Genomic DNA, 288,358 nt, shown 5'->3' with positions numbered 1-288,358 from the left:
AATTAAGACTTGGGTTCTACCGGAATGTCTTCTTCTGCCAAAGAAACCATGGAGCATGATATCTATGGATCCTATTGTGGAGCTTCCCCTGTTTGAGAACTTTACCACTATATTCGTTGTAGTTGATCGTCTGACCAAGATGGTACCCCTGCAAGGGACCCCTTCTGCCGCTGAGACTGCCTCCACATTCATCAGAGAAATTGCAAGACTGCATGGTATCCCTGACAACATCGTCTCTGACCGAGGGGTGCAATTTGCCTCCAGATTTTGGAGGGCTCTGTGTGAAGCCTTAAACATCGAACTCAGTCTGTCCACTGCTTACCACCCTCAAACAAATGGACAGATGGAGAGGACTAACCAGACCTTGGAATAGTACTTGCGTTGCTTCTCCTCTTTCTCACAGGATGAGTGGTCACCTCTTCTCCCGCTGGTGGAGTTTGCATATAACTCCATTCAAAACATACCAAACAATCACCTTTTTTCGCCAACTATGGATATCACCTTTCCTTTTTGCCTGAGTTGCCCAGAGTCTTCCGTACTTGCTGTACAAGACAGACTGAGCTTTTTCAATTCTAGCAATAAATAATTACTTCAGGACACCATCTCTAAAGCTCTGGCGAACAACAAAAAAATTTTGACAAGAAGAAGAGGTATAACTTGAATTCTGGAACCGGGGGACAAAGTCTGGTAATCTACCGCAAATTTAAAACTTAGATGTCCCTCCAAGAAACTTGGTCCAAAATACTTGGGGCCTTTTCCAGTCAAGAGGAAAGTCAACCCTGTGGCCTTTGAACTAATACTACCTAAGAATCTGAAAATTCATACCGTATTCCACATCTCTCAACTAAAATCAATGGTGCCTAACCCTTTTCTCAACCAGGATCTGGAAAACCCTTCTCCGCTGCTCGTCCTAGGCTACGAGGAATATGAAGTCGAAGCTGTTCTGGATTGTAAAACCAAGAGGGTCCAAACACAATTCCTGATCAAATGGAAAGGTTACGGCCCAGAAGAGAATTCTTGGGAACCAGCTTCTAATGTGCATGCCCCACAAAAAGTACAAGCCTTCTTTCAGCGCCATTCAGAAAAGAAGCCCCTGAGGGGCATCCGGAGGCTGCCCATAAGGAGGGGGCAATGTAAGAGAACTAGCATTGCGCTTCGGGCGCACGCATGCGCACATAAAGAACTCGGCAGATCAAAGATGCGCCAATGCGCGTGCACGAAGAAGTGTGTGCGTCCATGGGAACGCGTCCACGCTTCCCTTTGGCGCCAGATGGCCTATTTAAGGGCGCTGACTTCAGACAGATGCTGACTGATCTTCAGCTGTTCCTGTATCTGTATCCTGTTGTTACCTGCCTGTTATCCGTTGCTGAACCTTGGCTTTCCTTGACCTTGCTGCTGGACTCTCCTACACTTCCGATTACTGGTTCCTGATCCCGGCTTCCTATTTTGACCCTGCTCCTGCCTGATGTCTTGGTACCTTGCTGCCCGCCTGCTACCAAACCCGGCTATCCTTGTGACTATGCTCCTGTCTCCTGTTTCGCTCTACTCTGTATATCTGCAACTACGTTCCTGTGACCTGCTGCTACTTTCTGCCTTCCAAGAGTCGCATCTTCTGCTTCAAGTTTCCAGGGCTACATCTGTAGGCACTTGTGTTCCTCCTGTCCCTTGGTTCCTTCTGTCTCCACTCTCAGCGGGACCTGGGCTGGAGATGCAAGAGAGGCTGACCTTGTCACTTCAGACTCCGACCAGGTATGTGACAGGAAATAATAAAAAAAGGTTAATTAAATCCACAAGTGCTTTTTTTTAACCACTACTATTTCTTTATATTGGCTTTTAAAATTGACAAATGCAGCTATTTAGAATTTGGATGAAAGGTTTAGCACCGGGAAACACTTTTTGAAAGATAAAAAGTGCATTTTATATACAACTTTATAGATCAGACCAAAATGGACAAATGAGGAGGAAAGAGGGACAGAGGGACATTGCTCCAAATCAGGGACAGTTCCTCAAAATCAGGGACAGTTATGTGTGCTATTTGTGTTGTGTACCCTTTTTTATCCATGTATCCTTTGTGCTGTGTACTCTCTATGCGCTCTATGTATCCTTTGTGCTGTACTGTACGTGTGTGTGTGTGTGTGTGTGTGTGTGGGGGGGGGGGGGGGGGTCTGCTTTAAAGGACAAATCCACAGGTACCAATAATTGGAATTGCAGTATTACACGCCAAGCCGTTCTCCTGATTTTGCTGATCTGCAGTATACAGGATTGTTGGACTTTGCACACGGTAATTGTACTTCACACTCCCCACCTGAATAAATGGCTGTGTGTTATTTGTCATCTCCATAGAAATGCATCAAACAGGAGCTGCCGGAAACCATGTCACTCTGTTGCTAAGGTGTGTGTGTCTGGTTGCCAGGCAACGCTCGCAGACTGTGGTCAGGCAGGCAGGAAGTCGTTGTAGGCTGCAGACCGCACAGCATCATCTTCCTATCCCCCTCCCTCCCTCCTCCGTCACCCTTCCCTAAAATGCAGCAAGTTGTGAAATGCAGACGGCTCATAACTACCGAAATTCTGAAGTCCTGTCCAAGGACATCTTCCCACTGAGCTGCGGCCTCTGAGCTCATCTTAACAAATTATTGTGAGGTCAGAGCAAGTCATTCCATAAAGGGAGATACGATTTTGGGAAGTTACTATATGTGGAGCAGCTGTGCAGAGTAACCAATCAGCTTCTAGCTATAGCTTGTTCAGTTAATCTTTGAAAATGAAAGCTAGAAGCTGATCATAGGCTGGATCCACACCTATGTATTTTTAGTGCTTTTTGCATTTTGCAGATCTGCACTACAGAACGTGTTCCATAGGAAACCATGTTAAATGGACTGTAGTGCAAATCTGCAAAATGCACATGTGTGAAACCAGCCATAAGGCTCTTTCAAACATGCAACTGTAAAAACAGGCGACTGAGCTGCAGTACAATACCAGACAGGGCTGTACACATGCCGTGGCCATGATCCTTTGGTTCGCGCGCACACCATTATTAACTTGGGTTGCAGAGTTTGACAGGAGACGCTGCCTGTTAAACTCACCTGTTTGAGTACAGTGGGGTCGCACCACTTCCAAGAGACAAACACCCAATTTGCAGTTGCGGCGTGGTCCCACAATGTAAAATTTACCGTTTTAGCAATTCAAAAATAAAATAAAAAAAATAAAAACGGGTGATCAGTGGCAATAGTGTCTCCTGAACACATGTCAACCACTGCTATACCACCCTCTGAAATGTGATCCATTGCAGGTCACTTTTCAAAGGGTGGCAAGTAGTACAGCAAGCCTGAAAGAAGCCTTGTGGTGACCATAACACTACAATTTTATTATCTGCTGGATGTGCGATTTGATCAAAACAACTAAATTCACAAAAAAATGTACAAGGCATAACTTCCCTTCTAATCGATTTAGACTCGATTTAGATCAGATTTGATGGATCAGGACGGAAAATTATCAATCATTTTGCATTGATCTGAAGCTCTGAGATGCTTTCTTCATGAATATGATCGTATTTCAATTGATTTAGACTATGAGATTACATGGTGGAAACAGATGCAATTGATAATTTACGATCGTAAATTATGATCATGTAACCAGGACTTTAGTTGCTGTGGGACTTTATTGCTTCTTTTGCTGTTGCTACATTATTCTACTGTGGAACTGACAAAAAGCAGCCATCTTTAAGAAGATCACTAGCTGATCATCTTGTAAAACAGGGGTGTTAAAGCCATCATTAAGGAGACCACAGGGGGTAGCTATTTTGGGGGTGTCTGGATTATCCTTAAAGGAAGTGACTTGAGGACAAGAAAAAGAAAGGGGGGAACTGGATAGAAGGGGAGACGAGAGACGCATGCGTGGTGAGCAGGAGCAGGGAGTCCAGTTGAGCACCGATAAGGAATCCTCGTGTTGGTGATGGCTTTCAAGTGAACCTGCAGTCCCACCGCTGGTGGCTGCCACAAAGTGCATCCAGAACCCTGCTACTGGAGACCACCACTGAGTGAGACCGGGACTCTGTTGCTGGTGACTGCTGCTGAGTGGCCCTTCCAGGAATCCCAGAAACAGACTGTTGTTCAGAATCTTGACTTGGATTTCAAGAATCCACTCCCTGGGAGGGTATGAGGTATGCTGTGAATACCCTGTGAGTCTGAACTGCATTAGAGAACCTCCCCTCCTGCTGCTTATATTTTAGAGAAAGGAAAAACTGCTTCAATTGAAAAAATTGTGAGCTTAACAAGTGGGGGAGGCTCGTCCGGGATAAATATTTGAGACCAACAATAAAAGGGATGACCGCCTCCATCAACCGAGCCGTCAACAGTCGCTGCTGCTGCCCAATGGTGCGAAGAACAAAATGGTAGAACTGGGCTCTGTAGTTATAGGCCTTACAGGAATAACCTGGATAGACCAAAGATCAAGTGAATGGGTCTCAACAGTTTTGCCTCACCAGATGGTGGATCTGAGAGTTGGTCAGGCAGTCTCCTGTCTTGTTAGAATGGAAGACAGGAATCCCAACTGGCTTTCAAGGGGACAGAGTACAGTTAGCTGTGGGACTCGAAGCTTGTCTGGTTCGTCTGAGAGTGCAGAACGTTAACCTTGAGAGCTCAAGCCAGGCAACTTCAGTCATCATAGGGGCAGAATTCTTCACCGCCCTGGAAAATTTTATGACTAAGTGTAACCAGGCAAGTGTTGTCCATACAAGAGCAGGCTCTAGGAAGTTGCGACTCTTCCCTGGAGCACAGCCAGTGCCTACCGTAAAAGAAGAGTACAAAACCTGGATGGAACAGGCTATGCAGGCTTTGGAGAAATGGGACGTCCCAGAAAAAACTATTAATTACTCAGTTTGTGGGGAGCCCCAGCAGAGGCCATTAGAAACTTCAATTTTAGTAACCAAGGCAGAGCTCCATTACGACGAGGGGGGGGGGGGGGGGGGGGGGGAGAGGGAAGTGATGGAAAATCCATCACTTCCCTTAGTAAAGGCACCACACATAGTGTACACAAATACTGGCTAGGCACGCATTTAACCCTTTGACCGCCCTAGCTTTTTAACCCCTTCTCAGCCAGTGTCAGTACAGTGACCGTGCATAATTTTACCATTGATCACTATATTGGTGTCATGAGTTCCCACAAAGTGTCAGAATGTCCACTGCAATATCGCAGTCTCGCTATAAGTCGCTGATCACCACCATTACTAGTATAAAATTACAGTATTTATCCCATAGGTTGGATTTTTTTTTTAACAAAAATATGTATCAGAATACATATTGGCCTAAATTCCTGAAGAAATTTGATTTCTTTTAAAAACTTTATTGGATATGTTTTATAGCAGAAAGTAAAAATAAAGTTATTTTTTGTGCTATAAACAAAAAAAACTAGTGGTGATCAAATGCCCCAAAAAGAAAGCTCTGTTTGTGGGAGAAAAAAGGACATAAATTTAATTCATGTACAGCGTTGCATGACTGTACAATTGTCAGTTAAAGTAACGCAGTGCTGTAGAGCAAAGAATGGTCTGGTCATGAAGGGGGGTAAATCTTCTAGAGGTCAAGTAGTTAAAGTAGATGTTTTATTATTTGTATTATTAATAATTATATATAATTTTTTTTTTTTTTTTTTTGCAATAACAGTGTAGGCGGAGTATACGTTTATTGACAATAGTTTTCACTTTGTTCACACTGTAAAGATATCTGGAGGAGGTTCTGACAATCAGACTGTGCCACAAGCCACCAGCTTATGTCTATGGTGTGTATGTGCTGGGACTAATAGAGAGGTGAAGCCGCCATCAGTCAAAATCTTATATCCCCTCCAAGTGTTTAGAATCACGAGGACGTTATGGAGGAGGGAGGGATTTAGCAGTGTGTATACGCTCACATGTGTAACTCTATAGTCACGTGGTCTGCACAGAGAAGAAAGAAGAAATGAACAGCTTAGAAGAGAACTGAAATTGGAGCATACTCAGAAGATGTGGCAACGGCTGTTCCTGTGTACAGACGATCGGACATTCCGACAACAAAACCGTGGATTTTTTTTTTACTGACAGATGTTGGCTCCAACTTGTTTTGCATACACACTGTCACACAAATGTTGTCGGAAATTCTGAACGTCAAGAACGCGCTGACGTACGACGAGCCGAAAAAAATTAAGTTCAATAGCCAGTGCGGCACTTCTGCTTGATTCCATGCGTGGAATTTTGTGTGTCGGAATTGTGTACACACGAGCGGAATTTCCAACAAGTTTTGTTGTCGGAAAATTTGAGAACCAGCTCTCAAACATTTGTTGTCAGAAATTCCGACAGCAAATGTCCGGTTGGATTTTACGACAACAAACTCACATTGAACATTTGTTGTCGGAAATTCCGACCGTGTGTATGCGGCATTAGACTGCAGCGGGGACACAGACCAGAAGGGAGGGACAATGAACAGCAGACTCAACCAGGTTTTTTTGCAATCTACAGAATATGAATGCTCTAGTGGCAAAATGAGTATTCACATAATGTAATATATCATGGTCAAGGCAGGGATAACAATCTTGAATTTACAGATGTCACAAGTGATACAAATGATGACCTTAATGACAACCAAAATCACTGTATCACCCAACAAAAGTGTTCCAGGGCCCAACCAGTTTTCAACCCCTAAGGCTGTCCCTGCTGAGAAGCCAGTGAGTCAAGTGATCTGTTTTATTTGCGGAAGAGTGTGACACCACCGATGCACACGCTCAAAAAAAAAGCTGGAAAGTCAACATCTAAAGCCAGCGGAAAAATTTAGAGGATCATAGTGAACGAGCAAATTAGGTGCCCAACTAAGTCAGTTTGCTTTAATTCCCAAAATCAAAACAGAGTGCGGATGAGGCTCTCTTACACCAAGTCTCATATAAAGCCTCAAGGCTGCCCAAATTATCATCAGGCTTTGGCCCCAGATCGAGAGAGAGATCGGTGCACACCAAACTCCAAACCAATGGTCTAGACCAGTGTTTCTCAACTCCAGTCCTCAAGGCGCCCCAACAGGTCATGTTTTCAGGATTTCCCTCAGATGAAACGGCTGTGGTAATTACTAAGGCAGTGAAACTGATCAAATCATCTGTGCAAAATAATGGAGAGCCTGAAAACATGACCTGTTGGGGCGCCTGGAGGACTGGAGTTGAGAAACACTGGTCTAGACAGCAACAGAATCAAAATCCGACCAAAAGAGGAGTTGCAAGTTTCCAGACAAGCTGGTAGGCCTTTCTTCAATAGTGCCTGTTCAGGTGGAAGGTGTATACACAAAAGCCCTTCTGGACTTCAGGGCTCAAATAATTTGCATCAACCATGACTTTTATGACAAACGCCTGAAGCGCTTGCCTTTACAGAAGCTGGAAGACTTGGAGATATGGGGAATAAACTCCCTCTATGATGAATACCTCTCAGTCCAGCTTAAAAAGGAGGTCCGCCCACCCCTGCAAAAATTAAAAGCCAGCAGCTACACATACTGCAGCTACTGACTTTTAATAGGACACTTACCTGTCCTGGAGTCCAGCGATGTCGGGTGCTGCCGCCGATGTCGGGTGCTGCCGCCGCCATTGCGGGTAAGGGAGCCCGGCAGTGTAGCATTACAGCTTCACGCCGGGTCCCTACTGTCATGTACCTGGTTGGTGAGCCTGGCGCATAGAGGAAGGCCTCTCGTACAGCTCCTGCTCATGGACAACTGATGGTGAGACAGCAGCCACTGGAGCACGGTAAGAGTGCCTAGGATCAGTCCATAAGTCTGTGCCGATAGTAGCCAGGAACCCATGGGTAGGAAGCCAGGCTTGTCTGGTAGATAGCAGATGAGACAGCAGACAGGCTGGCAGGCTTGGCTGATGACAGACTGTGGATGCACAAACAGGAAGCAGGAGCCTGGAGGTGCTTGATTGGTTTGCGCAAAAGTTATAGTGTCTACAAACTATGGGAAATATTTATGGCATTTTTATTATTTTTTTACTAGTAATGGCAGTGATCTGCGATTTTTAGCGGTACTGCGACATTGCAACGGACAGATCGGAAACTTTTGACACTTTTTTTTTGGGACCATTGGCATTTATACAGTGATCAGTGCTATAAAAATGCACTGATTACTGTGTAAATGTCACTGGCAGGGAAGGGGGTAACACTAAGGGGGGGTTAACAAGGGGTTAATTGTGTGTTCCCTCAGTGTGTTCTAACTGTATGGGGATAGGATTGACAAGGAGAGGAGACGTATTGTTTTTCCTACTTAGTAGGAACAAACGATATGGCTCCTCTTCCCGGACAGCACAGGGATTTGTGTGTGTAAACACACAAATCCCCATGCTGGCGCTCGTGCACATGATCGCACGTGGCAGGCGACGATGGTGCACGCTGGCCACGCGCATCGGGTTCCCTTCCATGCAGCAGGCGCACGTGCCCTTTGATGGCCGCCAAAGGGAAGGACGTACCCTACGGGATTTCGCCCAGGGGAGCCATTCTGCCGCAGTATATCTGCGTGAGCCGGTCGGGAACCAGTAAAGTGACATCCGTCCCAACCAAGAGTGTTGCATTGGTGACCATTTCTCAAGACGAGATTGCATGACGTTCACAAGTGGAAGGTAGTTGAGCTCATACAATTTAGAGTTTTCTGGGTATCTGGATCCCCAAATAGTTAATAGAATACTGGGCCCATTGAAATTAAAAATTATCAGCAATTATCTGAAAGAGTAATATTTAGACAATATGATTTTGCCGCGGAGAAGAAACTCTTGATGTGTCTCTATAAGAAGGGATTGAAATGATCATTGACCCTAAGAAGTTGGAAGCCATCACCACCTGACCCAGGCTCTGAAATGTAAATGAGCTGAAATTGTTCCTGGGGTTCTATTCTTATTACAGGAGGTGCATGGATGGATTTGCAAAGATAGCCCAACAACTCACGAGCTCCTGTGGGCTGAAGAAGGTGAAAAAGAGCAAAAGACCTCAAAGAGTTTATGAAACCATAGGGCTGAGAGTCCCAAAAGTCCATAGAGGGAGAATGGTCCGAGAATCACTTGCAGCAGATCCCTTGAGTGAAGACTGGCCCATTGAAGAGCTGGAATAGAGGATGTTAGAAGACCCAGAGTTGACACTGCTGACCGCACTGTTACTGGCGAGCTTGTCTGGATCTGTTTTATTGCCCCCAGGATCTTTTCCTTTCTCTCTTCTGGCAAGAAGATCCTTTGTTGGACAGAGTTGATGCTGTACCCCAAAAATTGTTATCACTTAGGAAGGGACTAAGTTTGACTTTTCCTCGTTCAGGATCCAACCTAGGTTTTGCAAGTGGTATTTTGTTCTGTTCAGATTCGCCAGCAGCTGATCTTTTGAGCTGGAGAATAGAAGCAGATCGTCCAGGTATGGAAAGATCATGATTCCCTGGATCCTCAGAGGCATCAAGGCTTCCGCCATGACCTTGGTGAAGATCCTCGGAGCCGAGGATAGACCAAAAGGCAGAGCTCTGAACTGCAGATGGGCTATCCTGCCCTCTGAGCTGATTGCCAGATGCAAGAATTTCTGGGATGCTATTGGAATGTGCAGGTAAGCCTCCCTGTGGTCAGTGGAAGCCATAACCCCCCCCGTAAGTTTTCTTATGGATTAGATCAAATCCATGTGGAACCTTTTGTAACGAATGGACCGATTCAGGAGTTTCAGGTTCAAAATAAAGTAACATTTTCCCAATTATTTTTTTTTTTTATTATTATAAAAATGTGATAAGAAAACCCTAGACCTTCCTCCTCCTGAGGTGCTAGAATAATTACTCCCTGATGCCTCAGCTGTTCTAAAAGGGTTATCAGGGCTAGGACCTTGTCCTGTGCTCTGGGGATCTGGGTCACAAAGAAGCTGTTTGGAGGTCTCTCTGAAAACTCCAGCCCGTACCCCTGGGAGATGACATTCAGGACAAACGGACTGGAGCTTACTGCCTGCCACTGAGGGAAGAAGGCTAGAAGTCTCCCTCCCACAGCAGGACCACCGTCACTGGCTTTTAGCTGTCTGTTCGGGACATCTGAACAGAACAGCCGCCCTACCTCTTCCCCTCTGTGTACCCCAGGGCTTCTTATATCCTGTTTCCTTGGGGGCCTGGGTATGCTGAAGAGGATAAATTCTTTTTGATTAAAGGCGTCTTCTTCTTTGACAGAAAAGCCTTTTTTCTTGTCTGCGGTTCTATCTAAAATGGCCTCTAAGTCAGGGCCAAAAAGTAGATCCCCATTAAAGAGAAGACCACAGAGCTTCACTTTAGAAGCAGAGTCCCCGGACCAAGTATTTAACCAGAGCCCCCTTCGCGCTGAATTTACCAGGGCAGAAGTCCTAGTGCACATTCTGATTGATTCTGCTACGGCATCCGCTAAATATCCCACTGCCTTCGACAGTACTGGGATGGTATCCAACAGATCCTCTCGGGATGTACCTCCCTCGATGTGGTGTTTCAACTGCTCTAGCCAGTGCTCCCAAGTTTCTGGCAACCACGGTTGAAGCCATGGCCGGTTTAAGATTTGCCATGGACGAGTTCCATGCTTTTTTTTTAGAAGGGAATTGGCACGTTTATCCATGGCATCCTTCAGGATGCCCATGTCCTCAAATGCCAAGTCAGTATTGCGAGAAACCTGGGAAAATGCAGCATCTAACTTCGGCCTTTTGTTCCATACATGCGCTTCGTCTTCCTCAAAAGGAAACCTATGCTTAAGAGATTTTGAGAAAAATGGAGCCCTTTCTGGTTCCTTCCCTTCTCGCCTGACAGCCTCTGAGAGGACTTTGTGTACTGGAAAAACTCTGTTTAGTTTCTCCCAAGCCCTCAAACATCTTATCATGCAGTGAAAGATCAACTTTATCTTCCTGGATGCTAAGAGTGATAAGAATGGTCTTAATCAATTCATCCACTTTGTCCAAAGATAACTTATATCTAGACACCCTTCCTTCCGACACCTCCTTATCCTCATCCCCTGAGGCTTTGGGTGAACTAGCCTTGCTTGCAGCTTCCTCCTCTGAATCACTGTCCTCCCTGGAAGTGGATGGCATAGGACTGGATGGTCTGGCTTGACTCCCTGATTGGAGTGTGTGTTTGTCCAAAAGGGAGCGGAATGATTGGAAAGTATCCGTAAGTTCCTTCTGTAAGGAGACTAAAAGCTTTGAGCTTTGTGGCTGCTTTACTTTCCCTGCTCGTGCTTCACTAGTTCCACTATATAGTCCACAGGGTCTTGGTCCAACTCTCTTTTAAGGGACGCTTTGCAGGAAGGGCACCTTTTCTTAGAAGAGGTAGGGGTATGCTTAGTTTTTTTTCCCGTGCCTGTAATTAAGAACAGAAAAGCATCCCATTAGGACCCAAGCATTATCCACCCCCCCCCCCCAACCAGACCCCCCCAAAAAGAGGAGGGGGGGAGAGACCATCCAAACCATGTCCCCTCAAGAGGTAACAGAAGGGACATGGAACAGGCTCCCCAAACTACAGTCACCAGGGGAAAGTGGAGGGAAAAAGAAAAGCCCCAAGGTAAAAGGATCTGGGGCCTCTGCCCCAGCTTACCTGGGCTAGGCTGGAGTTTGCGGCTCCTGTTCCCGCCAATGCTGCTAGCTCCGCCGACTCCATACAGCAGCAGGAGTAGCCACTCTACTGTCGTTTTTTTTTTTTAAACTCCTGGTCTCTTCGCCACTGCGAGGACCTGAAGTCTATGCCAGCCAGGGCCCACCCCCGCCTTCCTGCGTTCCACAGGTCAGAACCAGAAGCCGTGCTCCCGGCCGGAAATGATGTCACCTGCCATCTAGACCCGGAACAAACGGAGACCCGGGTAGCCCTGGCTCCATGCTCCAGGAATGGGGTAGACTCTCCCGGCCGTCCCAAGCTCTCGCCAAGCGGGGAAGAAGGGGGGAGCTCCGGAGTGTCCCCCACCCGTCTGGGGGGGGGGGTTGCTGGGATGGCCCAGAGGACCGCAAGGTCCAATATGGAGAAAAAAGAAAAATTTAAGGTGAGCCAAGCACCCACACTCAAGACCTCTGCCTGGAGAGAGCGCAGCCCACCCACAGTTCCTCGCAGCGTTTGCACCATGGCGGAGGAAACACTACAACTGAGGCAATGGTGGAAGGGGGCTGCCTTTTAAAAGGAATTATTCGTAGTGTTTCCAGGGAAGTTGGGTGGAGCTACGCTCTCTCCAGGTGCTGCCCTGAAAGATGCTCTGAGCAAATAAATGGTTATTCATTCACTTGATTTTCATGCATTGTGGAGGATCTCCTGAGGTTATCTTTAAAAAAACACTTCTAACCTCAAATGCTCAAAACTTAGTGTTGTCACCTGTCTGGGATTCACCCGGACAGTCCAGGTTTTGAATGATGTGCCCCGGTTTCAGACATTATTCAGACCGGACTGCAACCCCCCCCCCACCCCCAAATTAGGCATGCCTGGGCACACCCTATTCACCCAGTGTGGTGCAGATTCCCCCTGCTGCCCAAGTTGCACACACCTATGCCCCCCATTAAGTACCACAACCATCAAGTGCATAGGCTCCCGCCCTCTCTTCGCTGTCCTGCCCCTGAGCAAGTGAGTACAGTGAGGTAAGGGGGACTCACATGTAAGGGGTGCTCTGTGGAGTCTGATATAAGGGGGGCTTTGGGAACCCTGAGTTAAGGAGGAATGCTGGAAACTCTGATGTAAGAAGTGGCTTTGGTGAGAAGAAAGCCCCTTACATTTATAGTTGCATTTTATACCATAGTCCAGCGGTATAAAAAAATTGCTGTGTGCCGCTAAAGTGTTCGGGTTTGGCTTGAAAAAAAGGTGGCAACCCTATCACAACTGCTGCTAAACTCGCATAAACTCAGTATGTAAAAGCTGTAAAAGGGACATTTTTCAATGTCGGTTTCCAGCAATCAGAAAAGGTTTTTAACTGCCCTGCGTACAGGATTCTTAAAGCCTCATACACACTATTAGATTTTCTGAAGATTTGTGTCTTCAGATTTACCAAAATCATATTTTATAAGGTCAAACCTTAAGGCCTCATGTACACTGCTGCTTGTAAACGGACGTTTAGGAGCAGTTGGGAGTTTTTTTCAACTGCCGCCAAACTCTCTTCTAAACGCAAACGTGGCAAAACACAGCTAAACGTGGTATGTAAACGCGGCAAAACAAACGTTTTAAACGTGGGTTACTATCTGTCAAGTTAAAACGTTTAAGGCTCGATTCACACCTATGCAGTTTTAGTGCTTTTTGCATTTTGCAGATTTGCACTACAGAACATTTAACATGGTTTCCTATGGGTCAGGTTCTGTAGTGCAATTCTGCAAAATGCAAAAAGCACTAAAAATGCATAGGTGTGAATCAGGCCTAAGAGAGGTTGTAAAAACGTCCCGATTACATGAAGCCTAATGCCCTATACACATGAGCAGAATTTCCGTCGGAAAAAACTTGGATGGTTTTTCCGACGGAATTCCGCTCAAAGCTTAGCTTGCATACACAAGGTCACACAAAAGTTCTCTGAACTTTCGACCGTCAAGAATGCGGTGACAAAAAACACTACGACGAGCCGAGAAAATGAAGTTCAATGCTTCTGAGCATGTGTCGAATTGTTTCCGAGCATGCGTAGGAATTTTGCGCATCGGAACTTTTCCGTAAAATAGAGAACATGCTTTCAATCTTTTGCTGGCTGGAATTCCGCCAGCAAAAGTCTGATGGAGCATACACACGGTCGGAATTTCCGACCAAAAGCTCACATCGGACTTTTGCTGGTGGAATTTCCGCTCGTGTGTACACGGCATAAGAGTTTCAATTTGTATGCAATCAGGCAGGCCCTTGCACTACGTGGTTTTGGTGAATCTGAAGACAAAAATCTGCAGAAAATCTAATCATGTGTATGGGGTCTAACTATTCCTGTTGATTCAACCCCAAGTCTCTCTGTAACCCTAATGCCCTGTACACACGACCGGTTTTGCCGTCGGAATAAACTCTGAAGGTTTTTCCGACGGAATTCCGCTCAAGCTGTCTTGCCTACACACGGTCACACCAAAGTCCGACGTCCAGAACGCGGTGACGTACAACATGTACGACGGGACTAGAAAACGGAAGTTCAATAGCCAGTAGCCAATAGCTTCTGTCTCGTAATTGCTTCAGAGCATGCGTCGTTTTTGGTGCGTCGGAACAGCATACAGACGATCGGTTTTTCCGATAGTAATTTGTTCCATCGGAAAAATATAGAACACGTTCTCTAGCTAAGTCCACCAGAAGTTTCGACAGAAAAAGTCCTATGAGGCATACACACGGTCGGAATATACGATGAGAAGCTCCCTTTGGACTCTGTCAGAAATTCCGCTCGTGTGTACGCAGTATAACACTTTTTGTCAACACTAACCGTAACCCTCCCTGCAACCTTAATGCCACGTACACACGGTCGGACTTTTCAGCTACAAAAGTCCGACAGCCCGTCCGACAGACTTTCAACAGATTTTCTAACGACCGGACTTGCCTACACACAATCACACCAAAGTCCGATGGATTCGTACGTGATGACATACACCGGACTAAAATAAGGAAGTTGATAGCCAGTAGCCAATAGCTGCCCTAGCGTGGGTTTTTGTCTGTCGGACTAGCACACAGACGAGCGGATTTCTGGGTCCGGCGGAATTAAGACGTAAAAATTTGAAGCATGTTCCAAATCTAAAGTCTGTCAGATTTGCGACTGGAAAAGTCAGCTGAAGGTTCGGTGAAGTCCACACACGATCAGATTGTCCGTCGGCGTCCGTCGGACAAGTCCGGTCAAAGTCCGACCGTGTGTACGGGGCATTACACTAATGCCCCGTACACACGGTCGGATTTTCCGACGGAAAATGTGTGATAGGACCTTGTTGTCGGAAATTCCGACCATGTGTGGGCTCCATCACACATTTTCCATTGGAATTTCCGACACACAAAGTTTGAGCGCTTGCTATAAAATTTTCCCACAACAAAATCTGTTGTCGGAAATTCCGATCGTGTGTACACAAATCCGACGCACAAAGTGCCACGCATGCTCAGAATAAATAAAAAGATGAAAGCTATTGGCTACTGCCCCGTTTTATAGTCCCGACGTACGTGTTTTACGTCACCGCGTTCAGAACGATCGGATTTTCCGACAACTTTGTGCGACCGTGTGTATGCAACACAAGTTTGAGCCAACATCCGTCGGAAAAAATCCATGGATTTTGTTGTCGGAATTTCCGATCAATGTCCGACCGTGTGTACAGGGCATAACACCTATAACCTCAACAGGAACTTACCTTGTAAGGCCAATGCTAATGATCCCTGTAACGCTTTACTAAAGCTCCCAATAACTTTAACATTAACCCTTTGTTACACCTTCCCTGCAATCCTAATGCCCCGTACACGCGGTCGGACATTGATTGGACATTCCGACAACAAAATCCTAGGATTTTTTCCGACGGATGTTGGCTCAAACTTGTCTTGCATACACACGGTCACACAAATTTGTCGGAAAATCCGAACGTTCTAAACGCGGTGACGTAAAACACGTACGTTGGGACTATAAACGGGGCAGTGGCCAATAGCTTTCATCTCTTTATTTATTCTGAGCATGCGTGGCACTTTGTCCGTCGGATTTGTGTACACACAACGGATTTTGTTGTCAGAAAATTTTATAGCCTGCTCTCAAACTTTGTGTGTCGGAAAATCCGATGGAAAATGTGTGATGGAGCCCACACACGGTCGGAATTTCCGACAACAAGGTCCTATCACACATTTTCCGTCGGAAAATCCGACCGTGTGTATGGGGCATAACACTGATCCGCTCTTTAATCCCAACACTAATTCTCAGACGATAACATTCTCTGGGGTTCATTTACTAAAGGAAAATCCACTTTGCACTGCAAGTGCACTTGGAAGTAAAGTTGCTGTAGATCCAACGGGGACATGCAAGGAAAATAAAAAACATCATTTTAGCTTGCACGTGATTGGATGATAAAATCAGTAGAGCTTCCCCTCATTTCAGATCTACCCCATTTAGAGCGACTGCACTTCCAAGTGCACTTGCAGTGCAAAGTGGATTTGCCTTTCGTAAATAACCCCCTCTGTAACCCCAACAAAAACCCCACCCCCGTAACCTTCACATTGTCCTTCTTTTAACTTAAATTTTCCCCCAGGATCCTGTGTGCTGACGAGCAACCCTTCACTGAAAAATACCAGCGTCGGTATCCCGGCACCAAAATTTACTGTTTTGCAGTGGAACGCACTAAAATACCCATAAAATACATCTTAACGGCTTTTATACAATGTATAAAAGAGCACAAGTTCTTACATGTACATGCATATACATACAAGGTTGCACTCAGAGTATGGACACCTATGAATTTTCAGGAAGCACATAAAGTCAAATCTTTGGATTTTTTTAATGAGATTTTCATCCATCCGCTGTGTGGTTTAAGCAAACTTTACAAATGTCGCCATCACAACAACTACCCTAACGTAATAATGATTTATTGCATCTTCAATTTCGTGAAAGTATATCACTAGAAGTAGAAAGTTTTGCCACTAAAAGCAGCATGCAACATTATACCTCATAGACAACAAGTGAATGGTGTAAGTCAGTGTTTCGTAATATTTTGCAGTTGTGACTCCCTTTTAAATCGTGAGCAATCTCAAGGCCCCAGTCTGAAATTTTAAAATCAAAACTTTTAGTTTTACATACAGTATCTCTGCAGCATCCACACACGTAGGGCACCTAACACTAGGGGTGATTTATTTATTTATACAATGCAAACATACAGTACATTTGCACACTGGTCTTGACTAGTATTCCAGCATTTTTAGCTTGTGTAGCTACCGTGAAACCAGTGCTGCCAGAGAGGGGCAAACAAGGACGCTGTGCAGGCTCCCGACATGCTCCTTATTAACCAATGACGTCATCACTTGTTGGTGCCGAAGGTTGTACGGATGCACAATAAAAAACTGAGGCTTGTGTAACAAAAAGGGCAGTCTTGATCCACCTACCAGCTTGTTGAAAGGTTTGGGGCAATTTTTAGGTATTTTGCCATGGCACCCCTGAAGAACCCAGACGGCACCCCAGTTAAAAAAGGCTGATGTTAAGCTGGCCAGAGACAGATTGAAATTTGGCAGTTCAGACTGGTCAAATTTTAATAAGTGCATGGCCATTCCTGCTCGACCGAAGTTGTTCCTTTGACTTCTGTTGAAAGGACAAGTCTGTAAAACTTCTTGCCGTGTAAAGTTTAGTGGGTATGACTATTTAGCACCATCATCCTGATAATAGGGGAATAGGGTAATCAGGATGGGATTTTTTAGGTGTAGGATTCCTTATACAATTTGCTGTCAAAACTAAATACATTTTATTTACAAAATACAGTTAAACGTGAATACACTGGTTTTGAACCATGTGTTGGCATGTCAGGGCTGGCTCAGCCCTTCCTTCTCTGAGCTGGCCGCTCAGCTGTCTGCTAATTGCCAGTTCTCATCTCTCTCTACAATTAACCAGCTGTTGTGGATCTGCTCGTCAGTCCCGCCTACTTAAAGATCTCCAGCTCACTTCATTCCTGCCTTCTCCTTAGTCACATCACAAGAAACCATCTCCTGCGTTCCTGTTTAAAGAATGGCTTTACTGAGATCCTTTCTGGCTCCTTATCCTGCTTGCTGTTCCTCTACTTGGATCCCTGACTTCTGGCTTGGCTGATTACCCAATCTGGTTACTGAACTCTGGCTTGGCTGACTACCCGATCCGGTTACTGGACTCTGGCTATGCTTTGACTACGCTTACTCTGTTTACATTTTTATTAATAAACAAGTGTGATTTTACTGTACTTCTGTCTCGGCCTGGTTCATGGTTTCTGACAGCATGTGACCTAAATAAATATCCATGGCGCTTGTAGTTCAACATGTTTCACCATCTTGGCTTCTTCAGGAAAGCGTGATAATAATACTGATAAAGCAACAACAAAAAAAATCATTACAATATCAAAATCAGCACAATAGAAATGTGAACGAACATTATACACTATTTAGGCAAGGCTGTACCTACCAAACACACACAGAGCACCCAATCTTGGGTGCTCTGTGTGTGTGTTTGGTAGATACAGCCTTGCTTAAATAGTGTTTTTCCTTTCTTCCCATTTCTATTGTGTTAATTTTTATATTGCAATGAATGCGTTTTTTGTTGCTTTATCAGTATTATTATCACGCTTTTCCTGAAGAAGCCAAGATGGCGAAATATGTTGAACTACAAGCGTAATTGACATTTCTTCATGCTTGGTTTTGAACCATGTGTTGGTATGTAACATGAAGAAATGTCCATCACGCTTGTAGTTCAACATGTTTCGCCATCTTGGCTTCTTCAGGAAAAGCGTGATGATAATACTGATACAGCAACAAAAAAAAATCATTCATTATCATCACGCTTTTCCTGAAGAAGCCAAGATGGCGAAACATTTTGAACTACAAGCGTGAGGGACATTTCTTCATGTTACATACCAACACATGGTTCAAAACCAAGCATGAAGAAATGTCAATTACGCTTGTAGTTCAACATATTTCGCCATCTTGGCTTCTTCAGGAAAAGCGTGATGATAATAATACTGAAAAAGCAACAAAAAAAACATTCATTGCACTATAAAAATTAACACAATACAAATGGGAAGAAAGGAAAAACACTATTTAAGCAAGGCTGTACCTACCAAACACACACACAGAACACCCAGGTGCTCTGTGTGTGTGTTTGGCAGGTACAGCCTTGCCTAAATAGGGTTTAACGTTTGTTCAGATTGCTATTGTGCTGATTTTGATATTGTAATGATTTTTTTGTTGTTGCTTTATCAGTATTATTATCACGATTTTCCTGAAGAAGCCAAGATGGCGAAACATGTTGAACTACAAGCGCGATGGACATTTCTTTAAGTCACATGCCAACACATGGGTCAAAACCAATGTATTCATGTTTTTTTAATTGTATTCTGTAAATAAAATGTATTGAGTTTCAACAGCAATTTGTGTAACGAATCAATTGCACCTTAAAAAAAATCCCATCCTGCTTACAATATTCTCCTATTATCTGTAAAACTTCTATCGATCAGTAGCTGTAGCCAATCTTTATGCATTTTTAAAAAGTTTGACAGTCACTGACAAGTAAGCCAAGTCCATAGTTATTGATTAATTAGCTAGTGAGAAACGTTAAAGTGAAATTAAAGGCAAATGTTGTTTTTTTTTTTTATTCAAATAAAACAGAGGTTCTACTAACCTGCTCTGTGCAACGATATTGCAGAAAATAGTTGCTTGCCTCTTAGGTGGTCCCCTGTTGGCGTTGTCTGTTCCTTCTTCCTCCAAGTGCCCCCTCAGCAAGCCGTGTGCTATGGGGGCACCAGTGCAGGCTGTGTGCATCCATAGACATATATAGTGCTCCCTCCTCACAGAAGTTTGACTGATCTATGGCTCCTGCTGCTGCCAGTGTCTCCTGTGAGACCAGGAAGATAGCAGAGATGTGCTGCAGCCAGAACCACACTGGATTAATGAGAGGGGCCAGGTAAGTGTTGGGGGGACAGCTAGTAAGGTAGTTTTCACCTTCATTCAGGGGATTCATTAAGGTAAAAAACAGACTTCAGAACCACTTCAATTACCGAAATGGGACGTGCTGAACCCAAAGTGCCACCCCCATCTAGTTGTCATGGGCACCATAGCCATGACACCAATCGCATCCAATAAATCAAGTATAAATCATGCCAATGTACTAATAAATGTGCAAAGAAGTACTGGTTGGCAGTGTGTGAACATGTTCCCATATGGTTTGGCCACGTGTATTAGAAATAAAGAACACGGTTTTGCTTGCAGCGCAAAAAAAAAAACCTGTTCCCACAGTGCATTTGTTAGTCATCACAAGAGTATTTATGTGCGTTTTTGGATTAATCTGCATTTATATGCGATTATCATCGACCACACCACAAGCAATAAACACTGCAATGAAAACGCGGAGGATGTCTCACTTTTTTTTTTTTTTTTATATACTAGTGCTTGAAATCTAATACATAGGTGGTATTACCGTAAATACAAACTAAAATAGCAACACAATAATAAAGAGAGCTATACAAATATCATGTATAGGTAAATTCACAGATACATTGCAATGTACCTTCAAATTCTGTAAGGCTGTCCATAGATGGATCCATTTGTGTTTTTTCGTTCAATCAGCAGGTTGACCAAAAAAAAACCTGACCCCATTCCCCCATCAACACATTCAAGGTGTATTCTCATGGCGGGGAATCCTCCCCATTGCAACACTGTATTCTGGCAGAAGGGAGACTTCCCTACCGTTAGAATACACTGACCAGCACTGCAGGCTTTAGCCTGCAGTGCTGATCACGCAGGGAAAATTTGGCAGGGCAGTTGTACAATCAAAATTAATTAGTAGATAGACCTCTCTACAACCACAGTGCCCATACATGGATTGAAATTCGGTCGGTTCAGCGGGGCCGGCTTAAGACCAGAATGAAGATACCTTTTGGCGACAAAACTGCTCCTGATCCCGCCAAGAATACGCAGACAGGCAAAAGCCGACTATCAACAATTCACATACAGCTGACACAGTGAAGTGTGTGTTCAAACATCTGCAATCGTCACCATTGGCAACTAACGGATAAAACAAAAAAGCATTGCAACAAATCTGTGCTTTCTTAAATAGTTGCACCACACCTTGTTTCCAAATCCCATCTTGTTTCTTAGTTTGTAGGAGCCTCTCGACCTTTTTAACACTGAGGAACCCTTGAAATAACTTTTCGGTCTCAGGGAACCCCTACTAATAATTACTATATCTACAGCTCACATTACAATAGCTGGTCAGCTGGAAGAATGCCCCTTACATTAGTAGTCAGTGGGAAGAATGCCCCTTACATTGGTAGTCAGTGGGAAGAATGCTCCTTACATTGGTAGTTAGTGGGAAGAACGCCCCTAATATTGGTAGTCAGTGGGAAGAACACCCCTAACATTGGTAGTCAGTGGGAAGAACACCCCTAACATTGGTAGTCAGTGGGAAGAACACCCCTAACATTGGTAGTCAGTGGGAAGAACACCCCTAACATTGGTAGTCAGTGGGAAGAACGCCCCTAACATTGGTTTTCAGTGGGAAGTACGCCCCTTACATTGGTGATCAGTGGGAAGAATGCCCCTTACATTGGTTGCCAGTGGGAAGAATGCCCCTTACATTGGTGGTCAGTGGGAAGAATGTTCCTTACATTGGTAGTCAGTGGGAAGAACGCTCCTTACATTGGTGATCAGTGGGAAGAACGCCCCTTACATTGGTGATCAGTGGGAAGAACGCCCCTTACATTGGTGGCCAGTGGGAAGAACGCCCCTTACATTGGTGGCCAGTGGGAAGAACGCCCCTTACATTGGTAATCAGTGGGAAGAACGCCCCTTACATTGGTAGTCAGTGGGAAGAACGCCCCTTACATTGGTAATCAGTGGGAAGAACGCTCCTTACATTGGTGATCAGTGGGAAGAACGCTCCTTATATTGGTGGCTAGTGGGAAGAATACTCCTTAAATTGGTTGTTGCTGGGAAGAATGCTCCTTACATTGGTTGTCAGTGGGAAGAATGCTCCTTACATTGGTTGTCAGTGGGAAGAATGCTCCTTACATTGGTGGTCAGTGGGAAGAATGCTCCTTACATTGGTTGTCAGTGGGAAGAATCCTCCTTACATTGGTTGTCAGTGGGAAGAATGCCCCTTACATTGGTTGACAGTGGAAAGAACATGACTGACATTGGTGGTCAATAGAAAGGACACATCTTAAATTAGTGGTCAGTGGCAAGAATGCTGCTGACAGTTCGGACCACACTTTTTAGGAATTCGGATAAACACAAATATTTTCCCGTTGGGCCCCCTGCTCAATGGGAGCCAAGCATCATGTTTAGAAACAGTATTTCTACCGCTTCTATATAGGACAGCTTCCTGCTGTCATTGGTTCCTAAGGAAGCAGCGAGTGTTTGTACCCGCCAGGTCCTTAGGATCTACCGATGTCACTGGGAATCCCCACTTGGTAAGCAAAGAGTCAGGGATTGCAGTGACATGATGGTGCTAATATAGCCACTGATGTCACCACTAACTCCGCCCCTTCCCTTATATAGCTGCTTACAGCTATCATTTGGCTAGCATTATCATCAGGATTGGTCATGCGCATAGGGTCGGCAGGTTTTTTTTTTTTCCTGACGAGTAGGTGAGCATCGTGATGATGGATTTTTGTTGGACATTTGTTAGGGATTATTAATTTTATTTTAAAGTGGAGTTCCACCCACTTTTACAACTCTTCAGCATCCCTCACTAAACTGTGCACTGTAAACAATTGGATATTTAAAAAAAAATTTTCTCAGCACTTACTGTATATCTGCTGTATTCATTTTTCACTTCCTACTCCCTGGCCAAGGCCCATCGCATCATTTCCTGTTTGCAATGCCTTCTGGGAAGGGGCGGCAACTTTCTCTGACACTGCCGTTGCTACGGAAACCTGACCTGAAACCTATTACACTGCTTGTGCTGCACTGAGCATGTGCGAGATCTGCAAGGATGAGATCCAGGAAGAAATACAGTCTGGCTTCAGATGCCCACACTTAAGATGGCCACGGCCTGCTGTAAGTTTATAAAATAACAAACTACTGCTATAAAACGAACAAAACAGACCTTAGTTTACAGACTAACTTTACTAGAATACATTAGGCGTGTGTATTATAGGGGTATTTTTATTTAAAAAGTATAATTTTGGCCGGAACACCACTTTAATAAAGGACTTTTAGTTGTCTTTATTACTAGAATTCAATTGTTGCCTCAGACCTAAAAGCAGAACAGTTTTGGAGAAAAAAGGGACAGATCGAGTTGAACCCAAAAGAGAGGGAGAGGCAGGAGCAAAGATACTAGATAGGATTTCCAAAAAACGGCCAAGGAAAGTGGCCAAAATCGCTCTTATGCCCCGTACACATGAGCGTAATTTCCGTCAGAAAAACCATCCAGGTTCCCAGCGGGAATTCCGCTCAAGCTTGCCTTGCATACACACGGTCACACAAAAGTTCACTAAACCTTCGACCGTCAAGAACGCGGTGACGTACAACACTACGATGAGCTGGGAAAATGAAGTTCAATGCTTTCGAGCATGCGTCGAATTGTTTCCGAGCATGCGTAGGAATTGTGCGCATCGGAATTGGTACAGACGATTGGAATTTCAGATCGGAACTTTTTCCGACCGAAAAATTGAGAACCTGCTCTCAATCTTTTGCTGGCTGGAATTCTGCCAGCAAACGTCCGATGGAGCATACACACGGTCGCATTTTCGGACCAAAAGCTCACATCCGACTTTTGCTGGCGGAATTTCCGCTCGTGTGTACGCGGCAGAAGGGAATATTGCTTGTCAACTTTTGGTCGATTAAAATTGATTACCACCAGTTTATGATAGCTCACCACCTACAGTTTTTATTGCTTCATCACTGATCCTGTTGCTTGCTGTGCTTGCTGTGGTTTTGGTTCAAAGGCTTTTTTGTTTCAGTTTAAAAGTGAGTGTAACCATTGAAGTGCGTTTGGAGTGATTTTAATAAATCACGCTATGTGGAGCACTTTATTCATTTTTTCACATATGGAGCTGGCTTGATTGGATTCACGGTTCATCACATGCAACCCAGGTGTGGTTCAATTGCTGTTTTGCCGAACACGAGAGTGGGAGGCTATACAATCTGGTGAGTGCGCTCTTCAGAGGGAGTGGTGTCACTATCACGGTGGTGTGGTGGAAGAGTAGAAGATTTATCACACAAGAAGATTGAAAAACAACTGTTGAACTTAATCATTCAATTCTTGTAATTTATTATCTATAGTGACACTTTTCACTGGGTGTTGAAAATTTTTTCATGATAAAAATAATTTTTTTCATGATACTATTATTACTATTATTTTTATGTATAATTAGAGGGTCATAGGCATCTCTCTCAGAGCATGCTCTGACTCATTATTTTACACAATTTATATTAGCGCCACTATCTCTATCTGTACACATGTGAGAGGGATTTGGGATTCTGATCATGTTACAGCTTCTCCCCCTGATCCACCCCTCCCTGTGCCAGTGGGTGGAGATTCTTCTCTTCCTGCACCCTCTGTTAATTTTCAAAAACAGTGTGGCTGTGTGACGCTCTGCCCACATAGCCGCATCATTCATTCACAGATTCCCCGTGAATGAATAATCTACAAGTACCGTCTGCCACCACGGCAGATGGACTTTGTCGTTTCAATGAGCTGCAGAGGCATTGATGAGCTTTCTGGTAGTCCACTGACATGTCCTTCAGCTTTCAAACAGAAATACTGAGGTACAGGCTGAAAGCCGTGGGCATGCCTGCAAGAAAAAGTAATAAATGCACTTTTTTTTGCAAAAATATGTGCGTTTACTTTTTCTGTAAAGGTGAACTTAGCTTTAAGGCCCCTTTCACACAGGGGCAGTGGGTGCATTGGCGGTAAAGCGGTGCTTTACCATAATTTCGCGGCGCTATTCGGCCGCTAGCGGGACGCTTTTACCCCCCCCCGCTAGCGGCCGAGAAAGGGTTAAAGCCACCGCAAAGCGCTGCTGCAGCAGCGCTATGCCGGTGGTATAGCCGCGCTGCCCCATTGATTTCAATGGGCAGGAGTGGTGAAGAAGCGGGGTATACACCGCTCCAAAGATGCTGCTAGCAGGACTTTTTTTAGCGTCCTGCCAGCGCACCGCTCCAGTGTGAAAGCCCTCGGGGCTTTCACACTGGAGAGACAGCAGCGGCTCTTTCAGGGCGCTTTGCAGGCGCTATTTTTAGCGCTGTAGCGCCTGCAAAGCGCCCCAGTGTGAAAGGGGTCTTAATGTCTATGTATATAGTCAAACCCTAATATAGTTTTGGACAGTACAGGGAAGGATTTGCATCCCTGTGTGTTTTTATTGCTGTCTGTATTGGTGCTGGGGAGTTTTACCCTTCTTGCCCATTATTATTATTATTATTATTATTATTATTATTATACAGGATTTATATAGCGCCAACAGTTTAGGTATTGCTTTACAACTTGAGGGTAGACAGTACAGATACAATACACTTTAATACAGAAGGAATCAGAGGGCCCTGCTCCTTACAGCTTACAATCTAAGATTATGAAAGTAAATCAGTACTAGCACAGGGTACCAGTGGCATAGCATGGGTTGCCAGTACCCAGGGCAAGGCAAGTATTGTGCTGCTACACACTCAGCGGGAGCATGCTGCTTGCTCTTCTCAACTCCGCCCACTGTGACCAAGAATCACCTACCCGGACCCGCCCACATAGTCTAAGATGGAGAGAGAGAGGAGGGAGTGCGCGACTGAAAGGACCAGAACGGGAGTTCTGGTTGCCTCTTCCCAACACAAATACCTTAATAATTTTTCAATCCTCTGAATTTTGCACCCTGGGCAACGGCCCCTGTGGACCCCGCGCACACAACACCACTACAATTTTCTTATTCAATTTTCCTTCAACTATGTAGTACAAGGGCCTGCCTGATGGAACACAACTTGAAAGTTTTTAGGTTTGACCTCATATTATATGGTTTTGGTAAAGCTAAAGGAAAATTGTACAAGAGAATTCTATAATGTATGGACGGCCTTAAGAAATGGGACATTACCTATCTTTACACATCTATGCTCTAAGGGGTTTACCTATACTTGGCACAGAGACAACTCTGTTCAATTGCACTTCCTTTGTTATGTACCAAATGCATAAAAAAGGCAATTAAAAACACTTTGAAATGTATTAAAATGCACATGGCAAAAGCTCTAAAAAGCAATAAAAAAAAAAAATGCAATTTTATAAAAAAAAGTATAAAATTGAAACCACAATTTTTTTTTTCCTCTGCCTTTAACAAGCTTCTACACGCCGAGCAGAAGCATTTTTGAGAATGAACTTTAACGTTTTGAAAGGCTGGGATAAGACTTCAGAAATAAGTCAATTATTTTGGATACTAAAAATAAAACGGAAATAGGCGACAGTTTTTCAAGGTAGCAAAGTAGCCAGATCAGACTTTAAACTTGTCAAACTGTCAGCGTTGGATGGAAGTTCCGAAACAGCCAGACTGTGCATGTTCAGGCAGCCCCCCGGTCCCCCCGCACCTCTAACAAGCATAGTGTGTATATATATATATATATACATGGTATTTTCTTACTTGTGCCAGTTTTTTCTTTTGACCCGGCAGACTGTTCTGGGCAGGCAAAGGGCTGTACGTTGGCAGACCGGCGAGTGACTCATGGCTGAGATATGTGGCATTCGATGACTCACAGTCGGGTGGAGATGCACCCCTTCCCGCCCCCCCCATCCCAGTCGCTGACACAGGCGCAGCATGCTCAGAATAAAACTCACACTTTTGTGATCTTTGCCTAAATCCGTCCTCTTAAATTAAAGAGGAACTCCCTTCTAATTGGAACACAAATGTCATGAAAGAACAAGATAAAATCACGACATATATCTGATTGCAACTTTTAACTTCCTTTTCTTTCATTGAGAAGGCAACGAAAATGTGAGACGGGAACAAACGCCATCACACACGATCAGGCTCAGGGGGTTTTTTACTAAAGGCAAATCCACTTTGCACTACAAGTGCACTTGAAAGTGCAGTCGCTGTAGATCTGAGGGGGACATGCAAGGAAAATAAAAAACAGCATTTTAGCTTGCGCATGATTGGATAATAAAATCAGCAGAGCTTCCCCTCATTTCAGATCTTCCCCTCAGATCTACAGCGACTGCACTTCCAAGTGCACTTGTAGTGCCTTTCGTAAATCAACCCCTTAGCCAGTAAAACAGAGAACCAAGTGTGAGGTGCAGTTACACAGACCAACCAATCAGAATGTATCTTTCAGTTCGTTATCTGAGGGGCAGCACAATGCACTTACGCCTTGCAGCACTGGGGTCCTTGCTTCAAATCAAAGCCAGGACACAATCTGCATGGAGTTTGCATGTTTTTTCGGTGCCTGTGTGGGTTTCCTCTAGGTCACATATGTCAAACACATGGCCCACAGGCCGAAACTGGGCCGCCAGGCCTTGTCATGTGGCTCTTGTACCCAGTTTTCACAACTCCATTCTGCTACCTCCGGCTCTCACCCTCTGCTCCCATTCCCCCCTGTCACTTGGAAACACAGAAGCCTTTTGTGTTCAGAAGGTACAGCTTTGCTCTCAGCGGATCCCAGAACTAACAGATTCCTGCATGCACTCACAGTGGTGCATAGCAGAGACAGATCTCCAGAATCTGAGAGAGAGAATGATCTCCATACAAGTTGAGTCAGAGCCGCCTACACAGGAAGGTAGTAGAGCCGAGCCAGGTAGAAGAGAGAAATGCAAGGTTGCTTTTGGGGGGGGGGGGGTGCACACTGTGCATAGCGCACCCCTAAAGTCTGCACTCTTTACACAGCACACCCCTGCACTCTGCGATCTGTACATAACGCACTCATGAACCCTGCACTCTGTACATAGCCCACCCTTAAAACCTGCACTTTTTACACAGCGCACCCCTGCACTCCAGGGGTGGCCCATCCATTAGGGGTGCCCGGGCGCCACTCCCTCTCTCCAGGCCACCACCTATATGCAATGGATAGATTCATGGATAGCATGAATCTATCCATGGCCACCGCGACCACCCCCTATTCATGCGTCCGGCCCCTTTCAGGGCACTGGACACATGAATTACAGCGGACAGGGTTTTTTTTTTTTTTTTTAAGCACCTGATTAGAGCCAGAGGCTCTAATAGGCTTCAAAATAGGGTGAGCTCGGGTCACAGAGGATGCATCTGGAGCCCACCCAGGTGTGTTGCAACAGCGAATGAATATTCACTGTTGCAACACAGATCCTCCTCCCGGGCCAATAGGGAAGCGAGTCTGATACCTGTCACCCAATTGGCTGAAAGGACAGGTGATCCTATTGGACGCCTAGGAGGAGGTGAAGAGCCACACAGCAGAAGCGGAACCACCAGCAGCCACTGCTGCACTCTGGGATCTGTACATAAGGCACACCCCAGATACAACTGGCCCTTTGAGGGCAACCATACTGTTGATGCGGCCCATGATGAAAGTGAGTTTGACACACCTGTTCTAGGTACCCTGGTTACTACCTACACCGGTTAATTGATTTGTGTCTAAACTGGTCTTGGTATATGCCAGGAAAATTCTATATGTAGCACCCTGATGGTTAGGCAGGGTTGCCAGTAAATTTACCTGCCTAGTATAGTTGCCTTGGCCAATTGATAGGGGATCAATTGATTCCACCCTAATTCTGGAATTGCTGCACTTCTCTCGTCTGTCACTAGATGACCGGGTATCTGGTGACATTAGATAAGACAAGGGCATTGCAAGGACAGATTAGGAATGGACGGGGTGTCTCAGCAAATGGGCACGGAACTTCTTGGGTCCCTTGGCCTGCTGGGAGAACCTATTTATTTGGGTGAGGTCAGGTGATCGGGGTTCTGTGCCACCTAGATGGCTGTCTGGGTGGATGTGTGTTGTATTGCCCCGGGCTGCTAGGCCAGAGCTTGAGGCCTATCCCGGGGACATCTGGCTGCTAGGCTGTCTAAGTGCCTATCCAGAAACAACAGAATACAACAAATATAAGTACCCTAAATTGTCTTAGGCTCCATTTACGACTATGCAGATGCAGTGGTGCATGCGTGTTTTTGTGCGTTGCACTTAGCGGAACCCATTCATTTTATTGGGCTGCCCTATGCATGACAATCGATCAAAATAAGTCATGACCCTTTTTAATGTAGCACCCCCTAGCATTGCTATAGTTAAGGTTTTTTGTTAGTGTAGGTAAACTGTCAGGCTTTGCTGGCAGCCAAGACTGTGTGTTAATCTGGGTCAGTTGAGTGACTCGGGTAGGCTGGGGCAGTGTGGAGTTCTGGGGGGAAGATGGAGATGGAGTGTTAGGCTGTTGGGCCTTTGAGAGTAGCCCCCTAGTCTGGAGGGGAGGGCGACTCAGGCCTGGGCACGGGTGCGGAAGGGACCCTTCTCATGACACACGGAGGGATCCTGATCAGGAGGCAAGGGCGGACTGACAACTCATGGGGCCCCCGGGCAATAGGAGATTATGGGGCCCCCGTGCAATAGGAGAAGATTATGGGGCCCCTGGGCAATAAAAGATTATGGGGCCCCTAGGCAATAGATTATGGGGCCCCTAGGCAATAGATTATGGGGCCACACAGTATACACACACACACACATACAGTATACACACACAGACACACAATATACACACACAGTATACACACACATAATACACATACACACACTGAAAAGGTACTGGAGACACGGGGCAGCTATAATCTTGGGATTTTTGAAAAAACACAGATTTTTACATACTGTCCCTGGTTTTATTGAGGCTGGCAACCCTGATGGGGCCCCTTAGTGGTATGGGGCCCTCGGGCAGTGCCCGAGTGGTCAGTCCGCCCCTGCCAGGAGGCACGGGAGCAAAGAGAGGACAGCAGGAGGACGCTGCCGGGCAAATCTCCAGGGAGGAAGACAGCCAAGAGGTCTGGTGAGTGTTACAGTCAGAGGACTGAGAGGCATGCCTGAAGGGACTGGGTGCAAGCAGTCCGGGATGGATGCAGAGCCAGTCTGGGAGGACTGTGGAGAAGTAGCCAGGAGGGCTAGTGAAAGGGGCAGCTGCAGCCAGGCAGGCTGGCAGTGCCTCAAGAGGTGATAATGGGAGCAGTAGCCATAGGATAGGACAGCTAGCACCAAAGAACTCTCTTTTTGCTACACCACTAAAGGGGCCCGCGGTCCCTGCCTGCAAAGGGCATTCGCTTGAATCTGAGTATTGTGTTGGATTAACAGTCAGTGCTAGCTGGTCCTGGTAGTTGTATTCTACAAGTATGTCTGTGCTGGAGGTAGAAGAGGAGACGTGTGTGTATATACTGGATGTATATAGTTTATGTCTCTGAAGATTTCTTTGCTGTTCAGGAGGGCATCCCATAAGAACCCTTACCCCATATCCAAGTTTAATCCCCCTAAATAAAAAAAAAACAAAAACAAAACAAAGCTGTGAAAACTGCTTCTTGTTTCCAGTATGAATGGAAAATTCATGTGCCTGGCGTGCAGGGTGGGAGATTAACCATATTCACCAGCGGCTCCTACGGGGGACCAGCGCTACATTAAAAATCACACCGCACCAAAACACATGATACTTTGTTACAATGTATTTTGGTGCACGCAAACACATGTGAAAGCATGCACACTAGCAAAGCGCACAGGAGGGCTATTAAGAATAAATGGCACTGCCACATGACAGCAAAAGGGATGCATGTTTTTGCGATTTGTAGGAATGGGCATGATTTTCAGTGCATTCCCACAACACGCAAATGTTAACCTAGCCTTCGTGCCAGCCTCTTGTACAGTGGAACCTTGGATTACGAGCACAATCCGTTCCAGGAGAATGCTCGTAATCCAAAGCACACGCATATCAAAGCGAGGTTCCCCATAGAAGTCAAATGGAAACGAAGATAATTTGTTCCCCATTGACTTCTATTACATGCAATACCGCATGTGGCCAGAGGCGGGGGGGGGGGCACCGGAGAGCCTCGGAAATACTCGGGGACAGCTCGGTTGAACTCAAAAAGCCTCGGAAACACTCGGAAACTGAGTATTTCCAAGTTATTCCGAACGGCTCCGAACCGTTCCGAGTGTCACCGGTGCCCCCGCACATCTGGCCAAATACGATACTGCACACCACATTATCTTGAATTCTGCTCGTTTTGCAAGACAACACTCGCAAACCGAGTCAGAATTTTTTTAAAAAGTTGCTCATCTTTCAAAACGCTAATTAACCGCATTACTCGTTAACCAAGGTTCCACTGTAATTACCTACTCAGCTGTACTGATAGAAAGAGGGCCACGTGCATCTGTCTGTAGCGTGACAATTGTCAGAGTATGGAGGACCCCCTGCATCATCAAGGATGACAGCTGACTATCAGGTTGAACAAACGCTAAAGTTGAACAGTGAGCAGACAGTAAACAGATTCAAGTCAATCAGTCAGTTCCAATACAGTCCAAATCACAGCAGAGGTCCTGAGTACTGCAAACAAAAAGTCAAACAGAACCATTTTTGGGACTTTTTGTTCACATGTAACAATCATTTTTATTTATTTTTTGCTAAAAAAATTACTTAGAATCCTCAAACTTCTGAAGAAATTGGTGGATTTTGCAATATTTGTGCAGTGGTTTTTCAAATGCAATTTTTGGGGAAAAAATACACTTTTTAAATCTTTATGCACAAAAACACAATATATAACCCAATGTTTTTATAGAATATAAAAGATGATGTCACGCCAAGTAAATAGATACCAAACATGTCACTCTTTAAAAACCTTTACAACCTTTACATCCAGGAGGTCTGGAGATAGAATTACAGCCCATGATCTGCCATTGGCTGTGTTTTCTCACATGTGTGGGACCATCACTGCGTGCATGCAGGACCGACACACGCATTTGCCTTTTTTTGCGCAGGGGGACGGGGTCAGTTTAAATTTTTATTTTATTATTTATTTTATTATTTTATTATTTATTTTTTACAAAAAAAAAACATTTTTACACTGTTGCTTTAATTTTTTTTTATCACTTTTATTGCTATCACAAGGAATGTACAGCAATAGGCATGTGACAGGTACTCTTTATGGAGAGATCCTATAAGACCGCAAATGCCCTTAAAAGCATTCAAAACACCAAGATGTGATTTTGAATGTTTTCAATTTTTTTAAAATTGCACCATTGACATCCAGGTAAACTGGAAGTTATATAGTTACTTACATAGTAGGATGTGATGTCATTGCTGGGTTACTATAGCGGACACCCAATCAAAGCCAATCCTGGCCACGTTCGGCTGTCCAGCCAGCTGGTCAGCGCACCGGCTGGTCGCTCGGGTCTCCCAGTGGAACGGGAGAGCCCGATCAAGCCACGGAAAGTGGTGGGAGGGGGGGACTAGTTAGCTGCTCTGATTGCTATTACAAGAGAGCTGACAGTACTGGGGTGATTCCTGCAGCTGCAAACATCATCCCGGTACAAACACTTGAAGACCGGTGACGTACCAGGTACGTGACTGGTCGGCAAGTTAAAGCGGAGTTCCAGCCACAAAAAAAAGTTTTTCTTTTAAGGATACTTGCCTGTCCAGGGAGCCCGCGTTGTCGCCCCCCCGAGGCCGACATGTCCACCGGCTCGGGTGCAGGCGCCGCCATTCCAACTAAGAGGAATCGGCAGTGGAGCCTTCAGGCTTCACAGCCGGTTTCCTATTGCGCATGCACGAGTCGCATGGCGCTTTGTGAATGGCCAGCTCGTCTTCTGGGACACACACAGAAGGCAGTGGGTGTGAAGGAGGAGGGCTCGCGGCAGAAGAGGACATGATGTCCTGCACCGCGGCCGAGCTAGGTCGGAAGTAAACTTACTACTTCTAAAAAGGTATGAAAGAAAAAAAAATAGATATCCAAAAACAAGGGGTGGAGGGGTGGTCTTTGGTTTAAGACCACCTTGTAAAAGTGGGTGGAACTCCGCTTTAATCCAGCATGGACTGATTGTCCAGCAATCTATTTAAGCATTCCTAATTGGGCCTGGTGTGCAGTGCAGCATGACCTGTGTTCAGTGCTAAGTAACAACTGGCAGGCGGTGAAGACTAAGGTTGGTTACCACAATCTCTTCTTATGGTGTAAGGCAGGCCGTAGATGATACAAATTTTCTTTCCTTCCACCACAAGTGTGGAAGGAAAGAAAATTGCTTGATTCCCCCATCAACACAGTCAGTGTTGATGGGGGAATCCCTCCCGTGGAGCTATTGTGTTCTGTCGACGGGGAGCCCTCCTGGTCGGCAAAACACAATGATCATTGCTAGTGGCTATAGTCAGTAAATGCATGCAATTCCAACAAGCTGATTGTACTTAAGTTGATCGCTGGATCAAATCTCGGCCTGTCTCTGCTAAACTGGCTGAACTGGCTGGGATTCGATCCATCTATGACCGGTTTAACTCTTGTTTTTAGCAAGGTAGTCTGTAAAAGAATTTCAGGAAGGGTTGCTGGTACAAACCCTGTGGGTAGTGTTGCACTCTGCTGGATGTTGGTGCAGTCAGGTACCAGTCTGCAAGAACAGGCCTAGGCAGGTCTTGCCCATAACACTAGAATCAGAAAAAAAAAACACAGAACAAGAGACCAAAGCCTTAGGTAATTTTTATCAATTCGTTAGGAATGAATGACATCAGCGAAGGATGAGGAACTAAGTGCATCACTAACTAATGATATCACTTGTTCCTGGAGGAACTTAACACTCTGCATTCCAATTCATACCAGTTCAGCTTACTTGTGTCACTTTACAGATCTGAACACGAGGGGAGAGACACACCTCATTATGAACAATGATCATTCACTCACAAGTGTCAAAGATTAATTCCAGGCATTGTTAGGTTCTACATAGTTATATTGTTCCAGCTTGGACCAATGTAACTATGTATATACTATACCCGGCTGATGCCCCTGGAAGCTGAAAATCACTGAAATAGACCCCGTTTGGATATTTTATACATGGTTACGTTGAGGGCTTTTTTTCCTCAAAGAATAGGTGCATGGACCCGGCAACAAAATATCCCCCAGTAGCAACAGCAGATTTCCCAGCAGCCACAAATCAACCCCTTCTTTAACAGTAGGTACTTTCCAGCAACAATTGACACCCCCCACCCTCCCTGCAACAATAGACAACCATGCAATAATAGATCCCCTCCAGCAGCAATAGACCCCCAAGCAGCCAGCATCAATAGACTCTCCAGCACACCTCAGCACCCCTTGCCATTACATACAGTACATTCAGTGCGGAAGGTGGTTGCATTCTAAGCCCTGGTTAAGTTGTTCCAGCTTGGTCCAATGTAACTCTGTATATACAGTTGTGCTCAAAAGTTTACACACCCTGACAGAATTTAGGATTTCTTGGCCATTTTTTAGAGAATATGAATGATAACACAAAAACTTTTCTTTCACTCATGGTTAGTGTTTGGCTGAGGCCATTTATTATCAATCAACTGTGTTTACTCTTTTTAAATCATAATAACAACAGAAACTACCCAAATGACCCTGATCAAAAGTTTACATACCCCGGTTCTTAATACCATGTATTGCCCCCTTTAACATCAATGACAGCTTGAAGTCTTTTGTGGTATTTGTGGAAGAGGCTCCTTATCTTCTCAGATGGTAAAGCTGCCCATTCCTCTTGGCAAAAAGCATCCAGTTCCTGTAAATTCTTGGGCTGTCTTGCATGAACTGCACGTTTGAGATCTCCCCAGAGTGGCTCAATGATATTGAGGTCAGGAGACTGAGATGGCCACTACAGAACCTTCACTTTATTCTGCTGTAGCCAATGACAGGACGACTTGGCCTCGTGTTTTGGATCATTGTCATGTTGGATTGTCCAAGTACCTCCCATGCGCAGCTTTCTGGCTGATGAATGCAAATGTTCTCCCAGTATTTTTTGATAACATACTGAATTCATCTTGCCATCAATCTTAACCAATTTTCCTGTGCCTTGGGGGCGTATCCTGATATGAGCCGTGGTGGACGTGTTCTAAGAGACCTCCGGGTATCCTTGCTGCCATCCGTGCATCCACAGGTCTGGTGAGTACTGCCACTGCCAGCAGACCGATCTTCTCCATCCCCTGCTTTGTCCTGGCCAAGAATCGAGCAGTGTTGCCGCCCAAGAGAAGGGACAATTGGCCGGCCGTGGTTGGCCTGCACCTGCAGCCGCCGCCATCTTGCCCGGCCGGAGCCCCGCGGCTGTGCCCTATACATCCACGGTTGGAACGCGGAACCATCATCCTCGGCCAACCTCTCACCCCGGCTGCGAATCTGCAGGCCGTCGAACCGGAGCTGCTTGTGGAGGCTAGTCGCGGCCTATTGGGGCCTAGTGATGGCGGCCATCTTGCCAGCCTGAGGTTCGCGGTGGTGCACCCCCCATCCCGGGCTCCAGAGCACTTATCTGACAGCCCCATCCACCTTGTCATCTCCCTACCCCCCTGCTATGGTTTGGGCAACTGCTGGGCTGACACTGCCTGCTGGAGCTGGCCGTAGCTTACTGGGGCCTGGTGGCGGCCGTCATCCTCTCGGCCCCCATCCTAAACACTGCCTGAGACTGCAGACATCCTGGGCCCAGCCGCACGACCATCACGTCCCTATCCTCCTGCTCATCCTACTACCAGGAGAGGGAGAGCTGCTGAGCCGCCCCTGCATACCCACCCTGACTGAGTTACCTAGGGCCTGGTGGCGGCTTCCATTGGGGTATCCCCTGCCTTCCTCATAACCACTGCTCTGGACGCGGGTTCTGTGGATCCCTTCCTGTGTCCTCCCCAGTGCAGATGCCCTCAAAAAAGAGTTACCCCAAGTCTACTAAGTCCACTCCACAGCAGAAACCGCCGCCATCCCCTTCACCACGACCGGAGGCCATTTTGGTCGGGAGGCTCCCGGCCCTATTGGCCGAACTAGATATGGATCCCGGGGATGCCCCGGTGGCTGTGGCATCATTCCCGTTACCCCAGGATAGTACAGCCACAATCCTAGCAGCTATTGAACAGAGCAGGACCTCACTGCTGATGCGCATAGACCACCTCGCTGAAGAAAATAACCTGATGAGGAACGACCTAGATAAGATCAGGGGGCGAATGACAGAGTCCGAGTCCAGAATCTTTGCGACCGAAGATCTTACTGCCATCCACCGCGCATCCATCACTGAGCTACAGCGCACAGTACAGGCCCTTGTCGCAAAATCTGATGATGCTGAAAACCGACTCCAGCGGAACAATATAAGAGTCCTTGGCCTGCCTGAGGGAGAGGAGGGGGACCACCCGGCGGAATTTACAGAGGAATTCTTGAAGGGCCTGCTGAGTCTTACAGCCGTTACCCCTACCTATGTGGTTGAGAGAGCCCATCGAGTACCCACAGGCCGAGCCATCACAGGGAACCTTCCCAGACCCTTCCTCGTCCGCTTTCTTTTTTACCGAGACAGGGACAGGATCCTGGCGGAAGCTCGTAAACATCCCACATTACCATACGGCAACACCTCCATCCTCCTCTTCCCTGACTTCTCGGCTGAGCTACAGAGGAAGACATTCAATGATGTCTGCAAAAGGCTCAGGGCTAAAAACATTAATGCTATACCCCAGCCGACTCAGGGTTCAACATGACGGTAATGCTCGGCTTTTTGACACCCCCTCTGAGGCTAACGGCTGGCTGGCCACTTTGAGATAAAGGTTTCCTGCCCCTTAAGGTTATCTGATGCACGGATCTTCCACATCCTGAACTCTCCTATTCTACTGTCCTTCCTTTCACAAGTACCGGAGCTAGGGCAAGTGCACCTCTACGCTGGATACACGCTTACCCCTCACGGTTTGACTCTGTAGGAGCAACAAAAGTTCCCCGAACTGTTACTCTCTGCTGTTGATCTTGAAAGTTCAGCTCAGTGCTACCGAAGACTTTACTGTGACCTGATTAGGTTTAGTATCACTGGCATTGTTTTTGGTTATAGACCACTTCCTGGCCTCCCCCATGATGTTCTGGGGGGCACTGGGAAATGGTAGGATAGGCACCTGGTGCTTGGGAGGTTTTAGTTTGGTTGAATTGTTTTTATATATGTTTATTTTGTGTCTCACGTACAATGGCTCTTGCTCCACTGCTGCTCATAGTGAACATGACATCACGTGATCGGGATACTTTTTCTGTGGTATCCTGGAACGTGCGTGGCCTCAACTCTAAATTTAAGAGGGCACTTCTTTTTCAATATATCAAACAATATAGTCCAGCTGTTCTAGTTCTGCAAGAGACACACCTGGTGGGCAGTAAGCTAAGGGCTCTGAACAGGCCCTGGGTACAAAAGGCTTTTCATGGCTCTTACTCAACATACGCGAGGGGGGGTTTCCATCTTAGTGCATAAGTCTCCCCTGTGTGTCATAGAAGCGTTTCACACAGATCCACTGGGTAGGTATGTGATACTGGTACTCACGCTATGGCAACACAGGTATGTCTTTGCTGGCTTATATGTGCCGCCGCCCTTTAAGTCTGAAATTCTATCTACTATACTGGAGAGTATCACCCCCTATTGTACTGCAAAAATTTTACTACTGGGTGATTTTAATGCCATCCTTTCCCCAGACCTAGATAGACCCTTACCACCTAAATCTTTCATCGGGGAGTTGTCAAACTGGGAGTTATCTGCAGGGGTCACAGAAGTCTGGAAGAGGAAATTCCAATCCACCAAAACCTTTTCGTGTTTTTCTACCTCCTACAAAACCACCTCCAGAATTGACTATGCATTTACCAACCCCTCTATGCTGACAGACGTTCTAGAAGCTACTTATTTACCCAGCGACCTGTCTGACAACAGCCCCCTAGAGATCACCCTGCGCACCCTCTCGTAGTGGCACTATGTGGCGTCTCGGTGCTCAATGGATTTCCCAACCCGATATAGCCAATCAAACCCCACTGGCTCTACGCAATTACTGGGATTCTAATGAAGGGTCACCCTCTCCTGAGATAGAATGGGATGCCTTCAAGGCATTTACAAGGGGCCATTACATCTCAGCCATTAAAGCGTTCAGGTTGCAACAAACTGCTGCCACAATAGCATTGGAAAGCGAGGTGGGGTTGGCATCTGACCAATATGGATTGGATCCCTCCACCTCAAGTTTTGATGCGTTGCAGGCATCTAAACACAGTCTTCACCTTCACTTAACAGAGGTTACTAGACTTGAAATGCATAATATTAAGCAAAAGTTCTTCAAACAGGGGGACAGGAATGGCAGGCTGTTGGCGATGATGTCTCACCATGACACCCCTAATACCGTGATTCCTGAACTTACCTCTTCAACAGGTGAGGCCATCTCCTCCCCAGAGGCTATTTTGCAAGCTTTCCATGATTTTTATCAATCCTTATATACCACGACTCTACCCTCGGGCTTAGACCCTGAGGGGTTGGCATCGCTTCTGGATCCGATAGCCTTTGGCTGGCTCTCTGACTCCAAAAGACCTCAACTAGTTGCTCCAGTTACCGCGGAGGAGGTTCTTACTGTAATTAACTTCCTATCAACTGACAAAGCTGCTGGCCCAGATGGTCTTCCAATTAATTTCTATGTAGCACATGGTAACATGCTTGCCCCCCGGCTGGCCGCCCTATTTACACATTGTCTGGAGCGGGGCTCTCTCCCACCCTCGATGACACACGCACATGTTCCCATGCACCTCATCCCCAAAACGGGTAAAAATCCCAAATTATGTGCCTCTTATAGACCTTAATAAGGACCTCAAAATCCTAACTAAACTCCTCACCACTAGACTTAACTCTTTACTCCCCTCTCTCATTGACTCAGATCAGACCGGATTCATGATCACAAGTCTACGGATATCAATCTTCGTAGATTGTTTACTAACCTCCATGCAAGACACGACAAGCAAGGTACAAGAGTGGTTGTCTCTCTCGATATTGAGAAGGCTTTCGACTCGATTGAGTGGCCTTTCCTGTGGGAGATTCTGCTGAGAATGGGATTTCCTCTTGTGTTCATTCACTGGTTACAGACTATATATCGGTTGCCTATGGCTGCCATTCGTTTAGGGGGTCGTCTGTCTCCTGTTTTTGAACTCTCTGGGGGTACACAGCAGGGCTGCCCTCTCTCTCTGGCACTTTTTGCCCTTGCTATGGAACCAGTGGCAGAGGCATTACATGTCTTGCCACACATTAAAGGACTATGGTTGGGCTGGCTGGAGGAGAGGGTGGCCTTGTATGAAGGCGACCTCCTCCTCTTCCTGAATGATTCTGGCTCCTGCTTGCAAGGGGCATTGTCAGTCCTAGAAGAATTCTCTGTAGTGACGGAGCTCAGGGTTAATTGGTCAAAGTCGCAGCTGCTTGCTATTGATGCTGAAGCTAAAAAAGAGGCCTTGGCTTCTCTTCAACTACAATGGGTGGACGGGTTTACCTACTTGGGAGTGTGTAATTCAGGAAATGTGACTGACTTCATTCCAATGAACTTGTCCCCAGTAGTCAACTCAGTCAGAGCCAAGCTAAAAGCATTGGAGAACCTCCCTCTGTCCCTACTGGATCCTATTAACCTCAAAATGAAAATCCTTCCTAAGTTTACATATTTGTTTCATAATTCCCCTCAATGGATCCCCAAATCATTCTTCCCCCAACTAAACAAAATTTTCTCCTACATTCTTTGGGGCCCACGTCCTCCATGCTTTAAGTTAACTACCCTAATGTGCCATTGTTCGCAGGGGGGCCTAGCATTCCCGGACTGTCACAAATACTTCATTGCGGCTCAATTTGTCACTGTATTTTGGTGGCTTGTTCCAGATAGATCCAACTTGGCTTAGGCCATTAAGGCTACGGTGTTGCGATCTGTGGAGGCGTTGTTGAATCTCCTTTTGTGGGGTCCAAAGGCTCCATACAACCTAACCTCTTTCATACATACCACCCTTAGGGCCTGGAGGGAAGGCCTGGCCTGTGAAAAGTACCCTCTGACTGCTGTATCCCCAAACGCCCTGCTTTGGAACAATCCCAACCTACCGTACTTTCTCGAGATTCCAGACCCTGTGATATGAGCCAGGTAACATATTAAGGCTCTCTCAGACATCACCTCAGACCTAACGATATTCTCCTTTTGATCACTTAAAGTGGAGTTCCACCCACTTTTACAACTCTTCAGCATCCCTTACTAATCTGTGTACTGTAAACGTATTGGTTATTTTTTTTTTTCTCAGCACTTACTGTATATCTGCTGTATTCATTTTTCACTTCCTCCACCCTGGCCGCGGCCCATCGCATCATTTCCTGTTTGTAAAGCCTTCTGGGAAGGGGCGGCAACTTCTTCTGACGGTGCTATGGAAACCTGACCTGAAGCCTATTACACTGCTTGTGCTGCACTGAGCATGTGCGAGATCTGCAAGGATGAGATCCAGGAAGAAATACAGTCTGGCTTCAGATGCCCAGACTTAAGATGGCCACGACCTGCTGTAAGTTTATAAAATAAACTACTGCTATAAACTAACAAAACAGACCTTAGTTTACAGTCTAACTTTACTAGAATACATTAAGCTTGTGTATTATAGGGGTATTTTTATTTAAAAAGTATCATTTCAGCTGGAACACCACTTTAATGTCACATCACAATGCCCACCCCAGGCTTTCAGGGCTCAGTTCCCATCAGGTGAAAGGCAGATGGTGCAGTCCGACCTAGAGCGGATTTTGCGTTTTAATTGTACAGAGAAACCCATCTCCGTGCTATATGCACATCTCCTCCGGGTCTCGTCTCCTGGACTGTCCAGGCTCCATCAGCAATGGGGAAAAATGTAGAAAAAGAGGGATGAGACCACAGCTGTCCCAGGAAAGCTCTCAAAGGGGGAGTCAACAACATAATATGATCAATTTATAGGGTGAACTTTATTGAAAAAACTGCACATAAATTTATGAAGGCATCCCACATGTGCTGCCCATGGCTGCACAGGTGGGACCCGTTCCTCCAGAACACCTAAGAATAAAATACATATAAACTGTAGACAAAAGTGAAAAACAACGTTGTATCATTAAAAAATGGATGCTGACCATAAGACCCCCCACCCCACCCTTCCCGAGTCAGAGACTCCCTTGAAATAATGGAAACCAAGAGTGTAGAGTAAAAGAGTGAGAGTCCCAGGGTATAGTAGTTAACTCTGGATGTCCTAAATCACCTGAGGGAATAGAAGGAAATCTGAAGAGGGGGGGTAAATTCCAATAGAGGACACTCCAAGTAGCCCAGTATCTCTATACTCTTAAGGTGAGGACGATATGAAGAATGGTGGTGATGATCCTATTGACGTGAGTGTAACAGAGACCTTTTCATCAGCCCAAAAGATTTTCCATTGATTGCAAATATAAAGCAAAGCACTCATAAACGAATACTGTTGATATTAAACAAGTGCAGGACACAGCCGCAGTCTGCTTCCAATTATAGGGACCCACGAGCCGTCTCCTGTCAAATAATGCACATATCAGCCGTGCAGTCTATGGCATGACATTAACCTCCCTGGCGGTATGATTATTTCAGATTTTTGATGCTGAAAGTGGTACAATTATTTTGCATGGAAATTTGGCGTTTTATATTGTAGTCCTGTAATTCTTAGGAATAACTCACTTAAATCTGTCCAAACAAGAGTCTAGTAGACATCCCGGGTATGATAAAGTTTGAAAAACGAAATAAAAAATTATAATATAATAAATAACTATAAATAATTATAACAAATAATAATATAATAATAATAAAAATTATTCAATAATGTAATCAAATCAAAAACACTGAAATTTGCTCAGTTGCAGAATTGTCGCTGTCATTACTTTTAGTGTTTGATGATGAATTTCCCCACGAATCACTATCACTCAATTCTGCAAGTGATTCTAATTTATTATCGCTGTTTTCTAGCTGGTCTAAAAACACTTCTGACGTAAACGGACATTTTTTGGTTGCTATGGACAATCTCCAGTTTACTGGCAGAAAAAATAGTATATATAATATAAAACTGCATGCAGGACACTGGACAGACCACTAGGGACAAAGGGAATGTGTAATTATTTGATACAGTACTGTAATCTGTAAGATTACAGTATGCTGTATCTATACTGTGTTTTTTACTTTTTGAATTTGGCGCCGAACTGCGTCCCCGTGCGTTGCAACGCTCGCAGGGAGCGGAGCTCAGCACTGTGAATTGAGCGAGACATGGCGGCTCGCAGATCACAGCAGGGAGACATCGCAGGATCCAGGGGACAAGGTAAGTAACCTCTACATGGATCCTGCGATGCGATCCCGAGTCTGGCTTGGGGGTTACCGCTTTTGGTACTGAAAATCCACCCCGAGCCACACTCGGGAATACCGCCAGGGAGGTTAACGCGGCAACTAGTGTAACAACTACATACCAGTCCACATGGAGGTCCGTCCTCCGCCACTTGTGAATGAGTCCAGCAGGCAGAGACAGGCTACAAGCGGGATGTATTTTGTATGTTCGGCAGGATGATCACTGGTCTGCATGGAAAGCCATAGGTCTGATAGCATCCGGTTCATAAAGTTCACTGAGCAGATCAATCACATACACTCAACCAGCAGAGGGCACTCTGTATCAAATCCATACCACAGCTCCTGTCGTTGGTATTACCATGCAGGAAATCATGCAGCAATCAAGTATAGAGTCACTCAGGAGCATGGGGGGGCTGCCAGCATCTAGGCATTGCTAGGTCGACGCGTTTCGTGCTTTTAAATAAGCACTTCATCTGGACAATGTGCCTATATCTTCATTTTGCTTAAATAAGGCAACCTGGCCAATCACAATCCAAATCGCACATAAGGTTATATATCGCCATCTTGTGGTTAACAACTAGAACTACAGTTACACAGATAAAACTAAACCAGGTGAGGCTTTCTGATACATAAAAAAGGAGTCATGTAGGTAAATTATAAAGCTTCAAATTTCCAGATAATATCTGGCATATCAAAAAGCAGTCGTCTGATCATAATCCAGCGGAGAAAAAGGGGGAACATGGAGTTTTGCTATACAAAAAATTACACTTGATGACGTTTGTTATCAGGTAGGGACGAGGCCCTACATTAGGGGAGGATGGTGATCCAAACATCAGCAATGGGGCCGGGTTGTTCCGGAGATGGACTCTGAGGATTGGGGAGATGTGTGGGACTTCCCAAAAAAAAATACTGGTTTCCTTGAGAGACCGCCTCATTCAATACAAGATTGTCCATATGGCATATCTTACTCCTGCTCGGGTGCACAGGATGAGGTCGTCTCTCTTCCCGGAATGCTGGTGTTGTGATCATGCCCCCGGGGACTTTATCCACATCTTTTGGTCCTGCCCAGTAATTACAGGTTTCTGGTCACAAATTCTTACGGAGGTGAATGATCTACTAAGTATCTCTATCGCTCCATCCCCAAGAATATGCCTGCTGGGGCTGGTGGAGGACTTGGTGCCCAGAGTGGCTGAGAGAACCTTGCTGGGTCACCTGCTGTTTTACGCCAGGAAATCCATTGTCCTATGCTGGAAGCGAAAGACTCCTCCCTCTATAGGTCTATGGAAAACACTCGTTAACAATGTGATACCCCTTTACAGGGACACCTATATACATAGAGGCTGTCCGAAAAAACACGACAGAGTCTGGAGTAAGTGGTTAGTAGAACCTTCTACTGCTGCAACAGATTAGGTGACCTCTCTGATATATGATGACTCTTGACATCTTGATGACTCTTGACCCTTGACATCCTAATAGACCAATCCTTGATAGCACAATAATTTAGGTGAGCTAGCTCATTGTCAGTCCACCCTTGGGGCAAGAGCCATGACAGCCTACTGATGCTGCTATACTACGGTAGTCGTAAATACTCGAATGTTTTTTGATAATGTAAGGATACCTTGTGACCCCTGCGTGGGTCTGGTCCCTGTTAATAGCCAGTTGGTGGCTGTGCTGTTGTACGTCTGTATTGTCTATGTGTTTGTTAAGAAAATAAAAAAAGCTTTTAAAAAAATATATATATTTCCTGTCCCTTTGTAGCTCACACATCCCCAAAATATCAGTGATCCACCTCCGTATTTCACAGTGGGAATGGTGTACCTTTCATCATAGGCCTTGTTGACTCCTCTCCAAATGAAGCGTTTATGGTTGTGGCCAAAAAGCTAAATTTTGGTTTTATCACTCCAAATGACTTTGTGCCAGAAGGTTTGAGGCTTGTCTCTGTGCTGTTTAGCGTATTGTAAGCGGTATGATTTGTGGCATTTGCATAGTAATGGCTTTCTTCTGGTGACTCGACCATGCAGCCCATCTTTCTTCAAGTGCCTCCTTATTGTGCTTCTTGAAACAGCCACACCACATGTTTTCAGAGAGTCCTGTATTTCACCTGAAGTTATTTGTGGGTTTTTCTTTGCATCCCGAAAAATTTTCCTGACAGTTGTGGCTGAAATTTTAGTTGGTCTACCTGACCGTGGTTTGGTTTCAACAGAACCCCTCATTTTCCACTTCTTGATTAGAGCTTGAACACTGCTGATTGGCATTCTCAATTCCTTGGATATCTTTTTATATCCCTTTCCTCTTTTATACAGTTCAACGACCTTTTCCAGCAGATCCTTGGACAATTCTTTTGCTTTCCCCATGACTCAGAATCCAGAAACGTCAGTGCAGCACTGGATGAAAGATTCAAGGGTCTGTCAGGAGTCCAGAAACTTATTGACCTTTTATACACACACACTAATTACAAGAAAACAGATCACAGGAGAGGATGGTTACCTTTTACAGCTATTCAAACACCTTTGTGTCAACTTGTGTGCATGCTATCAGGCCAAAATCACCAGGGTATGTAAACTTTTGATCAGGGTAATTTGGGTAGTTTCTGTTGCCATTATGATTTAAAAAGAGTAAACACAGTTGACTGATAATAAATGGCTTCAGCCAAACACTAACCATGAGTGAAAGAAATGTTTTTGCGTTATCTTTCATATTCTCTGAAAAATGGCAAAGAAATCATAAATTCTGTCAGGGTATGTAAACTTATGATGTAAACTTATGAGCACAACTGTACCTTGCCTGGCTGATCCCCCCAGAAATCACTGAAGTAGACACAGCTACTCCAGTGATCTCCATTTGCTTCTGGGTCAATGCAGAGCGGCCAACCTCCTGTGTTCACAATGCAAGAGGGTAGCCACTCATCATTCAAATCCATTCAGAACATAGGATTGTTGGCTTTTCGGCATTTTCCAAATGGATGCAAAACATTCTCTGATTGGAAGTGTTTGAGAGGCCAGATGGTGCTGTCACACTCTCCACCTTGTCCAATTAGAGATCGCTTTGCATTCATTCAAAAAATGGAAAGTATTGTCTAAATGGTGGCCTTGCCAAGAAGCTGACTTCCTGTGTTCAGCAAACAGACGTTCAGCAACTTGGCACAGGCATAAAGACAACTGAAGTCAGATTGTAAATTTTTGTTGGTAGTGGTTTACGGCAATGGTGTGTGGTCCTGCAGGGGATTTGTACTTACATGGTTTAGCTAGACAAGCTCTAACTGAGAGACCAACACCCAGTAGCAGTGTCTGAACCAGCCGGGGATATACACAGAAGTACTGAGTCGTGCTTTCTTCTTTCTGGGTTCATGGTATATAAAGTACATAGTTACATTGGTCCAAGCTGGACTAATGTAACTACACTATATTACCACAAATATTGAGACGCCTGCCTTTACACGCACATGAACTGTTATGTTGTCATGTTATGATGTCAGGACTTATGCACCGGTCCAAATCATTTGGTGGAGGGGGGATTATGGTGTGGGGTTGTTTTTCAGAGGTTGGGCTTGGCTCCTTAGTTCCAGTGAAGAGAACTCTTAAGGTGTCAGCATACCAAGACATTTTGGACAATTTTATGCTCCCAACTTTGTGGGAATAGTTTGGGGATGGCCCCTTCCTGTTCCAACCTGACTGCACACCAGTGGACAAAGCAAGGTCCGTAAAGACATGTATGAGCGAGTTTGGAGTGGAAGAACTTGGCTGGCCTGCACAGAGTCCTGATGTCAACCCGATGAATTGGAGTGGAGACTGTGAGCCAGGCCTTCTCATCCACATCAGTGCCTGACCTCACGAATGAGCTTCTGGATGAATGGTCAGACATTTCCATAGACACACTCCTAAACCTTGTGGACAGCCTTCCCAGAAGAGTTGAAGCTGTTATAGCTGCAAAGGGGGGCCAACTCAATATTGAACCCTACGGACTAAGACTGGGATGCCATTGAATGTCATGTGCGTGTAAAGGCAGGTGTCCCAATACTTTTGACAATATAGTGTACATATAACGTACCAATGCCTGGAAGTAATATTTTAATTCATAGTTGGACAATGACAAGTGTAGCAACCTACTGGAAATAAAAGTTCATTAGGAATTGCTGACAGATTTTCCAGCATGATGTAAATGTCAGAATATGTAAACTCAAAGCCCAACATAAGTTTGGATATCTAAGGAAAGTGTTGGGGATTTGTCTCCTGTCTATTTGGTGAGCATTTGGTGAGCATCAAATAGAACAGTTGGTAAGGGACAATCTTCCCACTTCCTGTCTGTTTGACGGCTTTAGGACAGAACAGGAAATGAGAATAAATCTCCCCAAAGGGTACACCGGTGAGCATAGTAAATAGAAATCAAGTAGAATGTGGTATATTTAAGTGCAGAAAGATCTCAGATATGTCAGTGGGCACATCATTTTTCTTTCCACAGATCTTGAACATCCGGTCACAAGATAACCGCTTCGGCCTAGGCGTGCAAATTTTTGTCTCCCACATGATCGGGAAGTTTAATGGAGCTGCCAAATGGTCAGACTGCCCAGATCTGACTATGTTTATTGTAAAAAAGAAAAGAGTTAAACAGAAAATATTTCAGTAAACACATCTTGAGTCAGACAACTCCAGAGAGAATTCTTTGTAAATTTGGACAGAGCAAGGAAGGGTTAGAACCCTTGTTAGCTTTTATTATTGTCTGTGACACCCTTGGGGAGATTTCTCAGAATACTCTGTGTCTTGGAGACACCGCTGAGACGCTAGGACAAAAAATACGGGTCCGAGGGCCACCGGGACAGGGAGGCACACACAATAATAAAAACCTGACTGGGGTTTTATTGTGTATATTGCATTTCTTTTGTGGCACCTCTTATGCCGTGTACACACGGTCGGACTTTTCAGCTACAAAAGTCCGTCAGCCCATCCGATAGACTTTCGACAGACTTTTGGCTGACTTTCTAATGACCGGACTTGCCTACACACGATCACACCAAAGTCCGACGGATTCAATGTGATGACGTACACCGGACTAAAATAAGGAAGTTGATAGCCAGTAGCCAATAGTTGCCCTAGCGTAGTTTTTTGTCCGTCGGACTAGCATACAGACGAGCGGATTTCTGGGTCAGGCGGAGTTACGACATAAAGATTTGAAGCATGTTCCAAATCTAAAGTCTGTCAGATTTGCGACTGGAAAAGTCAGCTGAAGGTCCGGTGAAGCCCACACACGATCGGATTGTTCGCCGGAATTGGTCCGTCGGCGTCCGTCAGACAAGTCCAGTCGAAAAGTCCGACCGTGTGTACGCAGCATTAGGTGTACTAAGTGCTTTTTTGTCACTGCCTCTTATAGATTTCTCTTTTCTTTTTGTCCTTCTGATTCCTTGTCACTGGAACAGAAAGTTAGAGGAGCTCTCCCAAAGTGTGGACCAAGACTGCATGTCCCATACACGGTGGAGGCAGAATTTAAGAGAATGCTTTCCTTACACCTCCTGTCTTGTTTCCCCTGCAGTTGATGAGAGGATATAACAGGGCCTAGAGTTGTATGGGTGCCTGGAGGACAGGGGTTAGCAACCTTTTTCTACTTAAGGGCCAGGTTCAATGTATGTGAATGCATTGAGGGCTGCATTCACCTGCTAATAAATGAAGATAACATTACACAGCCCCTTACCTCTGGCCCCCTTTACATTACACAGCCCCCTGCACCTCTGGATCCCTTTACATTACACAGCCCTCCACCTCTGGACCCCTTTATATTACACAGCCCCTGCACCTCTGGACCCCTTTACATTACACAGCCCCTGCACCTCTGGACCCCTTTACATTACACAGCCCCTGCACCTCTGGACCCCTTTACATTACACAGCCCACCACACCTCTGGGCCCCTTTACATTACACAGCCCCTGCACCTCTGGACCCCTTTACATTACACAGCCCACCACACCTCTGGGCCCCTTTACATTACACAGCCCCTGCACCTCTGGACCCCTTTACATTACACAGCCCCTGCACCTCTGGACCCCTTTACATTACACAGCCCCTGCACCTCTGGACCCCTTTACATTACACAGCCCACCACACCTCTGGGCCCCTTTACATTACACAGCCCCCGTACCTCTTTACCCCTTTACATCACACAGCCCTCCAGCTGTGTAAGCACAGAGGGATGGAGCTCTTTAAAAAAAAGTTAGTTTTTTTTTTACACTGTCCATTTGAAAAAAAAAATTCTGATCACTTTTATTGCTGTCAGAAGGAATGTAAACATCCCTTGTGACAGTAATACGCAGTGACAGGTACTCTTTATGACGGGATCTGGGGTCTATAAGACACCAAAATCCCTCCTTTGCACTTAAAAACATTAAAAACTCCAAGTTTGGCTGTTTTGACTACTGTCATTTTTTTTTAATTTGGCGCCTTTAAGTCTTCAGTAAACCAGAAGTGATGTCATGACATTGTGTCCGGGTTACTAGATCCGAAACCAAATTGAAGCCTTTTCTGGCTTTGTTCGGGTCTCCAGGCCAGCCGCCGGATGTGTCGGCTGGTCGCTTGGGCCTCCCGGTGGGACGGGAGGGTCTGGGCAGGCTGCGGAAGGTGGCAGGAGGAGGGGGGTCGTCCCCTCCCTTTGCTTGAGATAACAGCTGATCAGTTTCTTAGCCACATCGGTTGCTATCCCAAGAAAGCCAACTGCCGGCTTTGAAGGTGTTAAAATGTCCATGTGTCGGGTGCACGTGAATTCATCAGGTGCATTGACGGGCTGGACATTTAGGGGTAGCGGGCCGGGGTCCATATAGGATATCCTGGCCATGAGATACTGTAGCAGTTGCAGAACTGAAGATTGGCAGCTGGCAGATGTAGGATCAGGGATCTGTGGTCAGGCAGGCAGGAGTCGGCAGCAACCAGGCAGCAGAAGTTCTGAATCGGGAAACCAAAGCAGAGTCAGGGCTGGGCCAAGGTCAGTATCTGGCGGACAGAGAAAGTTCCGGAACAGCAGGCAGAAGACAAGGTCAGGTCACAAGCTGGAGTCAGCAACAGGGTTTCAAGAGAAAACAGAAGACACAGAAGAAAGAATGGGATCAGGTCACAGGTAATAGGAGCTGAAGACCACTTAGCGATCTTCTGGCCTCCAGTGGTTGGGAGGCAGTAAATACACTGCTCAACTGTGGGGTTTTACCACCACCCAACCGCTGGTGTGAACAAATCCTAAGGGGGAGGGGGGATTTACGCTCACATTTTCCCATTTCTTCTTGTGTCTCTTGAACAGGAAGTGAAACGAAATAATGAGACACAGACATGAAAAAAATGATCAAGGGTTCACCATTTCACAAAACTGATAAAAGAAACAGTTTTGGCTTTAGATATACTTTAACCTCACCAGCTTTTCAACAGACAACCTTCAGTTGGTCATACATTATACAATTTTCTTATTCAATTGCCTTTAGATTTACCTTTAACTATATACTGTCAAAAATCAAATTTAAAGCGGAGTTCCACACAAAAATGGAACTTCCGCTTTTCGGAACCCTCCCCCCCTCCGGTGTCACATTTGGCACCTTTCAGGGGGGAGGGGGGTGCAGATACCTGTCTAAGACAGGTATTTGCACCCACTTCCGGCATAGACTCCCATGGGAGTCTTTGCCTCTTCCCGTCCCGACCGCGCTGTCTGCTGGGAACACACAGCTCCCAGGAGAGAGCGGGGACCACTAGGGACGCGCAGCGCGACTCGCGCATGCGCAGTAGGGAACCGGGAAGTGAAGCCGCAACGCTTCACTTCCTGATTCCCTCACCTAGGATGGCGGCGGCAGCTGCCGAGAACCGAGCGGGTTCTCGGCGTCCCCTGCCGACATCGCTGGACCCTGGGACAGGTGAGTGGGCATGTATTAAAAGTCAGAAGCTGCAGTATTTGTAGCTGCTGGCTTTTAATATTTTTTTTTTTTTTGGCGGTGTGGGTGAACCCCCACTTTAAAGTGGAATTCCAGCTTATACCGAACAAGCTTTCAAACTTTACCCTCACCCTTCCTAACACCTATGCTTTTTAACCTGTGTAAGAAAGATGTATATACCTACCCATTTTCAGGCCACTTTGGTCCAGTCACCTGATCCCCTGTGTCAGCCAGCAGTGGCTGCAGAGGAGAGGAGTAAGCACTCAACAGCAGCTAGTAAAGCCTGGAGTGGTGAGATTACCCATAGGCTCCTATATCCCATCCATTGTCGGCACTCCCTGCTCTCCCCTGCAGCTGAACCAGCTGACACAGGGGAGCTGGATCACATGACCGGACCAAAGCTGGAATATTTGCCCACTCTTCTTTGCAAAAACACTCCAAATCTGTCAGATTGCGAGGGCATCTCCTGTGCACAGCCCTCTTCAGATCACCCCACAGATTTTCAATGGGATTCGGGTCTGGGCTCTGGCTGGGTCATTCCAAAAATTGAATCTCCTTCGGTTAAAGCCATTCCTTTGTTGATTTGAATGTATTGCTTTGGGTCGTTGTCATGCTGAAAGATGACGTTCCTGCTCATGTTTAGGTTTCTAGCAAAATCCTGACGGTTTTGTGCCAATATTGACTGGTATTTGGAACTGTCCATAATTCCCTCTACCTTGACTAAGGTCCCTGTTGCAGCTGAAGAAAAACAGTCCCAAAGCATGATGCTGCCACCACCATGCTTCATGGTGGGTATGGTGTTTTTTTTGTTGATGTGCAGTGTTGTTTTTGCGCCAAACATATCTTTTGTAATTATGGACAAAAAGTTCAACCATGGTTTCATCAGACCATAACACATTTTCCCACATGCTTTTGGGAGATTTCAGATGTGTTTTTGCAAAATTTAGCTGGGTTTGGATGTTTTTCTTCATAAGAACAGGCTTCTGTCTTGCCACTCTACCCCATAGCCCAGACATATGAAGAATACGGGAGATTGTTGTCACATGTACCACACAGCCAGTACTTGCCAGATATTCCTGCAGCTCCTTTACATACCTCCCAACATTTTGAGATGGGAATGAGGGACACCTACTAACAAATGTATGTAAACATAGGACACGCCCCCTGACACACACCCTTAAAGGAGAATTAACCCAAGAAAAAAGGTTAATTAAATCCACAAGGACTTTTTTTACCACTACTATTCTTTTATATTTGCTTTTAAAATGTACAAATGCCGCCATTTAGAAGTTGGATGAAAGGTTTAGCACTGGGAAACACTTTTTGAAAGATAAAAAGTGCATTTTATATACAACTATATAGATCAGACCAAAATGAGGGACAAATGAGGGGGAAAGAGGGACAGAGGGACATTGCTCCAAATCAGGGACAGTCCCTTGAAATCAGGGACAGTTGGGAGCTATGCCTTCAATGTTGCTGTAGGCCTCATGGCAGTCTCCCTGACCAGTTTTCTTATCATCTTTTCATCAATTTTGGAGGGATGTCCAGTTCTTGGTAATGTCACTGTTGTGCCATATTTTCTCCACTTGATGATGACTGTCTTCACTGTGTTCCATGTTATATCTAATGCCTTGGACATTCCTTTGTACCCTTCTCCTGACTGATACCTTTTAACAATGAGATGCCTCTGATGCTTTGGAAGCTCTCTGCGGACCATGGCTTTTGCTGTAGGATGCGACTAAGAAAATGTCAGGAGAGACCTACTAGAACAGCTGAACTTTATCTGGGGTTAATCAGAGGCACTTTAAATGATGGCAGGTGTGTCCTGACTCCTATTTAACGTGAGATTGAATGTAATTGTTTCATTCTGAACACAGCTACATCCCCAGGTTTTAAGAGGGTGTTCACACTTCTACAACCACATTATTTTAGTTTTTAATTTTTACTCCCCCCCCCCCCCGAAAAAAAAGAGTTGTACAGTTTATAGGTTACATTAAAGGTGGAAAAAGTTCTGAAATGATTTATCTTTGTCTCATTTTTTTACATCACAGAAACCTGACATTTTAACAGGGGTGTGTAGACATTTTATATCCAAATATTTATATTTTTGATCAAATACCACCAAAAAAACTCTATTTGTGTGAACAAAATGATATAAATTTCATTTTCATACAGTGTTGCATGACCGAGCATTTGCCAGTTAAATTAGCGCACTGCAGATTAGCAAAAAATGGCCTGGTCATTTAGGGCAGCGATCGAGTGGTTAACTAAAAATCTGCTATTTTGTCACTTATAGCACTGCAATACTGCACCTCCAGTGTTGTCAGTGAGCGGAGACTCATTTCTTGTTGTACCGGTATCTTTATGTCACTATGATTTTGTAATACGCAGTGAAAGTGTGTTATACAAGCTGTGTTATACAAGCTTTTTTACAATGACTCCACTGTTTCTCAGGCATTCTTTTACTGCTTTCTGAAAACGTTTTTCCTAAGAACTAGAAACGTGTATAACTTTACAGGGTTTATCAAAGGCAACCGACAGGCAAGGTGGGCAATGAAGGCATAAAATCAACACGAGTAAGGTTCAACACGGCAAAGGCTCTTTGCCAAGAATGATAGGGCTATTCATCCAGGTTACGATTTTTATGAAGAAGTCCTTGGTGATAAGAAGACAATCCCCCGTATTCAATAAACTCTTGCCAACCTGTTGATAGAGTCTGATTTACGAATACCCCAATTGAGTGTGGAAGGTCTATTTAGGAAGTAATGGTTTCCACACGTTTTTTTCTTTAGTTTGGTATAAACTGGGTCCGATTTTTATTTTTGTCTTATTTGGTGTGATAAGAAGATAGGAAGTCATCAGCACTCCAATCAAATATGTATCACATTTTATTGTAAAGACCGTATCACAGCTGTCCAAGAATTCTGATGTTTCTGGGCCCACAGCATCCCTTCTTCAAGTCACCATGGATTCCATGTTGTCTTGAGGAAGGAACCCTGCCGGACCCTGAAATGTCAGTATGCGTGGACTTACGTGTAGTGGTGTATTTTGGTTTTGTGCTGCCCTAGGCAAGACTAAAATCGGGCGCTCCCCCATCTAAAATTTGTCCCACCACAGCCGCGGTATACCATTCTTGCCTCAAGGTCTGATGAGAAAGCTGCAGCCATTCACAGTGAACAACTGCAGCTTCCTCATCAGACCCTGAGACATGATTTATCCAAGTGCCATGTATAGAATTATTGCCCATTACCTGATGTTCGCGGTGATACCTCACATGTTGGACGATCGTTGTGTGTGTGCGTGTGGGACCGACATGAGCGTTTGCCTTTGCGTGGGAGGACGGGGGGCACTTCAAGAAAAAATAAATACAATTATTAACTTATTTTATTTTTATACTGTTGCTTTCATTTTTTTTTATCACTTTTATTGCTGTCACAAGGAATGTAAACATCCTTGTGACAGCAATAGGTATGCACCAGATACTCTTTATGGAGAGATCTGGGGTCTACAAGACCCCAAATCCCTCCTTTGCACTTAAAAGCATTCAAAACACTAAGATCTGTGTTTTTGAATGCTTTAGATTTTTAAAAACTGGCACCGATGGTTTCTGATTAAACTGGAAGTAATGTCATCGCTTCCGGTTTACTGTTACGCTTGGCTGTCTGGCTAGCTGGTGGAATGCGCCGGCTGATCGCTTATGTCTCCCAGTGGGACAGGAGAGCCAGAGAGTGTCGCGGAGGGAGTTGTGGGGGGGGGGGGGGGGGGGTTGGGAGTCCTCTCCTGCTGCTTGCAATAGCAATCGAGCGGCTGGTAAGCCTCTCCGACTGCTATTACAAGAGAGCCGACCGCTGGCTCTAAAAAAAGGATACTTGGGTGATGCCTGCATCCCGGTACAAACACCGAAAGTCCAGCGGCATACGGGTAGGACTCTGGAAGGGAAGTAGTTAAAGAGCCACCTCTACAATTCTTCCTGGGGGGGAGTGGAGCCGCACCACTGAAATGTGCCTTCCAAGGAAAACACCTTGTTTGCCTCGCGGTGAATATGCTCCTGCTTATATGATGCTGTTTCACAATAAAATATAATTGGTGTTTTATTGGAGTGCAGTTTACTTCCTGTCTTCTCCTTAGCATGGGATCATCTGTCGAAATTACTACTACTCATATCAGCTAAGTACTGCTAGAAGTGAAGCTTAAAACATAGGCTTTACCAACATTGTTTGGTGTGATTGCTCAGTCCCTGTCCCCTGTCAAATGACAGGATTGAAGGGGAAATTTCCACAACATGGACACAGCAATATAAAACCTGGTGGAGGTTCTAACCCTACTTGCTGTATCCAAAAAAATATAACCATAACCATAAATCTCAACCTAACACAACCTCAAACTAATCTCTTAACCTTCAACCTAAGCCTTAATCCTAATGCTGGCCATACACTGAGCAAATTTCATCTGGTTCTTGATGAACTGGCCGAAATTCACTCAGTGGGTGCCCCCCCCCTACACTACCATGTTTGACAAAATTTGATCATTCGATCGACTTTTGATTAAGGAGTCTGCTGGAAAATCTTGGGACAAACAGTGACTGCAAATAATAAGATATGGCCAGCTACATGGCCAGCATTAAGGTGGCCACTCAAAGCTCAATTTTTTTCATGGTCTGAATGAGTGAAAATTAATCCATTCCCCCCCATGCTACATTTGGCAGTGAAGAAATCTCCACTACCGGATGTAGTATTCAGGCAGCCATGACACGGAACGGTTCACAGCAGGGGTCTGGTATGTCCTTGTACACAGTTTCAGGTCTGTGCGAACCCAGCCTCACTGATCTCCATAGCTGAAGGCATTGTGAAGAAATACATTTTTAAAGTTCACAACAGAGGCACTGAACTCACAGCTCCGCTCCGTTATTTTCTATGGCAGCACAGGTTGGCAAACTGCCAGCCTTAAAATGCAAACAAATCCTTCACACAGGCCCACTGCTTTCAGAAAATGTCCCTGACCTGAGCTCATCATTGCGCATCCCTTCCATATACTTGTATGTTACATCACAGACATCACATACATCCCATATAAGCACGTGGGCTGGATGCGAGAGGTGGATCAGCAGGATAAGTGTGCCAGGACAGGTAGATGTGTCTCATCTCTGCTTCCTTTCACCACTCTGCATATCTTAGATGAGAAGAAGGTACAGCGGTGGAGCAGATGAGCAGGAGGGGTTCAGAGGTGGAACAAAAGAGTAGGAGGGTACAGCGGTGGGGCAGATGTGCAGGGAGGTACAGTGATGGGCCAGATGAGCAGGGGGGTTCAGTGTTGGGGCAGAAAAGCAGGGGGGTAGAGCAGTGGGGCAGATGTGAAAGGAGGTGTATTGGTGGGGCAGATGAGCAGGGGGTTACAGCGGTGAGGCACGGGAGCAGGGGGAACAGAGGTGGGACAGATGTGCAGAAGGTACATTGGTGGGGCAGATGAGAAAGTGGGTTACAGTGGTGCAGCAGATGAGTTCAGTGTTAGGACAGATGAGAAGGTGATTCGGTAGTGAGACAGAAAAGCATGGGGGTATGGCGGTGAAGCAGATGTGCAGGGAGGTACAGTGGTGGGGCAGATGAGAAAAGGGGTATATTGATGGGGCAGATGAGCAGGGGGGTTACAGTGGTGGGACAGAGGAGCAAGGGGGTACAGTGGTGGGGCAGATGTGCAGGAGGTACAGTGGTGGGAGGGATAAGATTGGGGTTCAGCGGTGGGACAGAAAAGCAGGGGGGTACAGTGATGGGGCAGATGAGAAGGGGGTTACAGTGGTGGGAAAGATGAGCAGGGGGGTTCAGTGTTGGGGCAGAGGAGAAAGGAGGTACATTGGTGGGACAGAAGAGCAGGGGGTTACAGCGGTGGGGCAGAGGAGCAGGGGGTACAGAGGTGGGGCAGATGTGCAGAGGAGAAAGGAGGTGCATCGGTGAAACACATAAACAGGGGGAACAGAGGTGGGACAGATGTGCAGGAGGTACAGTCGTGGGGCAGATAAGAAAGGGGGTTACAGTGGTGGGGCAGAGGAGCAGATAGGTTCAGTGTTAGGACAGATGAGAAGATGGTTCAGTGGTGGAGCAGATGTGCATGGAGGTACCGTGGTGGGGCAGATGAGAAAGGGAGAACATTGGTGGGCAGATGAGCAGGGGGTTACAGTGGTGGGACAGATGTACAGGATAGTACAGTGGTGGGGCAGATGTACAAGGGGTTACAGTGGTGGGGCAGATGAGAAAGGGGGTACATTGGTGGGGCAGATGAGCAGGATGGTACAGTAGTGGGGCAGATGTACAGGGGGTTACAGTGGTGGGGCAGATGAGCAGGGGGGTACAGTCGTGAAACAGATTTGCATGGGGGACCTGATCTGAGGTGTGGAGTTGCAGGAATTGGGGCTGATCTGAGGCGTGAGAGTGCAGGATGTTAATTTCTCACTATTAAAGTAGTTTATAGCATTTATAAAAAATCTTTTTCGTGATTGAGAGTGTGAAGTTTAAATTTTTTTGTTATAAAATCGGCACGCTCATTTTTCGGCACACTGTGCTCAAAAGGTTGCCTACCCCTGTGTTAGAAATCTGATTTACATGGGCTGTCCGATCAGGTCTGCCTGTCAGTTTTTCAGGCCAGTTTGATCAGACCCTCCAGTCTCTTCTTTGGAGCGGCAGAAGTCAGCATCTGTTCCGATCCTATCTTCCAAAAACAGACGGATGGTGGTCCAATTCCCCATCTGTCCGGGGGATCGGATGGCATTGGATGGAAATGGACCACCAAATTGATGAGCGAGACTGTGTCCATGTCTGCTCTGCATATCGGAACAGACATGGACCTGTCAACTGCCTGCTCAGCAGAGAGATCCCCCACTGAGCAAGCGGATTCCGCTTTAGTGGAGGCGGTCATGTGAAAGGGGCCCTAAGAGTGATCTTTGAGCATGAGTTATTTCACAGCTAGAGAGGTCAACCATGGCTCTGTTTTATTTTTTTTTATTTTATTTTTTTTACTGCTTGTTAAAAAGTGGATCTTCAGGCATATTTTCATCTTTCCAGCTATTAAATCTTCTGCCCTTGTTGTTTTAACTTTGGATAGTAAAACTTTTTTTTTTCTGCCAGGAAATATATTATACAGCCCACTTTCTGTTTCTTGTCTGGTAAAAAGCCTAGGCTTATGACATCATGCACAGCTCACTCTCACTCGTGAGAGCTTGGCAAGAAGGGAGGGGGGGATCAGTCATAAAAGGGCCAATGAGAGGTGCAGGGCTGCAGAATTAGAGGTGTGCCTCTGTGTGTCTGTGTAAATCCAGGAAGTGAACAGGTAGCAGCTTCAGCTGCCCACAGTTAAAATGGTTGCAGCCAGACTTAGTGGAAGGAGATTTCTGCAGCATATTTGGCAAGTACAAAATCACAGTATATATAAAATAATGTAGCGGTACCCCCGTAGGGGCTGCTGAGTGTTGTGGCCCACCTGTCACCCTGCCTGGCCCGGCGTTCACCTCTCAGACACTCCAAAACAGAAAACAGTCAATGTGCTTGTTTTTATGTATTATTGGGAGATTTAAACTTGGATGGGGTAGAGGAAGTATGGGATGCCCAATGGAATTTTGCAGAACTTGCTGGGACAAACTATATACACGATGGTATATTCCCACCGTTTCTCCTCCTGCACATCGCTTCCTCTCTAACGTTCCAGGTACAGCTAGCACAAAGTAGTTAGGCCTGAAACTTGGAAGGCAAGCCTTAGCAATTGCCTTTTGCAGGCAGGGAACACGGGTCTCTTTAGTGTAGCAGAAGTGTAAAGTTGGTGGTAGCTGTCCTACATGTGGCTATTGAGCAGAGTAACCCATCTTCAGGCCCTGCCAGCCCTCCTGGCTGCAGCTGCTCATCTCCACTGCCCATGACACCACAGTCCACTCCATTGGCTCTGCACCCATCCCAGACTGCATGTTCCCAGTCCTCTCAGGCGTGCCTCCCCAGTCCTCCTGACTGTGCCTCACTCACCAGCCCCCTCCTGGCTGCGACCAGTTGTTCCTCTCTCTGGAGACTTGCCCGGCCTGGCAATGCTCTCTCCTGCTGTCCTCTCTTGCGCCTCCTGCCCAGAACACCTTCGCGATTTCTTGAGAGGCTCCATCTGCACCCAAGCCCAGGCCAAAGTTCACCCTCCCCCAGACTGGGGGGGCTCCCTCAAAGGACCCGACAGCCTAGCATTCCATCTCCAAGCCCTGAACAATTCCAACTCCTCCGCAACTGGGCTGACCCCGGGTATTTAAGGAGGCCTGCCCCCGCCAATCCAGGTTAGGGATTGGTCAGGGCTCCTTAGAATACCCCAGGCAGCTCCACCTCTCCTCTCTTCCTCTCTTTCTAGAATCTTCTAGAAAGAAGAGGGAGGTCTCAGTGATGCTGCCTGTGAGTCACCAGCTGCTACCCTGAGCCACTCCCAGCCCAGAATGAAAACAAACAGGCCTTGCCACCAGCTAGGCCTGTCTAAAATTTCCTACTCTTTTAGAAAATCTGCACTCTAGCACCTACCTAACTAGAGGGTGCTGCAATAATATGCAAAGTGGTTGAAGGGAAGCTTCAGAATGGCAAATTAATATATAAAAAAAACTGTAATGACCATTTTCTGGGCATGAGTACTCTTAAAATAGAATTAAATGCAAAAAAAAAATTTTTCATTTTGGATGGGTTAAAGCGGAGTTTCGCGGAAAATTTTTTTTTAAATGTCAGCAGCTGCAAATACTGCAGCTGCTGACTTTTAAAATAAGGACACTTACCTGTCCTGGGGTCCAGCGATGTTGGCACCCGAGACCGAACCATCCCTCGATCCTCGGGTGCTGCCGCCGTCATTCTCACTGAGGGAATCAGGAAGTGAAGCGTTGCGGCTTCACTGCCCGGTTCCCTACTGCGCATGCGCGAGTCGCGCTGCGCGTCTACACTGGTTCCCGTTGTGTTGTGGGAACTGTGTATTTCCCACAACACAACGGGGGTAGGCGGGGGTTTTGCGGCTAGCTGCGGCTAGCTATTCCCGGAAGTGGGTGCAGATACCTGTATTATACAGGTATCTGCACCCCCCTCCCCCCTGAAAGGTGCCAATTGTGACACCGGAGGGGGGGGGGGGGATCCGATGAGCGGAAGTTCCACTTTAGGGTGGAACTCCACTTTAAGGAAGGGTTATTAACGCCTGCCAGGTTTTTTTTTTTGTTTTTGTTTTTTGACAACTTCCTCCATTGGGGACATTTCCCCTCACTTTCTGTCCCATAGGTAAAACAGAAATTAACAGGAATTTCAAAATGAAGGAATCCCTGGTTGTCACCAAAACTAGTGTTCCAGTTGGAGTATTCCCCCCCCCTTCTTTCCTTCTGGTGACAACTCAAAATTTGTGATTTTCTTTTACCTTCACTTTCAGTGATAACTGTCACTAGGACAAACTTGAGGGTGAATTTCCCTAAAAGGGACACAGACATCAATAAAAATCTTATAAGTGTTCCTGGTTCCTCTCCTCTCTACCCTTTTGTTATGTTTTAACCCTAAACCTAATCATAACCCTAAACCTCACCTGACCCCTAAAGCTCAACCCAACTATAAACCTCAACCTAACCCCTAAACCTCATAATATCTAAATATACATTTCTACCTAACCCCTAATCATAAACCTCAACCAATCCTATCTCCTGTCTTTAGATAGCTAAACAGTTAACAGGCTGATTATTATTATTATACAGGATTTATATAGCGCCGACAGTTTACGCAGCGCTTTACAACATTAGGGCAGACAGTACAATTACAATACAATTCAATATAGGAGGAATCAGAGGGCCCTGCTCGTTAGAGCTTACAATCTAGGAGGGAGGGTCAAGTTATACAAAAGGGTAATAGCTGTGGGGGATGAGCAAATGGAGAAAATAGTGCAGTTGTTAGATGGAGGCAGGATAAGCTTCTCCGAAGAGGAAAGTTTTCAGGGATCGCGTAAAAGTGGATACATTTGGAAACAGTCTGACAGATTGGGGTAGTGATTTCCAGAGGATGGGCGAGGCTCGGGAGAAGTCCTGGAGGCGGATATGGGAGGAGGTGATGAGGAAGCTAGAGAGCAGGTGGTCTTGGGAGGAACGGAGAGGGCGATTAGGTTGATATTTTGAGACTAGGCTAGTGATGTAACTTGGCGCAGAGTTGTGGATGGCTTTGTAACTTATTGTTAGTATTTTGAATTTAATTAGTTGGGCGAGTGGCAGCCAATGGAGGGATTGGCAGAGGGGGGTAGCAGACACTGAGCGGTTTGTAAGGTGGATGAGTCTGGCAGCAGCATTCATGATGGACTGAAGGGGGGATAGTCTATTTAAAGGTAAGCCAATGAGGAGGGAGTTGCAGTAGTCGAGGCGAGAGATAACCAGGGAGTGAATCAGGAGCTTTGTGGTTTCATTGGTTTGAAAGGGACGTAGTTTGGAGATGTTGCGGAGGTTGAGGCGGCAAGCTTTGGAAAGTGATTGGATGTGGGGCCAAAAGGAGAGTTCAGAATCCTGGATAACTCCTAGCACCCTGACATGTGGGAATGGGTGGATAGTTGTGGCATTGCTCTTGACAGATAAATCAGGGGAAGAGGCATGTGGGGGAGGAAATATTATAAGCTCGGTTTTGGACAAGTTGAGCTTGAGGAAATGGTGTGACATCCATACAGATATGTCGGTTAGTAAGTTAGTGATGTGTGAGGAGACTGATGGAGTGAGTTGAGGGGTGGAGAGGTAGATTTGTGTGTCATCAGCGTAGAAATGATATTGAAAGCTGTGAGAGGCTATCAGCTGACCCAGGGAAGAGGTGTAGATTGAAAATAAAAGAGGTCCAAGAACAGAACCCTGGGGGACCCCGACGGAGAAGGGAAGAGGAGTGGAGGAAGTAGAATTGTAAGTGACACTGAAGGTGCGTTGAGAGCCACTGAAGAGCACAGTCACGGAGACCGAGGGAATAACATTTTTTGAGGAGGAGGGGGTGGTCAACTGTGTCAAAGGCAGCTGAAAGGTCCAGAAGTAGGAGTAAAGAATAGTGTCCGTTGGTTTTAGCAGTTAGGTCATTTGTGAGTTTTAAAAGAGCAGTTTCTGTGGAGTGTTGAGGGCGAAATGCAGATTGAAGGGGATCAAGAAGGTTGTTCTTAATGAGGTGGTCACTCGGTTGTAAACCAGGAGTTCAAGGACTTTAGAAGAAAAGGGGAGCAAGGAGATAGGGCGTAGGTTGTTAAGATTGGTAGGGTCCAAGGATGGCTTTTTAAGTATGGGGATGACCAGTGCATGTTTTAGAGCATTGGGGAAGATGCCAGAGATGAGGGAGAGATTGAAGATGTGGGTTAGAGAGTGTAGGATGGAGTCAGGGGGCAACCGTAGCATTTGAGAGGGAATAGGGTCCAGGGGGCGGGTGGTTAGATGGGCGATAGAAAGGAGTTTAGCAACTTCGTCTGTAGTAGCAGATTTGAATAAGGGGAGTGTCAGTTGTACCTGTTGACATGGTTATATGATTACATGATTACATTTATTATTACTGGTGTTGCTCTGTTATTGTGTTATTGTGACACCTTTCTAAAACAGGATTTACGTGTTGTCACTACCAACACCGATAAAATAAACAAGAGGATTATTTGACATTGAAAGGAAACCAGACATAATTGGGATTATGCAAGAAATTGAGAAGGATTAATAAAGAGATTCTCTCATTTCCCATTCAAGGCAAAGCACAGGTTTATTTTAGGGTGGCTGTAACAACCTTGCCAGGCCTGGGCACCTTTGGCACACACCTGGGAAGTTCCAGGAAGTGATTATACAACTGGATGGTAACACCTCTGTCCAAAGCAATAATGTCATCTTCACTGACCTGCAGAGCTGTGCAGGGAAGTGACCTGTTTGTTCCCCAGTCAGAGCAGACTATGGAGATCTACTGCAACGCATTACAGGTGACATGACTGTGGGAAATCCATAGTACTTGGTTTGTGCAGGGAATCCACAATGGAACAGGAACGCTGTGCTTCCCTGTGTAGTCTTGCAAGCACACAAGCTACACTATATTGCCAAAAGTATTGGGACTCCTGCCTTTACACGCACATGAACCTTAATGGCATCCCCATCTTAGTCCGTAGGGTTCAATATTGAGTTGGCCCACCCTTTGCAGCTATAACAGCTTCAACCCTTCTGGGAAGGCTGTCCTCAAGGTTTAGGAGTGTGTCTATGGGAATGTTTGACTATTCTTCCAGAAGTTCATTTGTGAGGTCAGGCACTGATGTTGGACGAAAAGGCCTGGCTCGCAGTCTGCTCTCTAATTTATCCCAAAGGTGTTCTACCATGTGCCCATCATATGTAGCCTGTGTGCCCATCATATGTAGCCTGTGTGCCCATCATATGTAGTCTGTGTCCCCATCATATGTAGCCTCTTTGACACCCCCCCCCCCCACGCTCGCCGTCTGACCGGGAAACGCTTACCCCATCCTGGAGCTGTGGGACATGCAGCAGGTGACGGCGGCGTGCTCCTGTATCCTCCATGGCTCTCTGTCCTCCCAGTCTTCCGTTCCGTTAGGCATCCAATCAGGACGCCTGTGCCTTCAGCCAATCAGGTGACAGGTATTAGATCCGCACCTCCTAGTTGGCTGAGAGGTGGCTCAGTGTTAGCAAAGCAAATATTAATTTGCTTTGCTAACCTACCTGGGTGAACTGCGAGTGCAATGCTTTGCGCTCGCAGTTCACCTTTTTTGAAGCCTATTAGAGCCTATCTATACATTCTACACAGAGGGAGGTGGCTGGAGAGAGGGGGTGACAGCCATGCACCTTTATGGATGCACCGCCACTGGTCAAAAGATCATAGTATGACCAGCTCCAGCAGTATACATGTGGTCAAGATGAAGACTAAGGCAGGCCATAGATGATGCAATTTTACATTTAGCACTGGTGGGGGAATCCCTCCTGCGGAACTACTGTGTTCTCCTGGCGGGGTGTTGCACAGGGAGCCGTCCCTGCTAGGACAACACAGTGATTACTGCTAACAGCTATAGCCCCTGGCAATAATCGCATCCTAAAAATTTGACATGCTGGTTGTACGCAAATCGACTGATGGATTGACTTGGGTATAATCAGCCTGCCCATAGATGGTTCAAACCATCTATGTCCAGCTTTAAGCATACCGAAGGAAGGTGGAGCTAACTATACAATGCACCCCCTAGCTACAGTGTAAGGGATAAAATAAAAAAGGCAAAGAAATAGACAATGCTGACCCTAAATGTCCAATCTCTTAATATACCACAAAAACGCACTAAAGCATTCTGTTCATTTTTTGCAGCTAAAATCCACATTTCTTTGCCTACAGGAGATCCATTTTACTGAACATTCTACTCCTACGTTTTTCAGCTCCTCTTATCCACAGGTATATACAGCCTCGGCAGCTACTAAACAACGAGGTGTTCTTATAGCTATTCACCGTACAACCCCATTTGTAATTTCATCTAAAATTAAAGATCCTGAAGGCCGCTACCTCATTCTTATTGGGCACATTTCTGATGTTGCTGTAACCATTGTATCATATTATGCTCCTAATAAACATCCATTATCATTTCTTTCCCATCTCTTTCATGTAATTGAACATTATTAGGGACAGTGATATTATGTGGAGACTTGAACCAAGTTCTTTTTTCTCTTCTTGGATAAATCTCCCCCCTCCTGTTCCCCTAAGCTTTCATTTCAGCAGCTTATCTCTAAGCATAACATGTTAGACTCTTGGCGTGCGCTCAATCCAGCTCGTAAACACTTTACATATTACTCCCATCCACACAAATCGTTTTCTAGGATTGATCATATCTTCCTAAGTGTTGGCATGGCCCCAGAGATCCTATCATCAGTTATTACGTCCTTTACTTGGTCCGATCATAGTGCAGTTTGTACTACCATCTCCTCCCCTATTCCGAGATCCCAGGATTCATCTGGGTGCATTAATGATTCCATTCTAACTCACCCCATCCCATTATCTAGATATTAAATATGCTCTCAATGACTGTCTCATTAATAACACTTCTGCAGAGATTTCCCCTCTTACTCTTTGGGAAGCCCATAAACCTGTAATTTGAGGTAAGCTTATCCGGCAAGCAACATTTCTCAAACGCGAGCGTAAGCTCCTTTGCCAAAAATTAGAAAATTACTTCAATCTGTGTCACAATGCATTCTAAAATTCTCCCTCCCCTTCTACTAAAGCTAAGCTTGATAGAGCCCGCTTAAAATTTGACTTGTTTCTCACTGACTCTGCAGATAAAGTAAAGCGGAGTTCCACCCAAAAATTGAACTTCTGCTTTAAGTGCAGGTGACCCCCTGACATGCTGCATTTGATATGTCATTTTTTTTGGGGGGGGGGATACCCTCCCTCTCGGCAATCATCTTGGACACGTCACAGGTCCCAGATGATTTCCCGGCCAGTCACAGTACGCAGCGCGGCTCACGCATGCGCAGTGCGTGCCCGGCTGTGAAGCCACAGCCGAGAACCCACAGTGACAATGCCAGCGCCGCAGAGAGGAGGGGGAGAGGAGCGGAGCTTCATTCGCCTGCATCACTGGACCGTGGGATAGGTGAGTGTCCGATTAATAAAAGTGTAGCTGCTGATTTTTATATGGGTGAAACTCCACTTTAATATCAAAGTCAGTCAGCCAATCACGGGAGATAGAGGGCGGGACCGGGTCGGGGCTCCGTGTCTGAATGGATACACAAAGCTCTGACTCGGCTCGGGTGCCCCAATAGAAAGCTGCTGGCTGAGGGGGCACTCGACAGGAGGGAGGGGCCAGGAGCAGCAAAGAGGGACCTGAGAAGAGGAGGATCTGGGCTGCTCTGTGCAAAACCAACTGCACAGAGGAGGTAAATATAACATGTTTGTTATTTAAAAAAAACAAACAAAAAAAAATCGAGACTTTACAATCACTTTAATATTGACATTAAACTTTTAGCTAAAATACTTGCGACCCGCTTGAATCAAGTAATAGGCGAACTTGTTCATCGAGATCAAGTTGGGTTTATCCTCTCACGCCAAGCAAGTGATAATATCCGTAGAGCTTCTTTACTCGCCCATGACGCTAAAACCAGGCGTCTACCTGTGTGTGTTTTTTTATGCTCAATATAAGAAAAGCATTTGACACTGTCTCATGGCCATACTTACAATATATTCTTCAAAAATGGGGGGTTCTTTGAAGTGGATTTCTTCCTTATACGACAAGCCGAATGCATTTATCAAATGTGCTGGTTTTAAATCAGACCCTTTCCCTATTGGAAGAGGCCCCCGTCACCCCCCCCCCCCCCCCTCCTATTTGCACTCCTCATTGTACCCTTGGCCCATTTAATTAGATCTGATCCAAACATAAAAGGTATTAAATTAGCTGGATGTCATCATAAAGTATGTCTTTTTGAGATGACATCTTACTCTTCATGTACTTATCATCTTACTCTTCTCCCCATATCACAGCACCTAATCTCCTCTCTGTCCTAAACCATTTTGCACACATTTCAGGCTTAACAGTTAACTATTAAAATTCGACTGCACTCAACATTTCCTTGCCTCCTTCAGACCTTCAGCTTGCTAAAGATTCACTTCCCTTGTCTTGGACACCTCATAGACTCCCATATCTAGGAATACAACTCACTCCTAAGATAACTGACTTATACTCAGCTAACTTCCCTCCATTATTAAAACAGGTTACTGAATTATTATCACAATGGTCCTCTATCCCTCTATCCTGGTTAGTCAAAACTAATGTAATTGAGATGGCTATATTTCCCAAGTGTTTGTATCTTTATAGAGTCTTGCCCATCCCAGTTTCATCTCATTTTTTACGGCTTATACAGCGCAGAATTATCTCCTTTATCTGGGGTAAAATGAAACCTCGAACCTCTAAACCCACTCTCTGTCTCCCACAATGCTGCGGAGGTTTAGGTCTCCCAAATATTTCTGATTACTATCATGCTGCACACATTGCACATTTGCCAAAATACCATGCAATCAAAGAAATTCCTTTATGGGTAACAATTGAGTCTATTACCAGTGACCCTATTTCAGTATCTAACATGTTATGGTTAAGACCAACTGATGGTACTCTTATTTGCAGTCCTATCACAAAACATTCTTTAGCCACCTGGGACAGATTCAAAACTTCTCTTGGCCTTCAATCTCCTCATTTACCGCTCCTTTCTTTTGTTAAAAATTCCGCTTTTTACCCTGCCTGGATTGCTCCTAATTCTTTCAAAGCAGGGAATACAGCTAATTTATCCCGTTTATATGATTTGGTATCAGCCTCCTCCATACATTCTTTTCCTACTTTGTGTGATACATTTGGATTCCTCAATCAGAACCTTATCTCAATTCCAACTCCCAACTACCTCAGATGTCACGTTTTGAATGCATATGTATTTCTGACTCATGCTAGAAGACTTGTTTCATTTCTCTATAAGAAAAATTTAGCTAGTAGTAACCAGGGGCGTAACTAGAAATCACAGGGCTCCATAGCTAAATGTTGTATGGGGCCCCCCTGCAAACAGATTACCACACCCATGTGGCACAGTACCCAGGCAACAGCTTATATTAATTTAGAACAATAAAGTATGCGGTATACTGTATGCAGCCCCTGAAGGACACACATTGCTGACCTCCAGCCTTCTAACCAATTTCTGTTCTGATTAAACTTATGTGTAAATACAAGACAAATAGGGGAGAAATAAAACAGCAATGATGAACAGTGACCCAGTGCCGAAAACGATGTCCCTTCACAGGCGCGCTCAAGCGTTCTGCCCCGCCCACTCTGCTCTCTTCTCCTGCCTCCTGCTGTATGCGGCTGCGTGTGTAGGGACAGGGCCGCACTCGCGGGGCCCGGGAGGCTTAACAGTAAACTTACATTCCTCATCCTCACCGCAGGGGCGGATCCAGAGTCTAGTCTCGGGAGGGGCACTGCCAGAAAATAAGTTTTTTTGGTGGCAATTTATTTGGGAAATGGCTGGTGCTAACGCTTCAATCATCCCGGCACCATGGTTGTTATGTGTCAGGATGATTGTAGCGCATTATTTCTATTATTACATTGTTATAGAAAATGAAATAGTTCAACTATAACTCACCATAATGCAGAATCAGTGAGAGCCCTGAGCGCCACCCGCTGATTGGCCAGTCCACCCACCGAGCCTCCCAGCTGGCAGCTTCCCGTCCACTCTCTCACCTGCCCACCGAGCCTCCCAGCTGGCAGCTTCCGGTCCACTCTCTCACCTGCCCACTGAGCCGCCCAGCTGCATCCGCTCGCACAGTCAGTGTGACTGTGCGAGCGCCGAGCGGACGGGCACCTCGGCGGCTCACCCACCTAGCCGCAGTCACTTGCACGTAGACTTACCGGGCCCCACTCGGCTGCGGGCCCCATAGTGCCAACGTGGGTCGCTATAACGGTAGTTCCGCCACTGGTACTAACACTGGTCCCCCCTCATATGTCTCCAAATGGGAACTAGACCTTAATCGCTCATTTAATGCTTCTGAATTGTCTAGCATATGGTCCGCCACTAAGTCTGCTTCTTCTAATGTTGCTGTGGACACTAACATTAAGGTGCTAACCCGTTGGTATTTGGTTCCCTCTAGAATATCGAAATATGCTTCTGATTACCCTGGAGCTTGTTTTCCTGGCTGTTCAGAGTCTGACACTCAACTTCATATTTGGTGGGATTGCCCAAAAATTCTGAAAGGCAGTTTTTGGCTTAGCCTCCAAAATCTTTGATACACCTATACAGCCCTATCCTGCTACAGCCCTACTAAAACTGAAACCTAATGGGATCACACAGAATCAATTTCACCTTCTTCTACAGCTCCTAAGCCGCAAAACAAACCATTGCTAAGGCATGGAAAACTAAATATTTAATTCTAGCTGAAACCATACACAGAACAAATAAAGCTCTTATTCATGCTAAAAAGGAAGCAATTGAAAGAGATCGAATCAGTCAATTTGAGAAACTCTGGCTTCCTTGGGTTAAGCATTGTCTACCTCCAGACTTTGATGACACACTATTGTTTCCTTGGTAATTTTACTCTATTTGCCTTGACTATACTTTCTATTCATTTGGGATCGCATCACCACTTGTAAACCCCCCCCCTTTTGCTACCCTTTTCTTTCTATCTACTCCTATTTTTTGCTTTCTACCTTTATTTTCATAGCGTGTGGTACTTATAAACAGATTATCTCTTCTGTTTTTAATATATACCTATTAGATTGATCTCCTTATTACTCCTCTTGCAAAATGAACCAATAGAATAGAATTTTATAATGCTTTTGATGTAATACTTTATTGGTTTATTTGTTGCTCTACTCGTTACATTTTTACATTGCTATATACTCATCCTGTTCATAAATCGATATGTTCAGCTCTATGGCCACCGTCCTTATATGTACTCAATTTGTCAATCTTTGTTATATTTAACCACTTCAGCCCCGGAAGGATTTACCCCCTTCCTGACCAGAGCACTTTTTACAATTCGGCACTGCGTCGCTTTAACTGCTAATTGCGCGGTCATGCAATGCTCTACCCAAACGAAATTTGCGTCCTTTTCTTCCCACAAATAGAGCTTTCTTTTGATGGTATTTGATCACCTCTGCCGTTTTTATTTTTTGCGCTATAAACGGAAAAAGACTGAAAATTTTGAAAAAAAATGATATTTTCTACTTTTTGTTATAAAAAAAATCCAATAAACTAAATTTTAGTCATACATTTAGGCCAAAATGTATTCGGCCACATGTCTTTGGTAAAAAAAATGTCAATAAGCGTATATTTATTGGTTTGCGCAAAAGTTATAGCGTCTACAAACTAGGGTACATTTTCTGGAATTTACACAGCTTTTAGTTTATGACTGCCTATGTCATTTCTTGAGGTGCTAAAATGGCAGGGCAGTACAAACCCCCCCCAAATGACCCCATTTTGGAAAGTAGACACCCCAAGGAAATTGCTGAGAGGCATGTTGAGCCCATTGAATATTTATTTTTTTTGTCCCAAGTGATTGAATAATGACAAAAAAAAAAAAAAAAAAAAAAATTTACAAAAAGTTATCACTAAATGATATATTGCTCACATAGGCCATGGGCATATGTGGAATTGCACCCCAAAATACATTCAGCTGCTTCTCCTGAGTACGGGGATACCACATGTGTGGCACTTTTTGGGAGCCTAGCCACGTACGGGGCCCCGAAAACCCAGCACCACCTTCAGGATTTCTAAGGGCATACATTTTTGATTTCACTCCTCACTACCTATCACAGTTTTGAAGGCCATAAAATGCCAAGATGGCACAACCCCCCCCCAAATGACCCCATTTTGGAAAGTAGACACCCCAAGCTATTTGCTGAGAGGCATGGTGAGTATTTTGCAGCTCTCATTTGTTTTTGAAAATGAAGAAAGACCAGAAAAAAAATTTTTTTTTTTTCTTTTTTCAATTTTCAAAACCTTGTGACAAAAAGTGAGGTCTGCAAAATACTCACTATACCTCTCAGCAAATAGCTTGGGGTGTCTACTTTCCAAAATGGGGTCATTTGGGGGGGTTTTGTGCCACCTGGGCTTTCCATGGCCTCCGAAACTGTGATAGGCAGTGAAGAGTGAAATCAAAAATTTACGGCCTTAGAAAGCCTGAAGGCGGTTCTTGGTTTTCGGGGTCCCGTACGCGGCTAGGCTCCCAAAAAGTCCCACACATGTGGTATCCCCGTACTCAGGAGAAGCAACAGAATTTATTTTGGGGTGTAATTTCACAAATCCCCATGGCGTGTTTGAGCAATATAACATTTAGTGACAACTTTGTGCAAAAAAAAAAAAAAAAAAAAAAAATTTGTCTCTTTCCCGCAACTTGTGTCACAATATAAAATATTCCATGGACTCGACATGCCTCTCAGCAAATAGCTTGGGGTGTCTACTTTCCAAAATGGGGTCATTTGGGGGGGTTTGAACTGTCCTGGCATTTTATGCACAACATTTAGAAGCTTATGTCACACATCACCCACTCTTCTAACCACTTGAAGACAAAGCCCTTTCTGACACTTTTTGATTACATGAAAAAATTATTTTTTTTTGCAAGAAAATTACTTTGAACCCCCAAACATTATATATTATTTTAAAGCAAATGCCCTACAGATTAAAATGGTGGGTGTTTCATTTTTTTTTTTCACACAGTAATTGCGCAGCGATTTTTCAAACGCATTTTTTGTGGAAAAAACACACTTTTTTAAATTTTAATGCACTAAAACACACTATATTGCCCAAATGTTTGATGAAATAAAAAAGATGATCTTAGGCCGAGTACATGGATACCAAACATGACATGCTTTACAATTGCGCACAAACGTGCAGTGGCAACAAAATTAATACATTTTTAAAAGCCTTTAAAAGCCTTTACAGGTTACCACTTTAGATTTACAGAGGAGGTCTACTGCTAAAATTACTGCCCTCGATCTGACCTTCGCGGTGATACCTCACATGCATGGTGCAATTGCTGTTTACATTTGACGCCAGATCGACGCTTGCGTTCGCCTTAGCGCGAGAGCAGGGGGGACAGGGGTGCTTTTTTTTTTTTTTTTTTTTTTTTTCTTTATTATTTTTTTGCTTTTTTATCTTATTTTTAAACTGTTCCTTTCATATTTTTTTTTAAATCATTTTTATTGTTATCTCAGGGAATGTAAATATCCCCTATGATAGCAATAGGTAGTGACAGGTACTCTTTTTTGAAAAAATTGGGGTCTATTAGACCCTAGATTTCTCCTCTGCCCTCAAAGCATCTGACCACACCAAGATCGGTGTGATAAAATGCTTTCCCAATTTCCCAATGGCGCTGTTTACATCCGGCGAAATCTAAGTCCTAAAATGCTCGTAGCTTCCGGTTTCTTAGGCCATAGAGATGTTTGGAGCCACTCTGGTCTCTGATCAGCTCTATGGTCAGCTGGCTGAATCACCGGCTGCATTCTCAGGTTCCCTGTTGAGACAGGAGAGCCAGAGAAAAACACGGAAGACGGTGGGGGGGGGGGGCATTCCCTCCCACTGCTTGTAAAAGCAGTCTAGAGGCTAATTAGCCACTAGGATTGCTTTTACATGAAAGCCGACCGCTGGCTGAAAAGAATGATACCAAGATGATACCTAAACCTGCAGGCATCATTCTGGTATAACCACTCAAAGTCGTGAATGGCGTACCTGAAGACAAAAAAATGGTTAACAATAAAGCACAGTAAACGGTAAAGTATAAAAAATTGCATACCTGAAAAGCAAACATGATAAAACATAATAACAATAAAACATTGCAGAATAGAATACAGTAAAAAAGAGCAGAACACCAGAGAGAGAATAGAGAGAGAGAGAACAATAAAACGACAACTATTTTTTTTTATTTTTGTTTGTGTTTTTTTTTTTTTTTTTACACTTTTTTTTTGTAACTGTAACTTTTATAACTGTAACCGGTTCCAGGTTCGGGTCTCTCAAAATGCGATGGCATCTTGGGAGACCCTGTGAAAGTGTGCCTAGTCTGTGCAATGCTGTACCCTACGCTAATACTCAACTAGTGAATGGTAGCGTTCAAAACATTCACCAATGCAAAGACCAGGATTATCAGGACAGGAGGGACAATAATAGCGGGTGTCACGTCTATATATGCGCTTGCTGCAGACACATCTTTTTTGGGGGGGTTCGTTGGGTAGGGGTACTCGGGAGGACATATAAATGCCTCTCATGCAGCCGACTGAATTTGGTTGGGGATGTGAATGGGGGAAGTACGGGTGCTGCAGAAGTGGTGGGTTCCCAATTAGGATTGGCGAATGCAGCAGGAAGGGCATTATGGGCATGACGGGCCTGTGTTTGTCTTTTTGGTGGCAGCGGGACACTACTTGTGCTTGCCACCTCACCAGCTTGAACTGCACTTATGGGACTCGCCACGTCACCAAGTGTTACTGCAGTGCTGGTATGACTACGACCGGGGTGTACTAGGCCGCTGGCGCTTGCCAGTTCACCAAAACGCTACAAAAAAAAGTGACAGTGATCGATCGATACTGCACTTGGGTGGGCTGGGCTGGGCCGGGCGGAGGGGCAAAACGCAGGTGCTAGCAGGTATCTGGGCTGATCCCACTAACACTGCGTTTTTGGGAACCCTAAACTGCTGGGGACGCTAGTATAGATCTGATCGGATCAGATATTGATCCGATCAGATACTATACCACTAAGGGAGGTGTACGGTGCGTGCGTGGGTGTTAGTGGTACTGGCGCTAATCTGACGCTGCTTGGGGCTGGTGCTTGCCAGTTCACCAAAATGCTACCAAAAAAACTGTTAGCGATCGCAGGGATCAGGCCTGACTCTGCGAACGCTGCAGTTATGCGTTTAGTGTTTTGTAAGTGACAGTGATCGATCGATACTGCACTTGGGTGGGCTGGGCGGAGGGGCAAAACGCAGGTGCTAGCAGGTATCTGGGCTGATCCCGCTAACACTGCGTTTTTGGGAACCCTAAACTGCTGGGGACGCTAGTATAGATCTGATCGGATCAGATATTGATGTGTTCAGATACTATACCACTAAGGGAGGTGTACGGTGCGTGCGTGGGTGTTCGCGGTACTGGCGCTAATCTGACGCTGCCTGGGGCGACGCATATCACCGCCGGGCGACCGGGGGGCTAAACCTTTATTCGGTAATAAACGGCGGGTGCCCTGACACTAAAAAAAATAAACGAACTAACCAGCGTCACCCGTAACAGTTATACGGTGATCAGTGGTGAAAGGGTTAACTAGGGGGCAATCAAGGGGTTAAAACATTTATTCGGTAGTATATGGGGGTCCCTGTCGCTATAAAACGCTGACAGCGAACCTAAATATTTACGTTCCTAACTAGCGTCACCAGCGACACTAATACAGCGATCAGAAAAATGATCGCTTAGCGACACTGGTGACAGGGGGTGATCAAGGGGTTAAAACTTTATTAGGGGGGGTTAGGGGGGTACCCTAGACCTACAGGGGGCTAATACTAACTGTCCTACCACTGCTAACTGTCACAAACTGACACTATGCAGTAATCAGGAAAAAAACAAAACAAAACAAAAAAACCTGCTTGGTGTCAGTTTGTGACAGGGGGGGGGGGTGATTGGGGGGGATCGGGGGGCGATCGGGGGGGGATCGGGGGTGTTTAGTGTGCCTGGCATGTTCTACTGTGTTGTGTGAGTGTTGGTGCACTTACATGTCTTCTCTCCTCGGCGCTGGAACGGAAACTGGCCAGCCGAGGAGAGATGACATCACATCCTCTGCCTCTGTGTACTATACAGAGGCAGGGGATGTTTCTCATTGGCTGGGAGCGATCGCGAGGGGGGGGCCACGATCGGATGGTCTCCCCCTCGTCTCTCAACTCTCCCAGCCAAACGCCGACCGCCGATGGCACCGGGGGGGGGTCCGATCGGACCCCCCGCCCGCGGGAAGGCAATCACGTACCAGGTACGTGATTTTGTCTGCCCGTGCCGCTCTGCTCACGTATATATGCGTGAGGCGGTCGGCAAGTGGTTAAAAAATAATAAATTTGACGAGAAATAGACATTGCATGTGTAACATGATACTCCTTATCCAAAGCCTGTATTTCAAATATCAAACAATTAAAGGGGAGTTTCATCCAAAAGAGGTGCCACATTTGGCACCTTTCGGGGGGGAGGCGGAGAAGGGATCCCCTCTTCCGGGAGACTGCGCTGTGGCGCTGTCCCTCGGAAGTTCGGCCCTCTGCCTCCTTCCTCCACCGCTGGGCCAGTTATAAAGCGCAGCGAGCTTCGCACATGAGCAGTAGGAAACCGGCTGTGAAGCAGAAAGGCTTCACTGTCCATTTCCCTTACCAGGAATGGTGGCGTCAGCACCCAGGAAATCACTTGTAAATCGGCTGGCGTACCGACATCGCGGGCTCGCTGGATAGGAAAGTGTCCATATATTAAAAGTCAGCAGCTACTTTATTTGTAGCTGCTGACTTTTATTTTCTTTTTACCCAGGCGGAACTCCTCTTTAAGAATTGAGTCCAAGTCCAGGTGGTACCTTGTCCCGGCGAGGCTGGCGAGGATGTACCCCGGAACTTCACCCCTTTGCTTTAGAGGATGCGGGCAGGAGGGTGCCATGTTACATGTTTGGTGGTCCTGTTCCAAGGTCCAGCGCTTCTGGATCAGAGTATTCACCCTGGCCTATTCAGTGACAGGACAAAATCTACCTAGAATCCCAAGACGGCGCTATTTGCAGCTAAAAATTTGCTATTTGCAGCTAAAATTACAATAGCATGAGCATGGAAAACTCCAGTGGTCAACCTTGCACTGGTAAAGAATAAACTATCTTGGATCATGTTCAATGAAAAATTGGCCAGTATCCTTAAAGCGGTAGTAAACCCGCTGACTTTTTTTTCCCTACACCTGTAAGGGAAAAGGCATAATGAGCTAGTATGCACCGCATACTAGCTCATTATGAGATACTTACCTTAGAACGAGGCGCCGGCATCTCACCCTGTCCACGCCGAGGGAGCTGACATTTCCCCTCGGCGTGCCTTCCGGGTATCACGGCTCCGGCGCTGTGAGTGGCTGGAGCCGCGATGTCGTCACTCCCGCGCTTGCGCGCGGGAGACTTTTTTTCCAGCAAAGTCCGGTGGCTGCCGGGCTTTCAGCCGAGACTCCCCTGTGCGCATGCGCCGCTGCAGTCAGCGGCTCATTGCGAGGGGAATATCTCCTAATCTGTACAGGTTTAGGAGATATTTTTTTTACCTACAGGTAAGCCTTATTATAGGCTTACCTGTAGGAAAAAGTTTAAAAAAAAGGTATACAACTGCTTTAAAGGTAGATTTGACAGGGTGTAGTCCCCCTGGATTAAATACCTCCAAGCCCCATAGTCTCTAGAACTGGATGGTGGGGGACCTAGGCCGAGGGAAACGACTCCTACTTTGGATTCTTGACCTTTACTTTTTTCCTCTTCCTCTCCTTCCCATCCTCCTCCTTCTTCTTAACCTTACTTTAAATCACTTCTCTTCTGCCCCTCCTTTTTTCTCTTTTTATGTTTAAAGATCCAACTTATGGATACAAGTGGAGAGCTATGGAGCCTCTCTCTTCTTGGCTCCGATGGAGGAACAAGGTAAACTAACTTTAAATGCCTAACCTCCTTTGGTGCCAAGGGCCCTGATATCGAGATATACTAAAGGAGCTACAACTTGATTTAGTATTACCAAGAAGTTATGAGTACTCCGCTCACAGGGCAAATTTATTTTTATTTTTCATTATGATAAACACTATTGATATATGGAACTCATATGATATGTTATTCTAGACCCTTTAAGGGTAGGTCTACATTTGTGTCCTTATGTTCACAGAGCGTACTGACACTCACATGTTACCCCCCCCCCCCTTTTTTTTTTTTTCTTGTTTTGTACAACACTTTTGTGTTATTTGACTGAACATATGATTACTTACTTATTGTCCATGTCATTTTGTTTAATTTGTAAAACCTTTTAATAAAGAAAATTGAAAAGAACTGAGTCCAAATATTTTCAAGAGAAGACTTCTATTCCAGGAACATATGACAAAGAGGAAAGGGAAGAACAAGGAAGAATCATGCAAACATTAACCTAAACTTGTAAAGCCATTACTCACGGCTTTAAAATAAAACAGAAGACAGCTTATGAGTCTATCTTTAAGAGTGGAAGGCAGCAAAAGAGCCACTCCAAGTGTACATCTATACAGACTAGTGACTCTGCAACACCGCTGGGTGTAAGCCTCCGAGGAGCCTGTCCTGCCCACTGTAGCTGTGAACTCAACAAAACTGGAAGCAGACACCAGGAGACCATCTGGTCTATAGAGTGACAGATTGGCTTCAGCTTATCCCCTCCCTAACCATGCCCCTCTAATGCATTTCACCCAATCATGGTCTTAGTCGTAGAGGTTTTATAAGCTCAGCAATTTCAGAAGCTAACACAGCTGCACAGAATTCAAGCCCTGTAATGGTATGTGCTGGTTTTGCAGTCAGCTTGGCCTTACCGAGGACAAAACCCACACTTACTTTGTTTCCTTGATCTATACCTTGAGGTAGACTACCATAGCTATTGTTTTAATGGAAGAATCAGAGAAAACAAGGATCTCTTTTCCGGTGACATCTGTTAGGAATGCCAGGATGTAAGAACATGTTTTTCAAGAGCTTTCCATGTATTCTATCTTTGTTGTGTCTTTCTTCTAAGCAGATTTAAAAGAATCTTTACCCTGAATGGTAAAGGGTGCTATGAAACCCAGAGGATCATAAATGCTGTTCACAGCAGACAAAACTCATTTCATGAAGGTCTTATCACAAGTTGATACTTGAAATGTGAACCTGTCTTGTTTAACACCCCAAAGCAGTCGGAGGCTGCTTTTACATGTTGTGTACAAGGAAGATCTGTTCTTAGCTTGAATCCCTTTACACTAACAGCAAGTCACCAGAAGGAAAGGATTACATCACCTTGTCACTATTAGAGGCAACTTTGAGAAGCCTGATGCTGGCAGTGGAAAGCATGTCCTTCTCTTCTCAAGAGTTCTCTTGAGAAGATCAATTGCTTCTTTTCCTGTAGGCAAAGATTTGAACCCAATGGAAATAAAAAGTTGTATAGGGCGCACAGGACTAACGTAGTCCAAGTAATTTCTCTTATAAAGGGTCGGCAGTCCAAAATGAACAGAAAAATGTTGATAAGGATGATAAGGATGAAAGAATGGTGATCTTCAGCAAAAAGGGCTGCAGCTTTAAGAGACTGAAGCAGGGTCTAAAATGACATAAAAAACAAACAAAGGCGCCTCTAAGTGCAGAAGATAAACAATTTTAATACCCCAACTGGGTTAAAAACACTTACAAAATAGGAGTGATAAACAGGCACATCGTTGGTAAGGCTGCATTGGAAGGGGTCACGATCAGAGGAAGCCTTCAGGAGGATGGATGTAGTCACTGTCAGCAGCGGTGTAGAACACAGGGAGCCTGCTGTGAATCCGGCGTCGTCAGCGTGTGAGGGCTGCGAACCCGGAAGTGATGTCATCCGCTGAGCGGCTCTGTGACCAGCCTGAACCGCAAACGAACAGCCAGAAAGGGGATGTGATGTCATCAAAGAGGGACGCGTTTCGGAACCGTCAGTCGTTCCTTTTTCAACCTCTGACTACACTGATAGTTGGGGAGGATATATACAAGCACACTGGTAGTGGATTGGCCAGGGGGCGGGGGCAACAAAATTTAATAACAATGAGTCCAGTAAATGTGTATAAATATAAACGAGAAACCTGCAACGGCATTCTAAGAAACGAAGCAATAAAAGAAAAATGAAATAAAATAAATTAAATAAATCAAGAATGGTGGCAATAAAGGTTTAAAAACGATCTGTATAATGATCAAAGTGTCTGATGTCTAGAAATGACAGATAATGAAAAATTGCATGCACATAACAGATTATCAGCAAATGGGGCAAGCAAAATAATATTAATGTAGAATTATAGCGCAAAAAAGAGGGGGACATGCATAACATTAATAATATTAGAGTATTATCATATGAAAGTGTGTAAAAAATGACGTCAAAACGCCCATAAATTTAGATTTAAAAACGGAGTGTATTAAAATTGAGGAGTAATAATGACAATAAAACATCTTTTTATATATAAAAAAATATTTTTTAAAAAAAAGAAGAGGGGAGCCTAGATAAATATGAAAAAGAAATGTCATGTCAAAGTATGGCACTAACTTCGAAATCCTCGTTTAACCCTCCAGGGGCTAGAACATTTAATAGGAATATCCAATACATTTCTCTATGGCATAGTCGTCGGTAGCGTTCAGCTGGGGGGAGATCTTTTGACATTGCCTCAATAACCCATACTCTGAGGCCGCTAATGGACTTATCATGGACGTGGAGATAGTGTTTGGGGACACTGTGGTTATCTAGTCCGCCTTCAATGAAACGACGGTGTTCACCAAACCGTTTTCGTAGTGGCCGAATAGTGCGCCCTACATAAAATAGACCACAGGGACAAGTGAGGCAATATATGACATGGTCGGATGAGCATGTGTGAAAACCCTTTATTGGGTATGTTTTGCCTTTAACGTGAAAGTCTTTCTGGCCATGTGTCACAAACCGACAGGTCTTGCAGAGGGGTTTACGGCACTGATACATCCCAGAAATTGCTAGGAAGGTGGGCATATGATGGCCCGGAGGTGGAGGTCTAGCCCTAAGTTTGCTGGTCGCTACTTTGCTTTTAATGTTGGGTGCTTTCCTATAGGCAAATTTGGGTCTATTAGACAGAGTAGGAAGTAGATGTTCGTCTTGTAGTAGTAGAGGCCAATATTTTTTAACGATATTTTCCATTTGTTTATGTTGGGTATGGAATTGAGTAATGAATCGTAAATTACTATTTTCGGTATTGGAACGTGGATGAGAATTTTCAATGGGTGGTATACTCTTATATTGTTGATAAGCTGTGTCCACAAGATCAACGGGGAATCCCTTTTCAAGAAATTTTTCTTTTAGAATTAGACCTTCAGTGTCATAATCACTCTTCAGTGTACAGTTCTTTTTTAGCCTACAGAACTGACTCTTAGGTACATTGTTTAGCCATAAAGGGTGATGGCAGCTGTTATAGTGGAGGAAGGAATTTCCAGCTGTTGGCTTGGTAAAGTTTTTGGCGTGTATCTCCTTACCTATCCAAAAAAGTTCGAGGTCCAAAAAAGCTAATTTGTTTGGATCAATGACAGAGGTGAAAGTGAGGCCCATGTTGTTGGTATTGCAATATGTTACAAAGTCTGAGAATACTGATACACTGCCATCCCAAATGATGATCACGTCATCTATATAGCGGCCATAAAAAACAATATGGGAAAAAAACGGTTGTTGTTCCATATATATTGATGCTCCCAGTGCCCCATGGTGAGGTTCGCATATGAGGGCGCAAAATGCGCCCCCATAGCTGTCCCCTGTAGCTGCAGAAAAAAGTTATCCTCAAATTTAAAATAATTATGTGTAAGACAAAAGGAAGTAGCCTCAACAATAAAGGAGGCTTGCCTTGGATTTAGCATGGGGTCTTGACAAAGAAAAAACTGTAGGGCATTGAGGCCCACTTCATGAGGTATGGATGTGTATAAAGATTGGACATCTAAAGAGGCCCAGTGGTAGTTTTTGTCCCAGGCGTACGTGGTTAAAGTTTCCAGCAGATGAACACCATCTCTTATATGTGACTGGAGGGATTGGGCCAATGGCTGGAGGAATTGGTCTATGTACTGTGATAGTCCACTGCTAATGCTGTCCATAGACGCCACGATCGGTCGCCCAGGCGGTGTTTTTAGGTCTTTGTGCACCTTGGGCAGGTGGTAAAAATAGGGAGTAAAATGTACTTCTTTAACTAGAAAGGAGGCCTCTTGTTGTGTGATGATGTTTTCATTCAGTGCTTTTTTAACAAGAGAAGAAGCTTCGATGGTGAATAAGGGTAAGGGGTCTTTGTTGAGTCTGATGTATGTATTGGTGTCAGATAATAATCGGGTGGCTTCAGAGACATAATCAGCTCTATTCTGTATCACTATACCTCCCCCTTTGTCAGCGCTCTTTATAACTAGTTCTAAATTATTGGTGAGTGTATCAAGGGCTCTTTGTTCATGATGGGTGAGATTGGAGATGGATTTTTTATTTTTGTTCTTATTGTTATTACACAGTTCCTGTATTTCTGCATGAACGATGCGATAAAATGCATCGATACATGGGCCTTTGGACTGGGTTGGATAAAAGACCGAGGTGGGTTTGAAGGTGGTGTTTTGAATGGGTGGAGAGGTTATCAAATGTTGCGTGTATAGCACAAAATCATTTTTATGATCCGCTGGAGGACAGTGATCCCCTTTCTATCTTAGAAGAATTATATAATCACCCCCCAACTTTATCCTCTCCTCCAGCGGATCATGAAAATGATTTTGGATACTCATTTGGATCATCTATGACTTCATTGTTGACATCACTGTTGCAAAACCACTGGAACCTGAGGAAATTTCTGCTGTCTTCTCAAACAATGAAACAGTGGAATGCCTATAAAGGCAACTGCTTCTTGTCTGAAGTGGAGCAAAACTCCTATAGATTTGGCTAAGTAAAAATGGTGTCATTGAGGGAAAAACAAAGGCCATCCTGATCTGGCTCGCAAGGGTGGTACACACCAAAACATGGGAGGTACCAACACTCCTCTACTTTCCTAAGAGTTGGTACAGGCTTAACACGATCTCTTGCAAACACCTTCTGCATAAAAGTCAACAAAGTGTTTTTTCATCTCAGGTTTTCGTTTCTTTCTGCGTTGGAAATAAAAAAAATTATGCTTCTGCATGCTGACTAGTATTTGTTAGTTTCTATCTTGAGGTATGAAATGGTAGTAGTGCTACCCAGATGTTGAAATTGTCCTGATACAACTCCTTACTCATACTCATTGTCCTTAGTTGTTACATAGAATACTGTGGTGCCGACATAATCATCCCAGAAATGAAGGGCCTTATTGCCTTGTGTGAAAAACTGTTGCATGCTCTTATTGCAAAGTCTTTCTTTGACATGGTAGTGAGGTGGAAACTAAAAACAGGTAATGCGACCATTTGGCAGGACACGTTTCTAGAAAGAAGAAACTGAGGAAGACCTTCTGACTTTACCAAGACAGACGTTACCAATGATGACCCAGCCTAGGTCCAGGTGTTGGGCATATGGTGTAGAGGTCGACCGATATATCGTCCGATATTTGGCATTTTTTAATTAATCGGCATTGGCCGATAATGCTGATAAAAAAGGACAATTTAAAAATTCAGTACGACTTGCAAATTACTTCTGTAATAGAAGTCAATGCAAGTTGCCTGAAGTCTTCCCCTGGAGACTTGTCTCCCCTATCTGGGCAGCCTGCCAAGTCTGAGAAAAGAAGCAAAGAGATACAGTGTTTATCCCCTTCCCGCTGAGCGTATGCAGATATGCGTACTCGGCTTTCGGGGGTTATCCTGTGATGATGCCCGCAGCTGCGGGCATCATCCTGGTACCGTTTTTTGGAGGCGGTGATCGGCTTTCCAGCGATAACAACCGATGCGGCTAAAAGCCGCTTGGCTGTTATATTGGAGGAGCGGGAGGGGACTCCCCCCCTCCCGCCGCTTCCCACCACCCTCAACTGGCCTCTCGTCTCACCGGAAGACCCAATCGACAAGCCGGAAACAGCTTTGTTCCAGTCTCCTGATTGTTAACGCGGAAGCAACGTCATGACGTAACTTCCCGTTTACTGGGCTGCCAATGGCGCCGTTTTTTAAAAAATATACAATATTCAGAATCGCCGAAAACGGCGATCTGAATACTTTGAAGTGCAAAGGAGGGATCGGGGGTCTTTTGGACCCTCGATCCCTCCATAAAGAGTACCTGTCACCACCTATTACTGTCACAAGGGATGTTTACATTCCTTGTGACAGCAATAAAAGTGATCACATTTTTTTTTTTTTACCCACAATTTATTGATATAAAAATAAATAAGAAATTTTTTTTTAAAGCGCCCCGATCCCCGCGAGCTCACGCAGCAAAGAAAACGCATACGGAAGTTGAGCCCGCATATGTAAACAGTGTTCAAATCACACATGTGGAGGTATCGCCGCAATCGTCAGAGCGAGAGCAATAATTCTAGCACTAGACCTCCTCTGTAACTCTAACCTGGTAACCGTAAAAAAAATTTAAAGCGTCGCCTATGGAGATTTTTAGGTACCGTAGTTTGTCGCCATTCCACGAGTAAGTGCAATTATAAAGCGTGACATGTTTGGTATCTATTTACTCGGCATAACATCATCTTTCACATTATACAAAAAAATTGGGCTAACTTTACTGTTTCGTTTTTTTTTAATTCATGAAAGTGTCCCTTTTCCAAAAAAGTTGCATTCAAAACACCGCTGCACAAATACCGTGTGACATAAAATATTGCAACAATCGCCATTTTATTCTCTAGATTCTCTGCTAAAAAAAAAATATATATATATATATATATATATATATATATATAACGTTTGGGGGCTCTAAGTAATTTTCTAGCAAAAAATACGGATTTTAACTTGTAAACACCAAATGTCAAAAATAGGCTTAGTCATGAAAGGGTTAAACTTATCAATGGACTGAACTCTGTGTGTAGGAGTTCTTAGTTTAACCATTTAAAGTCTAAGGCCCCTTTCACACTTGTGCGATTTCAAGGTCACGCGATTTTACGGCCGCAATTTTGCTGCGATTTTACCACGATTTTCCCGCGATTTGGGAGCAGTACTACTGTGTACGACTTTGCCACAACTTTGGCATTAACCATTCTCAGCTTGTGCTTACAAAGTCGTACTGAAATCATGTCTATATTATTCAGGTATGATTTGCATGCTACTTGAGGGTTTAACATTGAGGTCTATGGACATCAACTCGCATGGAAGTTGGACCAAAGTAGTGCAGGGACTACTTTGAAGTTGGCACGACTTAAAGTTGTGCCAATATGAATGGTAGTCATTGAAAATCATGGAGAATGACTTGTCATACGATTTTACAGTACAAAATCGTGGGACAAGTCATATAAGTGTGAAAGGGGACTAAATCTTTTCTGACACTTGTTGCTTACAAGTAAAAATCCTGTATTTTCTGCTAGAAAATCACTTAGAACCCCCAAACATTATATATATATATATTTTAGCAGAGACCCTAGGGAATAAAATAGCAGTTGTTGCAATATTTTATGTCACACGGCATTTGCGCAGCGGTCTTTCAAACGCAATTTTTTTGGAACAAATACACTAATGAATTAAAAAAAAAAAAAAAACTAAAACAGTAAAGTTAGCCCATTTTTTTTCGTCCAAAAGTTTTGATTACCTGTTTTTGTGTATTTAATATTTAAGATATAGTTTTTTTTAAATCTAAATTATACATACAAGTGAACTGATTGGAGGTTTGTTTTGTTTAATAAATGTTTAAATGTAAGAAATGTTCTGTATCATTTATTACTTAAGGCTGCTTTCACACTGGAGCGGGCAGGCGTTGACGGTAAAACACTGCTAGTTTCAGCGGCACTTTACCGTCATTTTAGCGGCGCTATTCGGCTGCTAGCGGGGTGCTTATAACTCAGCTACCGGCCGATGAAGGGGTTAAATGCGCCCACGTAGTGCCGCTGCCGAAGCGCTTTGCAGGTGCTTCAGCAGCGGTACCCATTCATTTCAACGGGCAGGAGTGGTGGAGGAGCGGTATACACCGCTTTAAAGATGCTGCTTGCAGGACTTTATTTTTTAACATCCTGCCAGCGCATCGCCTCAGTGTGACAGCACTCTGGCTTTCACACTGAGACTGCAGGGGAGCCGTTTTGCAGGCACTTTACAGGCGCTATTTTTAGCCAAAAAGCGCATGAAAAACGCCCAATCGTGAAAGGGGTCTAACTGTTAGATTTTATGAGATGAAGAGAAAAAAATAAAAAAATAAAAAAAAAATTGGCCTAACATATCGGGCCAAAAAAAACCGGCATCGTATATCGGCCATCGGCCACCGCGATTTCTAAATATCAGCATCGGCCCATTCATTTGTTGGTGAATATTATGTACCCTTGGGATGTCACTACCCAGAAGCAGGAAAAGATCAGCAAGAGCTGTTATGTGGTCAGCTATACTTCTCAAGTGAGAGTGATGAGAACTAGCTGCAGGAGTAGGGATCTCCTCTCTGTTGGTTGGACTCTCCTGCCTGAAACTTTTGTGATGCAAGCACAAGTGCCCCAGGTGTATGGCAAGGCATCTCCTGTTACTGTATATTTAACAGTTTAAAAAGCTTTGATCGTGCAAAAGATTGGTTACTCTGATCATCTAGAACAGGGATCCTCAAACTACGGCCCTCCAGCTGTTGCAGAACTACACATCCCATGAGGCATTGTAAAACTCTGACATTCACAGACATGACTAGGCATGATGGGAATTGTAGTTTCTGAACACCTGGAGGGCCGCAGTTTGAAGACCCCTGATCTAGAATATTATACAGTTTTACAGCCTTTTCAGGTTGACACTTGAGGTATACATGAACAAAGCATAAGATTTGTCACAGAGACTTTCTCCATAGACTTCTGTACATGTAAAGAAAACTATGTTCTCCCCACCAAGCTTTGCCTTGGGGGGGATTACCTGTGGACAGAGTGGGACTGACTTGAAATGTATGAAGCGCTTGTATGTGATCATCACTGTTGCTGTTGTTCTATGCACTTAATAGAAGTCTTATGCCGGGTACACACGATCAGATTTTCCGACGGGAAATGTTGGATGTGAGCTTGTTGGGGTTAAGTCCGACCGTATGTATGCTCCATCAGACATTTATGTCGGACTTTCCGCCAACAAATGTTGGCTAGTAGGTTTTCAAATTTTCCGCCAGCAAATGTTTGTTGTCGGACTTTCCGATCGTGTGTACACAATCAAGTACGAGGCGGAAGCGTTCGTAATGGGGAAATCACGTACGTCACTACGTTCGTAATTGTTGGCCAACATTTGTGTGACCGTGTGTATGCAAGACAAGTTGGAGCCAACATCCTTCGAACAAAAATCCACGGTTTTGTTGTTGGAAAGTCCGATCGTGTGTACGGGGCATTACAGTTTTTAACAGGGTGTTCTGTGGAAGCACAGCATTTGAAGAAAACTGCAAAATTTCTTCACAAGCACATTGCATCCTTATTTTCTGAAGCCAATACATTTCCTAAGCGGGTGTTGTTTGTTATGTATAGGACATTGGCGATTTGTGTCCTTGGTTTTCTTGTTCTGATTAGGGCTGAAACAACTAATCGATTAATCGACAACTAATCGATTATGAAATTAATCGATTACTATTTTCATAATCGATTAATCGGTTAGCCGATTAGTTGGCCTGCATACAGAATGCGTTATTTGTTTACATATCAGGAAATACAGTGCAGCACACATACAGCTCAGTACATCTTCCATACATGTCAATAAGTGCTTGAGAACTTGTGAATGTGTGAGGAGCAATGCCTCATGGGACATGTAGTCCCGGGCAGGAAGTGAGTCGTTCTAAAGTCAGAAGTTTTCTTTACCTTTCTATTGGGGCTCTCTATACTGGACTTAACGCACAGCAAAAAGCAGTGTAGAAACAGATCAAAAGCAAACTGCATAGGTGAGTACCAAGCCTTATGCTGGCCACATGGATCAATTTTCAGATGAGAATATTCATACCAAAAATCTTTGTACATTTGCTGAATGAAAGAATGTCGTTTGAAATTTTCACTTGCTTTTAACATTCTGTTTTAAAACGAGTGTAATTTCTGAAGGAAAACAACATACACTGTCTGAAAATTCCTTTGACCGAGAAGTTTTCTAAATTTTAACCGTCACTGTGGTTAAAAATGAACTTCGATTTGACCCCACTAACGATTCGAAAATCAAACGAACGTTCTTAAAATTACATTTTTTTTTAAGGAAGACATTGTTTTTGTATGGCCACCATATAATATATTACAGTTCTGTTTGAAAATCTGCAAAACGGTCTTTAACAGTCTTTTTTCTTGAAAAAAGATCTCTGAGTCTGATGATATTTACCAGATTCAACCTCTAATAGCATATACAGTATATCTCCTCTAATAGTATATACAGTATATCTCCTCTAATAGTATATACAGTATATCTCCTCTAATAGTATATACAGTATATCTTCTCTAATAGTATATACAGTATATCTCTTCTGTCTGTTATTCTCAGAGTGGATTAGAGATTTTGCTCCCTAACCATATAGTTGGTTATTTATAATTAGCACTGCATAGAGATATTTAAGAATAGATTCCATTTTTTTAAAACTTTACATATTAACTAAATTATACACCACACTTTTTTTTTAAAGGTTATTAACCAATTCATCAAAACAATAATCGGCCAACTAATCGTTAGTTGCAGCCCTAGTTCTGATTAGTCTTTTCAGGGACTGTAGTAGGTGCAGGTTGAATGTCAGTCCTTTTCAAAAACATTGGACGTATGCGGTCTGTATGTGAAATGCATGAGCTCGCAGGCTTGGGGAAGGTGGACCGAGAGGGTTGGATTCACCATAGGAGAAACATGGATCATTCTTATGCCGCGTACACACGACCGGACTTTGTCCGGCGGACCTTTCGACGGACTTTCCGAATGAACGGACTTGCCTACACACAATCAACCAAAGTCCAACGGATTCGTACATGATGACGTACGACCAGACTAAAATAAGGAAGTTTATAGCCAGTAGCCAATAGCTGCCCTAGCGTCGGTTTTTGTCAGTCGGACTAGCATACAGACGAGCGGACTTTTCGACCGTACTCAAGTCCGTCGAAAAGATTTTATACATGTTTCATTTCTAGGTCCGTCAAACTTTTGGGGAAAAAAAGTCAGCTGGAGCCCACACACGATCAAATTGTCTGACGGACTCCGGTCCGCAGGACCAAGTATGCCGTAAAGTCCGGTCGTGTGTACGCGACATTAGTATCTGCAATTTTCCTAATGAACTCCTAGAAGCAGGAAAAGGGAAGAAATACAATTATTTTTTCCTTGTACCTTGATCCAAGTGCTGCCCATTTTTCCTTTATACCATAAGATAACTTGATGACTATTGGGTTGACCCCATATTATTTAGGTAACTGAGGCAAGATAGGTGGGTATGCGCTTTGGTGAACTGAAGCTCCAAGAAAAGGTCACCGAGCTCTTGAAACTTTATATTGTCTCTGCCAGATATTTTTGGGAAACTTTGCATCCTTTTAAATAAAGTATCCTAAAATACTTCTGGGCTGCTGTAGCTTTGAATCTTTTAATACATTCTGCAGATTGAGGACCAGCCACCTGATAAGCAGGTCTAGTTCTTCTGCAGTTCACTGATTGTGGCTTTGAAGGTTGATTTCCAGACTAGTTTTCAGGGCTGTCATAAAATTTAGTCAGACATCTCTTTGTGAGCTCTTTGCAAAGCATGTATTTACAAACTGTGATATGTCTAAGTTTTCAGAATTGTGATGCACAGCTGCATGTGGAACAAAGTTATTTACATTGGCTGATGAGCTGAAATTGAGTGACCTTGGGAGGTATGGTGGTGCAAAGGCATTCATGCCTGACACTGGCTTAGAATTGCCACTTTGGGTTCCGACTGTGGAGCGGGGTACCTGGTTAGAGGTTATTGCATAGCCCCATGGTAAGGTGTATTGTCTATTGTCTGCATGCTGGAGTCCAGTTTGCAGAGGTGTGAAAGCCTTGTGTACTGAGGGACGAGTAGTCAGATTTTCTCGAGAGGTGGTAGGCACAGTGTACTGACCTTGGTTGAGGGATACAGCTGCTGTGATTGGGAGTTGAAGTTCTGGGAGGAAGTGTGAGGAATATGATATATACTGTGCAACTGAGTGTCTGCCTTTGTTATGGCATTCACTTTGGCCAGCAGCAGGAGCCAATGTGAATACAGGAAGAGGGTGCAGCATTGTTGCAGATGGGCACAGCGCTGGATCAAGAGAGGAGGCCGGTGAGATTTTAAGGGGGGCTGGTACTGGAAGGCTATTTCTCTTCTGCCGCTATCGGGGGTTAAAAATGTCCCGCTAGCGGACGAAAAGTGCCGCTATTACAGTGTTAAAGCGCTGCTAACATTAGCGGCGCTTTACCGCTGACGCCGCCCCGGTGTGAAAGTAGCCTTAGTGACAGCGGCGTACTTTGTACATCACGGGGGTCCCCTTAGTCTGCCTGTAAAGTGGCGCATCTGTAGCATGTGTAGAACCTGCTGCAGCAAATATGAAAAAAAAAAAAACACCTATAAATTGACTCACGGCTGCAATTGACGGCACCCAGCTATTGAAAAAAAATAAAGGAAAAAGCAGTCCATACCAGACCCCCCCCCCATTTGAGAGCATGTAGCCTGGTATGTTTCAGGAAAAGGGGGTCCTCACTCACCCCCTACCTTCTCCTGACCTGCCAGGCTGCATGCTCAGATAAGGGTCTGGTATGGATTTTGGGGGGACCCCATGCATTTTTTTTTTACCTGAAATTTGTCTTCATTTTTTTATTCAGCTGTCAGCGGCGAAGCCCACTGACAGCTGACGACTCATCGGTTGTTAGGGTGCAGAATACACTGTGCAGGGTGGCTGTGACACTGTATTGTCCCAGAATGAAGGTGTCGGGGACCCAGGACAGACCTGCAAAATGCAGGACTGTCCTGGGCAATCCAGGACACTTGGTCACCCTACTGGGCCATGAGATGATCGGCCATGGGTGATGTCACAGGTTCTGGAATTCACAGAAGTGTTTGAGCACTCCCTAGGCCCCCGTTCACAGCGGTGTGACTTGCCATGCAATCTGATAGATCAAAGTCGCATGACATGTTGCACCCCATTTCTGGCTATGAAACTGTTCATATCGGTGTGACTCCGACTTGCACTGATTTTGAAAGGTTCCTGCTCTATTTTTGGCGATTTCTTGTGCGACTTGGATTGACATCTGTGCAAGAAGCTGTATATGAAATTGCACTGACTGGCATCTGAAGTAGTGCGATTTCAAAGTCGAGTGTTACACAGGGGAGCCAGAGCTGCAGGATTATGTGACTGTCCCAGGTAAAAAAAAAAAAACTCAACACAGATCTTTTTTTTTTTTTACAGGGTAGTCAGGATAGGTAGACGGAGGGAAAGTTTTTAGGAATAGTTAGTGTTGGGCTTTTCTTCCACTTTAAAGCGGGGGTCCACCTATCTATTGTTTTTTTTTAGTTCATTCACAAACTTTTCTTATCAGCATTACATACTCACATATTGTGTGTAATATGTCCGCCTGTGTCAGATTTCGTCGGAAAGAATAACTTATATTATTCACTGCAGGCGGTTTCCATCTTCATTGTGGGCATTTGAAGCCCACAAGCATTTATTTCCTGGATGTGGTGAATGCTGTGCTCCCAGCATTCACCGCTCGTTCCCGCACATGCTCAGTGGCATCCTGGGAAGCCTGAGACTAGCTCCCAGGAGTCTGGGAGAGGCTAGAAACACGCCTACTCCCACGGGAGGAGAACCAGGAAGTGCAAAGAAGAATAGAAAAATAAAAGGTAATTACGGCGATTTAAATTTTTTTAAACGGCATGTCAGCATCTAGGCAAGGAAGAGAATACATACAGATATTGTTCAAAATTTGGGTGGAACCCCCGCTTTAACTCTGCTTGTTTGCTGTCCAGTAGTACTATAAATCCCAGCAAACAAATGATGGGGTAAAAAGTGTGTATCCGTTTCTTTAAGTTTTGTTCTCATGCCCTGACTGTCCCCTCCCCTCCCCCTACACTCCTTCAGCCTACAACAGGAAACTACCTGATACAATGTAATCTTTTTTTTTTTTTTTTAGAGGATGTTTTCACTTTTCACCTCCTATGTTATTATTTCATGGAATTGCTGAAACACTGCCATCTACTGGCAAGAGTTCTGCATTACAAAGTACATATGCAATAGGTGAGACACATAGGATGGATAGATTAGAGCAGGCTTTCTCAACCTTTTTACCCCAGAGGAACCTTGAAATAATTTTCTGGTTTGGTAAAGCCAATTCATAGGGGGCCAGTGGAAAAGAAAAGGCCCCTTAGTGCCAGTTCACACTGCTGCGATGCGGGAACCCTGCAAATCCACTGCGGGTTCCCGCATTGCATGTCTCCCGGGGGCAATTCACACTGCCCTATGCGAACTGCTTTGAGTGTGATTGAAAAGTTAATGACACTTCCAGATCAGTTTGCATATCGCAGTGCGGTCTGCAAATTCGGACAGTAATCAGATCGCATGGGTGTGAACACCCATGTGATCTAGTTTTGCAGCGGACCAAAAAAAGGGTCCTGTGTGAGTTTGGTCAGAATGCGATTTCAGCCATACAATCTGTATGGTTGAAATCGCATTGCACAGAGATCGCATGTGATTTGCAGTGCGGTGCGAATCACATCCGATCTCAGACATCGCAGCAGTGTGAACCACCACTTACAGAAAGTTAAAAAGGTCATTGGTGCCATGCCTCTGACTCTGCAATGTGGCTTTGGCCCCCTCCCAAGAACTATGTAGGCACCATTAGATGGTAGGTCACCCAGCCACTGTTTAAGGAGTAATGAGCCATCTCTGGAGGAATCCTGGAGTTCCACAGAACTATAGTTGAGAATGGCTGGATTAGATAGATCGATTGATCGATAGATAGACAGATGCGCAGATAAGAAGATAATAAATATCTAGATAGAGATTACATTTTATATATTGCAAGATAATAAACCAGGTTAATAACATTAACAGAAACAAAACAGCCAGGTAGCTGCAGCTGCCGGTTTCCTGCGGCAGGAATCAACGGATTCTTGCTGCTGGAATGAGCGTGTCACGCGATTAGCAGCGGGCGCTGCTCTTCACATGTAGCCACATACAGAGCTGTTATCTACAGTTATTGCCAGGCGTCCGTGCCAGGACGCATTCAGCTGCGACCTGGTCACTGCAGCAGCAAGAATCCACCAATTCTTGCCGCAGGAATCCAGCAGCCGTAGCTACCCGACCGTGTGAAAGAGGCCACCGAATAAACTTTAAATTCCACTTATACTCTAAGATAGTGAAAATGACTTAGGCCCCTGTCACACCTATGGACCGTTCAGGTCCGCCTGTCAGTTTTTTAGGCGGACCTGAACGAACGCTCCATTCACCTTTATGGAGTGACGGATGTCAGCGGTGACATGTCCGCTGACATCCGATCCGCTAAATTCAGACGGATGGAAACCCTATTTTCCATCCCTCTGGCGAATCAGATCGGATAAAAGATCAGATCTCCTCTATGGGGGATCTTCCGATCCCCCATAGAGGAGAGCGGGGCTCTAACAGGTCTAATATAAAAGAATATAAAAGAAAAACCTGCGCTAAAAAGCGATAAACAGAAAAAAATAGTCTGCAGCTGCAACAAAAAAAAAAATACTAATATCTGTGTAGTAAACCAAAATAAAATAAGTTAAGTGCGCTTGCAATCGAATGATCGCTGATCTAAATTCACGTACTACTTGCATAAATATATGAGTGCATGTATACTGTGCGTAATTGGTGAATCACATAACACAATCAAAAAGTGCTTAAAAATAGGATGAGCTTAAATAGTAAATTGAGTGCACAATAAATAATAAAACATGTGAATAAACATAGAGGGGTCAAAATGTCCTGAGTGATAAGAGTGAATAAAAAGTAAAGTTCATTCATAAAAAATTCATTGAAGATGCATCAGTCCCGTTAGGAAGGATCACGTATCCAAAGTTCTTTGAAAACCACCAGTGTAGGGGAAGGAAGGAAAGGTGGTGTGAAGGGATATCCAGACAGACAGTGACTCCGGGGGATACAACAGATGGACCCTTACCAGGAATGGTGGACCTCCCTGATAGCAAGGTCATGTAAGCGTGCAGATACTGCCCTCTGCAGGGTCAGCTGGATGATGGCGTCCGGATCAGCCGATGTGAACAGCGTTCCAATAGGGACAGGTCTGTCCCTGCAAAGTGAGCAGAGACGGACCTGTCATCCGCCGGCTCAGCGGGGATCAACGGAGCGATCCCTGCTGAGCAAGCGGAGTCCGTCAAAATGGACAACAAGGTGTGAAAGAGCCCTTAAAGTAGAACTATAGGCAAAACTTTTTTTTTTTCATTTTGGATAGAGTATTGGAGGGTTATAACCCCTGTAAGATTTATTTTTGCTATCGTTATCCCATTGGGGAGATTTCCCTTCACTTCCTGTCCCATAGTCAAAACAGGAAATGAGAGGAAATCCCTGCAAATTAAGGGGATCCCTTGGGGACCTCCAGGTCACCAGAACCAGAACTAGTGTCCCCATTGGAAGGTTTCCCCTATATTACTTTTCTGGGGACAACCCAACATTTGGATTTTCTTTTACTTTCACTTTCAATGATAACAGTAAACAGGACAAATAGAGAGGGTGAATCTCCCTAACGGGGGCACAGACAGCAATAAAAACTGACAGGGGTTCCAATCCCTCTCCACTCCAGCTGGGTATACACTATCAGAAAAAAAAAAATTCTGTACAAGGAACGATCGTTCGATTTTCGTATGATGTGGACACCATTTTCAACATCTGAATCAGACTTTCCAAATGAAAATTTCCGAAGGGACAAACTCCAAAGTTTTTCTCATAGGTGAACAGAACGAACGATTTTCGTTCAATGTGTACTGTTTTTGTACAGTTTTCGTACGAGAAAAATCTATATACGAAAGATACGAAAAAAACAATCAGAAACAATAAAAAAACAAAGGAAAAAGCCTTTGTCGTACGAGAATTTTCATACATTAGTCCCATCCTCAGTTCCGACTTGCTGTGAAATGACGAAGATAACCGCACGATCGTTCACCTGAGTTTCTTACAGTGTGTAACCATAACATAACACGATAGATAGATAGATAGATAGATAGATAGATAGATAGATAGATAGATAGATAGATAGATAGATAGATGATCTAAAGATGGATACACATAGAGAGAGAAATGGGAAATTGATAGAGATTAAATTGTATATAATGCATGACATCAAATAATAAACCTGAATAATATCAATAACAATAAAATATTAAAAATACCTATTAATTCCACTTATAGTGAAAATGACATGAACCTGTTGGATCTTATATATATGAGATTTGGGTGACTGGGTTTTCATATTTTGGAGGACAAGATTTCTGTGGGGTTATGACATTTATTAGAGTATCGTGGAATGAAAAGCACAAACCAATCATTTCACGGTTCCTCCACACAATTTATAGCCATGTGTTGACTATAGAGCCATGGAGTCTGGAGCCCTCTTGTCTGGGGTCACCTCCATGTTTATCTGATAAGGATTTTTTTTTTTTTTTGGTGGGGCAGTCGTTATTTGGGGTGGGGAGAGTTTGTAGGAACGTGCAGTGTTGGGAGTTGTCACACCTTGCCATGTTGTCCTGTGAAGACAGAAGGAGGAGGATATCTCAGGGGCTTCGCTTACACCCGCTGGCCCGGCTGTGCCGAGACATGGAGCATGGAGAGATGGAGCAGAGGTCGGGTGCCCCCCAGTTTTCTATGTGGAAGGACTATCTAGGTTTACATACCGTTCTGAAGAGCACTTCACATCAGGGGAGCCAAGAGAACTTCCAGCGGCAGGAGGAGCTTTCAGAGCCTTCCCATGGTACCACCTCGGCAGAGCCAGGTCGAGATGGCCCCTCTGGTCCTTCAATGAAGATCTCTGAACGCGTCCAGTGCACCTTCTGCAAGCACAATGGAGAGCACTGGAGGGTGTACAACGCGCACAACCTGCGGGATCGAGATGGGAACATCCTCTGCCCTGTCCTCAGATCCTACACATGTCCACAGTGCGGCGCCAGTGGAGACAAAGCTCACACAAGGAGATTTTGCCCCATGACCAAGAAGAACTACACCTCCGTCTACAAGACTGCAGCCAACTCTCCCAAGGGTCAGTGAGTCAAGGACTGCAAGCGTCTCCAGGGTAAGGAAATCGGCAAGTTGAAGCTTTGGGGCAAAAAATAAAAAAGGACTGTGGGCATTTTAGATGTGTGCTGCAGGAAGAAGCTGGGGCATTTCCATCCAACAGTGGTGCAGAAAAGCACAGGGGGGCATTTCAAGCTGTAGTGTGGAAAAGGACTAAAGCATCCTTGATGGAGAAAAGGACTGAGGGCATTTTTATCTATGGTGCAGAAAAGGGACACAGGTAATCCCAGCTGCTAGCAGAAAAAGATTGACAATAATGCCAACTGGCAGCAGGAAAGGACTGGGGGAAATTCCATCTCCCAGGAAAAGACTAGGGCTAATGCCATCTGCCCTTAGGAATGAATTGGTGGTAATTCCATCTGGCAAAAGAATGGATCTAAGGTAATGCCATCTACCAGCAGGACAGGACTGGGGCTAATGCCATCAGGAATGAATTGGTGGCAATTCCATCTGGCAAAACATGGGACCTGGAGTGATGCCATCTACCAGCAGGACAGGACTGGGGCTAATGCCATCTGCTCTCAGGAATGAATTGGTGGTAATTCCATCTGGCAAAAGAATGGACCTGGGGTAATGCCATCTACCAACAGGACAGGATGGGAGCTAATGCCATCTGCCCTCAGAAATGAATTGGTGGTAAAATAATGGACCTGGGGTGATGCCACCTACCAGCAGGACAGGACTGGGGCTAATGCCATCTGCCCTCAGGAATGAATTGGTGGTAATTCCATCTGGCAAAATAATGGACCTGGGGTAATGTCATCTACCAACATGAAAGGACTGGGGGAAATGCCCTCTGCCAGCAGGAAAGGACTTGGAGAAATGCTAACTTCCCTCAGGAAAGGGCTGGGGGTAAAACCATCTTCCCTCAGGAAAAGATTGGGGCTAATACCATCTTCCCTCATGAAAGGACCGGGGGTAATGCCATCTTCCCTCAAGTAAGGACTGCCATCTGCCCTCAGAAAAGAACTTGCTGTAATGCCATCTGCCAGCAGGAAAGAACTGGGGGCTCTGCCATCTTCCTTCAGGAAAGAACTATGAGCACCATCAGGGCTATATGCCTGCCCAGTGGTCACCGCCACGCCCGCTAATGGTTTATTTTGCACTTTTAATTATTTTATTATTCCTGTTTGAGGATTATTATTATTTTGTACACAAGGCACTGTTTTCCTGGAAGCAATTTCCTTATTGGCACTGTTATGTTTTATATGTTTGCAAGCTTTGTGCTTTTTTTTTTTATAAGTAAAGTCATTTGTTGTTAGCACTTTAAACCTTTCTTGTATGATTAATATAAACTCATTTATTAATTTTATTATTTTGCCTCAAAGGTTATATCTTTGTTCAGTAAGCAATAATAGTGGAGTGGAAAAAAGTACTCCTATATCCACTTCAATGCAGGGCACTTTTACCCTCTTCCTACCCAGGCCAATTTTCAGCTTTCAGCGCTGCCACTCTTTGAATGACAATTGCGCGGTCATGCAACACTGTACCCATATGACGTTTTTATCTTTTTATCACACAGATAGAGCTTTTTTTGGTGGTATTTAATCACCACTGGGTTTTTTTTTATTTTTTGCTAAATAAACGAGAAAATACTTTTTTTTTTTAAGTTTGCTATCAAATTTTGCAAATAAATAATCGTTCTTCATAAATTTGGTGAAAATAACTCAAATCAGTGTATATTATTTGGACTGTAGGACATTTATAGAGTCTACAATGTATGGTATGTAGATATATATATATATATATATATATATATATATATATATATATATATATATATATATATATATATGAAAATGTATCAATCCTGATGTACCAATGTCCCAAAATTTCTTGAGGCCCGAAAATGCCAGGACAGTACAAATACCCCCCAAATGACCCCTTTTTGGAAAGTAAACAATCCAAGGTATTTAAAGGCATGGCAAGTTTTTTGAAGTTGTATTTTTTTGTCACATTTTTTTTGGAAAATAAAGAAACTAAAAAAAATAGTTTTTTTCAAAACTTTATTTATTTTTTTACATACTGTCACCAGTACAGTACAGAGTTATCATATAACAAGTGTGGCAGTGATCAGGGACACTGCTGGTGACAGTTTGTAAAAAAAAAAAAAACGAAAAAATATTTTTAGATTATTTTTTCAATTTTTTTTCTTTTTTATTAATTTTTTTTTTGTATACCATGACCAGAACAACACAGTGTTACCATAATCAATCCTGATGTTCTGACTGGCCTATCTCATTTCTTGAGGCCCGAAAATGCCAGGACAGTACAAATAACACCCCCAAATGACCCCTTTTTGGAATGTACAGTAGACAGTCCAAGGTATTTAGTAAGAGGCATAGCAAGTGTTTTTAAGATGTCATTTTTTTTGTCACAATTTTTTGCAAAATAAATACATACAATCACCAGTGCAGTACAGCATTATCATATAACTGGCGTGACCGTGATCAGGGACACTGACTGGTGACAGTATGTAAATAAAATTTTAAAAAATATGAATACAAATTTTTAATATTTATTTTCATTTTTTTTTATTACATTTTTTGGCTACTGGGACCAGAGCAACACAGTGTTACCATAGTATCACCATACTACTCTGGGGAGGTGATCAGCATTTTTTTGTTTGCACACTATGATTGCTTATAACAGTCAATATCAATGTTATGAACAATATTTTTTACTATATGAAATCAATTCAGTGATTACTATTGTGATTAGCTGTTATTGGCCACGGCTAATCACATGGTACAGATGGGCTGTGATTGGCCCTGTCTGTACCATGTGATCAATCAAATAGATCAACACAATAGTACATAATGGATGGAAGCTATCCACTGAGTACAATTGTCATGTGCTTTGCTGTGATTGGTCACCGTGATCACATGGTACAGGTAGTGGGCCAGTACACTGATCTGTCATCCGCTGTGTCCGATGGTGATAGATCGCGCCGCGGTGCAGCCCGTGGGGCCTGATTGGATGAGCTGGAGAGTGTAACGCCACCACCCCACCTCTCTACCTCACCCAATCAGATAACGCTTTGGCTTTTGTTCAGAAAATGCTCTGAATGGCATCCATGCCGAGCGGCCGACCTCCTGTGTTCAGAATGCAGGAGAGCGGCTGCTTGGTGAGGAACCTGGAAGCTAGTGGAGATCCTTGGAGTTTCAGTGTCTACTTCAGGCAATTCCAGCTTCCAGTGGCATCAGCCAGGTATGGTATATACAATGGTCCAAGCCAGGTCCAATGTAACTATGTATAACGTACCATTGCCTGGCCATAAACAAGTAGAATTTGGTGCACACATTCATATGCAAATTCTGGTTAGTACATTCAGCCTAGGTTCACATCACATGTGATGACTGTGTGGTGCGATTTGAGCCATACATTTTTTATGGCTAAAATCGCATTGCATCCACACCAAAATGGTGCAGGACCCTTTTTTTCCCTGCACCTGAATTGCATCGCATGGCTGTTCACATCCATGCAATGCGATTCTGGCAATCGCACTGCATTTTGTGATCTGTATCGGGGTGTCATTAATCTAAAATAGACACCCGCTGCAGATCGCATGGATGCCGTGCGATTGCTATGCAGTGCGATGCGGGGAAACGCAGCAAATCTTGTGCATTTCCCCTCATCGCATCAGTGTAGAACCAGAGCTCAAACAAAATTAGTTGACGCAACAGTTTTTTTTAGCTCTGGTTCACACTGATGCAATGCAGGAAACGCAAGAGATTCGCTGCGTTTCCTGCATTGCATCAGTGTGAACCAGAGCTAAAAAAAAACCCTGGCGTCAACTAATTTTGTTTGAGCTCTGGTTCTACACTGATACGATGAGGGGAGATGCACAAGATTTGCTGCGTTTCCCCGCATTGTACTGCCTAGCAATCGCACGGGGTCCATGTGATCTGCTGAGGGTGTCAATGTTAGATTAACGACACCTCCGAAACAGATCGCAAAACGCAGCATGTTTGCCAGAAACGCATCGCATAGGTGTAAACACCACGGGGGGGGTAGGGTCCAGTACTGTTTTGGTGCGGATGCGATGTGATTTCAGCCATACAAAATGCTGAAATGCTGAGGGAGCTGTGCTGGAGAACAAACTCTTCTTGGAGCGGCCAAATTTTCAAGTAAGTTCAAAGGCTGTGGGATAAGATGCCGCTCAAAACTGACCAAGCCCCGGTGGGCAGGGGCGAAGCATGTCAGGGGCATGGCCAGAGCAGCGCTGGCTGAGGCCATACACAGCCATATCCACATCTGAAGCACTGGGTCGGTTTTGAGCAGTGACCCCACATATGTCCACGCTTTTGAATTAGTGCCTGATGCCTGCTGCCGCTTTCCGAGTACCAGTAGGGTAACCTGTTATCCTCCAGCTTTGAGTGGTGCTCCAAGTGCACACAGGATCTAAGTTCAAAGGCTCATTGTAAGTGAATAAAAATTTGCTAGCCTTGTACACCGATCAGCCATTACCTTATGACCACTGAGAGGTAAAGGGAATAACATTGATTATTATGTTACAATGGCATCTGAAAGTTGGTGGCATACAGTGCATCCGGAAAGTATTCACCACACTTCACTTTTTCCACGTTTTGTTATGTTACAGCCTTATTCCAAGATGGATTCAATTCATTATTTTCCTCCAAATTCTACAAACAATACCCCATAATGACAACGGGAAAGAAGTTTGTTTGAAATCTTTGCAAATTTATTAAAAATAAAAAACAAAAAATAATCCCATGTACATAAGTATTCACAGCCTTTGCTCAATACTTTGGTGAAGCACCTTTGGCACCAATTACAGCCTCACATCTTTTTGAGTATGATGCTACAAGCTTGGCACACCTATTTTTTGGGCAGATTCTCACATTCTTCTTTGCAGGACCTCTCAATCTCCATCAGGTTGGATGGGGAGAGTCGGTGCACAGCCATTTTCAGATCTTTCCAGAGATGTTCAATCGGGTTCAAGTCTTGGCTCTGGCTGGGCCACTCAAGGACATTCACATAGTTGTCCCATAGCCACTCCTTTATTATCTTGGCTGTGTACTTAGGGTCGTTGTCCTGTTGGAAGAAGAACCTTCACCCCAGTCTGAGGTCCAGAGTGCTCTGGAGCAGGTTTTCATCAAGGCTGTCTGTACATTGCTGCATTCATCTTTCCCTTGATCCTAACTAGTTTCCCACTTCCTGTCGCTAAAAAACATCCCCACAGCATGATGCTGCCACCACCATGCTTCACTGTAGGGATGGTATTAGCCAGGTGATGAGCGGTGCCTGGTTTCCTCCAGACATGACGCTTGCCATTCAGGCCAAAGAGTTCAATCTTTGTTTCATCAGCCAAGTAAATTTGTTTCTCATGGTCTGAAAGTCCTTCGGATGTCTTTTGCAAGCTCAAGGCGGGCGGTCATGTGCCTTTTACTAAGGAGTGGCTTCAGTCTGGCCACTCTACCATACAGGCCTGATTGGTGGAGTGCTGTAGAGATGGTTGTTTTTCTGGAAGGTTCTCCTCTCTCTACAGAGAAATGCTGGAGCTCTATCAGAGTGACCATCAGGTGCTTGGTCACCTCCCTGACTAAGGCCCTTAGTTTGTCCGGGTGGCCCACTCTAGGAAGATTCCTGGTGGTCCCAAACTTCTTCCATTTATGGACGAAGGAGGCCAACGTGCTCATTGGGACCTTCAATGCTGCAGAAATGTTTCTGTACCCTTCCCCAGATTCGTGCCTTGATACAATCTTGTCTACAGACAATTCCTTGGACTTCATGGCTTGGTTTGTGCTCTGACATGCACTGTTAACTGTGGGACCTTATATAGACAGGTGTGCGCCTTCCCAAATCATGTCCAATCAACCAAATTTACCACAGGTGGACTACAATCAAACATCTCAGTGATCAGTGGAAACCGAATGCACCTGAGCTCAATTTTGAGTCTCATGGCAAAGGCTGTAAATACTTATGTACATGGGATTTTTATAGTTTTTTATTTTTATTAAATTTGAAAAGATTTCAAACAAACTTTTTTTCACGTTGTCATTATGGGGTATTGTTTGTAGAATTTTAGGGAAAATATTGAATTTAATCCATTTTGTAATAAGGCAATAATATAACAAAATGTGGCAAAAGTGAAGCGCTGTGAATACTTTCTGGAAGCACTGTATATTAGGCAGCAAGTAAACATGTTTTCCATGAAGTTGACATGTTGAAAGCAGAAAAAGGGGCATCACAGTTTTTTGTGTATTAGGCCGCGTAGCTGCAGACCGGTCAGGGTGCCCATGCTGACCCGTGTCCACAGCCAGAAGCCCCTACAATGGGCATGTGAGCATAAGAACTGGACCACAGAGGAATGGAAAAAGGTGGCCTGATCTGAGCTTACCTGTGCCTTTTACATGCAGGGCAAAGCAGCAGGTTCACTTGAATATCCCTTCCCAGCAGAACATTATTTATTTATTTTATTTAAGGTACTTATATAGCGCCGTCAATTTACGCAGCGCTTTACATATACATTGTACATTTACGTCAGTCCCGACTCTCAAGGAGCTTACAATCTAAGGTCCCTAACTCACATTCATACATACTAGGGCCAATTTAGACAGGATCCAATTAACCTACCAGCATGTCTTTGGAGTGTGGGAGGAAACCGAAGTACCCGGAGGAAACCCACACAGGCACAGGGAGAACTTGCAAACTCCTCTGCTCCATTCAGCTGCCATAAATGAAAACGCAATCTATGTCTAAGTTCAAGTTGGAGGTTACGTATGGCTGAGGACCCTCTTCCTGACCTCATGTGGTCCAATCAACAAGCCCCAGAAATGGAATAAAAGGGAGTGAGTCACATGATCCTCCATTCCTGGCGGTACAGGATATTTCTTTACTCACAACAACGGAACGTTGGGAGAACAAAGAGGTGAGTATGTACTGCTGAGGAGGGGGCATTAAGAGGCCTAAAAAATGAACTTGTTGCTTTGTCCTGAGTGGATATGAGAAGCTGGTGAGTTGTTCACCATGCTGAGATTCACCAAGAACAGAAATAAATGTTGTTAGGTCCCCAAGCTCATTCAGTATTTCAAGGTCCCCTTCCAACAGTTGTACTACCCCAGCAACCAACAGGATTATAGTGTTGGTTTTTAGGTTATTCAGGCATTCACAGTTTTTTTTTTTTTTTAGTCCTCATGCACACAGATGTTTTTACAGCTGCTTTTTTGAGCTTTTTTTGCAGCTTAAAAAGGCCTGTCTATGTTAGTCTATGGCTTCATGCCCACCTAGGCGTTTTTAAGCTGTAAAAAAAACCCAGGACCAGTGGGTTCTGAGAGTCGTTTTTCAGCTGTAAAAACGCTCTAATGCCCCGTACACACGGTCGGATTTACCGATGGAAAATGTCCGATCGGAACGTGTTGTCGGAAATTCCGACCATGTGTAGGCTCCATCAGACATTTTCCATCGGATTTTCAGACACACAAAGTTGGAGAGCAGGAGATAAAATTTTCCGACAACAAAATCCGTTGTAGGAAATTCCGATCGTGTGTACACAAATCCGACGGACAAAGTGCCACGCATGCTCAGAATAAATAAAGGGATGAAAGCTATTGGCCACTGCCCCGTTTATAGTCCCGACGTACGTGTTTTACGTCACCGCGTTTAGAACGATCGGATTTTCCGACAACTTTGTGTGACCGTGTGTATGCAAGACAAGTTTGAGCCAACATCTGTCGGAAAAAATCCTAGGATTTTGTTGTCGGAATGTCCGAACAAAGTCCGACCGTGTGTACGGGGCATAACGCTGAAAAACGCTGAAAAACGCTCAAAAACGTCATTCACCAACGTTTTTTTAACGTTTTTGATCCATTGAAAAAAAAAACGCTAAAAAACGCTAACGCGGAAAAACGCTCAAAAACGCTATTGCAAAAACGCTGAAAAAAGTTAAAAAAAAATCACTGCAAAGATACTGGAGTTTTCATAACGTTATTTTAACAGCCTGTGTGCATGAGGGCTTAAGATGAAATAAAAAAAAAATAATGTAAATTGATCCTGGAAATTTTCCACCATACTGGTAAATCTATGCATGCTTCCCTTGTTATTAGGGCCACCCACGCATCAAATGTTTATTAGTGTATGGACAGCTTAACTCCAATTTGAGGCCCTCTGTAGAGCAACCATATGCAAGAGCAACCATGTCAAATATGCATACAAGGGAAGGCCACAACTAGGAATTCCGAAAAAATGTGGTGGTGGGCAGGAACAGTGTTCACTTCTGAATACTGTGGCACCAGGCAGTGATTGACAGGTTCTGGGTGAACATGGCATGGGCCAGACTTGGGCATGGGCAGAGACCTGGGTAGGCAGTCAGAGAGCAGTGGCAAAGGTAGTGGGCACTTGCTGGGCAGCAAACATGAGGTGAAAGAGGTTGTAAAGGCAGAAGGTTTTTTTACCTTCATGCATTCTCTGCAAAAAGGTAAAAAACCTTGTGTGTTCAGCCCCCCCATATACATACCAGAGCCCGATCTCGATCAAGTGCTGTGCTCGAGAACAGCGGCTCTCTCCTCTCTCTTTCTCCTCACTGGACAAAAAAGCAGCAGCAGAGGCCGTTGCCTCCTCCTGTTGTCAAACAGCCTGTGAAGAGAGAGGGGTCGGCAGAGTCAAGCTGCGCTGTGTGTGTCAATGGACAAACAGATAAACTGAGCTCATCTCGGGATCAAGCCTGCATATACTAGTAATGGCAGCGATCAGTGACTTATAATGGGACTGCGATAGTGCGGCGGGAAATCTGACATTAACTGACGCTAGGGGTGAACTGACCAACTGCCACTGACCTCACCAGTGACACTAATACAGTGATCAGTGCTAATACTATACACTGTCACTGTACTAATGACACTGGCCGGGAAGTGGTTAACATCTGGGGCGATCAAGGGGTTAAATGTGTGCCTACAGTGCCTTGAAAAAGTATTTATACCCCTTGAAATTTTCCACATTTTGTCATGTTACAACCAAAAACTTAAATTTATTTTATGTGATAGACCAACACAAAGTGACACACAATTGTGAGAGGAAAGAAAAATTATTTTCAAATTTTTTTACAAATAAATATGTGAAAAGTGTGGCGTACACTTGTATTCAGCCCCCTTTACTCTGATACTCCTAACTAAAATCTAGTGGAACCAATTGCCTTCAGAAGTCACCTAATTAGTAAATGGAGCCCACCTGTGTGTAATTTAATCTCAGTATAAATACAGCTGTTCTGTGAAGCCCTCAGAGGTTTGTTAGAGAACCCTAGCGAACAAACAACATCATGAAGGCCAAGGAACACACCAGACAGGTCAGGGATAAAGTTGTGGAGACGTTTAACCACTTAAGCCCCAGACCATTTTGCTGGCCAAAGACCAGAGCACTTTTTGCGATTCGGCACTGCGTCGCTTTAACTGACAATTGCGCGATCGTGCGACGTGGCTCCCAAACAATATTGACGTCCTTTTTTTTCCCACAAATAGAGATTTCTTTTGGTGGTATTTGATCACCTCTGTGGTTTTTATTTTTTGCGCTATAAACAAAAAAATAGCGACAATTTTGAAAAAAACGCATTATTTTTTACTTTTTTGCTTTAATAAATATGCCCAAAAAATATATTAAAAAACATTTTTTTTCCTCAGTTTAGGCCGATACGTATTCTTCTATTTTTGGTAGAAAAAAAAATCACAATAAGCGTTTATTGATTGGTTTGCGCAAAAGTTATAGCGTCTAGAAAATAGGGGATAGTTTTATGGCATTTTTATTGATATTTTTTTTTTTTACTAGTAATGGCGGCAATCAGCGATTTTTATCGTGACTGCGACATTATGGCGGACACATCGGACAATTTTGACACATTTTTGGGACCATTGGCATTAATACAGCGATCAATGCTAAAAAATTGCATTGATTACTGTAAAAATGTCACTGGCAGTGAAGGGGTTAACCACTAGGTGGCGCTGTAGGGGTTAAGTGTGTCCTAGGGAGTGATTCTAACTGTGGGGGGGAGGGGCTGTGTGTGGCACGTCACTGATCGCTGCTCCCGATCACAGGGAGCAGAGATCAGTGAGAGTGCCACTAGGCAGAACGAAGAGATACTTGTTTACATTAGCATCTCCCCGTTCTTCCTCACCGTGAGACGTATCCACGTGCCTGCAAGCCGCCCCTTATAGGGCAACATACAGGTACGTTAATCTGCCTGTACGTGCCCTTCTGCCCCAGTATATCTGCGTGAGGCAGTCGGGAAGCGGTTAAAGCAGAGTTAGGTTATAAAGAAATATCCCAAGCTTTGAACATCTCGCGGAGCACTGTTCAATCCATCACCTTAAAATGGAAGGAGTATGGTATAACTGCAAACCTACCGAGACATGGCCGTCCACCTAAACTGACAGGCCGGGCAAGGAGAGCATTCATCAGAGAAGCAGCCAAGAGGCCCATGGTAACTCTGGAGGAGCTGCAGAGATCCACAACTTGGGTGGGAGAATCTGTCCACAGGACAACTAATAGTCATGCACTCCACAAATCTGGCCTTTATGGAAGAGTGGCAAGAAGAATGTCATTGTTGAAAGAAAGCTATAAGAAGTCCCGTTTGCAGTTTGCGAGAAGCCATGTGGGGGACACAGAAAACATGTGGAAGAAGGTGCTCTGGTCAGATGAGATCAAAATTTTACTTTTTGGCTTAAAAGCAAGACGCTATTTGTGGTGGAAAACTAACACTGCACATCACCCTGAACACACCATCCCCACCGTGAAACATGGTGGTGGCAGCATCATGTTGTGGGGATGCTTTTCTTCAGCAGGGACAGGGAAGCTGGTCAGAGTTGATGGGAAGATGAATGGAGCCCAAATACAGGGCAATCTTAGAAGAAAACCTGTTATGCCGCGTACACACTATCGGACATTCCGACAACAAAATCCTGGATTTTTTTCTGACGGATGTTGACTCAAACTTGTCTTGCATAAACACGGTCACACAAATGTTGTGGGAAATTCCGAACGTCAAGACGAGCCAAGAAGACTGAAGTTCAATAGCCAGTGCGGCTCTTCTACTTGATTCCGAGCATGCGTGGAATTTTGTGCGTCGGAATTGTCTACACACACTCGGAATTTCCGACATAGGATTTTGTTGTCGGAAAATTTGAGATCCAGCTCTCAAATTTTTGTTGTCGGAAATTCCGACATAAAATGTCCGATGGAGCATACACACGGTTGGAATTTCCGTCAACAAGCTCCCATCGAACATTTGTTGTCAGAAATTCCGACCGTGTGTACGCGGCATTAGAGTCTGCAAAAGACTTCAGACTGGGGCGGAGGTTCTCCTTCCAGCAGGACAACGACCCTAAACATACAGCCAGAGCTACAATGGAATGGTTTAGATGAAAACATATTCATGTGTTATAATGACTCAGTCAAAGTCCAGACCTAAATCCAATTGAGAATCTGTGGCAAGACATGAAAATTGCTGTTCACAGACGCTCTCCATCCAATCTGACAGAGCTTGAGCTATTTTGCAAAGAAGAATGGGTGAGAATGTCCCTCTCTAGATGTGCAAAGCTGGTAGAGACATCCCCAAAAAGACTTGCAGATGTAATTGCAGTGAAAGGTGATTCTACAAAGTATTGACTCAGGGGGGCTGAATACAAATGTACCCCACACTTTTCACATATTCATTTGTAAAAAATGTAAAAAATTGTAAAAAAAAATTTATCATTTTCCTTCCACTTCACAATTATGTGGCACTTTGTGTTGGTCTATCACGGAAAATCCCACTAAATTACATTTAAATTTTTTTTGTAACATGACAAAATGTGGAAAATTTCAAGGGGTATGAAAACTTTTTCAAGGCAACTATGTGTAAGGTATGTGCGGTGTGTTGCTTTTACTAAAAGATCTATAAGTTAGAGATTGTTCTCTCTGTATAGAGCTCTGTGTTGTTTGTCAACACAGAGCTCTGGGCTGGGATTGTACACAGCCAGTCAGCAGGTCCCTGCAGTATAATCACAGTGGGTCCTGTACCTGGAAGAAGCCAGCGATGTACGGGTACCTCGCTTTGCCTACACCGTTCGCAGTATATTGCAGGCAGGTGGTCGTAAAAATGTAATTATCATGTTGATGAGGGGGAAAAGGAGAAACTAGGGAAGGTATAATATAAGCAGACTGAATTTCGGCTTTAGGCCCCTTTTACACGGGGCTGTCCGTTTTTAGTACTCTGCTTGCTCAGCGGGGATCGCTCCGTTGATCCCCGCTGCACACTATGAGTGATCTGCACCAGTTGGAGGGTTGATGACCAATGCCATGTTTGACATTAGTATGACTATATCAAGAGGTGATTGTTATCCTTACGAATTATTATTTGTTTCTGTTTACTTAGAATATCTGCCTAAGCTCCCGAGGAAACACTGATGCACGCAACATGTAGAGCATTATTATCAATGGCGGCTGGTGAGGTTTTTTTTGGGGGGGGCCAACAACCCCCACCCTCGGGCCACCAGTGGAGCGGCACTACCCCCCCCCCGCGGCACTAACACACTCCCCTACCACCACCCGCTGTCCTTAGGATGTAGGCAGTGAGAGCACAGCGGGCTCGGGGAAAGCTGCTCCGGTGTCCTCTCCTGAAGCAGCTTCCGCCTCTTTCCTCCTCCCGGCGCTAGGCGTCTAATAGGACCGCCAGACGTTTTGGATAATCAAGAAACAGGTTTCATATCTGCCTCCCGATTGGCCGGGAGGAGGATCAGTGTTGCAACAGCGAATTTTCATTCGCTGTTGCAACACACCTGGGTGGGCTCCAGACGCAATGCTCTACGTCCCCGAGTCCACCCTATTTTGAAGCCTATTAGAGCCTATGGCTCTAATCAGTGCTTCGAAAAAAAAAAAAAAACCCTGGCCGCTATAATTCTGGTGCGAAAGGGGTCGGACACATGAATAGGGGGCGGCTGCAGCGGCAGTGGATAGATTCATGCTATGGATGAATCTATCCATTGCATATAGGGGGTGGTGGGGATAGGGGGGCGGTGCCCGGGCGCTCCTAATGGACGGGGCCGCTCCTGGTTATTATACCACATCTACCTACACCAAGCCTGATTGGATACTGGCTACTGTCCTTAGGTCTACCAGGAATGGGTCTTGGTGGTTATGGTGGTGTTATACATATTTTCAATATTTGTTTTGTGCTATTTTATAGCGTGTTTATATTTGAATCATTTTTGTAATAAAGTATAATAACTTTTTTATCGAACTTTGTGTACCTTTGTGCCTATAAATCCGTGATATTGTCCAATGTAGTTTTCCAACCTAGTTAGGAGGTGCCACTTTCTCTACCATTTCTGTGTCCACAGTTCCATCCTGTTGTGATACAACCAATTTAATCTTTGTGCAGCAAATGTCTATGCGCCTGTGTGTACTGGCACATTGAAAACAAACGGCCTGCATTTAGATCAGTGTAGAAAAAAAGGCCTGCATGCCTAAAAACACAGTTTTTAGGCAGCAGTGTGCAAGAGGTCTTGAAAAGCCCGGTTCTCTTTATTTGTATAAATGTCCCAGGCAGCATCGCCTAAAGTCTCCACATTTGTGTTTTGTACTTCAATAAATTTGCTGTACTCATCATGCCGCACAATGGGATAAACATTCAGATCTCTGTTACTGTTATTGTTTTTGACCCTTGTGTTTATATCATAGACATTGGATATCTCCTCTACTCCCCGATGAAGGAGTTGTATTTTAAATTCTGCAATGCGTTGGCTGGAGATCATCTCCTGTTGTCATCTCATCTTCACATGTCTGTGCATTTATAGTCACCTATGTTACATCTTTTGCATGAAAATGTTTTTTCCCAATGTGTGTTTAATAAACTACATACATTTTAAAGTGGAGTTCCGCCTCATTTTTTTTTTTTTTTAAGTCAGCAGCTACAAATACCGCAGCTGCTGACTTTTAAAATAAGAACACTTACCGTATATACTGGAGTATAAGCCGAGTTTTTCAGCACATTTTTTTGTGCTGAAAGTGCCCCCCTCGGCTTATACTCGAGTCAAGCACTTTTCTGCAGCAAAAAATGTCATTTTCCGAACCAAATTTGGGGCCTCATATCTCGGGGCCACTTTGTGCTAGGAATCCCCAAATTTGGTGTGCAAACCCAGTGGAACTAATACCACAACATATCCAAAGCTGGGGTTCCTAGCACGAAGTGGCCCCGAGATACAGGGCCCCAAACTTGGTTCAGAAAATGTCATTCTCTGCTGCAGAAAAATGCTTGACATTTTCTGAACCGAATTTGGGGCCCTGTATCTTGGGGCCACTTGGTGCTAGGAACCCCAGCTTTGGATATATTGGGGTGCTAGTTCCACTGGCTGACTTTACCCCAAATTTGGGGTTCCTAGCACTAAGTGGCCCCGAGATACGGGGCCCCAAATTCAGTCAACTGTATCCATCTGCAGCAATGTCATTTCGGGACCCTTTGGGTCCAGAGACCCCAAACTTTGGCTGCAACTAGGGGGCATCTAGGAACCCTTAACTACCGAGTTTGAAGTTCGGGGGACCTATGACTGCAAATGGGTACAGTGAGGCTGCAAATGGGCATTGTTGACCCTCTTTTCCACTTACAGTAGCTGCGCATTTCTCACCCTAGGCTTATACTGGAGTCAATAAGTTTTCCCAGTAAGTTTTTTGTGGTAAAATTAGGTGCTTCGGCTTATATTCAGTCCGACTTATACTTGAGTATATATGGTACCTGTCCAGGGCGCCCGCAATGTCAGCACCCGAAGCCGACCCATCCCTTCTCTACTGCGCATGCGCGACCCCACTGGTACCTGCTGTCTTCTGGGACCTGTGTGTCTCCCAGAGGACAGCAGGGGGGGGGGGGGTGGAGAAGGCGCCGGAAGTGGTGTAGATACCCGCGGGTGGCTCGGCTATCTATGCCCGGAAGTGGGAGCAAAAGACAGAGATCTGCTCCCCCCTGAAAGGTGCCAAATGTGACACCGAAGGGGGGGGGAGGATTCCGAAAAGCGGAAGTTCCATTTTTGGGTGGAACTCTGCTTTAAATCTACTTTAATTGACTTGTGTCAAAGTGACTTCAAAGTCCCGCCTCTAAGGAAATTTTCTGTTCTTCAGATCTCTAGAAGGTAATAATATAAGTTTTTTAATTCTCATAAAATTTTATTACGTTTTATTGACATCAATAAAAAATCTGCAACATAAAAGAAAACTTTTTTTTTTTTTATCTTTGTGGTAAAAAATACAAAAGAGAACCTGTCATTCTGACTCAAATGTCAAGAAAATGTTTGTGCCCGGCACTGCTATTCACCACAAGGAAGCCTTGTAATTCTATAGAAACCAGTAACATTGCGGAGTCTTGTACCACTCAGTGCCTCATGCCTCCCCAATGCTCTCTAGAGAACTAATAGTCTGTATACTGTAACAGCAAACAAGATGGCTGCCTGGTGGAAAACAAAATAGATCAAAGCATCCAAGATATCAAAACAGCCAGAATAGGGTACAAATTGGAAAACAGCATACAAAATGGCTTAGAAAGCTATGACCATGGATGAATTTTAGGATAAAATACCAAACTATAAACCTGCTGAACAATGAATAGAAACCAGACGTGTGGTATTAGTTACATTTCTCTGCGTCTCTTTCGTGCAGCACCTCTGCCTTGGGGGTACCGCACTCTCTTCTGACGGAGGTCCCGGTACGTGCTCATAATGAGGCGACTAGGAAAAAAAAAAAAAAAAAAAAAAGACATATTATCTGCTACATACTCAAATTCCCAGATTACCTAACCCTAGAAGTGGATGTTCATTTCTGCACTGACATTGATAAACACCAGTGCAGAAAACGCCCTTGGGTGAACAGTGCGCCTACGAATGGCTCTGACCCTAAGCCGTCACAGGACGGCTCAGATCACAGGCACGGTGTACAGAGGTGACTTGAATGGCTCTGTACCTTGCGATTGCTGTGAGGACCGATCACAAATGTAAACACACTAGTGTTTACATTGGCGACCCCTCCCCTTACAACATAAGAAAGGGAGGAAGGAAGAACAAATTATTCATGCATTGGTAGAAGACCCCGGCAGGGGCAGATATTCAGAGTATTCATTCTTTTGTGGGATTGTTTTTAACCCTTTCAACTCCCTCCTCCTCTGTAAATCTCAGCTTTATCCTGTCTCTGCAGTGGCTGAATTTTAACCCCTTCATCTCCCATCTCATCCTACACATTAACCCCCCCCCCATCTCAATCCTACCACTGTATGTATCCTGTAGATTAAAGCAGAGCCCACACCAAAAAATTAAAAGTAGCTGCTGACTTTTACTATTAGGGCACTTACTTACCTGCCCAGGGATCCAGTGATGTCCTCATCCAAGCCGATTCTTGAATCAGCTCTCGGGTGCTGATGCCACCATCTTCGGTAAGGGAAACCGGCAGTGAAGCCTTGCGGCGAATTGCGCTGCGCTTTCTCAATGGGCCGGCTGCAGCGGGAGCCGAACTTCCAGGCTGAGTTCGCCACGGCAAACTCAGCAGGAAGTGGGAGCGGGTACCTGTCAAAAACAGGTATCCGTTCCCTCCCCCCCCCTTCAAAGGTGCCAAATGTGGCACCGGAGGGGGGGAGGAGGCAGACAAGCGGAGCATCACCTTTTGGGTGGAGCTCCGCTTTAAACCTTTTTACCTCCTCTCCCGCCTCCATCCTGTGTAAGACCTGTACAGTAATGTCGCCCTGTATATAGTGCATCAATACCAAGCTCCATGTTTTAACCATCGCAATACCAGAATGTTTCTTCATTTAAATAAAAAAACTGCATTGTCCTGGCATTTTTATTTGATACGTTTTATAACACATTGTAAAGGAAATTACTTTTTCACCTTTTTTTACCTTTTTTCCTATGGAATAAAAAATAAAAATCCAGTGGACATTTCTTATTTATTACCCTACTGAAGAAAGCTTTGTTTCAAAAAAGTGACATATAACTTGCATGGCAAGGACATGTTGCCGTGCTGACTGACATAGTTTTGTCAGTCAAACTACCACAATGCTGAAAATTGAGAAATAGTATTGTAATGAGCATACATACTGATACTCAGGTGGTTAAAGTGTTATTAAACCCAAAAACAAACATTTATTATATTGCAGCTTACCAAATCTTAGATGTGATTCTGCATTTGTTTTCTTTTTAAACCATTATTTCCCTTATTAACAGCCAGTAAGGCCCCTTTCACACGTGCGGACCGATCAGATGCGCCTGTCAGTTTTTTCAGGCGGATCTGAACGGTGGCGCCATACAGCTCTATGGAGTGACGGATGTCAGAGGTGACATGCCCGCTGACATCCAATCCGCCCGATCCGATCCGCAAAATCCAGACGGATGGATGTCATATTTTCCGCCTGTCTGGCGGATCAGATGAAAACGGACAGGCGGTCCGTAATCATCCGATCCCCCATAGCAGAGAGCGGAGCTCTCACAGGTCTGTCCCTGCTTAGTGTGCAAAGGCGGGACTTGTCATCCGCCGGCTCAGCAGGGATCAACGGAGTGATCCCCGCTGAGCAAGCGGATGAGTAAAAATGGATCCGTAGGTCTGAAAGGGGCCTAAGTCTGTTGCAAGCTCTCCTTCAGATGTAGCAGTTACAGGGTTGAGACAAACCATTCACTACTGACCGGGGTGCTTACAGTGATCAGTTTTTATTTATTTCTTTATTTAAAACCTTTATCTTAAATGAAAAAGAAAACAGTTGCTCTAACTGCCTATAAAGTAATAGCTGGAGTTTGGCTTCAATTTGTTAGATCTGCTAGTCCATCTAACACTCCCCTCCCCCCAGATTAACAATGCTGCTGTCCAAAGGTGCCCCCTGTGCTCCTTCATTCAAAGTGGAGGCACTTTAATACAGGGGGTGTGTTACTGGCCAGATCACCAGGTGAAAACAGAGGGAGAAAAAGCCTACAAAAGAAAACAAATGCAGCCACCACATCTAATGATTGGTAAGCTGCAAAGTATTACATTTTTGGTTTTGGGTTTAAGCCTAGGCTCACACTAATGCGGAGTGGGAAACCCTGCATTCCATGTGCGCTTCCCGCACCACATTCAAACCGCTCTGCCTTTGCGTTCTGCAGCGAGTGTCATTACTATTTAAGGATACCCCAAGCGCAGGTTGAAAACGCAGTGCAGTTCCAGAATTGGTGCATGCTTGACTCAAAACGAATGGGGTCAAATCACACCGAACTGATTTGCATGTGAATTGAACAGGAATATACGTTCAAATTAAAGTGTGTTGCGCTAAACATAAGCAAACATTATATGTGTTCACAGTGCCCTGAAAGACGTCTTTTGATGACGAAACTCATTGAGTGGAGCCTCTTACTGACATCATCACGTACCAGAAAGTGGATGTCTATGCTGGTTTGGTGATTATTTATACATGCACATGTTTTTTAACTTTGTGTAAATGTATTTCTTTATACAATAAAGCATTTTTTAAAGTTTTTTACACTTTTTTTACGGGTTATGTATATCCAACTGATGGTGCCCCTGGTTTACATTGAGGCTGTTTGGCAGATAACCTTGTTTTCCAAGGAGATTATACAAGTGCTTTGTGATCACTCTTGAATCAAGGTGGTCATGGAAAGCTGGTAAGCGTGTACCCCGTTATTACTTTGGGTGATGGTGTCTGGTGGTGGCACTTTATCATAACAGGAAGAAACAATCTTTTACTTGTCAGCACACCCTGGATGGGACTTTTTATATGGACTTTTTTTTTATTCACTTATTATCTAGTGGTTAGGGCGGCACAGTGGTGCAGTGGTTAGCACTCTCGCCTAGCAGTAAAAAGGGTCGCTGGTTCGAATCCCAACCACGACACTACCTGCCTGGAGTTTGCATGTTCTCCCTGTGCCTGTGTGGGTTTCCTCCGGGTACTCCGGTTTCCTCCCACACTCCAAAGACATGCTGGTAGGTGAATTGGCTTCTGTCCAAAATTGGCCCTAGTATGTGAATGGGGACCTTTGATTGAGGGTAGGGACTGATGTGAGTGTGCGATGTACAGGGTTAGGAACAAGGGTCAGGGTTGTAGACACACACTCACTCAGGTTGAACTGGATGGACTGGTGTCTTTATTCAACCTTACTAACTATGTAACTATGTAACTATGTAACTATCTGTTATCTGACAATTTATATATTATTATATGTTTACTGTTATTCATGCACTGTAAACAAGTATAATGTAACCAGATTCCCGCCCGTGCTATAGCGGAAAGACGTCCATGGATGTCCTCCCGTGATCGTGGTGCCTGCATGCACTGTGATAGCTGCATACTTAGGACACAGCTGATCAGAGATCAGGGTAAAGGGCCAATAACAGCCATCCTTTACCACGTGATCAGCTGTGTCCAATGACAGCTGATCACGATGTACACACAAGCCGGTTATCGGCATTCCTTTCCTCACACTGACAATGTGAGGAGAGGAGAGTTGATAACCAGCTTGTGTGAAAGGGACATCCACACTGATAATCAGGGCACGGATTAGCATTGTCCTGATTATCATTGCAATCCTAACAGTTCCCACCAGTGCTGCCTATCAGTGCCCACCAGTGCTGGCAATCAGTGCCCACCAGTGCTGGCAATCAGTGCCCTACAGTGCTGCCAATCAGTGCCCTACAGTGCTGTCAATCATTGCTCATCAGTGCCACCTATCAGTGCCCTTTAGTCCCCTTCAGTGCTGGCTATCAGTGAAGCCCCATCAGTGCCCACCAGTCAGTGCCTACCAGTACCCATTAGTGTCGCCTCATCAGTGCCGCCCCATCAGTGCAGCCTTTTAGTGCTCATCAGTGCAGCCTCATCAGCGCACATCGGTGAAGGAGAAAAAGTACCTTTTGTTATAAAAATTTTATAACGAACTATAAAACATTTTTTTTTAATTTTTCTAAATTTTCGGTCTTCGGTGTTGCATGACCGCGCAATTGTCATTCAAAGTCTGAAAGCTGAAAATTGGCCTGGGAAGGAAGGGGTGAAAGTGCCTAGTAGGCAATTAGTTAATTTTAAAATGTATATACATAAGAAAGAATATCTTCTGTTTGCTGCTTCAATCACAGCTTTTTTTTTTTTGCTTTGTGCACAAGTGCGTGGTTTTAACCTATAAGATAATTGAACATGAATGCGGCGCAGTTCCTGTGCAATTCACATGTGGTTCATAGTGTAAACCGAGGCTTATACTGTTTTACATTCACCTGTCATAATAGAAATATATAAGCCGTCATGATTTTGCTTCTTCCATAAATGTTCAACAAATAAAGTGTGCTTATGATTTTTGCCCCACCTAGATGATCCTACCCTACCCCTAGATGTATACTTACCTCCGTCCTGCACCCTGCAATGGTTACATTCCCCCAGCTTCAGGACCTCCATGGGAATCTATACTCCGGTGCAAACAAGATTCACACAGAAGTACACTTTGTGGGAGTCAGCAGCCACAGGCTGGATAATACTATTCATCTTGGGACGGGAAGGTGGGATGCTTTAGGTGGGGGGGTAGGGGGTGCGGAAAAAAGGATAAGTTCATGATTATGTTTTTTTTTTTTTTATAAAGAAAGGCAACCCAATTTACATTGACTTAAAACAATGATTGTATCCCTTTGAAAGCACCAAGCATGGGAATGCTTACTTGAGATTGGACAGCTCCAGGATGAGGCCCTGAACAGTGGATGAGGCATCCTCCCATCTTCTCTCTTCTTGTCTGTTCAGGAAACACAGAGGATCATTTCAGGGTTCCATTGACCAACTCTAAGGCCCTGTGAACATTTGCTATTTTTTTCACCACAAAAATGGAGTTGCCCTTTAAAAGTATGGATGTCTTAGGCCGTGTACACACGGCCGGACTTTTCGACCAAACTTGTCCGACGGAACGAATCCGTCGGCAATTCGACCGTGTGTGGGCTTCATCGGACCTGCAGCGGACCTTTTCTGTCAAAAATGTGACGGACTTTAGATTTAGAACATGTTTCAAATCTTTCAGACGGACTCGAGTCCGGTCGGAAAATCCGCTCGTCTGTATGCTAGTCCGACGGACGAAAACCGACGCTAGGGCAGCTATTGGCTACTGGCTATGAACTTCCTTATTCTAGTCCGGTCGTACCTCATCACGGTCGAATCCGTCGGACTTTGATGTGATTGTGTTAGACAAGTCCGATTCGACGAAAGTCCGTCGAAAAGTCCGACGTGATTCAGTCCGTCGAAAGTCCGGTCGTGTGTACGTGGCATTAGTGATCTTTACTTTTATTAGAATCATTGTGAGGTCTTGCATTTTATATTACTTTTATCTATATGCATATTTGTACATTTACTGGAACTTGACTTTTACGTTTATGTTCTGTATTGTTTCAATACTGAATAAAACAATAAAAAGCGAAGTATGGACTTTAAGACTCACCTAGGTGGATGCAGCATTGATCGGATGCTACATCTGTCCCCCATCGGCTCTGCAGGGAGTACTGAGCGATAAAAGGCTCTGTAGCCATTATTACATCACTGAATGTATTTTTTTTAAATGGAAGCAGTGTAAGCAACTGAATGTGACCTGGGATTAGCCTCCTGCAGTGGCAGTGAAAAAAACAGAATGAGAAGCCATTCAGTTCACATGCTGACAAGAAGCATGCTGATAGGAGGAGAGAGCAGAGTGACAGGAAGAGATGAGCTCATCATTGTGCTGCTTCTCCTTTCACTGTCTGTTCACAGGCTGGGACAGATCCAGGATGACCTGGGCTAGGAGGAGGTGGGTTGCGTGATGCTGGCCATCAGACTGAGGACAGCTAGAGGCGATAAACGGTGGTAGAAATTGTTGAACTGATATTGAATAAGCTGGTTTTGTTATTTTACCTCTCAATGGATGTTAACATCACATGTTTTTACCATGCATTACCATGGGCGGTCTACCATACCTCCCAACTTTTTGAGATGAGAACGATGGACACCTATTAGCAAAAGTATGCAGGCATAGGACACACCCCCTGCCACGCCCCCTTAAAGGAGAATTATGCAAAATAAATGATCAGTTAAACCCACAAGTGCCTTTTTTTACCACTAATATTCCTTTATATTGGCTTTTGAAATGTACAAATGCAGCAATTTAGACATTGTATGAAAGGTTTAGCACTGGGAAACACTTTTTGAAAGATAAATAGTTCATTTTCTATACAATTGTATAGATCAGACCAAAATGAGGGACAGATGAGGAGGAAAGAGGGACAGAGGGACTTTGTTCCAAATCAGGGACAGTCCCTTGAAATCAGGGACAGTTGGGAGCTATGGGTCTACTACGTGGCATCCTTTTTAAAAAAAAAAAAAAAAACTATCAAGATCCTAATGCCTCATGCACACGAGACGCCGGTGCAAACTCTGCTGAACACAGGTTTTTAAAAGCTGAAACCGGCGTTTAGAAACGCCCGTTTTGCCGCTTTTGCATGCCGCGTTTAGCCGCGTTTGCGGCTGGAAGCGTCTGCAGAGCAGAGAACGACATTTTGCGACCCAACTTTGGGGCCACTTGGTGATAGTAACCCCAAATTTGGTGTGTTAACACAGTGGAACTAGCATTACAACATATCCAAATTTCCTAGCACTAAGTGGCCCCGACATACGGGGCCCCAAAGTCGGGTCGCAAAATGTCAAGAACTTCTGCAGCAGAGAATGACATTTTGTGACCCGACTTTGGGGCCCTGTATCTCGGGGCCACTTGGTGCTAGGAACCCCAAATTTGGATATGTTATAGTGTCCAACTGAAAAACGAGGTTAAACGCAACTGCCTAAAAACGCCAAAAAACGAGACTGTGTACATGGACACATAGGATAACATTGAATGGGTTCAGGGGCAGTTGAAAAACGTGTCCAACTGCCTCTGAACGCGAGTTTAACAGTGTCTCGTGTGCATGAGGCCTAACAAAAAGAAAGCATCACAGTAGTGTCCTGTACCCTCCCCCCCGTCGCAGCAGCGTCCCCTGATACACAGAGATTAAACAAATCCTCCTACATAAGTTGTACCGGTTTATCTTCAGTCTTCTCTACATCTGTTCAAAGTCCAGAATTTATAAGCTTGTCTGAGAGTTCAAAAAAAGGGGGTGGAGATCTGAAGTTACACTCTGCAGATCTCAGCGATGAGAGCTCTGAGAGCTGAATGGAGGGAAGGGAGCCCCCACACACACACACACACAGCACGCAGGAACAGAGCTAAGGCCGTCAATCAGCTGGAGCTCCCTCCCCTGTCACCTTTTTTCTCTTGGTGCCAGGAAAATTTGTCATAGGTGATTTATGCTGATAGCAGAAGAATGAAGCAGACAGAAATGACGCTTAGTGCTGGTAACATAGTACAAGTACAAACTATAGAGGGATATGCGTTGTTCATATTTCATGTCTGAGGTTTAGCCCTGGTTCACACTGATGCTACTTTGAAGTCAAGCTACTTTACTTGAAGTAGCGTGATTTCAAAGTAGCAGGTCAGCACGATTTCAGGTGCTACTTGAAAGGCACCTGTGCGGCTTCCTGCACAGATGTCTATTGAAGTCACACCCGAAATCGGCAAAAGGAGTGCAGAAACTACTTTTGCGAAAAGTTGTTGGAACGGTGCCATTGCCGGCAATAGGCTGCGACTGGTCATGCAATCTGACCAGTCAAATCGCTCCAATGTTAAAGAGGGCAAACAACCACTTTAAGATTGCCACGCCTGTGGCATGTGTACAGCCCTATCAGGATGTATTGTTGGAATTGTGGTGGGTGGCTGGGGGGGCAGTGAAACTCCAGCTCAGCCACCAGTGTTTACCACCCCATGCCTAAAAGAGCCCTTTGCTTCATGGCCACGGAGATTTTAACTCAGGCTACCGAGCTTGACAGATGGAACCACTTGTCAAACTAGCCCACTGAGATCTCCCAAACACCTGTCAGCTGCTGCTACACTGCCTTCTCAAAAGCAATTTACAAAGGATCACTTTTCAGAAGGTGGTAAGAATTACCACCAGAGCCATTACAGCTTATTCTTCTACCCAAAGACGTAAGCCAGCCATAGATAGTGTGATTTTCTTTCATGCAACAGTCAGTGTTGATGGAGGGGGGGATGCCTCACATGGAGCTATTGTGTTCTCCCGGTAGGGGGCGCCGGGAATCCTTTATTTCTCCCATACAGAGGAGTGTATTTCTCCCATGGTTGAGAAGCAGGATCTTTCAATCTATGAATAGCGTAGGACCCACTGATAATGGGGTACTGTGACGCAGTAGTGGGCTTAAAGCGGAGGTTCACACAAAAATTGAACCTCCGCTTTTCGGAACCCTCCCCCCTCCGGTGTCACATTTGGCACCTTTCAGGGGGGAGGGGGGTGCAGACACCTGTCTAAGACCGACATCGCTGGACCCTGGGACAGGTAAGTGTCCTTATTTTAAAAGTCAGCAGCTGCAGTATTTGTAGCTGCTGACTTTTAATTTTTTTTTTTTTTTTTTTTCACGGGACTCCCTCTTTAAGCACTATATGCACACCTCCCAACATTTTGAGATGGGAATGAGGGACACCTATCAGCAAAAGTATGCAGGCATAGGACACACCCCTTGCCACGCCCCCTTAAAAAAATTTGGATTGGTTAAACCCACAAGTGCTTTTTTTACCACTACTATTCCTTTATATTGGCTTTTGGAATTTACAAATGCAGCAATTTAGAAATTGGATGAAAGATTTAGCACTGGGAAACACTTTTTGATAGATAAAAAGTACATTTTATATATAACTATATGGATCAGACCAAAATGAGGGACAAATGAGGAGGAAAGAGGGACAGAGGGACATTGATCTAAATCAGGGACAGTCCCTCCAAATCAGGGACAGTTGGGATCTATGCTATCTGGCCATATAGTGTGACCAAATCCCCAAATTTTTGGTTATTTGTTGAATATGTTCAGGTGTTTTAAATAGCCTTGCAGGATTTAAATGTCATTTTTAGAATGTGTGCGCTGCAATCTCTTCCTCTGTCCCTGCTGGGAGAACACACAGTGCTTTTTTTTGCTAGTGGCTAAAAAAAAAAAACAGACATGCTGGTTTTATCCAAGCTGATCGATCGATCAACTTGGGTAGAATCAGCCTGTCCATATACATGGCTCGAATCTCGGCCAGTCCCTGCTGAACCGGACGAGATTTGAACCGTCTATGGCCGGCTTTAACAAGCATTTAAGTAGAGCTCAATGCAAGGGTCATTTGTTATGCTCCCCAGAGTAGGGATTTAAGTATTATATTTGGGTTGATATACACTCTAATATAGCTGTTTAATAGTGGCATGTATACTGACTTTAGCTTAAATCATTTCTTATTCATTTACTTTGCACTTTTTTTGGTCTTTCTGAATCTTGCCCCCTTAGGCAAAACCAGACAGCCTTCTGATCGGAGACTGATAAAAGCTCTGCAGAGGTAGGGAGGAGGGGGCGACACATGTCAGAGGTGAAGAGTTTAGAAAACTACAATCTGGTAGAGATAAGAGAGTCTACTCCTACAGAGCAGTACTCGTAAATCCTTCAGGAACCCTACAGGACACTTCATTACCTGAAAGCTAATCAGAGAGAGCAGACTGCCAGAGAAAAGGTCATCCTAATAAAGATAAAGCGAACAGAGCAATGTGTCCACACCTGACCGGCTACACGGGGACAGAGCTTGGTGTGCACTTGACGTGAGCTGTGACCTCACCTGTGACCTCACCTGTGACCTCACCTGTGACCTCACCTGTGACCTCACCTGCACACAGAATGGAAATTGTCTGTATACACTGGGATGACTGGTGCTAATTACATACCCTAAGCATGCATGTGGCTACTAGGGTTGCCACCTTTTCTTCAAGTCAAACCCGAACACTTTAGCAACGCACAGCAATTATTTTTAATACATATATTTTGCTAATAAATAACCTTTCTAATCATATGAAGTCAATAAAAAGAGCCCCCCCCCCCCACTTTACATCAGAGTCCACAGAGTTCCCCTTCACTGTACATTTTACATCTGAACTTGCAGAGTCCCCTTTCACTGTAAGGGGGGGGGGGCTCTGCAGACTCTAATATAAGAGAGAACTCTGGGGACTCTGACATAAGGGATGCTCTGGGAACCCTGATTTAAGGGGGATGTATTGGGAGGACTCGGATGTAAGGGGGTGTAACAACATTTTCGGCGACTCATCACAGTTTGCTACGGAAGTGACGTTCCGTCGCCGCCATCTTGCTACACCCCACACTCGTCCACAGTAAGTCCCGGGAGGACTCGGATGTAAGGGGGTGTGATGACATATTCGGCGACTCATCGCAGTTTGCTACGGAAGTGACCTTCCGTTGCCGCCATCTTGCTACACCCCACACTCGTCCACAGTAAGTCCCGGGAGGACTCGGATGTAAGGGGGTGTGATGACATATTCGGCGACTCATCGCAGTTTGCTACGGAAGTGACCTTCAGTCGTCGCCATCTTGCTACACCCCACACTCGTCCACAGTAAGGATACACTAAGAAGGGGGAAAGCGGACATATTGCTACACCCACCGAAGTTTTTCATTTTACACATATTTATAACAGTAAAGTGAGTTTCTATAGTGAAATACAGTACTTAGAACTCTGTCTGACTGCTTAGATGTTGAATCTTAAACTTCTGTCAGATTAGCAAACCTGTGAGATGAGCGGGGTTGCCGCTGCTTTTAAAATTCAAGATTTAAGTAGTCAGACGGAGTTGTAAGTACTGTATTTCACTATATAAATTGACTTTACTGTTATAAATATGTGTAAAATGCAAAACTCCGGTGGGTGTATTAACATGTTCGCTTTCCCCCTTCTTAGTGTATCCTTACTGTGGACGAGTGTGGGGTGTAGCAAGATGGCGGCAACGGAACCGTTACAGGGGAACACTGTGGCCTCTGGTGTAAAGGGGAACTCTGATGTAAGGGGTGACCTGGGAACCCTGATTTACCTTAGTAGACTCACTCAGAGGCAAGAGAGAGAAGGGGGAGACTTCACAGACAGGGGTGGATGGTGAGCTCTCTCACCCCTTGGCAGTCAGCACCTTACATCAGATGTATCTGAGGCTTCTGGACTTCAAATTTCCGGCCTCCACTTTCTTTTTCTGAGGCACAGCGCCAGGGATTGGCGTGTGGGCAGACACAGAGGGGTAGATACAGATCGAGCCTTTTCTCCTCTCCCGTCTGTGTGTGTATTTGGGGGGGGATTGTTAGTGTTGGCTTTGGGTAGCATGAAAGAGAGTGTAACAGACACTCGCAGCTTAGACAACTGCAGTCAGCAATCCTGCTGGGAAGCCATAGTCAAGTCTGAATAATGTGTCTGGGTTTCAGGCAGTCTGAAACCCGGATGCATGATTCCAAACCCGAACTGTCCGGGTGAATCCCAGACAGGTGGCAACTAAGGATGAGCTCAGGGGTGTTCGCACAGCCCACGTGCAGAGCCCGCCAGGAAGTCTGCACTGCGCTGCGCTAATCACAGGCAGTGAGACGTTGTCCCGATGTGTAGCTGCAGAGATCGGGAAATATCTCACTGCCTGTGATTAGCGCAGCGCCGATTTCCTTGCGGGCTCTGCACGTGGGCTGTGCGAACACGCCTGAGCTCATCCTTAGTGGCAACACGTCCCAGAGTACATTGCCAGCCAAGAGGACTAATCAACCTGTAATACAGCTACAGATAAAACTGCCATTCTGCAGAGTATGGCCTGTTACATCACAAGCTGTATCAGTTTGAAGCGCTGGTATGATGTTTGGCGCGAGCAATTCGTTTTTTTTTTCCCCCTTGGTAACTAGGTTGTTGTGCTACTGCTCACAAGTGCCTTAAAATGTCTGACATTTCAAGTTGAACCAATCACAGAGGGACCGGACCCCGGACCAGGAAGAGTGAATTCACCTTCAGGTTCGTGATTTTGCGCGCAGAGGCCGCCCCTGTTGCAGTATATGTACGTGGGGTCTCTAGAAGTGGTTAACAATGTATTTAGCTGTTTGTCTGGAGTAAGGATGAGCTCAGGCGTGTTCGCAACCCCACGTGCCCGCGCCCGCCAGGAAGCTGACACTCCGCAGCGCTAATCACAGGTAGTGAGACATTTCCTGATCTGTACAGCCGCGGATCGGGAAATACCTCACTGCCTGTGATTAGCGCTGCGGAGTGTCAGCTTCCTGGCGGGCGCGGGCACGTGGGGTTGCGAACACGCCTGAGCTCATCCTTACTCCAGACAAACAGCTAAATACATTGTTAACCGCTTCTGGAGACCCCACGTACATTTACTGCAGCGGGGGGGCGGCCTCTGCGCGCAAAATCACGTACCTGTAGGTGAGTTCACTCTTCCTGGTCTGGGGCGCCGGCGACCAGCTCCTGCTGTGATTGTACACAGCGGGAGCCAATCAGCGGGTCCGACAGACACGGTTTTCGACCGGGACCTGCCGATCGTTCTCAAAGCGGACAGAACGGCGGTCTGCCTATGTAAACAAGGCAGATCGCCGCTCTGTGACAAGAGAATACAGAGATCTTATGTTTCTGCTAAGCAGGAACACAGATCTCTGTCTTCTTACAGTACAAACACCTCCCCACAGTTAGAAAGCACCCCATAGAGAAACACTTAACCCTTTGATCGCCCCTGATGTTAACCCCTTCCCTGCCAGTGTCATTAGTACAGTTACAGTGCATTTAGCACTGATCACTGTATTAGTGTCACTGGTCCCCAAAAATGTGTCAAAAGTGTCAGCTAGTGTCCAAATTGTCTGCCGCAATGTCGCAGTCCCGCTATAAGTCGCTGATCGCCACCATTACTAGTAAAAAACAAAAAAAAATTACATAAAGATATCCTATAGTTTTGCAGACGCTATAACTTTTGCGCAAACCAATCAATATAGGCTTATTGGGATTTTTTTTTTTACCAAAAATATGTAGCAGAATACATATTGGCCTAAATTGAAGAAGAAATTTGATTTTTCAACATTTTTTTATTAGATATGTTTTATAGCAGAATGTAAAAAAATATTGTTTTTTTTTTTTTCAAAATTGTTGGTCTTTTTTTGTTTATAGCACAAAAAAAAAAAAAAACGTAGAGGTGATCAAATACCACCAAAAGAAATGTCTATTTGTGGGGGGAAAAAAAGCACATGAATTTTATTTAAGGGCAAGCTATGGTAAACATTTTTTATTAAAACATGAAAAAGATTTTATTTTAAGTATTAAAAACATATTGGTGCAAACCTCACCATTAAAATATATGATACATGATACAGATAATAATACCAAGCTCATACAGAGCTAGTGAAAGGCATAGAGGTTGCTTCTCATGCAGCCCAACTCGTTTCGGGAGCCTCAAAATAAATCCCTTCTTCAGAGGCAAAGAGAAGACCATAAATTTGAAGATGCTCTAAGGCTCCATTCACACTAGCGCGTTTTTTGATGCATTTTGCAGAAATGCATGGGAATTTTTTAACATGGGTTCCTATGGAACATGTTCACATCAATGCCTTTTTGTACCTCTGCATTTTTGGAAAGGGTCAGGGACTTTTTTTCATGCAAAATGCAGCGTTTTGCATGTAATACAATTCAATGGACCAGCATCAAAAACGCATGTGCACCGTTTTTGCAGCGTTTTTACAGCGTTTTTGATGCGTTTTTGCCGTTTTTTTTTTTTTTTCATTTTTTTTTTTTAAACTGTAAAAAAAAAAAAAAAAAAAAAAACGCAAAACGCGGCAAAAACGCCACAAAAACGCTGCTCAAAAACGTGGCAAGCATGACAAAAAAAACTCCAAACACGCTCAAAAGCAACATGCATAGGTGTGAATCGAGCCTTAGGCTCGATTCACACCTATGCATGTTGCTTTTGGCCGTTTTTGGAGGTTTTTTTTTCATGCTTGCCACGTTTTTGAGCAGCGTTTTTGCAGCGTTTTTGCCGCGATTTGCGTTTTGCGTTTTTTTTTTTTTTTTTTACAGTCTAAAAAAATAAATAAAAAGAAATTAAAAAAAAAAAAAAAAAAACGGCAAAAACGCATCAAAAACGCATCAAAAACGCTGCAAAAACGGTGCACTTGCGTTTTTGATGCTTGTCCATTGAATTCTATTACATGCAAAACGCTGCATTTTGCATGAAAAAAAGTCCCTGACCCTTTCCAAAAATGCAGAGAAACAAAAAGGCATTGATGTGAACATGTTCCATAGGAACCCATGTTAAAAAATTCCCGTGCATTTCTGCAAAATGCAAAATGCATCAAAAAACGCGCTAGTGTGAATGGAGCCTTAGATTCAAAAAAACTCCAAAAACGCTCAAAAGCAACATGCATAGGTGTGGATCGAGCCTTAGGCCTTTGTCATGCTTGCCACGTTTTTGAGCAGCGTTTTTACAGCGTTTTTGCGGCGTTTTGCGTTTTTTTTTACATAAAAAAAACGGCAAAAACGCATCAAAAACGCTGTAAAAACGCTGCAAAAATGGTGCACTTGCGTTTTTGATGCTTGTCCATTGAATTCCATTACATGCAAAACGCTGCATTTTGCATGAAAAAAAGTCCCTGACCCTTTCCAAAAATGCAGAGATACAAAAAGGCATTGATGTGAACATGTTCCATAGGAACCCATGTTAAAAAAATTCCCATGCATTTCTGCAAAATGCAAAATGCATCAAAAAACGCGCTAGTGTGAATGGAGCCTAAAACAGAACAGAACACACAGATTAAGGACATAATTGGGTCATAAAATAACGCTTACATGTGCATCGCGACAACCGTAATATCACATACATACCGATACTGCATCATATCAAAAATGAAGAATTCCTTGAAAGAAATACAGGATGAAGGTGAATAGAATGAAGGGTTTCCTGTTGGTGTGCCGACCAAATGAATGGGGAACCGCTGAGATGTCCCACACAAAGATCCGGAAAAAGGGTAGCAGCCCAGATATCTTCAGGATAAGCAAGGAAGTAGCAAAAAATCATAATAAAGCTATAATTTTATGCAGGTATTTTTTACCCACCCATATATATTGAAGGTTAAGGCTATGTTTCCACTATTGCGTCCCCAAAGTCGTGTGATTTTGCCGCGATTTTTTGCCGCGACTTGAAGCAATGCCTGTGTATTCTTGATGTCTTTGGACCTGAAGTCGCATCAAAGTGGGACCAAAGTAGTGCAGGGACTACTTTGAAGTCGCTGCGACCTGCAGTCGCACAGATATGAACGGTACTCATTGGAAATCATGGGGTACGACTTGTCATGCAACTTTTCAGTCCCAAATCGCATGAAAAGTCGCACTAGTGGAAACCTAGCCTAACAGAGAAAACACGCGTTGTAATAAAGCTATCATAAATAATCAATCTTGTGGACATGTATATTGCATGTGAAACATGCCCACAGAGGAACATATCTGGGTGGTTCTGACAAATTACTTGTCCTACAAAAAGCTTTTATATATGGCATTACAGAGATCACTTTTTATTTTACAATGTCAGAGACTGTCATTCTTTACTATGGTGTTTTTCTAACCCCCCCAGACTGTTTTCATGGTCTACCCTTAGGCTACTTTCAGACTAGGGCATCGGCGGTAAAGCGGCACTATATTTAGCACCTCTTTACTGTCGTTTTAGCGGCGCTATTCGGCCACTAGTGGGGCGGTTTTAATCCACGCTAGCGGCCGAAAAAGGGTTAAAACTGCCGGCAAAGCGCCGATTTGCCGGCGGGTTTGCAGCGCTGCCCCATTGTTTTCAATGGGAAGGGGCGCTTTAGGAGCAGTGTATACATCTCTCCTATAGAGCTGCAAAGATGCAGCTTGCAGGACTTTTTTTTACCGTCCTGCAAGCGCACCGCTCCAGTGTGAAAGCCCGAGGGCTTTCACACTGGAGACACAGGAGAGGCTCTTTACAGGCGCTATTTTTAGCACTGTAGCGCCTGTAAAGTGCCTCAGTGTGGAAGTGCTCTTATGTATTCATTCTCCATTTAGGTTGAACCACTTTACTCATATGCATACCCATCTTCAAGATCCTCTTTTGTTAATCTACTGGTACATCTGTAAAGCCTTTATCTTTCGTTCTTTGGGGTGGCTGCAACCATTTTTCGGGATGTTTGTGTGGGACATCTCGGGCCTCAGGGGTTCCCTCCATTCTATTCAGCTTCATCCTGTCTTTCTTTCAAGGAATTCTTTATTTTTGATATGATGCAGTATCGGTATGTATGTGATTTCACGGTTGTCGCGATGCACATGTAGGCGTATTTTATGCCCTGAATATGTCCTTAAACTGTGTGTCCTGCCCTGTTTTAGAGCATCTTCACATTTATGGTCTTCTCTATGCCCCTGACGAAGATATATTTTGAGACTCCCGAAACGAGTTGGGCTGCATGAGAAGCAACCTCTATGCCTTTCACTAGCTCTTTATGAGTTTGGTATTATAATCTGTATCATGTATTTCAATGGTGATGTTTGCACCAATATGTTTTTAATACTTTAAATGAAAACATTTTTCATGTTTTAATACAAAATGTTTACCATAGTTTGCCCTTAAAGTCCCATAGTACCGGGGGGGGGTAGTTTTCGTTCTATACATTAAATTAAGGGATGGTGGCAACACACATTGGAGACGTAGTTTCTCTGCGGTGGTTTCTTTCTTTAACCACTTCAGCCCCGTAAGGATTTACCCCCCTTCCTGACCAGAGCACTTTTTGCGATTCGGCACTGCGTCACTTTAACTGACAATTGCGCGGTCGTGTGACGTTGTACCCAAACAAAATTGACGTCCTTTTTCCCCCACAAATAGACCTTTCTTTTGGTGGTATTTGATTACCTCTGCAATTTTTATTTTTTGCACTATAAACAAAAATAGTGACAATTTTGAAAAAAAAAGCAATATTTTTTAACTTTTTGCTATAATAAATATCCCCCAAAAATATCTAAAAAAACAAATTTCTTTTAGGCCGATACGTATTCTACATATTTTTGGTAAAAAAAAAAAAAAAAAATCTCAATAAGCCGATATTGATTAGTTTGCGCAAAAGTCATAGCGTCTACAAAATAGGGGATAGATTTATGGCATTTTTATTATTATTTTTTTTTAATTAGTAATGGCGGCGATCTGCAATTTTTATCATGACTGCGACATTATGGCGGACACTTTTGACACCATTTTGGGACCATTGTCATTTATACAGCGATCAGTGCTATAAATATGCACTGATTACTGTGTAAATGACACTGGCAGGGAAGGTGTTAAACACTAGGGGGCGATCAAGGGGTTAAGTGTGTCCTAGGGAGTGATTCTAACTGTGGGGGGGGGTGGGCTACTACTCACATGACAGCAATCACTGCTCACCGATGACAGGGAGCAGTAGATCTGTCATGTCACTAGGCAGAACGGGGAAATGCCTTGTTTACAAAGGCATCTCCGGGTTCTTCCGCTCCGTGACACAATCGGCCCCCGGCGGACATCGAGTCCGCGGACACGGAGTATGTGGCGGCACGTGCCCACAATGCCGTGATTTAAAGGGGACGTAACTGTACGCCCATTTGCCCAGCCATGCAATTGTGCCCACGTACATCGTTGTGCGCTGGTCAGCTAGTGGTTAAATCAATTTTATTTGGGTACAGTGTCACGCGACCGTGCAATTGTCAGTAAAAGTAACGCAGTGCCCTATCGCAAAAAATGTATTGGAGCTGTTTTATCTGCCAAAGGATTTGTATTTCTTTCAATCCAATCCTGAGTTTTAGGCGTGGTTCTCACCTATGGTTTTTTTTAGTGCATTTTCAGTTTTGCAGAAACACACTACAGTCCATTTAACATGGTTTCCTATGGATGTAGTTCACATCTGTGCATTTTATGGAAAGGACCAGGGACTTTTTTCTGTTTTTTGGTTCCATAGACTTCAATGGTTTAAAGATGTGTATTGAAAAAACGCAAAATGCACCTGCAGTATGCAAACTGCAACCTGCACAAGTGTGAATCGGGCCTTACACAGCTCTGCCAGCTAGCACAGTCAAGACTTTTTCTGTGTAGCAGTAAGGCCTGATTCACACCTATGGCATTTTTGGTGCTTTTTGCATTTTGCAGATTTGTACTACAGAACGTATTCCATAGGAAACAATGTTAACCACTTGCTGCCCGCCATATAGCAAAATGACATCGGCAAAGTGGTTGTGTTATCCTGACCGGGTCATATGAGGGGCGCGCATCATGGCGATCGTTGTTGCGGTGAGTCAGTCTGACACACCGTAACTCCAATCTAGGTAAAGAGTCTCTGACGGAGACTCTTTACCACGTGATCAGCCGTGTCCAATCACGGCTGATCACAGTGTAAACAGGAAGAGCCGTTGATCGGCTTTTCCTCACTCACGTCTGACAGGGGGACATCCGATCGGCTGCTCCTCTGACAGAGGGGGTCTGTGCTGATTGATTATCAGCGCAGGCCCCCCTGAGGATGCCCACACTGGACCACCAGGGACACCACCAGGACCACCAGGGATGCCCACTGCTAGTCACCACCAGGTATGCCACCCATGGCCACCAGGGATGCCAATCAGTGCCCACAATGGATGCCAATCAGTGCCAAACTATAATGCCTGCCAATCAGGGATGCCCATCAGTACCATCCATTAGTGTACATCAGTGCCACCTATCAGTGTCCATCAGTGCCGCCTTTAAGTGCCCATCAGTGCCGCCTTTAAGTGCCCATCAGTGCTGCATATCAGTGCCGCCTTATCAGTGCCCATCAGCGCCGCCTTATCAGTGCCTGTCAGTGCAGCCCCATCAGTGCCCATCAGTGTAGGAGAAAACATACTTATTTGCAAAGTTTTGTAACGGAAACAAAAATTCTCAGTCTTTTTTTATTTGTTTAGCAGAAAATAAAAACCCCAGAGGTGATCAAATAGCACCAAAAGAAATCTCCATTTGTGGGAACAAAATGATAAAAATTTAGTTTGAGTACAGTGTAGCATGACCGCGCAATTGTCATTCAAAGTGCGACAGCGCTGAAAGCTGAAAATTGGTCTGGGCAGGAAGGTGTATAAGTGCCCGGTATTGAAGTGGTTAAATGGACTGTAGTGCAAATCTGCAAAATGCAAAAAGCACTAAAAATGCATACGTGTGAATCCAGCCTTAAGGGGTAAAGATAAAGATTTTGCTGGTTCAGGAGGGACCAGCTAAATTTTGATCTATCTACAGCCATTCCCACTAGAGAGAGGTTGATCTAATGATCAGCTTCTCTCAAGCAGGAAAGTTGGAAAATTCTTGCTCGATCACCACTGTACCCAATCAGCTGATAAGTGTATTCTGACAGTGGAGGAGTACCCACTGTAGTGCAGTGGGGAGGATTCATCCATCCACCTCAGCTGTGTGGATAGGGGAATCCATTTGTTTGTTTTTTGATTAGGCATCTGACCAACTATGGTCAGCTTAAGTTCACCTTTTATAAATCAAACAAAAAGGGAAACTAACACCGTACACCCTCCCCACCTCCCTGGTCCCTACTGTACTGGCCTCTGTGGGTTATAAGCTGTCAGTGCCCACGCAGCCAGTGCAATGATCCTATTTAAAATCCCCACTCATCTCCCCTCTTCCCTACTTCCGGGATGGACAAGAGCGATGCTCTGTACCAGAGCTGACCAATCAGAATTGTTCTGATCCGTCCTGGGAGCACAGCAGAGAGAAGGGGGGAGAAGAGCAGGGACTATAAATACGACCACTGCACTGGCTGCGTGGGCACTAAGAGCGAATAACAAAAAGGAGGAAAGTACAGCGGTGACCGGGGGAGTATATAGTGTTATGCCGCGTACACACGAGCGGACTTTCCGGCAGAGTTGGTCCGGCGGACCGGACTCCGTCGGACAATTCGACCGTGTGTGGGCTCCAGAGGACTTTTTTTTCCCCAAAAGTCAGACGGACCTGGAAATAAAACATGTTTCAAATCTTTCTGACGGACTCGAGTCTGGTCGAAAAGTCCGCTCGTCTGTATGCTAGTCCGACGGACAAAAACCGACGCTAGGGCAACTATTGGCTACTGGCTATGAACTTCCTTGTTTTAGTCCGGTCGTAGGTCATCACGTACGAATCCGTCAGACTTTGGTTGATCGTGTGTAGGCAAGTCCGTTCATCCGAAAGTCCGTTGGAAAGTCCGGTGAAAAGTCCGCCGGACCTAGTCCGTCGAAAAGTCCGCCCGTGTGTACGCGGCATTAGCTTACCTTTTCATTCTTTCTGAAAAGGTGAACTAACCCTTTAAGCAATAGAGCTAAATCACCTCTTATACCCCAGTGTATGACTGAAGAGTGAAGGTGCAGCAAGTGTTCCCCCTCTGCTCACTCTTCTCTCTCCTCCTGTCAGCATTGTCCCTTGTCAACACATCTGCATGCAGCATTCCTGACTGGATCCTAGTACTGCCCTTCCCTCTTCCAATCTGCTCACTCTTCTCTCTCCTCCTGTCAGAAAGTTCACTGTCAGCCCATTTGCATGCACTACATTTGATTGGCTCTTAGTACTGCTCTTCCTGTCTGCTCATTCTTCTGTCTCCTACAGGGGATTGCAGGAAGCTGATACTAATGCTAGGTACACATGGGCTGCAAATTGTCTGGTTCAGCAGGAACCGGCTGACATTCGGTCAGTGTGTGCAGCTGTCTGCCTGACAGAAGCCTGTCTTATGACTGTCTTTTTTTGAATGGGCATGCTGGGAAACCAGCATCCAATCAATGCTTGCAGACAATGGCTGCGAGCGCTGATCAGTCTGTTCTGGCGGGGGGGGGGGTTTCCCTGTCAGAATGCAAAGGCACAGCGGGGGAGATCGCCACATCGCTCGTACTATGATGTCAGTTTTTTTTTTTGTTTTTTTTTGTTCAGCCTGCTGGGTTGAAGGAAAAAAAAACTAGCAGTGTGTACCAGGCTTAAAGTGTTACTAAACCCACAACAGTAAAATCAGTCTGTATATGCAGTAAAGCATGCTTGTTATACTCACTGTGGAACTTAAAGTATTTGTAAAGCCTCACTTTTTTAAAAATATAAATAACAAACATGCCTATGCTTACCTGTTCTGTGCAATCGTTTTGCACAGAGTAGTCCCGATCCTCTTCTTCTGGGGTCCCCTGCTGCCGCTCTAAGCCCCTCCTCTTCATCGAGTGCCCCCAGGGAAAGCTCCCGAGTCCCACTGCTGCATCCATTGACACAGGCAGCAGGACTCGGCCCCGCCCCCCGCTCCCATGTCACAGCTTTTGATTGACAGCAGCAGGAGCCAATGGCGGATTTTATAGAGGGACACCAGGAGCTTAGAGCTGGGTGATTCCTTTCTTATTTGTTGTGTATATATGGCGGTGAGTCAGTGCCCGTGCCCCTGGAAGACGTAATCTGTGACGAAACAGTGTAGGGAGGAGCAGCGTGCTGACGCTCCCGCGAACCACGCTTGTCCCAGAAGCAACGGGCAGCGATGGAGAGCCGGCCGGCTCGAGTATTATTTGAGGCGCTTTTATACCCACGGCAAAATTGTAAGTGCAATATTGTTGTTTTTAAGTAATAAATGGTTTTGAAAGAATTACACTATGGAAGCCTTTCTATCCTTACATGGGGAATGAGCGAACACCATTCATACTGAGGATTTCCTGAGTGGAGTGTTTGAGAACATCTTGCTATCCAAGCACAGAGACCCGGGGCTGGGGAATAAGCCACAGGCATATGTGATCTCCTTAACAAGAGATCTAGCAAGCTGGTAAGCGGCAGTATTATCATTGGTGGACATGGGCGTCCGCAGAACTTTTTTCAAGGGGGGCATAATTTTAGGGTCACCCATGCACCGCCCCTTTTCGACAATGTCATTATCACATTATCATGATCAGAGACTGCAGACGTAGTACAGTCCCCAGGATAAGTAATGGATAATGGCCAACAGGCCCTCTCACCAGACCCAGCGAAACTACAGCAGTGATCCCTCCGGATGGACGATCACTCACTCTGGGTTCTCCGGGGGAGACTCTGGTCAGTAGTGTAGCATGTCTGTACCCTGGTAATGGCTCAGTCTTTCTCTCTCTGGTAGTGCTGGGCAGCTTGGCTCTCTGGTGGCGCTGGGCAGCGTGGCTCTCTGGCTTCCGCCCAGCACACTCCTCGTTCCTTGTCCTGTAGCACTCTCTCCCTTAGCTTTTTTCAAGGCTGCAGTCTCTCGATCTCTCTTGATCGAGCTGTAGCCTCCTCCCTGTGGAAAATGGGGCCACCAATCTTTGGGACTACATGTCCCATGATGCGCTCCTAGTCTCCTTTGATTGGCCCTCAGTTATGGCCAATAGGGAAGGAATGGAGCGGGCAGGAAGCTGGGCGGGGAACCTGGTGAGAGCCGCTATCTCTTCTCCCTGACAGGAGAAGGGGGGGGGGGGCGAGCGGGGGAAACCTCTGACAGCCCGCAGCTCGCCTTTCTCCTGTCACAACGCTGTTGAGTTCTCTGCTGGACTGAGCAGGGAAAAGAGCCGAAGTCACACTACACTGATTGGGGGCTTGACAGCACCTTGATGGTGTCACCCCACCGGCGGGTGGCACCTGGGTGCGGGCTGCCTGCACCCCGATAGTGATGCAACTGTGCTGAATTTAAGATTCGATCCCTGATTCCAGGGGGGGAGGCACTTGACCCCCCTTGCCTCTACCTGTGGACGCCCATGTTGGTGGAGGATCTTTCCTATCATACCCTGTCACATCTTCTTGGGTGTCGTGGTTTCATGTCACTATGGAATGGAGGGTTGAGGAACCATCGTTTGAACTGTCACTTTGAACTATATATTTTGTGGAATACTTTCTCAGTAATTCATCGGAGTTAATTGGACACTTAGAGAGTTCTTGTAGCCTTCATTGTTTTGTTTTATGCACGCCTCATTAGTGTTGTGTTTTTATTATTGATACAACATTGGGTCACATAGGGAATTCATAATCCTTTTTGTGTCTGATGCACTGTTAATATTTATATGTCACTTTAGTTCACATCATTTATACAGCGCAACTTTTATTTTTCATTTTGTTGATTGTGTGTGTCTCACATTAAGTTGCAGCAGTTCTTTCACATTAGTTATCACTCTTTGAGTGACACTAGGATAGCACAGTAATTAATTTTTTTACATTTTGCTATCAATCTGTCAATGAGAAGAGCGACAGCAACTAGAGCTGTTGCGCTCGTGCACATCGCTGGATCGGTCTCAGGTAAGAAAAACGGGGGGTCCTGGGGTCGAGCTGCAGCACAGAAGGTTTTTCACTTTAAAAGAGAATTATGGTATTTTTTTCTCCCTTTTATACTTACCCAGTTGGATGCTGCATCTGTCCCCCGCCGCCTCTGCACTGAGAACCGAGCCGTTGAACATCGCCGATGGCTCGGTTCTCACAGATCCCCGAGCGGAGAGCTACTGACTGTCAATCAGCAGCTCTCCTCTCTGCTCCTCCACACTCACTGGAGCACTGAGCTGTGGAGGGGCGGGCAGTGGCCGTCTCAGGCTCTCAACGGCTCACTGAGACAGGCATCGGTCCAGGCACCTGGAGGATCCTGACTTTATTGTCGGGATGACGCGGTACCTGGACTGATTCCAGTGACGTCAGCAGAGAGTGGACTTCAGACCTGAAAAAGGGTCACGGGAGTGCAAAACGAATTGCACTCCTGTGACCCATAGGAGAAGCCCAGCCAAACGAGCTCAGATTGGACTTCTCCTTTAATGCATAGAATGCATTAAGGTGAAAACCTTAAGGCTTTACAACCACTTTAAGGGATTAATCCTCTGCATTGTGTAAAAAGGCTGTTTGATCCTGTCTTCTCTGAGCCTCCAATTCTTCCACAGTCCCCAATCCATCGGCTGATAGACCGGAGCCTTGGGGGCACTCCGCACATGCTCAGTTTGGTGTATATTACTAGAGAGATTTTTTTTTTGCTTAGGCGGTTGCATGTGATCGGCACAGGGCCAATCAGCACTGTCCAGACAGAGGGTCAGGGGTCCTGCAGCCTCATAGGACAGTCAGAGGAGAATGCAAACTCCTCCTACAAGCTTTAACCAGTGCTTGGCCAGACACTGAAGTCACAAGACTGCTATATACTGCTGATGAGAAAAGGTATTTAGCAGTTTATATTTACTAAAATAATTGCATTTCTATGTTCTGTGTACTGTGGGAGACTATATAGTGAATGCAGGGTCCTGGGTTTAGTAACACTTTCTGACAAGTTACATACATACAGTACGTTGTTGTTTTTTTTTTATATATGCCTGGAGTTCAACTGTAAAGTTTTTGTTTGGACTTCTTTATTAGCCGGGCTGGGATGATGTAACTAGCACACATGGGCAGCTCAGTGTGCATGTAATGTGGTATGGGTATGCATCATTGAGAACTATAAGAGTGCAGTAGCATCCTCTAGTGGACATCAGTGGAAAAACAAGTTTCTTAGTGGTTAGCTTTTCTGCCTTGCAGCAGAGAAGTCTCTTACTTGAATCCTGGTCTGGAAACCATCTACATTGAGTTTGCATGTTCTCCCTTTGCTTGTGTGGGTTTGCTCTGTGTACTCTGAGAGAGGGACCATAGTTTGTAAGATCCTTAAGGGTAGAGACTGATGTGAATGTACAGTGTGTGTATATATATACAGTAAAACCTTGGTTTGAGCGTTTTGCAAGACAAGCAAAATCTTTAAATACATTTTGACTTGATATACAAGCGATGTCTTGATATACAAGTAGCGTCATATCACAACTGAGTATAAAAGAGAAGAGAGGCGCTTTTAAGTGTAGCAATATGGTTACATTTAATGAACGGTTCAAGTCTCAATTTTAGATCGCTCTACCGCAGGGTAGTCTTCATGGTCACGATTGCCTACTGACATTGGTGAGAGCCGGCGGTGCGGAGGACGGTCTATGTGGACAGCTTTACCCCGGATTCCTGCATACTTAGATGTGCCTCTTTTAATCATCAACCATGTGAGTTGCTAAATGTTGTACCTTCATTAAATGTAACCATATTGCTACACTTAGAGGCACCTCTCTTCTCTTTTATACTCTGGAGCTCCTGCTGGATTTTGCTTCCTAATCCCCTTGTGGAGGCTTCCATTTGTGGATGGACATTTTATGGTTACACAACCTGGTCACATTGCTATAATCCTTTTATATGGACTATAAACTGAAGGACTTATGAATAAATAGTTGCGGAACGAATCATCTGAGTTTCCATTATTTCTTATGGGGAAATTAGCTTTGATATACAAGTGCTTTGGATTACAAGCATGCTTCCGGAACGAATTATGCTCGCAATCCAAGTTTTTACATGTTATATATATATATATATATATGTATGTATGCATGTATATTGTGTTGTGTAAATTGTTGACACTACATAAAAGGATCAAGGCATCTACTGTTGACGGTTTCTATTGAAACTGGCCAACTAAATTGTTGATGGAGATTTGTCTTGCTGCATTTGATGTTTTTTTTTGGATTAAAAGCTCATGTTAAAAAAATAGTTCAACGTGCTTAAAATTGTCTAAAAATGACTTGATGATGGTCATCAAAAGTTTTCTAGATTCATCAACATCGCATCCTAGCGCCAGGCATTTTAGGGTGAAGTCCTGTCTGCGAACTGTGCGTTACAGCACAATATACAACAGAGTAATTAGGATGATGTGACAGCCAATCACCTTCACTTTTCTATATACAGTATGAAGCAAAGAAAGGTAGAATGGGTTCCCCTCCACCCTTCCCGGCCCCATCACACTCGACATGCCTTGTGATGTGACAGGCAGGTGCAAAGTTTGGCCAATTGTGCAGGAAGGTTGTAGCCGATTTCCACCAGGGTCTGGGTTCCTACCTAGGTTGACCCCGCTCTTTATGAAGTGAACCCAGTTGGAAGGGGCTGATTGTACTCACCTTCCTGAGGTCACAGTTGATATACCATTAGTAAGAAGATTTGTGTGCTGGGCCTTGTATGTTGGTTTCTGCTGGACAGATGATGTGGATGTCACTGGAGTGATGGCAATGGTGTCCTCTACATTCTGTAAGAAGAGCACAGACATATTTATTAAAGTTTAATTTAAATCAGAAAATTAAGTGCTGCTAGATCACTTCACATAGTTACATAGTAGGTGACGTTGAAAAAAGACACAAGTCCATAAAGTCCAACCTATGTGTGTGATTATATGTCAGTATTACATTGTATATCCCTGTATGTTGCGGTTGTTCAGGTGCTTATCTAATAGTTTCTTGAAACTATCGATGCTCCCCGCTGAGACCACAGCCTGTGGAAGGGAATTCAACATCCTTGCCGCTCTTATGCCCCGTACACGCGGTCGGAATTTCCGTCAACAGATGTTCGACGGGAGCTCGTTGTCGGAAATTCCGACCGTGTGTAGGCTCCATCGGACATTTGTTGTCGGAATTTCCGACAACAAAAATTTGAGAGCTGGTTCTCAAATTTTCCGATCGTGTGTACACAATTCCGATGCACAAAGTTCCACGCATGCTCAGAATCAAGCAGAAGAGCCGAACTGGCTATTGAACTTCATTTTTCATGGCTCGTCGTATGTGTTGTACGTCACTGTGTTCTTGACGTTCGTAATTTCGGACAACATTTGTGTGACCGTGTGTATGCAAGACAAGTTTGAGCCAACATCTGTCCGAAATAAATCCAGGATTTTGTTGTCGGAATGTCCGATCGTGTGTACGCGGCATTACAGTAAAGAACCCTCTACGTAGTTTAAGGTTAAACCTCTTTTCTTCTAATTTTAATGAGTGGCCACGTGTCTTGTTAAACTCCCTTCTGCGAAAAAGTTTTATCCCTATTGTGGGGTCACCAGTACGGTATTTATAAATTGAAATCATATCCCCTCTCAAGCGTCTCTTCCCCAGAGAGAATCCCCCTTCTTCTGGGGTCCCCCGCTGGTGCTTCTGGCTCCTCCACTTTCTATGGGGGCACTAGTGCGGGCTCACTCATGAGCTGCCCCGTCTCATCACAGGATTTGCTTGACAGCAGCAGGAGCAAATATCTTCCGCTGCTGCCTCTCTGTCCTGTCAGGAGGGAGAGAGCCGCTGCTCTCATGCACATTGCTGGATTGAGAATGGGCTCAGGTAAGTATAAGGGGGGGGGGGGTTGGGCTGGGGTCCTCTGGCACCAAAGATTTTAGAATGCATTGATGTAAAATACCTTAAGGCTTTAGAACCATTTAATTAATCACCTAGCCACTGATCACTAAATATGACCGTAAAGCCTTATACTGGCCACACACACAAAAATTTCATAACAGATTTCTTCATCCATGCTACACAGCGTGGGTAGACTAATCTTCCGCTGCGGCTGTTATATTTTGACAGCCTGGGCCTCCAGCTGTCAAAGTGTGCAAACAGTGCCTGTCTCTGTGGCCACTCATTAAAATTAAAAGAAAAGAGGTTTAACCTTAAACTAGGTAGAGGGTTCTTTACTGTAAGAGCGGCAAGGATGTGGAATTCCCTTCCACAGACGGTGGTATCAGCGGGGAGCATTGATAGCTTCAAGAAACTATTAGATAAGCACCTGAACAACCGCAACATACAGGGATATACAATGTAATACTGACACATAATCACACACATAGGTTGGACTTGATGGACTTGTGTCTTTTTTCGACCTCACCTACTATGATGCAGGCAAAGTTTTGGACACCAGTTTTCCACCCAGCTACTTTGATTTTTCGATCCAGGGATGTCGTGCAGGAGGCAGCTGACAGGGCCACTTACCGAGTGTATTTCGGCCGGTTCATTGGCAGTTGAGTACTTCTTGGACTGAGAAGAAGGGAACGTCCTTGAAAGCTTGTCCTGAAAATTTAAATTTTAGAGGAAATAAAAAATATATATATTACGGTCAGTACTCGGTTCATCAGGAACTGGCCACAGCTTTGCTGACCAATAGCAATGCTCATACTAATGCTAATTCAAATACTTTAAAACAAGGAACATTGGACATTCTAAAGCTGCCTATAGATGAACTGAAATTTGGCCGGTGTCTTGCCGAGAAAGTTCCCCCGGCGCATAAGGACCCCACCGTACTGCGCAGGCGCAGCGCTTGCGTAGTACGAACTACTAGGAGCCGCCGAAGATAACCGAAGCTGAAAATCTTCAACCAGCTGTACACGGCGCCTGCGCCCTGGGTCCAGGTTCAAGCCCCACCATCCAAGTGGACCTAGAGGGAGAATAAAAAAGTGCAGAGTGAAGCGAGGCCGTGCCCGAAGCGTGGCGAGCGAAGCGAGCCCACGAGGGGCCGTCTTACAGGCGCCGTGTACAGCTGATTTCCAACTATTCCCCTTCGGCTATTTCCGCTGGCGTCTACTGCGCAGGTGCAGCGCCTGCGCAGTAGAGGGGGGTCCTTATCCGCCGAGAGGAACTTTCTCGGCAGAACACCGGTTCACCAGGGACCAGGCGAAATTTGATTCATTTATGACCATTCCTGCTCGTCTGAAGTCGATCTAACAATCGTCTTCTATCAAATGGGTCTGTTGGAAACGTTTTGTTTTTTGTTTTTCCGATCAGCTGGCTGCAGGCACTGATTAGGGTATTCAGACAGTGGGGGGGTCCCCCTGTCAGAATACAATGGTACAGTGGGGAAGATTCCTCCATCCAGCTCACATGTGTGGATGGGGGAACCTGTTTTTTTTTTTTCCAATATGAAGCATCCATGGTCAGCCTTTAGAAATGTTTCATGTACATGTTTTACTGTAAAGCATCATGCACACTGGACGTTTTTACAGCTGCTTTTTTTGGCGTCAGACGTTTTTTTCTACAGTCAATAAACTCCCCAGCATGTTATCCTATGTGTCCATGCACACATAGGTGTGTTACCAGCAGTTTTTGGCAGGGGCGTTTTTAGCCTGTTTAAAAAAAACCCAAAACGAGTGCATTCTGAGAAGAGTTTTTCAGCTGTAAAAGGCTCTAACATCACTGGGGTTTTTAACGTTTTTGATCCCATTGATTTAATCACTTACGGACCGCCCGCCGTCGTTATACGTCGCTAATTTGAAGAGGAATATCGTTGTTATGGCAGCAGCTAGCTGCCATAACCCCAGTATCCTCTTCTTCAGCGGGCGGTCCGCTTTTAGTTAAAAGTGGTCTCTGCGCAGCAAGATGACTTTTATCGGCGGCAGGAGAGGGACCCCCCCTCTCCCGCCGCACTCCGGTGCTCTCCACCGCTTACCGAAGTCTTCGGTAGCGGCGGAGGCAATCGGATCCTTCTCGGTCTGTGGTATGGAGCTGACTGAGGGGAAGATGGCCCCCACCCGTCTGCATAACATTGCAGGGCGGAAGCGACGTCAAAACATCACTTCTGCTCATAGCACTTAAAGGGACTTTTTTTTTTTTTTCAAATGACATTAAATTATTTTTTTTTTTATTGCATTTTAGTGTAAATATGAGATCTGAGGTCTTTTTGACCCCAGATCTCATATTTAAGAGGTCCTGTCATGCTTTTTTTCTATTAAAAGGGATGTTTACAGGAATAAGTGACATTAAAAAAAAAAAAAAAAAAAGAACAGAGTAAAAAAAAAAAAATAAAAAAGGTAAAATAAATAAGAAAAAAAAAAAATTTAAACACGCCCCGTCCCGCCGAGCTCGTATGCAGAAGCGAACGCATATGTGAGTAGCGCCCGCATATGAAAACGGTGTTCAAAACACACATGTGAGGTATCGCCGCAATTGGTAGAGTGAAAGCAATCATTCTAGCCCTAGACATCCTCTGTAACTCAACCTGTAGAATGCAACCTGTAGAATTTTTTAAACGTCGCCTATGGAGATTTTTAAGGGTAAAAGTTTGTCGCCATTCCTCGATCGGGCGCAATTTTGAAGCATGACATGTTGGGTATCAATTTACTCGGCGTATCATTAACTTTCACAATATAAAAAAAAAAAAATTGAAATAACTTTACTGTTGTCTTATTTTTTAATTTAAAAAAGTGTATTTTTTCCAGAAAAAGTGCGCTTGTAAGACCGCTGCCCAAATATGGTGTGACAGAAAGTATTGCAACGCCCGCCATTTTATTCTCTAGGGTGTTAGAAAATATATATCAATTTTATTATTATTTATTATTATTATAATATATATATATATAAAATGTTTGGGGGTTCTAAGTAATTTTCTAACAAAAAAAAAAAACTGTAAAAAAAAACTTGTAAACACCAAATCTCAGAAAGAGGCTCGGTCCTTAAAGGGGTTGTAAACCCTCATGTTTTTTCACTTTAATGCATTCTATACCCGAGCCCCTTCATCTCTTCGGCGGGGACGCGCTGTCCCTCTCTCCACGGGGTCCCAGCTCTTGATTGGATAGATTGATAGAGGCGCAGCCATTGGCTTCCGCTGCTGTCAATGAAATCCAATGATGCGGGTGCCGGGGAGGGGGGCGGGCCGAGTCCGGCATTCGTGTCTGTGGATGCAAATGCTGGACTCGGGAGCGCACCCGCAAGGTAACCCCCCTCGGGAGAGCGCTTATCCCCTAGGGGGTTATCTGATGCGTGGAGGAGCTGCGAGAGCCGCCGGGGGACCCCAGAAGAGGATGTTCGGGGGCCACTCTGTGCAAAACGAGCTGCACAGTGGAGGTAAGTATGACATGTTTGTTATTTAAAAAAAATTAAAAATGATCCTTTACAATCACTTTTAGTGGTTTTAAAAAAAAAACGCTTAAAAACGTTAACGCTAAAAAATTTTTAAAAACTCACTGCAAAGCTACTGGCGTTTTTATAACGTTATTATAACGTCCAGTGTGCATGAGGCCTAATTGCACATCAAAACATTAGAAACTGCAGACAGTCAGGGCAGGAAGCCCTCCACTGATACACTTCTCCATGCAGAGGAAATGTGTCTTGTGTACAGGAATGGAGGGGAGCACTCAGCACACTATAGCTCTGTGCATGTCTGTAAACAGAGGAGTGATCCTGACCCTGGTCCGGCTGTAAATCTCCCATTCATTTACATAGTTTCCTGGCAGTGTTGTGCCATGTCTCTGTGATCAGCACTGTTTATGAGCAGAGCTCTATATAAATCTTCCCCTCCTAGTGACTCCTCTCCTCCTCTGTCCCTAATAAAACCTGACAGTGTTTACTCCCTTATGAATAAAACCATCACTCAAGTCTTTTAACCACTTCACAGCACAAAAGTTCAGTAACTGAGGATTCTGGGTAAAATCTGTATACTTTTAGGCATTTTTCACACATTTTTTTTTTTCCTTTTGCCCATAGGATTGGGGAGGAACTTTGAATATTGATATTGTAAAAGGTACAGTTACGGTAAAGACACATAATATATTTTAAAGTGTTAGTAAACCCTTGATTTTTACCTACAGGTAAGCTTATAATATAATAAAACTTACCTGTAGATAAAATGAATGTCTCCTAAACATGCACCGTTCAGGAGACATTCTAGCAAGCAGCAGCCGGTGATGTCACCGGCGCATGTGCATCAAAGGAACGGTGTTCCATCACATTAGGCGACCCGTTAGATTTCGTAAACGGAAGTGAGGTTCTTTCACGGCCATCTTGGTACACCCCCGCACTCGTCCGCCTACAGTCTGAAGTCGCCAAGCGGACATCTTTCTACACCCACCAAAATCTTGCATTTCACACTTATTTTTATTTTTTTTTTTAACAAGAAATTTCACACTTACTTTTTACCACTAAACTGATCTTATTTCGTGAAATACAGGATTTAGAAGTCCGTGTTTTGATGTTGAATTTTAAAAGCAGCGACAAACCTGCTGATCGCACACGTTTGCTAATGTGACAGAAGACCGCTTGCTTTTAAAATTCAACATCAAAACAGTGTCACGGACTTCTAAATACTGTATTTCACGATATAAGATCAGTTTACTGGTAAAAAAAAGTGTGAAATTTCTTTTTTTTTTTAAATAAGTGTGAAATGCAAGACTTTGGTGGGTGTAAAAAGATGTCCAGTTGGCGATTTCAGACTGTAGGCTTACTGCGGCTGCGTGTACCAACGTCACTTCCGTTACAAGATTTAACGGGTCGCCTTATCTGACAGAACAACGGCATACTCGTGCCGCTCCTTCAGAGCGCTGTGCCGAAGGCTGTGACTCCTGCCAAGTCATTACGGCTCGGCTATTCAAGCTGCCAGAGCCCGCTAACCCGGAAGGAGGACCAGGTGAAAATGGAAGCCCTGTCAGCGGTGACAGCGTGCCGCTGGGAGGGATTCTTTGTAAGGTACCATATATACTAAAGTATAAGCCGACCCGAATATAAGCCGAGGCATCTAATTTTACCATAAAAAACTGGGAAAACCTATTGACTCGAGTATAAGCCTAGGGTGAGAAATGCACAGCTACTGTAAGTGGAAAAGAGGGTCAACAATGCCCATTTGCAGCCTCACTGTGCCCATTTGCAGCCTTACTGTGCCCATTTGCAGCCATAGGTCCCCCAAACTTCAAACGCTGTAGTTAAGGGTTCCTAGATGCCCCCTAGCTGCAGCCAAAATTTGAGGTCTCTGGACCCAAAGGGTCCCGAAATGACATTGCTGCAGATGGACACAGTTGACCGACTTTGGGGCCCCGTATCTTGGTGCTAGGAAATCCAGTGGAACTAGCACTACAACATATCTATATCTGGCCTTCCTAGCACCAAGTGGCCCTTGGTGCTAGGAACCCCAGCTTTGTTGTAGTGCTAGTTCCACTGGGTTTGCACATCAAATTTGGGGTTCCTAGCACTAAGTGGCCCTTGAGATACTGGGTTGTTTCGGAAAATGTCATTCTCTGCTGCAGAAAAGTGTTTGACTTGAGTATAAGCCGAGGGGGGCACTTTCAGCACAAAAAAATGTGCTGAAAAACTCGGCTTATACGGTAAGTATTTCATATTGTAGGGGCATGGCCTGAAGAGTGATGGAGTAGGACACATGTGAAGAGAGCTCCGTCTGCTACCTATCCCTCCTCTCAATATCCTGGAGTTTATCCTGCAACCTACCCGTCGACTTCCACCTCAGAGAAATCCCATCACCCGCCATACGTGGAGTGTTGACTTCACGTAAGGCTAGCTCAAAGCTTAATAAATTCAGGCACAAGGAGAAGGAGCCCCCGAGGGGGGGGGGGGTTGGGGTGCGCCGCATCAGTATTTGACTCGGAACCCCCCGGCTGCAGAGACAGTGAGGGTGCTGGAAGCGATCTCCACCTGTCAAGTATTTTATAATGTGCTAGTACGCGATGCATACTGGCACATTATGTAATTAATTGCCTTGCAGGGGATTTTTTTTATCCCAATGGTGCAGTTTACTACCATTTTAATAGGAAAGGTTAAAGTGTACCTGTCATGAACATAAAAATGTAATTTTCAGCCTGTGGCTTCAATATTACATGGTACATCTGGTACCTCCTAAATGGCAGTAATGTCTTCTATTCACTGCCAGCTTAGAGCTGTGGATGTGACACACTACTTAGCATTGCAGCTGTGTTGACCTCCTTTCTACATCACCTAATACAAGGGAATGACAACTCCTGTCCCCGACGTACCCCGCTGACCTCAGTTTAACGGAGCAGGAGAGCATGCATGGATAGGAAATCTCCATCTATGCCGTGGTACACAAGGACTCCTCCATGACCGTGCCCAGTGCCAGCGGGCTATTTACAGGCTTTGAATGGCTTTCACTCTACAGTAAAATCTTGGTTTGAGAGTAAGTTGGTTTGAGAGCGTTTTGCAAGACAAGCAAAATTTTTTTTTAAAATTTTGACTTGATATATTATATATATATATATATATATATATATATATATATATATATATATATATATATAAGTAGCGTCATGTCACAACTGTATATAAAAGAGAAGAGAGGCGCCTCTAAAGCTTCGTACACAAGGTACAATTGTTGGCAAGGGATTGTCTGTTGACAGACTGTTGTCCTAAAATCTCACCGTAATGGCTCGTACACACGTTCCAATTATCGTACGACGTATCGTTCGCATTTTGTTGCATAAAACAAATATCGAATACAACAGTGCAAAATGTGCCCTACAAAAAGTAAGATTTTTGTCGTACGATTCTGGAAAAACCTTCCGCTGTGCGTAGCTACGTATTTGAAATGATGTCAAATACGTGTGACCCCTGTGTCCTTCTGGTTTATTTTTCTGTTTCCGATCACGCATGGTGTTCGTCTATCGATTTTTAGCGGACGCATACTGTACTAATTAAACGATTGTCGTACGATGGGCTGTCGTCTGAGCAAAGTTTTCGTGTTTGTCCCTTCGGATTTTGTTGGACGGACTGTCGTGATCGGCTGTCGAAAGCTGTGTACTAACAATCAGATTATCGAGCGATCAATCCGAAAGCGATTTTTATCATCCGATAAGTGGAACATGTGTACAAGGCATTAGTATGCTCCTTTTGACAATTGTTGTCCAACTTTCGGCCAACAAATGTTGGATGACATGCTAGTATTACGAGGAATTTCAGCTCTTGGGCACCACCCTTTGGGCCCCCTCTGCTAATGTCGTGTTTGGTGAGCATTGATTCTGAGCATGCGTCTTTGTACTTTTGACTTTTGTGTGACGGACTTGGGTACTGACAATCAGAAAATCAGACAACAGACCGCTGTCCGCCGAAAATGTACTAGCTTGTCATCCAAAATTTGTCGGATTTTTATCGGATGATAAAAATCGCTTTCGGATTGATCGCTCGATAATCTGATTGTTAGTACACAGCTTTCGACAGCCGATCACGACAGTCCGTCCAACAAAATCCGAAGGGACAAACACGAAAACTTTGCTCGGACGACAGCCCATCGTTCGACAATCGTTTAATTAGTACAGTATGCGTCCGCTAAAAATCGATAGACGAACACCACGCATGATCGGAAACAGAAAAATAAACCAGAAGGACACAGGGGTCACACGTATTTGACATAATTTCAAATAGGTAGCTACGCACAGCGGAAGATTTTTCCAGAATTGTACGACAAAAATCTTACTTTTTGTAGGGCACATTTTGCACTGTTGTATTCGATATTTGTTTTATGCAACAAAATGCGAACGATACGTCGTACGATAATTGGAACGTGTGTATGAGCCATTACAGTGAGATTTTAGGACAACAGTCTGTCAACAGACAATCCCCTGCCAACAATTGTACCTTGTGTACGAAGCTTTAGAGGCGCCTCTCTTCTCTTTTATACCCAGTTAAAGCGATGCAGTGCCGAATCGCAAAAAGTGCTCTGGTCAGGAAGGGGGTAAAATCTTCCGGGGGCTGAAGCAGTTAAGGGGTTAATGAATGAATGAAAGCGTGAAATGGGGCTGTGATATACCTTCTGAACATGACACAAGCTCTCCTCCAGGGCCCCCAGGAGCTCACTGTCTGGCAATTCTGGCGCTGTCTCTGTTCCTCCTGAGGGTTTAGTCTCAGCACCTTGAAATGGGACATCTTCCCTTTCACTTGTTTCTGTGCCAGCCAATCTTGGTGACATTGAGGGTTCTGTTAACGTTTTTTGATTGTGGAAAGCTATCACATCCAGTTCTTGTACTGGATGTTCTTGTCCTGCTAGGGGAGACACCTTGGTCATGCTCATTGAATTCTGACCTTCATCTGTCTGTAACTGGGATACATTATCTGGGATAATTCTGTCCTGTTCAGTCCACTGTAAGAATGGTATTTTTAGGAGGCTTACTTCTTCCAACTGGGCAACTTGGAATTCCGGAATATCGAATTGTTGTTCTTTGCCTTCATTTATATCTATGTTTGTTGGGGTACATGGAGCCATTTCACTGGATGTGCCGTTTGGTAGCGTCTCTTTAGTATCTTCTGCCTTACAGGAGTTACTTGTCACTTTATTGCCGGTAATTTTCTTCACATTGATGCGGTCACTGGACTTTTCAGATGCTGCAAGTACCACTGAACTTCTTTCTGATTGTTTGCGGAGGTCTGGAGGGTTGCATTTATAGGTGGATGAAGTATCTGTGATATCGTTAGTGTCCAACTCAAGAAGCTTTGAGAAAACACAAGGTGCACACTGAGTGGCTGGCTCTATACCAGGAGACTGGACTGTGTCTGTGATGAATGTCTCCTGTTCTGCTGAGCTTTGTACAGCTTTCGTCTGACATGACTCTCTCTGGTGACAGGGTATGAGCACCGCAGTCAGAGGCAATGGAGGAGATTCTTCCAGGTTACTGGCCTGTGTTGGTCCAATAGTGGGAGTCTGAAAGAAGAGAAAAAAAAATAAAGAAAATGCATTTTATGTATCATAAATGCTTAGCAACGTAAAGATGTCTTGCACCATATAAAAAAAAAAAAATTGATGCAAAACAAACAAAAAAATAAAGAGAAGTGGTGAAGAACCTATACCAGGCTTTTATTATTTACTGGTTTTTCAACATGAAAAGAAATATGGGGACACACAGCACTACAACCCTGAAAGATGCTAGTTCCTTATAAAACAAAAAAATTAGAGTTCAATTATCACCTAAAGTGGTTGTAAAGGTAGAAGTGTTTTTATTTTTTATTTTTACCTTAATGGCACTCTCCACTCTCTCTCACCTCACAGGGCAGATTGATAGCAGTGGGAGCCATTGGCTCAATCTGTTGTCAATCAAATCCTGTGATGAGGGAGTAGGGGGCAGGGAGGAGCAGCACTGTCTGTGTGAATGGATGCAGACAGCGCAGCTTGGGACCGAGCCCACAAGTGTGCCACCGTAGGAATCGGCTTCCTATGGTGGCACGCCGAGAAGAGGAGGAGCCGAGAGCGCCGGTGGGGGACCTGAGAAGAGGAGGAGCCGAGAACGCCGGTGGGGGACCTGAGAAGAGGAGGAGGATCGGGGCTGATCTGTGCAAAACCATTGCACGGAGCAGGTAAGTATAACATGTTTTTTTTTTCTCAATAAAGTTTTTATTCAAATACAATGAAAGCATTACAGTAACACAAAAAATCTTAGTTGTATATTACGAAATGATGTATATAACAATTCGCAAGAGCACAATATGTTATAGCTCTAATAATCATAGATTGAGTTTGTTCGTTTTACATTTATTGTATAAATAACAGTAACCTGGCTGGGTTTCTCAGTCATATTAGATAAGTTTGTTCACAAAAAATGTGTTTTAACTTGAAAAATGTTATGGCTATATTATACATTTTCATTTAGGTAACCTTGCAGGGTTACAGGAATAGATGTGGAAATAGAGATAGTACATGTAAGATGAAAGGGAAGGTAAGTGAAAAGAGAAAGAAATGGTTTAGATCAGGGGTCTCAAACTGGCGGCCCTCCAGCTGTTGTAAAACTACAAGTCCCATCATGCCTCTCTCCGAGGGAGTCAGCCTTGTAACGGTCAGCCTTGTAATGCCTCATGGGACTTGTAGTTTTGCAACAGCTGGAGGGCTGCCAGTTTGAGACCCCTGGTTTAGGGAGGTGTCTGTCTACATTTCATGTATCCGTAAGGGACTTAAATTCTAAGTATTCCAAGTATTTGTACACAACCCACACTCTCCATAGAGTGTTAAAGTATAACATGTTTGTTATTGTAAAGAGCATTTACAATCACTTTAAAGCTGAATGCCAGCCTTCTCTTCAGTCTTGCACAGTTGCATAGGCTCCTCTCTCCTGTACTGAAATAGTACAGCTTACTTTGATTTCACTGCACACTGTGAGCTTCTTACAATGTGCATAAAAAAAGCTGCAGCATGTCATATAAAACCTGACTAATTTCTTGGCTGGAGGATGTCCAGCATTGTCTAGGGCAGTGGTTCTCAACCTTATACTGTATGACCTGACTTTTGTGACATGTGTTTGAAGTAATGCTTTCAGGGTAATGCGGCGTCATGCATGATGTGATGTTTCGGGGTATTATTACTCTGCACAACACATTAGGCACCATACCGCAGGATGAATGTAACTTATTTGTATGCTTGGCGATGTATGGTTATGTAGTGTATTTATGTGCTGCGTCGCAGTACAGATTGGAATGTACCCTGTTTAAGTATTTGTTTTTTTGTATATTTTCTTGCAAAATAAAGTATAAATTTTCAATCAAAAAAGTGGTTCTCAACCTGGGGGTCGAATGACGATTTGCCAGGGGTCCCCGAATCCTGGGCTGTTCCTGAAACCCCGCGCTGCTTTCCCAGCCTTCCGCCAGCACTGCCACTCATCCCATCCCCCCCCCACCACCAAGAAGTAAGAGAAGGAAAACAGAGAATACATGGAAGGGAGAGGAAACAAAGAAAAAAGGGAGAGAAAGAATAAGAGAAAGAACAAGAAAGACGGCTAGAGTGAGGGATGGGGAAAAAAACAAGAAATTAGGATAGAGAGAGATAAAAGGAGAACAAAGAGAGAGAGTGGTACATCCTAACATGTACCATAAGACCCCTTTCACACTGCCAGCGTTTTTCAGGCGCTACAGCGCTAAAAATAGCGCCTGAATACCGCCTGAAAAAAGCGACTCCATTCACTCTGGTGTGAAAGCCTGAGGGACTTCACACTGGAGCAGTGCGCTGGCAGGGCGTCAGAAAAAGTCCTGCCAGCAGCTTTTGGAGCGGTAAAGGAGTGGTGAACTCACCGCTGCTCCCCACTGAAATGAATGGGGCAGCGCTGCGATACCGGTGGCGTTTTGCGGGCGGATTTAACCCCTTTTCGGCCGCTAGCGGGGGGTTAAAACCTCCCCGCTAGCGGCCGAATAGCGCCGCTAAAACGACATTAACTGGAGCTAAAAATAGCGCTGCTTTAGCGCCGACACCTCCGCGGCTCGGTGTTAAGGGGTTGCAATACTGAAAGCGACCCAGGGAGCGCTAAATGTCCGTGGGTTAGGGGCGCAAATTACTTGTCTTGCCTTGGGTGCTGACAACCCACGCTACGAAAATTTTTTTACTATTAAGGGTCCCCACAACTTGGGACATTTTATCAAGGGGTCACCGCACTAGCAAGGTTGAGAACCACTTGTCTAGGGCAAGTAAACATAGTTCACTCCCTGTTTTTCCAAGACATGAATACAGTGTAACAAAGAAAGTATCCAGCACCCATCAGCTTCTCCAAAATCTTCATTTATTAAATCAGCATTAACCGCTTCCCGACTGCCTCACGCAGATATACTGCGGCAGAAGGGCACGTACAGGCAGATCAACGTACCTGTACGTTGCCGTTTAAGAGGCGGCTTGCGGACACGCGCCCCCTACGCCGGCGGCACGTGCGCACGCCCACCGGGAGCTCCGTGAGCGTGATCGCAGGTCCCGCGGACTCGATGTCTGCGAGGATACCCACGATCGTCTCACGGTGAGGAAGAACGGGGAGATGCTAATGTAAACAAGCATTTCCCCGTTCTGCCTAGTGACACTGTCACTGATCTCTGCTCCCTGTAATCGGGAGCGGTGATCAGTGTTGTGTCACACACAGCCCCTCCCTCAAAAGTTAGAATCACTCCCTAGGACACACTTAACCCCTACAGCGCCACCTAGTGGTTAACCCCTTCACTACCAGTCACATTTACACAGTAATCAATGCATTTTTAAATGCACTGATCGCTGTATAAATGTGAATGGTCCCAAAATAGCGCCAAAAATGTCTGATGTGTCCGCCATAATGTCGCAGTCACGATAAAAATCGCTGATCGCCGCCATTACTAGTAAAAAAAATAAATTATTAATAAAAATTACAAAAAAACTATCCCCTATTTTGTAGACGCTATAACTTTTGCGCAAACCAATCAATAAACGCTTATTGCGATTTTTTTTTTTTTTTTTACCAAAAATATGTAGAAGAATACATATCGGCCTAAACTAAGGAAAATATTTTTTTTATATATTTTTTGGGGATATTTATTATAGCAAAAAGTAAAAAATAATGTGTTTTTTTTCAAAATTGCCGCTATTTTTTTATTTATAGGGCAAAAAATAAAAACCGCAGAGGAGATTAAATACCACCAAAAGAAAGCTCTATTTGTGGGGAAAAAAGGGCGTCAATTTTGTTTGGGAGCCACATCGCACGACCGCGAAATTGTCAGTTAAAGCGCCGCAGTGCCGAATTGCAAAAAGTGCTGTGGTCTTTGGCCAGCCAAATGGTCCGGGGCTTAAGTGGTTAAAGGGGTTGTAAACCCTCAGGGTTTTTCACCTTAATACATTCTATGCATTAAGGGAAAAACCTCCTGTGATGCAGCTGCCCCCTTTTTATTTACCTGAACCCGGTCTTTCCAGCGAAGAGGACGAGCACACCAGCTTCAGCAGATGTCTCAGGTGCTGATTGGATAGATTGATAGCAGGGCAGCCATTGGCTCCCGCTGCTGTCAATCAAATCCAATGACGGGGGAGCCGGGCGGCGGGGCCGAGTGCTGCTGTCTGTCAATAGACGCAGCAGCAGGACACGGGAGCGTGCCCGCACGAGTGCCCCAAGGAAGAGCGGCTATCCAACGGGGCGCTCGAGAACAGGAGGAGCCAGGAGCGCCGCTGAGGGACCCCAGAAGAGGAGGATCGGGGCCACTCTGTGCAAAACCAACTGCACAGAGGAGGTAAGTATGACATATTTGTTTTAAAAACAAAACAAAAAAAAAAGAACGTTTAGATATCCTTTAAAACATCATACAGTGTTACTGAATAACGCATTTCAGCCCATCAGGGCCCTAAGCAAGCCATATATTATATAATTTGTTTATTTCAACCATGGGTTCCAGGAAAGAAAATTGCTTGATTGCCCCATCAACACAGTCAGTGTTGATGGGGGAATCCCTCCTGGTGCACTATTGTATTCTGACAGGGGGTTGGTTTCCCAGCCATTAGAATACAATAATCACTGCCAGCGGCTATAGCTATAGCCACCAGCAGAGATCGCACAATGGATCAACTTCAGTACAGCCAGCCTGTCCATAGATGGAGCCAGTTACAGCCAGGGCCGTCTTACTGAGCGGGCACCCCTGGGCACTGCCCAGGGGCCCCGTCAGAGCCAGACAAATAAAAGAAGCAGTGGAGCAAGGGAGTCAGGCTTAGCGGGCACAGGCAGTCCGGTGGGCAGGGCTGCCATCAGGGGTACAGCCCATACACTAAGGACCCGAGCATCTAGAAGGGCCTGGCTGTCTGGCGGGGATGGGAGAAGGCAGGGGCGGGTGCAGGGGAGCTCCATGTCTGCGCTGGATTTTGGAATGTGTGTGAGAAACATTGAGTTGACATTGGGCTCTTTTGCTGCCCCCTCTGTTAAATTCCGGCATGTGCACCCTTCGTGTGTCCTGCACAAGAGCTGGGACAAGGAACACTACCTAACAAGTAAGGGGGAGGGTTTGTCTGTGTACATGTGTCTGTGTACATGTGTGTGTGCCTGTGTGTGTATGTGTACATGTGTGTGTCTGTGTACATGTGTCTGTGTTATGGTTGCCACCTCATCCCTTTAAACCCGAACACATATTAATTACACAGGTTCTGTGGCTGATTAAGGTGGTAATTAAACTCACTTGGTGCCTTATCTGTATTTAATTAGCCTCAGAACCTGTGTAATTCATAGGTGTTCGGGTTTAAAGGGATGAGGTGGCAACTCTAGTCTGTGTACATGCGTGTGTGGGTGTGCCTGTGTACATGCATGTGTCTGTGTACATGTCTGTGTACATGTGTGTGTCTGTGTACATGTATGTGTGTCTGTTTACATGTTTACCCCTGTGTACATGTGTGTGTGCGTGCCTGTGTACATGTGTGGGTTGGTGTCTGTCTGTGTACATGTGTGTGCCTGTGTCTGTGTACATGTGTATGTCTACGTGTGTGTGTCATATATACACATGTGAGGGGGGCTGTGAGCATACAGGTGTGAAGGGGGGCTGAGAGCATACAGGTGTGAGGGGGCTGAGAGCGTACAGGTGTGAAGGGGACTGAGAGCATACAGGTGTGAGGGGGGCTGAGAGCATACAGGTGTGAGGGGGGCTGAGAGCATACAGGTGTGAGGGGGGCTGAGAGCGTACAGGTGTGACGGGAGCTGAGAGTGTACAGGTGTGACGGGAGCTGAGAGCGTACAGGTGTGACGGGAGCTGAGAGCGTATAGGTGTGAGGGGGGCTGAGAGCATACAAGTGTGAGGGGGGCTGAGTGCGTACAGGTGTGAGGGGGGCTGAGTGCGTACAGGTGTGAGGGGGGCTGAGAGCATACAGGTGTGAGGGGGGGCTGAGAGCGTACAGGTGTGAGGGGAGGCTAAGAGCGTAAAGGTGTGAGGGGGGCTGAGAGCCTACAGGTGTGAGGGGGGCTGAGAGCGTACAGGTGTGAGGTGCGTAAATTGGGCAGGCTTGTAGGGGCCCCATAATAGCATTACTTTGCCCAGGGGCCCATGATGTTATTGAGATGGCCCTGGTTACAGCCCTTTAGTTCTATTAACCCCATACAGAACTGCAATATTACAGCAGAAGAGGTGGGGGGTGGGGACATTGATGGACGAGGATTTCAACTGAAGGAAGTAGCATCAACACAAAGGGACACATCCTACTGATTGTATATTATGTCACTTGTGCTGATTTCTCTGTTTTTATTTTATTTTGGCTGCAATTAGGCTTTAAGGCAGCCTTTCAATGGACTACAACAGACAAGAAATGCAGTGCAACACAATGCAATGCAATGCATATGGGCTTTGCAGTGCGCTTTTTTATTAGTCACAATGAATGGCACTGTACTAAAAACAAAGGGAGCACATCAGTGCTTTAGCTTGTGCATGTTAGCTAAACACTGTGTGAATGGGCCCTAAAGGAGACCTGACAGAGTATAAAGTTACAACTCCCAATCTTGTTTTTGAAGATGCAAGTTCCGGGACTGTCCTTTACCCAGAACATGTATGCAGCCAGTGAAATTGAGACTCCAGACCAACACAGTTGTCCTACGTCAATGACTTACTAATTAGTGAAACAAGAATGGCAATGGCAGCTCCAGGGCTTGCACTTTCAAAAGCTGAGTTAAGCCGACCATACTGTACATGGATCGAAATTCAGCTGGTTCAGCTACAGTGATCGACTTGCATACAAACAGCCTGTTGGGTGTTTCCTAAACGATCGGTACTGCCAGTTGTAGCCTGAAACACTGATCATTGTATTCTGACAGTGGGGAAGGCTCCCCACTGTCAAAATACAATACCACAGCGGGAACTATTCCCCCATCCACCTCGGATGTGTGAATGGGGGAATTGGATAATGTTTCAAACTACTTTTTGAACAAAAACAAATGTGTTCAGAATAACTTGATCACCAATATGGGAAGGATAACTTGGCAGAAACTAACCATCCAAGACACAGGTTGTGCATCATCACACTGCGATATCCTCAACTGAGAGAAACACAAGTTCTCTCCTGGATTCTCAGATTCCTGGGTGCTGGGGCCTGTTGTTTCCTGATTGCCTGGAGTCTTCTGAAGGCCAAAAGTCTCCTGAGGGTCTGTAATCTTCTGAGGGCTTGGAATCTGCAGGTAGCCTGGAGTCTCTTGAGGGCCTGGAGTCTGCTGGGAGCCTGGAGTTTCCTGAGTGCCTGGAGTCTTCTGTAGGCCTGAAGTCTCCTGAGGGTCTATAGTCTTATGAGGGCTTGGAGTCTTCAGGTTGCCTGAAGTCTCCTGAATCTCTGGAGTCTTCTGAGGGTCTGAAGTCTGCTGTGAGCCTAGAGCCTTCTGAGGGTCTGAGGTCACCTGAGGGCCTGGAGTCTTTTGAAACCCTGGAGCCAACTGAGGGCTTGGATTCTGCAACGTGCCTGGAGTCTCCTGAAGGCTTGGAGTATCCTGAGGGCCTGGGGTCTTCTTAAGGTCTGGAGTCCCCTTAAGGTCTGGAGTCTTCTGAAGGCCTGGAGTCTCCTTAAGGTCTGGAGTCTCCTGAGGGTCTGGAGTCTTCTGAAAGCCTGGAGTCTCCTTAAGGTCTGGAGTCTCCTTAAGGTCTGGAGTCACCTTAAGGTCTGGAGTCACCTTAAGGTCTGGAGTCTTCTGAAAGACTGCAGTTTCCTGAAGGCCTGGAGTCTGCAGAGAAGGGTCAGGAACTACATCCATGTTGCTTGTCTCTATACTCTTTTTGATAGGACACCGGAACCCTGAAAAGAACTGAGAGTTATATCTGAATTGTGTCACAGCTGTGACAACACAACCATAGTGGATCTGATATCAAATGACATTGAAGCCTAGAGAGAGGAGACTCAAATATTGTCTGCATATTGAATGAATAATGATCTGAACCTTAATACAAAAGAACAAAATTCTTATTATTATTATTATTATTAAGGCTTCCTGTACACGGGATGTTTTAAAACCTCTCCTGAATGGTTTAACTTGACCGATAGTAACCGACGTTTAAAAACGTCCGTTATGCCGCGTTTAGCCACGTTTGCGTTTAGAAGTGTTTTTTACATTGAAAATAGTCAAAACTGTTTCTCCATTAAAAAACGCCTATAAACGAAAAACGCTAAATGCGGGTTACCGTGTTTACACCTGTTACAGGCATTTGGCGTTTCAAATGCCTCTCAACGTCCATCGTGAACGCATTTTTTTGCATTCCAAAAAAAGCTTTTAAACTCAACTGCTTAGAAATGACTATAAACGACCCTGTGTACATGTACTGATAAGATAACATAGAGGAAAGTTCAGGGGCAGCTGAAAAAAATGCCCAACTGTTTACCAGCAGCAGTGTACATGAGGTCTAAGGCCCGGTTCACACTTGTGCGATGCCAGACATTGCATGTAATTCGCAGCGCACTGCTGTTCACATTACATGCGATGTCTGTGCGGTGCGATAGCAGCCATACAGATAGTATGGCTGATATCGCACCGCATTCGGTCCAAGCACGTACAGGACCCTTTTTTCTGTTCGGACCAGAATCGAATCGAATGCGTGTTCACACATATGCGAACCGATTCATGTCTGAACTGTCAGTTCGCAGTGCGATATGCAAGCTGAACTGGGGGGGTGTCGTTAACAATGTATTGAGAATCCCCAGCGATTCGCATATGGCAGTGTGAACTGTCATGCGAGTCGGTGCAATGCGGGAACCCGCAGTGGATTTGCAGTGTTCTCGCATCGCACAAGTGTGAACCGGGCCTAAGGCTCGGTTCACACTGCTGCGCTGTGAATTTGTTAAGTTTTTTGTCCTGTGTGAGGTGCGAATTTACCACGATTTTACCGCGAATTTCAGGAGTTGGACATAGCTGCGATTGATATTCTAGCCAATGGAATCATAATGTAAAAAAAAAAAAAAAGGTGTTAACTTCCTGTGTACTTCCTGGTTTTTGTGGAGAGTAGTGTGGTGGAATTCGCACATATGTGAACCATCAATGCGATTCAAGAACGATTTACATTGATGTCTATGGAGACTAAATTCGCAACGCAACACAGTAAACTCGCACAAGATCCTTTGTTTTTTAATCGCATCGCATTCGTAGAGGAATCGCAACACATGTATGTGAACGACCATCATTGAAAACAATGACTTTAGGGATGACATGCGAATTTAAAGTGTTTTTGACGCATCGCATTCGTTATGAACTCGCATCAGTGTGAACCGGGCCTTAGGGTTTCAGAAAAATCTAAAAACTTGGTCACATATGTTACAATCGCCAATTTTATTGTCCAAAGTTCTTTCTGACTAGATATAAACTTAAAGTACAACCAAAGGCAAATTTTTTTTTTTTAGTTTTGGATAAAGTGGAGAGGGATTAGAGCACTTGCCAGTTTTTAAAGCCGCTTTCCATGGGAGTACCCGTGCGGGCTCGCTCCCGAGCCGCCCTGTCTGCGTCTATTGATACAGACCAGGCAACTCGGCCCCGCCACACCAAGTCACAGCATTTGATTGGCAGCAGCAGGAGCCAATGCTATCAACCTGCCCAAATGGGGAGGGAGACAGCTGCGAAAGAAAGGGGGGGAGGGGCTGGGAGGGATCCTGCAGCAAAGAAGGTTTTTTAACCTTGAGGTTTTAGAACCACTTTAAGGTGGGGCTGGGGGCTGCTATTGGAAGTTTTTTTTTTTTTTACTTTAATGCAGAGAGTGCATATACAGCACCTTCTGCCTTTAGAACCACTTTAAGGTGAACTCAAAAAGTCAACATTTTTTTCATTTGGCATAAAGGGGTTACAATTCCTGTCAACCCACCCACCCCTTCTGTGGATTGATTTGTTACTAGAGGTAAAAATGGAAAATATTTTTTGAAGGGGGGGGGGGGGGGGGGGTGGGGGTGGAAATTCCAGTGGAAATCTTCCAAGCTGGTCATACACGGAATCCCCCATCCATGCAATAAGGTTGTATGGATGAATCTCCCACTGTGCCTATTGTATTTTGACAGCTGACCCAGGGGTGGGTGGGGGGTTGTATTATGACCCACTGCAAGGGTATTTTTTTTTATAATCTATTTAGCATATATATTTATTATTTTTTTACATGATTAGTTGAGCAGGGGTCTCTCAGCATAAAAGTGTCAAGATGGCTATAGATCAGATTTATTTTATTAAGTCTGCAGGCTAACCAAAAGAATTCCAACAGATTCCTCCATCCATACTAAAGCTTGGTACACACTTTTTTCTTTTTTTTTTGTTCAACCCAGCGGGCTTGGGAGGAGCCGCTGTACTAACTATGTGATGTTAGTACAGCGAGCTCCCCTGCTGTGCTATTGTGTTCTGAATGGGGGACACCCCCCCAGCAGTCAGCACATTGGCTGTGAGCGCTGATCGGATGCTTAAAGCCAGACCTTTTCCAGGCATGCCCCTTCGACAGAAGCCAGCCAAACGTCCGTCGGTTTCTGTTGAACCGGCCGATGTCACCCGATATTTGGCCCATGTGTACGTCCCTTAAAGCTTTGTTCACATATGTGAATGGGTGATTGCACCTGTTTCCAAAGCCGCAATCCCCAGCACAGAAAAAGGTAGGAGATGTGTGTGGGTGTCATTAATCCTAATGGCACGCCACATGCACTGGAAGTTATTCTGGCACTGCACTTGCGGCTCCCGTGTGAGCTGCGATTTCAAAAAATGGCGTAGGGACCTTTCCCCTGTGTTTCAGGGGGCACAGCAGCCCATTCAAATGAACGAGCTGCCGTGCCTGCGCAAAACGCGGCTCGCAGAGCCGCATCAATGTGACCCTAGCCTGACAGCATGGATGGGCAAATCACCATGCTGGGCTCTTATATTCTGTCAGCTGAATACCCAAACAGCAGCTGCATCTGATTGACTGGTAGAAATTTGCTCAGTGCATTGTCAGCTTTAGCTGAAAGTGAGGCCTGGAGCGAGAGGAAAGAAGAAGAGGAGCTAGCAAAGGGCCGGCATGACAGGGTGATGAGGGATACAACAAGGGGTTAAAGTTTAATAGTGGACAAGTGGGGGGAATCAGGATTGTAGGAGAACAGGCAGAGGGAGTAAAGGGATGTGGGGTGCCCCGGGCAGCATAGGAGGGGAGCTGAGACAGGAGCAGTTTCACCTGTACTTCTGCTGCTAGCATGGCCGACGTGGACAAGATTTTGGCCCAGCTCCGGGTGGCCGCTACTACCAAGGGACCCGAGTGGCTACACAGCCAGGTGGCCTCCTTGCTACAGGATCAAGCCTCCAGTTCGGCGGCTGGGGGGGCAGGAGCTTCCACGTGCTCGGAGGTCCTGGCCTCCGGAGTGTTTTTTCCCAGGAGCCTGCCCCGGAGCATTGCGCCACGGTAGGAGACCCGATCGGGACCCTTCAGGCCCACCGGTGAAGCGACAGCCTGCTTCCACGGGTAGAGGGCCTGGACGGAATCCTCGGCATCGGCGTAGCTCGGCGGCATTGTTATGGCATGCGTATCTGCCTTCCCCCGCCCACTCGGCAGCACTTTCGGGAGCGAACATATTCCTCCCCTCTGATGTTCCAGTCCGGGGGGGAGTCTCGGCGAGGAAGGAGTGCAGTAACGGCCGCCGGGCCCCTACCAGACACGGCCGACGGCTCCGGGATGGCAGCGGGTTCCCCTGCTGGAAGGGACGGGCCACAGAGCAGCAGCAGTAGCAGAGGCCTGGGTGCGGAGTTACAGGAAACAGGTCGGACTGGCAAGCGGAAGGCTAAGTTGGTGGGAGGGTCCAGTGCTGGGAGGCGAGGCCAGAAGCGGCAAGGACCTTCGGAGCAACAGCCTGGAGAAAAGTCGGAGGGAGAGCTGTCTGGCTCAGAGGTGGAGGAGGCACAGGATTGTCCAGCGCCGGTGGACTGTGGAGCAGCGGCTGTGGGGGCCCCCCCTGGTCAGCCCGGTAAGTCCTCTTCCCTTTCTAGCATGTCTTTAAATGCTTCATTGTGTGGGTTGTTGGGGGTAGGAGCTGGGGGTGTTACAGGTGCTACGAGAGTGGCGCCGCAGTCTGCTGCGGGTGCTGCAGGGGATCTCCAAGTAGCAGGCTCTACGCCTGCCCTTTCGGGGTCTGATTTGCAGCTACAGGCCTTGCTGGAGGGTTTACACGATTTGGTGCAGCGGTTTGCAGGGGGAAAAGGGGTACAGGCCCCGCAGGTGTTGGTTCCTCCGGGTGACAGGTTAGCTGCGGACGGCACTGGGGCTGGGTCTGGTGGGACGGCCCCTCCCAGTTATGACTGTCCCTGCTAACACTGCAGCGCCTTTGGGGTCGCTCCCGACCTCTGGGTCAGTAGGTGCTGCGTCAGGGGAGAAAGCGGGATCGTCGCAGGATGGTGCGGGAAAAACGGATTTGGTTTGTATTGCGGACGCAGCAAAATGCGAGGTTTACGTCTGCTTTGAAGGGCCATTAGGGGCACATTTGAAGCCAGAAGTCAGGGAAAACATTTGCAATGGCGAGTACATGGAGATCTTCTCTTTGCTTTCCCTAGAGAAAATTTAACCTGCATAGTTTAAGCCTGACGACAGCAAGAAGGAGGATGAGGAAATACGGCGGTACAGATTGATTCTACACACGTTCTGTAACTGGCTGCAGGCAATCGCCATTATGTCGAGTGTGATTGGGGAGAAAAATCCTGAACACTGTTCGGCGCTTTTCTGTTACATGGACGGTGTCGGTGAGGCCCACAGAGTCTACGGGGGATCTGCATGGCTGCGGTACGACGAGCAGTTTCGGCAGCGTAGAGCCATCCGGCCGTCGTTGCACTGGGACCACAAGGACATTAGCCTCTGGATGCAGCTCGTGTCCTCAGCGAGGGCCCCGAACCAGTTTTTTCAGGGGGGGGCCTTGCTTCATCCAGGGGTGGTTTCTGAAAAAATTGGGTAGGGAAGTGGCGATGGGTTGCATGGGTGGGCCTTTTGCGGTTAAGCCTTTTACAGATCTGGTGATTTCTCCTCTAGGGGTGGTGCCCAAGAAGGAGCCACATAAGTTTCGGCTTATACACCACTTGTCTTTGTCGAGGGGCGGTTCGGTCAATGATGCGATAGATCCTGAGGTGTGTACGGTGTCTTACACATGCAGCAGTTGTTTGGGTTCGCCGCTATGGAAAAGGGGCGCTGATAGCAAAATCCGCTATTGAATCGGCATTGCTCCCGGTCCATCTGGAAAGCTTCTGGCTGTTGGGGTGCTGCTGGCAAGAGGAATATTACGTAGATCGTTGCCTGCCTATGGGCTGCTCCATTTCCTGCGCATTGTTCGAGACATTCAGCTCCTTTGTTAAATGGGTGGTTTGTGACGTTTCGGGGCTTAATTCCATCATTCATTACTTGGGGTCACCTTTATCTAATGTGTGTGCAGTTCTTTAATTCACATTGCAGCACATGGCGGGTAAGTTCGGTATTCATTTAGCTGAGGTTAAGACAGAGGGCCCGACTACCGCTCTCAGCTTCCTGGGCAGTTATCGACTCGTACGCCATGGAGTGTCGTTCTTCATCCATTTTTTAAACATCATCTCGGTGGCTTCTAAAGGTAACACCGAGTGCCATATGGACCTTTTTTTTTTCCCCTACCTTATGTAATCTGTCTTTCCCTTTGTTCTGTCCCTGCGGCTGTGGGCGTGGACTTTGCGGGTATTTGCGTCATATCCTTTCTTCGGCGCACTGTCTCCTGGGATCTCATTGTCATTCATAACAGGAGACATTGCGGAGAGCCGCCGTGAAATCTCGCGAGATTTAAACAGGACTGAGATCGGGGCTAGAACTGGCGGTGCATGCTGGTCGATCAGCAGCACCGTATCCTGGAAGAGGATGCCTGTGGGCTTCACATGCCCACAGGCAAGATGAAACCCGACAACGGGAAAGTTTATAAGTTATTGTTACTAAAGCAAACTGAGAGCAGTACGCTGTAGAAATGGAACAAGTAAGTTCAAGATTAAAATACATTAAAGAGTGTCAGTCTTACAAAAAAAAAATATGTGGAGACAGTGAAACACCGCTTTAACAGAGGAGAAGCTGATGGGGCTTAAGATGGAGATTTGTGGGATCTTGGGACTCCGCAAGATTTAGCTTCGGAAGCTACAATCTTTGCTTGGTAAGTTGAATTTTGCCTGTCGCATTATTCCCATGGGTATTGGGCCGGCGGCTGTCCGCAACTACCGCAGGGGTTCGGTCCCCCACCCATTTTATTCGCATCACTAGGGAACATCGGGAGAACTTGAGGGTGTGGCGTGTATTCTTGGACAACTATAATGGAAGATTGGTGTGGATGTCAGGCCCGGTGAGTAATTTTGATTTAGAACTGTTTACGGATGCAGCTGGGTCGACGGGGTATGGGGCGTTCTACCAGAGGCATTGGAGCACAGGGCCTTGGCCGAGTTCATGGTTAGAGGCGGGCCTCCTCCGGAATCTGGTGCTCCTGGAGCTTTTTCCGGTGGTGCTAGCTATGGAAATCTGGGGTGAGCCGTTCATAAATTTGAAGGTGCGATTGAATTGTGACAACATGGGAGTGGTGCAAGTTATTAACCGCATCTCAGCGTCGTCACAGCATGTAGTACGGCTGCTATGCCACCTGGTGCTACGTTGCCTACAGTTGAGTATTTTTCTCTATGCGGTACAAATCCCGGGGGTCGACAACACTTTGGCTGACGCCTTGTCTCACTTTCAGTGGGACAGGTTTTGAGAGCTGCCACCGGCGGCCAATCAACAGGGGGGTTCTGTGTCCCCCATGGCTGTGGGCGATCGCCTTGGAGTCATCGCTGGATGAATCAGGAGGTCAGTGAATGAGGCCACATGGGCGGCCTACTCTAAGGTATGGCAGGAATGGTGGGAAATGGTTAGGCTGGCCAGGGTGGATCCGGATGGCGTGGAGGTACGGTGGCTGGTCATCTATTTTGTTTCCAGGAACCTGGAACTGGGGGTGTTGGTGTCTGCCATGGACCGAAAACTAGCGGGTTTGGCGTTTTTGTTCAAATTACGGGGCTGGGTCGATTTTACCTAGGATTTTTGGGTGCGACAGGCTTTGAAAGGATATTGTAGGACACATAAGCGCAGGGATGCTAGGCGGCCCGTGTCCTTTAATAATTTGCAGACCATTATTGTTCGTTTGGGTTCGTTGTGTACATCAGCTTATGAGGTTTCCTTATTTAAAGTGGACTTTTCACTGGCCTTTTTTGGAGCCTTCTGAATTAGGGAGCTGGTCAGCCCATCCAAGAGGGTACCGGGGGGGCTTATGGGCTCAGGATGTAGTCTACGGGGTGGACGGCATTCAGTTATTGCTCCGCAAGTCTAAGACGGAGCAGGGTGGTAAGGGTTTCAGAGTACAGCTGTTTTCTACTCCGGGTTCTCCTGTGTGCCTGGTGGGGGTGGTAAGGGAGTTCTTGGTGGTTCACCCGGTTTCAGACAGGCCATTTTTGGTGCACAGGGATTGGTTTCCTTTGTCTAAATTTCAGTTTGTGTCAGTTTTTCGAAAATGCCTAAAAGCAGCGGGTTTGGATTACACACAGTATGCTTCGCACTCCTTCCAGATTGGGGCAGCCACAGAGGCCGTGCAGTGTGGGTTGGAGAGGCGGCTGTTAAGCGGATTGGTAGATGGGACTCCAGGAGATTCCGTAACTACATTCGCCCACATTTGGTGACAGAGTAAACAGCAGCAACGGGGGGGGTGTCTTTGTAGGTACATGTGTATCCGTTTTATCATTTACATAGGTTGGACTTGATGAACGTGTGTCTTTTTTCAACCTCACCTACTATGTAACTATGTGGGGTGAGTATCTGTTTGTCTTGTGGTTATCCCGTGGTGTTTGTTCTTTTCTTTCAGGTGGAGCACAGCTGCGCCTCGTCTGGATCATGGGCCACTCATATGTGTTTTGGGAGCCAGGCGAGCAGACATTAGGCCTAATGGCAGGCAGCTGGGTATTTCCAGGGGTGAGGCGTGTATTCGGTGGTTGGGTTTGCCAGGTATGATGTGGAGCAGGGTCAGGTGCATCGTTTTGCATGCCTGGACAGACCACCTGACGTTCTGGTACTACATGTCGGTGGGAATCTGGGGGTACGGGCCATTCGGGAGCTAATGAGGGATGTAAAGTTTGACTTCCTGCGGTTTCGCGAGGCCTTTCCATATAGGTTGGTCTTGTGGTCTGACATTGTTGCCCGGACAACTTGGCACATGGCAAGGTCAGTGGACAGGGTCAACAAGGCCCGAATTAAAGTGAATAAAATGGTGAGCTGCTTCGTTGTTCATAACCAGGGTCTGGTTATCCGCCATATGGAATTGGAGAGGGATGCCGGGCTTTACCTCAGGGGGGTGGTGTTCACTTGTCTGCAGTGGGTATTGATTTATGGTCCCTGGGGTTGCAGGATGGGATTCAGCATGCTTTGCAGGCATAGAGGGGCTCTCAAGGGTAAGGGGTCACACTTGATAATGGTGGTGATGGGTAGTCTTTGATGGTGGCAAGAAAACCTATGAGATGGAAGTGTGGGGGACTCATCGGTGGCATGTGCCCCTCTGGTGTATTCCAGTTAACATGGTTTGGCTGGAATATAGTAATGGTTGCACTGTGGGTAGTTGGTTGTCTCCGAGCTGGTGTGTTACGGCTGGAGGCCTATCATGGTAAAAGGCCACTAGGTTGAGCGACTGATATTTGGGGTTTGTTGTTTATGTGTTTAAAGAATGTTATATTTAATATTTTGTTAATAAAAAGGCTGCTATGGCCATTTATACTCCATTCCAAGTGTGGTCTCTTTAATCGTAGGTAACGTTAAGGGGGGTTAGGGCTGTAGTATATATTATGGTCTGGCAGTCATGAGAAGGTTGAGACATCTTATCTACACTGGTCAAGGATAAACTGCTACATCTATGATCACAGCTGAACAAGACATGAAAAGATAAAGGTGCCTGGAGACAAGAGGTCATATTGTAGAATACACTAACGGCTCTCCTTCTTCTTCTTCCTCATCTTTCTTCAGTATCTAGAACAAGGAAAAGAAAACATCATTAACATCCTCTGATACAACAGCTGACTCTGATGTTCTGAGAACATGCTGGGGTTGATTTACTAAAACTGGAGTCCAGAATCTGGTGCAGCTCTGCATACAGTAGTAACCAATCAGCTTCCACATGAACAAGCTGAAGTTGGAAACTGATTTTCTACCATGCACAGCTGCACCAGATGTTGAGTGCACCAGTTTTAGTAAATCCACCCAATTGTAATTGTAGTTCTTCAGCAATTTCCCAGCCAGTTTATTTATTTATTACAGGTAATTTATATAGCGCCATCAATTTACGCAGCGCTTTACACACACACACACATATATATATATATATATATATATATATTGTACATTCACAACAGTCCCTCAAAGAAGCTTACAATCTAAGGTCCCTAACTCACATTCATACATACACATACTAGGGCCAATTTAGACAGGAGCCAATTAACCACTTCCCGAACGCCTCACGCAGACATACTGCGGCAGAAGGGCAAGTACAGGCAGATTAACGTACCTGTACGTTGCCCTTTAAGAGGCGGCTCGCGCGCCCACCGGGAGCTCCGTGACCAGGATCGCGGGTCCTGCAGACCGGATGTCCGCAGGGATACCCACGATCGCCTCACGGTGAGGAAGAACGGGGAGATGCTAATGTAAACAAGCATCTCCCCATTCTGCCTAGTGACATTGTCACTGATCATAGCTCCCTGTGATCGGGAGCAGTGATCAGTGTAGTGTCACACACAGCCCCTCCCCCCCACAGTTAGAAACACTCCCTAGGACACCCTTGACCCCTACTGTTCCACCTAGTGGTTAACCCCTTCACTGCCAGTGACATTTTTACAGTAATCAATGCAACTTTTTAGCATTGATCGCTGTATTAATGTCAGTGGTCCCAAAAATGTGTCAAAATTGTCTGATGTGTCCGCCATAATGTCGCAGTAACGATAAAAATCGCTGGCATTACTAGTAAAAAAAAGTTATTAACAAAAATGCCATAAAACTATCCCCTATTTTGTAGACGCTATAACTTTTGCACAAACCCATCAAGAAACGCTTATTGCGATTTTTTTTTTTTTTTTTTTTTTTTACCAAAAATATGTAGAAGAATACGTATCGGCCTAAACTGAGGGAAAAAAAAATTTTTTATATATTTTTTGGGGATATTTATTATAGCAAAAAGTAAAAAATAATGCGTTTTTTTTTTAAATTGTTGCTCTTTTTTTGTTTATAGTGCAAAAAATAAAAACCGCAGAGGTTTAGAAAGCTCTATTTGTGGGAAAAAAAGGACATTGATTTTGTTTGGGAGCCACGTCGCACGACCGCGCAATTGTCAGTTAAAGCGCCGCAGTGCCGAATCGCAAAAAGTGCTCTGGTCTTTGGCCAGCAAAATGGTCCGGGGCTGAAGTGGTAAAGGGGTTGTAAACCCTTGCTTAAAAAAAAAAAAAAAAAAAAAAAAAAATATATATATATATATATATATATATATATATATATATATATATATATATATATATGAATGTGCAGTTCATTTTGCACAGATTGGCCCCAATCCTCCTGTTCTGGGGTCCCTCAGCGGCGCTGGTGGCTCCTCCCCGCATTGAGTATGCACGTTGGAGAAGCGCTCTCCTTGGTGGACACCCGTGCGGGCGCGCTCCCGAGTCCTGCATCTGTGTTCATTCACATGACGCCTGAAGGTGCTACTTCAATGTTGGGCTTTTGTATGTGGCCAGGCTATGTAAAAGTCTCACACATGTGGTATCACCATACTTAGGAGGAGTAGCAGAATGTATTTTGGAGTGTAATTTATGGTATGCACATGCTCTGTGAGAGAAATAACCTGTTTAATATGACAGTTTTGAAAAAAAAAAAAATCTTAATTTTGCAAAGAATTGTGGGAAAAAAATTACAACTTAAAAAAACCTAAACATGCTACTTACTTAATACTTTGGAATGTCTATTTTCTAAAAAGGGGTCATTTGGGGGGTATTTGTACTTTCCTGACTTGTAATGCCCCGTACACACGGTCGGATTTTCCGACGGAAAATGTGTGACAGGACCTTGTTGTCGGAAATTCCGACCGTGTGTGGGCTCCATCAGACATTTTCCATCGGAATTTCCGACACACAAAGTTTGAGAGCAGGATATAAAATTTTCCGACAACAAAATCCGTTTTCGGAATTTCCGATCGTGTGTACACAAATCCGACGCACAAAGTGCCACGCATGCTCAGAATAAATTAAGAGACGAAAGCTATTGGCTACTGCCCCGTTTATAGTCCCGACGTACATGTTTTACGTCACCGCGTTCAGAACGATCGGATTTTCTGACAACTTTGTGTGACCGTGTGTATGCAAGATAAGTTTGAGCCAACATCCGTTGGAAAAAATCCATGGATTTTGTTGTCGGAATGTCCGATCAATGTCCGACCGTGTGTACAGGGCATAAGAGTGCTTTCACACTGCCGATGCCCAGGCGTCGGCGGTAAAGCGGCGCTTTTTTTACTATTACTATTTTTCAAAATTTTATGACACAAAGAAAAAGCATTTTTTCACAAAATGTATGTTTTTTTTTTTTTTTTTATTTATAGCACAAAAAATAAAAAACCCACTAGTGATTAAATACCACCAAAAGAAAGCTCTATCTGTGTGAAAAAAAAGGACGTAAATTTCATATGGGTACAGTGTTGCATGACTGAGTTGTAATTCAAAGTGTGAGAGCACTGAAAGCTGAAAATTGGTCTGGGCAGGAAGGGGGTAAAAGTGCCCTGTAGTGAAGTGGTTAACCACTTCAGCCCCGGAAGGATTTACCCCCTTCCTGATAGAGGTGCGCTGGTCTCACGATTTGATTCCATTGAGATTATCTGGTCAACAATTCGATACCACGATGCATCGCGATTACCGACGAGCTCCCACTTCCGCCTAGGCGGCCCTTCCTCCCTGCAATCTTCTGGGAAACATCACAGGTCCCAAAAGATTGCCCGGCAATTCAGGACAGGGCAGTGAGACATGCGTACCTGGCTGTGAAGTTGCAAGCTGTCACAGCCGGATGCCCACAGTAGTATTGCCAGCACCGTGGACAGGCGGGGGAGAGAAGGGAGGGTTTGGGTGGCCACGTCACTTGATTGTGGGACAGGTGAGTGTCTTTTTATTAAAAGTCAGAAGATACACTTTTTTTGTAGCTGCTGACTTTTACTAAACAAAAAAATGACTGGAACTCCACTTTGAATTAAAAAAAACAAACCTCACTCCCTTAACCACTTCAGCCCCCGGAATGCTGAATGACCAGGCCATTTTTTGCAATTCGGCACTGCGTCGCTTTAACTGACAATTGCGCGGTCGTGTGATGAAACAAAATTGACGTCCTTTTTTTCCCACAAATAGAGCTTTCTTTTGGTGGTAATTGATCGCCTCTGCGGTTTTTATTTTTTGCGTTATAAACAAAAAAAAAAAAACGACAAATTTGAAAAAAAAACCCACAATATTTTGTGTTATATTATATTATAATAAATATCCCCATTTTTTTTTTAAAAAGCTATTTTTTTCTCAGTTTAGGCCGATATATATTCTTCTACATACTTTGAGAAAAAGAGTGGGAGTTTTGGGACTTTAAATGAGGTCTATGGACAACGTGGAGGTTCCATCAACCTCCACGTTGTCCATAGACCTCATTTAAAGTCCCAAAACTCCCACTCATTTTTCTGAACCAGGGATGGAGGCACACTACATATGTGCCTCATTTAAAGTCCCAAAATTCCCCCCTCTTTTTCTACATATTTTTGGTAAAAAAAAAAAAAAAAAAACGCAAAAAGCGTATATTGATTGGTTTGCGCAAAAGTTATAGCATCTACAAAATAGGGGATAGATGTATTCATTTTTATTATTATTTTTTTTTTTACTAGTAATGGCGACGATCTGCGATTTTTATCGGGACTGCGACATTATGGTGGACACATCGGAAACATTTTTGGGAGCATTGGTATTTATACAGCGATCAGTGCTATAAAAATGCACTGATTACTGTAAAAATGTGTAAAAGACTGCCTCTGCCTGTAGGAGTTATGCTTGTTACTGTCAGCCTTGCAATGCCTCATGGGACTTGTAGTTTTGCAACAGCTGGAGGGCCACCGGTTTGAGACCCCTGATCTAGAGTAATTGTCTCCCTCGACGCAGCCAAAGCCTTTGACTCGGTTGAGTGGCGATACCTGTGGCAGTGTTTACGCTGCTTCGGGTTCGGCCCCAATTTTGTCAAGTGGCTCACTAGCCTGTACAATGCTCCACAGGCCAGGGTGGTGGCTAATGGCTGGACCTCTACTGCCTTCCCACTTTCATGGGGGACGTGGCAGGGCTGCCCCATCTCACCCTTATTATATGCATTGGCGGTGGAGCCCGATTTCGGGACTTATTACTTGGCCGCGCAGCTCTCTCACTTATACCACATAGACAAGTCAGATAAACATAGATATTTGGCCCTGGTATGCAACCCAGCGGACTCACGACTCCCACACCCATTTTGTGATGTACTGAGAGGACTGAAAGGCTCGATGATATATCCAAACCGCTCTGGACTCTCATTTCAACACAAAAGGATTTGGGACCTGGTGACCTCCAAGATGGAATGCCCTGTATTTGATGACAATACCCCATTATGGTATAATAAACTCCTCCCGGAGCTTCTTCTTGACCCCACCATCTGGATATCTCAGGGTATATACCTACTGTCACACGTTCTCCATAATGGAGAAATTAAAACATTTGATCAGTTGAAAGCATAATTCAGTCTTCCAAATTATATGCTCTTCCGCTTTTTCTAGGTACGACATGCACTTCACACTCAGTTTACGGACACATATCCTACTTTATCCCCCATAGACGTATTTGAGGTGATATATTGGGAAGAACCACATCAGCTCTTATATCTCTTTTCTCCAATATGCTCACCACGCCACCTGCAACCAAACTAGCATACTCTATTAAACAGAAGTGGGTCGATGGTGTGGGAGAAGTGGAGGGTGAGGACTGGGGTGAGGTGTTAGAAACTCCTAAGCTGGTATCCCCCAAACTGTCTGACAGACTTACGCAAACTTATGCCGCGTACACACGACCGTTTTAATAAACCGTAATAAACTCCGACTGTTTCTCAGACGGAATTCCATTCAAGCGGTCTTGCCTACACACAGTCAACCCAAAGACCGACCGTCCAGAACGCGGTGATGTACAACACTTATGACGGGACTAGAAAAAGGAAGTTCAATAGCTAGTAGCCAATAGCTTCCGTCTCGTACTTGCTTCAGAGCATGCGTCTTTTTTGGTCCGTCGGACCAGCCTACAGACGATCGGTTTTCCTTATAGGAATTGGGTCCGTCGGAAATATTTAGAACATGTTCCATTTCTAGGTCCGTCAGAATTTTCAAAAAAAAAAAAAAAAGTCAGATGAGGCCTACACACGGAATAGACAATGAAAAGATTCCGTCTGACTTTTTCTGTCGGACATTCCCGCTTGTGTGTACGCGGCATTACATTACGCATAGGGCATACCTGACTCCTCAACGCCTGGCTAAATTTTGCCCCTCCCGCAGCGCTATGTGTCCCAGGTGCCTGATCTCTATTGGCACCTTTGATCACATCATCTGGCGGTGCCCTCGGATCCAGGGATACTGGTCGCAGGTTGTCCAGTTTCTACACGACCAAATGGGCTCGCGCCAGTGTCGATGGATCCTAGACAGAGCCTTTTAGGCTGGATTCACACCTACGCATTTTTAGTGCTTTTTACATTTTGCAGATTTTCACTACAGAACGTGTTCCATAGGAAACCATGTTAAATGGACTGTAGTGCAAATCTGCAAAAAGCACTAAAAATGCCTAGGTGTGAATCCAGCCTTAGGCCTATTTCCTGAGGATGGAATAGATAAATTTACGCTTCATTTTTTACATGAAACATTGTTCACAGCAAGAAAGTTAAAAGCACCAAACTGGATCCAGACGGCCGCCCCAACGTTAGCTGCCTGGCTTGCCGAAATCAACAACACTCTACCTTACAAAAAGGTGATTTAAACAAATAGAGGGTGCCCGACCAAGTACAATAAAATCTGTGATAGATGGTTGCAATCCTCTTCAACTTGCACCTCATAGTCTGTTTGTTACTTCTCATGTTTGTACAATCTAACCCTTTTTTTTTTCTGCATTGTCGATAGGTTAATGTAAACAATATATGGCTATCGGCTCGTATGGAAATAACTGATTGACACCAGTATTACCTGTTATATTTATGCTGTTTGTTCTTATATGTAGTTTATTGAGCTGCGAGACTCTCTACATTATGTACATTACACTCTGTACAGTTACCCTGTATAACTCTTTTGTACAAAAAAAACTCAATAAAAACTTTTGTTTCTAATCAAAAAACAAAAAAAAAAATATGGTAAAGGAGGAATTTTTTTGAATAAAACAGACAGGGAGGCACTGCATTAACCACTTCAGCTCCGGAAGAATTTACCCCCTTCCTGACCAGAGCACTTTTTGCGATTCGGCACTGCGTCGCTTTAACTGACAGTTGCGCGGTCATGCGACGTGGCTCCCAAACAAAATTGACGTCTTTTTTTTCCCCACAAATAGAGCTTTCTTTTGGTGGTATGTGATCACCTCTGCGGTTTTTATTTTTTGCACTATAAACAAAAATAGAGCGACAATTTAAAAAAAAAAAGGAATTATTTTTTTTGCTATAATAAATATCCTCCAAAAATATATAAAAAAACAATTTTTTTTCCTCAGTTTAGGCCGATACGTATTCTTCTATATATTTTTGGTAAAAAAAAAAAAAAAATTGCAATAAGCGTTTATTGATCGGTTTGCGCAAAAGTTATAGCGTTTACAAAATAGGGGATAGTTTTATGGCATTTTTATTAATATATATATATATATATTTTTAAATGGCGGCGATCAGCGATTTTTATCGTGACTGCGACATTATGGCGGACACATCGGACATTTTTGACACATTTTTGGGACCACTGTCATTTATACAGCAATCAGTGCTATAAAAATGCACTGATTCCTGTGTAAATGACATTGGCAGTGAAGGGGTTAACCACTAGGGGGCGGGGAGGGGTTAAATCAGTACTAGGGGAGTGATTACTAACTGTCAGGGGGATGGGCTGTGTGTGTAACGTCACTGATCTCTGCTCCCGATGACAGGGAGCTGTGATCAGTGACAGTTGTCACTAGGCAGAACGGGGAGATGCTGTTTACATTAGCATCTCCCCGTTCTTCCTCCCCGTTCGGCGATCGCGGGTAGTCCGCGGGACCCGCGACCCGACTCACGGAGCTTGCCGCGGGCGCGCGTTGCCGGCGGCGCGCCCGCTGGCCGCCTCTTAAAGGGCAACGTACAGGTACGTGATTTTGCCTGTACAAGCCCTTCTGCCGCAGTATATCTGCGTGAGGCGGTCGGCAAGCGTTTAAGAGACAGAACAGATTGGGTTAAGTTGTGAAAGTGAGTTAACAACCACTTTAATAATTCTGCCACCAAAAAGGAGTGTGTGCGGTAAATTGCTCCCAGCATTGCTCCTGTCTCTTCTTGCTGGAGGCGGCCATTTTGCTGAAGCCCTAAGCCCCCCCAGCAGCAGTAAACCTTTTAGGCTGTCAGCCTGTACATTTTAGGCACAGTCCCGAAAAAAAAAAAAAACAGAGCAACTGAGCACGTGCAGAGCAGGGCGAGACCGTGTATTACTGCCTGGATTTTAACCCTTTCACTGCCAGGACCTTACGTCATCCCAATACCGAAACCAATACTTTGCGGCACAATTTGCGTCCATACAAAAGGAACGGGGCGCAAATCACACAGAAAAGAATGGCGTGCGATCTGAACAGTAATGCGGTGTGATTCCTGTCCGAATCGCGTGCGGTTTCCCGCGCCGCTCCTGTGTGAGTCCAGGCTGAAGTCGCCATGACAAGCCTGGGTTCCCTAAGGAGCGGCGCGAGAAACCGCATGCGATTCAGACAGGAATCACACCGCATTACTGTTCAGATCGCACGCCATTCTTTCCGGTGTGATTTGCGCCCCGTTCCTTTTGTATGGACGCAAATCGCACCGCAAAAGGTATCGGTACTCGGGATCGGTGAGTACTCGACGGAAAGTATCATTACTCATTGATAAAAACACCGTTATAACCCTCCCTTACTACTCTATACAAAAGAGAAAGAAGTTCCTTTAGTTCTATAAATACAAGCCAATGAGGTGAATGAACCCGCGAGCCGCTAGCCAATCGGAATCCTCTCATTCGCTGGACAAGACCAGCAATAGACTCGCCGCTATCTCTAATGACAAGTCTGCTGTGCTCTGCGATTTAGTTGGCAGCCAAAGAAATCATTTAACAAAAGTAATTCACATTACAAATAATAATAGGATTTTATAAAGATGACACGCCCCCTATTGAATGATATCAATGTCTGGTGTGACCCCATAAATCCCCCTCCATACATAGCATGTGACCCCCTCACAGCACTCCACATTTACCTCAGGATCAGAAGACACGCCCACTGCGCGCCCACGACCCGCAAGACACACCTACTTGCGCGGCTCCGCCCCTGCCACAGAGCGCTCCTCTCTAGGTCCAGTTTCTCCCATAGAACGCTTTTGATCTACCTCAGGGGGGACCCGACTCACCACACACGCCCACTGCGCAGCCCCGCCCCTTACCACAGAGCGCTTCTCTTTACCTCAAAATGTACCAGGCTCACCAGACACGCCCACTGCGCGGTCCCTCCCCTCCCACAGAGCGCTCCTCATCTACCTTAGGACCAGGAGCCCCGCCCACTGCGCAGCCCCGCCCCTACCGCAGAGCGCTACTCTCTACCTCAACATGTACCAAGCTCACTAGACACGCCCCCTCCCTCAGGGCGCTCCTCTCTACCTTGGGAACAGCGGACACGCCCACTGCGCGGCCCCGTCTCTCCCACAGAGCGCTACTTATCTACCTCAGGGGGTACACGACTCACCACACACGCCCACCGCGCAGCCCCGCCCCTACAACAAAGCGCTTCTCTTTACCTTAGGAACAGCTGACACGCCCACTGCGCAGCCCCGCCCAACCGCAGAGCGCTCCTCTTTACCTCAACATGTACCAGACACGCCCACTGCGCTGTCCCTCCCCTCCCACAGAGCGCTCCTCATCTACCTTAGGACCAGTAGCCCCGCCCCTACCACAGAGCGCTACTCTCTACCTCAACATGTACCTGGCTCACCAGACACGCCCCTCCAACAGAGCGGTTCTCTCGACCTTTGAAACAGCAGACACGCCCACTGATAGGTCCCTCCCTCCCACAGAGCGCTCCTCATCTACCTCAAGACCAGAAGGCACGCCCACTGCCTCCCCCCAGGGCGCTCCTCGTTTGCGGACACGCCCTCCCTCTTCTAGGTCAGTGGGATGCCGGGAATTGTAGTTATGCCCTCGGATCACGTGACAGGGAACGCGGAAGTAGCCGGTGATCGCTGTGGTTGGAATATTGTGGTTTGAAGGATGAGCGGCGGCCGGAGAGTGGGACGAGGAGCCGGGGGAGCGCCGCCTAAAGTGGTGAGAGAGAGCAGTGTGTGATCTATATATATATATATATATATATATATATATTGTATATGAGGAGGTCATGGCTGTCCTACACCTGTCACTGTGTACATCATATCATTATAATGTCATATCCCATCATTCAGACATGTCACCCTTCCCGGGCAGAGACCCTGACCTGTCACTACACTCTGCTGGAACCCCTCACCCGGGATCGGAGCTTCCCCCGGGCCCCTTACCCAAGACGGAGCTTCCCCCGAGCCACTTACCCAAGACGGAGCTTCCCCCGAGCCCCTTACCCAAGACGGAGCTTCCCCCGAGCCACTTACCCAAGACGGAGCTCCCCCCGGGCCCCTTACCCAAGACGGAGCTCCCCCCGGGCCCCTTACCCAAGACGGAGCTTCCCCCGAGCCACTTACCCAAGACGGAGCTTCCCCCGGGCCCCTTACCCAAGACGGAGCTTCCCCCGGGCCCCTTACCCAAGACGGAGCTTCCCCCGGGCCCCTTACCCAAGACGGAGCTTCCCCCGGGCCCCTTACCCAAGACGGAGCTTCCCCCGGGCCCCTTACCCAAGACGGAGCTTCCCCCGGGCCCCTTACCCAAGACGGAGCTTCCCCCGGGCCCCTTACCCAAGACGGAGCTTCCCCCGGGCCCCTTACCCAAGACGGAGCTTCCCCCGGGCCCCTTACCCAAGACGGAGCTTCCCCCGGGCCCCTTACCCAAGACGGAGCATCCCCCGGGCCCCTTACCCAAGACGGAGCTTCCCCCGGGCCCCTTACCCAAGACGGAGCTTCCCCCGGGCCCCTTACCCAAGACGGAGCTTCCCCCGGGCCCCTTACCCAAGACGGGGCTTCCCCCGAGCCCCTTACCCAAGACGGAGCTTCCCCCGGGCCCCTTACCCAAGACGGGGCTTCCCCCGAGCCCCTTACCCAAGACGGGGCTTCCCCCGAGCCCCTTACCCAAGACGGGGCTTCCCCCGGGCCCCTTACCCAAGACGGGGCTTCCCCCGAGCCCCTTACCCAAGACGGGGCTTCCCCCGAGCCCCTTACCCAAGACGGAGCTTCCCCCGAGCCCCTTACCCAAGACGGGGCTTCCCCCGAGCCCCTTACCCAAGACGGAGCTTCCCCCGGGCCCCTTACCCAAGGCGGAGCTCCCCCCGGGCCCCTTACCCAAGACGGAGCTCCCCCCGGGCCCCTTACCCAAGACGGAGCTCCCCCCGGGCCCCTTACCCAAGACGGAGCTCCCCCCGGGCCCCTTACCCAAGACGGAGCTCCCCGGGCCCCTTACCCAAGACGGAGCTCCCCCCGGGCCCCTTACCCAAGACGGAGCTTCCCCCGGGGCTCCTTACCCTTCAGGGTGCCCCAGCAAAACCAACCTGATATGCTGAGCCCCGTCCCCATGATTCTCGGTAGAGTCCTTTACCTGGGATGGCGGTCCTTACCTATGATGGTGCCCCTGGCAGAGCAGCTTGGCCATGAGGGAGTTCCAGCGGAGCCGCTTAGCCAAGAGGATGTGGCGGCGGAGCCGCTTAGCCAAGAGGCACTCCTCCATGGGGCTCCATCGGGACTCCCTTATTGCCGTGTCTTACTGATCATATAGTGACAATGGTGTTCCCCACCTGTCTCTGTATATCACCTACCAATAGAAGCATTGCAGCAGGATCTCCTCCATGCAACAATCCTCTAGTGGTAGATAATGGCCCGGAAATTATTATAGTTCAATGAACCATGATTCATATAAATAAATAGATGACTAAAAACTCAATAACATAAAAGCAAAAATTGCCAAATGATACAATGTTACATTGAATGTCCAGAGTGATCTTCATAGTTGTGCATCATGCAATATAGTGTCCAGCGCCAACAGGGGGTGCTCAACCTTGAAATAATACAATCCAATAAAGGTGACTCAGTGCAACAAAAAACAGCTTCAATGCCTTCTTAGTGATAACAGACAATTAAGTTGTGTAGATAGCAGCTGAGTTTAAAAATCATTTGTTCAGAAGAGTGGTGAATGTGAAGTGTGCAGCAGGATCTCCTCCATGCAACAATCCTCTAGTGGTAGATAATGGCCCCTTACCTCTAGAGGTCGACCGATATTTGGCTTTTTTTACTTAATTGGCATCAGCCGATTGTGCTGATAAAAAAAACCAATTCAGCGGGACTTGCAAATGACTTCTGTAATAGAAGTCAATTGCAAGTTGTCTGAAGTTTTCTTCTCTCCTCCTCTGGGCAGCCAAGTCTGATAAGAAGATACATTTGTATCTCTTTCAGGTTCTTTTATCAATAGACTGAACTCCTTGGAGAAGTTTTCAGTTTAACCATTTAAAGACTAAATCTTTTCTGACATTTGTTGCTTACAAGTAAAAATCCTGTATTTTCTGCTAGAAAATCACTAAGAACCCCCAAACATTATATATATATTTTTTTTAGCAGAGACCCTAGGGAATAAAATAGCGGTTGTTGCAATATTTTATGTCACGCGGTATTTGCGCAGCGGTCTTTCAAACGCAAGTTTTTTTTTAAAAATACACTAATGAAATTAAAAAAAAAAAAAAAAAAGCAGTAAAGTTAGCCCATTTTTTTTCGTCCAAAAGTTTTGATTACCTGTTTTTGTGTATTTAATATTTAAGATATAGTTATTTTTTTTTTAATCTAAATTCTACATACAAGTGAACTGATTGGAGGTTTGTTTTGTTTAATAAATGTTTAAATATAAAAAATTTTCTGTATCACTTATTACTTAAGGCTGCTTTCACACTGGAGCGGGCAGGCGTTGACGGTAAAACGCTGTTAATTTTAGCGGCGCTTTACCGTCATTTTAGCGGCGCTATTCGGCTGCTAGCGGGGCGCTTATAACCCAGCTAGCGGCCGAAGAAGGGGTTAAATGCGCCCCTGAAGCGCTGCCGCCGAAACGCTTTGCAGGCGCTTCGGCAGCGGTGCGCATTCATTTCAATGGGCAGGAGTGGTGGAGGAGTGCTCCAAAGATGCTGCTTGCAGGACTTTTTTTTAACATCCTGCCATCGCATCGCCTCAGTGTGACAGCACTCGAGCTTTCACACAGACTGCAGGGGAGCCGTTTTACAGGCGCTATTTTTAGCCCAAAAGCGCCTGAAAAACGCCCCAGTGTGAAAGGGGTCTGTTAGATTTTATGAGATGAAGGGAAAAAAAAAAAAAATCGGCCTAATATATCGGCCCAAATAAATCGGCATCATATATCGGCCATCGGCCACCGCGATTTCTAAATATCGGCTTTGGCATCGGCCAGAGAAAAACCCATATCGGTCGACCTCTACTTACCTCACTATACTGAGGTTACAGCATAGAGCAGACAGCGCTTGTGGTGTCTCCTGTGCAGGGGGGTCCTAGGTAATGGACTGTCATTTATCAGACCTCAGATCCATGGGGAGCATCATAGTAAACGGAGAGATGAAGATACCATATAGTGTAGTATTTCAAGCATGTATCAGACTTTATTCAACATTAGCAGCATACAGGGTACTCACACAGTAAAAAACGAAAGGTACAGTGTATCCAGACGAGTGGCGAGCTCATACACTGCTGACAGTGGGCGGTGCCTGTCCCTACATGTGGCGTCACGGGTCACGTGGCTTCATCAGGGGATCCCGTGACGCCACATGTAGGGACAGGCACCGCCCACTGTCAGCAGTGTATGAGCTCGCCACTCGTCTGGATACACTGTACCTTTCGTTTTTTACTGTGTGAGTACCCTGTATGCTGCTAATGTTGAATAAAGTCTGATACATGCTTGAAATACTACACTATATGGTATCTTCATCTCTCCGTTTACTATGATGCTCCCCATGGATCTGAGGTCTGATAAATGACAGTCCATTACCTAGGACCCCCCTGCACAGGAGACACCACAAGCGCTGTCTGCTCTATGCTATAACCTCAGTATAGTGAGGAAAGGGGCCATTATCTACCACTAGAGGATTGTTGCATGGAGGAGATCCTGCTGCACACTTCACATTCACCACTCTTCTGAACAAATGATTTTTAAACTCAGCTGCTATCTACACAACTTAATTGTCTGTTATCACTAAGAGCCCATTCACACAGGGGCAACACGACTTGCAGGTCGCCTCAGCGAGGCGACCTGCAAACGACTTCTGTATAGCCCCAAGTCGCCCCCAAAGTTGTACAGGAACCTTTTTCTTTTTCTAAGTCGGAGCGACTTGCGTCGCTCCGATTAGAACGGTTCCATTGTACAGAACGGGAGGTGACTTGTCAGGCGACTAGGTCGTCTGACAAGTCGTCCCTATGTGAATGGGCTCTAAGGAAGCATTGAAGCTGTTTTTTTTTTTTTTTTTGCACTGAGTCACCTTTATTGGATTGTATTATTTTAAGTTTGAGCACCCCCTGCTGGACACATATATTGCAATGTAACATTGTATCATTTGGCAATTTTTGCTTTTATGTTATTTAGTTTTTAGCCATCTATTTATTTATATGAATCAGGGTTCACTGAACTATAATAACTTCCGGATATTAATTCACAGCACTTTGTACTGGCATTTAATGTCTCAGCGGCATTCACTATCTTATTGGAAAAGAATATTTTATTATTTTTCAATTTTTTTAATTTTATTGTAGATTTCACCATGGTTTTATTTTTATTTAAGCTGAGAGATGCATATGTATAGTTTTTTTGGTGGGCTCCACCCTTTATTTATTAATACTTTTTTCTATTATGCACATACTGCCTGCACGTCCACATAGTGCTATATTCTGTAGATCAGTGTTTCTCAACTCCAGTCCTCAAGGCGCCCCAACAGGTCATGTTTTCAGGCTTTCCATTATTTTGCACAGGTGATTTGATCAGTTTCACTGCCTTAGTAATTACCACAGCTGTTTCATCTGAGGGAAATCCTGAAAACATGACCTGTTGGCGTGCCTTGAGGACTGGAGTTGAGAAACACTGGTTTAGATCACCATCTTATACCTCAGTAAAGACAAGAGTTGATACCCAGTACACCTAGATAGTATAATTTATTGTAGGATCAGCGAAGCACCATCCCCATTTGTCAGTTGTTAGTCACACCAGGGTTTAAGGCTGGACCCCATTCGGTGCAAGCTGCTTTTCCCTATCTAAAACCACCTATAACACCACTGCTTGGTAGCGCAGGAATAATACTCCCTATATTAATAGAAGCATTACCACAGTGTTTCTGCAGTGTCCTCAGTCTGTCTCTGTGGGGTCCCCTACCTGTAATCTGGTCACTCCCTAAATGTTTCCGTTTTCACCATCTGTCCCCATACCACCACAGTGCCCCCTACTGGTCTACATATAAGGAAGGCATTTGCTGCTCCTTGCTTCCCCACATTAGCCAATCAGATTACACATGGAGGGATGGAGTGGGGACCCCAGTTGATATGGCAAACAGCTCTGCTGTGTGTTTTATCATTTGATCATCAGTTTATAGGTAAGCTGAAGTTTGTGTTTTAAAGACACTTGGCTTTTTTGTTTGCCTCGTATGACGGATGTGCCCTCATGACAGGTGCTCTTTATGGATGACGCCATCTAATGCCTTCTCCTGCCAGCTGCCAATACATATCCAAGTGTGCCAACTTCCTGCTACCCTGAAGCTGTGGACCTGGAAGTGTGCATGTGTGGGCACTTCAGGGTATCATTAACACAGAGACGTCCACGGATCTCTTCCCGCTCTCCATCCTGACATGGCCTGCAGAGTTCCTGTCCTTACAGAGGAGACAGATGAGTCCTGAGCCTGGGGAGCAACCAACATGGCCACTGCCAGGAAACACGGGCTCTACTCATCCATGCATGATCACAGAATTGTGGCTGTAATTTCTGTAACAGAGTAATGCTGGCCATACACTATACGAAAAATCGGCTGAAATTCAGTCATTTAGACCGTTCGATCGTTTTTCGGCCAGTTAATGGGCACAAAATTGATAATCGTTCGGATGTTTTTAAAGCCGAAAAAACGAAGGACAAGTTTGGAAATTTTCTGCCAAACGAACGATAAATTGAAAGGTTAAAGTGGATGTAAACCCAATGTCATCCTTTCTAAACTACTGCCATAGGGGTTATCTATAAGGATATACACGCCTCCTGCATGTATTTTTACCTGTCAAATGTCTCCCCTCTGTCTGTTATGAGACCCGAAAAACTGCAGATTCTGTGGGCGGGTCTGTTGTCTGGAGCTCGGTGGGTGGAGTCGTGATGTCAGTAGACTCCCCGCCCACCTCTACACTCCCCTTGTCAATATTCATTTTCTCCTGTGTATTTCTTACACTGAACTTCTGCTATGATCTCTAACATCCAGTGAAAAGACAGGAAAGTAACCACATGACTTCAGCATGACCAATCATGCTGAGGTGTGGAACAGCCAATCCTTGCAGAGCTGCTGAAGAAAGGAGTGGGGGAGGGAATTAAAAAATAATGCATGTCTTAGGCTAGTGCATGAGAGATGTAAATCACCTGTCACTCACAGCAAGGGGGAGGATTTGACAAAGTTTTTCTCTGTTTGTCAAGATTTATCTCACTGAACAATAAAAGAGGATTGCTCAGAGATGGATTAACTCTGTGTGGCAAGACTGGGCTCAAATGATAGGAAATCTTATACTCTACGGTATGACATAAAAAAAATAAATAAAAAAATTGGGGTTTACATCCACTTTAATGTGTTTCCCGTCCGAACTGTCTGCACTAGGTATATGTAAAAAAACAAACAAAAAATGTAGTTATTTATGTCCACTGAGCGATTTATCGGTCATTACATGATGGCACCATCGTTTGCGTTCACGGCCGAACGTTCGTTTTTTTCGAAAATGGGTTCGGCCTATTTTTTGTATAGTGTATGGCCAGCATTAGTCTTACATTGTCTGTTCCATCTAGTGGACACAGTATGGTGTTGTTTTCTGAAATACTACATTGAGAAAATATACCACATTCTGACCCTAGATGGAGCTGATGATCACAGGAATTAATCTACTATGGAAATTATGAACAAAATGAAATTGGGGACAAACTTAGTTGAGCATGACAAATATGTGTGACGTTTTGTCCGACCAATGTTTTTATAAATAGACCCCCTGGATCAGGCTGTGTTAGGTACTTGAGTATCCACCTGCTCCTCAGCATGTCCTAGCAAGTCACAGCTCTCTTGACGCAATACGAGCTTTAAAGCGGTATTAAACCCAAAACCAATCCTTAGATGTGGTGTCTGCATTTGTTCCTGTTTTTTTTTCCTTTTTAGGATAAAGGTTTTATATAAATGCTGATCATTGTAAGCACCCCTGCCAGTGGTAAATGGTTAGTCTGATCACTGTAACTCAGTGTTCCTCAACTCCTGTCCCCACCAACAGGCCAGGTTTGCAAGATAACTGAAATACATCACAGGTGATTGCAGTATTCTAGTCTGCATCTCCCCAAGGTAATACATAAAACCTGGCCTGTTAGTGGGCCCTGAGGACAGGGTTGATGACCACTGCTGTAACTGATACATCTGCAGGAGAGCTTGTTCTTTTGAAAAACAGACGTACTGTCCAGATCACCAGGTGAAAATAGAAGAAAGAGAGCCTAAAAATGAAAACTAACGCAGCCATCCCTTCTAAGAGTTGGTAAGCTGCAATATAATAAATATTTGCTTTTGGGTTTAATACTCCCCCTAATGCCACGTACACACGATCGAAATTCTCATCGGAAAAAGATATGATGGCTTTTCCGACGGGATTCCGCTCAAGCTTGCATTGCATACACACGGTCATGCAAAAGTTCTCTGAACTTCCGACTGTCAAGAACGCGGTGACGTACAACACTACGACGAGCCGAGAAAATGAAGTTCAATACTTCCGAGCATGTGTCGAATTGTTTCCGAGCATGCGTAGGAATTTTGCATGTCGGAATTGCTACAGACGATCACATTTTCGGATAGGAACTTTTTCCGACCGAAAAATTAAGAACATGCTCTCAATCTTTTGCTGGCTGGAATTCGGCCAGCAAAAGTCCGATGAAGCATACACACGGTCGCATTTTCCGACCAAAAGCTCTCATCGGTCTTTTGCTGGCCGAATTTCCGATCGTGTGTACGCGGCAAAATACTTGCCTAATTCCGATCCAGTATTGTGCATGAGAGCTGAGCCACTCCTGGGTCTCTCCCTCCTCATTGGCTGAGATACAGGAGCCATTGGCTCCCATTGCTGTCAATCACACTCGGTCGGCTCAAGAGTGAGTGTGCATGAGTGCCCTCATAGCATACAGCTTGATATAGAGCATGGGTGCTCAATCTGAGGCCCTCTAGCTGTTGGTTAACTACAAGTCCCATCACGCCTCTGCCTTGAGGAGTTTCGCTTGTAACTGTCAGCCTTGCAATGCTTTATGGGACTTGTAGTTTCGCAACAGCTCAGAGGGGCCACGGGTTGAGCACGCCTGCTGTAGAGGCACTTGGCAAGGGGGAGGGGTCCAGAGAAGGGGAGGATCGGGGCTGCTTTGTGCAAAACCATTACATGGAGCAGGTAAGTATTAACACGTTTGTTATTTAAAAAATAAATCCTTTACAAACCCTGTTCTTAGCTGACAGGAGTGGCACCCAGTGTGGTCTTCTGCTGCTGCAGCCCATCTGCTTCAAGGTTGGATGTGCTGTGCGTTCAGAGATGGTATTCTGCATACCTTGGTTGTAGTGAGTGGCTATTTGAGTTACTGTTGCATTTCTATCATCTTGAACCAGTCTGCCCATTCTCCTCTGACATCAACAAGGCATTTTCTTCCACACAGCTGCCGCTCACTGGATATTTTCTCTTTTTCGGACCATTCTCTGTAAACCCCGAGAGATGATTGTGTGTGAAAATCCCACTAGATCAGCAGTTTTTGAAATACTCAGATCTGCCCGTCTGGCGCCAACAACCATGCCACGTTCAAAGTCACTTAAATCCCCTTTCTGCTCCTTCTTCTGATGCTCGGTTTGAACTTCAGCAGGTCGTCTTCACCACATCTAGATGCCTAAATGCGTTGAGTTGCTGCCATGTGATTGGCTGATTAGCAATTTGTGTTACCAAGCCATTGAACAGGTGTACCTAATAATAAAGTGTCCGGTGAGTGTATTAGTAGCGTTGACAGTCTGATGTGGAGGAGGCAGAGGATTATGATTAATATAATACAGAATTTATATAGCGCCAATAGTTTGTAGAGCGCTTTACAAAATAAAGATATCTAAGAGGAGAAGAATCAGAGGGCTCTGCGGGCAGAGTAGGAGATACCTGGGCGGATAAGGGTAGGGAGTTCCAGAGGATAGCAGACGTAAGCTAGGGAGGAGGTGATGAGGGAGAGATGGAGGTCTTTGGGAAGGGTGAAGAGGATGTGTATGGGTGTCAAGCCTGAATTTCAAATAAGTTATTGCCGGGAGCAAAGTTTCTAATACGTGAATTTGGTGATTTCTGCAGCTCTCGGTCTCTCTTGCTAATTCTTTCCTCCTTTTGTCTTCCACACACACAGGCCCCCTTTCTCCTGGGTTTACCTCAAGATGGCGACTCTGACGATGACACAGGTTTGGAAGCCGAGCTCCTGGCCATCACAGGAGGGAACAAAGCAACGAACAAACAAAAACCCAAAGGAAAGAGTGAGTGATCGATCATGTTCCACGTAATACTTACAGCTAAAGAAAGCTGGCCATACATTATACAACTTTCTTGTTCAATTTCCCTTAGATTTACCTTCAACTTTTTAGTGCAAGGACCTGACTGCCTACAAATTGAAAGTGTTTAGGTTTGACCTCCATATTATATGGTTTTGGTAAATCTAAAAGGAAAATTGTATAATGTATGGCCGACCAAAGGGTAATGTCGATCGACAGTTTTTGACACTATAAGACCCCTTTCACACTGGAGGCCGCGTTCGTGGTAAAGCGCCGCTTGTTTTAGCAGGTCTTTACCGCTGTTTAGGCAGCGTTTTTGCGCCGCTTTTTGCCAGCTACCGGAGCGCTTTAACCCCAAAGGAGGGGTTAAAATCTCCTGTGTTGCTGCGCTTTCAAAGCGCTTTTCAGGCGCTTCGGAAACGATGCCCAGTGATTGCAATGGGCAGAGGTGTTTTGGGTGTGCTATTAATAGCACTCCCAACCCGCCCCAAAGATGCTGCTTGCAGGACTTTTCCGAATGTCCCGCAAGCGCACCGCCCCAGTGTGAAAGTGCCCATTGCAGAGAATGGGAGGCAGGTTTCAGGCACTATTTCTAGCACTAAAATGCCTGAAAACTGCCTCAATGTGAAAGGGGTCTAAAAAAATATTTTTGAAGGAAATAATGCACATACTGCAGATCAGTATTAGGCCCCTTTCACACGGGGTGGATCAGTTTTGTCGGACTTGCTCAGCGGTGAATCGCGCCATTGATGGCACCGCAGAGCAGGAGGATGACAGGTCCGTCTCCGCTCACTGTGCAGAGACGGACCTTTCAGAGTCCCGCTCTCCTCTATGGGGGATCGGATGAAAACGGACCCATCCGATCCAATCCGCCAGAAGCCTCTGCGCCCCATCATCATATGTAGCCTCTGCGCCCCATCATCATATGTAGCCTCTGCGCCCCATCATCATATGCGGCCTCTGCGCCCCATCATCATATGTAGCCTCTGCGCCCCATCATCATATGTAGCCTCTGCGCCCCATCATCATATGTGGCCTCTGCGCCCCATCATCATATGTGGCCTCTGCGCCCCATCATCATATGCGGCCTCTGCGCCCCATCATCATATGCGGCCTCTGCGCCCCATCATCATATGCGGCCTCTGCGCCCCATCATCATATGCGGCCTCTGCGCCCCATCATCATATGCGGCCTCTGCGCCCCATCATCATATGCGGCCTCTGCGCCCCATCATCATATGCGGCCTCTGCGCCCCATCATCATATGCGGCCTCTGCGCCCCATCATCATATGCGGCCACTGTGAACCCCCCCCCCCGCTAGCTGTCTGACCAGAACTTACCCCATCTTGGTGCCGGGTAAGGCAGCAGGTGACGGCGGCGAGTTGTGGGACGGGTAGCACGGGTCAGGCGATGGCTCCTGTGTCCTCCATGCGTCTCTTCTTCGCTTCTGCTAGCTGGCCAATGGGATCGCCTATGCCTTCAGCCAATCAGGTGACCAGTATTAGACCCGCGCCTCCTCATTGGCAGAGAAGCGGTTCAGTGTTAGAAAAGCAAATATTAATTTACTTTTCTAACACGTCTGGGTGGACTGCGAGCGCAATGCTTTGCGCTCCAAGTCCACCTTTTTTTTTTTTTTAGCCTAGTAGAGCCTATGGCTCTAATCGCATGCTTCAAAAAAACACCCCCGCCACTGCAATTCAGGCGCCCGGGGTCCAAAAAGGGGCTGGAATACGCCTGAATAGGGGGTGGCTACAGCGACCATGAATAGATTCATGCTATGCAATTCATGAATCTATCCGGATAAAGTGGGGACAAAACTGCACTAAACCAAATGTGATAGGAGGTGATAAGATAATAGCTGCTAAACACTCAAACATATAGGGGACGGCGTGACAGAGGGGGCGGGGCGCGTGCGCCCTTAATGGACGGGCTTCCCTTGCCACCATCTGTCTGGATTTGCCGGTCAGGATCGGATTGGATATCGGCGGATGTCAGTGGATTTAATGAAAAGTGTACACTGCGCTTGTGCCAGCTGTCCCAGTTGAAGTCCTTGGCCTCACCCTTCCCCACACAGGATTTTGGATTTCAGCTAGGACGTTTGGCACCAGCACAGGGAAACTTCTCATTAAGGTGGTTGTAAATCCTTAAATTTTTATCACCTTAATGCATTAAGGTGAAAAACCTTCTGTGCTGCTCATTGGACAGATAGATAAAAGCAGGAGCTATTGGCTCCCGCTGCTGTCTGTCACATTTTATGACACAAGAGCTTGGGGCGGGGCCAAGTCCCGCCACCTGTGTCAATGGATGCAGCAGTGGGGCCCCAGAGCGGGCATGCAAAGAGAAGGGGCCTGGAGCGCCAGCTTGGGGACCACCGAAGAAGAGGATAGGTGCTGCTCTGTGCAAAACTATTGCACAGAGCAGGTTAGTATTGATATGTTGGTTATTTTAATGCAAAAAAAAAAAAAAACTAAACTGAGGCTTTGAGTATGGTGGCTTCTTTTTCGTTCATCTATATTTTTTTTTTTTTCCTCCTACCCTGTAGCTCCCCTCCCCATGGAACACATCGAACGAATGGCAGCTCTCTGCATGAAGGATCTAGATGAGGGTGATGTTGATGATGACATTATGGATGACGATGAAGATTTATTGGTACGATCAGAGAAGTACAATTCTGGAATCGGTGTCCAAAGTGGACCGTCCCTTGCACACAGTGGCAGTAGCCCTTTTAGTGACTTTAGCAACAGTCCTATAGAGCCAAGTGATTTACTATAAGGTTGATATACTAAAGGTAAATGGACTATTCACTTTGCAAGTGCAATTGCACCTACAAGGTAATGATCCCCTGAGCTTAAAGTGGTTCTCGGCCACAGCACTGGATCGAGATCAGGCTCAGGTAAGTATTTAGGAGGGACTGGCGGGCCTCAGGTAAGTATTTAGGAGGGACTGGCGGGCCTCAGGTAAGTATTTAGGAGGGACTGGTGGGCCTCAGGTAAGTATTTAGGGGGAACTTGCTCCTTGCTGCAAATACCAGTTATAGCTGGGGGCAGTGGCCACTTGTTTGTATTTTTGATTATATTGGTCAGGCAACGCACTGACATCTTTGCTGCCATAGTGCTATGTGCTGGGTGTTCCGTGTGCCCCTGTATGTTCAAAGTGGTTGTAAACCCTTACAACACACTTTTTGCTACAGGTAAGCCTATAATAAGGCTTACCTGTAGCTACCCTGGATATCTAATAAACCTGAACGGTTTAGGAGAAATCTCCTCTATTTGCATGTGCCAACGTAATCGGCACATGGCCACTGAAGCAAGGGCACGTACGTGCCCTTGCTTCAGTGAGTGTGCCGTTACCGGCGGCTCCCGCACGCATGCGCTGGAGTGACGTCATCGCGGCTCTCGGCCAATCACAGCACAAGAGCCCGCAATACCCAGGAGTAACTCCGGGAGCGATGTCGGCCGCTGGAGTGGTGTACGAGGATGGCTGCAGGGGCTTCGATCTCAGGTAAGTAAGTAATTCATAATGAGCTAGAATGCTATGCATTATATGCCTTTGTCTTGCAGGGTTTTTTTTTGTCCTAGTGTTTACAACCACTTTAAGGAGGGGTGGGCTCCTTCCAGGCTCACCTACCCTCTGCCTATCCATTAAAATGCATGTGCTCCCATTGTGGTGGCTCATGAGTTAGGGACTACAGAAAACGGGGTGCCTTGACGGGGCCTGTAGCTTACGCACGTATTTGCAAATGTGTGCAGACTAAACCCCTGTTCCTAACGCACATTGTTAGACAGGTCAATTTGTTTTGTGGCTGGCTGGTTGGTAAGTTTGAGCTTGGAAACCTCTTTGTATTTGATTGACATTCGTCGCCCTTCCAGTGCTCCTTGCTGCAAAGACCAGTTATAGGTGGGGGCAGTGGCCACTTGTTTGTAAGTATTTAGGGAGAGCTAAACACAGAATATTTTTTACCTTTAATGTAGAGAATGCATTAAGGTAAGAAAAACTTTAAGCCCGGGTTCACACCTATGCGAATTAGATGTGCGTTTCCACACATCTAATTCGCATAGCAGGAGAATGTGACTGGCTCCCTATGGAGCCGGTTCACATATCTCCGGGGTGGCTGCGAAGCGCACTGCACAAAAACGCGCACTGTGCGTCTTTGGCTCAGTTTCAGGGCCGAATTCAGGCATAGAATCGGCCCTGATTCGTCCCTGAAACGGGGAACAGGGACGCACAGCGCTCCTGTGCGATCCGCAGCCCGTTGTAGTGTGAACCCGGGCTCAGCCTTTAGAACCACTTTAAGCTCAGGCTACCGATAGAGAAAACCACCTTGACAGCATTGTTGAGAAGCAGACCAGCATGCCCAGCAGTAATTAAGTGGTTGGTTGTCTCTGCTTTTTATTGTAGTGATAAAAAAATGATATCTGGTAACCCAGACAGGAGATGTGGTACGGCTCTCACAAAACTGAGCATTCTATATATCACTATCTTATTATTTTACAGGCAGAGCTGGATGAAGTCTTGGCAGAGGAAAAGGAGGAACCTCCGATTGTATCGCCTCCTACAAAGGTACAACCATTTCTCTAAGCATAGTTAAGGGCTCATGCAAATGGGCGTACAATTATCTTTGTACAGATCTGTAATATATATGGATCTGATTGGAGCATTATTGTATGCTAAGGGAACATTCACATTGTTCAATTTTGCTCTGCAGCAATCAGCTGCATAAACCAAAACTAGAAAAATTCTTTGTTCACTGTCCTGACTATAGACATATTTTATTCTGTACACATTAAAATGCTTTTGCTAAGGTTTACATGTGTATAGCATACATGGACCCTATTGGCCACCTCTGCTCTGGGATGATATGTAAATATCAACCATGTGTAACCAGCGCAGCCGCCGCCACTGATTATGCACTATTGATGTTTACATCTCCCCCTGAATAAGCGGCGGCGGTGCACAAATAGAATGACTTCAGTCATTCAGAATCAGCCAAGGGCATTCTGCACATGTTCCCCTGCCACTTGACTGACTGTAATGGCTACACATTGTTGATATTTACATGTCAGCCCTGAGCAGCAGCAACAACTAATAGGCATTAAATGTTGACACAAGTCTTAGCCCCATTTCACACGATAAGCCCGCTCGGATCCACCTGTCTGTTTTCAGGTGGATCTGAGCGGGCCACCCATTGACTCCTACGGCCAGGCGGATGATGTCAGCGGAGATGTGTCCGCTGACACCCGTCTACCATCTGATCCATTCGAGACAGGCGTATGGCGATTGGGACTGATGAAAACGGACATGCTGTCTCTCCATAGGAATCAGCGGGGCTCTGACAGGTCCTCCCCTGCTCAGTGAGCAGAGACGGACCTGTCATCTGCTGAGTGGATCTGCCCTATGTGAAAGGGGTCTTACATGTGTACGGACAACTTGCTGTCAGCAAGAGCTTGCATGAAACAATACACCCATGTGGATAAGCCAGTGGGGTTGATTTACGAAAACTGAAGCATGCTAAATCTGGTTCAGCTGTGCATGGTAGCCAATCAGCTTCTAACTTCAGCTTGTTCAAATAAGCTTTGAAAAAAAAAATTTAAAAGTGGAAGTTGATTGGTTTCTATGCACAGCTGCAACTGATTTTGCACTCTATAGTTTTAGTATATCAGCCCCAATGTCCACACTCTGTAGTAGAGATTTACACTGTATAAAATGTGGGGTAAGTTTTTTTGTTTCTTTGTTTTTTTTGTTTTTTTGTTTTTTTTCCATTGCAGCAAGGCAGTTTGAAACCTTTTCAATTTGGTATTGAGACCCAGCAACAGGGTCATGAATGCAGCAACCTCTCTGTTTTGGCTCAGAGCAGATCTCAAAGCCCCCCCCCACCACCACCACCACCACCACCAAGACCACCCTTCCTTCCCCATGCGGGGCATGGGGAGGAGGAGAGGCGGCTGTCAGATACTTTATTGAAATCTATACAGGGGGGGATTGGTGCTTGTAATTCCCCCAACTGCCGCACCAATCACCTCTGACTGCCCAAGTATCGGAGCATTTGCGCAAGTACAAGTACTCACGCAAATGCTTGGTATCGGGACAACCCTAGTCATTGACTCAAAGTAAAATGGTCAGCTTGACAGCCAGGCATGTGATGTCAGCCACTGAAGTTTATTTACTAAAGACAAATACACTTTGCACTGCAATTGCACTTGGAAGTGCAGTCGCTGTAGATGAGGGGGGCATACAAGGAAAATAAAAAACAGCATTTTTGCTTGTACATGATTGGATGATAAAATCAGCAGAGCTTCCCCTCAGATCTAAAGCGACTGCACTTCCAAGTGCATTTGCCTTGCATTTGTAGTGCAAAGTGGATTTGCCTTTAGTAAATCAACCCCAATATGTTTCTATCTAGAAAGATCTGTTTTAAAATACGCTTGTTCTAAGAGCCCTTGCACACTGGGGCGGTTTGCAGGCGCTATTGCGCTAATAATAGCGCCTGCAAACCGCCCCGAAAGTGCCGCTGCATGTATTCCTGTGTGAAAGCCCCGAGGGCTTGCACACTGGAGCGATGCGCTGGCAGGACGGTAATAAAAGTCCTGCTAGCAGCATCTTCGGAGCGGTGAAGGAGCGGTGTGTATACCGCTCCTTTACCGCTCCTGCCCATTGAAATCAATGCGACGGCGCGGCTATACCGCCGGCAATGCGCCTCTGCAGAGGCGCTTTGCGGTGGTTTTTAACCCTTTCTCGGCCGCTAGCGGGGGGTAAAACTGCCCCGCTAGCGGCCGCATACCGACGGTAAAACGCTGCTATTAATAGCGGCGTTTTACCGCCGACGCCGCCCCCGCCCCAGTGTGCAAGGGCTCTTAAACTGAATAGTAAAACTGAGCAAATGGTTTGAAGAAAATTGCTTAAAGCCAATCTTTACTGCATCTCAACACCACAACCAACCAAAATCGCTGTTTAAATAATTTTTTAATATTCAAGGCAAGCTTCTCCATCCATCCATGTCTCCATTCTTTATTTTGCTAGGAAATTGCGTTGAAATACACCCCCCCCGCATTTATGGCCATGGCCATTTTGACTAAGGGCAGATGACTCCTGTAGCATTTACTTCCTGGAATCCAGCTGCCCTTAGCTCAGGCATGCTGACAGGAGGGTGTGCTTAGCTGAGAAAACCCCTCCTCCCCTCCTTGAATGTATGACATCATTTGCCAAGGCAGGAAACCAGGAAGTAACTGAAGAAATGTAAAAAAAAAAAAAAAAAAACACAAGTAAATATGATATATTGTCTATTAACTAATGCTAGCAGCATGGGGATTAAAAATAGTGAATGTTGACTGAGAGAGTGAAGTTCCGCTTTAAGCAAAGGCCACCTTTAGTGAATACACAGGTCAGAATGGTCACTAGTTTCCAGGAAAGTAGGTTGTTTTAAATTTTTATATAAATCTCAACCTTTTCAGCTAAGTTTTAACTTCCAGCTCCTGAGCCATCCTGTTGGCCATTTGGGCCAATATTCTCAACTCCCAGTACCCCTCAGCAGGTTATGTTTCCAGGATTTCCCTCAGATGAAATGGCTGTGGTAATTACTAAGGCAGTAAAACGGATTAAATCGCCTGTGCAAAACAATGGAGTGCCTGAAAACATGACCTGTTGGGTGTACTTGAGGACTGAAGTTGAGAAACATTGATTTAGGCCACTCATCATGTTAAGTCAGTGGTCATCAACTCCTGTCCTCAGGACCCACTAACAGGCCAGGTTTGCAAGATACCTGAAATACATCACAGGTGATATCATTTGCTGCTCAGTGATTGCAGTATTCTAGTCTGCATCTCCCCAAGGTAATATTTAAAACCTGGCCTGTTAGCGGGCCCTGAGGACAGGGTTGGTGACCACTGCGTTAAAGTACCAATTGAGAATCAGGAGCGGAAAAAAGTCTGCGTTTTAGAGCCATTTCAAATAGGTGATTCAGAAAGGTGAAGGAACCACTTACCCAAATGGCTATTTTTCACTGGCCTTGATTACCGCAGAATCTCCCCTGCTGGAGAGGGAGCAGCAATGGAGAGTCATCTGTTTGGAGTAGTCAATAAAGCAGGTACTCCATAGGAAAAGCCACTATATAGCCAAACGTTTCTGGACACTTGACTATCACACCTATATGAGCTTGTTGGACATCCCATTCCAAAACGATGGGCATTAATATGGAGTTGGCTCCACTGCTGCAATATATAGGCAAAAGTTTGTGGACACCTGACCATCACACCCATACAAGCTTGCTGGTCATCCTATTCTAAAAAATGGCCATTAACATTAAGATAGCCCTCCCCCTTTGTGTCTATAACTGCCTCCACTTTCCAGGAAGGCTTTCCACAAGATCTTGGACTGTCTGTGGGAATTTGTGTACCCAGTCAAAGGGGCTTTTGTGAGGTCAGGTACAGATGTTGGATGAGAAGACCTGACTCATAATTGGCATTGCACTTGATGTCAAAGAGGTTGAGTAGGGTTGAGGTCAGGACACTCTGTCTCGTTCCTCCACACCAAACTTATTAACCCATGGCGTTCTAGTGTTAGCTTTGTGTACAGGGGGGGACAGCCAAGCTGGAACAGAAAAGGACCTTCCCCAAACTAATGCCTGAAGTTTGGGAGAGCACAATTGTCTAAAATCTCATAGTATGGTGTAGTATTCATGGTACCCTTCACTGGAAGCACCCGAACTCAATAATTTGGAGGGGTGTCCACATTTTTTTGGCTGTATAGTAAGGGTGTTGATCGGGTGTCTACAGATTTTTGACCATATAGTATAATTGGTCTCTAGGATTCTGTTGCTGACTAGGATCTCTTGTCTTACATCAGCCATTCCTTATACCTTTCAGCTGCCTGTATATGTGATTTTCAGGAATCATATCAACATGCAGTTTTCACTGAACCTCTGATCATTCTGTATATCATCATATGCAATTTGAATGGGCCAGCCTGGTTACAAGTTTAAAACCATAATAATAGAGTGTTGTCATGCGTGAACTGTTGGCAAAAGCAGGAATAATGTAGTCAGATGATGGCTTTCCTTGCTTGAGAAGATTAAAGTGAGCCTGTGCCAAGACTATGCACGGTAAAGTATTCTGAACACGTAGTGAAAACACTTTACAACAAGGCCTCACTGACCAGTAGCATCGTGGAAAAAGTAATCTTCAGAGTTCGTATCAGAAGCACTGAAATTACAGCTTCTTTTTCCTTATTGAAATGAATATAAAGGTTGTAGGTTTTTTTTTTTTTGTTTTTTTTTTTCAAATAACAAACATGTTATACTTCCCTGCTCCGTGTAATGGTTTTGCACAGAGCAGCCCCGATCCTCTTCTTTTTGGGTCCCTCGCCAGCAGTCCTGGCTCTTACCCGCCGCCAAAAGTAAGCCTCTTGCCAATGGGGCACTCGAGCAGGCTCGCTCCCAAGCCACACACCTGTGAATGGACATTGTCCATGCGCACACACAGAGCACAGCTCAACCCCACCCCTGCTCTCTCCTCATTGGCTTACTGGCTGTAATTGACAGCAGCAGGAGCCAATGGCTCCCATTGCTTTGAGAGCCAGTGAGGAGAGAGAGACCCGGTAGAGCCACTGCTCCTCTGCACATCATTGGATCAAGATGGGGCTCAGGTAAATATGGGGGGGGGCAGGGGCTGGGGGGGAAGCTCTGCACCCATAGAATGCATGATGGTAGAAAAAAACTGCCTTTAGAATCACTTTTAACCTCTTCAGTCCACATTCCTCCATGTACTTATGATGCCACAAACCTAGGAAGGTAACTTTTTAAGGTCTCCTTCATAGAGAATAAAAGATGGTTGGACACTGCAGACACAATACAAGAGATTGTCAGAATGTGAACATGCTTCAGATGAGACAAGTCATAGATGTATAACATAAAACTGCAAGAAATGATGGTTATTACAGCCCCACTACAAATCAGTAACTCCACATTTGTGCATCCAACAACCCCCGCCCCTTAAATTACTTTGGACATACTTGATATTTCTCTCTGCAAGGTCCATTAGGAAGAGAAAGGGGATGAACAGAACGGAAAAAAAAAAATAGTGTGAAAGTAAAAGAATGCACAATTTACCTACTAGAACCCTGTCTAAAGAATATTTCTCTTAATTAGCTTCAGTAAGTACCTGGGGCCCGAAGGTCACGCAATAAGTTCCAAAGAGCCATAGGTTGCACACCAAGGATGTACAGGGTTTGAGGTGTCTTAATTCACATTTTACAAGCTCTTTTTTCTTTCCCCCCAGAGCACTCCTTCCTCGGCAGGCGGTATCGAGGGTACTTTGACGGAGCGTCTGGCCATGTACAAAGAAGCTCTGGTCAATGCCAAGCAGTCAGGGGAAGGGACCAAAGCGAGACGATATGAGAGAGGGGTTAAGGTACTGTTATTGCTCTGACCAAATTATTGTTGTCTGTATTGTGGTTTTTTTATTTATTTATTTATTTATTTTATTCTCTCATTCTGTTAATACAACTAGTACCTTTAGTAAGACCATATGTTGTTGCTGTTTTTTTTTCTGAAAATATGAAAAAAAATACACTAAAACAAGCCTCTCTCAACCTTTTTACTCCAGGACAACCCCTTGAAATACAGGTGCATCTAAAAAAAAATAGAATTTCATCAAAAGTTAATTTATTTTAGTAATTTAATTAAAAATGTGAAACTCCTATATTATATAGATTCATTACACACAGAGTGATACATTTCAAGCATTTCTTTCTTTTAATTTTGATAATTATGGCTCACAGCTAGTGAGAACCCAAAATTCAGTATCTCAGAAAATTAGAATATTTCTTAAAACCAATAAAAAAAAAAAAAGGATTTTTAATACAGAAATGTTGGCTTACTGAAAAGTATGTCCATGTACAGTATAGTATGCACTCAATACTTGGTCGGGGCTCATTTTGCATGAATTACTACATCAAAGTGGCGTGGCATGGAGGTGATCAGCCTGTGGCACTGCTGAGGTGTTATGGAAGCCCAGGTTGCTTTGATAGCGGCCTTCAGCTCGTCTGCATTGTTGGGTCTGGTGTCTCTCATCTTCCTCTTGACAATACCCCACAGATTCTCTATGGGGTTTAGGTCGGGCGAGTTTGCTGGCCAATCAAGCACAGTGATACTATGAACATTAAACCAGGTATTGGTACTTTTGGTAGCGTGGGCAGGTGCCAAGTCCTGCTGGAAAATGAAATCTGCATTTCTATAAAGCTGATCAGCCGAGGGAAGCATGAAGTGCTCTAGAATTTCCTGGTAGAAGGCTGCTCTAACTTTGGACTTGATAAAACACAGCGGACCAACACCAGCAGATGACATGGCTCCCCAAATCAACACTGACTGTGGAAACCTCACACTGGACCTCATGCAACTTGGATTCTGTACCTCTCCACTCTTCCTCCAGACACTGGGACCTTAATTTCCAAATGAAATGCAAAATTTACTTTCATCCGAAAAGAGGACTATGGACCACCGAGCAACAGTCCAGTCCTTTTTTTTTTTTTTTTCCTTAGCCCAGGTAAGATGTTTCTGATGTTGTTCAGGAGTGACTCGACATAAATAAATTAACTTTGATCTAATTTTTTGACATGCACCTGTACATTCCAACTCCATGGAACCCTTCCTAAAATGTGTATCTCCACTGTTCATGGTACGTTATTGTTATCTGTTGAGTGTGTGGGCAAGTGTGTACAGGACCTAAAACATCATTTCTTAACTTCTCTACCCTAGAGAAACCCCAATATAATTTTCAAGTCTTGGAACCTCTGCAAAAATTGATTCACTGATGGTCAGTAGGATGAATGCCCCTTACATTGGTGGTTAGTTAAAAGAAATTGGTGTCATACCACTGGTTCTGCTCAGTGGAATTGTGGAGCCACCATATGATAGGAGGTCAATCGGCCACAGCTCAAGGAAACTAACTGTCAGAAACCATGAAATCAGGCCGAGACAGTACAGTTAAATCACAATTGTTTAATAATAAAGGTTAAAAGAACAAACATAGTCAAAACATAGCCAAAGTTTAGTAACTGGAACGGATAGTCAGCCAAGCCAGAAGTCAGGGATCAATGTAGTGGAACAGCAAGCAGGATCTGGAGCCAGAAGGGATGTCAGCAAAGCAAGTCTTGAACAGGATCACAGGAGATAGTTTCTGTGATATTGGCAAAGGCAGAGCTCCACTGGACGGCTTAAGTAGGCAGGTCTGACGAGCAGGATATCATCAACAGCTGAGTAACTGTTGAGAGATAGGAGCTGGCAATTGGCCGACAGCTGAGCGGCCAGCTCAGAGAAGGAAGGGCTGAGCCCAGCCCTGTCACTTATAACCTCTGGAGGAATCCCAGTTAAGAATTCCTGGCCTAAAATGTCTTTGCATTCTGTGGCATTTATTAATATATTTTACTGAAAACACATGAACTCAATAAATTGGAGGAGTGATTGGCCATATAGTGTATATTTTGAACACGCACTACACATCTGAGGTCAGGTCCAGGTTGTGATTCCTACTAGGGATGCACCGATACCGAGGATTTTCACGAGTACGCCTGAAAATCCTCCTGATACCTGAAACCAATCCTTTGCGGTGCGATTTGCGTCCATGCAAAATGAATGGGTGCAAATCGCAATCCAAAGAATCGCATGCGAGTTGAACAGGAATGTGGTGCAACTCCTTCCCGAAACTCATGCGGTTTCCCACGCCGCTCCTGTGTGAACCCAGGCTGAAATCTCTGACATCATTTTTCATTCGAGAAAGAATGTCCACCTCCCCCCTTCTTCTTCTTTTTTTTTTTTTTTTTATACTATAGTTGAATTAACCCCGCTAGAGAATTATAATAACAGTCTAAAAATGAACATTTCAAGCAAAATTCTGCTGGTGTATGGTCAACCTAAAGCAGAACTAAAACTGTATCTGAGCACCGCGTATTTATTCAGTTTTAATATTCAAAGCAAACTTACCCATCCATGTGTCCATGCTTTATTTTGTTGAGAAATCGTTTTTAAAAAAGCCCCATAGCATTTCTAGCGACGGCCATCTTGAGTAAGGGCAGACGATTCATGTAGTGTTTACTCCCTGGAGTCCATCTGGCATTAGCTCAGGCATGCAGGCGAAAAAAGTATAAAACAAAATATACCATTTTTATTTTTTTTTTCTATTTATTAATGCTAGCAACATAAGGATTGCAAATATGTTGATTGTGAGGATGAAATTCTGCTTTAAAATGTTCGAAAAAAATGAAAAGGTACATTAACACTGTACACCCTCCCCATTCCTCTGGTCCTCCCAGTACCTCCTGAGGATGCTGAGCTGTCCGTGCCAATGCAGCTGGTCCAGCGGTCGGGGGATTTGAAATCCCCCTCACTTTTTCCTTCTTCTCTGTGCAGAGCTTCCGAGATGCACTGGGCAAATCACTGTGTAGGCACTGACTAACCAAAATTGTTCTGGTCCACCCCAGAAGCACTGCACAGGGAAGAGTTGGGATCTCCAATCACTACACCAGGTACATGAGCACCAACAGCTCAGCATCCAAGGAAGCAAGTATAGCGGGGACTCTGGAGGGTAAAGGGGTTGTATAGTGATAGTCCACCTTTTTTAATTTTTTCCAAAAAGGTGAACTAACACTATAAAGCCTTTTTTAAATATCAGAGTGGAACTAGCAATAATAATTCAAAATTCTAAAAAAAAAATATTTTTTAAAACCTTGAACATAAATTATGCATAAATAGTCCAGAGGGCTATCATAAAAAGAGAGTTCCAAATAGGTGATACAGGAAAGTGGAAGGTTGAGCACACGTGTGACAGTTTGCCACATGTGAATCCCTATCATGCAGTGAACATATAATCCCATGTGCAACTGACCACCAAAGATACCGCCACCTTAGATGAAACAAATGCCTGCTTACCAGCAGTACTCTTCTTTATTCTTATTAAAAAAAAAAAAAAAAAAAAAAAAGGCCAGTAACACTTTTGGCTGATTACCCTGCCAGAGCCTTTAGACGGTGTTCCTGCAGACTCTCAATGGGCCATAGAAGGATTCATCCATAGTGTAAAATCCAATAAACTTTATTTAACCACTTAACCACTTCAGCCCCGGAAGGATTTACCCCCTTCCTGACCAGAGCACTTTTTACAATTTGGCACTGCGTCGCTTTAACTGCTAATTGCGCGGTCATGCAATGCTGTAACCAAACGAAATTTGCGTCCTTTTCTTCCCACAAATAGAGCTTTCTTTTGATGGTATTTGATCACCTCTGCCGTTTTTATTTTTTGCGCTATACACGGAAAAAGACCGAAAATTTTGAAAAAAAATGATATTTTCTACTTTTTGTTCTAAAAAAAATCCAATAAACTCAATTTTAGTCATACATTTAGGCCAAAATGTGTTTGGCCACATGTCTTTGGTAAAAAAAATGTCAATAAGTGTATATTTATTGGTTTGCGCAAAAGTTATAGCGCCTACAAACTAGGGTACATTTTCTGGAATTTACACAGTCTTTAATTTATGACTGCCTATGTCATTTCTTGAGGTGCTAAAATGACAGGGCAGTACAAAACCCCCACAAATGACCCCATTTTGGAAAGTAGACACCCCAAGGAAATTGCTGAGAGGCATGTTGAGCCCATTGAATATTTATTTTTTTTGTCCCAAGTGATTGAATAATGAAAAAAAAAAAAAAAAAAATTACAAAAAGTTGTCACTAAATGATATATTGCTCACACAGGCCATGGGCATATGTGGAATTGCACCCCAAAATACATTTAGCTGCTTCTCCTGAGTACGGGGATACCACATGTGTGGGACTTTTTGGGAGCCTAGCCGCATACGGGGCCCCGAAAACCAATCACTGCCTTCAGGATTTCTAAGGGCGTACATTTTTGATTTTACTCCTCACTACCTATCACAGTTTTGAAGGCCATAAAATGCCCAGATGGCACAAAACCCCCCCCCCAAATGACCCCATTTTGGAAAGTAGACACCCCAAGCTATTTGCTGAGAGGCATGTTGAGTCCATGGAATATTTTATATTTTGACACAAGTTGCGGGAAAGTGACAATTTATTTTTTATTTTTTTGCACAAAGTTGTCACTAAATGATATATTGCTCACACAGGTCATGGGCATATGTGGAATTGCACCCCAAAATACATTCTGCTGCTTCTCCTGAGTACGGGGATACCACATGTGTGGGACTTTTTAGGAGCCTAGCCGCGTACGGGACCCCGAAAACCAATCACCGCCTTCAGGATTTCTAAGGGTGTACATTTTTGATTTCACTCCTCACTACCTATCACAGTTTCGGAGGCCATGGAATGCCCAGGTGGCACAAACCCCCCCCAAATGACCCCATTTTGGAAAGTAGACACCCCAAGCTATTTGCTGAGAGGCATGGTGAGTATTTTGCAGCTCTCATTTGTTTTTGAAAATGAAGAAAGACAAAAAAAAAAATTTTTTTTTTCTTTTTTTAATTTTCAAAACTTTGTGACAAAAAGTGAGGTCTGCAAAATACTCACTATACCTCTCAGCAAATAGCTTGGGGTGTCTACTTTCCAAAATGGGGTCATTTGGGGGGGGTTTGTGCCACCTGGGCATTCCATGGCCTCCGAGACTGTGATAGGCAGTGAAGAGTGAAATCAAAAATGTACGCCCTTAGAAAGCCTGAAGGCGGTGCTTGGTTTTCGGGGTCCCATACGTGGCTAGGCTCCCAAAAAGTCTCACACATGTGGTATCCCCGTACTCAGGAGAAGCAACAGAATGTATTTTGGGGTGTAATTTCACATATTCCCATGGCATGTTTGAGCAATATATCATTTAGTGACAACTTTGTGCAAAAAAAAAAAAAAAAATAATAATAATTTGTCTCTTTCCCGCAACTTGTGTTACAATATAAAATATTCCATGAACTCGACATGCCTCTCAGCAAATAGCTTGGGGTGTCTACTTTCCAAAATGGGGTCATTTGGGGGGGGTTTGAACTGTCCTGGCATTTTATGCACAACATTTAGAAGCTTATGTCACACATCACCCACTCTTCTAACCACTTGAAGACAAAGCCCTTTCTGACACTTTTTGATTACATGAAAAAATTATTTTTTTTTGCAAGAAAATTACTTTGAACTCCCACACATTATATATTTTTTTAAAGCAAATGCCCTACAGATTAAAATGGTGGGTGTTTAATTTTTTTTTTCACACAGTATTTGCGCAGCGATTTTTCAAACGCATTTTTTGTGGAAAAAACACACTTTTTTACATTTTAATGCACTAAAACACACTATATTGCCCAAATGTTTGATGAAATAAAAAAGATGATCTTAGGCCGAGTACATGGATACCAAACATGACATGCTTTACAATTGCGCACAAACGTGCAGTGACAACAAAATAAATACATTTTTAAAAGCCTTTAAAAGCCTTTACAGGTTACCACTTTAGATTTACAGAGGAGGTCTACTGCTAAAATTACTGCCCTCGATCTGACCGTCGCGGTGATACCTCACATGCATGGTGCAATTGCTGTTTACATTTGACGCCAGACCGACGCTTGCGTTCGCCTTAGCGCGAGAGCAGGGGGGACAGGGGTGCTTTTTTTTTTTTTTTTTTTTTTTTTTTTTTTTTCTTTATTATTTTTTTGCTTTTTTATCTTATTTTAAAACTGTTCCTTTCATTTTTTTTTTTTTTTTTTAATCATTTTTATTGTTATCTCAGGGAATGTAAATATCCCCTATGATAGCAATAGGTAGTGACAGGTACTCTTTTTTGAAAAAATTGGGGTCTATTAGACCCTAGATTTCTCCTCTGCCCTCAAAGCATCTGACCACACCAAGATCGGTGTGAAAAAATGCTTCCCCAATTTCCCAATGGCGCTGTTTACATCCGGCGAAATCTAAGTCATAAAATGCTCGTAGCTTCCGGTTTCTTAGGCCATAGAGATGTTTGGAGCCACTCTGGTCTCTGATCAGCTCTATGGTCAGCTGGCTGAATCACCGGCTGCATTCTCAGGTTCCCTGTTGAGACAGGAGAGCCAGAGAAAAACACGGAAGACGGTGGGGGGGGCATTCTCTCCCACTGCTTGTAAAAGCAGTCTAGAGGCTAATTAGCCGCTAGGATTGCTTTTACATGAAAGCCGACCGCTGGCTGAAAAGAATGATACCAAGATGATACCTAAACCTGCAAGCATCATTCTGGTATAACCACTCAAAGTCGTGAATGCTGTACCTGAAGACAAAAATATGGTTAACAATAAAGCACAGTAAACGGTAAAGTATAAAAAATTGCAGACCTGAAAAGCAAACATGATAAAACATAATAACAATAAAACATTATAGAATACAGTAAAAAAGAGCAGAACAATAGAGAGAATAGAGAGAGAGAGAATAGAGAGAGAACAATAAAACGACAACTATTATTTTTTATTTTATATTTTTGTTTGTGTTTTTTTTTTTTACACTTTTTTTGTAACTGTAACTTTTATAACTGTAACCGGTTCCAGGTTCGGGTCTCTCAAAATGCGATGGCATCTTGGGAGACCCTGTGAAAGTGTGTCCTAGTCTGTGCAATGCTGTACCCTACGCTAATACTCAACTAGTGAATGGTAGCGTTCAAAACATTCACCAATGCAAAGACCAGGATTGTCAGGACAGGAGGGACAATAATAGCGGGTGTCACGCCTATATCCGCGCTTGCTGCAGACACAACATCTTTTTTGGGGGGGTTCGTTGGGTAGGGGTACTCGGGAGGACATAAAAATGCCTCTCATGCAGCCGACTGCATTTGGTTGGGGATGTGAATGGGGGAAGTACGGGCGCTGCAGAAGTGGTGGGTTCCCAATTAGGATTGGCGAATGCAGCAGGAATGGCACTATGGGCACGACGGGCCTGTGTTTGTCTTCTTGGTGGCAGCGGGACACTATTTGTGCTTGCCACCTCACCAGCTTGAACTGCACTTATGGGACTCGCCACGTCACCAAGTGTTACTGCAGTGCTGGTTTGACTACGACCGGGGTGTACTAGGCCGCTGGCGCTTGCCAGTTCACCAAAACGCTACCAAAAAAACTGTTAACGGTCGCAGGGATCAGGCCTGACTCTGCGAACGCTGCAGTTATGCATTTAGTGTTTTGTAAGTGACAGTGATCGATCGATACTGCACTTGGGTGGGCTGGGCTGGGCCGGGCGGAGGGGCAAAACGCAGGTGCTAGCAGGTATCTGGGCTGATCCCGCTAACACTGCGTTTTTGGGAACCCTAAACTGCTGGGGTTGCCAGTATAGATCTGATCGGATCAGATATTGATCAGTTCAGATACTATACCACTAAGGGAGGTGTACGGTGCGTGCGTGGGTGTTAGCGCTACTGGCACTAACCTGACGCTGCCTGGGGCTGGTGCTTGCCAGTTCACCAAAACGCTACAAAAAAAACTGTTAGCGATCGCAGGGATCAGGCCTGACTCTGCGAACGCTGCAGTTATGCGTTTAGTGTTTTGTAAGTGACAGTGATCGATCGATACTGCACTTGGGTGGGCTGGGCCGGGCGGAGGGGTAAAACGCAGTTGCTAGCAGGTATCTGGGTTGATCCCGCTAACACTGCGTTTTTGGGAACCCTAAACTGCTGGGGACGCTAGTATAGATCTGATCGGATCAGATATTGATGCGTTCAGATACTATACCACTAAGGGAGGTGTACGGTGCGTGGGTGTTAGCGGTACTGGGACTAACCTGACGCTGCCTGGGGCTGGTGCTTGCCATTTCACCAAAATGCTACCAAAAAAACTGTTAGCGATCGCAGGGATCAGGCCTGACTCTGCGAACGCTGCAGTTATGCATTTAGTGTTTTGTAAGTGACAGTGATCGATCGATACTGCACTTGGGTGGGCTGGGCCGAGCTGGGCGGAGGGGCAAAATGCAGGTGCTAGCAGGTATCTGGGCTGATCCCGCTAACACTGTGTTTTTGGGAACCCTAAACTGCTGGGGACGCTAGTACAGATCTGATCGGATCAGATATTGATCTGTACAGATACTATACCACTAAGGGAGGCGTATGCTGCGTGCGTGGGTGTTAGCGGTACTGGCGCTAATCTGACGCTGCCTGGGGCGACGCATATCACCGTCGGGTGATCAGGGGGCTAAATCTTTATTCGGTAATAAACGGCGGGTGCCCTGACACTATAAAAAATAAACAAACTAACCAGCGTCACCCGTAACGGTTATACGGTGATCAGTGGTGAAAGGGTTCACTAGGGGGCAATCAAGGGGTTAAAACATTTATTAGGTAGTATATGGGGGTCTCTGTCGCTATAAAACGCTGACGGCGAACCTAAATATTTACGTCCCTAACTAGCGTCACCAGCGACACTAATACAGCGATCAGAAAAATGATCGCTTAGCGACACTGGTGACAGGGGGTGATCAAGGGGTTAAAACTTTATTAGGGGGGGTTAGGGGGGTACCCTAGACCTACAGGGGGCCTAACACTCACTGCCCTGACACTGTAACTGTCACAAACTGACACAATACAGTAATCAGAAAAAAAAAAAAAAAAAAACCTGCTTGGTGTCAGTTTGTGACGGGGGGGGGGGGATCGGGGTGTTTAGTGTGCCTGGCATGTTCTACTGTGTGTAGTGTGTTGGTGCACTTACATTGCAGTCTTCTCTCCTCGGCCCGGAACGGAAAATACCGAGCCGAGGAGAGATGACATCATTTCCTCTGCCTCTGTGTACAATACAGAGGCAGGGAAATGATCCCATTGGCTGAGAGCGATCGCGAGGGGGGGGCCACGAATGGATGGCCTCCCCCTCACCTCCGATCGCCGGGGGAGATTTGCCGACCGCCGCAGGCACCGGGGGGGGGGTCCGATCGGACCCCCCACCCGCGGGCAGGCAAGGACGTACATATACGTCCTTTTGCCTGCCCGTGCCGCTCTGTCGACGTATATAGTCGTGCGGCGGTCGGCAACTGGTTAAGGACCGGGCCTCTTTTTGAGATTTGTTGTTTACAAGTTAAAAACATTTTTTTTTTGTTAGAAAATTACTTAGAACCCCCAAACATTATACATTTTATTTTTTTTCTAACACCCTAGAGAATAAAATGGCGGTCGTTGCAATACTTTCTGTCACACCGTATTTGCGCAGCGGGTTTACAAGTGCACTTTTTTTGGAAAAAATACACTTTTTTGAATTAAAAAATAAGACCACAGTAAAGTTAGCCCAATTTTTTTTTTTTTGTGAAAGATAATGTTACGCCGAGTAAATTGATACCCAACTTGTCACGCTTCAAAATTGCCTCCGCTCGTGGAATGGCGACAAACTTTTACCCTTAAAAATCTCCATAGGCGACATTTAAAAAATTCTACAGGTTGCATGCTTTGAGTTACAGAGGAGGTCTAGGGCTAAAATTATTGCTCTTGCTCTACCGATCGCGGCAATACCTCACATGTGTGGTTTGAACACCATTTTCATATGCGGGCGCTACTCACGTATGCGTTTGCTTCTGCACGTGAGCTCGGTGGGACGGGGCACGTTTAAAAAATTAAATTTTTTTTTTTATTTTACCTTTTTTTTATTTTTTTATTTTAACACTGTTCTTTTTAAAAAAAAAATGTCACTTTTATTCCTATTACAAGGAATGTAAACATCCCTTGTAATAGAAACAAAGCATGACAGGACCTCTTAAATATGAGATCTGGGGTCAAAAAGACCTCAGATCTCATATTTGGACTTAAATGCAATTAAAAAAAAAAAAAAAAAAAAAAAAAGGGCCCTTTAAGAGCTATGGGCGAAAGTGACGTTTTGACAAACGATATGGAGAGGGGTGGCCATCTTCCCCTCACTCGTCTCCATGTCGAGCAAGGGGAAACATCCGATCGGCTCCGTCCCTCTCCCGCCGCCGATAAAAGTGATCTTGTGGTGAATCCGCCGCAGAGACCACTCTTATCGGAAAACGGCCAGCCGGCCAAAAAATAGGATACCGGGGTTATGGCAGCTAGCTGCTGCCATAACAACGATATTCCTCTTCAAAGTTAGGACGTATATCGGCGTGCGGCGGTCCGTAAGTGGTTAAGATTAATGAAGATACACTCCCATTGTAGTAGATAAAAGCACGCATTAAATCTCGCCAGCCAGCATAAAAACAAACGCCCGCACTTCCGGGACTTGTGGGATGCAATGACGTCAGCGCGTCGTCCGCCCTATGCGTTTCGTCACAATTTGCCGTCATCCTGGGGCATGTGCGACGTGCTGCGCCATTGTCTCATATAACAAAAATATAAAACCATGCCTCCATCTGAATCAAGCTGAGTGTTCGGCTGGACGCCAACCAAGTCTCATTCGTCTTGCAAACCCATTTCCTTGTAGATTTGATCACTTACTGTACATAAAAAGATGTCCAGAAAATATATACACCCCACACATCATCGCATAGGGTACTATAATTAATTTCTATCCAGTTCTCGGGTGGGTGCTGACTATAAAGCATATCTCACAACTATCTATAGCCTATGGGACTTTTATCGAGTCACAACACCAAGGTAAAATATAAGAAAATTTATTGCATGAAAAAATACATATATTATAAATGCATATCGTTATACATGTATACCAACAGTGAAAAAACATCATCAAATGGCATTCAAAAACCTTCAAGTTTGAAAAGACTTGACATCAACATATGACAACTGAGCTCATGCTGTCCATCAGTCAAGATGGTCTGTACTTAAATTCTCTAAGCGTTTCATGAGATAAAAACTCGCTTCCTCAGGATAAGCGCACAGATAGAAAGCACATGCGAGGTTAAAAGGTTTTAAAAAAAATTTAATAAAAAAATCCCCATCCGGCTTGATGTTATAAACTTGCATAATTAAGAATTCTGTCCAAAAGTCTTCACGTAGTCAAAATGTAAAATCATATTTTTTATTTCCACATTGTATTTCAATTATTTCTAGTCTCCTCCTATTAATCAGAAAGATCTTGAAGTTTGTAAACTTACTTTGTGAAGATCCCCCACACATTTACCTCCTTGAATTCTGTCACACATAGTCACTATACCCTGTGAGTAGGCACTGCTGTGTCACACATTTCACAGAGCCTGCCTTCTGAACTACAGAGGTGCCGAGAGGAGGAGTTTCAGGAGGCGGAGTCAGTACAGGAATCACAGCAAGGTACCATGGGATATGTAGTCCTTAGATATTGTGGAGAAGTTGCAAAGCATGCAGGGAATCCAGGAAGTTGTGGAAAGAGGTGACAAGCAGAACTGACAACATGAAAGGAGATTTTTTTTTTTTAATTAAGCTTCTATTGAATTGTCAGATATAACTATTGTTTGTATTGATGTTACAATGATGCTGTTAAAAATGAAAGTTGTGACCATAGATCTCCTTCAAATGCAGTGATGCCTAGCATGAAACGGTGATTGTCATTGTTCAATTGTACATCATATTGATATTCAGGAAGGAAATTCTTGCCATTATGACGCACTCTTTCCCTCCAAACTCTGTGCTTCTGTTGGCTCATTGGCAAAGCAGAGGGAGCCACAGGCTTGTTACTCCACAAATACAAGTACAAATACAAGTACCTGTGAATAAACCGAGAGAATGATTAACAGGAAACACATTATCCTCTTTACATATGTTGACTCTATAAACAGCTACAATTGCTTTCAAGTCTTAAAATATTGATTTATGTCTGAGGTTAAGGTACATTTGTAATTCCTAGGCAAGCAGTTGTGCAAGATGTATTGCAGCATTGGAATTTTAAGCATATACCTATGATCGGACAATGTGGTTTGCTCTAGATTAAATGTGATGTGATGCTGCCCTGTATGCACAGATCTATCTTGCTCGATCATTTATTGCAGGTACTTGTATAACGCTGGCAATTTATGCAGCACTTTACATATGTTGTACATTCAGATCAGTCCCTGCTCTCAAGGAGCTTACAATCTAAGGTCCCTAACTCACGTTCATACATACACATACTAGAGTTAATATAGACAGGAGCCAATTACCTCCCAGCATGTCTTTGGAGTGTGGGAGGAAACCGGAGTACCCGGAGGAAACCCACACTGACACAAATGTTTGCAAATTTTATTCATACAAAGTGCAATGTCGATAATGCTACTCTTATGATGTTTTGTATTATCACCATGAGATTTTTTTAATACACTTCTACAATAAATTACATTTTTCAATATGTGATATATATATATATTTTTTTTAGATTATTTCATGCATTATCAAGGGATGGTGGCAAGCTACATATGTGTTCTTGTGGATCACTTAAATTACCAGGCTTATGACATCATGCACAGCTCTCTCTCTCACTCTCCTGAGAGTTTGCCAGGAAGGGAGGGGGGATGAGTCATAAGAGGGACAATGAGAGTTGCAGAGCTGTGCCTCTGTGTGTCTGTGTAAATCCAGGAAGTGAACAGGCAGCAGCTTCAGCTGCCCACAGTTAAAATGGTTGCAGCCAAACTCAGTGGAGGGAGATTTCTGCAGCATATTTGGCAAGTACAGAATCACAGCATATATAAAATAATATGCAAAGTGGTTGGAGGGAAGCTTCAGAATGGCAAAGGTGTTTTTAATACAAATGATGTGAGCAGACTGCAGTTCCTCTTTAAACTTCAGCTTTAATTATTATTGCGGTCTAAGACACTTTTTTTAAGCCCCAACAGGTTCACTAAAGCAACCCATAGACTGTGTTGGATGCAGGAACTGGAACCCATATTGACTCGGTGATTTATCTCTACTTTTTATCTTCCAGACCTTAGAGGATTTGCTGCGTACCGCTAAAAGGGGCGGATCCGTGTCACCTGATGACATCCCTCCCCCTGTGGCTGTGGGAAAGAGCACCAGTTCTCCTGCAATTTCACCTACTGCTGCTGTAGTACCCGATCTTCCCGTAAAACCCACTCCACCTGCAAATGGTATACCCCCTCAACCTCCTGTATCAGCCAGAGCCCCTCCCCCAGTACCTGTCAAACCTCAGAGTCTCCCGCAGCCTGTGACCTTGTCTTTGCCAGCAAAATCGTCCGCACCGATCACACCCATCACGCCACTCACTCCAAACAGCATGTTGGCAACCTCATCAACACCAGCCAGTCCAAGTCCAGGTAGGCAGAGCTCTGAATCATGCATCTTATTTATCAAAGTGTCTCAAACAGAGCTGTCTGTGTTGCTACAGAACAGGCAATTCAATGTAATCTATTATTTTCCAGACAGTCTAACTTTGATCAGGTGTTATTGGGAAATGAAGACTAATATTAAAAAAGCACAGCCAAAGCTTTTTTGGCTGTACTTCTCCTATGGATCCCAGGAGTGCAGTTCGTTCTGCACTCCTGTGACCCGTTTTCAGTTGACAGCAGGCTGGTGTCACAGAGCCGGTCTAGGCTCTGAAAAGATCCCTATCATATGGTCGCGATCCACCCACAATCCTGGAACGACACCGGGCTGAGCCTCTCGGTGATCTGCACAGAGCCTAAGCCAGCCGCACCCACCCCCTCCACAGCCCAGAGCTCCAGTGAGCGCTGGAGGGGAGAGCAGTGACTGGCAATAATGGCTCTTTGCTCAGAGGGGGAGAACTGAGTGATCAGCTGTGTTTGATCACTCAGTACTCACTGTACAGGTGGCAGGGGACAGGTGCAGCATTGGATCGGTAATATAATCTTTTGTTTTTGTTTTTTTATTTTAAAAAGCCATACTTCTCTTTCTTTTAACCACATACCGACCAGCACACGGCGATGTACGTCGGCATAATGGTACGGCTGGGCAAATGGGCGTACGGGTATGTCCCCTTTAAATCGCGGCATTGTGGGCATGCCCGACGCGTACTCTGTGACCGTGCCCCTGCGGGTCACGGTCACTCGATGTCCGCCGGGGGCCCGCGATCGTGTCACGGAGCGGCAGAACGGGGAGATGCCTATGTAAAGAAGGCATTTCCCTGTTCTGCCTAGCAACATGACAGAGATCTACTGCTCCTGTCATCGGGAGCAGTGATCTCTGTCATGTTCTAGTGAGACAATCCCCCCCCCACAGTTAGAATCACCCCCTAGGACACACTTAACCCCTTGATTGCCCCCTAGTGTTTAACCCCTTCCCTGCCACTGTCATTTTCACAGTAATCAGTGCATTTTTATAGCACTGATCACTGTATAAATGACAATGGTCCCAAAATGGTGTCAAAAGATCGCCATTTACTAATATAAAAAAAATATATAATAAAAATGCCATAAATCTATCCCCTATTTTGAAAACGCTATAACTTTTGCGCAAACCAGTCAATATGCGCTTATTGCGATATTTTTTGAAAAACAATGTAGAAGAATACATATCGGCCTAAACTGAGAAAGAAATTTGTTTTTTTATATATATTTTTTGGGGGTATTTATTATAGTAAAAAGTATTGCTTTTTTTTTTCAAAATTTACGCTTTATTTTTTTGTTTATAGCGCAAAAAATAAAAACCACAGAGGCACTCAAATACCACCAAAAGAAAGCTCTATTTGTGGGGAAAAAAGGGCGTCAATTTTGTTTGGGTGCCACGTCGCACGACCACGCAATTGTCAGTTAAAGCGGCGCAGTGCCGTATCGCAAAAAGTGCTCTGGTCAGGAAGGGGGTAAATCTTTCAGGAGCTGAAGTGGTTAAAGACCATGCTGATTTTTTCAGGGTAACAATGCCAATATTGAAAGTATAGTGTTTGAATAGAATTGGTTAGTGTGGGTAAAACAGGCACGTTTATGTCAGATGCTGTTAAGCATGGTGTCCATGTCCTCTGTCTCAGCTGATGTTTTTTTATTCTAGTAATTGATGGAAACAAAGCACGGGTGCTGGAGCGTCAGAGACAGTATAAATTGGCAGCACTGAAGAGCAAACAGGAAGGAGATGCAGAACTGGCCAGCAAGTATTATCGTATTGCAAAGGTGATTCTAAAACGATCAATAAGACAGGCTGAACATATGGCCCAATAAAAAAGAAGGACCAGGAACTCAACCCATCTGGCCTCATATGTCACCTGGGATGCTTTATTTCCAGCTAATTTATGTTTTGACAATGCGGGAAAGGCTTTGAGACTTTATATTGCCGAGTCCACATTAGCATAATTTCCAGTCACTTCTAGTTCCTATCACTGGGATGAAAAGTAATGGGACTCTACACTTTTTTTGTTGAAGAGTGGATCCTTATAGGATGCTGTTTGTGGGGGTTATTTACTAAAAATTGAAGCATGCAATATCTGGTGCAGCTCCGCATAGAAGCAATCCGCTTCCAGGTTTTATTGTATCGCATACCAGCCCATTATGAGACATTTACCTGCAAACGAAGCCCGGGCTGTCCCCTGTGCAGGCTGCATCCATCTTCACCCCTCTTCCTTCCGGGGCCGCGGACTCCGGCTCTGTGACTGGCCGGAGCCGCGTGACGTCACTCCTAGGCATGCGCGCGGGAGCTGTCAGTCACGGCACTTGCAAGTGAAGAAACGGCACGCAGGTCCGTTTTCTTCACAGCGCATGCGCCGATGACATCACCGGCGCACGTTTAGGAGATATTTCCACTACCTGTAGGTAAGCCTTATTCTAGGCCAGGGTTCTCCAAACGTTCTAAGCAAAGGGCCAGTTTACTGTCCTTCAGACTTTAGGGGGGCCGGACTGTGGTGTGTGGGAGCAGAAAATGCTCCAGCATCAGTGGGGATAAATAATGCCCCATCATTTGATGCAGTGGGAGTGATTGTGCCCCATTATTGGTGTCAGTGGGAGGAACTGTACCCCATCATTGGTGTTATTAAGCTCCATTGTTGGCGTCGCCGGGAGGAATTGTGCCCCATCATTGATGTCATTGGGAGGAATTGTACCCCTTCATAGGAATTAGTTGGGGTGCATTAAGCCCCATTGTTGGTATCAGTGGATGAAATAGTGCCCCAAGGGTCGGATAAAAGCATGCAATGGGCTGCATCTGGCCCCCGGGTCGCAGTTTGGAGACCACTGTTCTAGGCTTACCTATAGGTAAATATCACAGAAAAGGGTTTACAACCACTTTAATTGAACAAGCTGAAGTTAGAAGCTGATTGGCTACCATGCACAGCTGCACCAGATTCTGGGTGCTCCAGGTTTAGTAAATTTCCTCCAATGTCTTCCTGTCCCAGTGACACAAGGATAAAAAAATGAGCCTAGAATTTAATTGTAAACCGTAATATTAAAGTCCAGATATAACTATATCCTAAAGACAAATGATTTACAAAAGCCGACACGTTTTTGGGGCTTAGCTCCACTGCCTTCATCAGGGCTTGAAGAAGGAAGGAAACAAAGTATGCAGACTCAGAATTCAAAGCTGTGAAAACACTCAGCACAGCGTTCATCAGCAGCTGGTTCAAGCTCAGCCCCCAAATGCATTGATTTTTGTAAACCGTTTGTCTTTGGAAACAACTATTATCTGGACTTGAATATTACGGTGTGGGACTTCAATTTTAGACTAGTTCATCCTCATCACTGTGGGAACCCAGAAGCTGCCAGCCCAATATCCAAATTCATCTATAGTCCTACTGCTATTGTACTGTTGGTGCTTACTACAACAATACAAAACTGATAAGACTCCAGGATTCCAGCGCCTTGAACCCCCTTAAGGACAAGGATGAAAAATGATGGACAGGAACGCTCATACAAAAATAAAAACCTCGCCCTCAACAGAGTTAGATTTCCCTCTAAAGCCTTGTTTACACAAACGTACCGTACTTAAGCGTAGGCCAACATGAGGACCGTGTTTGCCTGCATAGGAATGCACAAGTGTCCCATGCATCCTTGTGCAGATAGTCCTGTTTATGTCAATGGGGATGCAGTGGCTGCACAGACACACAATCTGACAGCTGTGTGGGTGCGGGTCTCTGAATGCACGCGGTCTGTGTTCAGGGACACTCACGGATGTCAAATTTGGAGCAACAGCTCCATGCTGCTGCTGTGTCCCAATTCACATGAATGGGACTGCCTGCATGTGGCTGCACAGGAAACCTGAATATTCTATGCAGCCAAACCTGGCCTTTGGGTGTACTCTTAAAGTGGTTGTAAACCTCAGACATGAAATATGAACAAAGAATATCCCTCTACAGTGTGTACTTGTCTCAATTAAGAGCACTAAGTGTCAATTTTGTCTGCTTCCTCATTCCTCTATCAGCATGAATCACTTCTGACAAGCTTTCCTGACACCGAGAGAAAAATGGTGACAGGGGAGGGATCTCCAGCAGATTGACAGCCTCTGCTCTGTTCCTGTGTGAAAAGGGTGGGGTTGTCCCTTACCTCCAATCAGCTTTCAGAGCTCTCCTCACTGAGCTATGCGGAGTGTAACTTCAGCTCTCCGCCCCCTGTTTTCTGACAGCTCAGAAGGCTGTATAAATTCTGGAATTTGAACAGATGTAGAGAAGAGAAGACTGCAAATAAACCGGTACAACTTGTGTAAGGAGGATTTAATTCATCTCTGTGCATTACCTGAGGCCAGTCACTTCACTGGGTATATGTAAGGTTTTACAAGCACTTTAGGTATGCCCATGTAAATGAGGCCTAAATGTAAAACATATATGTGCAGTATTTGTGTTGCCTCTCTGCCATTTTTAAAGCACCAGCCCCTTGTCTTCTTCTTCTTGCAGTCCCTTGACCCCATGCTCTCTGCGCTGGATTCAGGACAGCCAGTAAACTTGAACAGTCTCCCTCCTCCTCCTCCACCAGGTCAGACAAAACTTTTAAATCTTTTGTTAGCAGCAAATCCAAGCAGGCTTTTTGTAAGCTGAATTAGTTGACCTAGGTATGCGGGGACGACTTGATGATTTAATTGGTTCCCGGATTACATACCCTTTTTAAAATGTATTTTAGATATGTATAAGAATTTGTTTTGAATAAATCAAAAAAGAACAACAATGCATGGGAAAGGTTGAAAAGTTTGTTTCCATGTACCGTTTGTAATATTCTATGTATATGGGGCGGTCATTTTTGCCTTTGTCCCTTGTTAAGAAGGCAGTGCGTCCATTATCGTGTAAATATGATCATTACAAATGCAGTAATGCAAACCAACCATGTTCACTTTGCATCATTCAGTGATGAATTACGATTGGCAGCCATAAGTCACAGTATTTTATGCTTTGTCTTTCAAATAAAAAATTTGTAGATTTTTAAAGTTGACTTCTGATTGAATATTGGTATAAAGCTGTGCTAACAGTCATGCTAGCATGGCTGAATAAAAAATATATTAATAGGGCTAAAATGCTATCCCTGAAGAAAATGCAGCTTTCAGTTCTTTTTGGTTCTGCTCACATACTCAAAAGCCCCTGGAGGCAAATCTTTGATATCCAGTGAAGGGGTAGATCAGCTAATGTAAATTTGAATCTCCTTCATAAGAAATCCAATGGCCATATGTCTAGGACTTTTATTTGGTCCGCAGTAGATGGACTGCTGTAAACAACACATCTTGGTCCCCATTTCCCACATTTGTATTTTATTTGGTTAGTTCCATTTTGGGTTGTGTTGTGGGGCTAGAAGTAATTATTTTCCTAGGAGGTTGTCAGAAACCATGAAATCAGACCAAGACAGAAGTACAAATAAATCACACTTGTTTAATAATAAAAGTAAAAAGAACAAACTTAGTCAAAACATAGCCAGAGTTCAGTAACCGGAACGGATAGTCAGCCAAGCCAGAAGTCAGTGATCAATGTAGTGAAACAGCAAGCAGGATCCGGAGCCAGAAGAATGTCAGCAAAGCAAGTCTTTAAACAGGAACACAGAAGATCCTCTCTGTGATGTTGACCAAGGCGAAGGCAGAGATCCTCTGGGCTGAACGGCTTAAGTAGGCAGGACTGACGAGCAGGATATCATCAACAGGTGAGTACCTGTGGAGAGAGATGGGAGCTGGCAAGTAGCCGACAGCTGAGCGGCCAGCTCTGAGAAGGAAGGGATGAGCCCAGCCCTGACAGAGATATTATTTAGGTGGTAGGAGATATGATATTGCTGGGGGATATTGGAAGGGGTAGGGTGGATAAAAATTGTCGCTTTTCAAAAAAAAAAATCAGATATTTTCTTCTTTTTTTTCAATTTTTTTTTTTTTTATCAAATTAATTTGAATAAAAAGCATGAAATGGAGCTTGGTTACGTAACATGAAGCTGTATATTCTGCAATATTTACATTTTTGATAAACTCATTCAATGAATCCAAGCTCTGCAAGCTGAGATAACATGCACTGCATTGATGCATTCATACAATGTCACAGTAACCATGAGATAAAACAAAGTTCAGGAATATTCCTTTATCCCATTGTTTTGTAAATCTATGTACACTACAAACTGTATGATTGAATCGGTTCTGATATTGCTGTTTTACAAACCTGACAGCTTATTATTCTAAATAGGAAACCTTCATTTTGTTTGCAGATATTAAAGATTCTAACTACCAGCAAGAAGAAGTCCTTACAATTAAAGAGCACCTGTCATTTCAGATCCATCATGGCAGCGCCTGTTAGCGGGCATCCACTCACCCGCTGCCGCCACGTCCCTCACCTTGTTGTGTCACTTCCGCATCACCAGCCGTCCCATTAAAGTGAATGGGACTGTCGGTGAGTCAACAGAGAGTCAGAGGAGGAGCCTCTGCTGGACAGAGATGACAGTTGCTCTTTAAAAGTTATTTAAATTGACATGATTTAAATCAAATCCACCCTGGAAGGGTGCCAACTGATATTTTAATATTTGGGGATTATTAGCAACGCTTGTGAATATCATATTTCTGGGAGTTTCATTTTGGTATGGGTTGAGGAGATAATACGATTATGGTGCTGGAAGATCTTATAATAGTGGGGGAGGCTATTATTACACAGGAAAAGCTGTTCGCTATGGGCATCAAGACATTTTGCACTCTGTATGTTGTTATGAATGTTCTGATTGTTGTTTACAACTAATATGGCAGAATAAAAAATTAAGAATACCTGTCCACAGCAGATGAGCAACCGTCCAGTAAGCCGTCGGTCCCCCAGTCTCCAGTGAGCACAGAGTCTCCAGTCTCTGCAGGTAAGTACTGTTCACTGCAGTTCAGACTCTTGTAAGTGTCATATATTTTTGTGTTATTCTTTCTGTATTATCATATTTATTGTCTTTTCTATCATGCAGACAAGACAACTGTACCTAAAAACACCTTAACATTTTGTAGTAGTTTTTCCAGCTATAGCCACCTACAGTACCTCACTACTTTGCCTTTGCTTTAGATGCTATGGAGACAGTGCTTTGTTTACACTCAGACTGTCTTTGCCTTCACTCTTCTCTTCACTCTTTGGCTTCTAAGGACCGCATTCAGTTTGCAGGACATTTTAAAATGCATTCATTTAAATGCATCTGGTTCACATATGTGCATTGCATGCACATTGCCCAAAAAACGTGTGCGTTTTCTGGGCATTGCGGTGCGAATTACAAGCACATTATCTTCTATGGGAACGCATCTGATTCGCAGATGCATTCCGTTCTGAACACTAATTCTCTCCTTCTCCTCACTACACCTCCCCCCTCTCCCCCCTCTCCATGCTCACTGCACTGATCCGCAGCTACAAGGGAGAGGAACCGCTGAACAGCTGTTTTTTATCTTGGCAGAGAAAACGGAGCTGGAATTCGCACCGCACATGTGTGAACCCAGCCTAAAAGGATAAGTTCACTTTAAAAAAAAAAAGCAGCACATCTTTTTGCAGGTTAAAAAAAAATTGCATTTATTATTTTTGCTCTGCAAAGTACCTGCAGAGCATTGCACCAGCGATCACAGAGGCAATGTCAGGCTCCTTTAGACTCTTAGTACAGCTGTCTGCCTGTACCTCCATAGGGGTAGATCATCATTCTTCTTCTTTCTTCTTTCTTCTTTCTTCTTTCTTCTTTCTTCTTTCTTCTTTCTTCTTTCTTCTTTCTTCTTTCTTCTTTCTTCTTTCTTCTTTCTTCTTTCTTCTTTCTTCTTTCTTCTTCCTTCTTCTTCCTTCTTCATTATTATTTAAGGTACTTGTATAGCGCCGCCAATTTACACAGCGCTTTACATATACATTGAACATTCACATCAGTCCCTACCCTCAAGGAGCTTACAATCTATGGTCCCTAACTCACATTCATATACTAGGGCCAATTTAGACAGAAGCCAATTAACCTACCAGCATGTCTTTGGATCAATTACTGGAGGGCAGGAAAATTAATCGCAGTTCATTGAGAACTACAAGCCGGCTGCCACAGTGGAAGATTGGACTTGTAGTTTATTTGTTCGCAGAACTCTGTAAATGAATAACGCAGCTTTTATGAATGGAGCCCTGCACAGCTGTGCTGTGTTCAAATGTTGACAGCAGGTGCGGGGAGAGGATCCTTCGCTCGCTGTCACAGGTAAGGGGGGGGGGGGAGCAGCAGTGCAGGAGGAGGTTGATGAACATGTCACATACTAAATATGGATGTAACATGTTCAGCAAGGTGAATTTATCCTTAAAGCTCGTAGCACTGCATCATAGGAGCAAAGGGAGAAGGGACATTTGCTCCTTCATACCCAACAGTTTTGGGTATTTCCCAGAGCTCCAGCTAAGAAATGAAGGCGCACAAGTAAAATGCTTATCTACTGCTAGTGTGAACCCTGCATACAGGCTGCCCAGTGCAGCAGTTATGTTGTAGAGACAAATATGTACTTTTCTTTAGTATTCAGGGGCACAGAAATTCAGAGACTATTGGGTTATATCGCCACCATCAGGATTATTTGGACACTGGCAAACCAAAGAATTGTGACCAGCCCAGTGTAACCCCTCCTACTCCCAGAATGCCTTCGTTTTTTGGTAGTATCCAGGAGGATGGACATCTTTCCTCTGCTCTGCTTGACCTTTCTAGTTAAACTCAACCTACGCATTTGACTTCCTGCAGGTCAATCGCAAGGCGGCCATGTCGCATAGGCTTACTTAAATTTGCTGGGCTGCTGGAGGGACACCTGGCGGTTCACAGAGCCCCAGCCTCACCATTTTAACAGGATATTTTTTTTTCTGGCTTGTCCCCCCAAAAGTCTACTGGTGGGAGAGTCCGCCTTGTTTATGCCTGAAAACCCCTTTGTGACATATACCCTAGACACCTAGGTCGATCGTCTGAAAGGCCTCCCTCCCTATTCTGTTGGCTTTTATGACCTAAAGCACTAGTTGAGATATTATCCAGTGTTTTGATATACTGTGCATTAATTCACCATGTACCTTATTTTTCTGTATGTACGCCAAGATGATGGGCTTATTGTTGGGCAGCCCAGTGGCTAAGTGGTTAAGTGGTTAGCCACCTCACACCTGGCAGCTCTAGGGTCGTCAGTCCAAATCCCAAGCAGGACACTACCTGCCTGGAGTTTGTATGTTCTCTCTGTGCCTGCGTGGGTTTCCTCCGGGTACTCCGGTTTTCTCCCACACTCCAAAGACATGCTGGCAGGCCTGTCTAAATTGGTCTTAGTATGTGTAGGTATGAATGTGAGTCGGGGAGCTTAGATTGTAAGCTCCTTGAGATCAGGGGCTGATGTGAATGTACCATATGTATGTAAAAGGCGCTGTATAAATTGACAGCGCTATACAGAAGGACCTGTAATAGAAAAAAATAATAATTGTTTGTTTTCTTTATCTTACCCTGATTTATTTTTGTAGCAGCTATCCAGATAAGCATTTTCCAGCTTTGGAGGCCATACCCAGAGCCCGCTGAGCTGGTCGATGATTGTGGTGCCAGCCTAGAATGTGATCTTTGGGCACTGCATTGTACCACTTTTTTTTCTAGACCTGATTGTACTGTGTTAGTAAGCCACAAAATGCTTTCTGGATACAGAGTTGGGGCATAGTCCCAGGTGTGACCTTGTCTTCCCTAGTGTGAGCTGAGCATTGGAAACTAATTCTTAAGACCATTGAGTGCTATTTAAATCCCAATTTTCATTCTGTTTACTGTTGAAGGGGTTTAACACTGAGTACTGACATCAGCCGCTAGGTAGCTTGTCAGTCGTTCTCTTCAACTAAGGAAGCACCTTTTCCATTTCAGCTCTTGACTGCAAGTGACACGGATCCATCCTAGGTTTGCCTCTGCTCTCCATATACAGGGATCTGATCTCCTCCATCTGCCCAAAGGCCTAGCCTTCTACCCTGAACTATGATGTCCCTGCCTTATGGTGCACCATGTCAGGACCTAGACTCATGTAGAGTGGTCCTTCTATATTATGAATGAATGATTTGTAAAGCGCTGCAAATGCTGGTGGTTTTCTTCCATGCGGATGTAAGTCAGAAGAGCGTTCCATAGCCGATGTCCTTGGCCTGCGAATCTTCGCTCTCCCTTTGCTTTGTAGCGGTATTTGGGAATGATGAGGAGGTTTTGGTTAGCTGATCTAAGACTGCGATTGGGTGTGTAGTGTTATATTTTCTCTCGAAGATATAGAGGAGCGTTTCCTTGTATGCATTTGTGGGTGAGGCAGAGGGTCTTGAATGTGATCCGATTCTTTACGGTTAGCCAGTGTAGGCTCCTCAGGGATGGGGAAATGGATTCCCAGGGTTTTTTTTCCTGTTAACAGTCTTGCCGCCGTGTTTTGGATGAGTTGTAAGCGCGCAAGCTGATATTGGGGTAATCCTATGTAGAGCGAGTTTGCATAGTCGAGTTGGGAATTGATGATTGTTCCAACTACTGCTGCTTTGTCCTCTTCTGGGATGAAGGGGATGAGTTTACGTAGCAGGCGGAGGAGATGGTGGGATCCCCTAATACTGATCCTATTTGTGCATCCATTGACATTTCTGAGTCAAAGAAGACCCCGAGACTCTTGGCTTTGGTGCTTGGAGAGATGGTCTGTCCGAAGACGGTGGGAGGTGTCCACGGAGTCTTAGTTTTGGAATTTTTGTTAGCGTGTAGAAGAAGTTCTGTCTTTGAACCGTTAAGTTTGAGGGAGCTAATGGTCATCCAGTCATCTATCAAAGTGAGGCATTTCTCTAATTGCTGCTGATGGTCTTTTTGTCCAGTGATGCGAAAGTAGAGTTGGGTGTCATCAGCGTATGAGTGGAAGCAGAGGTCCAATTTTCTGATGATATTGAGGTGATATTAGGGGCCTCCAGCTCACAATTCACTTCTGGTTCCAGTGCTGCCTACAGTGCACCAACTAAAAAAGGAATGCAGTTGATGGCCTGAGATTTTTCCTTTAGATCACACAAGATCTTACTAATTTGCTCATGCTAATTCATAGTTCAATTAGTAATTTGTAGAAGAAGGCAATGACATGGCAAGCTTCTCTGATTGTGTTACCTTATGGCTAGATAGTGGGATGGGGTGTGTGCACAATTACATATACTGTATTGTATTACAAATAAAGTTAAAAAAAATACAAATATTAATCTAGGTTTAATGCACAGGGAACAGTCATGAAAGTGATTAAATTGTGCCTCCCTCTCTCTGCCCAAAATTAATCCATCCTCGGCTAGAGTTAAATTCAAATTTCTGGATCTTCTCCTGATTGCAGCTCCTCCTGCACCTCCTAAGGACCTCTTGGAGGCCTTACAGCAGAGGATGGAAAAATATCGCAGTGCAGCAGAGCAGGCAAAGGGGAAGGGTGATGATCGCAAGGCGCGGATGCACGAACGTATTGTGAAGGTAAGAAGAGAGTAACCTGATCTTGTCTGTTAATGTTTTCCTTTATCCAGGTCATGCCTAACAGTAGTTAACTGCTTCCTGCCCACATCATTGTAAAATGATGGACGGGCAGGAACTCTATTGTTCTGGAAGGTCATCATATGACATCCTCCCGAGAACACGCATCGTGCAACTGCTCCAGGCTACGCTCCAGCGCGATCTCTCACCATTTCTATAGCAACTGTGTTTTTTTTTTTTTTTTTTTTTTGTTTTTTTTTTGTTTTTTGGTCCCTTGACTACCTATAGTGTATGTGTGCATTTGGTTCTCCTGTTCACTTGCAGACATATTTTTCCAGTTTGCTGTCACAAATCGCTACACTTCCTCCCATTTCAGCCTACTTATAACTTTGTCCGAGTATCCTGGGCATTCAGGGTCCCATATCTAAGGTCGGGCATGCACCAAGGCTATATTATCTCTTATGAGAGAGATCATGGGCCGCCATCGCTCTTCTCTCTATTTGTACCCTCCCTGGAACTTTGAGTCATTCTCAGGTATCTTCTGCGACTCTGATGTGCTTCCTGTTGTTTTTTCTTTAATTTTTTGCCGCTGCTATCTGCAGGTGAAATTACACACTGCGATATATGCGATAAATCAGTCCTGGACGCACTTAACCTCATTTTTTTTTTTTAACCGCACAAAACAGCATGAAATAAAACAGTCGCTAAACACAGTGCATGAATGGGGTCATAGGAGTGCATTGTCTGAGTTTAGTTGTAGTAGATAACTTTATCTATCCGGAGCTAAAAGCTGAACTCTAACCACTTATGGGAAAGTGGCATAAGGCATGTTCGACTTTTAAACTGCAAATATGGTGCCTTTTGAACTGGAAACCAGAGGCAGGACTTTTCACGTTATTTTGTAAAATGGCATTTGCATTTCTGCTGTGCTTGCTATATACTTGTCTCCCCATATGTATATGTGTTTTGTAGGCATTTTCTTAATAGTTTCTCTCCATTTGGGCATGGGGATGTTAGATATTACTCAGTGGCGGCTGGTGGGTTTTTTTTTTGGGGGGGGCAGGGAGGGTATTCTTTGTTTGCCGCCCCCCAAAAAAAAAGAACCCACCAGCCGCCACTGAGTAATATCTAACATCCCCATGCCCAAATGGAGAGAAACTATTAAGAAAATGCCTACAAAACACATATACATATGGGGAGACAAGTATATAGCAAGCACAGCAGAAATGCAAATGCCATTTTACAAAATTACTTGAAAAGTCCTGCCTCTGGTTTCCAGTTCAAAAGGCACCATATTTCCAGCAGCGTGGCATGGCACTGAATTTACTTTATTTTTAGTGTTTGTGTGTGGGATTAATTAAGTTAATTACATTCTCTTCTGTGCCCCTTTGCAGCAATACCAAGATGCCATTCGTAGCCACAAGGCTGGGAAGCCAGTCAATGTAGCAGAGCTACCGGTGCCACCAGGTCTGTATGAACAGTTCAGCCTGCTGTTGGTAATGCATTGTAGAAGATAAAGTGCTTTATCCCCATGATAATCAAAACGAATTTAAAGTGATTGTAAGGGTTTGTTTGTTTTTTTTTTTTTAATAACAAACATATCATACTTACCTCCACTGTGCAGCTCGTTTTGCACAGAGTGGCCCTGAACCTGCTCTTCTGGGGTCCCCTGGCAGCTCCTCCACGCATCAGATAACCCCCTCGGGGAAGCGATTCCCCGAGGGGGTTCCCTTGTGGGCACGCTGCAGCATTCCATAGCCCCCAAATGTATGACTTGGCCCCGCCTCATTGGATTTGATTGACAGCAGCAGGAGCCAATGGCTGCGCTGCTTACAATTTATCCAATCAAGAGCTGAGAACCCCGGGCAGAGAGACTGCGTGTCCCCGCCAGGTCAAGTTCCAGGGCTCCGGTAAGTAAAACAGGAGGCTGGGGGGCCGGTCACTGCCAGGTGTTTTTTCACCTTAATGCATAGGATGCATTAAGGTGAAAAAAACACAAAGGTTTACAACCCCTTTAAAAGACAATCATATCCTTTACACATTTACATTATAAATGGCTTTGCATACCTATTAAATCAACAATATAGATGCTATACCTTTTTTCCACGTAAACTTTGAATTTGCCATTGACTTTTTCTTCTTATATATTTAGGGTTTCCTCCAATCGAGGGATCTAATGCTGCGCCTGCAGACCAAAGTCTGGTAGGAGTGTTGGAGACGGCAATGAGGTTGGCCAATCAGCAGGAGGGAGATGGTGATGACGATGATGATGAGGAAGATGAGAAAGGGAAAGCCTCTTCTGTTGCACAGAAGGTTAAGCTTTGTTCTTGTAATGCGTGTTATAGCTTTCAGGATCTCTTGACTCCAGCTACATTACTTTCCTGATTTGGATAAATAGAAAAGAGTTAAATATCCTGTAGCATGGGGAAATTTCCACTTGCTTTCTTTTCATGTGACACCTGGACAGGAAATGTGGGTCGTGGTTGTCATTGGGACAAGAAGGCACGAGGAACAATAAAGGTTCTAAGCCTTCATTAATTTGTTAAAAACGTGTATCTGTATGCTCTTTGGAGAGATTGCCCTTCACTTACTGTCCTGACACGATGTGAGGCAAATTCTCCGGAAGAGGGATTGCAATGAAAAACTAACCGAGACTCTAATCGAGGGATGTCAAACTCCATTTCATATGGGCCACATCAGTATAGTGGTTGCCCTCAAAGGGCTAGTTGTATCTGTAAGACTATATAAATGTATCTACTTTAATTAATCATATCAACCACTTCCCCCAGGTGGATGTCATATGACGTCGCAGACTTTGAGTGGAGATATCTGAATGTCTGAATATCTGAATAATGCCTGCAGCTACAGGCATAATTCAGATATCTTTATTTTTTTCAGGCAGCAATTCCCTACAGTGTAAAAGCCATCTTGGCGGTTGTTAAGCCACTTGATTGCTTTTACAGGTGGTGGGAGGAGACGTCCCCCCCTCTCCCACCATCCTCTGGTGCTTCCCTGGGCTCTTTGTGCGATTAGGGATCCAGAGAATGGATCTGGCAGTGCTGCCAGTTTACCATAGAGCGGTCCCCGGCCAGCTCTATGACCCTCGGAGGCCAGAAGCGACATCATGACATCACTTCCGCTCTGACAGATGTAAACACTGCCACTTTGTTGAAAAGCCTGAGATCGATTATTTTTTTTTTTTTTTTTCATTCTTTTATATTTGTATTTTTTTTTAAATCAGGCTTTCCAGCATAGAGAGATGTGGGGACTTATAAACATCCTTTGTAATGGGAATAAAAGTGATAAAAAATAGTGTAATAAAAAAACTATATACATTTTTAAAGCCCCCATCCCCTCGTGCTCGCACGCAGAAGCGTACAAATCTGTAGGTCGGACTTTTATTTGGTGGACTGTTTTATTGGAATCCTGCTCTATTTATTATTATAGGATGAGAAACGTGCAAAAATGATATAGCAACTGTAATCGAATACCGTTATTGTTAGTGTTACTAAACCCAGGAGCCTTCATTCACTATATCTGGTCTCCCACAGTACACAGAACATGGAAATGCAATAGTTTTAGTAAATCTAAACTGCTAAATACCTTTTCTCATCAACAGTTAGAGCAGTCTTTGACCAGACGCTGATAGAAGTCACAAGCTTATTTTCATTCTCCCCTGATTGTTAGGAGGCTACAGGGCCCCTGAATCTGTCTGGACAGTGCTGATTGGCTCTGTGCTGATCACATGCACCCTCCCAAGAAAAAAAACTCTCTAGCAATACACACCAAACTGAGCATGTGTAGCTTGTCCCCAAGGCTATTTTCTATCAGATAGATTGGGGACAGTAGAAGAAGGGGAGGATCAGAGAAACAGGATCTAACAGCCTTTTTACACAATGCAGAGGATTAACCCCTTAGGTTCCACAGTGAGTATAACATGCTTTACTGCATATACAGACTGATTTTACTGTTGTGGGTTTAGTAACACTTTAAAGGGGTTGTAAAGGTAAAAGTTTTTTCACCTTAATGCATTCTATGCATTAAGGTGAAAAAACTTCTGACAGAACCGCCGCCCCCAGCCCCCCGTTTTACTTACCTGACGCCTCGAAAGTCAGCTTCGCGTTCCCGACATCTGTTCCTCCGCTCACCCTGGCCGCTGATTGGCTGCAGTGGATGGATTGAAAGCAGCGCAGCCATTGGCTCGCGCTGCTGTCAATCACATCCGATGACGCGGCGCGCCGGGGGGCGGGGCCGAGTGATACAGCGAGCGGCTATAGCCGCCGGCTGTATCACGGGAGCGCGCCCGCAAGCACTCACCACCGTGCGAGAGAGCTCGCATGAAGGTGGTAAATGCTTGCGGGGAGGAGCTGAGACAGCCGCCGAGGGACCCCAGAAGACCAGGTTCGGGGCCACTCTGTGCAGAACGAGCTGCACAGTGAAGGTAAGTATGACATGTTTGTTATTTTTAAAAAAAAAAAAAAACACCTTTACAACCCCTTTAAATACAGTTTAAAATAAATAAAATGAAGGCACCCCTGTGACAGAAGAGTTCTTCTACTCACTTCTACTCACTCCTCCAGCAGCCCGTGCCTCCTGCCTTCCTTCTATTCCAGCTCTGCAGCCTCCACCAGACTCTCCAACCTTTAACACTTTGCCACTTCTGGGTGTGTCCGATGCCTTTGTCCCCCACCGTGTGCCTTGATTCAGTCCTCCGAATCCTACAGCACTACAATACCCAGCAGTGACATAGGGATTGGAGAAAGGGACCACAGTGCTTGGTGAGGGAAATGGGCATCCTGGCATCCAACACTCTCATAAGTTTGTAATGCTGAGATTGGTGAAGGCGTCACCACTGGAACAGAGAGGAGGTCTCGGAGACGAAGGATGACTTGAGAAGATCTTGTCTTTTTACCATGACAAGTTTGCTTTGAAATAAAGTGATTCTAATTGGGACTTTCTTTTTTTTTCCTTTTACTGTGACTGTTTTCTTGCAGCCTGTTCCTCGGCCAGGAGCATTGACACAACCACAGTCAACAGCGCCCAAGACCTCTCCTTCCAAAAGCCCCCAAATGTCTGGAAAAGGTTTGATTTCTCCTTAATCCTCTTTTTTCTGTTTACTTTTTACTCCTTTAAAGCGGTCATAAACCCAAAACCTAAAATGTAATCTATTGCAGTTTACCAATCATTCAATGTGGTGGGCTGCATTAGTTTTTAGCCCCCCCCCCCCTGTTTTCACCTGGTGATTTGGCCAGTAAGCCCCGGTTCACACTGGGGCGGCACGACTTGCAGGTCGCCTCACCGAGTTCCGTGCACACGACTTCCACAGCGACTTGCAAAACGACTTCTGTATAGAAGTCTATGCAAGTCGCCCCAAGTCGCCCCCAAAGTAGTACAGGAACATTTTTCTAAGTCGGAGCGACTTGCGTCGCTCCTATTAGAACGGTTCCATTGTACAGAACGGGAGGCGACTTGTCAGGCGTCTAGGTCGCCTGACAAGTCGTCCTAGTGTGAACCGGCACTAACACACCTCCTGTATTAAAGTGCCTCCAGTCTAGATGAAGGAGCACATAGGGGCGCCTTTTGGACAGAAGCATTGTCAGTCTGGGGGGAGGAGAGTGTTAGATGTACTAGCAACCTGTAGAATTTATACACAACATGTCACACTTCAAAATTGCGCCTGCTCGCGGATTGGCGACAAACTTTTCCCCTAATAATCTCCATAGGCGACATTTAAAATTCTACAGGTTGCATGTTTTGAGTTACAGAGGGGGTCTAGGGCTAGAATTATTGCTCTCGCTCTAACGATCGCGGTGATACTTCACATGTGTGGTTTGAACACCGTTTTCATATGCGGGCGCTACTCGCGTATGCATTTGCTTCTGCACAAACGCATTTTTTTATATGTTATTATTTATTTTACCTTTTTATTTTAACACTGTTCTTCTTCTTTTTTTTTTTTTTTTTTTTTTTTTTTTAAATGTCACTTTTTTTATTCCTATTACAAGGAATGTAAACACCCATTGTAATAGAAAAAAAGCATGACAGGACCTCTTAAATATGAGATCTGGGGTCAAAAAGACCTCAGATCTCATATTTACACTAAAATGCAAAATTAAAAAAAAAAAAAAAAAAAAAAAGCCCTTTAAGAGCTATAGGAGGAAGTTACGTTTTGACGCTGCTTTCGCCCTGCAATGGTATGGAGAAGGGTGGAGGCCATCTTCCCCTCACTCATCTCCATACCCAGGAAGAAGAAGGATCCGATCGAAGCTATCGGTAGCGGCGGAGGGAACCAGGGAGCGGCAGGAGGGGGGGGGCCCTCTCCCGCCGCCGATAAAAGTGATCTTGCGACAAATTCGCCGCAGAGACCACTATTATCTGAAAACTGACCACCCGCTGAAGAGGAGGATACCAGGGGTATGGCAGCTAGCTGCTGCCATAACAAAGATTTCCCTCTTCAAAGTGAGGACGTATATTGGCATGCGGCAGTCCGGAAGTGGTTAAAGTATAACTGAAGGCAAAAACTTTTTTTTTTAGTTTTGAATATAGTGGAGAGGGATTAGAACACCTGTCAGTTTTTATTGCTGTCTGTGACCCCGTTAAGCAAATTCACTCTCTAGTGGTCCTGTTTACCATTATCATTGAAAGTAAAAGAAAATCACACATTTTGGGTTGTCCCCAGAAAAGTAATAGAGGGGAAATCTTCCAATGGGTACACTAGTTCTGGTGACCTGGGGGCCCCCAAGGAATTCCCTTGATTTGCAGTGATTTCCTCTCACTTCCTGTTTGGCTATGGGACAGGAAGTGAAGGTAAATCTCCGCAATGGGAAATAAGTCTGACCAGGGTTATCCCTTCTATGCTCTATCCAAAATGAAAAAAAAAAGAGTTTCTTTCTCGAACATCACGGGACACAGAGCCTCAGTAATTACTGATGGGTTATATAGGTATCACTGGTGATTGGACACTGGCACACCCTATCAGGAAGTTCAACCCCCTATATAATCCCTCCCCCTTGCAGGGATACCTCAGTTTTCTTTCTCGAACATCACGGGACACAGAGCCACAGTAATTACTGATGGGTTATATAGGTATCACTGGTGATTGGACACTGGCACACCCTATCAGGAAGTTCAACCCCCTATATAATCCCTCCCCCTTGCAGGGATACCTCAGTTTTTACGCCAGTGTCTTAGGTGATGGACGTGTAAAGATGTCCTGTGCTGAGCTCCAAAGGGAATATCCTAAGATCCTATACTGGGGCAAGCCAGGCGAACCGGATCCATTCAAAGTGTCTTTTCATGGCCGAATTGAATGGTACCCGGGCCTCGTGTCCGAAGAAACAAGGTTTTACCCGTAATGCTTCTCTTTTTAGAGAGCTGGACCCCGCAGATCAGAAAATGGCTTTAAACTTCCTAATTTCTGGCGAGGTGCTTTACGGTCCCAGAACTGTTGGGTCCCCCTATTCGTAGGGGGCCACAGTCTCTGACGGTTTTTTCAAACGGAGCCCACCGTGAGAGGTGAAGATTGGGTCTGTGTAAACAGCACCCTGCGGCTGGATAAGGTAAGAGGAGATTCCACAGAATTTTTGAGTTCTAGTGGCTTTTCTCCTTTAAGGTAAATGCATGCTATGCCTATTGTGACCATCGGGGGCTGCCAAGAGCACAAACCTACACATGCTGACTGACTGTCTCAGGTGTTCAGTGCTGATTATGTCCCAGCATCTCAAAGCAGGCTGCAAGCAGGTAAGGTGGAAAGGGGGATTTCTCATGTTTGAATGTTCCCCCCAGGCTAGAGAGGGGCCACAGGGGTCTAGAAAGTGGTTATACCACCCGGGCTCTGCGGCCTAATGGCCACCATCTCTGAAGATAGCCATTCAGGCAGATCTTGTTACCAGTCTCCCTCCTACCCCCCCCCCCCCATCCCCAGCCTTTTCTCCAGAAGCATGACAGGAGAGTCGGCAGTGCGGGAAGCGCTCGTTTTTTTCAAAACTCGAGGGGGGGGGGGCGGTAGAGGAGTGGGCGGGATGTCAGCACAGAGTATTTAGACTCCCACTCAGGCCAGCTGCAGGCTATTAAAGGCACTCTGTACAGGTGCACTCAGCCTTCTGAGAGACACAGAGCTGACGGTCGCATGTAAGGTGGGACACAGGCATTCTCCTAGGCAGCATTTACTGAAGTAACACCAGACTGAGCATTGGGTAGCAAGGCTTTTAGCCAGACTACATCGCTCAGCGGGCAGTGTTCATTTGTATACCTCACACCTTGTTGCTTTGCACTATGGGTAGAAGAGGTTCAAGCACCCCAGGAACCAGAGACACTAGGGGATCTCGTTCAGGTTCTGAGGGCCCCCTGTCGGCAGCATCCTCCCCCCCTAAAGATGGGCCAGGGACGGCTAGCCAGGGAGAGCCATCGGGGTCAGGGGCTACACCTGCTTCTGGCACTTCAGCCCCTGTATATATTACACAAGAGGTTTTTTCCTCAACCATTAATGGTCTAGAGGAAAGATTAATGGCCGTGATTACGTCTTCACTCAGTGGAAGAAAACGCACTAGGCTTTCCTCTGTTCCCCAAGACCCTCAGACAGAGGAGCTCTGGGATAAAGGAGATGAATCCCTTTCAGAGGATCGGGATGGGATGGATGATTCCTCTTCGGAGGATTCAGGTGGAGAGGGACCCTCTGCGACTTCCCAAGAGGAGAAAGTCTTAGTGCAGATCCTCACTGGATTGGTCCGCTCCACATTTAGGTTAACCATACCTGAAACTGCTAAAGAATCCTCTTCTGCTTTGGGGTCACTGAAACCTTTCCAAGCAGCACATGCTTTTCCTGTTCATACTTTACTTGAAAAGCTTATTTATTCTGAGTGGGATCACCCAGACAAACGTTTTTTTCCGCCGAGAAAGTTTTCAACACTTTATCCGATGGAAGAAAAGTTTATTAAAATGTGGGGAATACCGGCTATTGATGCCGCCATTTCCTCCGTAAATAATAGCCTGACTTGTCCTGTAGACAATGCTCAGATGCTCAGGGATCCTGTAGATAAAAGGATGTAATCCCTATTGAAGGATGTTTTCTCCTTAGCAGGATCAGTGGCCCAACCTGCAGTAGCAGCGATTGGAGTCTGTCAATACTTAAGAGACCATGTTAAGCAGGTCATCAAAGTATTACCTGAACAGCAGGCCCAGGGGTTTGCTAACCTTCCAGCGGCCTTATGCTTTGTGGTTGACGCCATTAGAGATTCTATCGTGCAAACCTCCCGTCTTTCACTGGGGTTGGTGCATATACGTAGAATCCTATGGTTGAAAAATTGGTCAGCCGAAGCACCATGTAAGAAGCTACTGGCTGGGTTTCCATTTCGTGGTGCAAGGTTGTTTGGAGAGGACTTGGATAACTATATCAAGAGAATCTCTTGTGGGAAAAGCACTCTCTTACCTGTCAAGAAGAAGAGTAAGCGTCCCTCTTTCAAACGGACTCTTTCCCCAGCGCCGGGGGCTTCAGCCTCCAGGCAGTCTCGACGGCCGCCTCCATCGGGGTCCAGAGACAAGAGTCAACCCCAGGGACAAAAGAAGTCCTGGGGAAAGAAGCCTACTAGGCAAAACACTAAGACCTCTGCATGAGGGGGCGCCCCCGCTCACTCGAGTGGGGGGAAGACTGCGACAGTTCTCAGAGCTCTGGCACGAGGACTTCCAGGACAGATGGGTAGTCTCCACGGTAACCTTAGGGTACAAGCTGGAGTTTCAGGAATTCCCTTCTCCTCGGTTCCTCAGATCAAATGTTCCCAGAGACCCAGAGAAGAAGCAGTCGCTCCTTCTAGCGTTAGAGCGACTTTTGTCGCAGGAGGTCATTATGATAGTTCCCGCAAAGGACCAGGGATTGGGCTTCTATTCCAACCTTTTTACGGTCCAAAAGCCAAATGGGGATGTCAGGCCCATTTTGGGCTTAAGGGATCAGAACTGATTCCTAAGGATTCAATCCTTCCGCATGGAATCAATTCGAACAGTAGTTCCCACCCTGCAGGGAGGAGAATTTCTGGCATCAATAGACATCACAGATGCATATCTGCATGTGCCCATTTTTCCTGCTCATCAGAAGTTTCTGCGCTTCGAGGTAGGAGGGCGCCATTTCCAGTTTGTGGCTCTGCCTTTTGGGATAGCCACTGCACCTCGAGTGTTCACAGAGATCTTGGCTCCTCCTCTGGCCAGATTAAGGGCTCAGGGTATAGCTGTTATAGCATACCTAGACGACCTGCTCTTGATAGACCGGTCGGTAGCCTCTTTGAATGGAAACTTGAGGACCACGATCAGGTATCTAGAACACCTGGGTTGGATCCTCAACTTAGAAAAGTCTTTCCTAAAACCAGTAAGAAGACTGGAGTATTTAGGTCTGATTATAGATACAAGCCAGGAGAAAATATTTCTACCCCAGGCAAAGATCACTGCTTTGAGAGAGCTGATTCTGACAGTAAGGACCAAGAAGGGTCCCTCAGTCCGCCTTTGTATGAGGCTACTAGGGAAGATGGTGTCTTCATTCGAAGCAGTTCCCTATGCTCAGTTTCACTCAAGAATGCTACAACACAGTATTCTGTCGACCTGGAACAAGAAGGTTCAGGCATTAGACTTTCCGATGCACCTGTCGCATGCGGTGCATCAGAGCCTCAATTGGTGGCTCATACCCGAAAACCTGCAGAAGGGGAAATCCTTTCTACCGGATACCTGGACGGTGGTAACAACAGATGCCAGTCTGTCAGGTTGGGGAGCAGTTCTGGAACAGGCTGCGGTCCAAGGGGTATGGTCCAAGACAGAGAGGACCTTACCCATCAACATTCTGGAGATCCGGGCGATACATCTAGCTCTAAAAGCCTGGACTATCAGGCTACAGGTTTGTCCGGTCAGGATCCAGTCCGACAATGCCACAGCAGTGGCTTATGTCAATCATCAGGGAGGCACCCGGAGCCGAGCTGCTCAAAAAGAGGTGAACCAGATCTTAGTCTGGGCAGAGATGCATGTGCCATGCATATCGGCAGTTTTCATCCCGGGAATAGAGAATTGGCAGGCGGACTATCTAAGTCACCAGCAGTTACTTCCAGGGGAATGGTCTCTGCATCCCAACATCTTTTGGGCCATATGCCAAAGATGGGGGGTTCCAGATGTAGATCTCTTTGCATCCCGATTCAACAAAAAGATAGACAGATTTGTGGCAAGGACAAAAGATCCTCTTGCATGCGGGACGGATGCGTTGGTGATTCCGTGGCATCGGTTCTCACTGATTTACGCATTCCCGCCTATTCTGCTACTACCACGACTCCTTCGCAGGATCAGGCAGCAAAGGAAGTCGGTACTCCTGGTGGCCCCCGCTTGGCCCAGAAGGACTTGGTATGCAGAAATAGTAAGGATGACGGTGGGTTCCCCGTGGACCCTACCGGTACGCCCAGACCTGTTATCTCAGGGTCCAGTGTTCCATCCTGCCTTACAAACGCTAAATTTGACGGTTTGGCTATTGAGACCCACGTTCTGAAGAGTCGTGGGCTCTCAGGTCCTGTCATATCTACCTTGATTAATGCAAGGAAGCCAGCTTCCAGGATGATTTATCATAGAGTCTGGAAGGCTTATATAACCTGGTGTGAATCCAGAGGTTGGCATCCCAGGAAATACGTCATAGGTAGAATCCTTGATTTTCTACAGATGGGATTAGAGATGAAGCTGGCCTTGAGTACCATCAAGGGCCAGGTTTCTGCTTTATCAGTATTATTTCAGCGGCCACTTGCTTCGCATTCTTTGGTCCGAAACTTTATGCAGGGGGTGATGCGTCTTAATCCTCCGGTTAAAGCGCCCCTAAACCCCTGGGACTTGAACTTGGTCCTGGCTGTGTTACAGAAACAGCCTTTTGAACCAATAAGTCAGATTCCTTTGGTCTTGTTGACAAGGAAATTAATTTTTCTGGTGGCCATCTCTTCTGCTAGAAGAGTATCAGAATTAGCAGCTCTTTCCTGTAAGGAGCCTTATTTGATTATACACAAGGATAGAGTGGTACTACGCCCTCATCCTAGTTTTTTACCAAAGGTGGTTTCTGATTTTCATTTAAACCAAGACATTGTTCTACCTTCCTTTTTTCCAGATCCCTGTTCTCCGGAAGAGAGATCTCTACATTCGTTGGATGTAGTAAGAGCAGTTAAGGCCTATCTAGGGGCAACTGCTCATATCCGCAGAACGGATGTTTTGTTTGTGCTGCCAGAGGGTCCCAATAGAGGACAGGCAGCGTCAAAAGCTACCATTTCTAAATGGATTCGACAGTTGATCATTCAAGCTTACGGTTTGAAACAGAAGATTCCTCCGTTTCAGATCAGGGCACGTTCCACAAGGGCTATTGGTGCTTCTTGGGCAGTTCATCACCAGGCCTCTGGCTCAAATCTGCAAGGCCGCAACCTGGTCTTCAGTTCATACATTCACCAGATTCTATCAGGTGGATGTGAGAAGGCATGAGGATATCGCCTTTGGGCGTAGTGTGCTGCAGGCAGCGGTACAGGGTCCTCAGGTCTGATTGCACCCTACTTGGTCGTGGTCCCCCCCCCCCTCAGGTAGCATTGCTCTGTGACATCCCATCAGTAATTACTGAGGCTCTGTGTCCCGTGATGTTCGAGAAAGAAAATAGGATTTTTTAAAACAGCTTACCTGTAAAATCCTTTTCTTTCGAAGGACATCACGAGACACAGAGGTCCCGCCCCTCTTTTAATACACTATATTGCTTGGCTACAAAACTGAGGTATCCCTGCAAGGGGGAGGGATTATATAGGGGGTTGAACTTCCTGATAGGGTGTGCCAGTGTCCAATCACCAGTGATACCTATATAACCCATCAGTAATTACTGAGGCTCTGTGTCCCGTGATGTCCTTCGAAAGAAAAGGATTTTACAGGTAAGCTGTTTTAAAAAATCCTATTTTTGTCTAAAGTTCTACTTTAGGGGGGCGTGTCTGACTTCCGGTATGTGAGGAAGCTTTTCTCCAGAGCTCCGACCGCGTTACCATCCTGACGAATCCTGACGACCTGTAGGTTGTATCATTCCACCCCAAAATAACCGGAAAGGATAACGGATAGCCTCAGGCACCCAGAGATGGTGAAATACGGGCCGAGTGTGGAACCGACGCCCGCAGAGAAGCTGGCGAAATATGCACATGAGGATTCCCAAGATGGCGCCCGGCGGGGGAAAGCGCGGCCTAGTACAGCAGCTCAGCCAGATCGTGAGTGGACCGAGGGGGATAGTGACTGGCTGGATCCGACAGACCCGCTGGCTCGTCCCCTGCCCTCTCCAGAATCGGAATCTGAGGAGAGCGGCTCCGGCACTCAGGGTGGTGAACCGACGCTGTTACAAATTATGGACACCATTAAGAGCTGCCATGCAGCTTTATCCACACAAATTGAAACTATCAGAGTGGACTTTGCACTGCTCAAAGATGATGTGCAGAAGGTACGGCAGAGAGTCACTCAAACAGAACACAGGATCAGTGCAGTGGAGGATGATCTTAACCCCCTACTGATACAAGTCAGAGATCTGTCGGCGGACAACAAGTCCCAGGAAGCCAAACTGGGAGACATTGAGGACAGGCTGAGAAGGAACAACCTTCGGTTCCTGGGATTCCCGGAAGGCACAGAAGGGAAAAACCCGGAGGAATTCCTGCTGTCTTGGCTTAAACAGGTATTTGGGGCAGAGAATTTCTCCCACTTGTTCGCTATAGAACGTGCACACAGGATCCCATTGAGAGCCCCAGTCCCTGGGAGGTATCCTAGACCTATGTTGGCACGCTTTCTGTACTTCAGGGACAAGGAAACCATCTTGAGAAAGGCCCGCAATCTACCTGAGCTAATGCATAACAATAACAGAATCTCCATTTTCCCAGATTTTTCTACAGCCACACAGAAACAAAGGGCAGCATTTCAAAGTGTGAAACAGCGCCTGAGAGAACGCAGCTTACCATACAGTATGATTTACCCAGCTAAACTCCGGGTGGTTCACAAGGGACAGACACAATTCTTTATGTCACCTAAGGAGGCGAATAGATGGCTGGAATCCCTGGGACAGGGGTAAAGATGTGATGATCTAGTCGGCTAGAACTATCAGCAAAAGACACGTGGGAGATATCTTGGGAAGAAGCGATAAATAGAATCCTGTTGTGCTACAATCTGTACGATATTACCAACGATCATTATACCGGATGGATGCCAGCCTACAAGATTCTGTGAACATTCAACCAGACAGGAACATTAATATGTTTTCTACAAATAACGCGGTTTAGGGGTCAAGCTCTGTGAACCTACGCATACCTATTCCTAAAGCTTCCTGACCGGCTGGTACAGGAAGAATACCCCCCCTTTAGGAAACAATTTTCTTGGAGTTAATGTTAGGGGTAAAAGTCTGTGGGAAGTTAGGGGCTACAGGCAGGGTGGGGGGACAGGGAGTTCGGATCAATTATGTTGATCGCAAAGGTGTTTTTTTTTTATTATGGTTTTTTTTTTTCTCTTCGTTCTGGTTCTGGTGTTTTTTTATGAAACTACAGGGCATCTTGCGGAAACACTGCTGCTTAGGCAATGTGAAGCATGGTTTTGGACCAGGTGCAGTGTTCGCAAGAATGGACTTCGCTCTTTTTGTTCACCTTTTTTTATTTTTGGTTCTGCCGTTTGTTTATGTTGCTGCAGGATACCTTACATATTTAATGTCGCTCAGGCAATGGAAAGAAGGGTATCAGGAGGGGGAAACAAAAAATCTATATCTGTACTTAAGTTTATGGTATCACTTACTGGCACTCATAGATAAGAAGTATATACCTACATATTACTCTATGAAGAAAAATGTAAAGGATAAAGGTGTTAAACACCCCCGAGGGGGTGGACCTGATGGGTTAATACTGCTCCACAAACCAAATTTTGATGTTATTATGCCTTGTTCTTACGATGACGCAGTCCCTTAATATCCTCTCGTGGAATGTGAGGGGTCTCAACTCTAAAATTAAGAGAGCTCTAGTATTTAAATACATCCTAAAGCGAAGGCCACATATTATATTCCTCCAAGAATCACATTTAGTGGGGTCCAAGACGCTAGCCCTTCATAGGGCTTATGTGGGAAGAGCATTTCACTCTACCTACTCCAGTTACGCCAGAGGGGTTTCTGTGCTACTGGCCAAGTCCCTTCTTTACACAGTCAAAACGGTTAAATCGGATCCTATGGGTAGATATGTGGCGCTCGCTATAATTATTAATAACCAACCTTATACCTTAGTGGCGGTATATATACCACCCCCATTTACAATTAAGGTATGGGAGGGAATGATGGCTGAGGTAATACAAATGGCGGAAGGTCCAATAATTTTGGCTGGAGATTTAAATGCTGTGTTATCCACGGAAAAGGATAGATTCAAGATGGCTCCGGTAGGAGGCTCACCATTAGAGGCCTGTGTAAGACCATATGACTTAGTAGAAGCATGGAGGTGGAAACACCCTGATGATAAAGAGTACTCATGTTTCTCCCCCACCTTTAATACACTTTCAAGGATAGATTTGTGCTTTGTGTCCAGGGACCTATTACCAAGGGTGCTGGATGTTCAATATCTGCCGAGGGCCATCTCGGATCACTCACCCATGCTTCTATCCATAGATATGGAGAAGCCAAGGGGCTATGTGGTGTGGAGGTTAGCCCCCTTGTGGCTTGATGAGGAGTGCTTCGAGAGGTCTACTGCGACATCTATTAATAATTTCTGGTTAGAAAACAGGAATGAGGTTCCGATTGGGGTCACGTGGGATGCATTCAAAGCCACACTCCGGGGATCCATATCAGGTGTAGTCAAACAACTGCAGTCAGATAAAGGATGGAAGGTCAGAGAGGCGGAACAGAAGGCCACTGAATCTGAAGTAGAATACATTAAAAATCCCAACTCAGACGCCTATAGGATATGGAGGGAGAACATGAGAAACCTAGATTTGCTGATGATAGAAAAAACTCAGAAAAAACTACTTTACCAAAGTCAGAGGATCTTTGAATTTGGAGATAAAAACAGCAGACTAATGGCATACTTGGCGCACTCTCAGCAAGCTCCAACCTCTATCCCAAGAATATGTGACACAGATGGTAAAATCTGTACATCGCATGATGATGTCGCAGATGCATTTTTGTCATTCTACAAAAATCTTTACGAGTCGAGGGTAGACTATGGGTTGGAGGAGGTTCGGACATATCTAGCCCCAATACCCCTGACAGAGCTCACAAGGGAGGTAGTAGAAGAACTGGATGATCAACTTACAATAGATGAAGTATTGTTAGCTATAAAGTCCCTGAAACCTAACAAGACCCCTGGACTGGATGGTTTCCCAGTCGAGTGGTATGGAGCATATGCGGAGACTTTGGCCCCTAAGCTGGTTGAGATGTATGAAGATGCGTTTGATAGAGGTATTTTACCAGAATCATTGAGAGAAGCACTGATAGTGCTGATTCCCAAGCCGCACAAGGACCATAATTTATGCGAATCATATCGGCCTATATCCCTTATTAATGTCGACGCAAAAATTCTAGCTAAAATTCTAGCGAAACGTTTGAATAAAGTGATAGCATCTATTATTCATCCTGATCAGACAGGATTCATTCCTGAGAGGTCAACTGCCATAAATTTGAGACGCCTTTATACCATACTGCAATCAAAAGGCCCTACTCCCGACACTCGGGTGGTGGTGTCACTAGACACCCATAAGGCGTTTGATTCGATAGAATGGCCGTACCTCATAGCGGTCCTTGAGCGGTTGGGTTTCGGCCCAAGATTTGTGAAATGGGTCAGGCTCCTATATGCGGAGCCTAGGGCTAGATTGAGGGTTAACAACTCTATCACGGGAGCCTTCAACATAGCTAGGGGCACGCGGCAGGGGTGCCCTTTGTCGCCCCTGCTGTTTGCCCTGGCAATAGAGCCATTGGCGGCACTGCTGAGGGCAGATAAACAGATCAAAGGCTGCAAAATCAACGAATGGGAAGAAAAAACATCATTATATGCAGATGATATGCTTTTATATTTAGAGGAGGTTGAGGGGTCACTACCCATAGCACTAGATAGAATATCCGACTTTGGAAGATACTCTGGGTTCAAAGTGAACTGGAGTAAATCCGTAATGTTTCCCTTTGACTCTGCATATGTCCCGAAGCTCCTCCAGGGGATATCACTGGCTGTGGTCTCCAGGTTTCGATACCTGGGAGTCGAGATACAGTTACCGATAAAATCGTATGTGTCGATTAACTTGGTGCCGGTATGGAAGTGTCTGAAGGAAAGTGCACAGGCCTGGGCTAAATTACCCCTAAGCCTCTTGGGGCGAATTAACATATTTAAAATGATTTACCTGCCCAGGTTTCTGTACCTACTTTGGCATGCACCGGTATATATTCCTAAGAAATGGTTTATAGAAATAAATAAAACATTAGTCACTTTTCTATGGGGACCTAAACCTGCCAGAATATCTATGGAAACACTTCACTTACCCATAAGGTCAGGCGGACTGGCTTTTCCGAACCTCAGATATTATTACCTAGCTGCCCAATTAACACATGTGCATTGGTGGCACTTCCCACGGTTGAACATAGCATCGGTGGCCACTCAGGCAGCCCAGGTTCACTCGTACGAAGCACTAATCAATGTCCTATTTAGAAATGGGCCATATCCAAACAAGGGATCTAATATTTTGAAACTCTCATATAAAATATTTCATATATGTAATAAGTTATTAGGAGGATCTAGCTTAGCAGAATCTCCTAATGCGCCGCTGTGGCATAACCCGCAGCTCTCAGAAATAGCCAAGATTCCGGATGGAGCATGTTGGGCTATCTACGGGATAAAATATGCACGTCAACTGTTTAGGACTGGAATCTTTAGATCCTTTATAGAATTGAAGACGGAATATGACATACCTAATACCTTTTTTTTCAGATATCTACAGTTGAGACATGCCGTTAGGGCGCAATATGGTGGAGTTGAGGTAAATCTCTCCCCATCAGCACTGGAAAAACTCATTGCTGAAGCTGATCATACAAAATTGATCTCCAGATACTACTCAGCCCTGCTGCCGTCTTCTTCTTTCGGGTTGGACAGGGTAGCTATACAGTGGAAAGCAGATATTCCATCCCTTACAGAGGAGACATGGCAGGAGGTACTGGACACTACGGTGTCATCAATGATCGCGGCTAAAGACAAAATGCTTCAATTCAATTACCTACATAGGATGTATTACACCCCAAAAAGACTGCACAGAATGGGAGGGAGGGATTCCCCGGAGTGCCCCCGTTGCAAAGCGGAGGAGGGAGATTTCTTCCATATGGTGTGGCAATGCCCCCAGATCATGGTTTACTGGGGGAAGATCCTCGCGTATGTGGAGGAAAAGCTTGAACTCCCTAATATATATTCTCCGGCCAGGTGTCTTCTTGGAGACCTGGAGATGGAGGATCTATCCGCATCACAGAAAACCCTTCTGCGCATATTATTTTGTTATGCCAAAAAGGCTCTGGCCCTCAAGTGGAGGGAGCAGAACCCTCCCTCCCTAGAGGACTGGTTGAAATTAGTTAGCAGTGCCCTTCCAATGTATAAACTCACTTACCAGGCTAGAGGAAGTAATAAAAAGTTCAATAAAATTTGGGGGAAATGGATCACAAATATATCAGGAGAAATTGATGTATAAAAGTTTCTTGGTTAAAAAAAAAAAAATGTGTATGTGAAGGTGGGATAGTAGGGTGGCATGAACCAAACCTATGCTAAAGATTTAATAATAAAGCACACAGAGCTGTTGGAAACGTAAGGGACCAACCAAAGAAATAGTACAATGATACATATGAGCAATGTTTTTTTTTTTTTTTTTTGTGTTTCTTTTATTTAATAAAAATGCATTATTATTTGTGAGGCTGACAAATATTGGATATAGACGAATGTTTCCAGTTTACTGCATTTTGTAATATAAGCAATTGAACTGTAAAAGTAAATTGTGACATAAAGATGTAAAAACCTGCGAATTTCAATAAAATTTACCCTTTAAAAAAAAAAAAAAAAGTTCTACTTTAAGTATTTTTTGCCTAATTTGAAACAAGTATGCACATCAGGATTCTGACTTTACAATCTGCACGCTTTTTCAGATTTAGAACCTTAAATTACATGACAGTGACAGCCAGGTAGCTATCATTTCCAGAAGGTCAGGAGCAATAGCAGAGTCTCTGTCTTCAGACATTCCTATCAGCTCTAGAGCTTTCACTGTTTATCATGTCTACTGTACTGTTTTCCCCTTTCCTGCAATTTCAGCTCCTCATTGGTCCAATTTCCCAAATCTCTCCTCTTTTCTCTCCTCCACTACTTGTAGCTGGGCAGCAGCTGCAGTTTCTGGAAGGAAGAAGGAAACAGCTTATGGCAGCTGCCCTCCGTTCCAAACAACACAAAGACATAGAAGGGGCCAAGATGTACCTACGACAAGCCAAGGGCCTGGACCAAATGCTGGAGGCGGCACGTGGTGGACTGCCTGTGGATATCACCAAGGTAGCTTAGGGAATATAGCACTGGCTGTAATGTAATTATACCTCCTCTGCTTGCAAGGACAAATATGTGACCCTTCATGTTTAACCACAGGTACCCCCTGCTCCCGTTATCGAGGGCGATTTCAGTCTGGACCCACAAAGGAAAGGTGCCGCCCAGAATGGTGAGAAGTACAACAAGATCATGGAGCAGCTCAAAAAGCAGCATGAGGTAGGCACTGCTTATTGACAGACTGGATTTAATGCCCTTTAATATGGCCTTTCTCAACCTTATTATTATTATTATTCAGGATTTATATAGCGCCGACAGTTTATGCAGCGCTTTACAATATAAAAGGGAAGACAATACATTTATAATACAATAAAATACAAGAGTATTAACCTTTTCAACATGGATGAACCCTTGAAATGAATTTCTGGTTTTAGGGAACCCCTGCTAAAAATGACTATATCTACAACTCAGGATACATTAGTGTGATGGTCGATGGAAAGTATGCTCCCTACACTTGTGATTATTGGGAAGAATTACCCTCTTACAGATAGCTAAAAAGATCAAGGATGTCACTGGAATTGTATCCGAGAGGCAGAAGCTGGAACTCTCAGAAAACTCTGGAGCAGCATTTCTCAACCGGGGTTCCTTGAGAGGTCTCCAAGGGTTTTGCGGTGATCTGCCTGTCAGTCGCAGGCAGCTGACAAGTAGATTGCATGGACACTATTGGTACTATTGGCTGTAGCACGCTGTTCCCCGTTGGCCCCTCCTCCTCTCATGTCCATCCCGGGTGCTTGTATATGACATCATCTGGGATGGACAGGATAGGAGGAGGGTCTAGCGGGGAACAGCATGCCACTGGAGGAGTTATGAAAGCTGCCTCTGGAGCCAGAATTAGAAGAAAGCTGGTACTGTAGTGTGCCCAGCTGTGTCCCATGCAATGTGCCCTGTACTCTGCCCCATGTAATGTGCACTGTGCTCATGAAATGTGCCCTGTACTCTGTTCCATGTAATGTACAGTGCCTTGAAAAAGTATTCATATCCTTTGAAACTTTCCACATTTTGTCATGTTACAATCAAAAGCGTAAACGGATTTTATGTGATAGACCAACATGAAGTGGACAGAAAATGATAAATGGTTTTCAATTTTTTTTACAAATATGTGAAAAGTGTGGCGTGCATTTGTATTCAGCCCCCCTGAGTCAATACTTTGTAGAACCACCTTTCACTGCAATTACAGCTGCAAGTATTTTTTGGGGATGTCTCTACCAGCTTTGTACATTTAGAGAGTTACATTTTTGCCCATTCTTCTTTGCAAAATAGCTCAAGCTCTGTCAGATTGAATGGAGAGCGTCTGTGAACAACAAATTTTCAAGTCTTGCCACAGATTCCCAATTGGATTTAGGTCTGGACTTTGACTGGGCCATTCTAACACATGAATATGCTTTGATCTAAACCATTCTATTGTAGCTCTGGCTGTATGTTTAGGTTGTTGTTCTGCTGGAAGGTGAACCTCCACCCCAGTCTCAAGTCTTTTGCAGACTCTAACAGGTTTTCTTCTAAGATTGCCCTGTATTTGGCTCCATCCATCTTCTCATCAACTCTGACCAGCTTCCCTGTCCCTGCTGAATAAAAGCAATCCCCACAACATGATGCTGCCATCACCATGTTTCACAGTGGGGATGGTGTGTTCAGGATGATGTACAATGTTAGTTTTCCGCCACACACAGCGTTTTGCTTTTAGGCCAAGCAGTTAAATTTTGATCTCATCTGACCAGAGCACCTTCTTCCACATGTTTGCTGTGTCCCCCACATGGCTTCTCACAAACTGCGAACAGGACTTCTTATGGCTTACTTTCAACAATGGCTTTCTTCTTGCCACTCTTCCATAAAGGCCAGATTTGTGGAGTGCACGACTTATGCCGTGTACACACGATCCGACTTCTCGTCGGAAAAAGTTATGATGGCTTTTCCGATGGGATTCCGCTCAAATTTGCCTTGCATACACACGGTCACGCAAAAGTTCGCTGAACTTACAAGCGTCAAACGCGGTGACGTACAACACTACGACGAGCCGAGAAAATGAAGTTCATTGCTTCCGAGCATGTGTCGAATTGTTTTCAAGCATGCGTAGGAATTTTGAGCGTCGGAATTGCCACAGACAAACGCATTTTCGGATAGGAACTTTTCCCGACCGAAAAATTGAGAACATGCTCTTAATCTTTTGCTGGCTGGAATTCGGCCAGCAAGAGTCTGATGGAGCATACACACGGTCGCAAAAAACTCTCCTCTGTTTTTGCGGGCCGAACTTCCGATCGTGTGTACGCGGCATAATATTTGTCCTGTGGACAGATTCTCCCACCTGAGCTCCTCCAGAGTTACCATGGGCCTCTTGGCTGTTTCTCTGATTAATGTTCTCCTTGCCCAGCCTTTCGGTTTAGGTGGACGGCCATGTCTTGGTAGGTTTGCAGGGGATGTACAGGCACTGGAAGTGACGGCGAGCTCGCTGCTCGTTCTGTTTTGCATTGGGTTTGCTGAACCAGCCATGTTTGGCAGAGAGCTATTGGTTACATAGGCGGACACACACCAGCAGATCCAGAAGTGCCAGATCCACAGGTCTCGGGATACATAGGAAACATACCCGTTACCCGCAAAGATATACTTACGCTCTTGCCTTACAGCAGTAAGGTAAGGGGACATCCATATACCACATATTGCACTGAAGATAGGAAGTCACCATTCATCTGCACGTTATATAAGAAAGTCACCACCAGCTCTTCAGCACTTTATTTTGCTTTTTTGCACTGCATAGAAAGAAGACACCTTACGGACATAGTCCGGTTGTTTTTTAGGTATTCACATTTTTTATTCTAAGAAGAAAAGGGACATTATAGGATACTACATCTTATTGTATGTCACTTAACATGCTTCATGAACTAGGGACGTTTATTGTCGATTGACCACTTTTTAGCATACGTTTATTTAGTTTATTATCACTGGCACTTTTGCACATTGTCACTTTATTTGTAATTTGCCTAGCAATGGCCGTATGATATGCACTATAGTATTGTGTATAATTTTAGCATACCTTATGGTTGGTATTTATTTTACAGCGCAGCACTATTTTTATTTTAATTAGGTTTGCAGTTGTGCCATACTCTTTCCATTTTCAGATGACAGTGCTCCGTGAGATGTTCAAAGCTTGGGATATTTTTTATAACCTAACTCTGCTTTAAACTTCTTCACAATTTATACTGAGATTAAATCACACACAGATGGACTCTATTTACTAATTAGGTGACTTCTGAAGGAAAATGGTTTCACTAGATTTGAGTTGTGGGTATCAGAGTAAAGGGGGCTGAATACAAATGCACACCACACTTTTCAGATATTTTTTTATTTTTTTTTAAATTTGAAAATCATTTATAATTTTCTTTTCACTTCACAATTATGTACCACTTTGTGTTGGTGTATCACATAAAATCCCAATAAAATACATTTACATTTTTGGTTGTAACATGACAAAATGTGGAAAATTTCAAGGGGTATGAATACTTTTTCAAGGCACTGTACATCTTACTATGCACAACAGTCTTTAAAGCTTAGATTTGGTGCTGGTAACCAGCAGCCAGGATCGAGATCCTTTTCTTTTTCCAATAGTTTTTATTGAGATTTTGAAAACGCAAGAATAACTTGGCAAAGTATAATGCACAAAGTACAAGAACTGTGTTTCCCCACCAGGGCTGCTGTTAGAAATCACGGGGCCCTGTACAGTCTACCTGACTGGGCCTTGGGCCTGAGGCAGACTACTGCTCCCCCTAGCCCTCAGGCAGCAAGCAGAGAAAAAGAAGGCAGCGTGGATTGGGTGCCTTGGAGAAATAAGGATGTGGCAAAGCTGCACTAACAGTGCGGGGGTGTATGTGTAAAATTTACAAAATGCAGGTGTCAAGAATATGTAGTGCACAGTGTAGGGGTCAGAACTATGTAACTTAAACAGTGTAGTTTCAGGAGTATGTACTGTACATATTGCTGGAGTCAGGAGTGTTTAATATACAGAGTGCAGAGGTCAGGAGTGGGTAATGCATGGAATGCAGGGGTATGGGATATGTAGTGTACAGAATGCAGTGGTTAGGAGGGGGTAATGGCAAAGACAGCAAATGAGGGTATACAAAAATATCTCCCCATTACGTTCAGTGGCCAAATCCATCCCACTTCACTGAATAGGGACCTGGTCTGGGCAGCTTTTTCTACATGGAGTGCAGTGCTTCTCCTGCAGGTGGTTCATCCTTGAAATGGGGGCCCGGGACCAGCTGAGCACTGCTGGTACATCTGGTTCTCACTACCTCCTGGGCACCACCGAGCTGGGCATCTAGGACTGGAGGAAACCAATAAGCTCATCCCCCACTGTGCAGCTATTTAGAAAACAAACCTGTGTTCAGTGGGAGCCGGGGGACAGTAAGCGGACTATTTCTTCATTTTGGGGTTGAGGCGGATTAATCTGCTGCAGCGCTCCTGGCCAGCCGCGGTATATTCATATTAAAGAGGCCCGGCTTCAACTGTATAGCGCAATGCGGTGGATTAATCCACCGCAACCCGAAAATTAAGAAATAGTCCGCTTACTCTCCCCCGGCCCTCACTGAATACAGGAGGCCCAGAGACATTTGTTTTCTAAACAGCTGCACAGCGGGGTATGAGCTTATTGGTGGGCAGAATTTGGGAGTGAAAAACCAATGGAAACCAAGCAAAATCCGCCCCTTTTGAGTTCCCACCACTGCGCTAACAGATACAAAAATTATTCCAGTAAAGCTGCCACTTTAAATAAATGAAATCTAAAATAGTATATTAATTTAAACTCTATTACAATAGTGCCAAAAAATTAATATTAATATGATGAATGCCTGTTAACACAGACCTACAACATAAACTAAAATTTATATCACATAAATCACCCTGTGTCAGTAGTGAAAAAATAATATAAATGTGTGAATAATAAAGTCCATAAATTTGATGCAAACGTTGATTATGTGTAGAATTCCTCTAATTATCCCCCACACACCCGAGTGTCAGTGATTCCTCTTCCGTCAGATGAAACACTCGCCAACTAGATATGCCTCGCACCCTCGTGCTCGGTAAACAGATGTGAAAAAGCCTCACAGAAAGGTTAAACAGATACTCCAAATTGCATCCGTGTAAATACAGGATTGCTCCACAGGTGCATGGTTCCACTCATGTCTCATGCTGTCAGTGGTTCTCTGATGCCAGCAAGCCAGATGAAAGTGAACACTGTAGGTGGAGCGCTAACAGAACTTCATGGGATTTGGGAGTCCCCGTCCGCTCCACCTCCGGGCCCCCCCTCCTGAGATGGCAGCTCCGGGCCCGGTACCGGAGGGCTGGTGGTCCCCCCTTATCAGCGGCCCTGTCCCCCACATTCAAAAGCCACTTGCAGTCAAAGAACACAGAAGACACTGATATTATATAGTCTCAAAAACAGAACTGCTTACGCACATAAACCATAGTACATTTAATGAGTGAGTCAACTAGGCTGAGCGAGTGGCCACAGTAACCCATCCATGTCTTAGCAATGATCAAAAGGGATTATCATTGCTAGGGATGGGAAAATCTGCTATGCGAATAAGACGCTCTTTCAATACTTTGAGAACTTAAACGATTTATAGACGAAGATAATGTGACTCAAATATGGGGGACGAGCGTCCCTCCTATGTAGATCATGGGGACAATCCACAATGTTAAGAATAGTAAGATGAAGAGAAAGGAAGAACGGAAAGAGTAAAAGAATACGTGGCATATCCACTGGCTATCCACTCCAAGAACACTGCTTTAAGAAAGGGAATTTCTCTGGGGTGTCCCGTTAAATATTTAATCCAGAGGCCCCAGCTTTTGTCCAAAGAGTTTTACTTTTTCATTTAGGATTGCTGAAAAATGCTCATTGGCCATGATCCAGGAGTTTGGCCTCAACCAAGTCGTTTGGTATTGTAGCCATCCTCCAGGACCTATACAAACGGGGCCATGGATAAATCCATGGAAAAAAAAAAAAGCTTAACTTACCACCAGCCCGCAGACAACCAAATAACCTATCTAATAGTATGCGTTTAAAAGCAGGGGTTTAGTCTGCACACATTTGCAAACGCCTCGTCATGGGACCCCGGTATCTAGTCACTAACTTATAAGTGTCCCCACAATGGAGGCACATGCATTCTGATGAATAGGTGAGAGCAGGTGGACTGAAGGGGAGCCACCCCTTCTTAAAGGTGCAGGGGCACACTAAATGCCCAGCATGTAGCACAATGGCAGCAAAGGTGTCAGTGCGTTGCCTGACCAAAAAACACGACAGTAATACAAAAAACGCCACTTGCTCACATCTATAGCTGGTCATCGCAGTAAGAAGCACTGGAAGGCTAACAGGTACAGCTATGGAAAAAAAAATTCTGCCACAAAGATCAATGTAATCAATCTTCACAGGTATCTCGGGGCACCCTCCACCGGGGGTACACAGCAACGCTTGTTGTGGGGATTTTTTCACACTTCCATGGGTGAGGGAATTGATGAAGTTCTGTATATGTATTCAAAAATGCCTCACCTTCGGGCATTGCCACTATATGTGATATTTTGTCCCCTCCTGCCCGCAGCCTCTAAAACAAAGCAGGGGACATAGGTTGCAATCTTAACTGGGGCCTTGTATCATCATATTAATACTTGATAATTCTCTTCAATTATTGAAGTATTGATGAGTGATCTTGATGCATTTTGCGCCAACGTATTCCACTCCTCTATTTTTAGCATTTAGGATTGAGATTGTGTGATGGGCTTGGAAGTGATAACTCCTTGCAATGTAGTTTCTACAAGGGTACTCTGTACATAGTGATTGTACATAATTGTAACGGCTGCCTCCAGCTGCTCCAGTTACTGGCAGTACTTTAAAATTTTATATAGTCTAATATATCTAATGTGAGGAAACCTTCTGCCAGATGTTAAGCTAAGGCACCTCTGCCATGCCTTATAGTGAACCTGTGGGACCAGGCTTTGGATTTTCAAGTATTTACATACATAACAATTTGTTTTAATTAGGTGACATTTCATGTATATTAGCAAAATAACTTCTGTGTCTGTTGTTAAGGTCTGTTCTAATGATTGTCCCTTTTGTTTCTTGCAGATGTGTACATCTTCCTCTCAGCAGTTCACCCATATGGGAAACATTACAGAGACAGCAAAGTCAGTACTCTTTCATCCTGTTTGGTTGTTTGGTGCATTTGAGTTGCATGTTACATTCCTCTCCTCCTACGGTAGTTTTTCTATCCACATCTGAAGTCTGAATTTTCTCCGCTCTGATGTTTCCTTACACTCTGCATAATGCTCTCTGTTTAACCACTTGCTGACTGGGCCTTTTCTGGAACTTTTTGTTTAAAAGTTTAAATCTCTATTTTTTGCTAGAAAATTACTACTTGTGTTTTCCGTAGTGGTCTTTCAAATTAAATTTTCTTGGAAAAAATACACTTTAATAAGTTTAAAAAAGAAAAAAAACACAATATTTACCCCAATTTTTTGTATAATATGAAAGATGTTACACCAAGTAAATAGAGACCTAACATGTCGTGCTTTAAAATTGCGCACGCTCGTGGAATGGCGACAAACTGCGGTACTTGAAAATCTCCATAGGTGACACTTTAAATTTTTTTACAGGTTACCTGTTTAGAGTTACGAATCTGGCGCTAGAATTATTGCTCTTGCTCTAACGTTTGCGGCAGTACCTCACGTGTGTGTTGTGAACACCATTTTTACATATGCTTACGCGACTTAAATATGCGCTCATTTCTGCACGCGAGCACGGAGGGATGGGGTGCTTTTAAAAAAAAAATTTATTTTTACTCTTTCTTTCTTTCTTTCTTTCTTTCTTTCCTTCCTTCCTTCCTTCCTTCCTTCCTTCCTTCCTTCCTTCCTTCCTTCCTTCCTTCCTTCCTTCCTTCCTTCCTTCCTTCCTTCCTTCCTTCCTTCCTTCCTTCCTTCCTTCCTTTTTCTTTTTCTTTTTCTTTTCACTTTTATTCCTATTACAAAGAATGTAAACATCCCTTGCAATAGAAATAAGGATGGGATCCTCTTTATTGAGAGATCTGGGGTGAAAAATGCCTCAGATCTCTAATTTTACCTTTTTAAGAGCAAAAGATTAAAAAATAAATTTACTATGGCCCGGGAACTGGAAGTGACATCAGACGTCGCTCGGGTCCTCCAAGGGCCATCTTGGCCTCGCTCTTCTCCATACCCAGCTACCGATAGCATCCGATTGGTCCCTGACTTCACGGATGGGTCAGGTAAGCCCGGGAACAACTGGGAAGCTGTGGGAGGGAGGGGCACCCCTTCCACCACTTTTAAAAGTGAACCCATGCTGGATCAAGCGGCGATTCTCCCTCTCCTTTCTTTGCTCAGTAAAAATCTGAAGACTTTTTTTTTTTTTTCTCACCAGGTATGAGAAATTAGCAGAGGAATGCATGAAGTATATAGAGATTGTGAAGCAGGCACACGTGCGTGGCTTACCAGTGCCTCGCTGTCACTATGAGGAGCGAACTGTCAGCGTTGTCAAGTAAGTAACTGTAATATATATATATATATACATCAATGTACCCAGGTGCTCTCTCTGACTCTTGTCTGCCACCTACAGGGTCTTCCCGGACCTGACCCTTTCAGACCTTGTGCTGTATGTGTCGAAAGCTGTGAATTTACCCACACCCGCCGGTAAATATTACGCACTTATACCTGCCTGTCATTTTCCTCTTCTGTATAATTTTTTTTAAGGCAATCTGTTTCTGTCTCAGGATCATCTCAGAGTGATATGGACACCTTTGTTCGATTTGAATTTGCCTATCCTAGTACGGTAAGGAGCACCAAAAGGCTAAACTATATAAAGGGGTAATTCCACCCAAAAGTGATTTCCTAACTCCTCTCACACACTGTGATCAGTATTAGTGGATCCTACTTTATTGAATTTTTCATTTGCTTTAAATTAAAGTTGTTTCCTTCAGAGGTATAAGACTCCAAGGTGGGAGAGGAGGCAAAGCTTGACAGTCTGCAAGAATAATTCAATGAGTGATGATTTTTACTAATAACTGGAATTCCATCCATCACTGAATGTCTGGGGTTTGGTGAATTAAAGAGACCATTCTGAGCAAATAGGGTCTTTTTTAAAGCCCACTACCCTATGCTCACCTTCACAGCGCTCCCCTGTGCTCTGTCCACCATGGCAGCTGCTGCTGCAAAATGCCTGTTGCTGCTCCGTTTAGGTGAGCATGTGACCTCCTCCCAAGATGCAGTGCTCGGGTCTAGCAGTCAATTGTCAGGGCGAAAAGGATCTTTTTGAAGGGAATCTATCAGGGCAGTATTACACACAGTAACATGATGGATCCCAGGCTAATGATGCTGTGAGGAGTCTGGCAATAGTGGCCTCTACTGATTAATGGGAGCTGTGGCTGCGAAGGGCAACAACTTTCTTGACCGTTTTTTCCTACCTCTTGCTTTTATTTACTTATTACATCTCTCTTGACATGTATATTTTTTTCATGTGTGTCCCTCTAACTGTATACAGCAGGGATATGCAATTAGCGGACCTCCAGCTGTTGCAAAACTACAAATCCCATCATGCCTCTGCCTCTGGGTATCATACTTGTGGCTGTCAGAGTCTTGCTATGCCTCATGGGACTTGTAGTTCTGCAACAGCTGGAGGTCCGCTAATTGCATATCCCTGGTATACAGCATGGGTGCTTAACCTGTGGTCTACCAGCTACTGCGGAACTACAAGTCTCATGAGGCATTGCAACGGTGAGAGTTACAAGCATGTTTCCCAAAAGGCAGAGGCATGATGGGACTTGTAGTTCCCCAACCGCTGGAGGGCCACAGGTTGAGCACCCATGGTATAGAGGTACTTCTCGGCTATCACTAATTGTGTCAAATAAATAAAAATGTTACCTAGTGTTTTTTTCTGATCAAAAGATTTTATTGATAGAAGATGTGTCTGCGTGGGTATATACAGGTACATCTCAAAAAATTAGAATCTCATCAAAAAGTTACCGGTAATTTATTTCAGTAATTCAATTCAATAAGTGAAACTCATATATTATATAGATTCATTACACACAGAGTGATATATTTCAAGCATTTTTCCTTTTCATTTTGATGATTTTGGCTTACAGCTAGTGAAAACCCAAAATTCAGTATTTCTGAAAATTTGAATATTGTGAAAAAGTTGAATATTGTAGACTCATGGTGTCACGCTCTAATCAGCTAATTAACTCAAAACACCTATAAAGGTTTCCTGAGCCTTTAAATGGTCTCTGTCTGGTTCAGTAGGTTACACAATTGTGGGGAAGACTGTCGACTTAACAGTTGTCCAGAAGACAGTCACTGACCACCCTCCACAAGGAGGGTAAGTCACAAAAGGTCATTGCTAAAGAAGCTGGCTGTTCAGAGTGCTGTATCCAAGTATATTAATGGAAAGTTAAGTGGAAGGAAAAAGTGTGTTAGAAAAAGGTGCAAAAAAAAAAGAAAAAGGTGCACAAGCAACAGGGATAACCGCAGTCTTGAGAGGATTGTGAAGCAAAGACCATTCAAGAATTTGGGGGAGATTCACAAGGAGTGGACTACGGCTGGTGTCAGTTCTTCAAGAGCCACACCACACACAGATGTATCCAGGACATGGGCTACAACTGTTGCATTCCTTGTGTCAAGCCACTCCTGAACCAGAGAAAACATCAGAAGCGTCTTACCTGGGCTAAGGAAAAAAAGGACTGGACTGTTGCTCGGTGGTCCAAAGTCCTCTTTTTGGATGAAAGTAAATTTTGCATTTCATTTGGAAATTAAGGTCCCAGTGTCTGGAGGAAGAGTGGAGAGGCACAGAATCCAAGTTTCATGAGGTCCAGTGTGAAGTTTCCACAGTCAGTAATGATTTGGGGAGCCATGTCATCACCTGGTGTTGGTCCACTGTGTTTTATCAAGTCCAAAGTCAGCGCAGCCCTCTACCAGGAAATTCTAGAGCACTTCATGCTTTCCTCTGCTAACCAGCTTTATGGAAATGCAGATTTCATTTTCCAGCAGGACTTGGAACCTGCCCACACTGCCAAAAGTACCAATACCTGGTTTAGTAATCATGGTATCACTGTGCTTGATTGGCCAGCAAACTCGCCTGACCTAAACCCCATAGAGAATCTGTGGGGTATTGTCAAGAGGAAGATGAGACACCAGACCCAACAATGCAGACAAGCTGAAGGCCATCAAAGCAACCTGGGCTTCCGAAATAACACCTCAGCAGTGCCACAGGCTGATCGCCTCCATGCCACGCCACATTGATGCAGTAATTCATGCAAAAGGAGCCCCAACCAAGTATTGAGTGCATACTATACTGTACATGGACATACATACATACATGGTCATACTTTTTCAGTAAGCCAACATTTCTGTATTAAAAATCCTTGTTTTTTTTATTGGTCTTATGTAATAATCCAATTTTTTGAGATACTGAATTTTGGGTTTTCACTAGCTGTAAGCCAAAATCATCAATATTAAAAGAAAGAAATGCTTGAAATATATCACTCTCTGTGTAATGAAGCTATATAATGTGTATTAGTTTCACGTTAATTGCATTGCTGAAAAAAAATTAACTTTTTGATGATATTCTAATTTTTTTGAGATGCACGTGTGTGTGTGTGTGTGTGTGTGTATATGTATATGTATATATATATATATATATATATATATATATATATATATACACATACACATAAACACTGTTAATTGCCATAAATCTGAAACAGAATGGGGGTTAGGGGGTGAGAGAAAGTAACTGTGCCAATTGTTTGGTTGAGAGGGTATAGGGTTAGGGTGGGGAAAGTTTTAGATTGAGAAGTGCTTCGCAGGGGTTTTTGGGGAAGAGTTTATTAAAGTGGAAGTAAACCCTCCTATCGTTTTCAGCCAAGGAAGGTACCATCTTGGCCTCTGTTTATACTACAACTGACATGATGCTGCACATGTGATCAGTTATGACACCAACCATTGGATGGTTTGACAGTCTGGTTGAGAGCACAACCAATGGGAGGGTTACATTCTCGGCACGTGCCGGAAATGTAACCGTTATTTGAAATGGTTAAATGGATGGATTTACTTCCGCTTTAATGAAAATGTGAAGGGTGCGGATCGCCGGATGCAAACTGGCCATGCGATCCAGATGAAGTGCGGTTCCAATATTGGTGAATGCAGAACTTTGGTGCGATGTGGTGCAATTTGAGCCCATTCAAAAAGAATGGGCTCAAATCTCACCACACTGAATCACATGTGAATTGCACAGGAATGTGTTGCGGTTCCTATGTGATTTCATATGCAGTTCATAGTGTTAGCCGAGGCTCAGTAAGCTTATATTGGATTGTCAAAATAAATGTTTGTATTGTTATTACAAAGCTGATATTCTAAAATGAAAGTGTATGTTGTGACTGTAGAAGGAGTGATTTAATTTTAGATTGTTGTTAGGTGTCTGCATCCCTGAATAAGCTCCACCTAACTGCCATTTCGATGTAAAAAGGGAGCCCTATAGTCAAGAGCACTGCTATTGGACAGGGTGCATGCAGGTGGGTGGAGCTTAGCTCAAAAGTCAACAAAGTCAGGCTCCCTGTAACACCGTGAAATTAAATCAAATGCACAAACAGGGAAAGGTTTAAATAAATTCAAATATGCAACATTTACTTACGTAACTTGTTGATGCATTGCAGGAGGAAGCCCAGCGAGATAAAACCAATGTAATAAAGGGGACCAACTCACCAGGTATGGTAAAGATGTGTTATCAGAGTGCTGATTGGTGTTCTGTAACATGACTACTTTAATGTCTCTTGTGTTATGTTCTAGTGTTTAAGGAGAAATTTAAGCTCAATATTAATCGCAATCACAGAGGGTTGAAGAGGGCGATACAGGCAAAAGGAATCAAATTTGAAATCATCCAGAAAGGGTAAAATGGGGATTAGCGCATTTGAAGCCATGTTGTGGATCTCATTCGATATTCATACATTTGTATTGTGTACTGTTGTTGAAGGGGGCTCTTTAAGTCCGATCGTATCTTGGGTTCAGCGCATCTAAAACTGGAAACTCTGGAGAGCAACTGTGAGATCCGAGATATCCTGGAGGTAAAGGGATGTTTATCCAGTGGTATCACTGCTCTTCTGCTCCCCTGTCTTTGCCATAGTGTCACTTCACCAGATACCTCAACAATCTTACAAAGGAGATCACCCAACAGACTTTGTGGAAACAGGGAAAACGTGTTGGAGGGGAGGAAAATGAAGCATGCAGAGCGGGGAAGTCAAGTTTATGGACTTCTCTCCATGGCATGCCCGTTTTCTTTTTCTCCAATCCAATGTGTTCATCCCATTTACCACAGTCTTTTCTGTAATCTCCATCTGTACCCATCTCTGCAATATCCATGTCACCCTTAACTTGTCATTTATTCCTATGCTGTAATCCTCTACATGTTCTTATCCTCTCTGCCATCCTCCTCTACACCCTGCTCTTATACTCTCTGCTCTTCTGCTCTATACCCAGATCTTCTCCTCTCTGCCATCCTCCTCTACACCCTGCTCTTATCCTCTCTGCTCTCCTCCTCTACACCCCGCTCTTATACTATCTGCTCTTTTCCTCTATACCCAGCTCTTCTCCTCTCTGCCATCCTCCTCTACACCCTGCTCTTATCCTCTCTGCTCTCCTCCTCTACACCCTGCTCTTATCTTCTCTGCTCTCTTCCTCTATACCTTGCTGTTATCCTCTCTGCCATCCTCCCTTTTACACCCTGCTCTTATTTCCTCTGCTCTCCTTCTATACACCCGGCAAACATCCTCTCCGCTCTCTTCCTCTACACCCTGCTCTTATCCTCTCTGCTCTACTCCTCTGCACCCGGCTCACATCCTCTCTCTCCTCTGCACCCGGCTCACATCCTCTCTGCTCTCCTCCTCTGCACCCGGCTCACATCCTCTCTCTCCTCTGCACCCGGCTCACATCCTCTCTCTCCTCTGCACCCGGCTCACATCCTCTCTCTCCTCTGCACCCGGCTCACATCCTCTCTCTCCTCTGCACCCGGCTCACATCCTCTCTCTCCTCTGCACCCGGCTCACATCCTCTCTCTTCTCTGCACCCGGCTCACATCCTCTCTCTCCTCTGCACCCGGCTCACATTCTCACTGCTCTCCTCCTCTGCACCTGGCTCACGTCCGCACTGCTCTCCTCCTCTGCACCCGGCTCACATCCTCTCTCTCCTCTGCACCCGGCTCACATTCTCACTGCTCTCCTCCTCTGCACCTGGCTCACGTCCTCGCTGCTCTCCTCCTCTGCACCCGGCTCACATCCTCTCCCTCCTTTGCACCCGGCTCACATCCTCTCTCTCTCCTCTGCACCCGGCTCACGTCCTCTCTGCTCTCCTCCTCTGCACCCGGCTCACGTCTTCTCTGCTCTCGTCTTCTCTGCTCTTGTCCTCTCTGCTCTCCTCCTCTGCACCCGGCTTACGTCCTCTCTACTCTCCCCCTCTGCAACCGGCTCACATCCTCTCTGCTCTTCACCTCTACATCTGGCTCACATCCTCTCTGCTCTCCTCCTCTATGCCCGGTTATATTCCTCTCTGCTCTCATCCTCTCTATTCTCTTCCCCTGTACCTTGCTCACGTCCTCTCTGCTCTCTTCCCCTGTACCTTGCTCACGTCCTCTCTGCTCTCTTCCCCTCTACCCTGCTCTCATCCTTTCTGCTCTCTTCCCCTGTACCTTGCTCACATCCTCTCTGCTCTCTTCCCCTGTACCCTGCTCACATCCTCTCTGCTCTCTTCCCCTGTACCCTGCTCACATCCTCTCTGCTCTCTTCCCCTGTACCCTGCTCACATCCTCTCTGCTCTCTTCCCCTGTACCCTGCTCACATCCTCTCTGCTCTCTTCCCCTGTACCCTGCTCACGTCCTCTTTGCTCTCTTCCCCTGTACCCTGCTCACGTCCTCTTTGCTCTCTTCCCCTGTACCCTGCTCACGTCCTCTCTGCTCTCTTCCCCTGTACCCTGCTCACGTCCTCTCTGCTCTCTTCCCCTGTACCCTGCTCACGTCCTCTCTGCTCTCTTCCCCTGTACCCTGCTCACGTCCTCTCTGCTCTCTTCCCCTGTACCCTGCTCACGTCCTCTCTGCTCTCTTCCCCTGTACCCTGCTCACGTCCTCTCTGCTCTCTTCCCCTGTACCCTGCTCACGTCCTCTCTTCCCCTGTACCCTGCTCACGTCCTCTCTGCTCTCTTCCCCTGTACCCTGCTCACATCCTCTCTGCTCTCTTCCCCTGTACCCTGCTCTCATCCTCTCTTCCCCTGTACCCTGCTCACGTCCTCTCTGCTCTCTTCCCCTGTACCCTGCTCACGTCCTCTCTGCTCTCTTCCCCTGTACCCTGCTCACGTCCTCTCTGCTCTCCTCTCCTCCCCTACACCCTGCTCACGTCCTCTCTGCTCTCCTCTCCTCCCCTACACCCTGCTCACGTCCTCTCTGCTCTCCTCCCCTATATCTTGCTCTTATCCTCTTTCCTTCTCCATACCCTTCTCTTTCTTTCTCGAACATCACGGGACACAGAGCCACAGTAATTACTGATGGGTTATATAGGTATCACTGGTGATTGGACACTGGCACACCCTATCAGGAAGTTCAACCCCCTATATAATCCCTCCCCCTTGCAGGGATACCTCAGTTTTTACGCCAGTGTAAGGTGGGACACAGGCATTCTCCTAGGCAGCATTTACTGAAGTAACACCAGACTGAGCATTGGGTAGCAAGGCTTTTAGCCAGACTACATAGCTCAGCGGGCAGTGTTCATTTGTATACCTCACACCTTGTTGCTTTGCACTATGGGTAGAAGAGGTTCAAGCACCCCAGGAACCAGAGACACTAGGGGATCTCGTTCAGGTTCTGAGGGCCCCCTGTCGGCAGCATCCTCCCCCCCTAAAGATGGGCCAGGGACGGCTAGCCAGGGAGAGCCATCGGGGTCAGGGGCTACACCTGCTTCTGGCACTTCAGCCCCTGTATATATTACACAAGAGGTTTTTTCCTCAACCATTAATGGTCTAGAGGAAAGATTAATGGCCGTGATTACGTCTTCACTCAGTGGAAGAAAACGCACTAGGCTTTCCTCTGTTCCCCAAGACCCTCAGACAGAGGAGCTCTGGGATAAAGGAGATGACTCCCTTTCAGAGGATCGGGATGGGATGGATGATTCCTCTTCGGAGGATTCAGGTGGAGAGGGACCCTCTGCGACTTCCCAAGAGGAGAAAGTCTTAGTGCAGATCCTCACTGGATTGGTCCGCTCCACATTTAAGTTGCCCATACCTGAAACTGCTAAAGAATCCTCTTCTGCTTTGGGGTCACTGAAACCTTTCCAAGCAGCACATGCTTTTCCTGTTCATACTTGAAAAGCTTATTTATTCTGAGTGGGATCACCCAGACAAACGTTTTTTTCCGCCGAGAAAGTTTTCAACACTTTATCCGATGGAAGAAAAGTTTATTAAAATGTGGGGAATACCGGCTATTGATGCCGCCATTTCCTCCGTAAATAATAGCCTGACTTGTCCTGTAGACAATGCTCAGATGCTCAGGGATCCTGTAGATAAAAGGATGGAATCCCTATTGAAGGATGTTTTCTCCTTAGCAGGATCAGTGGCCCAACCTGCAGTAGCAGCGATTGGAGTCTGTCAATACTTAAGAGACCATGTTAAGCAGGTCATCAAAGTATTACCTGAACAGCAGGCCCAGGGGTTTGCTAACCTTCCAGCGGCCTTATGCTTTGTGGTTGACGCCATTAGAGATTCTATCGTGCAAACCTCCCGTCTTTCACTGGGGTTGGTGCATATACGTAGAATCCTATGGTTGAAAAATTGGTCAGCCGAAGCACCATGTAAGAAGCTACTGGCTGGGTTTCCATTTCGTGGTGCAAGGTTGTTTGGAGAGGACTTGGATAACTATATCAAGAGAATCTCTTGTGGGAAAAGCACTCTCTTACCTGTCAAGAAGAAGAGTAAGCGTCCCTCTTTCAAACGGACTCTTTCCCCAGCGCCGGGGGCTTCAGCCTCCAGGCAGTCTCGACGGCCGCCTCCATCGGGGTCCAGAGACAAGAGTCAACCCCAGGGACAAAAGAAGTCCTGGGGAAAGAAGCCTACTAGGCAAAACACTAAGACCTCTGCATGAGGAGGCGCCCCCGCTCACTCGAGTGGGGGGAAGACTGCGACAGTTCTCAGAGCTCTGGCACGAGGACTTCCAGGACAGATGGGTAGTCTCCACGGTAACCTTAGGGTACAAGCTGGAGTTTCAGGAATTCCCTTCTCCTCGGTTCCTCAGATCAAATGTTCCCAGAGACCCAGAGAAGAAGCAGTCGCTCCTTCTAGCGTTAGAGCGACTTTTGTCGCAGGAGGTCATTATGATAGTTCCCGCAAAGGACCAGGGATTGGGCTTCTATTCCAACCTTTTTACGGTCCAAAAGCCAAATGGGGATGTCAGGCCCATTTTGGACTTAAGGGATCTGAACCGATTTCTAAGGATTCAATCCTTCCGCATGGAATCAATTCGAACAGTAGTTCCCACCCTGCAGGGAGGAGAATTTCTGGCATCAATAGACATCAGAGATGCATATCTGCATGTGCCCATTTTTCCTGCTCATCAGAAGTTTCTGCGCTTCGAGGTAGGAGGGCGCCATTTCCAGTTTGTGGCTCTGCCTTTTGGGATAGCCACTGCACCTCGAGTGTTCACAAAGATCTTGGCTCCTCCTCTGGCCAGATTAAGGGCTCAGGGTATAGCTGTCATAGCATACCTAGACGACCTGCTCTTGATAGACCGGTCGGTAGCCTCTTTGAATGGAAACTTGAGGACCACGGTCAGGTATCTAGAACACCTGGGTTGGATCCTCAACTTAGAAAAGTCTTTCCTAAAACCAGTAAGAAGACTGGAGTATTTAGGTCTGATTATAGATACAAGCCAGGAGAAAATATTTCTACCCCAGGCAAAGATCACTGCTTTGAGAGAGCTGATTCTGACAGTAAGGACCAAGAAGGGTCCCTCAGTCCGCCTTTGTATGAGGCTACTAGGGAAGATGGTGTCTTCATTCGAAGCAGTTCCCTATGCTCAGTTTCACTCAAGAATGCTGCAACACAGTATTCTGCCGACCTGGAACAAGAAGGTTCAGGCATTAGACTTTCCGATGCACCTGTCGCATGCGGTGCGTCAGAGCCTCAATTGGTGGCTCATACCCGAAAACCTGCAGAAGGGGAAATCCTTTCTACCGGTTACCTGGACGGTGGTAACAACAGATGCCAGTCTGTCAGGTTGGGGAGCAGTTCTGGAACAGGCTGCGGTCCAAGGGGTATGGTCCAAGACAGAGAGGACCTTACCCATCAACATTCTGGAGATCCGGGCGATACATCTAGCTCTAAAAGCCTGGACTATCAGGCTACAGGGTTGTCCGGTCAGGATCCAGTCCGACAATGCCACAGCAGTGGCTTATGTCAATCATCAGGGAGGCACCCGGAGCCGAGCTGCTCAAAAAGAGGTGAATCAGATCTTAGTCTGGGCAGAGATGCATGTGCCATGCATATCGGCAGTTTTCATCCCGGGAATAGAGAATTGGCAGGCGGACTATCTAAGTCGCCAGCAGTTACTTCCAGGGGAATGGTCTCTGCATCCCGACGTCTTTTGGGCCATATGCCAAAGATGGGGGGTTCCAGATGTAGATCTCTTTGCATCCCGATTCAACAAAAAGATAGACAGATTTGTGGCAAGGACAAAAGATCCTCTTGCATGTGGGACGGATGCGTTGGTGATTCCGTGGCATCGGTTCTCACTGATTTACGCATTCCCGCCTTTTCTGCTACTACCACGACTCCTTCGCAGGATCAGGCAGGAAAGGAAGTCGGTACTTCTGGTGGCCCCCGCTTGGCCCAGAAGGACTTGGTATGCAGAAATAGTAAGGATGACGGTGGGTTCCCCGTGGACCCTACCGGTACGCCCAGACCTGTTATCTCAGGGTCCAGTGTTCCATCCTGCCTTACAAACGCTAAATTTGACGGTTTGGCTATTGAGACCCACGTTCTGAAGAGTCGTGGGCTCTCAGGTCCTGTCATATCTACCTTGATTAATGCAAGGAAGCCAGCTTCCAGGATGATTTATCATAGAGTCTGGAAGGCTTATATAACCTGGTGTGAATCCAGAGGTTGGAATCCCAGGAAATACGTCATAGGTAGAATCCTTGATTTTCTACAGATGGGATTAGAGATGAAGCTGGCCTTGAGTACCATCAAGGGCCAGGTTTCTGCTTTATCAGTATTATTTCAGCGGCCACTTGCTTCGCATTCTTTGGTCCGAAACTTTATGCAGGGGGTGATGCGTCTTAATCCTCCGGTTAAAGCGCCCCTAAACCCCTGGGACTTGAATTTGGTCCTGGCTGTGTTACAGAAACAGCCTTTTGAACAAATAAGTCAGATTCCTTTGGTCTTGTTGACAAGGAAATTAATTTTTCTGGTGGCCATCTCTTCTGCTAGAAGAGTATCAGAATTAGCAGCTCTTACCTGTAAGGAGCCTTATTTGATTATACACAAGGATAGAGTGGTACTACGCCCTCATCCTAGTTTTTTACCGAAGGTGGTTTCTGATTTTCATTTAAACCAAGACATTGTTCTACCTTCCTTTTTTCCAGATCCCTGTTCTCCGGAAGAGAGATCTCTACATTCGTTGGATGTAGTAAGAGCAGTTAAGGCCTATCTAGGGGCAACTGCTCATATCCGCAAGACGGATGTTTTGTTTGTGCTGCCAGAGGGTCCCAATAGAGGACAGGCAGTGTCAAAAGCTACCATTTCTAAATGGATTCGACAGTTGATCATTCAAGCTTATGGTTTGAAACAGAAGATTCCTCCGTTTCAGATCAGGGCACATTCCACAAGGGCTATTGGTGCTTCTTGGGCAGTGCATCACCGGGCCTCTATGGCTCAAATCTGCAAGGCCGCAACCTGGTCTTCAGTTCATACATTCACCAGATTCTATCAGGTGGATGTGAGAAGGCATGAGGATATCGCCTTTGGGCGTAGTGTGCTGCAGGCAGCGGTACAGGGTCCTCAGGTCTGATTGCACCCTACTTGGTCGTGGTTCCCCCCCCTCAGGTAGCATTGCTCTGGGACATCCCATCAGTAATTACTGTGGCTCTGTGTCCCGTGATGTTCGAGAAAGAAAATAGGATTTTTAAAACAGCTTACCTTTAAAATCCTTTTCTTTCGAAGGACATCACGGGACACAGAGGTCCCGCCCCTCTTCTAATACACTATATTGCTTGGCTACAAAACTGAGGTATCCCTGCAAGGGGGAGGGATTATATAGGGGGTTGAACTTCCTGATAGGGTGTGCCAGTGTCCAATCACCAGTGATACCTATATAACCCATCAGTAATTACTGTGGCTCTGTGTCCCGTGATGTCCTTCGAAAGAAAAGGATTTTACAGGTAAGCTGTTTTAAAAATCCTATTTTTCCTCCCTCCAATATCTGCTCTGCTTTCTTCCAGGACTCTTTCATTCTCTACTCTGCTCTTGTTTTCCCTATACCTTGCTTTTATCCCTTCTGCTCCATCTGCTCTGCTTCCTTCCTCTAAACCCTGCACTTCACTGTGCTTTCCTTTTCCTCTAAGCCCTGCTCTCTGATTCTCTGCTTTCTCCATGTACAATGTCCTTTCATCCTCTATTTACCTTCTTCTTCTACTCCCTGCTCTTATGCCCTCTGCTTTATCTGCTCTACTTTCCTCCTGTGCCCATTGCTTTTATACACTCCTCTCCATCTGCTGTGTTCTTTTGTCTTACATCCTGCTTCCATCCTCTATGCTCCATATGCTTTGCTCTCCTTCTGTACGTGCTTATCTCTGCTTTCCTTACTGTACATTCTGCTGTTATGGTGTATGTTTTCCTTTACATCCTGTTCAAATGTCTACTCTCCTCCTATAAACTCTGCTTTTATAGTCTGTGCTGTCCTTCTTCTATATACCTTACTGTCATCCTATCTGCTCTGTTCTCCACCTTTCTTGTCTTCCTGTACACCCTGCTCTCATTCTCTCTGCTCCACTGAGCTCTGTTCTGCTTCTCTACACCTCGCTGACCTTTCTTCTTCTGTCTCCATCAGCCCTCCATTTACCATCTTCCTCTACCCTCTGCTCTGTCTGCTTTACTTTCCTTTTTCAACTATGCTTTTTTTTTGCTTCCACTCTTCATTTTTTTTCCCCCTATTTTTATATGGTCTGCTCGATCATTGTCACAGCTTGGCAGCATTATTTTTATGTTTGTCTCTTTTTTTGCATTGTTTTCCTAGGTGATGGATGGCCGCAAACCTACTGGGGGAAAACTGGAAGTGTTGGCCCAAATTCGTGAACCCCTCACATCTCAACAGCTCAGCAGCACCACCGAGAAATGGCTGGTTGTAGAGCCCATCTCTCTTCCTCCAGTAATAATCTTTAAAGTATTTTAATACCACATGACCATTTTAACATGCACGATATCCTTAAATTCCCCAGAAATGCTAACCATGATTATGAAAATAAGGATCGATACTGATATGAAGAGTTTGAGCGTTGACTTCTTCGTTGTTAAATCCAGTTGTTAGTGAGTTGCCCATAGTAGAAATGGGCAACTCATAAATAGAACTTCATACATTTAGGCCAAAATGCAAAGAAAATCCCAACAAGTGTATATTAATTGGTTTGTGTGAAAGTTATAGAGTCTAAAAAATATGGTATATATACTGGAACTTTCGCAACTGTAGATGCTAAACTCGTAATGGTGGTGATCAGCGGCTTATAGTGAGACTGTGATAGTGTGGCCGGCAATCTGGTGCTAACAGACCCTCTCTGGGAGGTACACTGTCAATAGTGACACTAATACAGTGATCAATGATAATACTATACACTGTGACACTGGCTTTGGAAGGGGTTAACATCTAGGAAGGGGGTTAACTGTGTGTCTAACATTGTGTAATATGTGCTGCTTTTACTAACAGATCTGGCTGTTTTTTCTCCCTGCTTTGCAGGGAGAAGAAACAGCCAATTGCTGCTCTGTGTACAGAGTCCTGTGTTGTTTGTACACACAGGACTCTGTGCTGTGATTGGACCCAGCCGTTTAGCAAGTCTCAGTCATAAATCACTAGCTGGGATTTGCTGACAAAATCCCGCTGTATCCAACCACAATGTGGGTCAGCAGGCTCCCAACATTTGGGTTACTGAGCCTACAGCTGCCGCTTGGCCACACTACATCTACTGTGACCGAGTGACATGTAGTTTAAAAAAAAAAGCTGGAATTGAGCTTTAGGAAAATCATCTGCTTGAAGTGAAAAAAATGAAAATTGGCCCTACAGAAACTCAAAAAAGGTGCTATAAGGTGGTATAATTATAAAATAACAAAATGCAAAATGACAGAGGGGACTAATGGCTAACAGTCCTCTTCTTTTGCTCTGTTTCTAAATTGCAATTTTCTTTTCAGGCGACTGTTCCAAAACCCAAACAGCCAACACCGAATAAGTCTGGAGGCAGTAATTCTGTTTCCAAGTAAGATTATTATTATTATTATTATTATTATTATTATTATTATTATTATTGTAGCAAAGTCTCTAGCCCCCTCCAATCTGATGGCCCTGAAGGTTCTCAAAGATAGCTGACATCCTTCTGTATGTGGTGGGTGCAAAGTGGATAAAGTTATTGGGCGCCAGACACTTCTTGGATGTAAATGAGGTTTTATTTCTCTTAACAGTCCTTTTTATATTTTGAGGGGGAAAGAGGGTTAGGGCCAGGACACCCTTAAGCAGTTGCAATTTCAATTGGCAGACTCCGAGACTTCAATAGGAGGACAGCCATACAGGGAAAGGCCCCCAGGAAGGAGCCACATCTGCACATGCAGGATTGCTGTCTCATATGGCAACGGTTTTAAACAGTTCCTAACACAAATCGTGTTAACAGTCCTCTTTGCTTCACTACAACTTCTCCTTGTAGTTCTTCAGCCCCTTGAGCTCCTGGTCTCTCACTGGACCCTCTGATTCACTGACTCTGAATCCCCAGAGCTCCTCAAAGCTTTGCGGTGGTATCTCACTCAAGCACCACCCACGCTTCCCTGCTGGGTCCCTAGAAAGTAAAAGGTACAGTTTATGAGTTGAAGGCTGGTTAGGCCTCTCTGAAGTGATGAGCTTTCAGGGATCACCTAAAGGTGGATGGAGTATGAGATAGACAAATTGGGGTAGGGAGTCTGAGGATTTGGTAGGCTCTGGAGAAGTCCTGGAGGTGAGTATGGGAGGAGGTGACAAGGAAGCTAGAGAGCAAGAGGTCTTGGTACGAAGAGAACGGTTTGGTTGGTATTTTGAGTTGTGGATGGCTTTGTAGGTGGTTGTTAGTATTTTGAATTTTATTCATTGGGTGAGCGCTCAAGAAAATGTTCTAGCAAAATTAGTTGTAGGCACTATTACAGCTTGTTTATTATTAAGAGGAAAAGGAAAAAATTAACTGCGCTTCAAATACGTGTAAATTATAAGCTGCGATGTCCTAAATGTGACACAACACACAAAGTAAATGAGAGAAATGGGTGACTTGCGCTGAACAAATTGGTATATGTGTGACCGAAGAGTGCCACAACCTAAAAAAACAAAATGCAACAAATATATATAAATACGTGTGGTGTAACACACTGAATGAAATTGGGGGAATACAAACACCCCCTTAGTGGGTACATATACAATCTATGCAAAAATACATCGCAATTGGTGCATGATATTTTATCCTGCTGAGGGCTGAGTCCTTCACCGTGGACCCATACATCTCCACCATAGTCCCTGAGGTCTCGCTCCAGTTTCCATCTCTGCTCCTGGGAGTTCCGGACTAGCAGGATCTCACAGCCCATTTAGACCCTCTGTAATGGGGGGCCATGGGGTTCTGGTAAGCGGCCAGGCTCTTTATTTTTGGTGGTGGACCCACACAACTAGGATTCTATACAATTGAATAACCCAGGATTGTCAGTCACCTTTTGGGGTTTCTTTACACGGACTATTCCCTTTTATTATTTCACATTCTTATTTGTAATTTTGTACATTTCACTGACTTATTTTTTTTAAATATCATGCACCAATTGCGATGTATTTTTGCATAGATTGTATATGTACCCACTAAGGGGGTGTGTGTATTCCCCCAATTTCATTTAGTGTGTTACACCACACGTATTTATATATATATTTGTTGCATTTTGTTTTTTTAGGATGTGGCACTCTTCAGTCACACATATACCAATTTGTTCAGCGCGAGTCACCCATTTCTCTTGTTTATTATTAACCGTCAGGCAAGTGTACAGTAATTTTCAATATTAGAAGCTGTGCCTGCTTATGAATTCTCAGCATGTCATAGCTAAGCCAGTCTGAGCCATGATAAAGAGAAAAACATGTTCTGCTATGATTTAGCTCCCAACATGTGAGTCACATGTGGCCTACCGTGTGTTAGAGTGTCAGCGGGATGCCGAGTGTTGGGTGCACTCTGTGTTCCACACTTGGTACTGAAATGAATCAAATATTATCAAGCAGAGCATTCTCCGCATGACAGTAGAAGTATAATTCTGGCTCCACGTGAGAGCGGCCAGGAGCATGTGATGTATTAAGGGGGGTTAGCCTTGCTGTCCCACTGACTATTAATGTGTGTGGGGGGGGGGGGGGTTAACAGCACTTCTATTGACCATAAATGTTGAGGGGGTTTTAAAAGCAATGCTACTGACCACCAATGTAAGGGTTATTACTGTTGTCATTGACACCATAGTTGGGGGATAATAGTGTGGCAACGGACACCAAGCTGAGGGTTCTGATTGTGGTCACTGATACCAAACCAAAGCCGCTCCCCGCCCCTCCACAGCTCAGCGCTCCAGTGAGCATGGAGGAGCAGAGCAGGAGAGATGCTGATTGACAGTCAGCAGCTCTTTGCTCGGGGAGGTGAGAGAACCGAACCATCAGCGATGTTCGATCGCTCGGTTCTCAGTGCAGAGACGGCGGGGGACAGATGCAGCATCCACCTAGACAAGTATGATTATGGGGGGAAAAAAATTCCCATACTTATCTTTTTTGCTCCGTACAAATGATCAGAATATCGTACAAAAAAAATATTTTGAAGCAATCATACGATAATCTGATCGTTGGTACACAGCTGTCGTCCGAAATTTTCCAAAGGGACAAACCAGAAACTTTTTTTTTTCTCGTACGATACCAGATCGTACGATTTTCATTTAATCATAACAGTATTCATCCAAAAATACATTACATCACTTCAGAATTTTTATTCTGTCGTATGAGAATTTTCATACTTTTGTATCCTATTCGTTTTCGATATGAGACTAGCATGCAAAAAAAAAAATGGACGATTATTCGTCCAATAATCTCATCGTGTGTACTAGGCTTTAGACAGGAGTTTTTTTTATACATTCATATGAAGGGATTATCCGTCTTGGCTTAACATTCTCTCTAATAAAAAGTTACTTAACATTTTGTGATCTATTTTACAGTTCTAGATTAAAAACAAGTAAGTGGACCTTGCATTTTAGTGCAAGATCCCCCTTGACTGGAGTTATGCGCCCTACCCAGGGTACCTCTGTAGTGCTATTATACACCCTGTACTAGTGTGCCAACGCTGCTCCTCAAGGAATAAAGTATAGTCAGTGAGTATCAGTCTAGGGCAGGGAGTGGGTTACTGGCAGGATCACCTGTAAAAATAAAGGGCAAAAAGTCCTGAAAAAAAAATAAAACTTTCACATTAAAGTGATACTAAAGTATTTTGTTTAAAAATAGCGAAAATTTTATACTTTCCTGCCCTGTGCAGTTGGTTTTGCACAGAGCAGCCCGGATCCTCCTCTTCTCAGGTCCCTCTCTGGCACTCCTGGGCCCTCCCTCCTGCCAAGTGCCCCCACAGCAAGCAGCTTGCTATGGGGCACCTGAGCCGAGCCGCTGCTCTGTGTGTCCATTCAGACATGGAGCCACGACTTGGCCCCGCCCCTCTCTCTCCTTATTGGCTCACTAACTTTGACAGCAGCAGGAGCCAGTGCTGTGTCTCAGCCAATCAGGAGGGAGAGTCCCGGACAGCCAAGTCTCTTGTACAACATCGCTGGATTGTGATGGGGCACAGGTAAGTATATAAGGGGGTCTGAGGGAGCTGCTGCACACGTTTTTTTAATCTTGATGCATAGAATGTATTAGGATAAAACACCTTTTTGCCTTTAGGACTGGTGAGCTGCAATATATAATTTTTTTGTTTTATGATTAGATGTGCTTTAACTTGTCAAAAAAATGCTTTGGTTCTGTTTCAGTGCTCCAACTCTGCACAGCTTGAGCGTGTTAGCTTATGAGAAAGAGAAACTGGAGAAGAAGGTAAGTGTGATGTTTGTATTTTTCTTTCTGAGTGATCCTTAGCAAAAGTTAAGGAGAGAGAGCTCTGCCAAGATTCTCAGTCACTTCATTTCCCAGGAAGGGAGCAACTGCTCTTTTATACACAGAAGTACCGGGTGTAAAGTAGAAACAGCTGTGTAGGAGACTTAAAACTGGGTGAGGAAAAGCCAAACTCTGCTACTAAGGTGAAGGTGTGGAAGACTGTTTCGTGTCACAGGTCATACACCATGGCAAGACTGAGCACAGCCACAAGACACAAGGTAGTTATAGTGCATCAGCAACATTTCCCAGGGAAAGATTTCAAAGCAGACTGGGGTTCCACTTATGCTGCCCTTGCACAGGAGATGTCCATCAACTAATGCATTCAAAAACAATCTATGGGGCCTGGTCAGCACCATTTCAGCTGAACATTAATCAGATGAGTTAAAGGCCAAGGGCCCTTTCACACAGATATTCCGTTTGGGTCCACCTGTCCGTTTTTCAGACGGACCCGATTGGAACCTCTATTCTCCTGTGTTCGTTTACACCTACTTACATCCAATATGCCTACCAATATGTTCCACAGAAAACAAATGGACAGGGGATCCGATCCCCTTCCATCATTTGCATCAGATGGTGTAAACGGACAGGTGGAACGTTTACATCCCACCACCCATAATGTAGAACGGCTGTGTTCGCTCTACATAAGCGGAGCGGACACAAACCTGTCATCTGTGTGCTCAGCGGTGATCAGCGAAAAGATCCCTTGCTGAGCAATCGGATCGCAGGCGGAGTCTGCCCCATGTGAAAGGACCCTGAGTTCACCTTTAGGAGCATGTTCTATGTTACATCCATATTTTAGGATGCAACATGATCCTATCCACCCACCTTCCACCGCCAGCGTTCCCCGCTCTGTAACAGCGGACAGGGGATCTTTTCCCCACACCTGCTGTCACAATTTTAAAACAGCGTGGTCATGCGTGGCACCTTCCACACGATCGCGTCCTTGTTTCACAGTTTCCTCTGAATGAATAGACTACAAGTACCATCAGCCATTGTGGCAGATGACCTGTAGTTCTCAATGAACTGCAAGAGTGCTGGTGACCGTCCTTGTAGTCCATTGATCTTCCTGCTATTCAATAACTGCCTGCCTGTATCGGAGTGTACTGACAGTCTGCAGGATCCTGGCATTTCATCCGAGATATGCTGTTTGTGGGCGCAATGCATTACAGCAGTGGTCTCCAAACTGCAGCCCTGGGGCCGGATGTGGCCCTTTGCTTGCTTTTATCTTGCCCTTGAGGGACTATTTCATTCACTGACACCAACAATAGGGCACAATTCCTCGCAATGACATCAACGATGGGGCCCAATGACACCAATGATAGGGCACAATTCCTCTAAATGATACAAATGATGGGGCACAATTCCTCCCCATGACATCAATGATGGGGCCAGTGGTGGCTGGTGCTCAATATTTGGCAAGCAAACCCCTCCTTGCCCTCCTCCCTCACACATACCGCCCCCCACCCCTGCACAGGCTGGCCTTGGTACTCACACTGCACCCCGCACTGGCAATCTCGTCTGCTCCTGGCCCAGGCATCCATTGCTTCTCCTCCCGGCCGAACAGGAAGTGGGTCCTGAGACCCGATTGGCCAGGAAGTCTTAGGACTCCAGGTCAATCAGGTCTCAGGACCCACTTCCTGATTGGCCGGGAGGAGAAACGGGAAGACATTAGTGAATATTAATTCGCTAATGTCACTCAACTGGGTGGGCTCAGGGCGCAGTGCTCTGCAACCCAAGCCCATCTTTTTTTGAAGCCAATTAGAGCCTTAGGCTCTAATCGCCTGCTTCAAAAAAAAACAAAAAACATTGAAATCCATGCATCCGGCACCCTGCATGTAGATTAGGGGCCAGGCGCATGGATTAGGGGGGTGGCGCCCCTAATGGACGGGCCACCACTGGATGGGGCACAATTCCTATCAATGAGATGATGCTGGAACATCTTCTATTCCCGATGGCCACAGTCCGGCCCCCCTAAAGTCTGAAGGACAGTAACCTGGCCCTTTATTTAGAAAGTTTGGAGACCCCTGCTTTACAGGATACAGTATAAAAGAATTAAAAAAAATATATATCTGCAGAAAGATGAGCATTGTCAAGGGTGAACTTATACTAACTAAATTAGGGGTGATCACTAATTCCCTGGATAAGCAGCCCTGGGCTCATTGCTCCTACCACCCTTCCACTGATGCAAATAGCAGCATTCCTGTTTAGCAATCTTTGCCCTTGCAGGTGACATCCTAGGACCTAGGCCTATGGGTACTTTATACATTTTTTTTACTTCTTCTTTCAGATTCAAGGCTACCGGCAGCAGCAGCGGCCTCCCCCTGAAGACTTGGTGGCTCTCCTTAATGATGTTGGTCAGAGGGGTCAGCAGCAGATACTGCAGATGCGTAAGGGAGGACCTCCACTTCAGGCTGGTGAGGGCCTAAATTCTTATCTTAGCTGAGGAGGCTCAGGAGCTCTGCCTCCCCTTACGTTTACTTGCTGCATACTTTTTGCAAGTCATTGACTCGGAGTAATAAATCGATTGGATCAGAATGACAAACGTTATCACTTTCAGGAGGAACTTGGCATGGTCAACATTAGTGACAGATGGGGTATTATGCAGTGCAGCCTCTATGAATGGTATGGAGGGCAGTGTTAAAAACTGGGCAACACGCAACCAGTGCTTTAGTGTGGGTCATATTCCTGGCTTTCTAGGAAGGAAGGATATCAGCAGGTTTATGGATCTATTTCAAGCAGCAGCTGTAAGTAGGAAATTAGTTCCAAAAAAAAAAACGTAGAGCCAGAGCCAGTGGTGTACATTCTCTGTATAGGATTTAGGGTGCCTGTTTCCGGCATCAACTGCCACTTCCTATCTTGACAGTGTGCATCTCTTCATTGGTCATCTAGGTGCCGGTATTACATTGTGGGATGCCACAGGGACATGGCAATCATCAAAAAAACAAAGAATGCGCAGAAAGGAAAATGTGAAAAAAAGACAGCCTAGGTTTTAATTGGTCACACATTTAAAGTGGTTGTAAACACTTACATATATCCAGTGAAGTGACTATCCTCAGGTGATACAGTGAAGCAAATCCTCCTACATAAGTTGTACCTGTTTATCTGCGGCATTCTTTCCCCTACATCCATTCAAAGTGCAGAATTTACACAGGATCTCTCAGCTCTGAAAAGCAGGGGGCGAAGGGCTTAAGTTACATCAGTGGGGAGAGCTCCGAGAGCCAATTGGAGGGAAGACAAACACCCTCCTTCACATAGCACACAGGAACAAAGCTGAGGCTGTCAATCAGCTGGAGGTCCCTCCTCTCTCACCTTTTTCCTCTTGGTGTCAGAAAACTCATCAGAAATGCCTCATGCTTCTATCAGAGGAATGAGGCAGCAGACAGAATTGACACTTGGTGTGAGATAAGTACAGGACACACTATAGAGTGGGGCTCTCAAAGTGGCGGCCCTCCAGCTGTTGCAAAACTACAAGTCCCATGAGGCATTGCAACAGGCAGTTACAGGCAGGACTCCCTCAGGCAGAGGCATGATGAGACTTGCAGCAGCTGGAGGGCCGCCAGTTTGAGACCCCTGCTATAGAGGGATGTGCTTTGTTCATATTTTATGTCTGAGGTTTACAGACACTTTAAAAGAGAAGTAAGGGAATTTTTTTTAAAAAATAAACATTTATACTCGCCTAGGTGGATGCATCATCGGTCCCCTGCCGCTTTTTCAAGAACTGAGTGATCAAAGACCACTGATTGCTCAGTTTTTGATCTTTAGTGAGCAGAGAGCTGGTGACTGTCAGCCACCAGCTCTATGCTCTGCTCCTCCAGAGTGCCAGGCTGCAATGGGGGCAGAAGCGGCTTACTCAGTATCCCAGCAGCATGCTGTGAGGCTGAGGGGCAGCTGCCAGTCAGACATCTGGGTGGATCCCACCATTAAAGTCAGAATCCCTCCAGTGTCTGGACTGGCAGAATGACATCAGCAGACTTTAGCCCGCTGTCAGCTGAATATGTGTCACAGGAGTGCAGAACAAAGTTCACTTCTTAGACCCACAGGAGAAGTAGGGCCCTACCTCTTCTTTAAGATTGCAACACATTCTTTTCTATTTATAATGTAAAACATTAACTTAAAGCGGAGTTCCACCCTAAAGTGGAACTTCCGCTCATCGGATTCCTCCCCCCCTCCGGTGTCACAATTGGCACCTTTCAGGGGGGAGGGGGGTGCAGATACCTGTATAATACAGGTATCTGCACCCACTTCCGGGTATAGCTGAGTGGCGCAGAGTCCCCGCCCACCCCCGTTGTGTTGTGGGAAATACACAGTTCCCACAACACAACGGGGACCAGTGTAGACGCGCAGTAGGGAACCGGGCAGTGAAGCCGCAATGCTTCACTTCCCGATTCCCTCAGTGAGAATGGCGGCGGCAGCACCCGAGGACCGAGGGACGGTTCGGCCTCGGGTGCCGACATCGCTGGACCCCAGGACAGGTGAGTGTCCTTATTTTAAAAGTCAGCAGCTGCAGTATTTGCAGCTGCTGCCATCTAGAAAAAAAATTTTAGCGAAACTCCGCTTTAAAAAAAGTCTCTGCTGAACTTGGGAACACTGCCCCTTATATTATGATGAGGAGAGGGGGAGGATTTCTGTAGTCCACAAGGGGAGGTGGGACTGACAGCACTCACTGGGGTGAGGTCTTCTTGCTGCAAAGGCAGCTTTGTCAGCTTACTATGGGAAATTAGGAGCTCACTAGACTTTGAGCAGATCAGCTGGTTATTTTCTGTACTTGAAGCATTTTTAAGAGGCCAAACAAGAGGAACTGTGCATGTATTGCATATTTTTTTGGCCAAACACTTGAACTCTCTTCTTCTATCCTTCAGAATACATTCGGCAGCTAGAACGGTACCTGCAGTTTTATTCTGACTCTGCCCGGCGTCTTGGTCAAGAAGGAAACCGGGTGAGCAAATGGAATGGGGCTACAATGTATGATTGATTACTAACTAACTACTAACCCTTTTTTCTAATATGTTCTCTGCCCAATGCAGATCAATGTTGTATCTACATTTCTACAGTTTAGATACTTGTTTTGTTTTTAACGTTTTCTCCTCTTCTTAAAGCGATTGTAAAGTCTCGCTTAAAAAAAAAAAATTTTTAAATAATAAACATGTTATACTTACCTGTTCTGTGCAGTGGATTTGCACAGAGCAGCCTGGAATCTCCTCTTCTCGGGTCCCTCTTCGCTGCTCCTGGCCCCTCTCTCCTGTCAAGTGCCCCTACAGCAAGCCGCTTGCTATGGGGGCAGCCGAGCTGCAGCTCCGTGTGTCCATTCAGACATGGAGCTGCCATACAGCCCCGCCCCTCTCTTTCCCGATGGCTTTGATTGACAGCTGGGGGAGCCAATGGCTCTGATGCTGTGTCTCAGCCAATCAGGAGGAAGAATCCCAGATGGCTGAGGGACTCGTGGACATCGCTGGACAGAGAGGGGGCTCAGGTAAGTATTAGGGGGGCTGGGGAGGCTGCTACACACAGAAGTCTTTTTTTTTTTTTTTTTTTATCTTAATGCATAGAATTCATGAAAGTGGGTGTATACCCCACTTTCACATTTTTACCTACAGGTAAGCCTATAATAAGGCTTACCTGTAGGTAAAATGAATATCCCCTAAAATGAATATCAGTGGCGCATGCACTCTAAAGGTCCAGCGGGTGCTGCCTGAAAATCAGAACTCTTTGCCGGAAAGAGGACTCATCGTGACTCTGGCCACTCACAGCGCTGGAGTGGCGAACCCGGAAGAAACGCTGAGGGAACATGTCTGCTCCCTCAGCGGTGACCGAGAGGCAATGCTGGCGCTTCGTTCTAAGGTGAATATTTCATAACGAGCTAGTGTGCGGTGCATACTAGCTCATTATGCCTTTGCCTTACAGTTTTTTTTTTTTTTGTGGGCATACAACTGCTTTAAGATAGAAAAGCTTCTGCCTCTAAGCAAACACAGACTCAAACAACCTTACCCTTTAACTCTTTTACTGCCTCCACCATACTTATTATGGCATGGCACGATCAGGAATTTAAACAAACTCCATCCATGGGGTTGCCTACATTTGGGCAACTGCCTTTGGGCTCACCAGTAGAAAATGATTCCCCCCACCTGCCTGAAACACCCCCACACACATTCTGAGATCACCTGAGTCCTGTGGTAACCTAGAACATTTTCTGCCGCGCTCAAGATGGAGAGGGTAGGAGATAGGGTTGTCCCGATACTAGTATCGGTATCGTGACCGATAACGAGCATTTGCGCGAGTATTTGTACTCGCACAAATGCTTCCGATGCCTTAGTTGATACCTGGCTGGGACAGAAAGGAAGTCGGCGGGCGGAGTCAGAGGGCGGAGCTGAGAGCAGAGCGGAAAGCGCTCCATGTTGCAGTTACACCATCAGTGTAACTGAAAATCCCGACGCCCATCTTGGTACACCCTGCACTCAGCCACAGTATGCCAGCAGCGGACATCTTGTTACACCCAGCCCATATAGTTTGGGCTGGGTGTAACAAGATGTCCACTGTTGCTTTGAGGCCGAGTGCAAGGTGTACCAAGATGGGCGTCACAGAGGCAGCATAAAAAAAAATTAATCCTCTCGTGCCCATTAGTGTAATCCATCAACCAGTGCTCATCAGTGACATCTGTTAGTGCCATCCATCAGTGCTACTGCCAGCCATCAGTCAGTGCCAGCCATCAGTGCATGCCACCTATCAGTGCCCATCAGTGTGCATGTCACCTATCAGTGCTCATCAGTGCTGTATAATCAGTGCCACCTATTAGTGCTCATCAGTCAGTGCCACCTATCAGTGCCCATCAGTCAGTGCCACCTATCAGTGCCCATCAGTGTGTGCCACCTATCAGTGCCCATTAGTGCTACATGACATTAAAAAAAAAGTATCGTAATCGGCGAGTACTTGGAAAAAAAGTATCGGTACTTGTACTCGGTCTTAAAAAAGTGGTATCGGGACAACCCTAGTAGGAGAGATGAGAAACCTCAGTTTCTTGATCTTCCCTGTGAGGCAAGAACACTTCCAGGTTCAGAGCTGTCAGATCCCAGCTGCGGTAGATTGGATAACAACAGACTGAATTCCGTTTGTACTTAATCTGTTAAGGCAGATCCCTAATGTCTCCATAAGGAGGACCTGTCACAAAAAAAAGGTGTTATGTGCGTACATTATACTTCAGATTTAAGATGCATGAAACCAGGTTTGACTCACTTTAAAGGCTGGCCAAAAAAAGCACACAATATGACGCATAGGAAAATAATTCTTTCTGTGAGTCAGCTGTGGGACCAATAAGGAGCGTTTGTGAAACCATGAAGCAAATATCAGGACTTTATTTGAAAGGGTAGACAAAATAAGAACATTTTTGCTGCCTGACAACAAGCAATCAGGTTCAGACCTGGGCCAGAATGTGCTTCTTTCAGTAACGGTATTGCTTATTGAATGCACTTTAATAAATAAGGCATGTGTTTTTTTCTGTTATTGCACGACAGGTACTCTTTATTCCAATCACTAAGATGAGCAGTGGTATCTGAGCGCGAATAGACTGCTAACCAATCATGATTTATTTATTTTTCCTTCTAGGAAGGAGCCAAGGAGGCGTTGTACAAGAGGAATCTTGTGGGGAACGAGGTGTGTACAATGTGTGTTTTTTCTTTTTAATCTCTTGACCTCCTTAAGATTTACCCCCCTTTTATGACCAGGCCATTTCTTGCGATATGGCACTGTGTTACTTTAACTGAGAACTGTAACCAAATAAAATTGCCCTTTTTTTTCCCACAAATAGAGCTTTCTTTTGGTGGTACTTGATCACCTCTCCGGTTTTTATTTTTTGTGCTATAAACAAAAAAAAAAAAAAAGGGCAACAATTTAAAAAAAAAAAAAATACAATACTTTTTACTTTCTGCTATAAAACACATCCAATAAAAAAAAATTGAAAAAAATCTAATTTCTTCATCAATTTAGGCCAATATGTATTCTTCTACATAAATTTGGTTAAAAAAAAATCCCAATAAGCGTATATAGATTGGTTTTGTGCAAAAGTTGCACAAACTATGGGATATATTTATGGGTATTATTTATTTATTTTTTAATTAGTATTGGCCGTGATCATCGACTTATAGCCGGACTGCGATATTGCGGCGGCATAATCGGACACTGACGCTTTTGACGCTTTTTTGGGAACCAGTGACGTTAATATAGTGATCAGTGCTAATAAATATGCACTGTCACCGTACTTATGACACTGGCTGGGAAGGGGTTAAAATCAGGGGTGATCAAAGCATTAACTGTGTGCATAACCAGTGCTTTTGTACTGTGTGGGAGTTGCTTTTACTAGAGGAAGGCATTGATCCATGTTCCTGCTTTGCAGGGACACAGAATACATGCCTTCCCTACTGACAGAACAGCAGTCTGCCTTGTTTACATAGGTAGACTGCCATTCTGCCTCTGTACCAAATAAGCGGTGGGTACCGGTGGACATCGAGTCTGCGGTAACCGCAGATCAGCATCCGCTGTGTATAATCCCAACAGGAGCAGGCCGCCAGAGGCACGCATGTGCACCCCCTACCCGAAAGTATCGGATCGTATACTAGGTACGTGATCCGGCACAGCAGTGCCACCTTGCTGTTGTATATGTAAGTTATGCAGTCGGCAATGGTAAAGGTATTATATTAATTTCCATATACCAAAACAACCAGACAAGGTACATGTCAGACAGATTGGCAATAATAAAAGAAAAACAATGCTCTACATAAATACCCGGACATCGTACACAGAACCAACAATTGGTACAACTTTAATAAAAAAGAGCTGGTGATTAAGGAACTTAAGCTGTTCAAGATATTACATTTGAAGCATGCAGGTAGACAAGTACTAAAAAGATATAGAGTATGACAGGATCAAATAAGACAGTGGGGGGGGGGACCTTAGCCCAGTTAAGTTTCTGTATCTCCTGAGACTGGTGGTAAAACTCGACCAGATTTTATTGAATTTCTTTGGACAAAGAGTATAGGTCATTTTGTACATGGGCAGGGCATTATTGATCAAGTCAACTCACATTTGCAAACTAGAAGGGTCTGGCCTCTTCCAGCACAGAGCAATGGCTTTTTTTTTTTTTTTTTGCATTAGAAGAAGAGGAAATAAATCAGTATTTTTTGGAAGACATCAAGTTGTACATATGTTTGGCAAAGCTAGCTTTGTCTCCATAAGGGAGGCAATACCAGAGAAAAACTGACGTATCCTAGGGCACCCCCCATACCATGCTGAAAAAAATCTCCATTAGCATTGACACCTATAGCATTCAGGAGATGTCAGCCTACCCAATTTGCATAGCCGAAGTGAGGCATAATAATTTCTGTGGAGATATTTTAATTGTCACCTTGTCCCCGGCAGCTATAACCCCTGGAAGTTGGTTCCCTAGGGCCTCCTCCCAAGTCTCTTCCTGAAGCGTGGGTATATCAGTTTGCCATTGAGTTTTAACCTTGGCCATATGGGTAGTGGAAGAGGATATCAACATAGAAGAATATCTAGAAACCAGTTTGGGGTGCTCTTTTTCATGTAGCAAAGCTTCCAATTCTGAGGCCTGAAGTCGAACGTCCTGTGAGGCCAAACTGGGCCGCCAGCGCATGTCTTAAAGCGGACCTTCAGTCATTTTTTCATCTTTCCATCTATTCTTCTGCCCTTGTTGTTTTAACTTTGGATAGTAAAACGTTTTTTTTCTGCCAGTAAATATCTAGTACAGCCCACTTCCTGTTTCTTGTCTGGTCATTAGCCTAGGCTTATGACATCATGTACAGCTCTCTCTCACTCTTGTGAGAGTTTGCCAGGAAGGGGGGGGAGGATGAGTCATAAGAGGGCCAATGAAAGCTGCAGAGCTGGAGGTGTGTGTCTGTGTAAATCCAGGAAGTGAACAGGCAGCAGCTTCAGCTGCCCACAGTTAAAATGGATGCAGCCAGACTCAGTGGAGGGAGATTTCGGCAGCATATTTGGCAAGTACAGAATCACAGTATATATAACATAATATGCAAAGTGGTTGGATGGAAGCTTTAGAATGGCAAAGATGTTTTTATTACAAATTATGTGAGCAGACTGCAGTTCCCCTTTAATTGTATATAGAAAAAAAAAAATAAGTGGTAGGAATGCTGAGTTCAGCCCTCAATGTGAGCAACGATTTAAGGGTCCCAGAGGAAAACAGCTGATAAACATATTTGAGTCGAACGTTGTACTTCAGGAAGCTTGGCGAGCTCTGCCAAACTCTCATCAAACCACAGAGGAGCATTTGGAGATTGCGTAAGAGAAGAACCTTGCATCTTTCAGTTACAATGTACGGGTTTTATTGCTAGCAGCTCATGTTTACAGTAACGTTTGCATTAACCGCAATGCACGGTACAGCAGCATCATTTCATTAGCGTGTTGCAGTGCCATTCAGAAACAACGCAATAAGGCAAAGGTCCTACATCGCAGTACACCCCAGGGCACTGTGGTGTGTTGTAGTGCACTGTGTTGCAAAAAAAAGGGTTTAGATACAGTATGAGGTTTTACAGTGCCTTGAAAAAGTATTCAGGCCCCTTGAAGTTTTCTACATTTTGTCATGTCACAACCAAAAACATAAATTTATTTTATTGGGCTTTTATGTGATAGACCAACACAAAGGGGTACATAAAAATGGAAGGAAAATGATAAATGGTTTTAAACATTTTTAACAAATATTTGAAAAGTGTGGCGTGAGTTTGTATTGAGCCCCCTTTACTCTGATACCCCTAACTAAAATCTAGCTGAACCAATTGCCTTCAGAAGTCACCTAATTAGTAACTAGAGTCCACCTGTGTGTAATTTTAATCTCAGTATAAATACAGCTGTTGTGTGCAGTCCTCAGAGGTTTGTTAGAGAACCTTAGTGAACAAACCGCATCATGAAGGCCAAGGAACACACCAGACAGGTCAGGGATAGAGGCCCATGGTAACTCTGGAGGAGCTGCAGAGATCCACAGCTCAGGTGGGAGAATCTATCCACAGGACAACGATTAGTCGTGCACTCTACAAATCTGGACTTTATGGAAGAGTGGCAAGAAGAAAGCTATTGTTGAAAGAAAGCCATAAGAAGCCCCGTTTGCAGTTTGCGAGAAGCCATGTGGGGGACACAGCAAACATGTGGAAGAAGGTGCTCTGGTTAAATGAGACCAAAATTGAACTTTTTGGCCTAAAAGCAAAACGCTATGTGTGGAAGAAAACTAACACTGCACATCACCCTGAACACACCATCCCCACTGTGAAACATGTTGGTGGCAGCATCATGTTGTGGGGATGCTTTTCTTTAGCAGGGACAGGGAAGCTGGTCAGAGTTGATAGGAAGATGGATGGAGCCAAATACAGGGCAATCTTGAGACTGGGGAGGAGGTTCACCTTCCGACAGGACAACAACACTAAACATACAGCCAGAGCTACAATGGAATGGTTTAGATCAAAGCATATTTACAGTATGTGTTAGAATGACCCAGTCAAAGTCCAAACCTCAATCCAATTGAGAGTCTGTGGCAAGACTTGAAAATTGCTCTTCAGACACTCTCCATCCAATCTGACAGAACTTGAGCTATTATGCAAAGAAGAATGGGCAAAAATGTCACTTTCTAGATGTGCAAAGCTGGTAGAGACATCCCAAAAAAGACCTGCAGCTGTAATTGCAGTAAAAGGTGGTTCTACAAAGTATTGACTCAGGGGGGCTGAATATAAATGTACCCCACACTTTGCATATATTTGTAAAAAAAAAAATTGAACGCCATTTATCATTTTCCTTCCACTTCACAATTATGTGCCAATTTGTGTTGGTCTGTCACAGTGATGGCGAACCTTGGCACCCCAAATGTTTTGGAACTACATTTCCCATGATGCTCATGCACTCTGCAGTGTAGTTGAGCATCATGGGAAATGTAGTTCCAAAACATCTGGGGTGCCAAGGTTCGCCATCACTGGTCTATCACATAAGATCCTAATAAAATACATTTACGTTTTTTGTTGTAACGTGACAAAATGTGGAATATTTCAAGGGGTACAAATACTTTTTTTCAAGGCATTGAGGTGCATTGGCATTCCATTCACTTCTGTCCCTGTTCATCCCTGCAGGATTGCTCTGCCCATTTGGCTGACTCATTCATTGATTAAATGGGGACCTCATTTTTTTATAGCCTCTAAGATGTAAACGTGACATATTTCTGTGCAATTACTGTTACCACGCTTTAATAAGTATAAGGGCTTGCACACACAGGCGTATAAAACACTGCGTTCAGATCTGTACTGTGGTTTTTTTTTTTTTTATATAGCCAAAAAAGGGGGGGAGTGTGGGACTTTGAATGAGGCACAATATGTGCCTCCATCCCGGGTTCAAGTACATAAAAAGGGAGTATGGGACTTTAAATGAGGCAATTGACTTGTGGAGGTAGAATATATAGTAATCATTTTTTATTTGTAACAATAGTATAAAAGTATTTTCATATATATACATGCACAATGGCATAAACATAATGGATACATATACATTAGCTTGGCAACACATAAAAACATAAAAGATAGCAATTGTTAATAAATGTACTACAAGAGGTTTCATATTGGCAGGCATTGGTAAATCATATGCAAAAGAGCTGCTATAAGATAGGTACACATACACATTGATAATTACATAGTACTCAATGAAATTTGGATGTAAAAAAAGTATATATGGGCCAGTAAATAAGTAATAAGCCAGACTTGTCTAAGCACCCCATGGAAACTCAACGCGTTTCATGGCTACATGCCATTCATCAGGAGTTGGGTACAGAAGTAAAAGGTCGGCTGGAGCACTGTGCTTGGCTGGCATGGAGGAGCATGGGACCCCAAATGTTTGTCTGTTCCGGAGCTGAGGCCAGGAACCCCACCCCAGCCAAGAAAACCTCCACATAGCATCGCGTCGAGTTTCCATGGGGTGCTTAGACAAGTCTGGCTTATTACTTATTTACTGGCCCATATATACTTTTTTTACATCCAAAATTCATTGAGTACTATGTAATTATCAATGTGCATGTGTACCTATCTTATAGCAGCTCTTTTGCATATGATTTACCAATGCCTGCCAATATGAAACCTCTTGTAGTACATTTATTAACAATTGCTATCTTTTATGTTTTTATGTGTTGCCAAGCTAATGTATATGTATCCATTATGTTTATGCCATTGTGCATGTATATATATGAAAATACTTTTATACTATTGTTACAAATAAAAAATGATTACTATATACTCTACCTCCACTAGTCAATTGCCTCATTTAAAGTCCCACACTCCCTTTTTTATGTACTTTTTTTTTTTTTTTATATATAGATCTGCACAGCTCGGTCTTGCTGGCTATGTGCCCATGTACACAGGTGCATTGTGGTCGGTCCTCCCCCCATAGCGTTGAGCTGTGTAAACATAAACTAGGAAAATTTGCATCGTGGTCTGATCGTATTGCATGAACACTTAGCTGGCCCCGAATGGGGTCGTTCACTAGGTGGAACAGGCTCATAGACACATGCATGTCCATATGGAGTTAAAATGCACTATCAACCATTTTTTTTTACGTTAGATCTTGCTGCCAGCTTTTTACCAGCAAGGTTTAAATTTCTACACCCGTGTGCATGATCCCTAAATCATTGAAAATGCAGGCAGATATGAAATGTACAGTGCATTCAAGGCGACCTAAGAATATTTCTGTACTGCCAATGCTCTACGAACAAAAGTGGGGGGAAAAAAATCCTCCTAAAGATGGAATAAAAAGACTTATCATGAAACAAGAAACATTGAAAGCTGTGATTTCTGCTAAGGTTCCTTGCACACAATTCTGGTGTACTTACACCAGATGTTCCTGGCAAAAATACAGGTATAGTCCATATAGTGAGTGCATTTAAATACATAAATGCACTTATGTGCATAAAAATTATTTTAGCTCAACTGCTATAATATAGGGGAGGTGTCATTTAGGCAGGCATGTGCACAGTAGTGAAGATTTTTTTCTTTTTTTTTTTTTTTTTTTTTTTTTTCTTTACTGGTCTAACAAGTTTAACGATATTTACATTAGGTATGTAAAGTGTTGCGCAATTTTTAAGTGAAAATATAGAACATATACAAAGGTGCTCAAATGTGATAAAGTCCAAATTCAAATCTTTCCCATAAACATGATGGTGAAAAGAAGTAGTAGATCTTGTAACCAAAGATCAGAGACGAATTGAATTGCACTCCCTCCACCACAGAGGCTGACCCACCAACATACAGTCAGGTCCATAAATATTGGGACATTGACACAATTCTAATCTTTTTGGCTCTATGCAATGGATTTGAAATGAAACAAACAAGATGTGCGTTAACTTCAGACTTTCAGCTTTAATTTGAGGGTATTTACATCCAAATCAGGTGAACGGTGTAGGAATTACAACAGTTTGTATATGTGCCTCCCACTTTTTAAGGGACCAAAAGTAATGGGACAGATTAACAATCATCCATCAAACTTTCACTTTTTAATACTTGGTTGCAAATCCTTTGCAGTCAATTACAGCCTGAAGTCTGGAACGCATAGACATCACCAGACGCTGGGTTTCATCCCTGGTGATGCTCTGCCAGGCCTCTAGTGCAACTGTCTTCAGTTCCTGCTTGTTCTTGGGGCATTTTCCCTTCAGTGAAATGCATGCTCAATTGGATTCAGGTCAGGTGATTGACTTGGCCATTGCATAACATTCCACTTCTTTCCCTTAAAAAACTCTTTGGTTGCTTTCGCAGTATGCTTCGGGTCATTGTCCATCTGCACTGTGAAGCGCCGTCCAATGAGTTCTGAAGCATTTTGCTGAATATGAGCAGATAATATTGCACGAAACACTTCAGAATTCATCCTGCTGCTTTTGTCAGCCGTCACATCATCAATAAATACACGAGAACCAGTTCCATTGGCAGCCATACATGCCCACGCTATGACACTACCACCACCATGCTTCACTGATGAGGTGGTATGCTTTGGATCATGAGCAGTTCCTTTCCTTCTCCATACTCTTCTCTTCCCATCACTCTGGTACAAGTTGATCTTGGTCTCATCTGTCCATAGGATGTTGTTCCAGAACTGTGAAGGCTTTTTTAGATGTTTGGCAAACTCTAATCTGGCCTTCCTGTTTTTGAGGCTCACCAATGGTTTACATCTTGTGGTGAACCCTCTGTATTCACTCTGGTGAAGTCTTCTCTTGACTGTTGACTTTGACACACATACACCTACCTCCTGGAGAGTGTTTTTGATCTTCACCAGGGAAAGAATTCTTCGGTCATCCACCACAGTTATTTTCCGTGGTCTTCCAGGTCTTTTGGCATTGCTGAGCTCACCGGTGCGTTCTTTCTTTTTAAGGATGTTCCAAACAGTTGATTTGGCCACAGCTAATGTTTTTGCTATCTCTCTGATGGGTTTGTTTTGTTTTTTCAGCCCAATGATGGCTTGCTTCACTGATAGTGACAGCTCTTTGGATCTCATATTGAGAGTTGACAGCAACAGGTTCCAAATGCAAATGGCACACTTGAAATGAACTTTGGACCTTTTATCTGCTCCTTGTAAATGGGATAATGAGAGAATAACACACACCTGGCCATGGAACAGCTGAGCAGCCAATTTCCTATTAATTTTGGTCCCTTAAAAAGTGTGAGGCACATATACAAACTGTTGTAATTCCTACACCGTTCACCTGATTTGGATGTAAATACCCTCAAATTAAAGCTGAAAGTCTGCAGTTAAAGCATATCTTGTTAGTTTCATTTCAAATCCATTGTGGTGGTGTATAGAGCCAAAAAGATTAGAATTGTGTCGATGTCCCAATATTTATATACCTGACCGTATACAGTGCCTTGCAAAAGTATACACCCCCCTTGGCATCTTTCGTGTTTTGTTGCCTCACAACCTGGAATTAACATGGATTGTTTGAGGATTTACATCATTTAATTTACAGAACATGCCCACAACTTTTGAAGATGGGTGTTTTTTTTTGTTTTTTTTTTTGTTATTTGTTTTTTTATTGTGAAGCAAGCAACAAATAGGACAAAATAACAGAAAAAGTCAATGTGCATAACTATTCACCCCCTAAAGTCAATACTTTGTAGAGCCACCTTTTGCGGCTATCACAGCTCCAAGTTGCTTTGGATAAGTCTCTGTGAGCTTGCCACATTTTACCACTGGGATTTTCGCCCATTCCTCCTTCCAAAACTGCTTCAGCTCCTTCAAGCCGGATGGTTTGCGCTTGTGAACAGCAATCTTTAAAGTGATTGTAAGGGTTTGTTCTTCTTTCAATTTAAAATAACAAACATATCATACTTACCTCCACTGTGCAGCTCGTTTTGCACAGAGTGGCCCCCGAACCTGCTCTTCTGGGGTCCCCCGGCGTCTCTCACGGCTCCTCCCCGCATCAGATGACCCCTTAGGGGAAGCGCTTCTCCAAAGGGATGTTACCTAGCGGGCGCGCTCCCGAGTCTAGCATTCAGCGTCCATAGCCGCTGAATGTATGACTCAGCCCTGCCCCCCGGCGCCCGCGTCATTGGATCTGATTGACAGCAGTGGGAGCCAATGGCTGCGCTGCTATCAATCTAGCCAATCAGGACATGAGACACCGGCTAGAGCTGGTGTGCTCGTCCCCGGCGCAAGAAAAAGAGGGTTTAGGTAAGTAAAACGGGGGCACTGGGGGGGGGAGCTGCACTGTAAGAGGTTTTTGCATTCTATCCACCTCAATGCATTCTGTGCATTGAGGTGAAAAACCACAAAGGTTGACAACCCCTTTAAGTCTGACCACAGATTTTCTATTGGATTGAGGTCTGGGCTTTGACTAGGCCATTCCAACACATTTACATGTTTCCCCTTAAACCACTCAAGTGTTGCTTTAGCATGGGGTACTTTGTCGCAGTAAGTGGGCTTAGCACCATATAGCAATATGGTGTAACCAAATCCCCATATTTTTTGATAATGTTTTTTTGAAAATGTTTAGGTGTTTTAAATAGCCTTGCTGGAGGTAAATGTCTCTTTTGCATGTGTGCGCTGTAATATCTTCTACTGTACGGTCTTATGGCTGCACCATCTTTAATGCATCTTTTAGGGTGTGCCCCCCAAATATCTTGTTTGCTTTAGCAGTGTGTTTGGGGTCATTGTCCTGCTGGAAGGTGAACCTCCGTCCTAGCCTCAAATCACACACAGAGTGGTACAGGTTTTGCTCAAGAATATCCCTGTATTTAGCACCATCCATCTTTCCCTCAACTCTGACAAGTTTCCCAGTCCCGACTGCTGAAAAACATCCCCACAGCATGATGCTGCCATCACCATGTTTCACAGTGGGGATGGTGTTCTTTGGGTGATGTAATGTGTTGGGTTTGTGCCAGACATAGCGTTTTCTTTGATGGGCAAAAAGTTCAATTTTAGTCTCATCAGACCAGAGCACCTTCCTCCATACATTTTAGGAGTCTCCCACATGCCTTTTCGCAAACTCCAAAATGAGCCATTTTGTTTTTTTGCTGAAAGTAATGGCTTTCTTCTGGCCACTCTGCCATAAAGCCCAACTCTATGGAGTGTACGGCTTATTGTCCAATGTACAGATACCAGGGTTACCTTAGGTCTCTGTGCTGCCTTTCTGATTAATGCCCTCCTTGCCTAGTCCGTGAGTTTTTGTGTGCGGCCGTCTCTTGGCAGGTTTGCTGTTGGGCCATGTTCTTTCCATTTGGTTATGATAGATTTGATGGAGCTCCTAGTGATCATCAAAGATTTGGATATTTTTTTATAACCTAACCCTGACTTGTACTTCTAAACAACATTGTCCCTTACTTGTTTGGAAAGTTCCTTGGTCTTCATGGCAATGTTTGGTTAGTGGTGCCTCTTGCTTAGGTGTTGCAGCCTCAGGGGCCTTTCAAAAAGGTGTGTATATGTAATGACAGATCATGTGACCCTTGGATTGCACACAGGTGGACATCATATCACTAATTATGTGACTTCTAAAGGCAATTGGTTGCACCAGAGCTTTTTATGGGCTTAATAACAAAGAGGGTGAATACATACGCACATGCCAATTATCATTTTTTTATTTCTGAAAAATAGTTTTATGTATATATTTTTCTAATTTTACTTCACCAACTTAGACTATTGTGTTCTGATCCATCACATATAATTCAGATTAAAAAAACATTGAACTAAAGGCTGTAATGTAACAAAATAGGTAAAAAGCCAAGGGGGTGAATACTTTTTACAAGGCACGGTAGAGAAGATATGCTCTTACCAAAAGGCCAGGACCCCCTGAAACAGGAAGGTCAACTCCCTTATATAAACGGGAAAACACAGAGGTACCATCTCAGGGTGTGATCCACAATAGAAGTCACTGACTACCAAATATGTGATATAAGTGAAAAAACACTATATGGTGTAAAACCTTAAAAACGAACATTTATTAAAAAGAATGTCACTCACATAATGAGATAAACATCCAGGCAGGAAAAAATGGCGTCCGCCTTCACCTCTGGGTAGCGCCATAACGTAGACAAGTTGTTCTACACGTTTCGTCACCATAGGACTTTTTCCAGGGGATTTCTTGCAGTAAAGGGAGTGTGATTCATTTCATCTTTGATCTTTTTGTTACAAGATCTACTACTTCTTTTTACCATCATGTTTATGGGACTGATTTAAATCACGTTTGGACTTTATCACGTTTGAGCATGTTCTGTATTATTTTCACTTATGATAGCACAACACTTACCTAATTTTTATGTGATAAATATCTCATTGATGTGGTTGCAGCTTTCTCAAGTTCAATAGTGTTGACCCAAGCGCAGTATTTTTTTTGTTTTTTAATTTTGTCAATACTGATTTTTTACATGCCCGTGTGTACAGGCCCATTAAAAGTGATGGGCTGCATTCAGATTGGATTCAACTAGCTACCGACCGCCCGCCGCAGTTGTACTACGACAAGTTGGCTCCCCTGCGCGAATCGTCATACGTCGGGAGCTTACACGGCTGGCCGATTAGGAACAATGATCTCTCTCCTCCAGCCAGCCAAGCCCCTATACAGTTAGAAACGCATCCCTAAGGAATACTTTAACCCTGTAATCGCCCCCTAGTGTTAACCCTTTCCCTGCCAGTGACATTTATACAGTAATCAGTGGCTAATTTTTAGCTCTGATCGCTGTATAAATGTCAATGGTCCCAAAAAAGTGTCAAGTGTCCTGCTAAAAATCACAGATAACTGCCATTACTAGTAAAAAACAAAAATAATAATAAAAATGGCATAAATCTAACCCATTGTAGACGCTGTAACTTTTGCGCAAACCAATCAATATATGCTTATTGCGATTTTCTTTTTTTTATCAAAAATATGTAGCAGAATATATATTGGCCTAAACTGATGAAGAAACTAGTTTTTTTTCACTTTTTTTTTTTTTGGATTTTTATTATAGCAAAAAGTATAAAATAGTTTGTTTTTTTTTAAATTGTTGCTCCTAATTTTTTGTTTATAGCGTAGAAAATAAAAACCGCAGAGGTGATCAAATACCACCAAAAGAAAGTTCTATGTGTGGGGAAAAAAAGGACATCAATTTTGTTTGGGTACAACGTCGCACGACTGCGCAATTGTCAGTTAAAGCTACGCAGTGCTGTATCACAAAAAATGGCCTGGTCATTAAGGGGGCAAATCCCACTTGTCCTTAAGTGGTTAAAAAAAAATCAAAGGAAGCCTAATAACCAAAAAAAAAAAAAAATGTGGAGTTTTTGGCACCTACATGCAAAGAGCCCTAATGGGGCTGTCACTGAGTACTGACCGACAGTACATGCCTTATTTTATGATTGTTTGTCCAGTCTGTTGTGTTCAGTAATGGTAACTGTTCACACTTAGCCTAGGTTCACACTATAGTGATGCGGGAACCATTGCGATTACAGCGCCTGTTCCCACATCGCATCTCTCCCGCAGACAGTTCGCGCTGCCCTCTGCGAACCGCTGCGGGTGTCAAAACAATGTTACTGGCACCCCCAGATTGGTTCACAGTTCGAACTGTGAACTTGCACAGCAATCAGATCGCATGGGTGAGAACACCCAATGCGATCCGATTCCAGTGCTGGATAAAAAAGTCCCTGCACTATTTTTCCTGCGAATCCAATGCGAGTGCAGCCATACAAAATGAAGAAACTAGTTTTTTTTCACTTTTTTTTTTTTTGGATTTTTATTATAGCATTGCACAGACATCGCATGCGATCGGCGCCACAGTGCGGGTGCGAATCACATGCGATGTCTGTGCTCACACAAGTGTGAACTCAAGCTTACAGAGATGCCTTGGTTAAATTTTTGTTGTCTGAAGAGTAGAGGCAAATTCAAATAACTCACATTTAATCCAGTTTTATTTTCAACAAAGAAAACCATTTTGGCCAGGCTTTTGTATACGATTTTGTCTCCTTTTATTTCCCAGGAGAATCTGGTTTCTTCAGACACTGTTATAAATCTTCCTGCAATCATAAGGTACTGATTCTCATTTTTTTATTCTTTCCTTTTCTTTGCAGCTTCAGAAATTGACCAGATGAAGATAATTCCAGATGCTGAAATCATTGTTTACATGCCCTTCTCCTATAGAGATGGGGGACTAGTGCCTTATCACTCCCATACACGTGTCACCCTCCGCATAGTTCTGGACACCGTTGTCCCTGGCTGTTGGCAGGCTCGCTCAGGGGCAGAAAATGATTACTATTTACAGTATATGTGTAATCCCCTGTAAAGGTGGTTGTCTGTTTTCAACAAGTTTATTGCACCCCAACACCACACAGGGTTAAAGTGTATGTCCAGGCATTACCCAAATTTACCCCCAAACCTCTTTATCCCTCTGTTAAAGTGGATGTAAACCCTCACATATACCCAGTGAAGTGAACAGCCTCAGATGATACACAGGAAAGAAACAAATCTCCCTACATACGTTTTACATGTATATCTTCTGTCTTCATCTTTATATATTCTTTAGATTGTTCAGATTGTGATAGGAGATTTTCCCTTCCTGTTCAACACTGCAGTGAAGCCTCGGCGTACAGCCAAGACAACTGATTGGAGGAAAGGCACACACCCCCTCTTCTCATAGGTAGAGACTTTGTTCAGCTCTCTGCTAATCTCCCCAACACAAAATTCAGGCTGGTTTTATCTCAGTTGATGGAGAACTTGTCAGAAGTTATCAGGCTGATAACAGAAGAACGGAGCAGGAGAAAGCTACGGGACATAGTGCTTTGAAGAGAGATAAGAAAACACTGCTGCTATATGTGCCCAGCACAAATTTCGTGAATCGGGTTTACATCCACTTTAAGGCATGCCCCAGCATTATTTGTTTTTTCTCTTTTACCTTGTTCCGGTAGTAATAAGCAGCTTTTATTATGCCATGTGACACTATCACCAGGCTTGTAATATTCTTGCAGGGGCACCTGATGGGAGCTCAGTTCCATATGATGAAGGCAGACCCTCAGAACTATATCCCTCAAAAGCCCTTTCTCTATACACATTGTGTGGGAGAACTCTAGGGAACAAAGGCAGCAGCATTGTTTTGTTGGGGTTGATTTACTAAAACTGGAGAGTGCAAAATCTGGTGCAGCTGTGCATGGTAGCCAATCAGCTTCTAACTTCAGCTTGTTCAATTAAAGGGTAACTCACTTTTGTGGAGGGAGGGGGATAGCAAATAAAGAAAAATAATACAGTGGAACCTTGGTTTACGTGTAACGCGGTTAACGAGCGTTTTGAAAGACGAGCAACTTTTTTTTTTTTTAATTCTGACTCGTTTTGCGAGTGTTGTCTCGCAAAACTAGCAGAATTCAAGCCAATGGGCGGTGCAGTACCACATATGGCCAGAGGTGCAGGGGCGCTGGGGACACTCCATTACAATACTCCATTCCCCAGTGTTTCCGAGCCTTTCTGAGTTCAGCCGAGCTGTCCCCGAGTATTTCCGAGGCTCTCCGGCACCCCCCCCACCTCTGGCCACATGCGGTATTGCATGTAATAGAAGTCAATGCGGAACAAATTATCTTCGTTTCCATTGACTTCTATGGGGAAACTCGTTTTGATATGCGAGTGCTTTGGGTTACAAGCATTCTCCTGGAACGGATTATGCTCGTAATCCAAGGTTCCACTGTATAGCGTATACAATTGGCACACAAGTCATATTGTAATTTAATGTTTAAACATTTACCTTTCCTTTTCAATCTGCAGCCGCTGTAATTTTCTGTAAAACGCAATGCAATATGACTAAATATAAACAAAAAGACTTTGCACCAAAGGAAGTGAATAATCTCTAAATAAACACTTGCCAGCAGCAGTGTAAATGTGAGCTGTCTAGCGTCACTAAGTAATATATGGTAGGACACCGCGCTTAGCTAATGCAAAATACAAACATATTTAACATGAATAAGTCTATTAAACATATTAATCGGTAAAAAAACGTCCCACTGGTGAAGTAAAGTGCTCGTGCATAAAGAAAATAATGGGTGCTCCAATATCAGTGTTCAGACAGAGGTGCCCCACATGGATGTGCACTCACTCCTAGACGTTGACCATCTATCGCTAGAATGGTCACTTGCGCTTTACGGGGAGTGAAGACCCCTAGGTGGCTTTATCCAAGTTCAGCTTTGCTTAGGATAATCCTCCATAGATAGGAAGAGAGAAGGACAGATGGGGGGCTCCCATAGTGTAAAACCATTTTTTATTATAAAACAAGCATAAAGTTTTAAAGGACGCACTCACATGATATGGTGCCTAAGCCTGGCACCTGGTGTGATCAGCATGTGTAGTATTATAGGACAATCCGGCCACTCTGTGTTGGACGTCGTTCATTTGCAGAGAGGCTCGGTCCCTCTGTGTAATTTTCGGGCGGATCTGGTATGGCGATGGAACTTTATGCAAGTATAATAAAAAACAGTTTTACACTATAGGAGCCCCCCATCTGTCATTTTCTCTTCCCATCCCTGGAGGATTATCCCAAGCAAAGCTGACCTTGGATAAAGCCACCTAGAGGTCTTCACTCCCCGTAAAAGTGCAAGTGACCATTCTAAGCGATAGATGGTCAACGTCTAGGGCTGAGTGCACATCCATGTGGGGCACCTCTGTCTGAACACTGAAATTGGAGCACCTATCATTTTTTATGCAGGTGCACTTCACCAGTGGGATATTTTTTTACCGATTTAATATGTTTGATTCACCTATTCATGTTAAATATGTTTGTATTTTGCATTAGCTAAGCCCGGTGTCCTACTATTTGATGCAATATGACCACCTGGAGGCATTCTGTACACAAGCTAAGCGCTTTCCCTGACTTGTTCATTCCCCAACTTAGTTGGGGTAGGCGGAACACTTTGGTGGGGGTGGGTCAGCCACGCCTCTGGGGACACGCCTTTTGACCTTTGCAACAGACCCCTATTCCAATCCCTGAGTCCTAACCTTGTTCTTCAAGGGAAAAACCCTAACCCTCATTGATTTTCCAGCATCCCCTGCAACAAAAATGTACTTTTTGGTGAGATATTCCAATAGGAAATCGCTGCAGACCCGGCAATTTTCCTCTTTAGAGCTCTGCAGGTGCAGCAGCTGATTGATAATTATGAATCCACTCCCATTAGATTCACTTTCCCACATGGACACAGAAACACACAGTGATTTCTTCTGAATAACAAATGGTAGGAATTTGCAACAAAGTTTGTTGAAATCCTTGTAATGTACATAGATCACCCAGAGGGGAATGTGTTTTTTTTTTTTTTTTTTTTTTCAACAAAAGTGGAGTTACTCTTTAAGCTTTGGCAAGAACTGCACCAGATTTTGCACTCTCCAGTTTAATAAATCGGCCCCAATGTGTATAGATCTGGAGTGGGGAATAGGTGGAATTCTGTTGTCCAGCAGCTGGTCTGACCACTCTGTTTAGGATTTCCATACAGCAGAGGCACTGTGTTGTCAGTCCAAACAGGAGGTTGGGAGCTCACTGGGTTTCTGGCAAATCAATGTATATTTTTTTTTCTGTCCATGCCGTGTTTTTAAAGGGATAAAACGTGGGGAAATGTTCATGTATTCAGATGTCCAAATTATAATTTTGCCCTGACATACACTTTAACCCTTAGAGTAGCCTGGATGCTTGGGATCTTTTGACTTTTTTTTTTTGCAGATAGGGCTGCATGACAACAAATATTGTTGAGCATCTGCAGAATTTCTTTTACACAAAACAATTGCTGATCGTTCTAGATCTAAGCGGGGTCTTTCTTGGCACTTGTCAATCGGTGAACAAGAGAGGGAAAATCTCCACTGGTTGGAAACAGAAAACCCTTTTAATAGAAAGGTACTGTATGCCATCCGAGCGCCTCCTTTCTCTCGGATGCCTGGAACTTCTAAGCTGACTTGAACACTAAAAAAAGCATTCTGCAGAACTGTAGGAAGGTAAAAACAGAGACTCCTAACAACCAATCAGATTGCACCGGTGTCATAAAATAGGGTAGGAACTAGAAGCTTACACCTAATTAGTAGCTATAGGCAGGGCTTGAAAAGTCAAGGTGCCAAATTTTTGCTTTCACCATGTCATGTTGTGCCTAAGGGCTGGGTGTTTGGTTCAATGGTTTATCCCCTTTTTTTTTTTTTTTTTAATTGTCTGCATTGTCATCGGGCAGCAATCAATAGCTCCATAGTCAGTAGATTCTAAAGCATTAATCTTTGTTGCATAATAGCTTCATAGCTCATCAGGATTATTTGCATAATCCTGATGAGCTATGAACCATTGTGGGCTTACACCTCCAGCAGAAATTATACCTCTTTCATCTTTTTGTTTCTGTCAAATACAGAGAGTCCTGGCACATGTACCCCCAGGATAGAACGGAGTCTGTGGCCAGCCATGTCACGCTGTTTTCATCCTCTGTGCTTGTACAGGCAGATCAGTACGCTCCTGGCCTGTAACCGATATAATGTTAAAAGCATACTAGGTAGTGTGTAATATTTCAAAAAAGATGCGGCGCTAAAACATAATTAAAAGCTATAAAATGAATTAATCAATAATATTAGTAAACATAAACAATATCATACACTAGTGTATGATATTGTTTATGTTTACTAATATTATTGATTATTAATTCATTTTATAGCTTTTAATTATGTTTTAGCGCCGCATCTTTTTTGTATTATTGTCTATGGTGGGATTTGGAGACTAGATCTCGATGCAGGCTGCTTAGTTTTCATCACATTGCACATTTTTATGTTTTACCTTGAGCGCAGCTTTCATTTTCTGTTTTTGCCAGTGTGTAATATTTATTACC

The 288,358-nt window shown here is 44.8% G+C and overlaps 3 protein-coding genes across 8 annotated transcripts; 2 read left to right on the top strand and 1 right to left on the bottom strand.

The window, feature by feature from the left end:
* Positions 1-92,609: 92,609 nt before the first annotated feature.
* NANOS3 (nanos C2HC-type zinc finger 3) lies at positions 92,610-93,134 on the top strand. The gene has a single exon (XM_073623642.1). It carries the CDS (start codon positions 92,610-92,612, stop codon positions 93,132-93,134), a length of 525 nt encoding a protein of 174 aa, XP_073479743.1.
* Positions 93,135-108,270: 15,136 nt separating this feature from the next.
* BRME1 (break repair meiotic recombinase recruitment factor 1) lies at positions 108,271-171,626 on the bottom strand. 5 transcript variants are annotated; one of them, XM_073622765.1, is made up of 8 exons: positions 171,514-171,626; positions 162,228-162,265; positions 152,272-153,059; positions 144,369-145,256; positions 136,826-136,903; positions 134,984-135,108; positions 113,804-113,875; positions 108,271-108,862 (listed from the first exon to the last, which is right to left on the bottom strand). In XM_073622765.1, exons 2-8 carry the CDS (start codon positions 162,250-162,252, stop codon positions 108,766-108,768), a joined length of 2,073 nt encoding a protein of 690 aa, XP_073478866.1. In that variant the 5' UTR covers positions 162,253-162,265; positions 171,514-171,626; the 3' UTR covers positions 108,271-108,765. The 5 variants fall into 5 exon arrangements, with proteins under 5 accessions (XP_073478866.1, XP_073478867.1, XP_073478868.1 ...); XM_073622766.1 differs by lacking the exon at positions 171,514-171,626 and adding an exon at positions 171,329-171,385; XM_073622767.1 differs by lacking the exon at positions 171,514-171,626 and adding an exon at positions 170,846-171,022.
* Positions 171,627-171,693: 67 nt separating this feature from the next.
* On the top strand, positions 171,694-285,474 carry CC2D1A (coiled-coil and C2 domain containing 1A). Of its 2 annotated transcripts, none has more exons than XM_073622763.1 (29): positions 171,694-171,851; positions 181,317-181,440; positions 183,998-184,104; positions 185,950-186,015; positions 191,724-191,855; positions 205,216-205,564; positions 207,252-207,370; positions 210,076-210,154; positions 212,408-212,476; positions 216,921-217,051; positions 218,443-218,515; positions 219,201-219,361; positions 222,043-222,130; positions 236,405-236,577; positions 236,668-236,784; positions 243,734-243,792; positions 245,039-245,155; positions 245,234-245,307; positions 245,388-245,446; positions 249,324-249,375; positions 249,457-249,556; positions 249,641-249,731; positions 257,930-258,061; positions 259,093-259,157; positions 262,930-262,990; positions 265,338-265,464; positions 267,910-267,986; positions 270,647-270,694; positions 283,610-285,474. In XM_073622763.1, exons 1-29 carry the CDS (start codon positions 171,798-171,800, stop codon positions 283,628-283,630), a joined length of 2,925 nt encoding a protein of 974 aa, XP_073478864.1. In that variant the 5' UTR covers positions 171,694-171,797; the 3' UTR covers positions 283,631-285,474. The 2 variants fall into 2 exon arrangements, with proteins under 2 accessions (XP_073478864.1, XP_073478863.1); XM_073622762.1 differs by having other exon boundaries at positions 212,405-212,476.
* Positions 285,475-288,358: the final 2,884 nt, after the last annotated feature.

The sequence above is a fragment of the Aquarana catesbeiana genome, linkage group LG03, assembly GCF_042186555.1.
Source record: "Aquarana catesbeiana isolate 2022-GZ linkage group LG03, ASM4218655v1, whole genome shotgun sequence".
Lineage (NCBI taxonomy): Eukaryota > Metazoa > Chordata > Amphibia > Anura > Ranidae > Aquarana > Aquarana catesbeiana.
The sequence above is the reverse complement of the archived record's forward strand: the minus strand, read 5'-3'. Positions and strand labels throughout refer to the sequence as shown.

Excerpts from the sequence above, each read along its gene's own strand:
- NANOS3 (XM_073623642.1), top strand. The coding sequence starts at position 92,610 with ATGTTGTCCTGTGAAGACAGAAGGAGGAGGATATCTCAGGGGCTTCGC.
- BRME1 (XM_073622765.1), bottom strand. The coding sequence starts at position 162,252 with ATGAGGAAGAAGAAGAAGGAGAGCC. Across the intron at positions 135,109-136,825 it reads AACCGGCCGAAATACACTCG|AATGTAGAGGACACCATTGC; the intron begins GTAAGTGGCCCT and ends CTCTTCTTACAG. Across the intron at positions 113,876-134,983 it reads TCAACTGTGACCTCAGGAAG|ACAAGAAGAGAGAAGATGGG; the intron begins GTGAGTACAATC and ends TTTCCTGAACAG.
- CC2D1A (XM_073622762.1), top strand. The coding sequence starts at position 171,798 with ATGAGCGGCGGCCGGAGAGTGGGACGAGGAGCCGGGGGAGCGCCGCCT. Across the intron at positions 191,856-205,215 it reads GATATGAGAGAGGGGTTAAG|ACCTTAGAGGATTTGCTGCG; the intron begins GTACTGTTATTG and ends TTTATCTTCCAG. Across the intron at positions 265,465-267,909 it reads AGGACCTCCACTTCAGGCTG|AATACATTCGGCAGCTAGAA; the intron begins GTGAGGGCCTAA and ends TCTATCCTTCAG.